Source organism: Saccopteryx bilineata, chromosome 9 (assembly GCF_036850765.1).
Source record: "Saccopteryx bilineata isolate mSacBil1 chromosome 9, mSacBil1_pri_phased_curated, whole genome shotgun sequence".
In the NCBI taxonomy this organism is placed as follows: domain Eukaryota; kingdom Metazoa; phylum Chordata; class Mammalia; order Chiroptera; family Emballonuridae; genus Saccopteryx; species Saccopteryx bilineata.
Genome location: NC_089498.1, coordinates 9,435,785 through 9,711,918, shown reverse-complemented (window position 1 = coordinate 9,711,918; position 276,134 = coordinate 9,435,785). Strand labels below are relative to the sequence as shown.

Here is a 276,134-nt window from a genome sequence, read left to right as displayed (position 1 = left end):
AACATTATTATTATTTTTATTAAAGATTTGTCTGCGAGCCAGATGCAGCCATCAAAAGAGCCACATCTGGCTCACGAGCCATAGGTTCCCGACCCCTGACCTAGAAGAAACAACGAAGGAACTGATTTCTCAATGACTAAAGAAACAGCCATAATGAAATCATAAGACTCCAGGTGGGGCAGGGGGACAATGGTTAGATTTGGAAAAATACTCAATAGAATTCCTAGAAATAAAAATTATATGTATATAATTTTTTAGCAAGACAGAGAAAGAGAGACAGACAGGGTCAGACAGACAGGAAGGGAGAGAGATGAGAAGCATCATCAGTTCTTCATTGCGGCACCTTAGTTGTTCATTGATTGCTTTATCATATGTGCCTTGACCAGGGGGCTACAGCCAAGGCAGTTGATCCCTTGTTCTAGCCAGTGACCTTGAGCTCAAGCCAGTGACCTTGGGGTCATGTCTATGATCCCACACTCAAGCAGGTGACCCTATGCTCAAGATGATGAGTCCATGCTCAAACCAACGATCGTGGGGTTTCAAACCTGGGTCCTCAGTATCCCAGGCTGACACCCTATTCAATGTGCCACCTCCTGGTCAGGCTGGAGTCACCTTTTATAAGCTGTGTGATCTTGGGCAAGTCATCTACCCTCTCTTTTTTTTTAATTGTAAATTGGAGTAACAGTAGAACTCAACTCACAGTGTAACAGTGTAACAAAGATAAACACAGCACAGATATTAATATCAGCTTACATTTAGTGCCTACCCCCTCTGCCAAGCACACTGTAGGCCCCACTGAATGTGGCTTTCAGCATTATTGCTCCAGGTTACACGGTCCGTGGCCCCATTGCCTGGCACTCGGCGTGTCCCCCCTCCCCCCTCATGTGCCCACATGCATGCCTACCACCTGTAAACATGGGTCCCCCAGCAGCCCCGTCCACTCCTCTCGCCTTGCACCCATTCCTGGGCAGGCTGAGTATGAAGTGGCCCTCCGGAAGACAGCCTTGCCCGGGGCGGGTCAAGGCCTCGCTTGGAGAACTGGAAGCGCAGCATGTGGGGGTCCCCCAGCCGTCTGGGCGAGAAGATGGGGAGAGAGGAGTCTTCTGAGAACTTCTTGTGAATGAACTGGCCCTGGAGAACGAAGGCCATTGAGAGCTGGGCCCCTCCCCCGCCCTTTTCCATGTGTCCCTGCTTGGTCTAGGAATCAGCTTCCAGACCACTAAGAGGAGCCTTGGAAAGCATCCAGCCCAGAGTTCAGGTGGGGAAACTGAGGAAGAGCTGCACTCAGAGCTAGAGGCTCCTCCCAGAAACCTCTCCTTTCCCAAGTGCCTGCTGTGTCCCAAGTGCCTGCTGTGTCCCAACCACTGCGTGTGGGGAGCCGGACAGATGTGGTTTTCACCTCACAGGGGACCACACTTCTTCCCTGCCCTGGCTGACCGCCAGACCTGCTCCTGCAGGGGCAGTCGCTGACCATCAGCTCTGACAGTGGAAATCCAGGGGGAAGTGCCACTGTCCAGTTCCCTGCCACTCTGACATCGTCCAGGCCAGGGTGTGTGACCGGCTTTAGGAGTGTCCACAAACCCCTGAAGTAATCCCTTGGTTCACTTTTCCAGGGAGAGAACCCGGTACAAAGATGGCTGTCCCCCTAAAATTCATTCTCCTCATCTCTCTGGGTTCTGTAACACCCAATTTTTATCTGGGCTCTTTGCTGCCTAAAATTAAACTTTCAGCTTCCCTTGCAGCTAGGTGCGACCATGGGATCAAGTTCAGCCCAATGGGGTGTGAGCAGAAGTGGGTGTGGCAGTGGTCAGGTGAGCCATACTGGACCATGTATGTGGGTATGTGGACAAGCGCCACACCCTGGGGACAGCTGATCAACACAACAGAGGGAGTCTGGTTGCCTGGCACGGTAGAGCTGCCACTCCACCCTGGATTGCAATGCTTGGACCATTATGGGAGAGAAATAAACACCTGTCTTGTTTAAGCTGCCATTATTTTGGGTCTCTTTGCTACAACAGCCCCCACACACCCACCGGGTCCCTCCTGTGCTCAGGTAAGGGTCTGTCACTGGTTGTATGTATGACTTGGGCACATCCCTTTGCCTCTCTGAGCCTCAGTTTTCTCCTCTGTGCACTGGGGCTGCTCACAGCAGCCTGAGAGAGACGTGACGGAGGTGAAGCTCTGAGCAGAGCCTCTCAGGTTCTGTGGGCCTAGGACATTGGGTTCAAATTATGCCCCCACCGTCTGTGGCCAGCTATGTGTCCTCAGCAAGTTACTTAGCGTGGCTAGAAATTTTAATCATGAACTAATGTAATGTCTGGGATGCCAGAAGGAACTTTTTTTTCCCCTTCCTAACCTCTCTGTACCTCAGTTTGCCCGTATTTAAGAATGGGGATAAGAACGAAATCTACGTCCCAGGGTTGGGTCAGGAGGATTAAATCAATTCCCGCAAAGGGCCCGGGGAAGTGATCGGCACATAGCAAGTTCTCAGTAACTGTTAGTGATGACATTTTCTGGCCTTTGAGGAGAAGGGATGGGGTCAGGGGAAGCACTGACCCCCCCCCTCCAGGCTTAGCTGACCATAGACACACCCTGTCTGGGTGTGACCCAGGAGGGCCAGTGGAAACACCTTCCTTCTACACTCCTGGGGTTCACACTCCCAGGTTGGGGCACAGCAGAGAAGGGCCACAGAAAGACTGGTTTACATGCATTTCCTAGTTCGATCCTCACAACCACCCCAGGAGGTGGTCACTATGGTTGTACCCACTGAACCGAGGTAGAAATGGCTCAGAGCACCAATGAGGCTTAAAGGTTTCCACAGAGCTGGGATTTGATCCCGGGTCTGTCCCAACTCAGGGGATCTTGTATTATAAGCCACTGTGATAGACTATGCCCAGCAATGAGAATCCAGGTGTACCCTTTCCCCCCTTTCTGTTTAATTCTATTCTATTATTTTTTGAGAGAATAGTGTCAAGAACTCTCATTACATCCATTACTCAGCTGCACTGATGATCAGTTGTGGCCAATTATATTTTCCACTGCGCCACCGCCTGGTCAAGTGGCCAATCATATTTTGTCTCTACTCCTGCCATGTCTGTTCTGGGTAACAATTATACATTAATGAAATCTACTTTCTGTGGGAGAAGCTCCTGCCACTAGGGGTTCAAGTAGGTTTATCCTAGCCCTTCATTCTGTGTGACTGTGGGCTTCAGTTTTCCCCTTCTGTAAAATGAGGATAAAGCCATTTTAGACTTATGTCACAGAGGTAAGAGATGGCCAAGTTGCCTGAAGTGAAAAGCGATACTCTCAATAAACTTTCAGTGGTTCCCTAATACCAACCAGTCACGAAATAAAGCGGTATTCTAATGTCACCGGCGCCCTCTAGTGGCGACAAAAGTGACACCCACTCCAGTACCAGGTTATCTGTGTAAACCAGGATCCACCTGTGTTGAAACTAGTTAGTGGAGGTTGAGGAGAAGAAGGCTGGTTTTAAGACAAAGATAAGGTCCCTAAACAGTGTCTTCCTAGCCTCTGGGGCCACATAAAGACACGCACACATGAATCCAGCATCCCATGCAGCCTGAGGGGCTACAAAGGCAGACTTGTTCCAGGGGCCAAGCTTTGTGTTAAGACCTGGGTTTAAACCTGAGCCTGTCTCACTGTGTGGCCTCCAGCCTGCTTAACCTCTCTGTTTCCTTGTATTATAAGCAGGGATGTTAAGGGGACATGATGAATATAAAATGAGATATTGTTTATAAAGGTGCCTGAGTCGAGTCAGGAGACCTGTTTTGCCCTGCGGGTCTCTCTCTACTTGGAAAGCTCCTCCCCAAATCTTTGCTTGGTTTGCTCCAGCCTCTCACCCATCTGTCACCTCCTCGGAGGCCTTCCTTGACCACTGTCTAAACACTCTTCCTTCACCCAAAGCCCCTGCTATTAGTCTCTCCTGTCCATGCTTCCCTGTGTCCCCAGCACGGGTCATTTTATGACCACTTGTTTCCTGCTGGGTGGGGTCTGTCATCCCACCAAGATGTAAGATCCCTGAGGGCAGGGGACACCTGGCACCAGGTAGGCGCTCAGTACACACTGTTGAGTGCTGCCTGTGTGGTACACATGCCACTTGCCTGCCCATGAGCTCTCCAGAGATACACGCAGGCACGTGCGTTTGCATGTAAACAATGGGCTTTGGATGTCACCATATCAGAGACAGCTACCCACCCCACTGCCCGGGTCCCCACACCACGTAGATCCCAATACTCTCACCTTGACAACTCCCTGCTGGCTAAGGCCTGCCTCTGCAGGAGGCCCACCCAAGCCCATCCCCTGGGACGGGAAGCCTGCTTTGTGAGGTCCAGAGCAAAGCCTTGCACCTTCCCCGGAGCCGTCCCCATAGGCGTTAGGTCTCAGGCAGAACCCGAGAGGCACTTGATTCGGGACAAATGACCCAGCCTGCCTGGGAACCACCTCCTGTTGGCCGATGTACTACTACACAGGGAGCTGGACCTCCAGGGCGGGGACCCTTCATCCGTCAGGGTCCTGCCAGGGAAACAGAACGAGACGGGTATTATTTATCTACTTGTCTGTTCATTTCTTTCGAGGAATGGGCTTACCTGACTGTAGAGGCTGACCAGGCAAGTCTGACATGGCAGGGCAGGCTGGTGGGCTGGAACCCCCTGAGAAACCCCTGCGTCATGCTGCGTGGTCCACGGGCGTGACTGCTTCTTCCCCGGGAAAATCTCAGCTTTGCTCTCCAGACCTCTCAGCTCATTGGATGAGGTCCACACAGGTTATCGAGGATGCTTACCTTTATTTAAAGCCCACTGATTGTCGATTAATCACATCTGCAAATACCTGCATAGCAACACCTGGTTGTTTGGCTGGATAACCGGGGTCAGCCGAGTTGACGCGTCAAGCTAACCGCCACAGTTCACCCTTGGTCAACTCGCTACGCAGACACAGGTTCTTAACCTGCCTCCTCTCCGGACGAAGACAATAACAAAGTCATTCTTCCGTCTAAGGTGATGCAGCTATCCTGTGTCTAACCAAAAGCACGCTGACCCTTTCCTCAGGAGAGAATGCCAAGTCCTTGGGTGATGGTCACTCTTCTCCTTGAGATCCTTAACTTAAAGCCTGTCGTGTAAAGTTAACCATCATTAACTCATCTTAGGTTAAATGATAGGGAGATAAGAGAGGAAAGAAAACATTTGTATATGTAGCATACAGGTCTGTGTGTGACTGCAAACACGCACAGCCTATAAGGAAGAAATATTTATGACAATTACAGCCCTCACTTCTACAACTGGTCATCTGGTTGTTGTGGCTTTTTTACAACTACCTTCTTCCACCACCCATCCCATGCCCTCAGCAAACATCCTTTACCTGGTGGGGTGACGCAAATCTTCATTCCTGAGAAGTCTGGGCCGAGTCATCCTGCCTTAATTGGCTTGTTGTAGTTTTCCACTGACTTTAATCACAGGGTATGGTCGTGACATCTCGAGGGATTTCCTATATATCAGACATCTTCTTCATTATCTTCATTGTATAGTAGCAGTCCAATTTCCTCTTGACCATCACCCCTGCCAACAGAGTGACGCCCTTCTTTGTCTGTGGAGAAGTTCAAAGAAGCCAGGCGACAATCTTAGTTTCCAGTTCAATGGAATCATTGTTGTGTCTCTGGGTGAAATCATTTCTCCCTGTAGTGGCTTGCATTGTATTCCCCAAAATTCATGTTTTTCCAGAACCTCGGAATGCGACCTTATTTGGAAAGAAAATCTTTGCAGCTGTAAATCAAATGACCGGTGTCCTTTGAAGAAGGTCATGTGGCCCTAGCCAGTTGCTCAGTGGATAGAGCAGTGGTCCTCAAAATTTTTGAAGTCAGGGCGCATTTAAAATCCTACAAATAAGTGTAGGCGCACTATATACAAATTTCTGAGAAATATGTTATAATAATTAAGTCAAATATTAAAGACAAAAATTATAAAGTCCAAGTGTGCTTTTATGGTAATTAAATGAAATAAATACAACAAAATTAAATTTGTTCTGATATTAAAAAAAACATTTTTATGTTACATTTTTTGAGTTATGCTTTTTAGAATTCGTAAAAAAGAAGAGTTAATAAAAACGACAAAAAAGTTGTCTTTTTATATATATAGATACGTTCTCAGTAAGATTTAGTAAATTCGGCAGGTCCCAGCGTGAATGTGTTAAGTTTTTTCATTCTTGTGTTTATGAGAAACATGAGCCTGATGTGTCCTAGTGATTTCTTCAATGTTTAGGCATATATTTGATAGGTAAACTCTCATTTCCTCATCAATACATTAAAGAATTCCTCTCTTTTTACTCTTAATTGTGTTGAGGGTAGAAAATCCTAATTCACATAAATAGGATGTTGAAAATTGTAGTAAAAATGTTCAAAGCTTTTAAAGATATTACCACATATTCTTCTTTTATAGAAATCCAAAAGGCTTCAAGAGACAATTCTTTATGTTTAATCATCAATCCACAATCAGTGGATATAGCTGCCAGTTCTTCTTCTGTTAATGTTAAACCAAAATCACTTGAAGCTTCCATGAATGGGTTTCTAATCCAATCATATTGTTCGGTGTTAAGTGATGGAAAATGCTATAAATTAAATTCTGCCTGTCAGCCTTCAAGTCCTATTTTATTTACACTTAACTTTTGCTTACTTCCAGAATTGGATTTTTTAATATCATGCTTCTTTTTGAGAAATCTATCCATTTTATTTGGGTATATTTATCTAAAAATAATATAATGATGTGTTAATAATAAATATAATAATGATGTGTTAACAGAAAAAGTGGTATTTCTGTAATGAAATGGTATAATAGAGTAACTATATTTATTTTTATATCTAGGCACATGTCACGAACCAGCACAGCTAGTAATTCCAGGTCCCAACTGGGAACAGTGTGAAATTAAGAAAATACGTGGAATTAAGAAAATACAGGGTGGGGAGGGCCCTGTAATTGCTGCTGGCAAGAACAAACCACACCCAAAAAACGCATCTTACTTTATTTATAGGGCAAAGTGAGGCCATTAGCAAATCTTAACTTTACACCAAACAAAGGATAGAAGAAACTTGCCTCCAGTCTTTCCAGGGAACATGGGGGGTAGTGTAAACAATCCAGCACCACAGCTTAACAGCCTTTTGCAACCTAATCAGGCAAGTGAGGTGGGGGGTTGGGCAGACTGTCAGCTTATAGACAATTCCCCACACCTCTGTCCCCCAAAAATCTAAACTCCAAACACCCTGTTGTTTTTTTGGTCCCCAACAGGCACATATTTCTCTGGAATATCACTGGCACACCTGGAAATCTAAGGTACACCAGTGCGCCCTAGTATACACTTTGAGAACCACTGGGATAGAGTGTTGGCCTGGTGAATGGGTGTCCAGGGTTCAATTTCCAGTCAGGGCACACAGGAAAAGTGACCATCTGCTTCTTTTTTTTTTTTTTTTTTGTATTTTTCTGAAGTTGGAAATGGGGAGGCAGTCAGACAGACTCCCGCATGTGCCCGACTGGGATCCACCCGGCATGCCCACCAGGGGGCGATGCTCTGCCCATCTGGGGTGTTGCTCTCTTGCAACCAGGGCCATTCTAGCACCTGAGGCAGAGGCCATGGAGCCATCCTCAGCGCCTGGGCCAACTTTGCTCCAATGGAGCCTTGGCTGCAGGAGGGGAAGAGAGAGACAGAGAGGAAGGAGAGGGGGAGGGGTGGAGAAGCAGATCGGCGCTTCTCCTGTGTACCCTGGCCGGGAATCGAACCTGGGACTCCTACACGCCAGGCCGACGCTCTACCACTGAGCCAACCGGCCAGGGCCGTGACCATCTGCTTCTTTTTCCCTCCCTCTCCCTCTTCTCCCTCTGTTCCCCTGTCGCAACCAGTTGCTCATTGGTTCAAGCATGGCCCCGGGTGCTGAGGATAGCTTGGTTGGTCTGAGCATGTCAGTCTCGGGTGCTAAAAATAGCTCATTACTTCAGCATTGGCCCTAGATAGGGTTGCCAGGTGGATCCTGGTTGGATGCCTGCAGGAATCTGCCTCACTATCTCCCTTCCTTTCACCTAAAAGAAGAAGGAGGAGGAGGAGGAGGTCATGTGAGGACACAGGGACACAGGGAGAAGGCCATGTGAATGTGGAGGTGGAAACTGGAGTGATGTTGCTATGAACCAAGGAAGGTCCAGGATTGCTGGCGAACATCAGCACCTGGTTAAGTTTATGATACTCCAGTGCCATTCATCCAGATCCGCCTGTCCTCTGCACAGGCCAAATAGGAGAGTAAGTGGAGATGTAGGAATCCCCATCCCTGCCTGCATCTTCCAAGGTCTTCTTGGTGACATTAATCTCTGCAAGCTCTCTAGGGATGTGGTATTGCTTTTGATGGACTGTTTTCCTACATAGAGACAGTTCTAGTAACTTCCACTTGGCCTTTTCCACCATAATACCCCTCACTCTACAGGTCAGGGAACCATCGTGTCCCCTGGAGCCTCCCAGGTTAGGTAGGCGGATCTTGCATGATACATCCACTCCAACATTCCGGTCTCCCTAAGCCTTTAAATGATTTCCTCCCCAGTATGCCAAGGCAGTTCCAGCATATCCACTTCATTTAGTGTACTTTTTAGTGTCTGTCTCAGCCAACCACCAACCAAACTGTTCCAGCCATTTCTAACTCCTCAGGCTAAATCAGAAATTCCAGAAACTCTGCTTATGGGTTCCGTTTTAACATGTTCCGCCTGGTCCAATTTTCTGTTCCTTCCGCCATTCTCCCACTCCTGTCAGATGCATTCCCACCCCCACCCCCCAGGCCGTTGTCTGTGCGAACTGGGAGAACCACGGTCTCTTCTGGGGAAAAGTCCACCTCCTCGGACCTCACCCTTCAGGCCTGCTGGGACTTGAGTGGGGTTATAGAACTAGAAACAAAGACGGGTGAGGTGGGGGTGGGCTGTGAGAAGGATCACCAGTGTCCTTCAAGGTAAGTCCCCCAGGGGAGCCCATTCTGCAAGAGCTAACTTTCTTAGAAACAGGTGTCAAGGCTGCTTCTACCGACAAAGGTGACCTGCAACCTCTCCCTTGTCAGACTGTAGACACGTACGGCCTCTCATCGCCCTTTTGGCTACAGAATGAATATTTATCCCCATTGCTATGATGTAAAACGTCACTTCTAACCAAGTACCTGTATGCTATCTAGAATGGCATTTTCCTAGGCCCGGTCACCGAGAGGGGAGGCCACAGGCTAGACGACACGCCCCCTTCCGGCGCATCAGCGGAAATCCTACCTGCAGAAAACTATGAACTTGGCTAAATATGAAGTTTCCAAGTTTATGTGCCCATGAGCTTCCTCCTTTGGGGACTGGTCCTCCCACAGAACTAAGCTTAAACAACAGCAACCTGGGAAATGCACGCTTAACAAGCTGCTATGGCCTGAGCTGAAATCGGGGAGATTTTTGTTGTTGTTGTCCATTCTTAGCTATTTAATTGCTGCTTTAATAACAAAGACCCAAACCATCATTTTCTAAGTGGTCATCGTGGAATGTCGTGCACTGTGATACATTTAGTAACTGTTGCGGAAGCAGTGTCACTTGTGCGATGTCCCCCACCTGTCTGCCGAAATAGCCCTGTCAGTTGTCTGAAGGCTCTTCCCCGTCTGTCCGAGTGGGTGGCGCTCGGGTCAATCTGAAAACTGGTCAGCTGTCCGCAGGAGCGTCTTCCTGGAGCTATTTTGGGCCCGTGGAATCTGGAGTCCATTCCCCACCCCGGACATCCCAGGGAGTGAGGCCCCACTCCTTCAGAAATAGGAGAGGGGTGACCCCAAGTTGCCTGGGGCTCCAGGCTGCTTGCCAAATGGTGGTGTTCCTCCTCTGAAATGTATTAGACTTTTCCACCCAGGACTTTAGAGGGGGACTTGGCGTGGTTATGATATACGGAGCTGGGCTTTTGTGAAGGGAAGTGATTTTGTCCCGGTCACTGCTGGACGGGCAAAAGCAACGTGTACTACGCGGGACACGGACAGCTGTAGGAAGCTGATGAAGAAGGAATCTGGAGAAAGTTTTATGAGAGGTCAAGCTGAGGAAGGTTGAAATAAATTTTATCAAGTAAGTGAATTTGAGTATCAAGAGTAAGTCAACGCAAAAGTTAAGATGTTTTCTCTCTCTTAAAAGGGACTATGATCTGCTGCTGGTATCACAACATGATTTTGTGCCCAGAAAGCAAAGATGCTGAGTTTTTTCAAAATACTTTCTTATTTAATGTTATTTTAATCAGGTCTTTAATCTCTGTAATGGTAAGAAATGAGTTTTGCTAACATTAACGTAAACTTTTGTATTCGTGTTTGAATTCTTCTATTTTCACTTTGGTTAAATGGATGACTAAATATTGCTCCATAATGGCTTACGATCCTATTTCATCAAATGTCCAGACGGAAGGGGGGAGGGCGCTACGGGGAGGGGGACCAGGGAGATGTTGAGGGGAATATGGGGGAGGGGAGATGCATTCGGGGCAACACCAGAGTCTATGTAAACACAGTAAATTAAAATCAGTAAAAAAAAAAATGTCCAGACCATTTATTTTTTTAAAAAGTGCAAACCGCCCTGGCCAGGTAGCTTAGTTGGTTAGAGCATCATCCTGACAGGCCAAGGTTGTGGGCATATACAAGAATCAACCCATGAATGCATGAATAAATGGAACAGCAAATTGACATCTGTCTCTCCCTGCTTTCCTTTCTCTCTAAAATAAATAAATAAATAAATGTAAGCCTGACCAGGCAGTGGCGAGTGGATAGAACGTCGGACTGGGATGTGGAGGACTCAGGTTCAAGACCCCGGGGTTGCCAGCTTGACCACAGGCTCATCTGCTTTGAGCAAAAGCTCACCAGCTTGGACCCAAGGTCGCTGGCTCGAGTAAGGGGTTACTCGGTCTGCTGAAGGCTCACGGTCAAGGCACATATGAGAAAGCAATCAATGAACAGCTAAGGTGTCACAATGCACAACGAAAAACTAATGATTGATGCTTCTCATCTCTCCGTTCCTGTCTGTCCCTGTCTATCCCTCACTCTGACTCTCTGTCTCTGTAAAAAATAAAAATTAAAGCCTGACTTGTGGTGGCGCAGTGGATTAAGCGTCGACCTGGAAATGCTGAGGTCACCGGTTCGAAACCCTGGGCTTTCCTGGTCAAGGCACATATGGGAGTTGATGCTTCCAGCTCCTCCCCCTTCTCTCTCTCTTCTCTCTCCTTCTGTCTCTCTCTCTCCCTCTCCTCTCTAAAAATGAATAAATAAAAAATTAAAAAAAAATAAAATTAAAATTAAAAAAAAATTTTAATGTCCAAACCTTGGATATATTTTAACAACATTATATTATCGAGTCTTGACCTGGAATAATCCTAAAGTATGATATTTTGGAAGGGTCCCAGGAATGTTTTAAGAGATTTGTTCTCTTTCCTTACAAAAGAGAGATATTAAACTAATTAGGCCTAGTTGAGATATCAAAATTACACAGGAAGCCTTGTAAATAAGGAAACAATGTGTTGTATTTATAAATGCTGTAAATGTTTCAGAAATCTACGTGAAATTCTTGAAAATCTGTGATATCCTGGCATAAAAGATGTCTGTCATCAAAACTGTGGCACATGTGAAGTCCGTTCTGTTTTTGCGAAAAAGACCCCTCATTGCCAGACATTTGCCATCCTGACGTTCTTGTAACATGGCAACAGTCTGTCCCTAAATGAGAGAGATGAAGATGGATAAACAATGACTGCAAATCCAATGAATAGCGGGGTGAGGGGAACCCAAGACAGCCACCCGGGTCTTCTCGGCGCTGTGGACTTTGGGGGTTGGCAGGCCTTCACCCTCCATAGTACATTTCGGCTGGACTGCACTTCACTGCGCCGCGGGCTTCACTTTGCTGCCTCCTGAAATGAGATGCAACTTGAACTGAACTTTTCCCAAGATTGAGACTGCTTTAATGAGATAGAGAACAATCTATCAACCCAACTTCTAGAACATGAAACTTCCAGGGAAGTTTCGGAGGAGGGACCTATGGGGGCTCAGGCCAATCACCCCAAGACATGCCTCTGTGGTATGCAGACTGTTCTGAGCTAAAGGCAACTTCAGCTGCAGGATCAAGAGAAACTTCTACCCCTCCTGTAACTACCTAGAACTTGAATTAGGGGCCTTGCCCAGAATAACAGAATTGTCACCGGTAACTTCTTTTGACCTTTCCACAGGGCAGGACAAACTTCTATTTACTAAAACTCATCTGTTCTGATCCTGCAACGACCATTTGAAGCCCCAAGATGCATGACCTCATCCCTGGCTCCGTCTGTCTGCTATACCTCAATCCCCCTTTCTGTCTCCGAGTCTCACGCATGCTGGGCTCCCATACATATGGACGTATTAAGTTTGGTTATTTTCTCTACTAAAAAAATAACACCTTAGCATGAACTCTTGATGGTCACTTTCATCCATCACCAAGCACGTCAAGAATTCTGCTTTTTGGCAGGAGGAGCCCGTCTCATCTAGGACCTTGGCTTTGCTGTGACCCTTCTCTCCAGCTCCTCGGACTCCATCATTCCCGACTCACGTCATTTCTAAATGACCTCACTTCTGAAAATCTAAAACCTCCAACCCCAAGTCATTTCTTCCTTCCAGCGAATATTGCCTCCCTCGCCCGTCAGAGACCACAGCCTTCTGATAGTTCCTCTGTTCTGGACGTAGTGTCATTTGAAACTTTATGCCAGTTAACTCCTTACCTAGTTATCTTAGTTGGCTTTTTAAAACACAACTGTACATGAAACACTTTTGCATCTACCCAGCGTCGTCTTATGAATTACTCAATGAATGTTTACTCCCTGTAGTTGGGCTTCCAGTAATGATTAATTTAAATGATCACAATCATAATATAAGCTGATTTACTTTGCTAACTATAACACTGCCCGGGCCTTTAGCATTCTACCTGGGACATGATTCACATGAAAAATACAGTCCTTTGCTCTTAAGAGTATTCTCAAAATTAACAAAGAATGGATTAAAATCACAAGACTAAGTTAAGTTCAGCTTACAAAAGTACATTTACGCAGGTAAAACTTGTTCAGAATTGCTAAGAGGGAAAATAATTAATGCCACTAAACTTCAATGTGGGGACTTTAACTTTGATGGGTTACTGTGTAAGCTGGGACTATTTAAGTCAGGAAATGTGGACAAACGCAAGTATATTTTTGGTAAATTAAAACCTTCACCCTGGCTGGTTGGCTGTTAGTGTCAGCCCGGCATGTGGACATTCTGGGTTTGATTCCCAGTCAGGGCACACAGGAGAAGCAACCACCTGCTTCTCTACCCCTCCCCTTCTCGCTTTTCTCTCTCTCTCTTCTCCTCCTGCAGCCATGGCTCAACTGGAGAGTTGGCCTCCAGTACTGAGGATGGCTGTGGCCTCTGCCTCAGGTGCTAAGAAAGAGCTCGGTTGCTGAGCAACAGAACAACGCCCCAGGTGGGCAGAGCACCTTCTGCACTTGCCCGGTGAATGTCTGCCTCCCCTCCTCCCACTTAATAAAAAATATTTCATGGCCTTACCTTATCATTCTTCATTAGTACCAACAGTCCTTTTATAAAAAGAAGCAAAACGTTCAGATTACTTAAAAAGGAGCACCTCGACTGTGGACCACCCGGTGACAAACACAGAGTGAAGTGCTCAGTCTCTGCCAGGATCATTCATAGCAAAACTTTATTGAACAAAAAACCCAGCAGAAGTTTCCACCTCTGCAAAGTCCCCTGTGGTTTAAAGTAAAGCAGTGCATTTTAAAAAGCAATTATACAGAAGTCTTTCCTAGAAAAGTCCTGCTAAAACATGTCTAGCAATTTCATTGATTATATAAAGTAGTACACTTAGTGTAATTGAAACATTCCAACAGGAATCAGATTGTACCAGCAGAACCACTTCTGCCTCTAGGTCATCTATGTACACACATGCAGACACACACGTCTGGGAAAGTTCCTCAGGCATAAACATGCGACGCTAATGCCTTCTACTTACAATGCCTAGTAAAACTACGTACGGTATATATTAAAGCTCTTCAGAATAAAGACATGAGAAGCCTTGGGCATATTTTTTGCTCATCAATTTGTATCCCGGCTTCACGTCTGTCTTTCTGCTTTTGCTTGATTACAAAAGCATCCTCCGTGTGGGTTCTTTTACGAATTCTGTGCCATTGCCATGTCCAGGTGAGGAAATGTCGCTGGAGCTGAACGATCCAGTCCACAGCTGTCGGAGCCCCCGCGGCCGAGAGCAAACAGCGTCAGTTTGCTATGGCGGGGGGGCCTTCTGGAAGAAGAGAGGCAAAGAAGGTCTTGAAGACGAGCCAGGCTGTGCTCATGAACGAAGGGCTGGTCCGCTCGCCAGCCAGCACGTCCCTGTCTGGAGGGAGGTGGTCAGGGTCTTCGATTTCAGGATCAGGGCCTTCCTACAGGTAATAAGACACAATGAGGAAACAGGACCTGTGATCAACACTAAGTCATGATGGGCAACTGGCCCGGGTGTCACACACAAAGCTACCAGGCCTCCATGGCACAACTGTGCAGTGACATCCTCACAGTTCTGAATGTTCCCAGCAGCAGGTATCACAGCAAACAAAGTAACTAGATCTTCAACTAGTATTCAACAAGAAATTGAGTTAACCTCTTAATTAAATATGGATACTCTTCTAATTCTGGCAATGTTGTGAATTCAAAAACTAAAAATGGAAACCCAGGATTCTAAAAACAGATACTACGGCGCCAATTTATATTATCAAAGAATTATTCTTTGGGATTAGGCATTCAACTGCCTTATAAAAATTCTATTTGTGTGTGTTCTTTTCCAGAAAATCTACTCTGTGACATGCTTGTGCTCTTCATCCTTAACTAGAATAACTATCCATTCTATTACACCAAGTTTTCATGGTAGAACACACTGTCAGACCCCTGAACACTCAAAACAGTGAGCTTAAAAAAATTATTTAAATATGCCAAAATGCAAATTGCCGTATGACAAAATACATATTTGATAGATGCTATGACATTTAATGTTTTTTAAAAAAGCTGCTGTTCTAAGACTAAATTGGGAAAAAGAATCTTGAAAACAGCCTAATAAAATGGTAAACCACGACACTGGCTGTTCGGAAGGTAAGGTTTGAGAGCCCGGCATCTCACGTCAAGTCTGCCAGGCTGCTCCAGAGGCTCCATACCTGTAAGTTATTGTTCGGGTCCTGGTTTACAGCTTCCTGAAGAGGACCATCATTCGGGAGGTTCTGAACTGGCCTCTGTCTAAACGGGAACCACCCAATGTGATGCCTTCAGAGGAAGCACACAGAAGTCCACTTTAGCTAACATCACAGTGGGAGTTCCTCAAAGATTCAAGGGTCTTCTCATCAGGTAAACCCGCCCTCCTCACTCCCCTCCTCCAATCAGAGCAGTGCCCCAGTTTGAAGCTCAGCCAGGCAGGCCAATCTGCAGAGACAGCTGACCACATCATCCCTTAGACGTTCTCACTGGCCTATTAGGTTCTTAAAGGCGGGGCCATGTTTATCCACTACTGTATACCCAGCAACACCAACAGTGCCTGGCATGTAGTACATGTTCAGTAAGTATGATCTGTAGTAAGGGAAGAAAAGGAAAGGGAATCCCCTGCTTACAGGTACATAACCACGGTGGCCCCCATGACCATGAGGAATCTGCTTAGGGAGGAGTAGAAGTAGAGGATGCTGAGGAAAACGGAGAACGTAGCTGCTGAATAGGTCCAGTCCAACCAATCGCGATTTATCTCATCATCTTCTTCCACCATTGGTCCACCCTGTGCATTCATCCGCAAGTTTTGATTGGCCCCGGGATTAACCACTACTTGAGGGGCAGCATTCTGATTGGCCGGCTGGTTTTCAGCTGGAAACTGGTTGTGAATTGGGGCTGGAGCAGGTGTGGAGACCACGGGTATCTCTTGAGCACTTGGTGAGGGAACAAAGGTCCCCGATGCAGCAGTGGCCGCTAAACTAAAACAGAAATGACAGAGGCAGAAACTATTGAGAGCAAAGCACCGTGAAGACTGTGGTTCTCATCACTTCATTCAGGCAAACTATGAAAGTATGATGCCATAGCAATTTAAAATTTTCACAAAATTAAAAATACAGCCCTGGGCCTTAGCTGGTTGGCTCAGCGGTAGAGCGTCGGCCTGGTGAGCAGGAGTCCCGGGTTCGATTCCTGGCCAGGGCACACAGGAGAAGCGCCCATCTGCTTCTCCACCCCTCTCCCTCTCCTTCCTCTCTCTCTCTTCCCTTCCCGCAGCCGAGGCTCCATTGGAGCAAAGATGGCCTGGGCGCTGGGGATGGCTCCTTGGCCTCTGCCCCAGGCGCTAGAGTGGCTCTGGATGCAACAGAGCAACACCCCAGAGGGGCAGAGCATCGCCCCCTGGTGGGCATGCCAGGTGGATCCCGGTCAGGTGTATGCGGGAGTCTGTCTGACTGCCTCCCCGTTTCCAGCTTCGGAAAAATAAAAACAAACAAAAAAACCAAAAATACAGCCCTGGCCAGTTGGCTCAGTGGTAGAGCGTTGGCCCAGCATGTGGACGTCCGGGTTCTTCCCAGGGCACACAGGAGAAGCACCCATTTGCTTCTCCACCCCTTCCTCTCTCACTTCTCTCTCTCTCCCTCTCTTCTTGTCCCACAGCCATGGCTCAATTGGAGCAAGCTGGCCCCAGGCATTGAGGATGGCTCCATGGCCTCGGCCTCAGGCACTAAGAATGGCTCAGTTGCTGAGCTATGGAGCATTGCCCCAGATGGGCAGAGCATCACCCTATAGGGGGCTTGCCAGGTGGATCCCAGTATGGGCGTACACAGGAGTCTGCCTCTGCCTCCCCTCCTCTCACTGAATTAAAAATAAATAAAAATACCACAGACTGAAAAAGAAGTAACATATTCTGTGCTTCGGAATGATGCTCCAACCAACCAAGCTAACTGGATAGGTAACGCAGAAGGGGCTTCTCTCCGTTCCCGGGGGCCCCAGCCACCCCCCAACCCCCACGTAGCAGGGCAGGACTCACTACTGCATGTAGTACTGCCGTGCGTAGATCTGCTGGAACCAGGACAGCTGCAGCCACCCGTAGGTCGTGTAGCCCGAGAAGCCAGGCCCCAGGCCTTGGAATGCCAACTGGGCAGCGTCAGGCCTAGGAGGAGAGATGGTTTTAAAAGCACATTACTAGCTGGTTTAGTACAAAGAATGAAAAACTGTGTTTAAATGACAATCAGGAATTCCAAGCAAGAGACTGCAGAACGGACATTATGACGGTTGCACGCAGATGACCGTGTAGCTTGAGCACAGGAAGTGCTGGCTGAAGAAGCCCCTGCTGTGGTCCAGACCCCTTAGAACACAAGAGCCCGTACCCAGCCCTGGGTTCTCATCGTGCCACCACGATGACGTACAGACAAGCTGGACCAGCTCAGGCAAAGTGGATTCTCGCCCCATTTACAACTCACTGCAGGTCTAAAGGCCCTGTTCATCCTGTGGAAAGTAGCTCTAAAAGCCATTCTCCCCAAAGCCTTTTCTGAAGGAAACTTCCCGCCTCCCAATACCCACTCCTCGGTCACCCTGGAGCGAGCTGCATCTGCCCAGGGAGCAGTGCCGTGTGCTGGGCTGTTACCCTACTGGGTCCCCAACAGCCTGTGGGGAGGGAGTCCTCCCATTTTACAGAAGGGAGTCCCAAGCGCAGCCCAGGGAAGACAGGAGATTTACTTGCACAAGGTCGACAAGCTAGTAAGTGAAGTAGTAGGGCTGGATTTCAGAGCTGTCCGACACCAAACATACTCATCTTGCTATCATGCGACACAGCCTTAACCCGCCTAGGACAGGGCGTGCAGGTCACTGGTGGCTCTGTGAGCCACGTCCCAGCGAACTCCACTTCACAAAATGGGAACGAATAGAACTGTGGGAAGATCAGGAGCTGGCCAACGCATCTCCTTAAACAGAGTGGTACGCACTGGCTTCTCAATAAATATTTGTTAAATGAAATCAAGTTTTATTACTGTGAGATGCACAGTAGTCAGACACGGGCCTCGGTTCTCCAGTTGTGCAGCCAGAATAAGGGAAGCGGTTTGAAGCGTTTCTACGCAGTAACAAAGCCAGTTTACGTGCTGACAGTCTTTCCACCCAATTTCACACCCAGAGCATTTCTCAGATAGCATTCCGACACAAGCAGGTCTTGGTGTGATGCTGGTTTTGATCATTTAAAACAATTACAGGGTCTGAAAAGGGGAGGATAACCCAGTGCTTCTGTCGGGTCTGATGACAGCGGCATGGCGGACACGCAGAGGACAGAGAGTGTCGCAGTCACGCGCTGGGTCCGCGGGGTGAAATGACATGTCTGGGAGTTTCTTTTAAATCTTCAGAAAAAATAAGGGAGCGGGGAATAGGTGAAGAGTATGGCGATGCTCTGATCATCACTGGGCCTGGGCGGTGGGCACGCGGTGATTCGTTATATAGTTCCCTATACTTTTTGTCTGCATTTGAAATTTCCATTAACTAAAAAACACCAAAAAAACTCCTCGTTCCTCAAAAACCTGGCTTGATCAATAATCATGTATTACAAAATACTAAGAAAATGAGGGCAGGGGACTTGGGGAGCTACAAAATTTCAACCTGTTGTGGACACACTGTTTTTCCCATGGGCACTGTGATGATAAGGCATTCCAAGAGCTGTGAGGTCCAAAGGGCAGTGTTGCATCACCTCTGGCCTTTGCTCTAGAGGGAAAAGCTCGAACAGCTCTACAGAAAACGGCCTTTTGTCCTGGCCCCACCAACACAGGCCTTGGCAGGCTACTTCTCAAAACAGTTGCTTCCCTTCTCACCCGAGGTTACGACAAACTGCTCAGCAGGACAGCTGCGCGTGCTTACAGCAGCTGCTCTCTCTGCCGCAGCACTAACCTCCTCCCGTGAGGTCAGCACATGCAAAAAGCACGCCCCTGCAGCAGGGATATGCCTTTCAGTACGTGTGTCTCCACTGTCTACGTGTTCCTACAGGGCTGTGCAACGAGAAAAGTTAAATGCACAAAGATCTCACAGTGAAACCCTGATAAAGCAACACTCCGTACATGCTGAAGTTCTATGACTACTGAGCATAAACACACCTTATTTTTAAATTGACGTGAATGATGTGTCCACGTGGAATAAACCCGGGCCTTGATGTAACACTCACCTCGAGATGTTCTCCCATCCAGAGGGAGACAGGTTCCGAAGAGCCTCCCTTGGCCTTAAACCATCACTTGAGGAATCCCCAGGATACTGTCCCTGATTAAGACCCGCAGGCTGCTCTGTGGATTCAGCAACCTAAATTAAATAAGTGTAATGTGAACTCGAGAACAAAGGGTCTGATGCAACTGGCTGAAATCAAGCTCAGGGAGTTCTTTTGCTGTGAATGGCATGGGTCCCCCACCCCAACCTCTAAACGTGACACAATTAAATAGATACAGTGTTACAATGTAACATGGCAAAAAAAAAACACAACTTGCCCTGGCCGGTTGGCTCAGTGGTAGAGCGTCAGCCTGGCGTGCAGAGGTCCCGGGTTCGATTCCCGGCCAGGGCACACAGGAGAAGCACCCATCTGCTTCTCCACCCCTCCCCCTCTCCTTCCTCTCTGTCTCTCTCTTCCCCTCCCGCAGCCAAGGCTCCATTGGAGCAAAAATGGCCCGGGCGCTGGGGATGGCTCCTTGGTCTCTGCCCCAGGTGCTAGAGTGGCTCTGGTCACAACAGAGCAATGCCCTGGAGGGGCAGAGCATCGCCCCCTGGTGGGCGTGCCGGGTGGATCCCAGTCCAGCACATGCGAGAGTCTGTCTGACTGTCTCTCCCCGTTTCTAGCTTCAGAAAAATACAAAAAACAAACAAACAAACAAAAAAAACAACTTGAAAGCTTCCGGGAAATGCTCTGTATATCTTATGGCTACCTTTACTACATCAAGAAATTAAATCTGACCAACAAGATTTATAAATACAACCCAGCCAGCAACCTATGCTACATTCAAACAATGTTTTGGGAAACACAGATATAATGCCAATTTAAAGCATGTCACCACATTTATTGATACTATATATTTCAATCAATACTGTGAAATGAAAAACAAGATTCTGACCGTCAAACATAGGTCTTTGAAGATCATTTGATAAAGGCTGGCCTTTTCCTATCCAACTAACAAAATAAATAATCATGATGAAAATTTCCAAAGAAAACATACTCATTTTTACTCTTTATAAAAATGAATAATTCCTTAGAAGAAACTTTTGTGCTCAAGTCAATAAAAACTCATTTTAGAGTGCCTTGTTGTTTGGTGATCTGCATGCGCAGCCACGGTAGGTCAATCATACCCCAGCCGACGGGATGACCCGTCTTTTCCACTCCAACAATAACGGAACTGTCTGCTACTGTTACAGTACACTCTCACTGTACTGATAACAGTTTCTAATTCCTAATTCTCACTGGGGAAGAAACAAAATATGACCATGGAAAAAGGCCATAAAATCTCTTAAGAGTTTTGTCCAACTTCCTTTCTTCCTACCTAGAGAGTCTGAATGACACAGGGTATTAAACTCATGACAAAGCCGACATACCTTTGTGCTGTTTTCTGGCATTTCTGAAGGACTCTTCACATTGCACACCAGATGCAGAACATGCCGGGGCTCCTGCTACAAGTAATACGGAGGGACTTTAGGACCTGAATTCAACGTGGTTAAGAACTTAAAGACATTCAAAGTTAATATGTAAATGCGTACCTTTGGAAGCAAGTCCCTGAGACACTGGTTATCCAACAACAGCTTCCCAGAATAAATTAACCTCTGGTCCTCCGGATGCTTATCATGGAAAGAGAGAGTAAGAGAGTCAGCATTTAACCCCCACAAGTCCCTGAACACAAAAGACCCTGTTTTATACAAATAATTTAAAGATGTGGTTTTTCTTCCCCCAGCATCACAGGAAAACATTTCTTCAAAAGCCCAACCATGCATAAAATTTTTATTTGGAAAGTGCTTAAGTTTAAGGTGGTCTCTAACACATAAATAAAACCTACAGGATCCTACTTAACTTTCAGGAAAATTGCTTTCTGCCGCTAAAAACACACATTTGATTTGGGGCTCCTAGAGAAACTAACTTCAAAATTTGTGTTTAGTTTCAGAAAAAATTCAAAGTACTCCTGAGGTCAGCCTTCACCAAACCACCAGGCACTGCCCCAAAATAACATGAAGCAATTCTAAACTTAAGCCTGCGAAGAGACATTTCCCAACATATAAATGCAGTCACAGTGGAGATGGTGTGTGGCCAACCCTGTGAGATTTAGCATCCTTGTTTTAAGGGGAAAAGTCTGAAATTGACTTGTCCAAGGTCACTACCTGCTAGAGTTCACATTCCAACCCCTCTTCTCCACTGCAGTGATTTTAAAACCACAGGGACTCCACACCACTTCGATACAAATCTCACTTTTTAAATCTATCTTTATTCGTTTCTATTTTGTTTGGTTTATTTTATTCTTTGGATTCTGCATAATTCCTTTAAAAACTATACTTAAAAATAATGGCCTCAAATGCGCAAGTCAGTACACCAACCTGTCAACCTACTCTTATCAGAATAACTAAGTACACCAAACTGGGAGTAAAGCTGCCCCTGCCAAGTAGCCCGAGATTAGAAAGCAAGCAGTTTAAAACAAACAAAACCACCTCGTCTATTACCTGCATGAATCCAAACATTTACAGCTGCGCAACAAAAACCAACTACAGAGCTATTCTGGATGCCATGTTCACAAACATTTGCACTGACTAACTGTATCGGTAAATACTATGCACATAATTTTGTAAAACGCTATTGCACAGGTGGGTCCTGCATTAGGAGAAAAAGTTCCACATTGAAGAAGGTTTGAAAACCACAGCTGCCTGTCATTTAAATGTCTTTCCCTATTGACAAACTAAATTGAGGCTCGGTGTTTTTACCCAGAAGGCTGATTCGATTTTTTTTAAAGTTTAATATGTTAAGCAAACAACTATTACAAAGCAAGACTCCTTATATTTAAAAAAAAAAAAGTGTACTCTCCTGCCATAATTTTTAAAGCCAAATTTATATTATCTGGGAGACCTTTCGTTTATAACTTTTGGGTCTTCAGACTTAATAGGAGTGATGTTTCTCACCCAAGGAAGCCCTTCGGAAAGCGCCCCTCCAAAACATTGCCTCGTACAAAGGATGCAACTGGAGACTGCACCTGCCTCGCCAATTTGTGTACCTAATAGCCATTCTCACAGCAACACAGCCAGCCCTCTCCTTTCTTGGAAGCAGCTATGAAACTGCAGAGCCGCAAATAAATAAATAAGCAAGCAAATTTCAAAAGAACAACTCAGAAGGAAAGCTCACTTCTACATGGGATACTGAGCAAACATGGAACAAAACAACCGGCCCCATGAGCTAGTACACGCTGCAACTCTTCAGATAAGAAGGAACAATTTCACAATCTTTTCCCGCCCTGATGCCCTCTCCTGTTCGATGGAGAATTACACTAGGCGGTAGAGAACACTGCTGACACTTACATAATACTGGAGTGGAAAGTAAATACAGGAAGGTCCAGCTCAATCACGTGGGAGGGAGGGCGGTGATAGAGGGTGATATTGACAGACGGGTCAACCAAAACAAAGCAAGGAAGTCTCCGTAATTGAAAGACCCAAGTCGTAAAACTCAGACCCAAGAAGGCTCCTTCCGCCTGCGTGGCTCCCAAATCACTCTTTACCAGAAAGTACACCAGTTCCTCCCCGGGACTAAGAAAAGGCTGGCAGAGTGGAGCGTGGCAGGGAGGGACCCACGGCGGAAGGTAGACAGGGAGGGGAAGGGTCACGTCTTGCTCTTGGGTGTGGGACCTTAAGTACACACACTGCCTGGCGAGCACCGTGTCTCTCCAGCCAGTGGCCCGGCGTTGGCACCTGCGCTCTCCTCCCCGCAAGGAGACGCTAACTATATTCAGAAAACTCGTTCTGCAGCATTGATGTTTTCTTGGTTCTATCCATTGGATGCGATCTTAATGAGGAACACTGGGTCGCCCTGTCGTTTCGGGGGAAACTGAGGCTCGCAGGGTGAACTGATTCACCCAAGGTCAAACTGCTGTTTCAGCGGCTTGGCTAAGGCTGGAAACCGGACCTAGGGGGCCGGAGGACGGGGTCTGGGGAAGCGGGGCAGAGGGATGACAGCCGTGGGGACTGGGCGACATGCGAGGAGAGGGGACAGGGAAGGCTGCCCGTCAGCAAGGTGGGGCGATGGAGACCTAGGACGCGGAAGTGACAGCCACTGGGCTAGGAGTGGGGACGCCTCCGGAGGCAGAGGCAGGGGCAGGGAAGGGGAGACCACAGCCCTGGGGGAGGGGAGCTGAGCACCCAGGATCGGGGGAAGGCAGCGAAGGGAGAAACTGCAGGGAAATGAGAGGCGTACGTGGCATCCCCAGGGGGACACCAGGAGGGCTGGGCGGATGACAGCGGGGCGCGGGAAGCGCTGGCCGCGGGAGTCGGGGGCCCCACTCACCGGGCGCTCGGGGTAGACGCGGCTCAGGTGGGCCTTGAGGCGGCCCACGCTCCAGCTGCGGTCGCCGCTCAGCTCCAAGTCGCGGTGGCGCTGGTTGGGGCTCTTCACCAGCAGCGTGACGGGCTCCGGCTCGGGCTCGACCTCCATGTCGGCTGCGCCGTGGGCTCACTGCGCTCCGAGATGCCAGGCAGGCGGCGTCGCAGCCGCCCGCAAGTTCCGCAACGACCGTTCGCGTCTCCTGGGCCCGCGCCCCCGCCCCTCGGGCCCCTTTTATAGGCGCCCCGCGCCCGGGCTCTGCGGCCGGAACCCTCTGTGGCTGCCGCCCGTTGGCTGAGGCAGAGGCCACTGCCCCAACGTGGCCCAATCGAAGGCCGGATCCGTGGGCGGAGGGGCGGGCCGAGCACGTGGGCGCGGCTGATGCAACCCGCCGGGCTGCGTCACCCCCGCGTCCTGGCTGTGGCCGGGGTGCTCCGTTCGGAGGCCGTGTCTGGGTGCCGCTGTGACCCGCTGGGCGCGTGTGTCCCAAGGGAACTGGATTGCTTGTTAGCTATAGGTGCTCAAGGAGCTTTAGGGAGGGCCATCCTGGCCCATTCCCGGATTGGCAACCTCTGCAAATTATTTCCTCACAAAGCAGCACCCCTCCCTTTTTGACACAGGTGTCAAGGGCCACCTGACTACAGCCTGACCCTACAGCCTGACTGTTGGTCAAATAAGTTTGCAAATATGATGTATATGTTTGCTCGCTTATAGTTTGCATTGGGTGTGGGAGATAGGCTGTAAGCCGGCAAAGTCGTTATAGCCTAAACCTTAATTTTCAGACTAAGCCTTTCCCTCCCTTTTAATACTAAGATCTTTTCTAAACTAAGCTTTTCTCCACACCCTTGACTGTTGCATGATGTGGGGTGGTGCACTCATATGAGGAATCCTATTTATGCCTTAGATAAGTGACTTTGTATCAGAGACTTATTTGTATATTGGATTAGAGGTTTTGATTTCTACACTATAAAATGTGGGCAGACCAGGGGCTTGCTCTTTCTCAGTTCCTGATATTAGAATTGCAAGGAGAAGCAGCCAAGATGGCAGAGTGCTGAAGGAGAAGCCAGTTTGTGCAGAGAGAAGGAGATGGGGAACAGAGGTGAATAAAGGTGGTAAGATAGAACCCTTTGATTCTAGGAAACTCAGTGAGTCAGTGGCTTTGGGAGCCCTGAATGGAAAGGGAAGTATTTTCCCAGTGTGTGTATTTCTCACCCCCCCCCCCCCCAGGTGCAAGCTAGGATTAAAGGTAATAGCTGACCAGTTCCTGGCTCCGTTGTTTCATTACTGTCTGTCGGAGTCAAATGCGAACCTGCACGGGCCAGGTGGCTGTGATGGTGGCCATGGCTACTGGCTTTACACTGACTCTATGGGGGAGGCCTTCCCACCCTTACTCCTCCCACCCCTTCCCCATTTGGGAGCCCATGCGCATTAGAATGGCACTACTTCCTGGGACTGAGGATAGAGGCCTCTGACCCAATGTTGCCAGTTCATCTGTGGCCTCAGACTTGAATGACACACCCTCAAGTCAGGACATCAGATGTCACCCTATAAATGGCAAGCAGGCCACAGTCCAGCCGACACAGGGAGACACTGGTCAAGGGCCCCACCTTATAGGCTGCTCACAGATGCTTTCTTTGAATTAGGGCGGAGGCGAGGAGGGCGGGGTTCTCAAGTTTTCTACAGTGTGACCACAGAGGCCTTGCTGAAGTAGACACTCCCTCCTCCCTTCTGTAGGAAAAAAAGGTCTTGAAAACAAAACAAAACTGGCATTGTGCTGTTCCAGTCCTGTTGGGACATCTGTTCTTCCAGGTGTGTCAGGAGCTTGGCAAAGGCAGGAGAGAAACGGGAGGAGCCTGGGCCAGTTGGCCCGTATCGGACCACAAACAGGTGGCGTGAAGGACTAAAACTTATTGTTTCACAGTACCAGAGTCTAGAAGTCAGATCAAGGTCTTGGGCGAGGCTGGTTCCTTCTGAGGGCTATAGGGAGAATCTGCTCCCTGCGTTTTCTCCCGGCTTCTGGGGGTCTGTGCGCCATCTTTGGGTTCCTTGGTGTGTTGCTACCTTGCCCCAAACTCCTGCTTTCATTGTCGTGTGGCTTTCTCCTTGTGTGTGTTCCTCTGTGCATGTCTGTGTTCCAATTCGCTCCCTTTTTATTAGGGCACTGGTCATATTGGATTAACTTATAAGTTGGCTCCATTGTTTTATTACCATCTGTCCAAATCTAATGAGAACCTGCATGGGCCAGGCTGCTGTGATGGTGGCTGTGGCTACTGGCTTTACAACAATATTAGGCCCCTTAAAAAAGAGAGAGAGAGAGAGAGACAGGGAAAAGAAAAATACATGTTAACCATATTTTAAAATAAATAAAAAACACTATGTACTATTAATGTTAAAATTACACATATGAAACCAAACTTGGTGTCATTAGAAAAAAGTGTAAAGTTGGGGTTTTGTTGGGCCCTTCAGAAGTCAGGGCCCAGGGCACACACCTGGTACGCCCGCCATTAAATCTGCCTCTGTGTGGGACCCTGTGAAGAGTAAAAACACACTGTTCAAAATGTATTCAGAATTTTCAGATGTTAAAACCAAGGCTTGTTGTAAAGTACCGTACCCCAGATTCTGAAAAGTACCGTACCTCACTTCAGCAGGTTTTACATAGAGACACCAAGTCCAAAAATAAATTTTGAGGAGTTTTACTGATTAAGCCGGCTGCACACAGGAGGAATTCTTCAGACCCAAATCATGCAGCCCCAAGTATATTTCAGAGGCTGGTTATATACCCTTTGACTACACACAGGTTGGGGGGGGGCAGCATAACAGCATGACACAATTATTAACAAGATTAACAAGCTTATAACATTTGTCTAAGGGATCTATAAAAAAAGTTAAAACTTTCAAGGTAATACAATCAAAGACATTCACAAATCTTTTAGTGTCTATCTCTCCTCCTCTGCTTAGAGGTACACTTTAATCTCAGGATTCCAGGAAGGGAGGGAGAGCTAAGATCAGTGTAGGGTGGTACGTAAATTCTGTCTCTTAGTGAAAGGAAGCTCTTCAGATAACCTTAATCCTTTCCAAGAACTAAAACCAAATGATCCAGCTGTTCCTGTAAATCAGGGGACTTTCCTATCCTTCTCCATTTTCCAAAGAAAGGACGGGACAGAAAGCCTGACTTTTCCTTCTAAAATGGCATTGCCAATACTAAGTTTTACAGTTCTCTGGCACCTTACCACAGGGTGAGGGGCTGTGCCCCTGAAGCCAGCCCTGATGACAAGAAAACAAGCTTTTCCCAAGCGGACAGAAAACAGTCCTAGGAAGCTGAGCATGGGGACAAAGGGTCTCCAAAGCCTTCCACCTCCCTTCTTCACATAAAGACAGCTGAAAAGAAACCAGCCCATGTTCAGTGTTGTATTAAGGCCAACTGTTATGGTTTCATCATGTCCTTCAAAATGATGGAGGACATGAAGCTCTCACCCCATTTGCTATGAATGTAACTGTTTTTGGAAATGGGGACTTTGCAGAGTTCCGAATTAAGATGAGGTCAGTAGGGTGGGCCCTACCAGGCATCCCCAAACTACAGCCCGCGGGCCGCAATGCGGCCCCCTGAGGCCATTTATCCAGCCCCCACTGCACTTCTGGAAGGGGCACCTCTTTCACTGGTGGTCAGTGAGAGGACCACTGTATTTGGCAGCCCTCCAATGGTCTGAGGGACAGTGAACTGGCCCCCTGTTGGTCAAATAAGTTTGTAAACATATATATGTTTGCTCGCTTGTGACTTATAATGGGTGTGGGGGACAGGCTATAAGCAGGCCAGGCTGTTGTAGCCTGAGGTTTGGTTTTGGGACTAAGCTTTTCCCCACACCCTTGACTGATTGTATGATCTGGGTGGTGCACTATCATGAGAAATCCAATTATGCCTTGGATAAGTGACTTTGTATCGGAGACTTCCTTGTTTGTATATTGGATTAAGGGATTTTGGTTTTCTACACTATAAAGTGACCAGGAGCTCAGACACACAGTTCCTGCTATCACAATTGCAGGGGCTCCCCTGATCCCTTGCCCTTCATGGGAAGAGCTGGTTTTCTGCTTTTCCCTTGTCTTCTTTTGTGGTTTGCCTGTCTTGGTGAGACACCAATAAATAGGATGGCCCCCCATCCTCTGACTCCGCCATTTCTTTATCGTCTGCCCGAATCCAATGGGAACCTGCATGTGAATGGTCACGATGATGGCTCCTGGCCTTACACCCCCTGTGTAAAAAGTTTGGAGACCCCAGGGCTCTTTAAGGTAGCACACCACTTCCACTCAGTAGTAAGAGCGTAAATGGAACCCCCTCCCCTCCCCGGGGAAAAGGTAACCCAGTGTCAATGATTCCCTCTTGGGTTACATCCCAATGAGACAACCCCTTCTAAAAGTCTTTGGTGATTTTGCCTGTAGCATCTTTAGAAAAACATTAAATTCAAGTCAACAGACATGCCACAAATAGAAGGATAAACTTGAGTGACCCTGGCCTTCAGGGACCTTACAGAAAAAGGGGGGGGGGCGATAGACTGTACAAAAACACAGAAATAAAAGACAACCCAAAAGTCTCCTACATCGAGGGGTCACACAAAGAAGAAGAGAGAAGGTAAGGAAAACTTGATAGAAGAGGTAGAATTTAAGTTGAGCTTTGAAGGAAGGGTGACATTTGAATAAAAATAACAGTAGCAATTATGGTTGAGCCCCAGAGGGTATCTGTCTATAGAACTTGTACGGCAAGTGTGCTCAGTGGTTAAACTCATGGGCCCAGAGCCAGACTGCTTGTTTCAAACCCAGTTTTTGCCACTTATGAGCTATGTGACCTTAAGCAAATTACTTAAACCCTTTGTACCTACTTTTCTCATCTTTAAAAGGAAGAAGAAGAATAGTATCGATTGTAGAGGGTTGTTGTGAGGCTTACATGATACAACATTGTTGAAGGTCTTGGGGCGGATCTAGACACTTAAGAAGTGCTCAAGACATGTTGATCATTAATATTTAGGGAACTATGAGTCCAGTCCAGTGGCGCCTGAACCTGGCTGTGAAACTGTATCAGTAAGGAACTCTCTCTTAAAGTGAATTCCTGCAACACCTAGTATTAGCAAAGATATGGAACCATCGAAACCTTTCCACGTGGCTGGTAGGAGGGTAAAGTGGGACACCCCTGTGGGAATCACCTGGAAGTTTCTCATAAAGTGAAACACATATACCCTCTACAACAGCTATTACACTGATAGGGATTTACCCAAAAGAAATTAAAGGCTTGCAGGAGAATGCTGATGGCCGCTGATGAACACATCATAGCACCAAATGTTAGGAACAGTCCAGGTGTCAATCCCCAGGAGGCTGGATAAGCAAACTATGGTGTATCCATACGATGCAATACCACTCCGTAGTAAAAAGGAATGAACTACCGACTTACACAGCAACATGAATGGATCTCAAAACCACGCTGAGCAAAAGAACCCAACAAAAAGCATATGTATTATATGATTCCATTCATATGAAACTCCAGACTAAGAAAAATGAATCTATGGTGACAGGAAACAGATGGTGTGCTGAAGTTGGCTTGTACTGATTCACAGAACCAATTGTGAGCTTCTCTTCCCAAAACTTCTTTCAGTAACATGTTGATAGCTTGATGTTGGCCATGGTGGGAATATTTACACCACAGAAATGAGCAAATACCACATAGCAGAGCTTTACACCCCCACTCCACTTTTACCAACAGACCACTGGGTGTGAAGGAAACTTCTGGATTGGTGAAATGTCTGTCTTGGTAGTGTCTGCATTACATAGGCACAGGCATTTGTCAAATTGGATCAAGCTGTACACTTAAGATTTGTGCGTCTCACTGCATATACATTATACCTCAACTAACCACAGAAAAAAATGGGATAGGTGTCTGGGCCCCATTTCAGGCCTAGCAAACAGGGCCTGATGCCTCCAAGCGGGAACTGTTCAAGCACCAGATTTGGAAACCACTGGTCAAGAGTGACAGTCAGTGCAGCCACACTTATTTTAAATAACAACAACAATATCGATGATGTAACGATGTACAGTATGCAAGAGGTAAGACTGGAAAGAACCCCTGGGACCAGCTCAGGAAAGACTTTGCACGGTCACCCGGGAGAGTCTGGGCCTGTTAGGGGGCAGTGCGGTTTTCTGAACAGTAGACGGGATGCACTCAGAGCTGGTATGTATCCGGCTTCATTACGGAATCTGGGTTTGAGTGGGAGAGACTTGGGACCAGGGGACCTGTCTTCAGGAGGAAATGTAGATCAGCACTAGGATAGGCAAAAAAATGGAAATTGTAGAAATCAAGCAGGTGGGAAAGGGGCTTAGTAACAAAGATTGATTCATGAATAGAGATAACAGCTAACACTATATAGTGTTTATCACATGCCGGACACACAGCTCTGAGAACCTTGCATGGCTTTATTCATTTAACCCTCACAGCAACCTTATGAAATAGAATGCTATTATTCCTTTTCATTTCACAGTTAGGGAAACTAAGGCATAGAACACTTAATTAACTTGCACTAGGTCACAGAGCTAGTAACTCTGACGTTACTATTTTTTTTAATTAATTGGTACCAAGGTATAATTTACATACAGTAAAATGCAGGGATCTTAAGTATACAGTTCCAAGAGTTCCAGCAGATGTGTTCGCCCATAACGGACACTGTCGAGACACAGAACATTCCCATCAGTCCAAAAGCCCCCTAGTGCCCCTTCCCGGTCGACCACTTGCCCCGTCACTGACGGGTTCCCTGCCGCTCCGGTTTAATTTGTGCCTGTTCTAGAAGTTTATATCAACGGAATCATACAGTTCATATTTTTCTGTGCTTCTCAATGATAGAAATTCAAGCAGATCAGGGAAAGAAATTTAGTCAGCGGAAGCAAAATCTACATTCTTCAATGAGATTTCTGGAAATCGTGAAACTCTGAGGGGTGGGGAGGAAGAAGGAACCAAGATCTGTCCTGTTTTACAGTTGGCTCAGGAGGACCTGGGAAGGTCCTCCTTTGCAGACCCAGACCAGCAAGAGGTCACTGACCACACGTGTGTTTCATTTTAAACCGTCGTAGGTATCTTCGTGTCTTAGGCCCTGCTGAAGGGCCGTATTTTGTGCTTGGAGCTCTTGTTTCTAGTTGGTTATTAGAGATCTCCCCAAATAATTCCAGCTCCACCCAGAAACCTTGCTTTTTATGGTCATGGCTGAAGTTCTAATTTGGCCACACACACGAGCCATCTTCTTGAGCCCATGAAATGGACATCCTGCTCTAGACTCATGGAATCCCTCCCATGGCAACTCTTGTGCCCATGCTAAGCCAGAAGCAGCTTCCTTTCCTCACCAGAGGTAACTCCCCGGGCAAACCCCTCCAGACAGTGTGGCTGGTAATGGGGAAGTGTTTTCACGTGACGAACGGAGGTGGGATCTTGGATTATGGTTCCCAACCTTTGAAGAGGATGACACCACTTCCTTCTTATTTTCTGACTGCGCTGCCTGTCTCTTAAAAGAGCTTGTTACATACATTTTAAAAATCGAATCAAGTAGAAACTAAGCAGGTTTTTGAGAGCCCCAAGTGTCTCTCGAACAGGAGACATCAAGTGTTACGGCCAATCAAGGCTGACAACCGGGCCCAACAATGTGCCTGATAGTTCACTGCATGATGTATTTCTAAACGCTGCCCTTACATGATGTACCCATGACATTCATTTACTTAATAAATTAAAACAGAATCACCATATGACGTAGCAAGTCCGCTCCTACATATGTATCCCAAAGAATTGAAAATAGGCATTTAAACAAAAACTTGTCCATGAATATTCATAGAAGAACTAGTCACAAGAGTCAAAAGGCAGAAATAACTCAGATATCCAGCAACTAATGAGTGGAGAGACAAAATGTGGTAAAACCAATGCAACGGAATATTACTCAGCAGTGTAAAGAGTGACGTACCAACACGTGGGACAGCGTGGAGCGTCTCTGAAAACATGCGAAGTGAAAGAAGGCAGGCAAACGGCCACAGATTGGCTGATTCTGCTTATGAGCAATAGGCAGACTAGGCAAACCCTTAGAGACAGAGAACAGTAATATTTGCTAGGAGTTAGTGGGGAATGATTACTTAACAGGTCTGGGATTTCCTTTTGGGATGATGAGAATGTTTTGGAGCTAAATAGTGGTGATGGTTGCAAAACACTGTAAATGCATTAAATTATATAATTTAAAGTAGTTAAATATTAAACAAATGTTTTAAAACCTACTTGGCTCCTTCTGTTCTGTTGAATGCTATGTCCTAGCCTTCCTTCCAGTGGAGGAGAAACCCAGATAAAATCAGCACCAGCACACAGCAAACTCCTGATTACCCCAAAAAGGGGCTTAGCCCCCAGACGGGACAGGAGGGTGGTGTCTGCCTGATTTAAGAAACTCGCACAGCGTAAATGCCTCACTTTGCTCACGACTGCACGTGTAGCCAGCTCCAGACTTACGACTCTTCCTGGCCACCTGGGTTTGGCCCCAGGACAAAAGCGACCCAGCTGCCCAGGCCAGCATCCTGGGCAAGGTCATGGCTGACCTCCGAGGCCCAGGTGACCTCAGCAGCCCACAGTTCCCATCCTAGCCACCTGTCCTCCCTCTCCTGATTGCAGCCCAGCATTTTAAAGAGAAAAGGGGCGGGGCGGGGGGAGAATTCATTTACTTCAGGTTTCATAGGATCTTTTCACAAACGCAGACTCTTTCCAGTACCACAGGGGAGTTCTGATGGTGTGTTAGTTTCTCTCTCGCTTCCCTAGCAAAGCACCCAGCTTCCCCCCAGCTGGTTTGAGACTAGCCCCAGCCCTTAGGCCAGGATGCAGAAGGCTACAGAAATCATTTACAGGAACATCCTTGCTCAAGTGGTGCGGCTTTTTTCATCTCCAAGAATGGAATTCTGCTTGCTGAGCTCTCCCGTTCAGCTCTGGGTGCACGTCCCCCTTTCCCAGGCCACTGCACTCAGTCTAACCCTCGTCCCTCTTTCCCCGGCCACTGCACTCAGTCTAACCCTCGTCCCTCTTTCCCCGGCCACTGCACTCAGTCTAACCCTCGTCCCCCTTTCCCAGGCCACTGCACTCAGTCTAACCCTCGTCCCCCTTTCCCAGGCCACTGCACTCAGTCTAACCCTCGTCCCTCTTTCCCAGGCCACTGCACTCAGTCTAACCCTCGTCCCTCTTTCCCCGGCCACTGCACTCAGTCTAACCCTCGTCCCCCTTTCCCAGGCCACTGCACTCAGTCTAACCCTCGTCCCCCTTTCCCCGGCCACTGCACTCAGTCTAACCCTCGTCCCCCTTTCCCAGGCCACTGCACTCAGTCTAACCCTCGTCCTCCTTTCCCAGGCCACTGCACTCAGTCTAACCCTCGTCCCTCTTTCCCCGGCCACTGCACTCAGTCTAACCCTCGTCCCTCTTTCCCAGGCCACTGCACTCAGTCTAACCCTCGTCCCTCTTTCCCAGGCCACTGCACTCAGTCTAACCCTCGTTTCCAAGCTGGTCCCCTCCGCTTTCCCAGGGCAGGCCACGCCCGTCACTCAGGTCTGCCGGAGTTCACCCCGGTCCGGTCCGGTCCGGTTCTTTGTGGGCAGGCTCCCACCCCCTCACCCCTTGCACTTTGCCCCATTCTTTCCCCAAACCCCCTCCCATTCACCAACGCCACGCCCTTCTCCAAGACACGACCCTTGAACTTGACTGTCTCCTGTTCCGTTTTTAACTCTGGCCTGAAAAACACCTGTCCTCTCTTGCCACCGGCTTTCATCCTTGTGACATTCTGCGGTCTGACCGCCCCGCCAGCTGGCTTTTCTCAAGGCTCCCCCCCCACCACCATGGTATTTTTAGAAACTGAATTTGGTGTGGTTCCCTTTCAGGGAAGAGGTGCATGTCACGCCTGAGGTTTCGGCCACAGCACTGACCCTCCTCGTCTCGAGTGGGGGACTCACTGACAAGGCAGCCACCGGCTGGGCTTCCCTGGGCCCTGTTTCTGTGAACACTTTTGAAGTTAGCAGCATTATTTTCCTTCTGACATCCGGAGCTCTGTACAGTACAGCCAGCAGCGAAGCCGTGCTGCTTTGCACGTGCTTAGGGCCCACCGGGCCGGTGGCTCCCCTAGGACATCTCAGCTGGTCTCATCCCTGGGAGACCCACCCTCCTTGTGCAGGAGAGGCCAGCTGGGCGCGTCAAAGGGCTCCCAGCCCGGTGCGGTCGCCACAGGCTACTGAGGCCTCAGCTCATCAGAGGTGGAGCTCAGAGGGCCCGTTTGGTGAAAAGTGGGCTGTATGGGACTTACTTTAAAGCCAGGACAGGTCTGGGGCAAGAACTGGAGGAGGCTATGAAATCTGGAGGGGAACTGGGAGCTACCTGGGCCTGAGGGTGTGTGTGTGGGGGGGGGGGAGGTGAGGAGTCCCTGCCATGGTGGCCGGTGAGGCTGTGGGCTGGGGTTGGGGCTGGGCCCCGGTGCTGATGACCCACCTGCCCGAGGGCCAGTGCAATGGGGAGGGCGAGGTGGAAAGCGCTTCCCACCACTGCAGCTCATTAGCTCAGAGCATTCTGTCATCCACAGGCACAGAGGGGCGCACTGTGGACTGAAACCTCCTCCCTTCCCAGGGCCCAACAGGCCCAACAATGACAGGGAGAGCCTTCGAGAGCCTCTGGTTGCTCACTCAGCAGGGCAGAAGGATGTGGTGGGCTGCAGGGTGGGGGGACAGAAGGCTGTGCTCCCCCCCCCAGCAGCCACAACACTGATCAACCATGTGTGGGCCGAGCCACAGTCATCAGCTGGCCCGCTGGCTGGTGACACCTGTTCTGGCCTAGTCCTCTCATTTCAGAGACTGAGGCCCAGAGAGATCAGGGGTGTATCGGGGTCACACAGCAGTTTTGGGGGGAGATGGAAACTCAAATCTAGTCCTCCCGGGGGCCACCCTGTGGCTCTTCCCACCCAACCTCTCTACCTTTTTGTTTGAGGCAAGATTAACAATACTGAGAGACTCTTACACAACCCACGGAAACAGGTTCCCCGGGAGCCTGCACACGCTTAGAAGAGAAGCGAAGGGAAAACAGACAGCAGCCGTCTGGCCACAGGACCTAGAGAGACTCTTACACAACCCACGGAAACAGGTTCCCCGGGAGCCTGCACACGCTTAGGAGAGAAGCAAAGGGGAAACAGACAGCAGCCGTCTGGCCACGTGACCTAGAGAGACTCTTACACAACCCACGGAAACAGGTTCCCCGAGAGCCTGCACACGCAGAGAAGAGAAGCAAAGGGAAAACAGACAGCAGCCATCTGGCCACGTGACCTCGAGCACCGGTGGAAGCTCTGAGGAAAGTTCAGTCCAGGGTTGAAAAAACAATACAGTCAGATCTTTTCAAAACACTCAGCAGAGTTAAAAAGACAGTATGTCCCAAAACAAGTAAGTTCTATTGCCTGCGTGAGTGTGCTTCTTCTCCATCACATTGTTTTGACCTCGTGGTTAACTCGAAGCTTTTCCCATCCCTCCAAGTTATTATTATCATTGGTAAAAATTCAGTTTCCAGCATAGTGAAACTTCAGATTTTGCTTTAAATGCCCGAAGCCAGAGCATTTTCTGTTCTTGGATCAGGGTCTCCCTGAAGTCTGGAGAGGGAGCGTCCATTTGCCAGGAAACGGTTTCCCATGAGGCTCTAGAAAAGCCAGTGTTCCCTGATGGGGTCTGAGCCTGAACTGGAGTTGGGGACGGGGTGGTTGGTGTCAGGTCCACTGAATGGCTCAGGGGCAGGCGCCCTTCTCAGGGCCCCAGGGGGCAGAGGAGCTGTCCCCAGTCAACTCCGCCATGTGCTGAGTCATCCTCAGGGAGCCCTGATGAGCCAAAGAGCACCGGACTCACAGCAGCCTGGGGGACCAGCGCCTTTGTCCTGCGCAGGGCACAGTGGCATGACCTGCGGAATGCTAATGTCCTTTGGGTCCTAACCCTAAGAAAGACTCTTGCCTTCACAATTAAGTAGGTGCTTCAGGGGGCCCGAACGGGCCGACCAGACCCAAAGAGGCCTCGTTCCTTCCGCCACCCCCGTGCTACCAGTAAAGGCCCGGCCAGCTGCATCCGCCAACAGCCAGCCTTTATGCTGCGTGCGTAAGCCTATAGAGCTGAGATGTCCTTCTGGGAAACCACACCCCCTGGCCCTGGACACCTCTCAGTGTTCATTCTGCTCTTGCATCCAAGCTTGGTCGGTGCAAGCATTCTGGGGGTGTTCAATCCCCGGGAACCCCAACACCCTTGCATGGACAAGGTCCATCTTTCCCAGGTTGTCTCTCCACTCTGAACCCCTGTGACCACTCACACGACCCCAGCAGCCTGGGGACCTGTGTCTCTCTCTCTTACAGTGGCTCCTCCTCCCGTCCTTTCCTACGGCCTTAGGCGGGGTGTGCCGCTTTCTGATCCTTTGCCCAGTATTGCCATCTTTATACACTGCCCCCCCCCCCCCGCCTCTGCTGCTCATACCTGCGCCCCTAACCAAACCTGGAACTGATCCCTCTTCCACCAGTCTCCCTGGACCTCGCCCCTCTTTGAAGCTCTTTCCTGACACACGCTCATCAAGGGCCCCCTCCGCTGTTACTCTGTCAGTTCCTCTTTCTTTCTGTGGGACTAGGAAGGAAACGGCAGTGACGCCCATCATGACCTTTCTCATATCAGCTGGGCTCCCCCCACTTTGCAGAAAAAACCTCCGGGCACACAGGGAAGTCTAAGCTGTGTTTTGCAAACTGTGGGTCACCACCCATTAGTTAGGACCCCAAACTCATGTTAGTGGATTGCAACCAACACTCAGAGAGAAAAAGAATGAGAACAGCAAACACCAGAGTGCGTCGCCCACGGTGAGGATAAGTATTGTTTTGTGACACTCTAGTTTCAGCGTGTGTTTGTTCCACGTCTCAATGTCAAATATGTTTCTTATTATGAGTTGCAGCCCCCAAAAGTTTAAAAGTCCCTGGTCTCCCAGAGAAGCAGCTAACATTTTTTTTTTTTACAGAGACAGAGAGAGAGTCAGAGAGAGGGATAGATAGGGACAGACAGACAGGAATGGAGAGAGATGAGAAGCATCAATCATTAGTTTTTCATTGTGACACCTTAGTTATTCATTGATTGCTTTCTCATATGTGCCTTGACCGTGGGTCTTCAGCAGACTGAGTAACCTCTTGCTCAAGCCAGCGACCTTGGGTCCAAGCTGGTGAGCTTTTGCTCAAACCAGATGAGCCCACGCTCAAGCTGGCGACCTCGGGGTCTCGAACCTGGGTCCTCCGAATCCCAGTCCAATGCTCTATCCACTGCGCCAACACCCGGTCAGGCGCAACCAACATACTGAAGACACGTTATTATTGAAAGTGAAGGGAGTGAGAGGTGGTTAAAGGAATTTGCATTATTGTAGGCGTGCCAAGAGCACCGCATCCCCTACAAGGGTTGTAGGTGTGTGTATGTGGGAAGCCCCTCTCCTGACCTTGGAGGAGGCGGGCCTGGGTAGGAAGTGATCCCCGAAAAAGTCTGTAGAAATGGCCAAGATGCACATCCAGCACTCAGACTCAAACTCGTTTATAAATCAAAGACTGAAATCTTAATTTGTTGTAATCAAGATCAAAAGGACTTATAGGGACTACTATGGACCCGCCAGCAAACTCTCCACCCGACTTCCAAAGCCACTCCTCCGGCCCACAGAGCAGAGCCCACAGGACATGTCCCATGGGGGTGGGGTCCAAACTGTGGAAATCTAGCAGCTTCTTCAGTCGGATCACCGGGTGCTACCGCTTCGTGTGACAGAGCATGGGTCTGGTCTCCGTGGGCAGGCGGACGTCCCGAGCACCCTCAGCTTCAGGCAGGCGTGGTGGCCTGGCGTGCAGTCACTGGCAGTAAAAGGTGAGCACATTTTCCTGGTTTCCTCGGATCAGGACGACAGGAGGGCTGAGGTCCTGGGTCAGCGTCTCCAGCCAGGCCATGTACAGCGAGCTCGGGCACTTCCCCTTCCTCCCTATGGGCAAGGTGCTGGGGGCAGGAAGAGAGGCAGGTAAGACTTCACCTGGGGGCCTTCCACACTCAGAGACACTCGTGGTTGGCTTTCTGGACAGCAGCTCTCGTGACCCCTTCAGCGCTCCTTCTTCCCAGCCACCCTAAGAATGATCTCTCACTCTCCTTAAAAGCAGGACTCCGGCCTGACCTGTGGTGGCGCAGTGGATGGAGCATCGACCTGGAATGCTGAGGTCGCCGGTTCAAAACCCTGGGCTTGCCCGGTCAGGGCACATAAGGGAGTTGAAGCTTCCTGCTCCTCCCCCCTTCTCTCTCTCTCTCTCTCTCTCTCTCTCTCTCTCTCTCTCTCTCTCTCCTCCCCCCTAAAATGAATAAATAAATAAAAATAATTAAAAAAAAAAAAGCAGGACTCCGAATGTACCTTCAGCTGTGAAGTATTTCTGAACCAAGTCATGACCTGGTCCCCACCAGCTTCCCCAACTTACCTCCTACTCCTTTCAGCCTTGCTCACACCCCAAAGCTATAGTGGCTTTCTTACTACCCCTGAACAACATGGCGAGCTTGCACCTGCCCCAGGGCCTTTGCACCTGATTCTTTTGCTAACCAGAAGGCAGTGTCCCCAGGCTGGCTTCTTTGAAACACTCAAATCTTGACTCAAGTGCACCTCCTTCTCTGATCACCCATCTCTCTCCATCATAGCACCCTGTTTCATTGTCTTCATAGAACTTCACACTCTCAAAATCCCCCTTTTATTTATGTGTTTGTATCTGTCTCCCCTGACCCCTCTCTAGAAGTTATGTTCACTCATGAACAGGCTGGGTCCGCCTTATTCACTGCCCTATCCCCTGGGCCTAGAACACAGTCTGATACGGTTGGGATGTTAAGTGGGTGATCCTACCTGTCCGCCACTTGAATCATACAGCCTCGCCTCTCCAGCCACACACCGGCTTGTGGCCACAACATGGCAGGTTCACACTCTTCTGAGTGTCCTCGCCCTGCCTCCTGCCCTGAATGGAAGGCCCAGGGAGCAGGTCTCCACCCCTGCCTTGGGGGGACCCCTTGTCTGAGCTGCCATGCTGTATGAACAGCAAACTGCCCTGGGGAGGCTGCTCAGCCATATTTTCATGGCTATTTCCAGTAGTGACTTTGTCATCATCTTCAGATTCCCAAAATGCCTTGCCATGGCCACCGCTGTCTGCTCTCAGCTCTGGGAGAAGCCAGCATAGCACAGAGCTGGCCAGGGTTACAGGAAGTTAGGGCCCCAGCACCTGATGTGCTTTCCCAAAGTACTTCCACAGGCGCCATTGCATCAGAGCCTCACAACAACCCTGGAGAAACCAGGGCAGAAGGGACCGCATTGTGTGATGCTGGGCTCCAGAGCACGGCTTTGGCGTCAGAGACGCTACCTGAGTTGTGGCTTTGCCACTTCCTCAGCCGTGTGGCTTTTAACAGGTGGCTCACTGGCCCCGAGCCTCAGCTCTCTGCTCCCTAGGGGAGGACACACAGCTCCCTCCTGGGCTGTGAGCTCTGAAGCAGAGAGCACACAAGGGCACCTAGCCAGTGTTTCATCACACCAGCAGTTGTTCGCATCACTTGTTCTTATTTGCCAGCATCAGATGGCCAAGCTGGAGAGTGGCAGAGCTGGGACTTGACCCAAGGTTCTGGGATTGGCCCTAGCCCAGTTGGCTCAGAGGTAGGGTGTCAGCCCTACGTGTGGAAGTCCTGGGTTCAATTCCTGGTCAGAGCAGGCAGGAGAAGTGACCATTTGCTTCTCCACCCCCCTTCCCTCCCCCTTCTCTCTCTTTCTCTCTCTTCTCCTCCCACATCCATGGCTCCAATGGTTTGAGCAAGGTGGCCCTGGGCACTGAGGATGGCTCCACGGCCCCGCCTTAGGTGCTGAAACAGCTCGGTTGCCAAGCCACTAAATAGCAGCCCTAGATGGGCAGAGCATCGCCCTGTATGGGGCTTGCCGGGTGGATCCCGGTCGGAGTACATGCAGGAGTTTATCTCTCTCCCACCCTGCCGCCCTGCCTTTATCTTAACAAAAAACAAAACAAAACAAAACAAAAACAAAAAACCCCAACAGAACAGAAAAGGTCCTGAGATCGCCCACCCCAGCTGCCTCCGCTCACTGCCACCCCCACTTACTCTGAGAAGGCGAATTGAGGTCCCTAAACAGCCGCCTCTTATTTAAAATGCCACTCTCACGGCTTCACTTGGGACAACACTATAGTCTTTTAAAAAGCAAGGTCCCCAGGACTAGGGAAGGCAGGCGGGAACAGGGACATTCCATTAACCGAGCATCACCTCAGTTAGAATGGATCTGTGTTAGCTGAATTTCCAGGGAAAGGGAAGTGGGCACACTGAAACTGAACTTCCTGATAGAACAGTTATGCCAATGGCTGAAAATGCCCTCTGAAAACCATGACATCCTTTTCAGGGACTGACTCCAGACACTTTCAAGGCCATGAGGAGAGTGGTGGCTGCATCACCAGGGGTGAGGGACCCCCATCGCTCCTGCGGGGGCCTGTCAAGCAGAGCCTGTCCACTCCGCGGAGAAACGGGCTTCCTTGACGCTCAGCCCAGCGCCAGGCACCGACACTCTGGTCTGGCTCACCAGGTGCGTGCCTTTAAGCTACTAAGCTGTAGCCTGACCAGGCGGTGGCACAGTGGATAGAGCGTCGGACTGGGACATGGAGGAGCCAGATTTGAAACCCCAAGGTCGCCGGCTTGAGCACAGGCTCATATGGTTTGAGCAAGGCTTACCAGCTTGGACCCAGGGTCGCTGGCTTGAGCAAGGGGTCACTCGGTCTGCTGTAGCCCCCCGGTCAAGGCACATAAGAGAAATCAACCAATGAACAACAAAGGTGCCACAAAGAGGAATTGATGCTTCTCATCTCTCTCCCTTCCTGTCTGTCTGTTCCTCTCTCTGACTCTCTGTCTCTGTCACACACACACACACACACACACACACAGCTACCAAGCTTTGGAAATAAAAGCCACTCTGGCACAAGGGACTTTTTGTTCAGAACTGTGTCTCTTAACCAGAGAGAAAGGCAACCTTGGATCTAACCCAGATGCAAAACAGTAACCCTGCGTCAGAACCACCAGCACAGCTTCAAAACTCCAACCCTGCTCTGCAGCTGCAGGGTCCTGGGCAAGTTGCTTAGCTCTGCTGAGGCTCAATATCCGTGTGTGTGTGTGTGTGTGTGTGTGTGTGTGTGTGTGTGTGTGTGTGTGTGTGTATCCGGGCGGAGGGGTGTAGGTAAACAGAACCACCTCACAGAGTTCTGAACATTACTAAGGCCAATCCCTTGAGTGTCAGGCTCAGTGGCTACAATGCGGTGTTGATCATGTTGATTATGGTTTTGATTATTGCTATCTGGCTATGAGGAGGAAGTCTTTATAGTAAAAAGAGAGGTCTAGCCTGACCTGTGGTGGCGCAGTGGGATAAAGCGTCGACCTGGAACACTGAGGTCGCCGGTTCGAAACCTTGGGCTTGCCTGGTCAAGGCACATATGGGAGTTGATGCTTCCTGCTCCTCCCCCTTCTCTCTCTCTCTCTGTCTCTCTCTCTCTCTAAAAAAAAAATCAATAAATAAAATATTTAAAAAAAAAAAAAAAAAAGAGAGAGAGGTCTAGATCCCACAGTTAGACCAGGCCTATGGCTGTTAGTCCGGGCAGAGCTTGCTGGGCTGGTTACAAGGCCAGCTTGTCAGCTGCCAAGGCTAAGCCGAACTGAAGCCATCAATAGATACACGTGGCCTTGAATGGAAACAGTAAACAGATGAACTGCTGATCAGTAGGCGGCAGACAACCAAACCCTACTTCAGACCTGCTCTAGAAAACATTCCCGTGTGCTCCAGAAATGCTGGGAAAGGTGACTTTGTCGTTTTAAGGAGGCTTGGGAGGACTTCTGTTTCCTCGGAATTTCCGGGGAATGTGTGCTTCTGGACTCTACCCCAGACTGCAGGGGAAGGAATGGAGGAATTAGTCATTGCCCACAGGGCGGACAGTTGGAGATTAGCAATACAAAAATGCAGCTCCCTGCCCTCCCAGAGAAGTGGCCCAACAGCCAACAGCGGCCCCTTTGGCCAACAGCTGTAGCAGCCACCACGGGGTGGGAGCTTGCAAGCCGCCCCTCTGAGGTGACTGGACTCAGGGTTATTTGTATCAGCTAATCTGACAGGGCTGGTGGGCAGGGGGATTGGATTTCCCTATGGGGCCCTGGGGGTAGGGGGCGGGGGAGAGTGGGGGGCTGAGAGGCACCAGTACGTGGTCACCTCCCACCTGCTGAGAGCCTGACTCATTTTAGTGGCAAATCAACTTAGAACCATAACATGTTAGAGTGAAAGAGAACCTAGGAACTCCTTTAGTTTAACTCTTTTCTCTAATCAGGGGACTGAGGCTCAGAGAAGTCCAGCTGTGTGCCGAAGGTCACCCGGGGGCTCACTGCAGACCAAATGCAGGCCTGCTTCTCTGAACAGAGGTGGCACCCAGGAGGGGGCGGTGCAGCATGCCCACACACCTCAGGTGGCACACACCACGTCCCGCCTTGCACTGTGACCCCGTCTCACCCAAGCCACCGTGCCCTGGGGACAGTCCCCGCAGGATGCTGGCCAGGGCCTTGCAGATAATCCAGCCCCTTTCCTTGTCGCAGTTTCTACATCAAAGGAAGCATTTTCTTTGTACAAAAATGGTCTCCCTGCACACCCCAGGAGGCATCGTGTGTCGGGAGAGCCAGCTTCACGGGCCTGCAGGCTGCACGTCCGCACAACCCTGAGCTTAGAAGGCTCCCACGCTGGGTTTACCGCCCTGCTGACACCATCTTGACGATCTTACTAGGGTTTGGCCCAAGGGCGCCCACCTTTTCATTTTGCACCAGGGCCTCACAAACTGTCCCCAGGATCCTGCTTTCAGGTTAGGCTAAAGCAGGATCCACAGGTGTCTTGGCTGTCCTGGGGAATTCCCAGGTGGTTGGCCCCCAGGAGATGTTGCCAGTATTTGCCTTGGCAATGACCCTCATTCCTTCTGAGCAGGACCTCCCTGGGAGGGGGACGCAGGTGGCACCACTGGCCTCCGAGAGAGGAGAGCCACCCTGAGACCTTCTCTGTGCCCCTGCCACCTTCCACGGTCTCAGCCTTGGCCGATCACCACCAGTGGTGGCGCATTACTGCACACGGCTGCAGGTCTGGGATCCTCAGGGTCTGACGGGCACTGAGCCTGGACTGTGGGCTGGAGAGGCCCCTGCCTCTGCTGCCAGGGCCTGGCACCGGTGTCAGCTGGGGGTGGCTGATGGCCAAAGAGACCTGGGTGATTCCCAAACAGACAGAAATTGATTTTCTTCTGGGATGACCTGGGGCCCCCTTTGCCAAGCTGAGTTTGGCAGGAAAAGGCGACAGATAAGGGAAAAGCAGTGGCAAGGGGCAGCAGTGAGACCTCGGCCAGCTGGCACTGCCTAGGGAACAGGTCTGTGATGTCCCATATTTAATGACAGCGAGCCAGAGGGTGGAAGGAAGAGATCAGAAGCGGTTAATCAGTTAACAGCTGCAGGGCACAGCCAACAAAGAGTGCTCACACCCCCAACGCCTATCTATTGGAACGCTGGACTAACTTCCAGGTGGCTATTTCCACGATTATCTAAAAGACAGAGCCTGCCCAGCGCCATCAAAAGCTCAGGCGTCTCTGTCTACTTACACGTGAGCTTTCCAATCTGCTGCCCACGGCCGGTCCACATGAGTGGACACTTCTTCCTGTGGACTCTGCGCCCCACTTCACAGTTTTTTCAAAACAACTTAGATCTCTCTCCCTCTACTTGACGTATAAATGCCACCAACTCCAGGACACAGATGTGCTGGTTCCTCTGCCAGGCACAGCCATGGGGGTTTAGACTCCCTGCCCAGAATCTGGTGCCTTTGTTTGTCCCTCCCTCCCTCCCTCCCTCCCTCCCTCCCTCCCTCCCTCCCTTCTTCCCTTTTCTCTCTCTCTCTCTCTCTCTTTTGCTCGCAACGGCCCAATCAACCCGTTCTCTTAGAAGGACCTGGGCCCTGGAAGCTGAGGTTTCAGCGTAAGGCACTCAGGTGAGAACGCAGAGCAGACGTAGGCCTCTGTCTCACAGGCGAAGGCGAAGGCTCGGGCCCCCAGCAGCGGCCACCCTCCCAACGCTCACGCCCCGGGCCTCTGCGCCAGGCTGGTCCTCCTGCTACTTACACGACCACCAGAGCAGCATCTCGGGAGAAGTCCAGCAGGATCTCGTTCAGCCTCACCTGCCGCAGGGACTGGGGTGAGGAAAGCCACATGGTCACTCCCCACATCCCTAGGACCAGGCCCCACCCAGCCCAGGGGCCTTTTTTAACATTCCCAACAGGATGCAAATTGTTCCCCCTAAATTATTATCAACTTTCCTGCCTCTGAGAAGGAAGGGGACCCTCCTAGGAATGGAATTCCAAGCTCATGCATGCTCACCTCCGTGAGAAGCCCTCCTGGGTTTTTCCTGCCTGACCTTATTACCATGACCAGCAGGACAGCGGGGGTGTGGGGGGGGGGCGCAAGCACCTTCCCTAGTGCTGGGAGAGCTGGTAATTCATAGTAGAGAGAACTGAGCAAGGCATGTGAGCCCCCCCCCCCCGTACCCCGCTGTCTCCATCTGGGAAATGGGTATGATAATCGCCCCCAGGGGAGTTGCGGGAAGATGGAGTGACATAACGCAGGGGCAGAGGGCCTGGCGTGCAGAAGGCACTTGACAAGGTGGACTCGAGCAGGGGTGGGACGATCTTCCATAACAGGGTGGGCGAGAGCCTTGTTTGGACAGCAGGCTTCACTTAGCTCTTTCCAAGGAGCTGGGCACCTGTGTGCGGCCCCTGGGGCAGGGCCTCCAGGTGGAGAGGCCAGGTGGAGAGCCCCCCAAAGCTTGTGTGGGGCTGGGTTGTGGGGGAGGCTCCCTCCCACCCCAAGGCCTGCCTCCAAATTGTCCAGAAATGATTGGCACTCTGGGTCTGGTCGTGGACAGACACCCGTTTGGGAGAAAGGAAAACTAAGGGGAAGTGAATGATCCCCGATCAGGGCTTCCGGACCACACTCTACTGGCATTTGAGGAGGAAGAATTCTTTGCGGAGGGAACTGTCCTGTGGGCTATAGGACATTTAACAGCATCCTAGCCCTCTACTCAACAAGTGACAGTAGCAACCCCTCCCCCCAGGAGTGACAAACTGATTCCCCATCTCCCCAACCTCAAAGTGGCCACAGAGCCACCACGGTTAGCCCTTACTAAAGTCCTGAAGGTGCTGTGTGGGAGGTGGCCATGGCTTCAGCTGCATCTGGGGTGGGGTCTACAGGGCAAGGCAGGGTCTGCAGGGAGCTATGTGGGCCCTCAGGACAAATTCGACCTTGGCCTTCACCACTTGTCTCATGAGTCGCCAGCAGGCACAGAGGAATGGGGAGACAGACCCTGGGCAGTCCTTCGCCGTGGCAGGGTGACGGCAGGCGGGCCGGAGAACCAGGCCGTCATGCCAAGGACAGCTCTGACCCTTACAGCCCACAGCGGCCACCCATCAGCTCCCTGGGGCAGCAGAGGCGCCGGGACGCCTCAGAGGCCGGGTGTGGGGGGCGGGGAGCAGGGCTGAGGGCTGAGGGAGGGGCGCTGAGGAAGCTCAGGACAATGGGCACAGGGTCCCCCACTCCCCTGCCCAGAGAGGCCCTTCTCCCTCCGGCACCTTGACTCTGTTCTTGTTAATCTCCTCGTCCGAGACCTTCCAGGGGCAGTCCCGCCTCATCTCGGCGACGGCGGCCTCATCCTTGAAGCCGTCGTTCAGGCGGAAGGGCGCAATCATGTCCTCAAACCGCTTGGTGCTGCGGACAGAGAGAGCAGGTGAGACCAGGTAAGATGGCCCGTTTCTGGGGAAACCAGGTCCCTGGAGGATGCCACAAAGACACACTACTTGGGCTGAACCCCGTTCTGACACTGCCGTTGATGTCAAAGCAGCTTTTGTGTTGAACTCAGCACCGATGGTGCTTCCACGAGTCGTCATGACGACTGACCCGGGACCCACCTCTACCTGCCTGACCGGTCCCAGGTGTTTACTGAGCACTGTCCTGGGCTAGGCCTGGTACTACACAACAGTGGACAAACCAGACCGCGTCCCCTGTCCTCACGGGTCTCACGCTCTGCTGGGCGATGAACAGGACCAGCCTTATGAAGGCACAAACCAAGTACCAGGGTGGGGACTCACAGGGGTGGGGAAAACCTCTGGACCCGAAGGATGTCAGCCACGCACAGGGCAGGGCACTGAAGCCGATGGAACGGGAGGTGCAAAGGCCCTGGGCAGAGCGTGTTTGGTCTGCCTGCGGAGCTGCGAGGGGCCGTGTGGCCAGAGCAGGGTGAGTTCAGGGACGTGGGGCGAGGCAAGGACAGACAGGTGTGAGGGCCAGGTCCACAGGCCATCGTTGTTTGCCCTGAGTGGGGCAGGAGTGTTGGAGGGGGCATTCCGTGTGGTCTGACTTCCGTCATCAAAGATAGAAATTCAGAGGGGGCGGCATTCAGACGACGCCGTGGGCAGCCACGTGGATGGATGAGCCCACCTGGGGACGGAGTCAAGAGGAGAGAGGAGAGTCCAGGGCTGGGCCCCCAGGATGCCAGCACCTGTCACTCAGATGAAGGAGGAAGAGGCAAGCCCAGGAGACTGGACGACCACTGAGGCGGGAGGGACCCAGTGGAGCGTGGCGTCTCGGAAGCCAAAAGAACTATTTTGGAAAAGGATCGCTGTTAAAGGCGGCCGAGAGACAGAGACAGATGAGGTCAGAGTGGCTCTGTGGACCCGGCACGGCGGAGGTCACTGGTGACGACAGTGGTTTCCGTGGATCAGTGGGGCGGAAACCAGACTGCAGTGCGGTGGGGGAGGAGGGGGCAGAGGGGGAGGAGGGAGAGGCGACAGGGTGCACCCTCCCGTTGGAGAAGTCCGGCTGTGCGAGGAAGGGGAGAAGCAGACCCAGGGGTGGAGGCAGGCGCAGCGCAGGGGCAAGGAGAGGGGTTTAAAGTGCAGAGGTGCTGGGCGGAGCCTTGGCGTCTGCTCTCGCCGCCCCCCCCCCCCCACGGGGAAGGTCTTCCCCGCGTCTCTCCAGCTCATGGCCCAGCTCATGGCCTCCCTCAGGGCTTTGCTCCGCCTCCAGCAGAGATGACCCTATCCTCTCCTGCATTCTGGTCCATCTCTGCAGCCTTCTGATGGCTCCTGACGTTCTCCGACAGGAGTCTACAGATCCCTCACCATTAAACAGTCCCTTTCTCCCCAACTTGATTTTCTCCTTTCTTTGGGGAATGAGAGACGGAAGGGAGAGATAAGGGCCAACAGGTCGGATGGACCTAACTCTACTGAGGAGACAGAGTCCTGGAAAACCTGAAGGAGACTGATTTACCCGAAGCAAATCCTATTGTAAACGTCTTGTTTTTAAAACATGCAACCAAATGGTTGGGAACATACACGATCTCTTCTGAGGCCACAGTTGAACCTTGCTACAGTTCCCGGGGGGTTTGCTCAAAGCCCGAGCACTTGCTGTTGCATGGGGTGGGGGGCGGCTGCCCAGATCATTCAACGTTTTCCCCACCCCAGCCCCCAGTGTGCACACATCACATGGGGCTGCAGCTGCCTGCTGCTGCTTCAGGGCCTTTGCACATTCCTTTCTCTCCAGTGGGACAGGCCCAGCCTCTGCTCTGGCCTCTGCAGAAGGAGCTGCCCTCCAGCCTTGTGTTTGGAGCATGTGACTCTGTTGGACCAAAGGTAGCCAAGAAGTGGGATTTCCAGTAACCTCTGCCTTGGCTTGGCAGGAAGGGATACGCTGGGCCCGTCCCATTCCTTTCTCAGGAATTTAAATTAGGCAATACCTGGAGAAGGAGGCAGTTTGATTGTACAGAAAGGTCAAGATGCAGGGTTCAGAAGCCACATGAGCAGGCAAAAGCCACCAACCCGGTGTTTATAAGAACACCGACGGTAGGCTGGGCGCTATGTTACATACTTGACGCTGTTGCTAAAACAGTGGTTTTCGGAGTGGGGTGCCTGGACCAGCACTGAGAACTTGTTAGTCTGAGACCACTGCTTTACAAAATTACTCCAGGGGCTGGCGAAAATGTAGAAAACTGTCACTTTTTAGGATAAAATCAGCCTTTTATGAACAGCCAGAACCCTGGGCTTGTGAAGCGAGTAGACAGAGACTCCCTGGGCCCCCAGGCCTGCGGGTGGGGGCCCTTGTGGTTGAGACCCCAGCTCTGCTCAAATGCAGAACAGCTGTGACCTGCACCACTAAGAGTTTCAAAAACACTTGCTCTAACCAAAGCACCGATGTCAACTCGCCAGCCTCCAGCCCAGGTGTGCTTCTGGCAAAGACCAGAGCTCTGTATGCAAAGCAAGGGACAGGAGCAGGAAAATAAACAGCTGCAACCTCTTTTGTTCCATGAGCCCAGTCTGGGGGCGAGGGGTGGAGGGTGGGGGAGGACAGCGCCTCCGCCCCTGGCTCACCAGAGAGGGAGGGCACAATGGGCAGAGGGGGCTGCAGGGCCCTGGCTGGCCCTTCTGCCTGGAATCCCCACTACAGAGAACTCACTGCTCGGCTCGCGGCTTCTGGTTGATGTCGGGGAGGATGTGAACTTCGTGGAATCTCAGTCGGAACTTGCTCAGCAGAGAAATGATCCTGGAACATGCAGATAGGGAAATACCTTTACAGTAAACTCATCTATTCATTCCACGAATTCTTCTTGTGAGCAAAACAAATCAAATCCTGCCCTCGTGGCATTTACATTCTAACCTGGGAAGAGGGTAGACCCTAAGTGAGTTCTGATGAGGTAGGTCAGCTGATGACAAGGGACGAGGAAGAGTCACGGGCCAGTGTCTGGTGACCAGCTCTGGGCCAGCACACCACCTCCCATCTTAACGTGTCCACACATCTGCTCTCGTGACACGGCAGGTTCTGATTGAGCTGGTCTGGCATGGGGCCGGGGAGTGCATTTCTGACAAGCTCCCAGGGGGTGGGATGCTGCTGGCCCATGGGTCATACTTTGGGGAACGAGGGATGGTAAACCCACCCTCGGGGGAGGGGGGTATCGCCCTGAAGGATTCTACGCTCTGCCTCGTTTCTCAGGAGGAGAGGCCTTCTCCATCCCTCATCTCACACAGGTCTGTTCTCCAGCTCGAGCGGATGTGTGATTTTAAAATGGAACACCCCTCCCTGCCGTGGTTGGGACTGGGATGTCTGCACCCGATCCAAGGGTGGGGTGGCGGGCCCAGAACAACTTCTGAAATGGACAGCAACCTGTTCCTGCCCAGAGCTCCCTCACCACGGCTGTGACCTGGACAGGGGCACAGGGGCAGAGGGTGAGGGGACCCGGGACGGCCCCGGTCCCCGCCGGCAGCTCCCCACTCACGCCTTCCTCTCCTGGTCCATCCTGTTGATCTGGCCGCCCACGAACACGCGGATCCTGCATTTGCTCCATCTCTTCTTGCGGCCGAGGAGGTAGGGGATGAGGAGGGTGAGGCCTGCCAAGGAGGGCCCCCGGGAATCAGGAGGAAGATGCTCGCAGGGTGGACTGCTCTCGGGGTTCTCACCCCTCCCCCTCTCGGGGCCTCAGTTTGCCCAGCTGTATAGTGGGCGTGCCGGACCAAACCAGAGCGGCACACGGGGTTCTGCGGGCCCAGGCTCATTCGGCCCACATCACATTTTTAAATAAGTGAGCTGACCTTTAACAATTAGGGGGATTTCACATTAAAAAAAAAATCAGGCTATCCGGCATTTCTTGAGGATTGAGAATTTGACCAGTGGATAGAAGCCCCCCTCCCTCCCTGTCGTCTCTCCACACAAGGCCCAGGACCGCCGTCACTTCTGGCTGTGAAACCTGGGCCTGATTGTTTCATCACTTTGTGCCTCCGTTCCCTTATCTGTACAGGGGGTTGAGGACAGCTCCCGTCTGGGATGGCGTTCGGTGGACCCACGGAAAGCCCTCCATGTCGGCACAGAGGAGGTGCTCGGTCACACCAGCTATCGTTAGCAGAATATGTTGGACCAGAGCAGAGATTTCTCTCTGTCGTAGACTCTACCACAGGTGGGAACAGCGGAGCTGCAAGGCACAAGGTGGTGCGAGCATCTCTTTGGGAAGTAAAGACTCTCCCTACGCCTCCCTGTGCACCAGCCCGTCCTCCCACTTATGTCCTGTGATGCGACCCCAGGGCCATCGAGTCTGAATGTTCTGTCTCCTGTTGACATCAGCTGCCCCCTGTACATCTCCACTGGACAGCTGAAAAATTAGAGGCCAAGAGAGGGGCCCAACTAGGTTCCCCCAAGCCCAGGGGTGGGCCCAGGGGCCCCTGTCCACCCTTTACGGGGCTCTGAGGTCCCACCAATGGCCTTGTCAAGAGCAGCCAGGGAGGCCTGACCAGGTGGTGGCACAGTGGATAGAGCGTCAGACTGGGATGCGGAGGACCCACGTTCGAGACCCCGAGGTCACCAGCTTGAGCGCGAATTCTTCTTGTTTGAGCAAAGCTCGCCAGCTTGGACCCAAGGTCACTGGCTCGAGCAAGAGGTCACTCGGTCTGCTGAGTAATCGCAACGAAGAACTGATGTTTCTCATCTCTCTCCCTTCCTGTCTGTCTGTCCCTATCTGTCCCTCTTTCTGACTCTCTCTCTGTCTCTGCCACAAAATAAATAAATAATAAAATTAAAAATGAAACTGCCTTAAAAAAATAAAATAAAAGCAGCCTGGGAGGGCAGGCCGAGAGGCAGAGTCACGGGGTGGGTCCGGGAAGCCGGCCAGGGGAAAGCACGCCTTCCAGAGGCACCGACCTCCGTCGTCGAAGAGCCAGTAGATGTCGATGGTCTTCTTGCCCTGCTCCGACTGGAAGATGGTGCTGGCCTGCTCCTCCCACACCAGGGCCTCGGGGTCCACTGCAGAGGCAGAGGGGCCGGTCACCGAGGAGCAGAGCCCGTGCAGACCCGAGTCTGTCTGCAGACACGCGCTGTGCTGGGAGGTGGCCTGGCTGGCTGTCCTCGGGGCTGTGCACCCAGCAGAGGGCATGCCGGGGTGGGCGGGAGGCCCAGGGCACCCCCAACGGCCCCTCTGACCCCAAGACTGGTTTGCCCCTCACAGAGGCTCACAGAATGTTCCCTGCTCCTGTACTGTGGGTTCCCCCACCTCTCAGGCACCCCTGCCCCTCCCCTAACATTGGAGCACGGCCAGAGAGCCTCAGAGGGGCCCCAGAGCCCGCTGGGTGGGTTCTCATGAGGCCCAGCCACCAAATTCCCCCCGCAGGTCTGCAGTTTTTAAAACTGCCCAAGCCACCCCCCTCCCCCACCCCCCAGGTTCCCGACCCCAGGGGTCTCAGGGGCCTCCAGCCCTTGGCCAAGCTCCCGCGTGGCTCCCCTGGCGGCCACGCAAGGTGAGCGTGTCCCAAGCCTCTGCTCGAGCAGGGTGGGGACTGACGTGTTCCGGAGACAGAGGGCCTGGCCGTGCTGGCGCTGGCCTCCTTGCGGTCCTCCGCCGGGTCAAACACAGGGTTAACTGCAAGAGAGGGATGACAGCCAGGCTCCCACCGGTCCTCACCCAGGCACTGCCGGGCCCTCCTCTCCTGGGCCCTCACCCGGGCACTGCCGGGCCCTCCTCTCCTGGGTCCTCACCCGGGCACTGCCGGGCCCTCCTCTCCTGGGCCCTCACCCGGGCACTGTGGGTCTTCCTCTCCTGGGCTCCCCTTTACACAGAGAAGGAAGTCGCCACCCCTCACCTGCCCCTGGTCTGGCCCGGCCTCCCTCTGACCCGATTCCTTCTGCCCCTTAGGCCACCGCATTCCCCGCCTGGAACGCAGTCTCCAGGGGTTGGCGTTCCGGTACCAGGTGCAGCTCTCCCCAGAACTCCCTTCTCAGCCCAGGGCCCCCTCCTCAGAGCGGGCTTCCAGCCGTGCCCTGTGCTGGCCACGCAGCAGTGACTCGTGGATCCACCCACCAGGCCTCACCCCGCAAGGGCAGACCTAGCTTCGTTCCCTCTGCGCCCCCAGCACCTAGAACAGCGCCGGCCAGGAGCTCGCTGCTGCCCTGCGGACACTGGAGGCGCCGATGCTCGCTGACCCGCGCGGTGCCAGGCCGGACCAGGCCCGGCCTGCGAGAAACAGCATCCACTCCCTCCGGCTCCCCAAGCGCCTTCGCCCCATGTGTTTTCATGTATGTTCTGCATGTCAGAGTCTGCGTAGTCATGCGTGACTTTGCATGTTAAGCACATCCCTACTCTGTGCCCGGCCCTGGTCTTAGAGACCAAAGCACCCCGTTTCCACGGGCCTCTGTGAGCATTTCCATGTTCTGGTGTGTTTGTGTGGGCTTTCTCCTCTCCCCTCTTCCCTTCTGCGCCCTCTCTGAGGTCCTGTTTGACCCATCTGGCGACAAAAGCACGGACCGTGGTTCCAGGAGCTCTGAATTCTGGTCTGCCCACCCCCACCCCCCCGCTGGAAGCTGATCACTCCTCAAACTGATCACTTCCCCTTTCTGGGCCTCAGTTTCTCCCTTTGGAAACCTGCTGAGCTCTAAGGGGCCATCAAAAGCTGACAATCTAGGACTCTGTGGCCTGTATTCCTTACTCGTCTCCCCCCTCTTCCCTTTACCACTTAAAAAAAAAATCAGGTTCTAGAACTTTCTGGGATCCCATCCCCGTGTTGGACAGGGATGCCGAGCAGGTGGGGCATGCACTCACTGTGTGCCTGCATCACCTCCGAGACGTTGAGCCCCTCACGCATCCTCATGACGCACACTCCGTAGTTGAAATCAAAGGCGTCACTGGAGAGAGAGCCCCGGCCCCCCAGGAGACCAGATGTCAAGGGCTGGCCCTGCCCCCCGCCCCCCCCCTTTCTCCTCTCTGGCCCGCGGTCTCCCCATCTGCGAAATGCACAGGCGCAACTGGGGAGTCCCCGGGACCCTCCAGCTCTGCAGTTTGTGCACTGGGATCCCGTGGACCCTGCACTCAGGGGGAAACTTGAGTCCGACCCTGTCCCCTGATACACATTGTGAATAATCCTCACAATTCTACCAGCAGAGGTGGAGATGGGAATTACTACCCTCATCTTACACAAAAGCTGAGTTCTGGGGAGTGACTTGCCCGCAGTCACACACTAGAGAATTAAGTAGCTGGCACTGCCCACCCTGCCCGAGGCTGGGCGTGAGCGCAGGAACGACCTCGCTCATGCAGGCAGCATGGGTTGTCTACATGGAATATAAGTCAGGGCAGGTTTACTGCCGGGGTGACCGTGGGCCCGGGAGCCCACTCGCTGTTCGGGCTGATCTAACCGGCTCAGCACTGCCCTCCGGTCTCCTTTGACTGCACGTTTCTGGGACAGGGACCTGTCAGGACCCGCGTGCTGGAGCCGTGGGATGTTAGAGCTGGGGGAGAGGAGACAGGTGCCCCCCCACCTCCGGCTGTAATTCTGAGAGAGGCCGCTGAGGGGCGCTGCTGAGAGCCACACAGCTGGTGCACAGCAGACCCGCAAGCAGGTCCCCGGTCCCCACACTCAGCCCGCCCCGATGCTGCACACCGCCTTTCGGCACCGATGCAGAGAAGTAACTCAGACGTGCATTTTCTGGACCTTGCACAGCGAGAGCTAAATGAGAAAGGGTCTGGAGTGAGCTCTGAAATCCCCAGGGCGTTCACCCCAGCCTCCTTCCCCATGCCTGTCACCTCTGCAGAGGCCTGGCCTCACTTCTTGCTCTGAGGGACTATCTCACACTCCTCGAGCAGGCTGTCCACAGTCCACAGGAGGCCGCGAGGTTTCCACCTAGACACCCATATTTTCAACCTCTCTGTAAAACTACAAGATATGGCAACACTGGGCCCATATCTCCTCCTCGGCCCAATTGGCTAGAGCTGAGTAGCTCTCCCCAGTTTGCCGCAGTCTCCACCGCTCCCTGTAGCCCCACACCTGGGCCACTTCACTGTTTGTGTTACCTACCAGGTCCCATTCTCAGCCTGGAACCAGTGACTCAGCGTCTCATGTCCCCACTGCTTCCACCCCAAAGGCCCAAGCTGACAGGCCCAGCCCCTCACTCACTGCAGGATGCCAATGTAGTCCTCCACCGTGGCCGGGTGAGCCGACTGCCAGTTCTTCTTGAACCCGACCACCAGAATGTTGGGCTTCATTCTCCCGAGACCTGTGGCCTGTGGGGTGGGGGGGATGAGGTGAGGAATTGGGCCTCACACCCCCAGGGGCCCTGCTCTGTGACTGGGGTGGGGGGCTCTCTCTCTGTCCCGGCTGTCCTCTCTACCATGTTGCCAGGGCGTGTCTGACGTGGAGAGCTACAGCCACAGCCATCCCCTGTGGCCTGTCCAAGCCTGGCCTAACACCTGGATTGTCCCATTCGTCCTAAGTGATCCAGCTCCTGTCTCTCTCGAGCTATTTCCCATAATAAGGGACTTGAACTTGGATGTGAAGCTTGGAATATTATTCCTGGGTCATCTAATCCATACATCTTTAATGGTTCTCTCTTTTTTAATGTTTAAAATATTATTTAATATTTTGAGGTGAAATTCACATAGCAAATTTAACCATTTTAAAATGTTTAATTCAGGCCCTGGCTGGTTGGCTCAGCGGTAGAGCGTCGGCCTGGCGTGCGGGGGACCCGGGTTCGATTCCCGGCCAGGGCACATAGGAGAAGCGCCCATTTGCTTCTCCACCCCTCCTCCTTCCTCTCTGTCTCTGTCTTCCCCTCCCGCAGCCAAGGCTCTATTGGAGCAAAGATGGCCCAGGCGCTGGGGATGGCTCCTTGGCCTCTACCCCAGGCGCTAGAGTGGCTCTGGTCGCGGCAGAGCGATGCCCCGGAGGGGCAGAGCATCGCCCCCTGGTGGGCAGAGCATCACCCCTGGTGGGCGTGCCGGGTGGATCCTGGTCGGGCGCATGCGGGAGTCTGTCTGACTGTCTCTCCCCGTTTCCAGCTTCAGAAAAATACAAAAAAAAAAAATGTTTAATAGTCACAATGTGATGCAACCATCCCTCTGTCTACTCCTCAGTTTTACAACCCCGATAGGAGGCCCTGTTGGATCTTTGCTTTTTCAGTTTTGAGAAATATGTAAAACCATGAAAAGGGATTCCCGGATGTTGACTCAGAATTAACAGCTGTTATGTTCTCCGTGCTTCTCATTCTACAGCCGAGAAAACTGAGCAGTAGAATGACATGTTCTAGAACTTGAACTGAGCGGAGGTTTCATCCCACTGAGCAGCGCCTGCGTATTTGAACGTTTATCAAACTGTATGCTTAACATTTTTTCACTCTGCTGTTGGTAAATGGTATCTTTAAAAACCAAACAAACAGCCGCCTGACCAGGCGGTGGCGCAGTGGATAGAATGTTCGACTGGGATGCGAAAGACCCAGGTTCGAGACCCTGAGGTCGCCAGCTTGAGCGCGGGCTCATCTGATTTGAGCAAAGCCCACCAGCTTGGACCCAAGGTCACTGGCTCCAGCAAGGGGTTACTCGGTCTGCTGAAGGCCCCATGGTCAAGGCACATATGAGAAAGCAGTCAATGAACAACTAAGGTGGCTCAATGCGCAACGAAAAACTAATAATTGATGCTTCTCATCTCTCCATTCCTGTCTGTCTGTCCCTGTCTATCCCTCTCTCTGACTCTGTAAAAAAATAAAATAAAATAAAAATTAAAAAAAAAAAAAGAGTTAAAAAAAAAACACCAAACAAACAATAAAACAAGAAGAACCCAGCGGGCTTCCAAGTCAGCCTTCCCAAAGGCCCCAAAGCAGCGTATTGGAGAGGCAGGAAAGGTGGGGCCCCTGGGGCGGCAAAAGGGACTTCAGCTAACCCCTCAGGAGGGCCCGCCTTCCAGGTCGTCACACCAAGTTACAGTCCCGCGGGGAGCCCCGGACCCAGGCACCTGCATGAGGGTCTGGACCCCACTGCGGAGGTCCTCGGCGATGACGTCGGAGTAGAAGGCCTTGATCCTCCTCTTGTTCAGCCACTTAGTGTGCCCGCTGGCGATGGCCCGGAGCTCAGGCATCCTCTGTTTGCGGGGTCCCTGTGGGGGGGCAGGTGACATCAGGGGCCGCCTTTACCTTCTGGCCTGAAACTCAGCCCCTCTCCTGCCCTGAAGGCTGCCCCCCCCCACCCCCGGGCTTGGGCAGCATGCAGTTTCCAAATATAGGGAAGGGAAAGAAGGTGGAGGGTAGGAAAGTCTCCCTGGGTGAGCATCCCGCCCCGGGCCCCTGAAGGAGTACAGCCCCCCCACCCCACCTCCGGGCACTCACAACGAGCACGTGGCCACAGATCATCAAGCTGAGGTTCCGTGTAAAGGTGCCCACAAAGTCCACCAGGGCCGGGCGGAAGTTGGGAGGCCCCGTGAGCACCAGGCACTGTGGGCTGAGGAGGGGAAGGGAGAAGGGCGTGAGCCGTTAGGACGCCAGGATTGTCACCACCTCCTGGGTCTCCCTTCTTAGAACCACTGTGAAGCCTCTGGAAGGACCCTGCACAGTTTGGGCCACATCTTCCCACCTATGATTCGAGGGTGAATTTCGGGGCCCTTCCAGGTCACACTGTTCCTCCTTTGTCCTTCCTGCTTGGGCCACCAAATGCTCCTCTTGGGCACAATGTCCTCTTTACTACTCTACCTGGTATTCCTGCCCGCCCAGCGTGGTGCCGGGAAGAATAAAGATGGGGAGGGGAGGCTCGTCCCTCGTAAGCTCACTGTGTCACCAGGGTGGGTGACTCAGCCTCTGGGTCGAGATGCAGCCAAGGGTCATGGTCAAGGGCTCAGTTAGAGCCAGACAACACTGGCTACTCAGCTGTGTGACCCGGGGCCGTCACTAGGCCACTCTGAGCCTCCATGCTCTCATCTGTGAATGGGGTTAGTAACTGCATGCCCCTCTGAGCCGGTGGCGAGACCGTGGAAGGCACTTTGTGCAGCAATGTGACACGAACAGAACCGATTATTAGCATTACAATCTGGTGGGTGGGTGGGGGTCCTGGGCGCGTGTCCCTCCTCGCCAAGGAGGGGAGTCCTCTTTGAAGAGGATGCAGGAGACAGGTCTTGGCCTGGAGGCGCCCAGAGCGGGGCCACAGTGGCCCTGGGTCCCAGGAGGCCCGGAGGCTGTGCTCACCGGTAATTCTTGATGTGCTCGTCCACCTCGTTGAGGCCCACCAAGTAGCTCAGGGCCAGGTTGTAGGAGCCGGCCTGTACAGAGGAGCCCCAGTTCACCTCTGGGGGCGGGGAAGGCGAGTGTCAGGTTAGAAACCACAGGGCAAACCGGACACCCAGAGGGAGGGAGGGGGGGAGGGAAGGAGGAAGCAAGGGAGGGAGGGAGGGAGGGAGCGAGGGAGGGAGGGTCGTCATTCCACCAGGACAGAGCACCCATGGGAGCCGGGCTGCTGGGCCAGGAGACAGCCTGTACATCTGTTCCTAATGCTGCACATGCCATATGGCTACATGTTTAAAAGTTATACATCAAGGTGCTACATTCTACAAAGTATTCTCCTCCCTTGACAAACAGACCTTTTCAATGCCCTGGAAGGCCAGGTTCAAATGCAGAATTCTAGGTTTCCCTGGCGTTCTGCACAGCGCCCCCAGATCACTGTCCCCCGCCAGCACCTTGCCTATGTGCGCGTGGACCCCCTGCCCGTGTGTCAGGCTTTGTGCCCTGCCCTACAGTCAGCCAGCGCTTGGCCACCCTCAGGCCTGCGTGTCCACCAGGCGGCTGGGCAGGGAATTCCAGGGTCCCGGGTGCCCGGGGGAGGGACCGGAAGTGGAGGTGTGGGCTGTGAGTGGGCACATCCCCATGGCTCCTCCGGCCGAGGGGAGCCCAGAGCACGATGCTGGCCCCTTCGCTGGGCCGAAGGGGAGGACGGCCCGCTTGGCGGCCTCGGGGAGTGACAGGGTCGCTGAGCCCCTTGGCAACTTGACAGCGCACACCTGGCTTCTTGTAGATGACGTAGAGCAGGAGGAAGAGGACGACGCCGATGGCGATGAGGGCCGCCCACCAGGTGAGAAGGAACATGATGACCACGGAGATGACCGCCCCAAACAGCGCCGCCCACTTGCTGTAGTACCGGAACGAGGGCCTCCAGCCTGGGTGGGGACGCCGGTCAGCGGCTACGCTCGGCACTCTGGGGCTCCGTCCTGGGCCCGCACTGCTGGGCTGTGCCCACGCCCGCCCGCCCAACCTGCCTCCTGGAGCTGGGCCTGGGGGCTCTGGGGGCACCACGCGCCCACCGTGGCTGGCGTTCGGCCACGGTGACAAGCGCCACCAGGGAGGAGGCATACAGCTCTGGCCAAATACAGCCACAAGACGGCCAGTGTCAGCAACAGCATGGGCTCCCGTGGCTGCTGCAGAGCCAGGGGGTGGAGGGGAAGGAGGTGATTCTGCCTGGCCACCTCGCAGGCCCTGCCGGGGCCTCCTCTAGTGGCACCCCTCTGGGGCACCACAGGCCGTTGTCTATAAGAGGAGGCAGCCCGGCAACCAACCCGTCAGCAATTTGGGGCTAATTAGAAAGAGTCTTTCTCAAGACTCTTTACTGCCCTCTGCCAGAAACTGTTCATAATAAACACAAAGCTATGACATCTGTGAGTGGTGGCCCCTAGCGTTGTGCAATGTCCAGCCTGCAGCAGCCCTGTGGGTGACCCTGGGCAATTCTCTTCCTTCTCTGCGGAGTCAGACAACTGACTCCGGTAAAACTGGCAGAGGAAGGCGCAGGAAAAAATCTCTGCACGCTGTATGCGGACACGGACCCAGGGGCAGTGTTAGCTGCAAGTGCTCGATAAAGCACAGCTCCAACTGTTATTATTTGAATGGCGCCTGGCATCAGTTTTGCTGTGAGAGGTGACCTCGGTCTGTCCACCTGCATCCATGCCTCCCACTGCCCGCCTCCGCCCCCCGCCCGAAGCACCGCCTCCCTTCCCCTCTCTTCCCTTCCCCCTCTCTTCCCTTCCCCCTCTCCTCCCTCCCCCCTCTCCTCCCTCCCCCCTCTCCTCCCTTCCCCCTCTCCTCCCTTCCCCCTCTCCTCCCTTCCCCCTCTCCTCCCGCCTCCCGGGAGGAGCCGCTTGCCTGGCGAGTTGGTGATGGAGGCGTGGAAGCAGCTGAAGTTGATGAGGGCGTAGGAGCACAGGAAGAAGTTGGAGATGATGGGGGCGATGGTGTTCAGCTCGGCTTCAGGGACCCAGGGAGAGAGAGGACGGTCTGTTGGGCCAACTCTGCCAAGGAGCCACCTGCCACCGCCCTCAAAGGGTGGGGGGCCCCAGACAGGCCTCTGAGGCTCCGCGAGTCTCAACCCTCTCATCTGTGAAATGGACCCGTCGTTCTGTGACACTCACAGGGCCGATGTTTTGAAAACTGGAAACTGCCAGCTCTTAGGGAGCTAGAGAGCAGTGGGAGAGTAGATCCCACCAGGCGAGGGGGTGACTGAGGACAGGGGCAGTCACGGGTTTGTGTGACCCCAAATTCCAGGAAGAAATCCATTTCACAAGGTGACCCAGGACACTCGTCGGCTCTGGTCTGAAACCCCGAGGCCGTACCGCAGTCCCACCCACAGTGGAAACCCGCTTGGAACCAGCTCCTTCGGGCCCCGTCTCCCTGCGCCCTGCACCCTCGGGCAAACTTGAGCATGCGAAGTCCGTCCGGGGCCCTGCTTCTGGGGGGAGCCCAAAACAAGACAGCGCCTCCTGTCTGTACATGACTCCACTGAATGGCTGCAAGAACCCTGCCCCAGAGCTTCGGAGATCATATCCTCACTCCGAGGTTCAGTCAGAACCCCCCAGATAAAAAGACGTCCAACCCAAGTCAGGGTGGACTGCAGGGTGAGCAGGAAACGGAGATGGGTCAGGATGCCAGGCCTGACTAGAGGTCTCCACCCCGCGGGCGTGGCCCTGCTGCCTCCTGATCTGGTTCAGGACCCAGGAGGGTGCAGTGTCTGGAGACGTTCCCCTGAGCGAAGTGGCCAGACCGTTAGGGTGGGTCCCGTGCATGGGAGATTCTGCCTGAGCGGCAGGGATTCGGCGGTGGCTGGGCCATGGGACCTCCGGCGGCTGACCCTGCCCTCTTCCTGCCTGGGGGGCAGGGGCCAAGGAGCCGCCATGCTATGACACGGCCGCTGCCTTTGCTCTCAATGGCCACCTCTCCTCTAGCAAGTTCTGCCTCGTTGGCTAAGAAATCGGGAAGCGCTAGGGAGCACGCCCGCAGGAGAGCACTCATATGTGAATGCGCATGCGTGTGCGCGCGCATTTGTGTACTCGTACACTACAGGCTCTTCCTGCCCATCTGCGACACGCCAGCCATGCACTATTGTTCCCATGTTGCAGATGAGGAAACGGAGGCTCAGGGCGGTGAAATGGTTTGTCCAAGGTCACACGGCTGGCACATGGCAAAGCCAGGCTCGAAGGTCACTCTAACTAAGGAACTGGGTCCTTCCTTCTAGGGCCTCCCTACTTTGAAGGCCGAGGGATTTAGCAGCTCACGGTCTGAGAAATGAGGTTTGTCTAGTAACACACCTACAGAGATACTGATCTCGCTGCTCGTGTCAGCGCCTACGGGGGACCATCAGCTTGTCCTGGACTCCATAGGTGTCCTGGGGGCTCATTCAGACAGGGGTGGGGTGGGGAGGGCTCCCAGGGGCCAGGAGATAGGAATGCAGTACCAGAGAAAGCAGAGAGGGCCCCTCCTAACAAAATAGGATGGTTCACCTGCCGGGCACAGTGTGGTATACACCCTGTCTGGGGTCTGGGGAAGGGCAGGGGCTATATGACTCCCAAAGTCTCCTTCCCACTAGGGCCTCACTCTCTCGAGTTATTCACCGATTGCCTGCGACCTGCCAGGCCCTCCTGGGCACTGGGCACACAAGTGAGCGGGAGGGAGAGGAGCCCTGTCCCTGTGCCCCCCCCCCTGGCCAGGAGAGGCCAGGCCCCTGCGCGGCCGCTCACCAATGATGATGAAGGCCACTGCGATGGCGTAGGCCAGCAGGTAGCCACGCACCGGCTCGTTGTTCCTGCCGTAGCCTTTGCCGAAGAAGCCGATCAGTGGGTACAGCTTGTCCTCACACAGGCACTGCGGGCACAGGACGAGCGCTCAGCCCCCGGTTGGGCCCCCTCCCCTGCCGCCTCCCGGCCCGAGTCTCTGCTCGCTTCCCCCGACCTCAGCGGGGCTCGGCTCCGTCTGGGTCCTGGCTTCTGCCTCTGTCAGATGGGAGTGATCTGGCCGCCCTCCCACCTCACCAGGAAGACAGGAGGGCCCAAGGAGAGGGGTGGACGGCCTCGGGGTGGACGGCGGGCGGGAAGGCAGGCAGGGTGCCAGGCTGCCCAGGGGAGAGTTGGCGGGAAAGGCAGGTGCTCCGGGGACCCTTGCGCCTGGGCCCCTGCCCCTCCGCAGCCTCACCTGGAAGACTTTGGCGGCAGAGACGAGGCAGGCCAGGGCTGAGGACAGGGTGGCCCCGAAGATGCCGGCCGTGATCAGGGGTGCGAAGCCTGACACCATGCTCATGGTCTGCAGGGACACGGGGCTCAGTGCCTGCACGGTGGGGGATGGGCCCAAGCCCCCACCTGGGGCGCCCCGGTCCCCTTTGCCAGCAAGAGTTGAGTCCTAACGCCTCTATCTAAGTCCACAACCATCCCCTGGGGCCCCAGTGCCATGAGGCAGGGACCGGGCACAAGGGTCCCCCACCTAGCCGCTTTCCCCCAAGCCTGGGACCCAGCCCCCAGCCCATGTCTGTCCTGCGCCAGGCGGGGCCGGCTTCCCGGCCAGGCCACGGGTACCTGGTAGTAGTTGATGAGGCCGTAGTGGCAGCGGTGCTGCTGGGAGCACTCGGTGAAGTTCCAGCCATAGCCGCAGGCCAGCCCCTCGCAGGCGCCCAAGCCGGGGGTCACGGTGTCATTCAGGTCCCCGGAGGCGTCACGAACCACGCAGGAGCCTGAGGAGGAGAGAGGGCGTGGGGCGGGCTGCCCCTCCCCTCCTCGCTGCCCTCGTCCCACCCCCAGACGTGGCCACCCCTGCAGAGGGGGAGACGCTGCTCTCCCTTCACGATGTAATAACAACGATGTGCTAACAACAACTGAGACAGCGAGGTTAGAGAACACGCAGCACGTCTGATGCACCGGCACGTGCGGAGTACCTGACTGAGGACCCGCTGTTACTGTGTTGTCTTGCTACAGGGTCACAGCGAGCTTAAGCGACCTACTTAAGGTCACAATGTCCTCCTCAAAGTGGAGGCCTGGGCCGCAGACCCTGACTGGCTATGACCTGGGCCATGTCCCTGGGCCACCTGTGAGTTGCTTACCTCACACGGAACAAGAACACCTGTGAGGATCTCAGTGAGAGGCAAATGTCAATAGCGCAGGCCTGGGTTCAAAGCCCGGCTCTTCCACTCAGTGGCTGTGTGACCTTGGGCAGGTCACTGAACTTCTCTGAGCCCTTGTTTTCTCCTCTGTGACATGGTGGAAATGGCAGTGCCCGGATTAAATGTGATAAGGCAAATAAAGGGCCGGGCCGTCAGCTGGTAGTGTCGCCTCCACCATCACCATCACCATCACCATCACCATTGCCATCACCATCACCATCACCATCACCATCACCATCGCCATCACCACCATCATCACCATCACCATCATCACCACCATCACCATCACCATCGCCATCACCATCACCATCACCATCGCCTCCACCATCGCCTCCACCATCACCATCACCATCGCCATCACCATCACCATCACCATCGCCTCCACCATCATCATCATCATCACCATCACCATCGCCATCACCACCATCATCACCATCACCATCACCATCACCATCACCATCGCCTCCACCATCATCATCACCATCGCCATCGCCATCACCATCGCCATCGCCATCACCATCGCCATCGCCATCACCATCATTGTCATTATTACCACTATATTCAGAACACGATTCGTCCTATAGTATTTTCACACCCTTGAATCGGTAACCTCAGATCTAAAGGGACTGAAGAGCCTGGTCTGACACCCTCCCCATGAAGACGCTCTGGTCACCACCAAGGTGGCCTCCAAATAAGGTCCAAGGCTCTGCCTCCTGGGGTTGCAAAGTCCTCCCAGCCCAGCTCTCCCTGTTAGAGAGCCGAACCCCTCCTGGGACCCACTTACCGATGGTGGCCGAGATGGCCAGGTAGGAGACAGTGGTCCAGAAAATGGCCATGAGTGTCCCCTTGGGGATGGCGATAGCAGGGTCCTGGGGGACATTGGGAGGGAGGGTGTCAGGCGGCCTCCGGGCCTCCGGCCAGCCCTGCCCTTGTCTGAGGCTGCGGTGGCACAGACAGAGGACATGTGCACGTGAGGATACAAAGAGGAGGACAGGCCACAACTAAGGGCCCGGGGCTGAGACCACATCCAGGGCCCTGGGAGCCCAAAGCGGAGAGAGGAACTCCAACCAGCTCTGTGCCTGGTCTGTGCTCAAGAACTGTCTCCTGAATGACAACACTGTTGCGATAAATTGAGGCCTGTCTTCTAGCAGCTTGCACCCTCTGCCACCGGTGTGTGTGGCCAGCCCCCCTCTGAGCTTGGCTGGCTGCTCTGTGACATGGGGGTGATGGTGGCCCAAGCCCTTCCGGCTTCCTGGAAGCGCCATGCAGGACGCGTGGTAACCGTGACGATGACCTTGACAGCCAGTCTTTAGCGCTTCCTCTGTGCTGGGCGCTATTCTGAGCACTTCATGTAAATTAGCATGTTGAAGCCTCACTTCCTGTCCTATGAAGTGGCGGGGGGGGGGGGGGGGCTGCGTTAGCCCCATTTGACAGTTGGGTAAGCTGAGGCCCAGAGGGGTTTAAAGAACCTTGCATAAAGTCTGCATTAAGGGAAGGAACTGCCCCTCTGCTGAGGACACGCTGTCCCGCGGGATGGGCAGAGGGCGGACCCAGGAGGCCGGTGCCCCTTTTGGGCTTGACAGCACTCAGGACAGAGGGGAGGTGCCCCCGCCACCCAGCTCTGAGACAGCTGCCGGGCCCGGATGCCAGGACACCAGGCCAGCTGTAACCTAAGAAGCTTGATGAAGCGTCTAGAGATGAATCCCCGGGCCGCGATGGTCTGTAACGGGGCCGGGAGGAAACCCGGCTGTCTGAGCACCGTCTGACCGCTGCAGGGACCTCAGGGCAGGTGGACCAGGCCTCTGCTGGCCCCTCCCCAGGGATGGGAGAGGAGCCGGGCAAGGGTGGCTGCTCTCTGACTTCCCCGCCTCACCGTGCACCCCTAGGGCCCAGGTTCAAGGTCATCTCCTGTGCGCCGTCATTACCATACACTAGGGAAGGCTGGTGGGGGCACCTCTGCAGCGGGACTGCAGCTGGAGGGGTGGCCAGCTCCGGGCCAGGCTCCTCGCCCTCCACCCCCCCACACCCACCCACCCACCGCACGCCGACTCCTCTGATCCACCGGCCAGCGAAGACTTCACCAGCTTTGGCACCTTTCAAAGCCCAGGTCCAGCCGCACCTCTGTGCAGAAGTTCTGCCGCAGCCGCTGCCGCTGCCGACAGGCTCCCCCGTCTCCCCCGCACCACGGCGCTCTGTACGCCTGCTCTCACACTTCTCAGTTGCTACGATTCACTGCTATTCACTCAACAAACATGTACTGAACACCTTGCATGTCTCTGACCCTTAGCTGCACATAGATGCGTGGCCCTCGAGGCCTACAGTGCTGCTGGTGCCAACCCACAGCCTGAGACTTGAGCGGAGTGAATGGCATCGCCTTGGATTGGCGTGGATTGGGTTGAGTTGGACTGGACCGGATTTTTAGCAGTTCTGGCCCCTTGGTCTCAGTGCCCGGCTCAGTGTCCCAAGGGAGGTCCCGGTGGATAGGGCCAGGAAGAGGGAGGGATGAGCGAGCCTCTCACCTTGAGGTCCCCGGAGATGTTGGCCCCGGCCAGGATGCCGGTGGCCGAGGGGAAGAAGATGGAGAACATCCCGAAGAAGCTGCCATCCGGGCCCCGCCAGTCGGGCACCAAGTTCTGGACAAAAATGTCCCCTAGAAAACCGAGGCCTGCGTCAGAGCCGCCTGAAGGGCTTTGCCCCCTCACTGGGCCCAGTGGGAAAGGCAGGGGACTCTGATGGCAGCTCCCGGCCAGGAAGTAGGGGTTCCCACACTCCCGGTCCCCACAGGGTGGGCCAGACGGGTGGGCAGGGGGCCCGAGCTGCACGTACCCCGATAGCTGAAGAAGCCTTTGGCGGCCTTGTCCTCAGATGGGGGAATCAGCGTCCCCACCAAGTAATTAGCAAAAGAGACCATGATGACCAGGAAGAATAGCACCTGGGCCTGGAGGCAAAGGACCCAGAGGTCAGATGGCCTGGCCCCCACCTCCTCAGGGCACCGCAGCAGGGAAGAATCTGCCCAAGGCCCCCCTAACTCTCATTCATTCATGCACTCATTCATTCGTCAGCAGCACGCTGCAGGCTCTCTCCTAGGAGTGACAATATCACAAGGCCCTCGTCTTGCTGATGGGCAGGGGACATGAATCCAGAGTAAGAGCCGGGCTGTGATGGGGACTGGGTTGGGGGCCACTTTAGCAGGGTGGTCTGGAAAGGTGTCTTCAAGGGTCCTGAAGGAGGAGGAGGAGGGAGCAGAAGCTTGGCGCACTCAAGGGGCAGCGAGAAGGCCGGCATGGCCGGAGGTCAGTGTGCGGGGCAGAGAGGAGAGGTGGCGGTCTCTCCCCCACCTGCCAGCTGTGCCTCAGCATCTGTCCTCCTCTCTGGTTGTTGGCTGGATAGGGGTTCAAATGAAGACCACCTTCCCCCAGCGCCCCTGCCGCTGGGTGTGGCCATGAGACCAAGTTCTGGACGATGGGATGGAGCAGAAGGGATATCTCTGGTTGTGGCCGTCATGGACCGGGTGGATGCGGGTCACACCCCAGGGTTGGAGAGGCCACAGGACGGAAGGAGTCTGGGTCCCTGAGCCCCAGCAACCAGAGACACCGAGGCTGTTCCAGGGGACAGAAATGAATGACTCTGGCCGAAGGCCCCTCCCTTGGGCTCTGTCGCGGCAGCAGACCGCCAAGCCTTGCTCAGACGGCTCAGAAGAGGCAGAACCAGGAGCAGCACCCGGTTTCCCGACTCCCCCTTCCCCACTCGACACTCCCACGACCCCTCTCCCACACCTGTCCTCACCTTGGACTCCCACTCCATGCCGGCCAGGGAAATGGCCAGCAGCACGGTGACGGTGACCACGCCAATGATTCGGATGTCGTTGGTGGGGTCCACGATGGGTGCACCGTTCTCCTGGGGAGGGGAACGGGCCAGGCTGCGTGCTGCCCCCTGGACAGCCCCCCACCTGGATTCGCCACATTTCTGGGCGTCCTCTCCCAGGCAAACAGGCACCCAAACACTTCCCCTCCAAAGCGGCTACTGAAGGGCCTGGACAGTTCGGCCCTGGAGGCAACACGCACCCCAGACGGGGATTTCTGGGAATGGTCTTTCTCTGATGGGATTGTCGCGGTCACCCTCAGCAATCAGACTGTGGCCTTGGTCTGTGGCCAGCCTGTGGCTGTGAGCCTCACCTGGAGCAGGTCCCGCACTGTCTCCGCGAAGCCCACGGTGTGCATGGCGACACCCACGGCGTTGGCAAAAGCGAAAATGAGGCCGATGGAGCCCCCTAGCTCTGGGCCAAGACTCCGGGAGATGAGGAAGTAGGTGCCACCTATTGGGGACAGAGCCAGGAGCCACGAAACCAGAGGAGTCAGCTGGCTGCAGTGGACTAGGGCGGGCAGAAGCTGAGGCTGGGAGGGTGACCCCAGGTGCCACAGGGCCCAGGGCCCAGGAGGTCACCCAGGCAGGGCCGCGAGGGTGCACAGCCTGCCCCAAACCCTCACGCGGAACCAGAAGGAGCAGCCCGGGGTGTCCAGTCTGGCTGGGGGGAGCACAGTTCAGAAACCCATTCCCAGGGTGAAGAAGACCAGGGGACCCGCCACAAGAGGAGGTGGGGGGGGCGGGTCCCACCTGACTTGACCTTGCCGTTGGTGGAGATGGCGGAGATGGAGAGGCCCGTGATGGAGGTCACCATGACTGAGAGCAGGATGATGATCCAGGTCAGGACTGTGGGGTGGGCGGGCATGTGTTCACCCCAGGTCTCAGCTGGAGCATTCCCCAGGTCAGGAGCCAGCTGCTTCGCCAGGTAACTTAAGTCACTTCCCTTCTCTGAACCTCTGTTTGCTCATCTGAACAATGGGCCTCTGTCTACCTCCTGCTCTATCCTGAATAGTCAGGGAGCTGGAGAGTCAACATGTAAAGGACCCATAGGTGGAAAGGAAGGTGCCCTTCTTTAGTAATAAAAATAATAAAAGATAATTTTTATTTTATTTATATTTACTGAATGAGCACCTCTGGGTGCCAAGTCCTGGGCTATTGACATGCATCACAGAAGCCCCACTATAGGTTTGTGATTTAGAGACAATTATTACCCCGCCCCTTTACTAGTGAGGAAATCAAGGCTCAGAGAGGTTAAGAAACTTGTCCAAGGTCACACAGTGTGGTACAGAGCCAGCTAAATACTGGTTTGTCCAGAGTGCCAGTTTCTAACCTGGCCGCTCTGTAGGAGACATTGGCTCTACGAGGTTTAAGTGACTTGCTGAGTGTAAACACAGCCAGGGACTCCTCAGGCCTGCTGTCTCCACACCCCTGCTCCTCTGCCACACCACCCTGACCTCTGTCACTGCAGGGGCCTCGGGTCTCCGCAGCCCAAGGGCGGCACTCACCAATGCCCGCCTGGGCCGTAATCCACGGGAGCCGCAGGTAGAGGATCACGCCCCAGATATTGAGCATGCAACGGATCTGGGAGGAGAGCGGGGTCAGAGGCCACCTGGGGGTGGCAGGGTACCCCAAGGCCAAGTGCACAAGTCCCCGTCTCCAGTCAGGGCATGGCATCAAGCACCGAGGCCTAGGGGACACCTGGGTCCTTTTGCTGCTTTACCCACTTTAATGCCCCTCTGGAGCCCAGAGACCCTCCCCTCCCACCTGCTTTCCCGCCCTCCCGTGGAGGCCTGAGGACGGGCGGGCGGCAAGCACCTGCACCCCTGCCTACTCCAAGCTCAAGGGCCTGGGCCTGGCGCGTGGCGGGGGACGCAGCGAACTAGCTGAGCCAATGCCCCAGTGCCCTACACACAGGCAGAAATCCGGCCTCGGGTTGCGGTGACCTCAGCTTCCAAATTTAAAGCCGAACTAGAGGCCTGGGCTGAGGCTGACATTCCCCGCGGGAAGGACTGGCCCACACAAGTCTTAGGTTGGGAGGGGGCACGTGGAGGATTTCTAAGCCCCCCCCCCCCCCATCAGCTCTGAAATACAGAACGGGCCACGCTGGGCGCTGGCTACCCCAGTGCGGGAGGGAGATCCAGGATCTTGAGATGAGCCTCAGGTTAGGGCTTCATCTCCGCGCAGCCGGGAACACGCCGGTGCAGCCAGAAGACAGTTTGGCAGAGGGAAGTTCAGAAGTTACTGCCTCCCAGAGCAAGGCTATACAGCTTTCTCTTAAATCTCAAGCAATCGCCTCTATAAAGTCCCACAATGGCTTCCAAAACCAAGTTCACTTGACTGTGCTCTCTGGAGACTTACTGGTGCCCTCCACTACAGCAAACCTTCCCCTTCCCATCGTGGAAAATGAGAAAAACACGTTTGTGGGGTTTGTGTTTAGTGCTGCCACCTGGCGGCCTTTTGGGGGAAACACAGTTTCCTCTTAAAACTCCAAGGCAGGCATTGCTCCAAGCACTTGACATACATCCATTCATTCTGTTAATATCCATCACTTTCACAGAGGAGGAAACTGAGGCACAGGTTAAATAACTTGTCCAAAGTCGCAGGACAAGTGATTAGCCAATCAGAGATCTTCCCCAGGGCCCGTCCTCAGTCTGGAGGGTAAATGGAGTTTAGAGGGTAATGCAAAACCAGAAAATTTGAGGTCACTATGCAGATAGGGAAATTGAGGCCCAGGATAGGCCTTGGGTCTGCTCTGGCCACTAAGGCCTGAGAGTCAGAGCTGAGGCTGGATGGAGTTCTGTCCCCTCACTCTCATTCCTGAACACCCTACCCACACCCCACTCACCATCACCCCCTTGACCCAGCCAAAGCGCACGGGCTCCCCTGAGTTCTTCTCGCTGCTGGTGCCTGCCTCATCCTCCACCAGCCCGTCCGTCATCTCGTGGCTGGGCCGGCTGTCAGAGGCCAGGGCGTGCAGGTGGCTGCCTTCCTGCTGGGAGCCCAGAGACCGCAGGTGAGGCAGGCAGGGGTTGTAACAGTGCAGCTCGCAGCCCCCCGCCCCCCACCGTCCAGCCTTCCAGGCAGCCAGCCCGGCAAGCCTCTTCTCTGATGCAGACCTCCCTCTCCTCTCTTCATCTCTTTCAGGTATGTGCAACTTCTGTTTGCATGCTCCCACTGACGAAGAGCTCATTATCTCTCTAGGCAGCCCTCGCTTGCTTGATTGGGTTGCCAGGGACTGGACAGTGAATGTGACAATGTGAGTCCAGAGCTTCACAGCTCCCATGTCCACATTTCATCTGGGCCTCTCAGTGCATAAGGAAGACACTTATCTTGATGATATAAGTGACAGAGTTGAGGCTCAGAGAGGTTAAGTAACTAGGCCAAAGTCACACAGTAGGGACGTGGCCAGGCTGAGACGATGCTTACCTTAAGGAAGGAGTGCAGGTCCGCCAGCGTGGGCCGGACCTTGCGGGGCTCACCGGGAAAGGTGCTGTTGGCATAGTGCTCGTAGGCTGGCACCACATCAATGGTGTTGTAGCCGAAGGTTCGCATGTATAAGGTGCTGCCATGGGTCAGGTGGGTAGGGTGGCTGGTGTCGTATGCGGCCGGCGGTAGGGGCTCGTCGCCCCCCAGCAGTGTGCTGATGGTGAAGCGCCCACTGCACAAACTGGTGTCCCCAGGCGCCTCAGACACCGGCAGCTCTGCCATTGTGGCTCTGGGAGTCAGGGGAGGGGGCCAGGGTCGGCGGGGACACTCAGGGTGGCTTTATAGGCTGGGCCTGCTGCTGAGAGGAGGCAGGGAGGTTGGCCCAAACCGCCCACGGCTGGTGAGCAGGGTCCCTGGACAGGGTGGGAGGCAGAGCACGTGCCCGTTGCCGTCCTGCCCACCATGTGATCGCCGAGATAGCGGCCAGTTGGGGACCGGAGGGCCGGGTGGAAAGGCCTGGGGCCCCACCCCAGCTGTGAGGGGCCGCCCCAGCTGCTGAGCTCCCGGGCCGGCTGAGGCTGTGTGTCTACACAGCAGCCCGCCATCTGCTGCTCAGTCCTGCCTCTCTCCCTTGTCCCCAGAGGTGTCGACCCCCGGGAGCCCACCCTGCTGCACGCCGGGCACGCTCACTTCTGTCTGCTACCCGGGCGTGGGTGTCCTGGTGGCTCACAGAAGAACCGCTGATCTCCCTGGGTTTTGCATTTTTAGCCATTCACCCAACTTTTTTTTTTTTTTTCTTGAGGGAGAGACAGAGTCAGAGAGAGGGACAGACAGGGACAGACAGACAGGAAGGGAGAGAGATGAGAAACAATCAATTCTTCGTTGCGATTCCTTAGTAGTTCATTGATTGATTTCTTATATGTGCCTTGACCGGGGGCTATAGCAGATCAAGTGACCCCTTGCTTGAGCCAGTGACCTTGGACCCAAGCTGGTGAGCCTTGCTCAAACCAGATGAGCCCGCGCTCAAGCTGGTGACCTCGGGGTCTCGAACCTGGGTCCTCCGCCTCCCAGTCCGACGCTCTAATCACTGTGCCACCGCCTGGTCAGGCCCAACAAACAGTTAATGCCCACTCAACATGCCATGGGTGGCGACAGGAGCAGGGAACCATAGTGGGCACTGGTGCCCGCACGCTTGTGTGCTGCTGAGTTAGTGGGGGAAACAGGCGTGGACAGAGGCCAGGCAAGCTGTGCGGTGAGGGCAGCAGTGGGAGAGAGGACTCTGGGAGAGGGACAGGGCGGGGACCATCAGGGACAGGGCGGGGACCATCAGGGACAGCACAGCCCCTGATCAGAGTCTTGGAAGATGAGGTAGGCGTTGAGGTCTCAAGGCCACCCCCGGTTCCCGGCATCCGAGCCTGGCTTATGCTCAGGCTCCGGCCACCCTTGGGAGGGACACATTCTCTCTCCCTCTGTCCCCTGCCTCTCACCCTTGGTGCTCAGAGCTCACACAGGCCCCCAGGAGACCAGCTCTGTGATGCTGAGTCCTTGGGACTTTGTAGTCTCCAACAGTGAGTCAGCACTTGTGGACTGGGAAACTTCACAGGAGCCTGGAGGCCAACGCTGTCCCCTCACTGCTGGCCCAGAGGCCCTGGACAGGTGTGCCCAGCGGTAGGGCCAGGCAGCAAGGGGCATCGGAAATGCTCAGACTGTGTTAGAGCAGCAACCGGTGTTAGGCAGTCACCCTCCAAGATGAGGGTGTTTAAACTGGAGTCCAGGTGCCCCACAAAATTGTAGGAAAGTTCTTGTATCCAAGTGCCTCTTTCTGGGAAGGAGAACATACATTTCCTGCACCTTGCTAGAAGGCTGGCCCACAGGGGCACAGGTCGTGCCCATCATGTTCACTGATGATCCCAAGCAGCTGGGGAACGTGGAGTAGGCCCTCAATAAATACTGGTGTCAGTGACAAAGGGACCCGCCCGCAGAGGGCACAGAGCAGTTGCCGTAGGAGCCCTCGGCAGAGAGACTCACCCCAAGTGGGAGTCGTGCAAGAGGCAGCTCCTTGGGCTTCTCCAAGTTCAGCCAGGCATGGTGTTGAGCTCAGGGTGAAAGGCTGTGATCACTGTGAAACTAGGTGCAAAGTTCATGTATTTCCCTGATGTGTTCATTTTTTTAAAAGACTTCTCAGGGGCTCCTCTTAAAGGCTCACAGGCTTGCCTCCCCCCTTCCCAGGAGTTCCAACCCGTCCTCAGAGAGGCTTCTACAGCAGTGTGTCCCCAACCCCCGTGACAGCTGCCAGAGGGGTGAAGGCTCAGAGCGAGGACTCCAGGACAAGGACCCCAATTATGGTCAATGTTCTACTTTCCTCGTCAGTGGGGTGGGGAGAGCTGTTACTCATTAGGGGCCTTGGGGCAGATCTTATCCCTTCTTGCTCTGAAACTGCCACCTGACCTGTGAGAATCACCGCTGCCAACGTCCCCTTAAGCCATTCCTGCACACCGGGTCCCTGGGGAAGCTGTGGAAAATTCCTGATTAGGATCTCAGAAGAGGAAGGAGCGAGGGCTGGTTTCCAGGGGCACCGGGCCCTGGGCGGGGCGGGGCACAGATTTGCGGGGTGACCCTGGGTGACCCTGGGTGACCTTGTCTTCCTCTCCACAATACCCAGGCCAGGTCAGCTCCAAGGTCCCTTCCAGCTCTGGAGGGGAACAGTGCCCCTTACGGGAGCGTTTCCTCTCTGGGGACGGAGGGGTATATGCAGGACCCCTCCAAGGGCTCCCCCATAGGACAAGCTGAGGGGCTGTAAGCACACCTTGTGCCAAGGCACAGACCCCAGAAAGAGGATCCCTACAGGTGGATGGGACCCTCCAGGGGGGGCCCAGGGCCCATCAGGTCTGAGACCCAGGACTCGGTGGGATGTACCTGACTGAGCAAAGCCCAGTGACGGGGCCGCAGGGGGTGTCGGGCTCCACCTCAGTTCTGTTTCAGTGTGACTCTGAGCAAGCCACCTGACCTCAGTGGGCCTCGACTTTCTCAGCAGCAAAATGAGAATGGCAGCCACACCTGGGTGAGTTATGGCTCATCTGCCCAGTGCCAGCCCCTCGCTGAGCGGCTTGGGGGTCCCGTGCGTCATCCCCCCATTCTCAGAGGACCAGGGGACAGAGGCCGCAAAGGCACTGGAGAGACTGAGCGTCAGGACACTCCGTAGAAGTGACAACCCTAGACACAGGGCACCGAAATGTTGAGGACGGGGGCCGTGCTGCAACCTCTGAATCTCTATTGTCGCCCCCCCCCCCCCCCGGTGTACCAGGCCCTGAGACTCACAGCCTAGCCTGGCAGATAGACAGGTGGAGGAGGGGGCGGCCCGGAGAGATAGGGGAGTGGGGAGGGGGAGGGGGCGTGGAGGGAGGGGACTCTGGGGCACGGGGTTTGGGAACGGTGTTGTGTTGTCGGTGCAAAGGGAGAGGTGAGGGCCCTGGCCGGTTGGCTCAGCGGTAGAGCGTCGGCCTAGCGTGCGGAGGACCTGGGTTCGATTCCCGGCCAGGGCACACAGGAGAAGCGCCCATTTGCTTCTCCACCCCTCCGCCGCGCTTTCCTCTCTGTCTCTCTCGTCCCCTCCCGCAGCCAAGGCTCCATTGGAGCAAAGATGGCCCGGGCGCTGGGGATGGCTCTGTGGCCTCTGCCCCAGGCGCTAGAGTGGCTCTGGTCGCAACATGGCGACGCCCAGGATGGGCAGAGCATCGCCCCCTGGTGGGCAGAGCGTCGCCCCTGGTGGGCGTGCCGGGTGGATCCCGGTCGGGCGCATGCGGGAGTCTGTCTGACTGTCTCTCCCTGTTTCCAGCTTCAGAAAAATGAAAAAAAAAAAAAAAAAAAAAAAAAGGGAGAGGTGAGTGGGGGTGGGGGGGAGGGAAGGGTGGGAGGTGAGGTGAAAGGGATCCGAGTGTTGCTACTCACACACATTTATTCAACGCCGACTGCACAGCACGCTCTGTGCTGGGCCACAGGCACCATGGGGAACAGATGACAGCCCTGCCCTCCCGGGGCTCACATTCTAGCGAGAGACACAGACAGTAAATAAACGATGTCATTATTATACATTTAGTGAAAGTGCTATGAAGAAATCAAGTTTGTTTGTTTTGGGGGTTTTTTTTGGTGGGGGGGACACTCAGGTCCCTCTGAGAATGAGAAATTTGAGCTGAGCCCAACAACAAGAAGCCACCCATATACAAACAGGTAAGAATCTAGGGGTTCCAGACAGAGGAAAGAGCATGTGCAAAGGCCCTGTGACAGGAGTGTGATGTGGTATAAGGAAGCAGGTAGGGCTGGAACAGAGGAACCTAGGAGATGGGTTCTCAGACATTCTGGAAAAGGGAACGTTGGGACTTCTAAGCCAGGAAGTTTCATGTCCTATATAATGTGATGGTCAGATTTATATTTTTCAAAGCTCTTTGGACAGCGTGTGGAGAACAGACTGAGGGGGGCAAGGTCAGGCAAGACTGGTCGGGGGCCAGGGCAGGTGTGTGATGGTGAGAGGCCAGGGGAGCAGCTGCGGGAGGCAGTGGTGAGAAGTAGGGGGAGCTAAGACGTCTCCCGAAGGCAGAGCTGGTGAACAGCCCATTAATCCGTGCAGGGCAGGGGTGCAGAGAAGAAGGGGACAGGGAGGATGCTATGGTGGAAGTGACTGTACCACTTCTGAGTGGGGAAGCCTGGAGAGAGGGCCTCTAATGCCAGGCCAAGGCGCCTGGCCTTTGTCCTGGGGTGTCGGGTCCTTCCTGTTTCTAGAAAGCTGCTGGGGGTCAGCTGTGGGGCGGTGAGCAGGACAAGGAGAAGGAATGGGGCTGGGAGGGCTGGGAGGGGCTACGGCAACCCTCAGCAAGGACGACAGCCCCAGCAAGGGGCCTGGGGCTCAGCCCCGGCTGCACACGGCTCTGCGCATCACACTGCAACACCTACTGCGAGCTGATTCCCGGCCCCACACAGGAGGGTCTGTGGACCTGGGGCGGAGGAGGGCGGAGAGCCAGCATCAGCATTTCTGGAAAGCTCCCCAGCGGGTCCTGAGGAGCAGTCCGACCGAGATCCTGCTCGCTCAACAGAACAACCTGTCACACAGACGGCCCGCCCTGCCCCACCCTGTCCCCAGGTCCTTGTCCGCCCGGTCCCACGAGGCTTGCCTGGAGAGGATGGGTATGATGCAACCCTGGTGTCGTGAAATAGCCGGGTAAGAGGATGCGCTGCTCGTCGGCCTGATTCACAACACCAGCTGCAGCAACGATACCAGAACTCCGCCGGCTTCCTCCTCTGGACGCAGCTCCGTGGCTCTGAGACAGCGACCAGCCTGTGCAGACACCCTCCCGACCACGGCCCCCTGGACCTGCGCGGCACCAGGGCGCGGGGATGTGAGCGCCGGAGGCTGGGTCCCTGCCCACGCGGGGCTCACAGACTTCATGGCCCCAGGAAGAGGGAGCACACACCAAACCCCATGCAGGGTGTGCAGGGTGGCAGGGCAGAACAAGGGAGGGACCAGGCGCTGGGGGGCCGGGGCTGAACTGCAACCCACCCCCCGTACCGCAACCAGGACCAGGACACCGGGATTCCTCGTGAGCCCTACCAGCCACATAAGTGTGTCTACTGCGTTCCCGCCCTTCCCCTCACACAGGCAGGGCGACAGCAGCTGGACACTGAGGCACCTTGAGGCTACGGCAGCTACAGCAAAACGCGCTTGATGAGTTAACATATTTTCATTGTTAAAGGAAGGACACCTGCTTTTTGTTTTGTTCATGGTGAGACCTGTTTTTTTTTCTTTAAACCTGTTTAGCCAACATTCCTTCCACAAGTAAAAGTAAGTATTAACAATGTATTGGATACAGTCCAGCTGTTTTGAGGGACAGAAGGACAAGGCATGATCACTATCCTTAAGGAGCCAATAGTTCATCAGAGGTGGCAAAGCCAACATGTGTCCCGACCCGAGGCGTAAAGACACAAATCCCTGCATAAAAGGTGACCTGGGTTCAGAGAAGGGATGGCTGCCTTCGGCTGGGGCCAGGGTAGAGTGGGGTGTGTGACACGGCATCGGTAACACGAAGGCAGAAATAAGCCATCACTGAATGAGGGAGACATCCTAACGTTAGCTTGGAGCTCCTGCTCTTACTCTTCTGATAAGTCTCTACCCGCTCTTACCCCTCTACCCAGGCTTAGCTGAGATCTCTAACACAGGAGTGGCCACGTCAACACAAGCTGAAGCAGGAACTGTAATAAAAATTCAGTCCTGTAGTAACTGACCACGTGTCCGTCCACTCTGATGGCCGTGTCAACGTGCTCTCCAAGAGACCAAGGAGCCAGCCCTGCTGTGTCTCTTCACCCCAGCCTTTCGTCCCTGCAAGACTGGTGCTCTGACCCAGGAGCTGCAGAGCCTAGCCTTTCATTTTCAAAACACACCTTTAGCTTTTCTAACTCTACTGTAAACCATTCTGTCTTAAAAACAATAGGGAGGACCTGGTCATTCTGTTTGATTTTGAATTCTACGGGGGTGTTTCTGATCAGAATACACTTTAATGGGCTCTAAAGCCTCTGACCAGCTTTTGCAGCAGGGACCAGCGGGCTTAGAATCACAGAGCTCCTTTTAAGAGCTTAGCTCCTTTACCCCACCCCCCAAACCAGGCCCAGCCCTGGGCACAGGAAGTAGGGAGCCCATGAGTTGAAAGGGGCCTGGACCTGGTTCTGCACCGCCCACCTTATGACCCCAGGGCCCCCCCTGTGGGCCTTAGTTTCATCATCTGTCAAATGGATAAATCCTCCCGGTCAATGAGATTTTTTTTTTTTTTTTACATACAGAGATACAGAAAGAGGAATAGATAGAGACAGACAGACAGGAACAGAGAAAGATGAGAAGCATCAATCATCAGTTTTTCATTGAGACACCTTAGTTGTTCACTGATTACTTCTTCATATGTGCCTTGACCGTGGGCCTTCAGCAGACCAAGTGACCCCTTGCTCAAGCCAGCGACCTTGGATCCAAGCTGGTGAGCTTTGCTCAAACCAGATGAACCCATGCTCAAGCTGGCGACCTTGGGGTCTCGAACCTGGGTCCTCTGCATCCCAGTCTGACACTTTATCCACTGTGCTACCACCTGGTCAGGTCCAGTCAATGGAAATTTTTTTTTTTTTTTTGTATTTTCTCTGAAGCTGGAAACGGGGAGAGACAGTCAGACAGACTCCCGCATGCGCCCGACCGGGATCCACCCGGCACGTCCACCAGGGGCGACGCTCTGCCCCTCCGGGGCGTTGCTCTGCCGTGACCAGAGCCACTCTAGCGCCTGGGGCAGAGGCCAAGGAGCCATCCCCAGCGCCCGGGCCATCCTTGCTCCAATGGAGCCTTGGCTGCGGGAGGGGAAGAGAGAGACAGAGAGGAAGGAGGGGGCGGGGTGGGGAAGCAAATGGGCACTTCTCCTATGTGTCCTGGCCGGGAATCGAACCTGGGTCCCCTGCATGCCAGGCCGATGCTCTACCGCTGAGCCAACTGGCCAGGGCCTGTCAATGGAATTTTTGATGATCAAGAGAGGAAATTTGTAGAAGTTTCAGAGGACATTAATAGTGCTCTACAAATATTATATAGACAAATATATGCAGCTATAAAAATATATATGCAAACATATGCAAGTATACAAATATATGTGTGTATATATAAGGTCTACCGGAAAGTTCTGTCCGTTTCTATCACAAGTTTCGACATGTAAGCACATTTATTTGTTGCATGTGTGCCTCTCTATTTTTATCACTTAATGTATACATAGTGACGTAGCAAATTAACTAAAACAAAGTTGATTCACATTAGTCTTATGTGTGAAGCAATAGTGTACCCATGGCTACTGATAAAGTTCATTTATGCCACTGTAATTTTTACAAATTTCAACAAGGAAGAAATGCTACAGAAGCATGTCTGTCGCATCCACCATATTCCCCAGACTTAGCACCCTCCGACTATCACTTGTTTTTGTCCTTACAAAATTTTTTGAAGGGTAAAAAATTCAAAAATGAAGAAGATATCAAACAAGCACTGGTTCAATTTTTCACATCAAAAGATAAAACATTTTTCAAAAATGGGATATATAAATTGCCCTCACGCTGGCAAGAAAATATTAACAATAATGGCAATTATATTATTTAATAGTTTATTGACGGTAAGAAAAATTTGTATTTTGTTTTATTCCAAAAATGGACAGAACTTTCCGGTAGACCTTATGTATACACACACATATATAATATATGTGTATACATATATATAATATATATACATATATAATATATACACATATAATATATATACATATATTATACATACATATACATAATATATACATATATAATATATATACATATACATAATATATATACATATATATATAATATATATTTTTGGGGGGGTGCCAGCTCTCTAGCTACCAGAGAAAGTGGGAGAAAACCAACCCATCCTCGACTGTTTCCGACAATGCTTTCTGCTAAGGGCAGGTGCTAACATTTATTACTTTATTTTAGAGAGAGGGGAGAGGAGAGAAGGGAGAGAACACAGGAAGAATCAACTCATAGTAGTTGCTTCTCGTATGTGCCTTCACCGGGCAAGCCCAAGTTTTGAAATGGCGACCTCAGGGTTCCAGGTCGACATTTTACCCACTGCGCCAGCACAGGCCAGGCAGGGGCTAACAGTTATTAAAAACAGAAGAGCTGGGGCAAGGGAGGGGCAGGGGAAGCGTTGCTCAGGAGCAAAAAGCAGAAACCCAGAGAGTCATTTCTGAGATTTTTGTGGGAACCAGGAGAAACCAGAATTCCTTTCCCCTGGAGTTAACCGCTAGGACAGGATGTTGCCGAGCTGGGGAAGACTTGGCCTGAGTGTGAGAGGGTGTGTTGAGGACGGTGGGCTGGAGAGGGAGAGAGACACACTCCCAGCGAGCGTGCACGGGCACCTGGATCCAGCCATTCCTGGTCGGAATCCCTGGCAAACGTTCAGGTACATGAGGAGAAAAAGTCACTTTTTCTGCCTTCCCCATTTTCAGCTGGTACTTCTTCCACTAATGCTGACAGGATGCTTGACCCCGCTGGGCTCACTGTGACCCGGGCTCGTGGGTGGCACCCGTCCCAGGACTCCCACACCTGTGGGTCTGAATCCTGTTCACTGGCAGACAGCTCCCTCGTCCCCCAGACACAAGAAATGCTGCCTTTGATCTTATCTGCCCTTTCATTTCTTGAGGCTTTCTATTTTGTTATGGCTCATGTGTGTGCCTATGCACACACGCCCGCTTCTCTCTGTCCCCCAGCCACACCTAAGTTGAAGAGCGCAGGGACCGGGGCTCAGCCTCAGGAATCACTCCACAGCTCTTGGCCCCACGGCCTCTGGTGCGTGCTGGATGGTGAAGCTCTCAAGCCAGCCCGTGGAGATCCGCTTCTGCAGGAAGAGGAGAGGCCCTAGGCTGCCCAGTCTCACCCAGTGACGTGTGAGCTCCTGGAGGGCAGGGGCGCCACTCATGTCACCCGTGTCCCGGTGCCTGGAGCAATGGCTGGCACAGGGCAGACGCTCCAACGCTCAGCTCACTGAACTGCCTTCTCCACTTGTCACTGAATCAACAGGGCTCACAAGTTGAACTTGACATATCAATGTCTGTCTCTCCTGTGATAGCAGTTTTAGCCTCATGACTTTGATCTCATTTTCTCTTGGGAGGAAAAAAGCCGTCCTGGGCATCGGGGTAGCTGATTCCACTGGCTGCGAAGGACAGAAGCCACAGGGCAGAGGGCATCCCTACAGCTCTGCACACCTGTCTGAACAAGGCTAGGAGCCGGGGGGCCAAAATCAACCTTTGCTGAGGGCTCACGGTGTGACAGGTAATAAACAGATGGGTGATTTCTAGAAATCAACTTAAATCTCGCCAATAGGCTGATGCAACGGGAACTTGCATCCTGCTATACCTGAGCAAACCGGTTCAGAGAGGTCAAACGACTTGCCCTCAGTCACATGATTACCAGACAATGAAGAGGGGATTTTAACCCAATCTCAGACCAGCTCCCGGGTGTGTGCCTGTCCCTTGAAAATGCAGGGCCCGGAGCCCTTGGGGCTGTGCCCGCTCACTCTTCAGGGTGGAGTGCTCTGAGGCCGGGATCTCAGGCTGTCTCCCCAGCTCCCTCCCCGGCCTCCCAGGATCTCAGGCTGTCTCCCCGGCTCCCTCCCCGGCCTCCCAGGATCTCAGGCTGTCTCCCCGGCTCCCTCCCCGGCCTCCCAGGATCTCAGGCTGTCTCCCCGGCTCCCTCCCCGGCCTCCCAGGATCTCAGGCTGTCTCCCCGGCTCCCTCCTGGCCTCCCAGGATCTCAGGCTGTCTCCCGGCTCCCTCCTGGCCTCCCAGGATCTCAGGCTGTCTCCCCAGCTCCCTCCCCGGCCTCCCTTGGCGCTCAGCTCTTTCCTCCCAGAACTCACTTTCAGTCTCACCAGCCTTCTCAGGCCCTGTGTGCTTTCTAAGTGCGCCACCAGAGGGCCGCTTCTCAAACATCTGGGCTGTATTTGAGGAATCCAAGTGCCTTTTTGGTTTGGTTTAATTTTCCTAAAAACACAAGCAGTGGCCCTGGCCGGTTGGCTCAGCGGTAGAGCGTCGGCCTGGCATGCGGGGGACCCGGGTTCGATTCCCGGCCAGGGCACATAGGAGAAGCGCCCATTTGCTTCTCTACCCCCCCTCCTTCCTCTCTGTCTCTCTCTTCCCCTCCCGCAGCGAGGCTCCATTGGAGCAAAGATGGCCCGGGCACTGGGGATGGCTCCTTGGCCTCTGCCCCAGGCGCTAGAGTGGCTCTGGTCACGGCAGAGCATCGCCCCCTGGTGGGCAGAGCATTGCCCCTGGTGGGCGTGCCAGGTGGATACCCGTCGGGCGCATGCGGGAATCTGTCTGACTGTCTCTCCCCGTTTCCAGCTTCAGAAAAATACAAAACAACAACAACAACAACAACAAAAAACAACCCACAAGCAGTGGATCAGCGGGAGAGCTCAGCCTAGGGGCCGCACTGCCTGTGGAAAGGCCGGCCTGGTGGTCAGGGGGTGGCTGCCTCCAGGCCAGGGTGTTGGAATGGAGGCATTTGCAGCAATGGAGGGTAAGAATTTCCAGCCAGACCCCCCAGGAAGATGTCTTCCCCAGCCCCAGCCAGCAGGCAGCTTCCCCGGGCCCCAGCCTCCCTGCCCACTGTCGGTCCTCACACTTCTCCGTGTCTGCTGTCTTCCTGGGGCTTCTGCGGGAACCAGGCCTTTCCTAGGGAACAGTGAGGGCCCCTCTGTCCTGTGCTGGGGGGACCACCTGGCTGGCATCTGAAAGGGATTAAGTGAGGACACCACTGAAAGGCCTCGAGCTCCGAGACCTGGCTAGAGGCCACACCTGATCACAGCGACTGGCTCTCCGTCTGCCCCGGGGCTCAGTGTCCCCTCACCGGCCACTGGTCGCCAGTCCCTGTCCCCAGAGGTGCTGCCAAGTCCCAGAGAGACACTTAGACCCTATGACAAGGTATGGGGCACCTGCACGAGGCCCAGATTCCCAGGTGCTTCACCAGGAAATGCCCCTGCCGCCTGGCCCCAGGGGCCAGAACAGGCTAGGACCCCACACAGAGGGAGAGGGCAAGACTCTGCCATGCTGCCCACCTCAGGCCACCAGGCAGCTGGAACCAAGTGACTTCAGGTTTCTCACTGGGGCTAGGTCCCTCCCGGGGGTGGGGGGGGGAGAAACTGCCTACCCTGCTCAGCAGTGTGCTACCCGCGAGCCGGAGCTCATGCCCCAGACCCCGAAGGCACCCCTCCAGGAGACATCTGTCCTGTGACTAGGCCCAAGTCTCCCCCACCCTCTGACTAAAACACAATCCTGCCTGCCCGTCCCCAAGGCCAAGAACTGGCTTTCGGCCCCGATTTAAGATGCTTCCCAGTAAGTGTCCACGATACAGTGTGTCTGTCCGTAAAGTCATGGTGCACTTTTGACCGGTCACAGAAAAGCAACAAAAGATGATAGAAATGTGAAATCTGCACCAAATAAAAGGAAAACTCTCCCAGTTTCATACCTATTCAGTGCAGTTCAATGTGGGCTCACGCACAGATTTTTTAGGGCTCCTTAGGTAGCTATCCCGTATAGCCTCTACAGACTCGTCACTGACTGATGGTCTACCAGAACGGGGTTTCTCCACCAAACTGCCGGTTTCCTTCAACTGCTTATCCCACCGAGTAATGTTATTCCTATGTGGTGGCGCTTCGTTATAAACGTGCCGATATTCACGTTGCACTTTGGTCATGGATTCGAATTTAGCGAGCCACAGAACACACTGAACTTTCCTCTGTATCGTCCACACCTCAACTGGCATGGCCGTGGGCTGCTCGCTGTATACACGGTGTTATGTCATCATCTGCGCATGCGCACATGCTGCCACATCATCCTACAGAAACTGGGAGGGTTTTCCTTTTATTTGGTGCAGATTTCACATTTCTATCGACTTTTGTTGCTTTCCTGTGACCGGTCAAAAGTGCACCGTGACTTTATGAACACAGTGTACATGGCCACAGACCGTCTCCAGCTGACCATCCCCAGCTCCTCGCCCCGGCCTGTGAGCTGCATGTGGTTTTACCGCCAGACTGCTCTCACTTGGCCACAGCACGAGCCAGACCCTGATTGTCCTCAGATCCCTAGCCAGAGGACTGGATTCCGAGGCTGGGGGTGGGGACAGCGAGACCGGAGCTGGGACGGAAGTCCGTACTTGCAGAGACCTGAGGAGGCCGCGCAGACCCAGGACGAGCAGGCCTCGGCCCTCCTTGCAGGGAGTGGAGGAGGGCCCAGCTGAGGCCCCCAGCCCCACAAAGGCCGGGAAGAGGCACTTCTGCAGCCTGCGGAGGAGCCCCGGGCTGTGCTGAGGACACTCCCTGGAAAGGAGGCCACAGAGAGGTTCCCGCTCCACTGAAGGGCTGAACAGAGCGGGTTCAAGGCACTGTGGAAGAACGTTCCAGAAATTTACTGACCACAGACAGGGGTGGCGGTGAAGGAACCATCCTAAACAGTAAATGCAGAAGTGACTGTACAGAAAGGAACACGCAGAAGGGGGACATGAACTCTCTCCCTCCCGCCCCTCTCCCCACAAACACCACATAGCGTGACAATGACAGAAAAACAACGATGGAAAGAAAATGATCAGTCAACTAAATAGAAGCGAAGAATTCTCTGCCTTGCATTTCTAATAAAAATTACTGATCAAGTGAGAACAGGCTGCACTTTGCATCCTTCCTCCTTGTAAAAGGCACCTTTGAAACTCCTGACGGAAAACCACCTGTTAAGAAGGCCACAGCTGAGCCCGGTGGGGCCCACAAGTGTCCCACCGAATCAGCCTGCCGAGCTCTTCAAAACCGAGTTCCAGCCCCACCACGCCCTCCGCCACACCCTCCGCCACGCGCCCTCGTGGCTCTGTCATCTACCGCCCTCCGCCACACCCTCCGCCACGCGCCCTCGTGGCTCTGTCACCTACCGCCCTCCGCCACGTGCATTCAAGGCTCTGTCACCTACTGCCCTCCGCCACACGCCTTCACCGCTCTGTCACCTCCCGCCCTCCGCCACGCGCCCTCATGGCTCTGTCACCTCTCACCCTCCGCCAGGCGCCTCCATGGCTCTGTCACCTACCGCCCTCCGCCAAGCGCCCTCACGGCTCTGTCACCTCCTGCCCTCCGCCACGCGCCTTCATGGCTCTGTCACCTACTGCCCTCCGCCACGCGCCTTCACGGCTCTGTCACTACCGCCCTCCGCCACGCACCCTCGGGGCTCTGTCACTACCGCCCTCTGCCACGCGCCCTCGGGGCTCTGTCACTACAGCCCTCCCGCCACGCGCCCTCGGGGCTGTCACTACCGCCCTCCGCCACGCGCCCTCACCGCTCTGTCACTACCGCCCTCCGCCACGCGCCCTCGGGGCTCTGTCACTACCGCCCTCCGCCACGTGCCCTCGGGGCTCTGTCACTACCGCCCTCTGCCAGGCGCCCTCGGGGCTCTGTCACTACCGCACTCCGCCAGGCGCCCTCGGGGCTCTGTCACTACCGCCCTCCGCCACGCGCCCTCATGGCTCTGTCACTACAGCCTTCCCGCCACGCGCCCTCGGGGCTCTGTCACTACCGCCCTCCGCCACGCGCCCTCGGGGCTCTGTCACTACCGCCCTCCGCCACGCGCCCTCGGGGCTCTGTCACTACCGCCCTCCGCCACGCGCCCTCACCGCTCTGTCACTACCGCCCTCTGCCAGGCGCCCTCGGGGCTCTGTCACTACTGCACTCCGCCAGGCGCCCTCGGGGCTCTGTCACTACCGCCCTCCGCCACGCGCCCTCATGGCTCTGTCACTACAGCCCTCCCGCCACGCGCCCTCGGGGCTCTGTCACTACCGCCCTCCGCCACGCGCCCTCACCGCTCTGTCACTACCGCCCTCCGCCACGCGCCCTCGGGGCTCTGTCACTACCGCCCACCGCCACGCGCCCTCACCGCTCTGTCACTACCACCCTCCGCCACGCGCCCTCGGGGCTCTGTCACTACTGCCCACCGCCACGCGCCCTCACGGCTCTGTCACTACCGCCCTCTGCCACGCACCCTCACCGCTCTGTCACTACCGCCCTCGGCCACATGCCTTCATGGCTCTGTCACTACCGCCCTCCGCCACGCGCCTTCACCGCTCGCTGTCCTCTCCACTGCCCACAGGCGCACACACGTGGTGCCACCAGTCAGGGGGATGCAAATCAGGGGAGAGCTCCCGGGGGCCTGGCCGAGCCCAGGACTCGGATCAGCAAACGCCAGTACAGACGAGCCCGGCTGGGGGGCTGGGGAAAACCTGGACACATGCAGGCTAATAACTGTTCATCTGCGATCCACATTTAACTCGAGCTCTGTATTTTTATTTGCCCAGGTGAAGGGGCCTGGGGGCCCCCTCTGGCTCCCGACGTCCTGCTGAGGCCGACTCTTTTCCGCTCCCATCCCTGAGAGATTCTCATGGACTCCAAGGGCAAAGGCAACAGGGAGCACAGAGGGTGCCCATGCAAGGCTAGACGTCCACCAGCCCTCCTTACCACTCTTAGAAATTTCTTTTTAATGATCTGGTTTATTGTTGTTCATAGTAAATCACATTTCCACCCTGCTGACTGCAGCGCTGGGAGTTCCCGCCTCTGAAGGCCCTTTCCTGGGTTAGCGACCCAGCACCGCCAGTATTTCCACTTGGGCAGTCCTGGCAAAAAGAGGACTGGGAGGAACCACCCACTTTTTTGGACTTAGGAACAACTCTGGGACGGGGGCTCGATTACCTGGCCGCTCCTAACACGCAGGGGCTTTGTAAGGGATGTGCTGAACTTGGGCTGATGCACCAACACAGGGCCTTGGTCAGCCAGGCCTGGACCACCAACCACAACAGACAGTCCCCAGGCGAGGAGGAGTGCAGGTCCTCGGAAATTCCTTCCCCAAAGGTTTCAGTTGGTAGTTTCAGCTTTTTCCCACCAACACTTGCAGTGAGAAACAAGTGGCGAGAAGACACTTCCCCCACCCCGGCCGGTGGGGCACAGTCTACTAGGGAACTGTCACAGTGTGGCTCGAGGCCGCTAACTTCTGACGTCAGCCTAGAAGAATGAAGAACGGGGAGCATTCAGGACCCCTAAAACAGCCTCAACTTGCTGACTTCTTCCTGATGTGCCTGAAATGCAGGTGTAAAGGCCCTATTTGATATAAGATGAGAACCTTGATCGATACCATAAATTGCACATTTCCATTCAAAAATATAGGTACCACCTCCCAGCTGCTGGACACAGGACTCAGTCAGGCTCCATGGCTGACTGAGGCTGAGAGCCCAGGCAGTGTGGGGCCTGCCAGTGTGCCTGAGGTTTGAGTCAGCGCTGACCACGCCCGAGCCACTTCCTGAGTGCATGATGGAAACCTGGCAGTGATTGGACCGACCCATTAAGCCAAAGGCTCCGATGCCTCGTGCAGGGTCGGGGGCTATGGAACCCAGGCAAAGGCCTTGGCTACTGGGGCACCTGCACTCCCTGCTAAACTCAGCGCTAAGGGTCTGATCAGGAACCGACTCAAGGACAGCGGGCAGGGATGGGAATGCAAGGAGCAAACAGTCCTCTATTTAAAATAATAAGTAAAAATTAGCCAATGCTGGATCTTGCAGGAAGGAATCCAGAGCACTGCGCTTCCAGTAGCCTGAGCCCCAGAGCTTAAGTGATGCATCAAAGGAGTAACAACGTGGCTGCCGCGTCGCTGGTGAAGTCCCTGATCAGACTGCACGTCCTTGGAGGGCTGGGCCGGCCTGCGTCCCGGGCCCCAGTAGGGATGGGCGCCTCCTGCTCTTTGAAGGACACAACCAAAGGGTTCGCTCTGAAAGCGCTCACTCTTGTTTTCACTTTAAAGACAGGCAGGCAGAATTTGTTTTGTTTAAAAAAAAAAATCAAAGGAACAGATTCCTTGAAACCAAATCTTGAGGCCTCTGGAAAGGACCCAGATCGAGTCAGTATCGCCCTTCGGGGTCTCGTGGAGTTTATGATGAACCAGAGGCCAGCATGAACCCTGTCCCTAGATGCCCCTGACCCGCCGGACAGACTGGACCCTTCGCTGGAAGATGAAAGACTCTTAGCACCATTCTCTGCTTCTCTGGGGAAAACGTAAAATCATGAACCAGTGTCAAGGAACAAGGTTAGTTCCCCAGACAGGTGAGCTGAGGATGGCTCTGAAGCTAATAACCTGCCACAGGACCATGCCTCCAGGTACTGCGTCACCAGGGGTGCAAAGGAACCCCTGATGTGGTCCCTGCCTGCCTCCCCTGCACCTCTAGACCCCCGGGCCAGCACTGGGGTCTGCCCCGAGAACCTGGCCCTGCTGGCGTGGACTGCTCCCTCACTGCTCCTACAACTGTCCTCTCGGGGCAAGTCCTCAACTGCTCCCCAAAGCCTGCCTTCCTCTCCCCCGCCAGCTCCTCATCCAGGCAGCTCAGGGGGCGGGGCCTTCATCTCCCTTCTGATTCTGTCTCATCTCCCGGTCTGGGGGCAGAGGGCCTCGTCCCCGTGCAGAACTCACGTGCCGTTCTCCTGTTTGGAGCTGGCTGACCGGCACGATGCCGGGAGTGGCACACGCCCAGGCAGTCCTCCTGGTCAGTGAGACGGGCCAGAGGTGAGCCTGGGAGCACGTGCACATTACACACCTCGAGCCTTCTCTCGTTTATGGCTGTTACATGTCTATCCACAAGTAAGACCTAATATTAAAAAAACAAAGCATTAAGTCACATTTTATGAAAAGTCCACAGTACTTTTTTTTCATAGAGCACCATGCAAGTCAATCATTTGATTTGCTTAAAAACATCAGTCATGATGTTTTTACAAACAGGGCATGACCTGCCCAATCAGTCCCCTGCAGGGCTCCCCTTCTGAGACTTCCTTCGCAAAGCTCTGCTGAGGGTGAGCGCTCTGGGGTGAGAGGACTGAAGGAAGGAGGCAGGCGCAGCCCCTGGTGACCCCGAGGCTCATCCCTGATGGACAGATGGACTCCAACAGATGGAGAGCAGATGGCCCCATGACCTATACGTTAGCTCTTTCCCAAAAGAAAAGGCAACAATTATTTTAGGCACCAGAGGATGGCAAGGGTCACCATGCCCTGTGCCGAGAGGTTTCTCCCTAGGAGCAAAGGGCACCGCTGGAGACTCTGGGGACCTTGACATCCTCCTAGGAGAGTCCGCCCAGGGCACAGTGCGTGAAGCCAGGGGGCGGAGCATGGCCTCGTCTCCCCCAGCTCCGGTGGCCCAGGGGGAGCAAATACTCGTCCTCATTTCCCCTCCAGCTCAAGCCAGCCTTCGGGACTGGTGGCAACAAACAGAGCCAATGATGCAGGACTTCTGCTCAAGGTCCATGTACCCGCAGTGCCAATGCTCAGTGGTGTCAGACACATAGGAAGTGACTAGGAACCTGCCCAGCCTATTAGTGACACTGTCCAGGCAGAGGCACCGGCCACCAGACAGGACAATGAGGGGCTTTAAAGTCCTGTTGAGCGGGGAGCACACAAGGCCAGGTGGTCACCTGTGACTGGGTGGCTATAGAGGGAGAGGCGCTGGGGCTGCCCCCCTAGCCCAGCCAGGACACCTACAGCCTGGGTCTATGAGCCCATCGCTCCGAAGCCTGAGTCTCCATCCCCAGTAGGACTGTGACAGAGCAGCAAACCAGTCCTGGAATCGGAGCCAATGACGGCAGGACGATCCTGGGCCACCTGGACCCAGGGCACCTCTGAGAGAAGAGAGGGGACATGGAGCGCCTGACAGTCACCCCCTGATCTCAATCACCCCAGGCACCTCTGAGAGGAGAGAGGGGACACGGAGCGCCTGACAATCACCCCCTGCTGACAGTCACCCCCTGATCTCAATCACCCCAGGCACCTCTGAGAGGAGAGAGGGGACACGGAGTACCTGACAGTCACCCCCTGCTGACAGTCACACCCTGATCTCAATCACCCCAGGCACCTCTGAGAGGAGAGAGGGGACACAGAGCGCCTGACAGTCAGCCCCTGATCTCAATCACCCCAGGCACCTCTGAGAGGAGAGAGGGGACACAGAGCGCCTGACAATCACCCCCTGCTGACAGTCACACCCTGATCTCAATCACCCCAGGCACCTCTGAGAGGAGAGAGGGGACACAGAGTACCTGACAGTCACCCCTGATCTCAACCACCCCAGGCCAAGGCTGGCTTCTATGTTCGAATGGAGACAGGAAGGCGAGCCATGACTGCTGTGTGGACACCGTGTAGAAATGAAAGTAGCCACCAAAGCCTTCATTTCCTTGCTCACTTGGGGTGAATTTTTAATCACTTAAGGTCAACTTTAACCAAATCACAGATGCCTATATTAGCCTGTCATTCGCTGGCCCAAGCACTATTGAAGACATTTCCTCCCACACAAATAAGTACTTAAACAAAATTTCAAAGAAAAAGAAATGAAAATAAAAGAATGTGAAAAGAAATACAAACCAAAGAAATTTATTGGTGCTGACAAAAATACATAATACAAAAAAACAAAACAAAACAGACACAACAGAAACAAAACCAGAATGCCCCTCGAGCCCGAGGTACTGACAGTGCAGCCCCGCAAGGCAGCGCCCTTAATTCATGAGGACCTCCATCTGCACCAGCCTGGCGTTCGTGTCCCCGGACGTCCGGTAGGGAATCATCCCCGCGAAGGTAATCAGGGCTCGGGCTTGACTTCGGAGTTGCTGGGAGAAAGGGGAAGAGAAGAAAGCCATTAACTTTCAAGCTGGGGGCACAGTGCCAGGAACAACCACCAGGGACAGGTTCCTGGCGGGGGGGGGGGGGGGCAACAGACACGGTCCTCTGGCATGGCACAGGGTGAGCAAAGCCTGTCCACGGGACCCCGCCTGCAAAGTCCTTCCACTGAGCAAAAGACGGCGGGGTGTGCCAGGCCAGCTGCCGTACCTGACACATCCGACCAGCTTCCGCACAGCTCTGGGCTGTGACTGCCCGCCCCGCTGCCTGAGTGCCACCCGAGGGCCCCCCTCAACACCCCCCCCTTCAGCTCTGGGCTGTGACTGCCCGTCCCGCTGCCTGAGTGCCACCCGTGGGCCCCCCTCAACACCGCCCCCCCCCGCTGCCTGAGCCCCACCGGTGGGCCCCCCCTCGATACCGCCCCCCCCGCTGCCTGAGCCCCACCCGTGGGCCCCCCCTCGATACCGCCCCCCCCCGCTGCCTGAGCCCCACCTGTGGGCCCCCCCTCAACACTGCCCCCCCCTGCTGCCTGAGCCCCACCCGTGGGCCCCCCCTCAACACCACCACCCCCCCGCTGCCTGAGTGCCACCCGTGGGACCCCCCTCAACACCGCCCCCCCCCGCTGCCTGAGCGCCACCCGTGGGACCCCCCTCAACACCGCCCCCCCCTGCTGCCTGAGCCCCACCCGTGGGCCCCCCTCAACACCGCCCCCCCCTGCTGCCTGAACCCCACCCGTGGGCCCCCCCTCAACACCGCCCCTCCCCGCTGCCTGAGCCCCACCCGTGGGCCCCCCTCAACACCGCCCCCACCTGCTGCCTGAGCCCCACCCGTGGGCCCCCCTCAACGCCGCCCCCCCCGCTGCCTGAGCCCCACCCGAGGGCCCCCCCCTCAACACCCCCCCCCCACGACACCAGACACAATGGTTGTAGCAGAGAGCAGCCGGCTAGCTCTCCCTTCCTCCTGCTCCTGCCCTTTCCCCTCCTCCCACTCCTCCCATTTCTTCCTTCCTGACTTAAGTGCTTGACCCTCGTTTCCCAGGCAATCATATTATGGAATTCCTGGATAGTTCCAAGAGGGAAAAAGACTTTAACTCAGGTGTTTCCCCAAACAGTAAAAAGACAACTTTCACTCTGATTTCTAAGTGATACATTGTTTAAGGAATATAGAAACTTTGGAGAACAGCTTCCTGTGAGGTATGTGGGGTGCTCCTATTAGCAAGAAAGGAAACCATCTCTGGAAGAGAGAGGGAGAGTCCACAAATGTCTTTCTGGCCAGAAACGAGACTCTTACAGAAACGTCAAGGGTCACTTACTAGGCTTCTCAAGGGCCCTTCAGTAAGAAAACCGACAGGCAAGTGCTTTTGTACCTGCTACGTGAAGTAAACTGGCCAATGCCTGTCCTAGCTCATGTCCAAGTCAAAGTACACCTTCCCTTTATGATGCGAGCGCTCATTCAATTTCCTTCGGAAGTGCATGGCAACGCTCGGGCGCTCACGGCTGGCCAGAGCTACTCCCAACGAGCCCGAGGGGAGTCCGGGCCCAGGCCCCCTCGCTGGGCAGCCCTGCCCAGTAACCGGGAGCCACAGGAGCAAGCTGCTTCCCGACTCCAGACTTAGTCCCCTCTGCTGTCAAGTGGGGACACGATGACTACGTGCCTCTCTGGGCGGCTCAGAGCAGCAGAAACAGAGGTCTGATCAAATTAACGTGTGGACCAAAGGTCGTATGGCTTTGATGACAGAGCTGAGCTGAGACTCACAAGATAACCTCTATTTTACAAAAGCAGGAGATTCTTGTGGGACCAGGACAAATGAGCATTTGGTATGATTTTCTACAAGGTGACCGTCGCAGACTCGGTGCCTGTTCTGTATCTGCTCTGAGCTCGAGAACAGTGGCCCTCACTGGGACGCGCTGGGGCCGCCTCCAGGCCCACAAGGAAGGGCAGCCGGGGTCACGCACGGTCTCGGGAGGTGCTCAGGACCGCGGACAGGAAGGTGGTTCTCAGCCATGGTTCTGGCCGACACTGGGATCTTACAGAGTCACGGTCCTCGATGACGCGCTGGGGTCTGGATGCTGAGGAGGGACTCGCCCCCTTGAGCCTCTTAAACTGTGTGAACAAGATGTTCATGGTGGCGAGAAGCACTTCGGAGAGGTTGTGCCGGATCTGCACGGAGAGAAACACATGCAGTCAGGAAGCAGAGCCAGGCCTGGGCCAACGTCGGCAGCGGTCCTCCAGGCACGCCTGGCCACAGCGCAGCCCAGCTGCCAGTGAGGACCTAGTCACCAAAAAGTGGCTGACGGCACTGCAATGTCTCATGTGAGAGCACAGCTGCAGCGCTGCTCAGGGGGTCAATGGGTCACTCCGTGGGCGCCTCCTTTATGCCAAAGGTAGGCTGACCACCTCTGACCAGTGCGTAGGCCTGCACTGGCTAGCAGGGTGATTACCACGGAAAGCATGGATCTGAGTGTCAGGAAGCGGGGACACACCCGTCTCAGACCCTCCACGCCGTCTCTCCTGCACCCTCAGCCCCAGCAGAGCCCTTGGGAGTGTCTCCAGACACAGGTGCTGGCGCACCACTGCAACCAGGACGCAATGGGCAGGGTGCCCAGAGAAGGTGAGACACAACAAAGGGAAAAGTGGCGAGGGCCAGGGTGACAGCACGTGTGAAGAGAGGGCTGGATGGGGTGGGGCCTTCTGAACTGTGTGAACCACAGCAGCCCCCGCGCCCTGCTCTGCACGAGCCGGCCTCCTCCTTCCTCTAGGACAGAGCGTGTCTTTATAAAAGGCATCGCTTACTGAGGAGCAGTCTTACACTGGCGCACCATTAGTGACTGTCCCAGCTGTGCATGGAGTGACCAGGCGTCCGGGCCACAGCCCAGATCAGGGAAACCAGTGTCTGGGTGCTGGGCTGGGCTTGAGGATATTTATAGCTCTCTAGCCATCCCAGTGTGCAGATGAGCGAGCACCCTTGGGCTAGATGGTGGCAGTGTGCTAGAACCCTGCAGAGACAGTGGCTCTGGCGCTCAAAGGCTGTTAACTGGGCCGTGGCCACTGCACCTGCTTCTCAAGACGAAACTGTTCAGAGAGGGGAAGGGAGTGAATCATGATGCATGTTCTATGCAACCAATGGAATGAAAAAAGATCATTTAAGCACAAAAACACCTTCTAGAACAAGTGGATAATAAAGACTTAAACCAGACTTCACAGGATTAACCAGAGACCCATTTCTTCCAAGTCCGTGTCTGATCTCAAGAGTGACTGTACTTTCAGAGTCAGAAATTCAGAGCCTGACAGGGATATGAGTACTCACAGAAAAACCAGCCCGGATAGGGGGCATTTAACTCATCTTAGAAAACTCCGTCTGGATGGCTCCATACTAAGACTCTTAACGTTATCAGCTACATTCAAACAACAGCTTTCCGCGGAAGTGGGGAAAGAACGCCCCCAGCTTGGGAAGAACACTACTCACTTCGTCGCTGAAATTTCTGAAGGCGGCCACTCTCTCTTCCACACTCTCCTGGTTGAGGGGCACCAGCTTCAAGCGATCAATGATCTGTTCAAAACAGAGACCCGCCAGCCTGTGACACAGCCTCACAGTCAGTTCCTCCCTGAACGGTCAGCACCTAACGGGTTCATGAGGGCTCCCCACCCCGCCCCCAACACACACAAGGCTAATTTAATCCCTATCCTCACTTTCTGAGGCCACTTTAAAACTCAGAGATTTCAAATTACTTTAAGAATCCTCTCTGTTTTCAAACTAAAAGGGAAAAGAATAGAATAACAAGAAAAAGAAGAGAGAAGCACAGAAATCCCTTTTAAACTCTTGGGATCACACTTGTTCTTCTTTACATAACAGGCATACTGGTGACATTTCCTTTGTTTTAAATGACTCCCAGGAAGTGCTCTGAATTTTTCCAGGGCATACATGAGCCTGCACTTCAAACACTCACATCAAAGGCTCTGTCAACATGACCACTGTGATATTCATCAAAAAAGGTTATCAGGTCCAGCAGGAGATAGAATGTGGAGTCCAGAAACTTATTCGCACTGACTCCCTGAGACCTGTACCTGGAAGACAAGAGAGGAAAGGGGTCGGTGTAGAGGATGAATCTCTGTACAGTCGGCAACTTCGGGACAGCAGGTGAGAAATGCCAAACCCTCCTGAATGCTCTCCATGATGTGAAGGCGTGGGAAACAGTGTTGCTTTTTGAAATGGCCAGCTTTTGACGGTGGATTTTGCTCTGAATCCTCCCACAAATACTCTGCGTGAAATAGCTGAGCACGTCCCACCAGCTCAGCCGCCAGATATCCCAGGGAGGATGGGAGGGCCTAAGGCCCAAACGCCCAGCAGCCAGCACTGCGGGTTGTTAGCTAAGTGGATCTATATCTCATTTGCCAAAGAATGTTCTTCTGTGCTGCCCGACTCGGTTTCCTCTGGGTCACTTTATGAGGGGCATCTGCAGAGGGCACACAAAGTCATGGCTGCTGCCTAAGCCTGGGAGTCACACTGATGACAATCGGGTGGATTCTGAAACACTGGCCACTACCCCGCTAAGAACTCCCTCGTCCAGCCGTCCCTGGCTTTGTTCCCAAATGCCTTTGAGATGGCTGGTAACAGTACAGAGATGACTACAGTGTCTAGAACTGAGCCTACTACGCCCGACGAAAATATTGAGATACCCTTGCAAACCCTTTTTTCTGTGGAAAAACATTCAGTGTGCTGGCACCAAGCTGGTTCTGGCGCAGGAAGCAGGGACCCGGGGTGCCGCGGGGCGTGAGCGGGCAGCGCCGCCCGGGGACGCTGCTGTTCCCAGCACGGCTGGACACGCACACTGGGCCCTGGCACCGGCCTTACCGCTCCGCGATGGACAGGGCCATGTTCTTCAGCCTCTCCTTGTTGGACTGCGGGGCGCTGATCTGGGGGACGACGGGGCTGAGCAGTTTGTTCATCAGCTCCAGCACCTTGTCAGCATTCTGTTTGAAGAGTCAATGGGGGGAGGAGTCAATCAAGAAGGGGAAATGAAACAACCGCCCGGGGGGCTTTCTGGGGTGTCGGACGGAATGTTCTGCACCCCGACCTGGGCGGTGGTTGCACGTAAGGCACACTCTTCATACTGGACACTTTCTACATCTTATTAGACCGCAATCAAAACACTCTTACATTAAAATAAAGAATGCTAACCTCTTCCTGTCCGCTGTTCTCAGCTGACAAAGGGGACCAGTGCTCTCTCAGGCTGCACAGCCCAGCACCTGTGTGTTCTGTGCACAAGGCCCCACGCCAGCGCTCGGAGGGCCCCACCGTCACCCTGCTCACTCCCCCCGCACTCCGGTCACCAGTGCATCCCCGGCTGCCTGGAGAGTAGGCACCAAGGCACTGTCACAAGCAGCTTCACCATCAAAATGTGACAGATGCTCATTCTGCTGCCAAGTAAGACTATCGCTCAAGACCCAAGGACACCCTTACAACGTGCCGCTCCTGTCTGGCCAGAAATACGCTGTGGGCAGAGGAAATTCTGCAGAATGGGAATTTCATCTGACCGGACCGCTGACCCCTAAGCACCCAGGGAAAGTGCCTCAACAGGGCGCGGGTAGACATCCCCAGATGTTTGAGCAGTGACGCCGAAAGGGGACAGATCTATTCTGTGCTGAGGACAGTGCACCTTACCTTGGCAAGGTCGTAAAGCTTTGCTGCTTCCTCGAACAGTCCTTTATTTTCAGCCACAGAAGCTACTTTGTTGATGATAGGCTTTGTGTCACTAGTAAACTTATCTATGACTCCAGGCTGACAAGACAAATTACAGGGAGGGAGGGAGGGATGGGTGCACAGAGCTGTTATTTTAAAGGCAAAGAAGCAACTGGGGTCTGAAATCTACTTTAACTGAAAATGCCTGCCCAGGGCAAAGCACACATTTCACTCGCTAGGCTGTGGCTCTCTGGAAAATAGAAGGGCTATTAAATATCTGAAAAGGACCAAGGAAGCTACACTCGAAGAGGGAGGGGCAGCACAGGCGAGTCAACAGTAAGACTCTGCGCTTCCTCATTTTCCAGAATGACCCAGGGCAGTGACACCATCCACGCTTTTACCTCTGCTGGTGAGCAGGCACCAAGAGGGAGAACCAGTGAACTTAGAAAAAGTATCTGAGAGGTTTGGGATTTGCTTTCTAAGACAGATGGCAAAAGAAACTCAGTGCTCAAAATATACATGGTGAGAATATTTTTAAAAAACCACCACCATCACTCAACGGCAACCGAATGGTCAGGAGTGCAGGGAGGCCTTAGGAACCATGGGGTCTCTGGGGTGGGCGCACGGTGAATGACTGGCCGTTCTGCTTTTCCATCAGCGCCCACCACCCCAGGGGCAGCACAGGTCGGGGACGAGCAGGAGCTCTGGGGGCAAGAAGGACTGGTTCAAATTCCAGCTCCCCTTCCTACTAGCTGTGTGATCCCAAGGAAGATAGACGCTCTCACCTCTGTTTCCTCACTTGGAAAACTTAAATAATGATTCCAACTTCACTGAGTTCTTGTGGAAATTATATATATATACACACACACACACACACACACACACACACACACACACACACCTATAATGCATTCACCACAGTGCCTGGCAACTGCCACTGCTCAATAAGCAGGGCCACTGTCGTCAGCACCGTCACTGGCCTCACTGCTAGGCCGAGTGGTGTGTGCAGTGTGAGCTCTACTCAGATTTTACAAATGAGAAAATGGAGTCCCGGGGAGAGGCAAGTGACTTTCCCAAGCCAGTGGGGTGTGTCCTTGAGTGGGGTCAGGCCTGGTCCCGAATGCCAGGGCCTCTGTCCCTTCTCCTAAGCCACCCAATGGGCAGGACAGGTCTCAGGGAATCACTAAGGTTCATGGGAGCAGCTGAATCTCGGGTCAGTGTGAAGCTCTGAGTCCCCAGAAACGACCTTGAGAAGGGTCAAGCAGATTTCTAACTCTTCCATCTGGGAAGAGTAGGCACAGTGATCTTTTCTAGCATATTTTCTGAGCCAAGAATGACAGAAATGTAGACTTCTCAGCTCAAAAAATGGCAAGCATGAACAGATGAGTACTTTGAACATAATAAAAAAGCTACTCAATCACCACTTCACATTTAAAAAAATACCTATGTTTATTTTATTGACTTTGGAGAGGAGGAGGGAGGGATAGAGAGGAAGGGAGAGAGAAGAAAGAAGAGAGAAAGGGAGAGAGAAGGGAGAGAGAGAGAGAAGGGGGAGAGAGAGAGAGAAGGGAAAAAGAGGAAGGGAGAGATAGGGAGACAGAGGAAGGGAGAGAGAAGGGAGAGAGAGAGAGAAGGGAGAGAGAGAGAGAAGGGGAGAGAGAGAGAGAAGGGGGAGAGAGAGAGAGAAGGGAAAAAGGAAGGGAGAGAAAGGGAGACAGGAAGGGAGAGAGAGAGAAGGGAGAGAGAGAAGGGAGAGAGAAAGGGAGAGAGAGAGAAGAGAGGGAGAAGGAGAGAGGAAGGGAGAGAGAGAAGGGAGAGAGAAGGAGAGAGGAAGGGAGAGAGAGAAGGGAGGGAGAAGGAGAGAGAAGGGAGGGAGAAGGAGAGAGAAGGGAGGGAGAAGGAGAGAGAAGGGAGGGAGAGAGAGAGAAGGGAGAGAGAAGGGGAGAGAGAGAAGTGAGAGAGAAGGAGAGAGAGAGAAGGGGGGAGAGAGAGAGAGAGAGAGAGGAACACTGATTTGTTTCCGTATGTGCTCTGACTCAGAATCAAACTGGCAAACTCTGTGCTTTGGGCCGATGCTCCAACCAACTGAGCTAAATCTGGCCAGGGCACCATTTTACATATTTTAAGAGAAAACAGAAATGCATGCAAAATCAAGGTCATCACTTGGGGCCTGTAACATTCCTTCTTTGTTTTTTAAACTAAGCAACTTCATCCATATTTGCGTCTTGAGCACCTTGAACCCGAGTCTAACTGTCGTCTCTGGACAATCACAGCCCCCCCTGCACCCAGCACAGCTCTAGGGTGCGCGACCCACCTTTCTACTCCCATCGTTGTCTAGCTTCCCAAGAATCATGTCGAACTGTGGAAACAAAAACAGTTTGCTCAATTTACTGGACAAGATACACACACACTCCACAGTTCTCTGGGGACAAGAGGGAGGAAAACAGGGGAGGTAGGAGAAGTCTTACATTAATGAGGAAACAGTGACAGTGAAGCAACATTTTCATTGACAGAAACCAAAAAAACTGTAAAAATTCCCTACGTCGCCCTGGCCGGCTGGTTCAGTGGTAGCGCGTCGGCCTGGCGTGCAGAAGTCCCGGGTTCGATTCCCGGCCAGGGCACACAGGAGAAGTGCCCATCTGCTTCTCCACCCCTCCCCCTCTCTTTCCTCTCTGTCTCTCTCTTCCCCTCCTGTAGCGGAGGCTCCATTGGAGCAAAGATGGCCCAGGTGCTGGGAATGGCTCCTTGGCCTCTGCCCCAGGCGCTAGAGTGGCTCTGGTCGCAATAGAGCAGGGGTCCCCAAACTACGGCCTGCGGGCCGCATGCGGCCACCTGAGGCCATTTATCTGGCCCCCGCAACACTTCCGGAAGGGGCACATCTTTCATTAGTGGTCATCCGCATCCTGTGCTCCTGGAGTCCTGTATGTGGCGGCATCGCTCACGTACAGTACTACTTGCAGTGACGCGGGACGCATGCGTCACGGCTCCGGAAGCGCGTCATATCACTTGTTACGGCTAGCAGTAACAAATATGGAACTGGACATTGACCATCTTTTTAGCCAAAAGCAGGCCCATAGTTCCCATTGAAATACTGGTCAGTTTGTTGATTTAAATTTACTTGTTCTTTATTTTAAAAATTGTATTTGTTCCAGTTTTGTTTTTTTTTACTTTAAAATAAGATATGTGCAGTGTGCATAGGGATTTATTCATAGTTTTTTTTATAGTCCGGCCCTCCAATGGTCTGAGGGACAGTGAACTGGCCCCCTGTGTAAAAAGTTTGGGGAACCCTGCAATAGAGCGACACCCCAAAGGGGCAGAGCGTCGCCCCCTGGTGGGTGTGCCGGGTGGATCCCGGTCAGGCGCATGCGGGAGTCTGTCTGACTGTCTCTCCCCGTTTCCAGCTTCAGAAAAATTAAAAAAAAAAAAAAAAATCCCCTACGTCGTGTCCTCACTACCATAACGGGGGCCCACAGTGATCCCGGTAGCGTGGGAACACGTGCACTGACAACACGGGGCAGAGAAGGAAGCCCACGCACCTCTCGACTTTCTATCACGAGCTCACTCACACAGCGCAGAAACATGTTTTCTCCTTGGCTGTCTTTCTCGTCCCTGCATGGGGACAAACGTAGTGAGCTTTCTGGTGTGGACCCGAGGTCAAAACCAGCCCCGTCAAGGGTCAAAGCAGGTTCTACCTGAGGAAGTAGAAGTACTGGAGGGCCTCTCTCGGGTCCGTGGACTCAAACTTCCGGGTGTACAGCATGAGCAGCCGCACGAAGTTCAGCCGCCGCATGCAGGGGGGGTCACCAGGCTCGTGGCTGACTGCGTCGTGGGGGACAGAACTGGTCACCATCACCTGCCCTCTGACCCCAACCACCAGGAACTGTGGGAGCCGAGTCCAAAGCCCAGCTCCGGCAGCTCTGGCCAACACCTTCACTGCCCTGTCCTCAACGCCCCCGCCCCACAGAGGAGGTAACAGCGTTCTGTCGTCAATCCCTAGTACGCTAGTGTCCGCGCGACACCCGACTGGGACGGGGCACTCCGGTGACTGCTGCGGTAACGCCCACAGCCCCCCCTCCCGGGCCTCCAGCCCACGTGGGCCAGCACAGGGACGGCTGGCTGGCTGGCAGGAACCAGACCCATGCCTCGACAGCGCTTCCCCTGCCCCAGTCTGCAGGCCACCCGCTGCATCACGACCATCCGCCCGGCTCCTTGCTGGCTGCGGTGATGCGCCTGCTGCCACCCAATGGGAGTGTATTATGGTTACACAACTGCCAACGGACACTCACGGAGCTGGGCGCTCTGCCCCGAGGATTTTAGGAGCAGCTTCAGCTCAAAGAGCACGAGGGCCACGTGGACGGCGTGGCAGCGCAGCCGCTCCATGCGGAAGAGGAAGGCGATGGCCGCCTCGAACTGCGCCGTCAGGAACAGCACTTGGAAGTAGAGGAAGGGCTGCTGGTTCACCGTGAAGTGGGACTCGCCTGGCGGGGGACAGAGCCCAGTCGGGGGAGTCGGCCTTCAGCAGCCCGACCCCAGCACACACCGGCATGCTTACGGCCTGCCGGGCAGGGCGGAGGGGCCCTGGACACAGGACGCCTCGGGAACCCTACCGGTGGCCTTCTCCAGACCCCACAACACAACTGGCAAGTGGGGTCGCACTGTCCACTGTCAACCTGAAACGCTTGCCTCACATGGGAGAAGAACAGAGCTCAGACGTTAAAACGGAACCCAGAGGGGCTGCGGACCTCCTTACCCTGCCCAAGTCACTCAGTAAGGAGGGGTGAAGGTGTCAAAGGCGCCTCCGTTCCCTCCGATTCGCAGAGGCCTGAACTCAACAACAGCTCGCGGCCAGCTGGAATCTGTTCTCCCCAGAATCTTAGACAAGGGGGCGGGCGGATCTGCCCTAGTCTGTGCCCAGACACAGTCACCACGGATCTACAGGGAAGCAACAGGAAGTCCTGTTTACGTCCGTCCCTGAGCAAACGTCAATCAGGGCAGGCCAAAGAAGACAGCTCACTGTGTATGACCGTAGGTCAGGCCTACTGCGTAAGGCCAGGTGGGCCTCTACTCAAATTTGCAATCGTTGTTGTGTTGTGGTGTGCTGTGCTCTGAGGACCCAGCTTCTGACAGAGCTGGAGTTCAGAGGAGAAGGACGCTCCCAGAGGCAGGGCAGCAGTGACCTGAGGTGAGCGAGGGGAGGTGTTATGACCAGGGTGGCTTACCGTAGTCCTCCAACAGCTGCTTCTGGAACTGGGAGAGACTCAGCCTGTCTTGTGGGGAGCTGGTGCCGTCGTCATCAAAGCACACTTGATTTAACTAAACCCCCAAGAGAAACACACACATTGGAACAAACCATGTCCCGATCCAGGCGCACACTTGTGGCTGCTCAGCGGCGTGCTAACGGCCGTAGTCACCGGGTGGGAATGACCCAATCAATAATGGAGCCGGCAGACGGGAACCCACTAGCCTGGTCGCCTTACTGGCACCACACATTGAGCAGGTAAAATCTGTGGGCAGACATAAGCGGCCAGACGGACCGCAGCCCATGCGGGCAAGAGAAGCAGCACCTGCCTTCAGCCACAGGTAGTCCTCGGTCTTGTTGGCCACCTCGCTCTGGTTGTCGGTGACGTCACATCTGCCGATGACACAGTACACAGCCCGCTTGTAGGGGTCTGTGTTGTTCCTGAGGGCCCTGCGGTAGTGCAGTCGAAGCTTGTTCTCTGTAGCTGGGGACAATCTGAAGACACAAGGGGACAAAAACTAGACTCACTAAAGATCCTCAAGGGCATCTGATCCCAGTGATGTAACAGAGCAGGGAGCTTTCCTTGACTGAGGGGAACAGACCCCGTCCTGCCGCAGCCCCTGGGTGCCAGCCCTTGAACCTGACAGGGGACCCCCTGCCCCTGCGTGGCTACCAGCCCCCCCCCCCGGCAGAGGACGGCAGGGCAGGAAGCCGGGGGGCTGCTCTCCCCACTCTGGTGGCCCGCAGGCAGGATGGACAAGAGCACAGGTGATGTTTTACCGAGTGTCACACCTGAACCTGCACCCTCCTGAATCCAATTAAAAAGTAAATTTAAAAAAGTCTTCCCTTTAACCATATTGGCCTCCCTCTGGGCTCCCTACTTTCTTATCACATTCCAAATAAACACTTGCTCTCAAATCCTCTCCCTCTGGGGGAAACGCAAGGATAGTAACCCTGCTTTACTCTCTGACACAACAAGATGGGGGGTCTAGTTTAAGAAGATCTCCGGACATGGCATTATGAACATTGCCACCCCAGCCGTTTCTGCTTCTCACAGGTCTGACTGGGCGCCCGCTATCGTTTCTTCCACATAATGTATGTACATGGAAACTAATGTCTGACTGCAGCCCGAGCTCGGGAGAGCAAGACAACACTCTGGGCTGAGCAGAACAGCACTAGTGTTAGGCAGTGTGGACGACAAAGGCGTTCTCTAAGCACACCGACGTGCCGGGATTACAGAACCACCGCAGTACTGTACCTGCCACAGCCTCTCTGGAGCCGAACAGAAAATTCCCCAGACACAGAAATGTGGGAGTCGGGACACGAGTGTTAGAATGGGGCTCTTCTTCCGCGGTTTTCACTGTTCTTCTCAAGAGACTGCTACTTGCCTCTACACATCTCCCCCAAGTAGAAACTTGCTCTGAGCCGTGGGCAGGGAGGGGAAGGAGAGCAATACTCCCGGACGTGCATGCCCCACGCTGTACCTTCTGTCCTTGCTGTTCATGTACTCCTGGAACCAGGTCTTAAACTCTCCCAGCTGGTGCTGCGCCAGGTTGACCACCTGTGAAGCGGCAAGCAGGTCTCCGCAGCGCATGCAGTAATAAATCAACGCCCACACAGGATGGCCTTCCACTTCTCCATCCTGCAAGAGGGAAGACACTCAAATAAACACACAAACTAGAGCCCACCGACGGCTTTCTGATGTGCTGCCCTCCGCTAGGTCCTCCCTTGTATGAGGTCACTTAATATTCAGCACAACCCTGTTAGGTAGGGATCACTAATGGCCTCCTCCTACATCTTTTACAAATGAGGAAACTGAGGCACAGGAACACAGAAGTATTTGTTCAAAGTAAGCTGGCAAGCGGCAAACTGGCTCTGAAGCGTCTCCCTAAGTCACCGTGTGCCCCACCCAGTTCAGAGCCACCCGTGGTTTCTCCACAGAACCCTGGAGCCTGCAGTCATCAGTAACACGCTCTTCGGGGACCACTCAGACATGCACTGACTGCTGCAGCCCCTGCACAGCAAGGGCTAAAGCTGCTCACTGACCAGTAAGAGACCATCATTACCATTCCCCAGTTTATAAAATGTTAACCACCACCAACTGGCCAAATGGATACTGGCATTTTCACTCGTGTTTGTTCACCAGAACATGTACCGGCTGTCTGTGCTCAGACACACGCTCAGGCTGGGGACCTGAGAAGGCAGCTCTGGCTCCTCTCCCAGGGCTAGAGCTTATCACTGCTGACCCTGGCCTTGCCGCCATGTGCTAGCGGGACAGTGAAACTGTTCTCTCTGCTTTCACAGGACCCCTCAGAGAGGTGGACCACACACCTCCCGTCTGGCTGCTCCACCCTCCCCCGCAGGACCGTCTAAAACCCAGACCTGATTGGTCACTTCCCCACTTGAACCCCTCAGCTGTTCACATCCAACGGGCTCAGCCTGGCACTCAAGGCCTTCCCCAGCTGGCCGCAAACCTGCCGAGTCCTACCCCACGGCCAGTACGGTTCCCTCCAGGTGGAGTCCTCTTCCCAAGCCCTCGGGCTGGTGAGTCCTGTGTTTCAAGCACAGGTGTGAGCCTCACTTCCTTTCTGAAGCCAGGCTCCTATGTACCCCATCACTCTTATAGCATGTTGCACACAGTGTGATGAATGATGGTAAGGTAATCTCCCAACTGGACTGTGAGCTGACCAGAGAGGCCACGTCCTAAGCCATATCCCAGTCCACTCCTCTAGCTGTCACAGCCAGCAGTCTCAGAAGTCACCCCCGACTCTGCCTCTCACACCCAAGTTCTTCAACAAGTCCTACCGGCTCTACTTCCAAATCACGTCCAGAACCCAAGGACACCCCCGTGCCCCCAATGAGCTGAGCAAGTACCACTAGCAGCCGGACTCCTGTACTACTGGCCTCTCAGCCCCACCCCCCAGTCTCTTTTCTACACCTAACCTCAATTCAACCGAACACTCTGGGGGCACAAATGATGACACAGAGAAAACTGCCAATACCTGAAGCCCAGGCAGGGGGGCTGGAAGTTTAATGTTCAGGAAACTTCGAACCAACTGGTAAGTCCCAGGCACCCCACCCAGCTGGGCCTGATGCAAATTTCCAAAGACAGTCACGAGGGTGTAATTCTTATAACTGGAAAAATTAAAAGGAAAAACATGACGGAGGTTGAAAACACGTATCACACATATCTGTGTCCCTGTCCACGGCGGCAGCCTGTGAACTGGGCAGGGCAGGGCCCGGACTTCACACCTGACACAGGAGGAAGTGCATGGGTATGAAGCAAATGGCATCCTTTACTCAGTGGGCAGGGGATCGCTGTCAAGATTTCTCATCACTGCACATACTCAAAAGAATCCCGAGGAACATAACTGTGGACTTCAATGCATTAGGGCTAATGTGCAGGATAGTAATTGTTCCAGCTCTCAGCCTAAAGTTCTAATGGGCTCCTTTTTCAACGGAAAAAAATTTCAGCTTCTAAAAAATTAAAAAAATAGTTCAATGAATGCTCATATACCTTTCACCTAGAGTCCATATGGTTAACATTTGTATGCATACTTTCATTCTATATATGTAGACACACACACACACACAAACATACCATACACACTTGTTTCTGAACCATTTAAAAATATTAGAAATACAGAAAGCAGGGACTACTCTATCTGCAATATTCCACCTTGTATCTCCTAAGACCGAGACATTCTCTTACTTAATCTCAGACCATCTTGACACCAAGAAATTCGACATTAGTAACTTTTAGTATCAAAAACATAACCCATATAGCCTGACCTGTGGTGGCGCAGTGGATAAAGCGTCAACCTAGAAATGCTGAGGTCGCCGGTTCGAAACCCTGGGCTTGCCTGGTCAAGGCACATACGGGAATTGATGCTTCCAGCTCCTCCCCCCTGTCTCTCTCTCCTCTCTCTCTGTCTCTCTCTCTTCTTCTCTCTCTCCTCTCTAAAATGAATAAAATAAAAAAATAAAAACCCTCCAAAAAAACCCAAAAAAACAAAACAAAACATAACCCATATAGCCTGACCAGGCGGTGGCGCAGTGGATAGAGCGTCAGACTGGGATGCAGAAGACCCAGGTTCGAGACCCCGAGGTCGCCAGCTTGAGCGCGGGCTCATCTGGTTTGAGCAAAAGCCCACCAGCTTGAACCCAAGGTTGCTGGCTCCAGCAAGGGGTTACTCGGTCTGCTAAAGACCCACGGTCAAGGCACATATGAGAAAGCAATCAATGAACAACTAAGGTGTTGCAACGCGCAATGAAAAACTAATGATTGATGCTTCTCATCTCTCCGTTCCTGTCTGTCTGTCCCTGTCTATCCCTCTCTCTGACTCACTCTGTCTCTGTAAAAAAACAAAAAAAAACAAAAAAACCCCAAAAACAAACATAACCCATATTCAAATGTCTTTTTTAAATCAAGGCACAACTGACACAAGCGTGACAGCGTACTAGGTGGACGAGTGGCGTGCTGTCTGTACACTGCGGTGGGCCTAGGGGACGCCCTCCACCACACACAGCTACAGAACTATTTTTCTTGTGATGAGAATGTTTAAGATTTGCTCTCTTGGCAACTGTTCAATACGCAGACAGCACTATTAACTGTAGCCACCATGCTGCACACTCCATCCGGGCCTTAATCACTTTATAACTGGAAATCTGCACCACTGACCCCACCCCCCTGTGAGTGGATTAACATCAGCAAAAATACTTTATAATTGAGTATAATTAGTCTAAAACATTCCTTTTATCCAAAGGTGACAATGAACCCTTAAAAAGAAGGCCAGCAGGGAGCAAGTCCCTGGAGCGAGAAGAAAATCGGGTTCAGTAACCGTGGGCAGGAAACTGCCACATCGCTCCAAGCGCCGCTTACCAGACAGAAAACCAAGAACGCAGCTGGGCATCACTGGTGAGGTCAGACATCAAGGTCAAGGTCAGGTTTAAAGGAAAAAACAGTCAGGAGTAGTCATATATGTGTACCCATTTAAAAAAACCTATCGGTAAGAAATTCTGACTTGCAGCAATAAATAGTACTAAATATATCAGGTCCCTTATGGCTGAAGATCAATACACTCAAAACTCATGTTACAAAAATGTAGCCAAAGCCCCATGAAATATTTCATGAACTCTCTGTGCCCATGCAGAGGGATAAATGACCAGGTAAAGTTCCAGATTTTACTTAAGAGAATGGAGGCCCGTGAGTTTAGTATGCCTGATGGTGTTCACCTTGTGTAGCTACTGTGACACACAGCATTTGATATAAAAACTAGTCTCCGCTGTACCAAGTCTGAATCACCTCAGTTACACACAGGAAATTCATGAGTCACTAATGAAGTATTCCTTTGTTGCTAAAGGGTGACTGCACTGCAAGGCCCCTGGCAGGTGCACAGGCCCAGAGGCAAAGCTGAATTAAGCAACTATATTCAACGTGGTTTCTTGTCGAGCCAGCCGAGTGCGGTCCAGCACGCTGTCCCTGAAATAAAGAGGGTCTGCTGTACTCCTGACACCCCTGCTGGCCAATTCAGAGGCGGAAAGAGTGTCCACAGGGAGGGATGAATAGCACCAGCCCCACCAACAAGGGGACAACAGTGAGGGGCACAACAGCCCCTTAGTGACAAGTCCAGTTAGTGCGGGGGTGGCAGAGACCCAGGCACTAATCACAGGCGGTAGCAGCTGGGAAGGATCTGGACCCACGGGGACTCACTGAACAGAGCCAGAAGGAAAACGAAGGCTCGGGGGCTTTCCTAAGGCATGAGGGGCACGACTACCCGGTGTGGAGACTAAAATGCCTAAGGAGGAATGGTGATGGCCCAACCCCGCTAGGGAACAGGGGCCTGGCCTGAGGCATCATGGCCCAATCACCCTGATTCGCCATCCTCAGGCACAGGAAAAGGAAAGGACAAGTCAAACAGTGCCCCCATGAATACAACTTTACATCACTGCAGAACTGGTCCCAGAGAGAAGCGCTTCTGTACACAGGTGACACTGCTGAGACCAGCTCCCCGGGTTTGAACTGGGCCGCTGCAGCCTGCCCCAGCACCACCTCTGCTCCAACTGGCCTCACCTCTGCTCCAGGTAGCCCAGCGCCTGCCTGACCAGCTCCATGCGCACCTCCACGCTGCTGCGGCTCTTCAGGGCGTCTGTCGCCGGCGTCAAGAGCACGTCCGTCATTTGTTTCACCATGGTCCACATATCAGAGATGTTCTGCATGTAAATGACACGGCACGGGACAATGTTGTGGGGCTAGAGAAAAAGGCTCTCCGTGCACTCTGGCCTCACGGGCGGGCAGCACGTGGCGAGGAAGGGGTTAATGCCTCCTGTCTGAGGCCCCAGGCTAGGCCCTCAGAGAGACAGTGACACAGTGAAGCAGGCACCTGCCAGACTCCACCTTCCCCACCCAGTCAGGAGCTGGTGTTCAGACCAGTGACTGCACCAGGCCTGACAAGCACCTCCATAATTAAGACCACACAGAGAGAACAGAACTCGGACTCTCAGTGGGCTCTCCCTGCAGAGAGAGTGAATACCTTACAATTGCCCAGGGCGCTAGGGGTTTAACTCAAGTGGCTGCATTTCAGTCCACACAAAGTCATTTCAGTTTTTTAAGGCTTAAAATAAGAGTTTAACCTAAATAACGTGTTTTGTTCTCTCAGAGCCGCACCAAGGGCCACGGCCCTTCCCCCGCTTTGGGAGGGTCACAGCCTCCCGGTTCCCTTCCCACTCAGCGCCTGTGAAAGCCGCCTCCTGCGCGCCTCCCAGGACAGCATTCTCTCCTTTGTCCCCACCATACAGCAGGGCTCCCTCTGGCTGCGAACTCCTCCCTAAAAAATGTGTCCCCTGAACCTCTGCAATACTCTAAAGTTCAGAATCCTTGGAACAAGCTATAGAAATGATCCCTGAAAGTATAGTCTTCAGAATCCTTGGAAGACATTACTGATTGGAGAAAGGTAAGCTTACTCTTTTCGCAAAGGAAAAGAAAATACCGTTTCCATTGTCCCTCTCAAAAACAAAAACTAGAAAATCCACCCACATGTAACTCTTTCTAGCTGGTCAGATGGTAGATGAAGTCTTACTTTCACTTTTTTTTTTAAGATTTTTTTTATTTATTGATTTCTGCAGAGAGGAGAGGGGGTGAGAGGGAGAAGGAGGGAGGGAGGGAGGGAGAGAGAAAGAGAGAAGTGGGAAGCCTCTATTTATAGTAGTTGCTTCCTGTAGGTGCCTTGACCGGGCAAATTCAGGGATTTGAACCAGTGACCTCAGCGTTCCAGGTCGATGCTTGATCCACTGCGCCACCACAGGTTAAGCTTACGTTCGTCTCTAGATCTGTGGTACGGCCTTATACTCTTAATATTTAAAAAGCAAACTAAAGTTGGATGCATTTGAAGGGAAAACAATCCACACATGAGTGTTTGCTTCCACTGTACCTTTCCCTCCTCGCCCCTTCCTTCTGGCTGCCTGCCAACCTCCTGCTCCAATCACTAATTCAGTCTTTCCCTGGGGGGCAGGGGGGACCAGCTGGGACAAGAGCTGAGGGCTAGAAACAAAGATGGGGAGTCAGAGAGGGATGCGACCAGCAGCACGTGGGGAAGGCTTACAAAGACCCTGCCAGAATCAAGTTCAAGGGGCTCATGGGTGTGGAAACCACATCGTCTGAACTCGGCTCTGGTTCAAGATACCGTTAGCCTTTCTAAGTGACTTCAAAGCAAATACAGCTCAAGAGCTCTCATGGCCAATAACTGATCCTGGCTGAGCCTCCTGAAGATGCATTACAAATAGATACATCATCATCATCAAGAAATGGCCCACAAAATTACAATAAAACTCTGAAGAGCAGTTGTATTTTATCCCACAGAACAGACTGTCTTCTTCAGCCCACTTCCGTCAGGTCAGCAAGCTGCTAACCCCGTCTGAACACTGGACCCACGTTCTACTGGCTCAGCCCGGGCCTACCTTGTCATCCAGCTCGGTGACGGATGCACAGAGGTCCACGAGGTTTGGCTGCAGGTGCCCGTTTACGATCTTCTCGTTATAGATATAAATCTGAAACAATGAAAAGTGAAGTCAATGGCATGTTTCTGTTTTTATCTCTCTAAAACCTCGTGAAGCAGTGCTGAAGCCAATGTCTATCCTGTGGTCAGCAAAGCTTTGGCCAGCCTCGCTACCTGTGAGCGGCTGAGCCGTCAGGGCTGCCTGGAGGAAAGATCTCCGGCCAGACCCTCAGTTCTGTGGTCGAGCGTGGTGCAGAAGCATCAACACATCAAAGCAAACTGCTACCCAGCCTTTCCCACCCCGGAGGAATGGAGCAGGGTGGTCCCAGCAGACCTCAGTCCCAGTGAGCAAGGACCAAAGGAACAACGGAAGGGCTCCCGCACTACTTCCTAAGAACCCGAGGCAAAGTTTGGTAATGTTTTAGCACAAGGACAAATGGGCCCGGACCCAGGCCCAGCGCCTGTGACTCGAGTAAGGCGGGTCACGTCACAGCCCCCCACGGGTCAGAACAGCAGCTGCTGCACATCTGGAGGGTCCATTTGTTCTCAGTAACTGTTCTCAAGAAAAAGGAACTATGTGGTATTTAAGGTATGGAAAAAGCAATACTACTTTGAAGTTCATCTTAAAATACCCTAAAATCATGATGGTAAAAGCTAGTAAGTTCTAGTCGTTACATCTGCAGTCCTTGCTCTAGCAGGGACAGAACAGGTAGTGATGTGAGACAAACTGGAACCCTGCTGACCCTTATTTCCTGTTGCTTTACATGGGGACACTATCATGTAGCCTCCAAGGGCGGCACAAAGATGAAATAAAAAAGAGTTTTAAACTATAAGGGGGTGTTTACTCACTCAATGAGCATTTACGCGGGCCTTTGCAAAGTTCTATGCTCACGGGATATAGAGAGTCACTCTCCACTGGAGGGGACAGCCACATGAACAGCTACTGTAGCATCCTTAGTGCGAGAAAATGTTAGTTTTCTGAAGCCTTAGTCTTCGCAAATACAGAAGACACACGGTCTCTCCTCAGCAGCTTAGTTATCAGGCTTGGGCTCGGGGGTGGGGGTGGCAATGGAAGGCGTCAGCCATACAACCAAGGTGAAGAGTAAAGGGTGTAGATGTATTTTGGGGCGGGATCTAAAAACTGGAGAACGAGGGGGTTGGAAGGACAGGACTCAGGTGCCGGAAGCGGCTGCTGCTGGCTTTGGCTGCCTGGTTAGAGGAGACCACAGTATGCTGAGACTTTAAAAAGCATTTAGGAAGTTCTCACCAAGGACACAGTATAAGGGGGATGGAAGCCCGCCACCCTCAATTCAAGAAACAAGATCATTTTCCCTCTTCGACATGTGGAGTGGGGAAGCACAAGCCGGAATAAAACCCAGTGGCCAGCACCACTTTATCCAAAGCAGTGTCACTCCATACCACCGGAACCATGGGCCCAAAACAGCGTGAGCTTACCCAGGACAACCATGTTAGGTGGTGGTGGTGAGCACACAGTGCTCACCAGGCAGAAAAGCATTTAGAACGTTTCTCAACAACAAGAGGTGCAGGAGTTCTGCCAGCAGCACCGCCCCCCCAGGTAGTCAGTTAATGCAGAACTCCGTCTGCTCAGCAGCGCAGTTACTCAGACCTCGCTGTACACGGGCCACTGCCAAATGTGAAGTGAGATGCCCTGGTCAGTGCAAGGGCGGATTCAATTTCCCTAAATCAAATCGGAGTCAGTCTATTACACAGTGTGACAGAACTCTCAGTGACCGCGATGGTGAAATATTAACCAGTCCTATGAAGGAAAACTCGACTTGCTTCCAGGGTTTGACTTTCACAGGAAGCCTGTTCCCGGAACCCCCGGAAGGCTCACACGGGGCTCTCCGGCCCCCACTCTCCCGGGCAGCGCTCACCTGCCGCGCGTAGGCCATCTCGATGCTGTCCAGGGAGCTCCGACCAGGGGGGCCCACATCGCTGATGTAAGTTGGCTGTGGAGAAAGACACACTCAGAACTGGTTAAGGACAGCATTCAGTCATATACACTAACAAACAAAACACCTTCCGCAGAACCAGAAGCCCCGCCCGCTCGCTGTCTGAGTGGGGACTGACTCTGCGTGCTCGGTACCACTGAGTCCAAGATGCTCTATACGACAGCCACCTCTCTGGAACACAGCTGACCATCCCAAAGTCTTTTAAAACAACCGAGCACTAGGCCTGTTCATTCCAGCGACCTAACTCGGGGGAATGAACGAGGGAACAAAGGGCAACAGTGCTGGACATTCCTGCAAGGACATGGCTGTTTCAGCCGAATCCACACAAACAGCCTCGAGAAACGTTTTCCAGTACAAAACCCAATTTTTAAAATTACCCATTTAAAAAGTAGTTGGTTTGCAGGCTCAGATTTCCATTTAAATTAATTTTGCTTAATGCTCTTGCTTTCAAAAGTACCTTGCCTTCAGTTGCCCTTGGCCAAGCCTGTCACCACACATCAAGTCAATTGTCCGTCAACAGGATGTGTGCTGCTCGTTCCTGAGCAGAGGAACCAGCAAAGAGTTTGCTGCAATTTCAAAGCCAGGGGCTGCCTAAGGGCTGGGAAACCCGTGTGCCGGGTGGGAATAGCATTCCTCAGTCCTCAAACCTCTGGGTTTCTCTGCACGACGGCCAGACTGCACAGCAGGGATGACAGGAGCAGGGGACCAGAGCCCAGCGAGGCAGGGGAGACCAGGGCCAGAGAAGACACAGGCTTGCCCAGGAGTCTAGAGACATGTGGAGATGTGGAGAAACGGCCACCGCTGTAGCGCAGCCATGAGGGTCTCCTCAGGGCAGACGGCGTGCCCTGGTCACTGTAAGAGAGCGTTCCTTCATAGGCAGGACGTGGTTGCAGAGTGGCAGGAGGGCGCTGCAGACTTTTACTGAGCAACTACTTTTGTGCAGAGAGTATCTGGGCATGAATAAAACCTTTCCTGAGGAGGGAGGTTCTAGTTAGGGAGAAAGTGTGGGAACTAGTAAAACAAGCACAGCATAAAGAAGAAACGTGGTGATACTAAAGAAGAAAGGGAGTTTCTAATTTCCAAGTGGAATATTTTGGCTTTATATGAGCACAATGGAACCAAGGTGATTAACTTACAATGCTGGTTACAAACTCTACACAGAAACCAGTACTGCTAGGAAAAAAACACTAACTGGGAACCAGAAGACTCAGGTTCTAAACGTGACTCAAGGTTGCACAGTTAGATGACATCTAACCTCCATAGCCTTGTTCTGCATGGATAAAATGAGAATAAAACTCAGGCTGTTTATATGACGAAACCTATTATAGCCACTAAGAAATGACAGACACCTCTGACTACTAATCTAAAAAAAAGCTCCAAAAGCAAAAAAAATCAAAACATAATGTTAAACTGTAGAGCCTAATACATAAAATGATGCCACTTCTGGAATCAGTTGGTGATAAACTGATGAGGGGACAGATGCGTATCTAAGTGCACGTGGACACCTGAGGGGACCCGTGCGGACGGGAGGGGCTCCGTGTCAGAGGTCACGTCTAGGCGGTCTGTACACCGCCACCATAGAATACTGTGCACGGAGGGGGTGTCCATATTTAACACATCTTGGTGTTAAAATGAAGGGCCTGTTGAATAAACTCCTTTTTGAAAGAGCAGCAGGTCGCTAGTTCTATACTGAAATCCTATTCAAACTCCAATACGTGAAACAAATCAACCCCCTAGGAAACTACCAGGGAGCCATGAAATAGTTTGGAATTCTCCAGTCTGGGGTTTTTAGATTCAAACTCTGTGAGTCTATATTTTACTGTATTCTACCAAATGTCATACACTGTTGCAAAACCAAATGTTACTTTATGTAGGAATAAAAATTGTGTCAAATTGAGGTGGTAAACACACAATACAATATACAGATGATGTATTATAGAATTGTACAACTGAAACCTATATTATTTTATTAACCAACATCACCCCAATAAATTCAATTAAAAAGAAAAAAATGTTGTAAAAAGAAAAAAAATGTCAATTTAACTATAACATCCCACTGAATTTAAGATGTCTTAATTTCAGAAATGTTAAAATGTGGGCAAGGTCTGTTGACTGGGAATTGATAAAATATGGCAGTCAGTCAGTTATCAGAATTAGAGACGATGTTCATACCATTCACACATCACAGTGTGCCTTGTGACCACCATCTCTAACGAGTAAGCTACAACTTAGCTTCTCTACTGAGCCTGTTACTTGTCAAGTCATTTTCCAGAAAATACATTAACGGACCATCCACTGACTGGTCTAATACCAATACAGCCACTAGCTCCACTAAGGTTAGAAAACTTTACCTGTAAGTCCTGCTCTCAAAGTTGGCTGCTATATCGATTACCCACACTGCTCAAACCGGCACGCCGCACGGATCGGAGGCAGGACTAGGTAGGGCACGAGGGCGCTTTGCCGGGAGTCTGTTGCTTGAAAGCACATCATTTTTATTCAGCCCACACTTGAAAAGTGACTAATGATCTTCCAATTCCCATCTTCCTTTAAAAACGATACCTCTGTCTTCAGTGCTATCCTAAGGGAAATGAATTCCCACACTGAACTGACGCCAGGGAGGCACCATTCCCCTTATTAGACTCGCCAGGAACGGCCACAAGCAATGTGTCGCTGCTCTTCTGTCATCAGAGGCTTGGCGGAAAACATTTCAGAAGCCAGCATGCACTAGTTCCTTCGTCCTTTCGAAATAATAACCTCAAGCCTCTCTTTCTATTAAATTATCCAAATTTGGACATTTTCTTTCAAATGTAAGGTCAGTGGAAAATGATTGGAAGCCTCCTTTCTAACTAGTGACTCTTTGGATTTCAAAAACCTTCTCCCTGACAATAAGTACTTACGAAAGGACAGATCCTTATTATAATGATGAAAATGAATTCAGTGTAGAGCTGACCAAATACGAACGCCACCAACACTGCCAGGACATGCTGAGTGTGCACTCTGCCTGCCCCGGGCAGGCGCCCCACGCACACCCGAGGCCCCTGTGGCGAGGAAACCGCTCCTCAGCCTGTCTCTGGCCCTCCCACTGCGCGGCTTCCTCTAAAGGAGTAGATAAGGTGCCTGCTGCCCAAGTGGGGATGACAGCACCTTCCCATCACTTTGAAGAAAATTATATGGAAAAAGCCTGTAAAAACACACGGTTCCACACATCCACCAGAACGGCTAAATTTAAAAAGACAAAACATATCAAGTGTGGCAGCAATCTGCAACAAATGGAATTCTTGCATCCTGCCGGAGAGGAGGGTACATGAACACAACCCCTGTCGAAAAGCACTTGGCAGCAGCTACTAGAGCTGACCATATGCACGCCCTCTGGCCCAGCAGCTCCCCTCTCAGGTGTACCCAGGAGGCAAACATAAGTTCACCCCAAAAAATGTAAAAGAATGTTCACAACAGCACTATTTATAAAAGCCAAAAACTGGGAACTATCCCAATGTCCGTCAACAGCAGAACGGACTAACAGATCGCAGTCACACTGTTCACCCACAAGAATGAATAGCCCACAAGTACAGGCAACGGGAACAGAATGTTAGCAGAAACCAGAGTACATACTGCCTGACTCCATTTACACACGTCGGGTTCAGAAGCAGACACAGTTCATCTCTGATGCTGGGGGCACGCAGTGGTTCCCTTGTGGAGGGGTGGGGGGCAGTGACTGCAAAGGCGCAAGGCGGCTTGGGTGCTGGCAACGCTGTTTCTCCCTCTGGGTTGAGGAGGTTGGCCGCACTGGCTCCCTGCTTCTGCCCTTGCATAGTCTCCATTTGTGATCATTCACTGAGTTACAAACTTAGGATGTGGGCTTTTCTGTACCTGTTATACTTCAGGAAAAATGTTCAAAACAACAGGAACAAATAACAAAACCTACAGGGTCCATAAAGTGGCAACTCCCTGGATACCCTGAAGAGAACACCTCCACGTCCCTCCCTCGCCAGCTGTCCCAGCAAAGCTGTCCCCTCTGCTAGGCAGAGAATAGCGGAAGTGTTGGGAACTAACTCCCTTCCAAGGGGATTCGAGGTCGAGGAAGAAGAGTCTGCTAAGTGGACTGGTCTATTTTTAAGAGAAGAACAATCGAGAAAGAACATCTCATTAGCAGCTTATAATTACTTCCAAATCCCAATACAGACCACGACCTATTAACACCATTTTAAAAAATGAAGTTTATAAAACCATGACCCGTTCTATTTATCTGCCCAGACAGACTCACAAGGAATTGACAAAGAAACATTAGGCTGACCCAGGGTTTTCTACATCCATTCTTCTTTCCCAAAGACTCCCGTCTGAGTCTTTGAAGTCTCTGAGACTAAGAAATGTGGAACAGGAGCCTTAAGGAGTAATTTCCTAAGACAAACGACTTTAGCTCTATTAATTGAGGGGCTAACTTAATAGAAAAACTGGTTTTAAATCAAGAGGTAATTTGTGGACATGGGATGTGTAAAGTTATCCTGCAGGCACGACAAACTGCCACACTACCCATCCTTGACCCGGACTTGAACAGAACAGAAATCTAGGAGCCAGCAGTCCTGGGTCCCACCAGCATAGGACATGTCTCTGAGCCTCAGTGGTTCCCTATCTGATGAGCAAAGAATGCTAGCTAACCATGAGACTACTGGAAAAAAGACACTGGGAAAAATATGTGCAATGTCTAACACTATACTTTTTATATCATTACAATTTTTAACCTGCACATCTAAATTAGCTGAAGCTGCTTTTTAAAAATAGTACGGGACGGACGGCCCTGTGCACAAGGTGCTTTACATCAATCACCACGAGGCTTCCCAGGAACTGCACGCCAGCAGTGAGGACACTGCAGGGCTGCAGGGCTTCAACACAGGGCTGTGCACCCCCTGGCACCAGCACGGAACGTGCAGCAAGCCCGTTTCCTGGCACAGGGCAGGCGTCACCGATCAGGCAGGACACTTCCTGCTGATCCCAGGTGGGCTCCAAACTCCTCTCAGGGAAGAGAATGTATTAAGTAAAAAGAGCAAGAGACAAAACAAGTGACTCGACCTGACCCGTTTCAGCAGCGCTGCTCTGCTGCGAGTGGAGACCATGCAAGGGCAGAAGCAGGGAGCCAGTGCGGCCAACCTCCTCTGAACTGGTCCCCAATCCGCACTCCTGGGAGTCGAGCCCCTGAAGAACCTCACCCCTGAGGGCAGGCTGGATTTAGCAACTTACATTGAAGAGGGGGGGTAGACAGGATATTACTTTCAAGATTAAGTTATATAAAGACTGGTTTGTGTGTTGGGGTGCGTGAGCTCTCCCTCGGGTCCCTCACTCTGGCACCGGGGAAGTGAGCTATGTTGTGCGCAGTACACCTGAGAGACCCACAGGACAGGAAGCTGATGTCCCTGAGCTGAGAGCCTGAGCGGGCCTGTGGCTTGCCCATAACCACACAAGTGAGCCTGGGGGCGGATCCGTCCTGGAGGGAGCCTCGCGATGAACACAGCCTCAGCCAACACCCAACCGCAGCCTCCGGAGTCCCTGAGCCAGGAACAGCAGCTGAGCTAAATAAATGCCTGTCTCAGCCACTGTGGTCGGCGCCGATCTGTTACAGGGCGACAGGTAACTGTAACAAGCAGCCAGGCTACGCAACAGCCCGAGCAAGAGCTGGCAGTGGTTTGGACCGGAGTGCTGACAGCGGACACGGTGAGTGGGGGCTAGACTCTGCCTTTCCCAGCGTGTGTGACAGGCCAGGCAGGAGGGGAGGACCAAACGGGGCCTGAGGACCCTGACCTGAGCAAGTGAAAGACTAAACTGCCCCTGATAAACAGGACAAACCCTGAGAGAAGGCTGGCGCCAGGAGGGACGTGGGCCAGGCGCTATCCTGAGCCAATCCTGGACACGTGCAGCGCGAGACGTCTCTAGGACATCCAAGTAGCGCCAAGAAGGCCTCCAGATAAGTGAGTCTGGGGTCTGGGGCTGCGATGCGGATGTGAGTCTTCAGCAGATACATGGTCTTTAAAGCCACAGGCTCAGACAAGATCAGCAGGGCAGTGATTGAGGGAGAAACAAGGCCAGGTCAAGGACTGGGCCGGGGGCACTCAAACATCTAGAGGTCAAGGAGTATAAGGGAAATTCAGTAAAGGAGGCTGAGTAGGAGCAGCCAGACATGTTGGGGCAAATCCAGGCAAATGCAGGCATCTTAGAAGCCAAGTGAAGAAAGTGCTTTAGAGGGGACAGCGAGCAACAGCCACCACGAGACGCCACCGTCATGCAGATAAGCATTCCTTGACCTCACTCACATCTTATGAACAGCGGTTTATCTTTTGGACTCAACCCACCTCGCTTTCTTGAGTAAAGTCAAGGGCATCTTCTCCTGACGCCAGCAGTGTGTGGAGAATGCGCTGCTTCACCTGTTCCCACTCGACCAGCATCGACTCGCGGTGGTACTCCTCAGCCATGCCGAAGGTCTGGGGAGACAGCAGAGATGGCCCACACGCAAAGACAAAGCGCCGTTCCCTTTAAGTCCCCCTCCCCGATCTACCATCTTCCCGTAAGTAGAGAAAAAGCAATTTACTCTACAAATTATCCTTAAAGAGTTCACTGACAACTGTCCGCAACAGACCCCATTTATTTCATCAAGTCTGACACGTGAAAAAATTTTAAACCGTAGTAAAATACACAACAGAAGATTCACCACCTCCCCATTTTCCAGCGCACAGTTCAGCGGCATTAAGCACGTCCACGCTGCTGTGCAACCCTCTGTCTCCAGAACCAAATCTTGCAGAAACTGAAACTCTGTCCCCAGCAAACCATACGCTTCTATCCCCTCCTCTCCCAGGCCCTGGCAACCACCATCCCATTTTCTGTCTTGATGACCTGACTGCTCACTCTAGCTACCTCCTGTAAGTGGAACTGCCAGTATTTGCCTTTTTTTGTGACTGGCTTATTTCACTGAGTGTAATGCCTTCAAGGTTCATCCATGATATAGCGTGTGCTCAATGTCCTTCCTTTTTCAGGCCGAAAAACAATCCATTGTAGGCAGATGCCATAGTTTGTTTATCCAATTATCTATCCATGGGCACTTGCACTGTTTCTACCTTGTGGCTATTATGAACGATGCTATGAACACAGGTGGAAGAATTTCTCTTCAAGTCCCTGCTTTTGCTTTTGGGGGGCTTGCCCAGCAGCGGAAGTGCTGGTTCACAACCTAATCCTATGTTTAATTTTAAAAACCCATCAATAGTGCACAGAAGCTCCCATTTCTCTACACCCTCACCAATACAAACTTTTTTTATAGTAGCCACCCTAATGGGTATCAGGTGCCATCACATGGTTTTGTTGTTCATTTCCCTGATGGCTAGTGATGTCGAACATCTTTTCATGTGCTTAGTAAGACAAATACAGGGTGGGGCAAAAATAGGTTTATGGCTGTTGGAACCAAAAATAATATGGAAATTAATAAATAATAAAAGAATACATTGTGTTCCTCACACGCTAACTGCATACTCACAACTGTAACCTGCTTTTGCCCCACCTTTTTAAAACCCCTGAAATTAGGCTACATGTTACAATTGATAGCATGTCAGTTTATTTTCTTTGTAGTACATACAATGATGGATAATAAAATCTTAAGATTTAATAAGCATCTAAGATAAGAAAACACAAACAAATCATTCTCCCAGTGTATTTACTTTAAGAAACCGTGATATTTTCACAGGAGAATGCAAACCTCTAAAAACCCCAGAGCCCTCCATGGTTGCTTCCTGGCCGGCTACTCAAAGTCACTACTGAAATGTTGGGCAATCCTCACTTCTGTCTACTGGTGATACTGCAGTTGTTACCAAAACAAAAGCACTGAGAAGGAAAAGAGAGAAAGAAGAGAAAAGAAAGGAAGGGAGGGAGGGAGGACACAAATACAACCTCTGAGGAGGAAATTAAAGCAAATTAGGGAGATACACTGGATCATGATCGCTCTTGGCCTATTTAACTCTTTAATTGGCAGACCAGGTTTCCATTAGCTTAATCCCACTCTTCAACAAGACATTTCATTCACAATCTGATTACAATTGGACTGGCATCTAATTGCGCAGCACCTAGGGAATGAGTATTAGTAATCCCTGCTTTACCCCTGGCAACGCATATAATTTATACCGATAATCACCATACATACAAGCTTTGGAACACTGTTAGAAAAATCACATATAATCTTCCTACAAATGGGATGCTTGACTATGGACCAATATTTACTAAGATGCGTAAAAGAGAGATTCCCGACACAAAAATGATTAGGAAGAAGGCTGGCACATCCTGTGAGCTTGATCTTGGCCATCTATCAAAGGATCCCTTTTCTAATATGTACTCTGAAACACAAGGAAATTGAGAATCACAGACTTTAAAAATCAGTGCTCCGTCTAGCTTTCTTCCATGAGTCAGGAAGAATGGATCACTGCAGATAGTGTGGACTGTAAAAGGACCTAGAGGAAAATCATTTTCTCATTACACCAGTGAACTCAAAGCTTTGCACTCTGAACAGAGAGCAGTATGTCAGAACAGAAGGTGGGGGTGGGGAGAGTATCCTTAGAAAGTACCTAGAAACAGTACACAGGTGAACTACAGTTTCTTCTAAAACTCTTCCCATTTAGTGGTCAAACCAACAGCCTCCTCAGCCTTGCGCCTCTCCCAGCAAGGGAAGATGGAGGGCTGTGTGGCATGAGGACCAGGGTGTGTGGCAATAAGGTGGGGCAAGGAACTCCAAGCTGGCAATAGCGAGGTACTGAGCTGTGGCACTGATCCAGGACACTCTGTGTCACACGAGTTTTTCTCAAAGACAAGAGTGGCAGAACAGTAAGGGCAATTGAAGAAAACAGACGATATACCCTCCAGGGTCACCGCTGCTGAGGACGGTGGGGGCAGACCTCCAGCACCATGTCAGGCCAGGGAGACAGCACACAGGGTTAACCACCCCGGGAACCAGGCTGCCCACCGCTGTGCCAAGGACTCCTGCTTCTCAAACACGGGAAGTACTCTGAAAACTAGCAGCTTTCTGGGCTCTAATCCTCAAATGGATCTAAGAAGTATGTCAGCTCCTCATTTAGAAACAGCCCCACGACCCGAATGAACAGCACTGTGGTTCCATTCAGTGTGATAAGGAGCTTCAAATAAAAATCAGAATTCCAACATTCAAATTCTCTTCCCTTGACCATGCCACCCCCAGCTTATCTTAATTACATGAGAGATAATGGAACATCCAATTTGCACGCTAATCAGGAATGACCAGCCCCCTATCTGCCCCATCCCAGCTTGTTGCCTTTCGACCCCGTCTGCACTGCCGGCTGGGTTAGGGTGCAAAGGAGAATGACAACCAGAGGAACTCATACGAAGAGTGTCAATAGAGGTACTCAACTACGGACCAAGAGAAGAGGACATGGGGGTCTGACACGAGCTGGCCAGCAGGCAATGGTGGGAACAGGAAGGAAAGACAGAGGCAGGATAACCCGGAGGGAGTGCAGAGGTCTCAAACTAAAGGAAGACAAGACAAACCAGCGGAGAACCTATTGCAAGTTAAATCGGAACCTTTCAGGTTCTGTGTGGAGGGAAACAGAGCTCTCTGAACACAGTTGAGAAAGGGAGGCAGGGAGAGAAGTGGGCAGCTGCATGGAGACAGGTGGGGGGCACTCACACCCCCTTTCCATATCGGGAAGAGGGCAATGTGCCTTGACTTCACACCGCTCATTACGGAGCTGTCGCTGGCTTTTAGAAGCTCTGCATATGTTCTGGTCGTGTTGTTCCGTTTCTGCTGGGAGGCACCAAATGGGAAAGGATAGGGCTCGTTTGTGGTTTTGGAGCTTGTTTTCTTGGCATTTCAGGAGAACACTGGCAAGTTATTCAAACATGAAATTACCACCAAAATGCCAGGCAGCTGCTCACCCTTGGTTTGACAATGGCTTCTGCTTGGCGGCACTGTCCTGGCGTCCAGGCAGGCGGGGGACCCCTCCCCACCCCGCTGGCTCCCAACACCGGAACAGCTCACGAGGACATGTGCCGCACTTTGCACCGTGGCATGTCGCTGAGATGTTTTGGCTGGCTGCACGGTGAGTCTCAGTATGGCGTGGTGCTCAAGACTGCCAATTCCAGAAACACATTCTGCAGGGGAAGGGACTCATTCGGCTCAGTGGCATGCGACAGTCCTAATTTAGTCTCACTGGTCCTCTACAGGGGGAGCATCGACGCTGGTAGCTCACTCAAAGTGTGCACAACGGTCCTCTGGAACACTTTCTTATTAATTAGAGCCAGCAAGTCCCTGCTGCCCTGTCTCACGTCAAGCCTGGGACATTCCTACCTGCACAGAACATTTTAATAAAGCACACTGCGGAGAGCATTTGTTACTTTATTACTTTTACAGAATAATCTAGAAGTATTTCACTTAATATGAGGATCACGTGTGAACAGCAAAGCAGAGGTCTCCCCCATCCAAGCTCGCTGCAGACACCCTGCTGCTGGCGGACGGCGGCGAGCTCTCCAGCCTTCTTCCTGTGGAAGCTGTCTGTCTAGATCAATCCCACACCATCACCCACCGTGCTCCTCCCTCCCCAGAGCCTCCAGTGGCCTGGAAATCTCTTACTCCACAGTGGGCAGTTTGGGAAAGGTGTTGATCTTTTACTCCCTGTCAGAAACAAACGGGATAACCCGCATGTTAGTAATTAAGGGATCTCTGAGGATCTTGAGGGGATGCTTGTTGCAAAATACAGCTGCACAAGTAACAGCTGTTCTGGCTGACTTATACTTATCACCCTTTCGGGGGCCAATCTGGTTTGTTTTCTTCAAGGCCTCAGAGAAACTACTGCAACAAGCAGCATCAAGAATGTGATCTCGTCATCTCCAACAACATGCATGGACGTACAGGGTAGTATGCTAAGTAAAAGTCAGTCACACAGAGAAACAGAAACACCATGTGATTTCACTTACATGTGGAATCTAAGAAAACAAAACAAATAAAACAGAAACAGACTCCCAGATCCAGAGAACAGGGTACAACCTCCAGTTATTAAAGAAAAGGGCACAGGGATGTAATGCACAGCACAGGGAAACCAGTCGGTATTACTGTAATAACTTTGCATGTTGACAGGCTCCCAGATTCATTGTGGTGATCACATTATATGGAATATAAATGTTGAATCTCTATGTTGTACACCTGAAGCCAATATAATGTGTCACTTAGGCTTTAATAAAAATAAAAGGTAGCATTGAAAGTGAACTTGGGAGATAAAAGGAAAAAAAAATGAAGAAAAGTATCAATGATCATAATGGCCCCTCTGAACTGCTGACTCAGGAGAAACCAAAATACCACTTCTTACTATGACAATGAAACCAAAGAATTGTCTGGCCCTTCCATTTTAAGATTAATTTAATAATTAGTTGTCCAGCCCAGTGTTTCGGGTGCCTTTCAGTCACTAAATACACATGGAGTTACACATGGGCTGGTTTCCTAAGACACAGTTCCCACAGGATGCCCCTCATGCGCTCACTGTCCAGGAGAGCCGGACCATGGACACGGGTTCCTGCCCCGGGCCCCGGATACAAGGCCGCCCTCACCATGGCTGACATCCACACGTAGGCTTGTTTCTTACCCTCTTCCGGGACTCTTCAATGGCGGACAGCAGGGCATTGTCCTTCTCGTTCTTGAGGAAGCCCTATGAAAGGGGGAAGAAATGACAAAACAAGTTCAAGTTAACCTTCCAACCATCAAAGTACATTGTAGGGGGAAAAAAATAATCATAAAGATATCTGCTAGCCTGCCCACCTTCACCCTCACAAAACTCTCTCAACTCGAAAATATCAAAAAAAGATGGTTTTTACAGGTGTTCCCTAGTTTCTTGCATCCTGGGAGCACATGATGACTGTCAGGTCAAGGCCCATGCCCTATAAACAAGAAGTGTGAACAGCCAGGACTGCCCTTCAATTCCTAAATGGCTCATATTACAGACATAGATCTAGCTTTGGCCACACAGCCAGTCACAGCGCCTCCAACTGCCCCTTAGTCTGCATTTCTGTTGCTTTCAGTGAATTCTTTAACCTCTTTCCAGCACTGCGGTAGGCAGTCACTGCCACCCGCTGGCGCGGATGTTTCTCACCTGCCTGTCCATGGCTGGGCTAACTGAAAAGTCATTTCTTTGCACACTGCCCCTGGGGTCCTGCCATCTGCACTCCCTACTTCTGGCCTGAGGACGCCCGTTGCTTGTTTAACACAGATGGGGAGAGGGGGAGAGAGTCCAGTCTGGCTTAACATGCACAGCAGTAAACATCTGTACGACAACTCTACAATAACACCGTGCCAGACCTGATTTCAAGTCATGGTGCCTCCATTTATTAATGGCATGATTTTAGCCAAGACACTCAAACTCTCCAAACCTTCATTTATTCATGTGCAAAACAAGTATTAAATGAAGTGTTCGGTCCAAGGTTCAATACATGTCGCTGTTATTAGAACCAATCAGATTTAGATCCGTATGTGACATTAAAGAAACAGATGTTCAGAGTGTTGCTACTCATCGTCCTCACTGCTCGAGCTTGGGGCAGTGGCAGTTGAAGAGGGTCACTGTCCTAACAGTGTCCTGGCAGCTGGCCACAGTGCAGGCAGAGTGGGCTTCAGCATCTGCCTCCGTGCCAACTCCCAGCCCTTCACACATAGGCGAGGCTTCTAGTCCACAGCTGGGGCCTGGGGGCCCAGCAGGAACAAAGAAGATGATGTGCTGTCTAATAGGTAAAGATCGAAGTCTCAGCCTTAACATCAAAGACTTCCAGTTGCCCTACACGTTAGGTCCACCTACACTCAATGCAAGGCAAGCATGCTGAGCGCATCACTGGTGCATTTGTCCAAAACAACCCGTTTTACCAGAATCATGCTTTTGCTCTTTTTTAGGAACTCTAAAGCTTTTAAAATGACATGCTGAATTAAAAAAAAAATTGAGTTTTCTTGAATACTTATAGTCATGGTGAATAATTCATTTTTAAAAAACTGTAAATCTTAATATACTTTGTTCAAACAGTCCTAGATATGAGGCTGCTGGTTCTTAAGAAATAACAGGTGGGAGGTCAGGTAAGACTCGGGCATACATTTAAATAAAATTATTACTGATCTTCGTAGGTTCCCCGGATAGCTTACGTTTGGCCCAGGATTTTCCCACACTGTTGTCACCTGGGTGGGGCACTAGGGTGGACAGAGACAGTGGCAGCAGCCCAGGCCACAGACTCTGCAGGGCAGTCCCCAAGGCGGCCCCCAGGTGGCTCTGAGGACACAACACGAAAACCGCTCCAGTACCTATAACTGGTGTTGGGGTGGGTGGGGAGAGACCGCGGTCATGTGCTGGCTGCTGCAATCGTCTGATAAACCAGAGCACAAAGAGCGGGGGGCCCCACATGGGCATGCCGAAGGCAGTAGCTTGTCACCACATGCCTGCTTCTGGAGATGGCAGGGGAGCCAGACACAAAGTGACGGGAAGGATGTTAATGGACTCTGTTTATACCCTTCACAGCCCATAATTACATTACTGTCAACAGACCTGTATTATGAATTTCCTTTCCTGAGTGGTCTTCAATGGCTAAATCTAAAGCTTTAGTGTCACCGTGTATAGACAAAGCCATGGAACTCTTCTCAATGAGTGCTGTCCCCGAACAAAGGGTAGGCACAGACTGGGCACCTTTCTGTGGCTGCTGCTGCAGGAAATGGCTGTCACACGGGAGGGCGCCAGGAGGGTGACAGCCCCACTTGGCCAGGCCTGGCCCGTGCCCCACCCCGCACGGGCTCCCCTGCTCTTCCGTGACGAGCCTGTCCCAGCCCTGCCTGCCCCATCTCCACACACCCCACATACACAAACGCAAATTAAGACACAAACGCAAAGCAATCATCACATTTTTTTAAAAGCAGCATACTACTCTGTAAGAAACACAATTCTAGAAATTTTTTCAGAATGAAATTTCAAGTAGGGCTGAGAAGGAAAAAAGATATTGCATGGGGCAGATTATTTTCTTCTATAAATATTCATTGATATGAAGCACCTCAACAACTGGGCTTTCTCTGCAGCACAAACTGAGTCCATAAAGGGTAGAGATTTTGAGGGTTTTTTTATTCCTTTCTAGAACAGGCTATAAGTCATATTTTATTTTTAAAAACATATTATAGGTGATCTATATTTTGAAAAGAATCATAAAACCACTAATGCACACGGTCAGAGCAGCGCTGGGTCTGGGTGCCATCTAGTGGCAGTCGGTCTCTTTTCAAAGACTCACAAGAAAAACTAAATCAAAAAGTTGGGGAGGAGGCCCTGGCCGGTTGGCTCAGCGGTAGAGCGTCGGCCTAGCATGCGGAGGACCCGGGTTCGATTCCCGGCCAGGGCACACAGGAGAAGCGCCCATTTGCTTCTCCACCCCTCCGCCGCGCTTTCCTCTCTGTCTCTCTCTTCCCCTCCCGCAGCCAAGGCTCCATTGGAGCAAAGATGGCCCGGGCGCTGGGGATGGCTCTGTGGCCTCTGCCCCAGGCGCTAGAGTGGCTCTGGTCGCAACATGGCGACGCCCAGGATGGGCAGAGCATCGCCCCCTGGTGGGCAGAGCGTCGCCCCTGGTGGGTGTGCCGGGTGGATCCCGGTCAGGCGCATGCGGGAGTCTGTCTGACTGTCTCTCCCTGTTTCCAGCTTCAGAAAGAAAAAAAAAAAAAAAAAAGTTGGGGAGGAAACAGCTGTCCCGGCCCCGTCTCCCTCTCCCCCCGGGGCCTCCCTCTCCCCCCCCCGGCCCCGGTCTCCCCCCCCCGGCCCCGTCTCCCTCCCCCCCATCTCCCTCTCCCCCCCCCCCCGCCCGGTCTCCCTCTCCCCCCGCCCCCGTCCCCCTCTCCCCCCCATCTCCCTCTCCCCCCAGGGCCTCCCTCTCCCCCCCCCCGCCCGGTCTCCCCCCCCCCCCCCCGGCCCTGGTCTCCCTCTCCCCGGGCCTGGTCTCCCTCTCCCCGGCCTGGTCTCCCTCCCCCCCCCCCCGCCCCGGTCTCCCCCTCCCCCCCCCCCGGCCCGGTCTCCCCCTCCACTGGCCCCGGTCTCCCCCTCCCCCCCCCGCCCGGTCTCCCCCCCCCCGCCCGGTCTCCCCCCCCCCGCCCGGTCTCCCCCTGCCCCCAGCCCTGGTCTCCCTCTCCCGTGCGTGCTCCCTCTCCTTTCTGCTCTCCTGGGAGACACGTCTCAGCCCAGAGAGAGGCTTCCAGAGCTCATCAGAAAATGGGTTTTCTAGAGAGGTGAGCTGGGCAGGACAGAAGATGCCCTCTCTCCCTGGGTGGGGCTCCAGGCCACACTGAAGACCCCAGTCGCAGGGAAGGCCCCCCAGCTCACTGTGCAGTCGTCATACAGTGATCCTCAGTGCTCCTCGTCACTAATATCCCCTCTTCTTGCCAACAAGCACTTTTAATTGCTCAGAGGTTCCCACCCCACCCTTCTACCGTCGGCGTGCTCAGTAAAGACAATTCCATGAACACGTGAGGCCTGGCAGGCGAGATCACTGCTCCTGAGGTCCTCCTGTGTACTGCTCCTCGCTGCCGAGCCCTGGAAGCAGAGCCTCCTCTGCCCAGCTCCCTGAAAGGGTTCTGGTTTGAAGCTTTCTCTAACATACAATAGTCCCACTTGGGAAGCAATGAAGGGCCAGGCCCTGCTCTAAGCAATTCAAAGACATTATTGCTAATTTTCTAACAATATGAAAGAGTAGCCTGACCAGGCAGTGGCGCAGTGGATAGAGCGTCGGACTGGGATGCGGAGGACCCAGGTTCGAAACCCTGAGGTCACTAGAGTGGGCTCATCTGGTTTGAGCAAGGCTCACCAGCTTGAGCCCAGGGTTGCTGGCTTGAGCAAGGGGTCACTCAGTCTGCTGTAGCCCCCTGGTCAAGGCACATATGAGAAAGCAATCAATGAACAGCTAAGGTGTGGCAATGAAGAACTGATGCTTCTCATCTCTCTCCCTTCCTGTCTGTCCCTTTCTTTCTCACTCTCCATCTCTGTCACACACACACACACACAAAAAGCAGACATGATCACTCCTCTCTCTCCCCCATCCACCTCTACCCACTTTACAGGTAAGAAACAGGTTTCAGCATTTAACCACCTGACCAAGGGCTCCCCACCAGGCAGAGACAGAATTCACACAGTTCTAATTCTCAAGAGACTAGCTGTTCCAAGATACTTAGGGAACAGACACTTCTAAATAAAAAAAATAAAGAAAAACTTCTTTTATCTCTAAAAGGATAAGTCCAGGAGGGGAGCAAAATATCCTAAAATTTGTTTTCCTCATCAGTTATTCATTCCCTGTTACAGATGATTAAACTGAAGGCACAAAGAACACTAACCTTAAACCAGCCCTGACAGGTGCCAACACACAGGGCACGGTGATCACAGCATTCTAGGTCTTCATCACACACACCTGGTTCTAGTCCTCACTTTCAGCCCAATTCTAGCTGTCTCTCAATCCTCTTCACCGGACCATACTGCAAAGTGCAATCTTAATGTAGGCTCGCACTAGACTGACCCGGGTGATCACTCTGGACGGTATATAGCTGTCTCAATCACCATGTTGTACACATTGTTAGACCGGCGTCTTTCAAGCTGTGGTTCAGAGCCCATTATTGGGTCATGAAATCAACCAGCAAATTTTTTTTAATGAAATAAAGTACAACAGAGATATTTGGTATGGGTAAATAATTGTTTTGTGGAACTTTTCCTTCAATCATATATAGATGTGTGTCCGTATGAAGTTGGTGATGGTATAAAATATATTTTTTACTCAGGGTCACCAACAAAAATGCCATAAATTATTGCTCTAAATGTTGATCTATAACATGCCGAAGTTCAGTACTGATCACTGTGGAAGGATGAGCACGCACACCTGCCAGAGCGGTGTCTTCAGTCACGCCCTCCGTCCGTAACAGAGGCGCCTGGCCGCCCCGCCCCATCTGCTGGCGGAGAACAGCCCAGAACGTGACCATGAGGTGGGCCGATCCTCCTATCAGAAGTGCAGTCACCTCTAGGGACCCGGCAGCCACACTGGCTTCCAACGGCTCAGGTTGAGAGAGATGGGCATGAAACCGCTTGGGTCTCTATCACCTTGCAGACTTGCGGTTTCAGAAACAAGCGGCAGCTTACTCCTACTGTAGAGAGAAAGAGCAAGAGGATGTTTGCTTTTGTCAAGTGGCCAAATGCTCTCAGTTTATTTGCTTTCCCAGAGTGAAACCTCTAAGACATGAGGGTCTCTGTGAGAGAGGCTTCAATACAGTACACACTCTGCGAGGAAAGTAACATGGAGGCAGAGAACTGTCACAGGGCTCTGCCTCCCACCTACAACACACAAGTGACCCCTCGCACGGTTACAGAACAGTCTGACCCGGAGAACACGCATTTCCCGATCATTAAAAAATAAAATAAAACCAGATAAAAGAATCAGTCTAATGTGGCCCCACAAAGAAAAAGCCAAGTTTATACGGCCCTCAAAAAAAGAGAGGCCATTCCAGGTGTCTTCCTGTTCAACACAGCGCCTGGTGACCGGCCCTGTCACACTGAAGCGAGGCACCCACAGCAGGTCAGGCCTTGCCCCAGAAGTGAGCTGACACCAGACAACAAAAAGCTGGTACCCTCTCGCGTTTAACACACACACTACGTACGAAACAGGAAACCTGTACCCAACATTCCACATCAGTATAATATTAACAAATAAAAGCAGCAACAGTAGAAAATGGTCGTTGTGGTGGAAAATAATTTTGCCAGGATAAAGCAATAGCTAGGAGGGCATTAAAGACAGAATGAAAACTAAGCAGATCCAAACGTAACCCTAGAGTAACAGAGTAACAAAGAGGGTCTACGCCAAATGAAACAAGAATTCCAATAAGCGCTGCCCGTGTGCGTTAGAGCTGTAGAATTAATGGAGAAGTGTCCAATTTCCATAAAGAAGGGGTGTGAGTTCCACCCATTATTTTTGCTTCAGCTCCTTCGGAGCAAAATACCAACACCCTTAATCTCTCCCAAACCTCTTCCCAATTTCTGAACGAATGACCTCTTCTGAAACCGTCTCTTGGGTGAAATTTTTACTAAGCTAAAACTGCTACTTAGGGAGAAAGTGGAGAAGGACGAAGCGAGGTACTGTTTCCAGATGAGCACGCAGAAATCCTGCCCAAACTTGGAGCCCTGGGCTTATCAGATGCTGTGGACACTCTTTCTGTAGCTCCCTTTGCGGACCCAGAGAGAGCACCTCGTGCAATTTCTCAGGCGAAAGAAGTGTTCGTTATTGATAAAACCCAAAGAAGGATGACAGAAATTTTTTAACTGGAGCATTTCTGGGATTTGGGAAACTTTCATATTGTTTATAGCATGTTTGGTTATTTTCTTAGATAATTATTTAATGTAGTGAAATAAGAACACATAAGATGTCAGCTTAAAAGACCCACAAGAGACAACCTCCTTTTGCAAGGAACACAGACCGAAGAGCAAATCAAGGCTTTGTTCTCCCTCTTAGATATTCCGAGTAAGTCCTGCTACTTGTTCTTGGTGAAATTTTAACGTTAAATTTTATTTGTTTACATATTGCACTAAAAAATCTGTACGTATCTTCAAATATCCCCACAGAAAGGAGCGCTCAGCCGCGTTGTGATCTATTTCTGACTCCGCTGTACGACTTCTCACTGCGCACTTGTGCAGAAGCCCGACCACTCCCCTGCAGCGGGCGGCAGAGCCCCACGGCCTGCCAGCCCCACACAGCCATCAGCCCAGACTGTGCTGGAGCCACAGGTGGCGGACTCTGGCTCTATACCATGGCGCTGCACGGGCACCGGGCCATCTGTCACTGCCAGGCTGCGGGGTCCCATTCTGTACATGGTTTCTGCTACTGGGCTATAAACAAAGGGTCACACAATTATGTGATGAGCATGGACCCATTAAGGCAAAACAAATGACTTGCTCCCATACTGAAATTGGTTTACAGGATGGTCTACAAATTCTCACAGACTGAAGAGAGCTCAAAGCGTGCACGAAGATTCTACCCCCAAGAATACGCAGCTCCGAGCAATGTTTCCTGCAGGAGCTGCCTAGGGCCGCACAGGCAGCTCGGACTTACGTGTGCTGGCACAGCCAGTCCCTTCAAGGGCTCGTCGATGCAGCCACAGCGCAATCTCTCGCCCGTGCCTTCTGGAAAAGCCACCGTCTTTGAGCGAGCCATTTGTGTAAGTCCATCTAACTGCCTTCTGTGGACCCCTCCCTCCTTATCCTCCCCATCCCACCAAAAATAAGAAAGAAAAAAGAAAAGGGAACTATCATATAACAAAAAACCCACCTTCCAAGATTTTCAGCACAGAGTAAAGAAAGAATGTGAGAGGTAGAATTCACCATGACCCAGAGGGAAAGTCATCATTGAGAATGGGGACACGCCAGTCCTGTGCTGCAGCAGGAAGGGTGCAGGGTGGATGGCACACCTCCCTTGTCAGCGTGTTATGGGCACAGAACTGCTAGATGCCTCTTCCTCCTACACCAAGGCATCAAGCCAGGGCTGCTTAGCACACAGGCTGCTGCCCTTGGAAAGTAAGGCCAAGGGTAGCGTCCCTGGGAGGGCCGTTTAAGTCTCCTGTCCCACCGCTGCGAGGCTAGTTCTGCCTGTTAGGGGGCTCAGGGTATTCCTGCCATCTGCTGCCTCTCTCTAGCCATCCAGGAAAGAGAAGCAATCTGTCCAGCTCAGTCACTGGGAGACTCTGTGTAGAGCGGGAGCAAGCAGTAAGGACATCATACAAATGAGTAACATAATAAATGGTGGCCATCCAGGCACTTGTGGGAAAAAGTGCTTTTCAGCAGAACCCGCCTCCTCCCAAACCCAAGAAGCCCTGAAATAACCTCTCAGGGTTGTGTAAGCAGCTCCGCCCTGCTGGGCACCAGGCCTGGGAGAGGAGGGGCCTGCTGGGCGGAGAGCTCCCCACTTCCAGGAGAGAGTACCCGGAGCCTGCAGCCCAGCAAAAGGGGCTGCGACGCAGCAGGGCGGGCCAGGCTGCGGTGTCTGGGGGGGGTCCGGGCCGTGCTGGCCATCCTCTCTCCCCAGTTCTCTCGCGGAACTGGGGGCGGTGGGGGAGCAGGAACACTAGAAGCCAAGAAAGGGAGAGGGACGGCAGCCAGCCAACTGCTCAGACTGCTAAGGTGGCCCCGGGGAGGAAGCAAGCACAGCACCTCCGAGTCTTACCTCCTCCCCGCCATCCCCACCCCCACCCCCACCCCCACCCAGCACACCTGCCAGGGCTAACCTCTGGGGACACAGGAACAGGGACAATTCTGAAGAGAAAACTTTCCAATCTAGCTTTGCAAATGAAGACAGCAGTGTGCCAAAGTACGCCTGGCTTCAAAGCACAGCGGCAGAACCCTCTCCTCACCCAAAGGTATGAACAGATCTAAAAACTGTTAATCCCATAGCCATTCTAAGGTCATGGGAGGATAAGGAGGAGATATTAAGAGGCAATAAAAAAAATGCTTAATATGCCTTTAGGGAATTCATATCCATCTTGGAGATGGAGCAGTCCACATTCAAAGAACTTTCTTTTTTTAATAAATAAATTTTTATTTTAATGGGGTGACATCAATAAATCAGGGTACATATATATATTCAAAGAAAACATTTCCAGGTTATCTTGTCATTTAGTTCTGTTGCATACCCATCACCCAAAGAGAGATCATCCTCCGTCACCCTCTATCCAGTTTTCTTTGTTCAAAGAACTTTTCTATTTTTAAAAAATAGAATGCATCAGTAACAGCCTTTATCACGGCCAACATGCCCACTGCCCCCCATCCCACTCTAAAACAACTTATTAAAATAACCCTGCATTATTTTTTAAACAAACCAAACCATAGATTCCTCTGCTTTGTCAGATCTAGTGTCTTTTCCCTTTGGAAACAGGAAACAAAAGCAAGATTTGGAGGCTGTGAGAAGCACAGAGCAGAAGTATGTCTGTGAGCCCACAGGACTGGGGCTGAGTGGGCTTTGTCCGGTTGGTTTCTACAGAGCTCAAGATTAAGCCTCGAATTCTGTTTAGCAAGCACAGGCATGCTATTAGTCAGGATACGTTTGGGAACCACGTGCCACATTATTCCTGCTGGCACCCGGTGTCAGTCATGTACACTGCAGTCGAAAATCACAGCTCCTCCCGCTATGCAGCACAGCTTAGGCTGATGGGACTGATCATCATGGCTGTCACAGAAAAGGGCACCCTGGTTTTCCCGCAGTCTCTTCTAATTTAAAAATTCTTTTTTTTTTTAAATGTATTTGTTTGGAGACTAGTAAAACGAACAAGGGACCTTGTCTTTTATAACTTCCCGCTGTTTTAAATGGAATTTGTCATGGTAGTCCTCTGCTAACAGTACTTGGAAATTCACACTCTCTCCAAAACCTTAATTAAGTTTGGAAACGTTCTGACTTGACCCCCTCAGAGCTGAGGGAATACTGCAGGAAGCACCACTCACCACTGTCACCATGGGTACAGCAAACATGAGGCACTGCTTAGCTGGAGTGACAAATGCAAGCAACAGGAGAGTGCGCAAGACCATTTCTCAACTACGAACTGCCCAAAACTGACAGGGAGCTAAGATCTTGCACCCAGCGCACCCGTACCAGGAGAGAAGGGGGACCCCTGCACTGTGGGACCCCTCACACCTAGAGCCAGGGGACACATCAGAATGCCCAGCACCATCTCTGCTCCGAGTTCATGGCCGTGACCTCCTCACCCATCCCAGGAGACTCCACCCTTCATGCTGAGCCAATACAACCGAGAGCTTAACCTGCAGGATGTATCTGACTTTTAAATGTTTGTTTATAAGTGGTAAATTTATAAATGCACATCACCTACTACAACACAGGCCCAGGAAGACGCCATGCACAGCTCTTTAAGACACCAGTCACCAGTAAGCCCACAAAGAGAAAGAGATGGAGCCAAATGCAGACAGAGGCACAGCACAGAGCAGGAGTCAGGTGGCTTGGATACAGGGCAAAACAAACTGCTTTCCAGATGTATGACCTTGAGACAGCTGTTTGACTGCGTAAGCCTAGCTTTACTCAGCTGTAAGATGAGCTGACTATACCACAGAAACTCTAAGGGCAGCTCCCGACATCCCCACTGCATGACAGGGGAACAGGTAAGAAATGAACATGGTCACTACCACGGCAACTACAGCTCATTTCCAAAACACTTCGTCCACTGAACCAGAAAAGAAATTAAACAGACTTCGTTTTGGAAGGCAGCAGACATATATTTTATATATAAAATAACCAAAGCCCACAAATAATGAGAATGCAAACCAGAATCAAGAACAAATAACGCATTTTCACAGGAATGCTAGTTTTGTCTTGCCTTAAAGGAGAAGCAATACTTTCCTGTGTTTTCTGAATATCCATCTTTTACTGGAAGGAGAAAGTCTCGACATTTAAAATAAGAAGGAAGCACAAAGCAAGGAATTTCAGAAGTGTTGATAGGAAATATTTAAAATTTTACTTTATCCATATTTGTCAACAATTTCTTAAAAGCATTAATTGGAAACTAGATATATGCTAATTAGGTCTTTGACAAAAATCTTAAAATTTTGATCTAATGGAATAAAAAGTACCTGTATGTTGGCAAGACAGTGTCACTAGGGTGACTTCAAACTAGACCGAAGGACAAGAACTCACGTGCGGTCTCCTCTTGTCCCCGAGCTCCTGGTGCCGCCATGTTCGTTCCTCCCACTGCCATCTTGGTGCCCCAGCTGCGTCCTGGTGGGTGCAGCCGTGCTTGCTTACCTACAGCATGACACTCCCTGCCAGAGCTTTCAAACGCTTGACACAAACACAGCTTCTGCAGCAAAAAGAAACAGCCCCTCCCTCACTCTCTACCTCCAACCAGGCTAAAATTTCATGAGAAAACCAAAGAGCTTCCACACTGAAGATATTTGGGAACCCCTACAAAGAGGGGAACCTCTTCCCAGCACCCCAACTTGAGCAGAGCATAGTGGAGGCAGGAGGTAGGTCCTGCCTCCCCAGAGGACCTTCCTTCCACACGGTTCACAGAAAGCCAGGGAATAAAATCAGACCAGAATCCTCAACTAAGTTTTAGTGTACAAGTTTCAAAGGAAGGCTGACACCCTTCATGCCATCCAACCAAACATCTTATGCACGCAAAGCTGCAAGTAAAATGCGAGTTCTATTTTGCTGCCCTAACATTCTTTCCTACCCAAGTGCAAGCCTTATAAAACTGAAGGGAAAAGAATCCCTTTACATTTTACATATCTATACACCATATATCTAAACAATTACTATATTAAATGTCCCTCTCAGGATTAAAACAATTATATAGAGATCTCAGCTTTTATGCTGGAGCGTAAGTAAGATTTCTGCAAGCTTTAAGGCATCTTTGTAGGATTCTAAACAGGGTTTTGGGCGACCGAGCTGTCCTATTTCAATGAAAAGACTGATGTGAGATTCCTCCTCCCCTCTAGTTTCTCATCTATTCATTAGAAAGCAGCATTCAGTGAACAGGGTGAACAACAGCCAGTGCCACCAGACCCAGAAGAACAGCTGGCTTTATAAATCTGGTATCAAGTTAAAAGGATTCCCCAACACCCAGTTCTGTGGAGACTCAACTCCTGAAACGGCTGCTAAAGCATTTGAGCACATTCTTCACAGTACAGTTTACTGTAAAATACACTTACTATGAATTCTTCAGGGTTAAGTGTCTCTAAACAGAAAAACATACAAGTCAGAGTTAAAATCTACTTGTTTCCTCTTAGTAAGAGCATAAAGGATCAAAGGAATTAACCGAGTCAAATCCAGTTAATTTTAACAATCAAGATGTCTAAGCCTACAGTCACAAATAAGAGTTTTCAACAAGTACCTTTGAAGTCACAACTATTAATTAAACAGAAGGCACTAAAGATCATTCTTATCAATGAGAGTGAAAGCCCCAACTATTGATCTTTAAGGGCAAAATTTTGTTTCGTTAAAACATTTTTCTTACATATATTTTGATTGTTATTACAGATCATGAAGTGTTTTCTTAAAAAAAATAAGAACAAAACCTAAAATCCAGCCATTTTTCTTTAGGAATGGAAAATAAACTGACTGTAAGGACAGTGAAAAGAAGCCTGCACTCTTACATATACCACATTTAGATTTCATTCTCTCCAGTGTCATTTTCCTCTTTGACTAGTGCTAAATTCATACCTCCCATTAATTTCAATTACCAATGAATGAATTAAAAGCATCTGTTAAAAATGCTCATAAACTTGTATTTCAAGTATATCTATCTATCTATCTATCTCACACTTGGTTTCTACCATACATTAAAAAAATATACCCAAGAACCTTTGTGTTACACTTTTAACATCTGCGGCATTCACTGTAAAGTCTTTTTTGCCATTCAACCAGAGAGAAATTTTCAGCCTCTCACCGCTATAGGAGTATGAGAAACATAGACAAAAGGATTCCATTTTCTTCCTGCAATGTTCTCCACCCTCCCAGAGAACTCTTCTATGCAGTGTGCACATTCATGTCTGAGTTCTTCAGTCACAAAGCCCTCGTGCACAGAACCTCATGTAAATAACAGGGCCCTGCAGCTGCCTTCAGAGCCCACTCACCTCCACCATGATACAGCTAATTGTTAAAAATGGTGGCCGAGACGTTTTCCATACATTAAATTAAGGAGCTCTGATGAAGGCGCTGGCATTCACCCACTTCAGACAAAAGAAAATAATTTGCAACTGTTCCAGGCACGGATAATTGAGTCATCTCCCACACAGGGTCAGTGTTAGAGGTTTTCTCCTTCTTTACAAAATGCAAACCACAGCTCATTGTCTCATCTCAGAAATCAATTCTTCGCAATACTGCGCTGGCTCAGAGTTCTAAAGGAATGCTAGTCTTGGGTAAACCCAGACCTCCCGCGCTGGACGAGCCAGATTCCCCCAGTTCCTCTCCGTCCCCAAAGCAGCCCTGCCCGGACCCCACTTGACAGCTCCTCAGCTGTCTCCCACTGTTGAGAGTACAGAGTCCCACACCGCGCAAGGGAACTCGGTCTCTCAACCAGACGAGCAATTTCCAAGTCCACGCTGCGGAAAGAAGTCCAGACCTTACTAGTCCCATGATACATACACACTCCTTGGGATAAAAAGCTATACAGCATTTGTCTTTTTTTGTTGTGTTTAAAGGCAGACAACAAGTAAGCTGCTTTTTAACACTGAATTAAATAAAAGCATTTTATCTCTAATATTACTCAAGGTAATTAAGGTGTTAGAGGAAACATTTACAATGTTATAACCCTCCAGATAACACTGCGTGACTTAGGAAGTTTTCATTTCACTTATACAAATCACGTTCTCCACACCAAAAGTGTGAAATATACTTAAAGGACTCACAGCATCCTCTTTTTAGAATGAATTTTAAAAAGAAAAGTAACTTTAAGAATCCATGTCTTTGGTATTACTATTTAGATCTTTTTATGCAAAGCCTTTCGCTAAAGCATTTCCTGGGAGATAATTCCAGATATCTCTAATACGTAACGAAATATATATGACTGAATCCTTGGTAAGGTATCTTACACACTTACACAATCATCTATAACCCCAAAGGATCTAGTTTTAGCAAAGAAAAGAAATTCTACTTTAATATTTTACTTCAAATAAGAATTGCATTTCACATAAATCTTTTTTAAAAAATACTGTAGGAAGTCTATACTACTTACTACTCAAAGACGAAGTCTGCAAAAATCCTAAACAACCATTTAAATCTTAAAGCAAATACCTCTGCCCCACCCAGGAGATTCTTTTTTAAAGAAAAATATTGGAATGACAAAGCACAAATCTAAACAATTCTCAGGAGCATCAAGTAGTTTTTCTATCAAACGAGTTAAATGCCTAAGAATTTATCTCAACAACTGCAACAAACCGAGAGCCTGTCTGCCTGTCAGAGGCACTGCAACGAGCTGCCACTTGATTAGCAGTGCATTTCTCTTACATTTCTGCACGAAACACAGGCAAAGGCAAGCCTACCTGCAGCTCTCGGATTTAAGGGGTTCCGGCTGGTGGGTGCTGCTGGTCACTGCTGGCCCCTGCATCTCTCCCGCACCTTCTGTGTGGCATGAGCTCTCTAGAGCCAGTGCTCAATCAAGTTTCTCCCACTCCAAACAGCCAGAAGTGGATGGGGGAACGGGGTAGGAAGAGAGGAGGAAAAAGGAGTGGGAGGCGAGAGGAGACGGAGGGAGAAAGAAGAAGAAGAAGAAACACAACACCCTGCAAATGTTGCTGGCACTGACTGAAGCACCAGAGTCCAATCAGACAATGCGGTTGCAGGGCCCCTTCAGAGGTGGCCTGCAGCCCCCAGGGCACGACATCATCCTCTGTGCCGCTCCACACAGATCCAGAGGAGTCAGCATCAGTAAAGCACCAAGTGATGGGAGTAACAGTTTATAGGTTACAGAGGGTATTTTATTGTTAACGGACTGTACCAAGTTAAGATTTAAGAGGGGGAGAGACAACATGTAGGCAAGAAATGCTATGATACCCCCCCAACCCAAGCCACTGCAATTACTCTGATGTGAATTTTTGATGACTTCCGACATCTTGCACAGTTAAAAATCGCTTCGGCTGTCATGTTTGCTTAGCGCATAAAATGCATTTGCTGCATTGTGATGCAGCGCTGTGGCCAGATTGTAACCCCAGTTGTGAAGCTGGTCCCTTAACTGAGCAGCATGAATTTGCACATGCCATGATGCTAAAATAAATGGTAGTGAAAAGATTTTATACAGCAGCAGACAGGTTCTCCATTTTAGCCAACGGAATGTGTAGCTCCACACACGCGCATCTCAGATGACTGCGCCCTCGCCAACTGCGCTGTCCTTCCCACAGAGCAGTGAGTGAATGCACCATCGTACATGTTTGGCCTCTCAGTCGTTAAAAGATGTTGATCCTGTTTAAATAACTATTCATATTAATTATAGCTTTGAACAGAACCGAGGTTATTTGCATCTCAGGAATAAACAGCCAATGAAACTGTCAGTGACACAGAAAAATGCAGACCTTTTATTAACATATGCTCAGCTCAACTGTCACTTCTTTGTACACCATTTAGGGGAAAATATATGATGTGTAAGTAATGAATATTCCCATTCTGCCGTAATGGTGTTTAAAAGTGTTCCTCAGAAAGATTTTTTTCCCCTTCCATGTTTTAATGCATAACCTGAAAATTAAAGACGACATGTGTTTTTCACTGTCATGGAGAGAAATTCAGTGCAGCAAACAACTATGCAATTACAGGGAAGCTTGTGGAAAAGCAAAGATAAAACTGCACGGAGAAACAGGCACCCGATGATTAAAGTCAGGCCGGGCAGGTAGTGGCCTGTCATCACGGTGCAGACTGCAAAAGAAAAGTCACAAGAAAGACTCTTTCATCTTCAAAACCCAAATCCACAAACTCTAGGACCACACTCTGCTCGTTGCAAAACCAACACCTATACTGCAGAACCCAAGGACACATGGCACTTGCCAATCTCATCAAATATTTTATACAAATACTAACTTGGCCACTCAGTGCCTAGAGTTTGACTAGTGAAGGTTCTTACTCATCTCCAAGCACTGATTTGGTATTTGCAGAACCAAGTTACAGATTTTGTTGCTTTAAAAGAAAAACAATTCATATAATTAACCTATAATTCTTACAACAGAACCTTTGCCAATTAAGTGCTCAGAGTTGAGATGTTTCAGATATTGCTGCTTTATAAAAAAAGAAAAAGCCATATGAAAGAAAATGAACGTAGGCACACACTGGCATCTGAACAGTGAGTAACAATGAAAGAACTTATGTTACTAACATCAAGCTCAGCTCACAATTTTCTTTGTTGTGTTCATTTGATAGCACCACATACACAATTTGGAGGTACATGTGTTAACAAGCACTGTACAGCTGAAGAGCTTTCTAGTTTTGTGTCTTCACCTAACTTAAAATTAATGGCGCCAATAGGGCTACTCAATGCCATAGCAAATGTCACAATGGTGGTAGCGAACAGTCAACAATTCAGGTTTTTTTAGTTCCAGACCCAATATAAGGTACCACCAGCAGCTCAGAACCTGCACAAGGAGAGAGGGAGGAACTGCGTGTTGGGGGTCACTTTGAAGTTAACCAGGCTTGGCTTATGCTCCAATTACTAAACAAAAGACAGTCCTGGGGGACCTCTCTCTCAACCAGCCCAAGAAGCAAACGCTTTTGTTTGGGCTCAAATAAATACTACACAGAGCGCAGTGCAGATAAGCAACAGTAAGAATCTCTGCCTGGGGACGGACGGGCGAGGAAAAAAGGGTCCAGAGACCCCAGTGTGGTTACACACCATCTCACCCACAGTTAAAACCTCTTCTCTGAGGGAACCTTGTAAGTCTGCCATAGGTAAATGAGAAAACCTCCATTGATTCCTAAGAAACAAAACAAAAAATACCTCATTAAGTCATTCACTATTAAGACATTTTTCTTCGTCACTACGACCAACAAATTAATTGAGAGGATATTTATGCTAGAATGAACTGCAAACCACTCAGACTCCATTTCCCCCCAATCTATGAGCATCCTAAGGAAACCAGATTCCGGCTATAAAAAACATCGAAGCAGCAGGCACTGAGATGTGTCAACTAACCTACTTCGGACCCCAGATGCCTGGATATACATGTGAAGGTTGTCAACACGCTGGAAAGAAGCCTCCTTACAAAGAAGGTACTTCAGCCCAAGCTGGTTAGCGCAGTGGTAGAGCATTGGCCCAGCATGTGGATGTCCCAGGTTTGATTCCCGGTAAGGGCATACAGGAGAAGCACCCATTTGCTTCTCCAACACCCCCAAGCTTCTCTCTCTCTCTCTCCATCCTGCAGCCATGGCTCCATTGGAGCAAATTGGCCCTGAGCACTGAGGATGGCTGCATGGCCTCCACCTCAGGCGCTAAGAAGAGCTTGGTTGCTGAGCAATAGAGCAATGCCCCAAATGGGCATATCATTCCCCCTAATGGGCTTGTCCGGTGGATCCCGGTTCAGGTGCATGCAGGAGTCTATCTCTGCCTCCTCTTCTCTCACTAAATAAAACGAACAAACAAACAAACAAACAAATGAGGTACTTCTCCCTTGGATTTATCCCTAGCTGAACATGATGTGGTCCATTCCTAAATGTCTATTACAGAGGTCCCCAAACTACGGCCGCGGGCCACATGCGGCCCCCTGAGGCCATTTATCTGGCCCCCGCCGCACTTCTGGAAGGGGCACCTCTTTCATAGGTGGTCAGTGGAGGAGCATAGTTCCCATTGAAATACTGGTCAGTTTGTTGATTTAAATTTACTTGTTTGTTATTTTAAATATTGTATTTCTTCCCGTTTTGTTTTTTTACTTTAAAATAAGATATGTGCAGTGTGCATAGGAATTTGTTCATAGTTTTTTTTGTAGTCTGGCCCTCCAACGGTCTGAGGGATGGTGAACTGGCCCCCTGTGTAAAAAGTTTGGGGACCCCTGGTCTATTAGGTAGTCCCTTGTTTAATTTTGTGTTTTGGCTTATTAAGTTCTAAGCACCAAAAACTAAAACAAAGACAAAAGGGAGACAACTGGTAGACCCAGCATTTATTAATAAAAGGAATAAAAATGGACTTGTTTATACAAATGCAGAAATGACAGCTAATCCTTTCTACCAAAGCAAACCAATGCCATCTTTTTGAAATCTTCTGTGCACTGCACCACTCTGAACTACAACAACAGTTAACTTCTATATCACATATACACTCTATATAAAAAATCTAGACATCCAACATAAAAACAGATAAATCTTACTACCACAATGACCAAAGTGTATTAAGGCTTCTATTTGAAAGATCTTCAAATTTTGATAAAGGCTTGAATTTTCAAATAGTATTCCATATAAAATTCCAACACATCATGCCTTTACATAGTTCCTTAGAATTCACTGTAATCTTTCACAGAAAAGTTTCAAATTTGTTATTTCTGTTTTCATCTCTGTACATATTCTCCCTACGAAGTTCATGAAAGAACTTCCCAGCACAATGTAAGACCAAGAAAAAGTTTTCCTAAAAAAGTAGGAATACTTCCTCCAACTTAAGATAGATTTCAAAGACTTTCTGACTTTCTCCTTTTCATAGTTAATTGGTCTGAAAATTTTCTGAGTAGGAAGGATAAAACAAGGAGGGAGGAAGATCCAATTTCCTTAGGCTCATACTTGAAACACAACAAGAATGAGGAGACATTTTTGAAGGTGTGGTATTAGTATTCCCCCCTTCTTTTTTTTTTTACCTGTTACCATTAATAAACAAGATTACAGCCCTGGCCCTGGCCGGTAGGCTCAGCAGTAGAGCGTCGGCCTGGCATGCGGGGGACCCGGGTTCGATTACCGGCCAGGGCACATAGGAGAAGCGCCCATTTGCTTCTCCACCCCCGCCCCCTCCTTCCTCTCTGTCTCTCTCTTCCCGTCCCACAGCCAAGGCTCCATTGGAACAAAGATGGCCCGGGCGCTGGGGATGGCTCCTTGGCCTCTGCCCCAGGCGCTAGAGTGGCTCTGGTCGCAGCAGAGCGACGCCGGAGGGGCAGAGTGTCGCCCCTGGTGGGTGTGCCGGGTGGATCCCAGTCGGGCACATGCGGGAGTCTGTCTGTCTCTCCCCGTTTCCAGTTTCAGAAAAGTACAAAAAAAAAAAAAAAAAAATACAGCCCTTACCGATCCATATATTGCCAGCTTGATCCTGAGGGTGCCAGCTAGACCCCAAGGTCACTGATCCTGAGGGGGCTGGCTAGACTCCAAGGTCACCAGTTTGAGCAATCAATAGGTGCACAACTAAGTAGAACAATGAGTTAATGACTCTCCTTTCCTTTCTCTCAAAAATCAATGGATGGCCCTGGCTGGTTGGCTCAATGGTAGAGCGTCGGCCTGGCATGCAGGAGTCCCGGGTTCGATTCCCGGCCAGGGCACACAGGAGAAGCGCCCATTTGCTTCTCTACCCCTCCCCCTCTCCTTCCTCTCTGTCTCTCTCTTCCCCTCCCGCAGCCAAGGCTCCATTGGAGCAAAGTTGGCCTGGGCACTGAGGATGGCTCTGTGGCTTCTGCCTCAGGCGCTAGAGTGGCTCTGGTTGTGGCAGAGCGACGCCCCAAGATGGGCAGAGCATCGCCCCCTGGTGGGCATGCTGGGTGGATCCCGGTCCGGCGCATGCGGGAGTCTGTCTGACTGCCTCCCCATTTCCAACTTCGGAAAAATACAAAAAAAAAAAAAAAAAATCAATGGAAAAATAAAGCTATTGAAATTCTGTGGTTCAAGTAGAATTATAATCACGAGTGAAATTATGTTCAAGTGAACAACTGCAAAGCTCGAAAGTATACTGACAATGTGCAGGTCTTTACCCAGAAATCAAACTTTCACAAATCCCTGGTGAGCTCCGCTCTGCCATCTGCCAGGTTCACGGGGCTGCTGGGAAGATCAAGTAATATCACTGGTGGGTAATGCTTTTAAGAGATAAGAATGAGAGGTCATGTGAGGTAGGGCAATTACTGCCCCTAGTCCCCAGTCTTCTGAGGCAGAGCTGGGCCCTGGCTGCCTTCACAGCCCACCATCACCATCCTATTCACCGAGACCTGGTTCCCCAGGGGTCCCCAAACTTTTTACACAGGGGGCCAGTTCACTGTCCCTCAGACCGTTGGAGGGCCGGACTATAAAAAAACTATGAACAAATCCCTATGCACACTACACACATCTTATTTTAAAGTAAAAAAACAAAATGGGAACGAATACAATATTTAAAATAGAGAACAAGTAAATTTAAATCAACAAACTGACCAGTATTTCAATGGGAACTATGCTCCTCTCACTGACCACCAATGAAAGAGGTGCCCCTTCCGGGTGTGCTGCGGGGGCTGGATAAATGGCCTCAGGGGGCCGCATGCAGCCCGCGGGCCGTAGTTTGGGGACCCCTGTTATAGACTACTCACTTTTACGGCCACAACTCTTTACAACAGACCGAGGGCTCTGGAACATTCTGTCTGGAGCTACTCTCTGAGCAGCATTTCCTACCTCTCAATGTTTCAGGGGCATTTCCACTGGGATGTCTTGCCAGAACATCAAAAACTGGTAAGAATTCTCAACTCTCAATCTAGTTAACCTCCCTAATTTCTCAGCCTTGATCAACAGCACCAAACCTTCTAGAGTTATTTCTGAGCGTCCTTCCTAAACCCACCAAGGGCAGCAGACGCTCCACTCCAAACACCTCTCACACATCGCTTCCTCTTTCTCTGTCACCAGCCTGGCCCCGTGGTCAGCACCGGGCTGGACTACGACCACGGCCTTGGAACAACACCTCAGCAGGTATCCTTCCATTGGCCAAGCCAACCTCCAGAAGTGTCTCCACAACCCCACCTCCTTCCTTTTGCATGTACCTGCTCCAAAACTTTCAACAGCAAGTACCACCTGCACTCTGCTGCTTGGCAGTCACTCTTTCCACATCTGGTGCCCCTCCCTGACAGATGTGATTTCTTAGCATATAGCCTGCCTTGGGTCAGGTTACTGCTCTCATATCCTCATTCACTTCCTGCAAGCTATACCCATTTATCTTTCAAGGCCTATTCAGACCCCATCTCCCCCAAGGGCTCTTCCCAATGACCTCAAATTTGCTCACCATGACCCCCCCCTTCTCTGACCTTCCATGGAATTTGGAGTCTCATGTCATCCCTATTCAATTCTGCTTGTCACTTGATAATGTCTTGGACAGCTGAATCCCACTATAGGAACGTTAGGCTTGGCTCTCCCAGTAGAAAACAATGAGCCTCCAGAGCACAGAATTTAAGCCTATTCTAATCGTTATCAGTGCCTAGCACAGTGCTGTCCTTATGAGCACTCAACAAAACCAGTGTATTGATTTTTATCAGTGCTCACTAGGCCCCACCCAAGGTAAATGCAGGCGACTACTTAAAGGGGAGCTAAATATAAACACTACTTTTGCTTGTTGTTCTTTCAAATCTCTCTGGCTACCTGAGACACTTACAGCCATAGGTAGTAAGACAAATGCTAATGTGCTTCTTGGCCAATGTGCAGAGGCACCAAACTCTTCTGTGACTGAGCATCACCACTGAGAGTACTCGATCATCAAAGCTGCCTTCCTTCTCAGTTGTGTCGAGAGCAAAGGAGTTTCAGGGAAAATAAGAATGCTCGAAGTCGGTGGCGTGGCGGTAATAGCTGATCTGTCCTAAATAATCAGCTGAGAATGGAAAAGCAATCTGCCAATTTTATCAGTGACATTTCACCTTGAGGATTATTTTAAGTGAGGACCACTAGACTTAAGCAATCAATAAAAATCAGGGGATTTCTGCATGTCTTTATTTAGCCACAAAGCAAATTATGCTCATTCTCTGTTGCTCATATGCAAACTTGTCTACCCAGGGGTCAAGAAACAACAGGGAAGAGAAAGCGCTCTCTGCACAGGGAAGCTGAGAAGTTTTTGTTGCCCAGAGCAGGGTTCTGTCCCTGCTCTGCCCATAAACCAAAAAGAGGCGGAGCAGGGTTTCAAGGTGGCTGGAAGCCGAACCCACGTGAGCTCAAGTCATTTCGGAAGTTCCACTTTAAATGTTTTCAAGAAGTAGTTCTCCAGGAAATGCAGTTACTAATGGGAATAGGCTGAGAGGAGAGGAGGAAGATTCTCAAATATTCCTCCAGGGCAATTCATACTGCAGCCCCAGGGTTTAGACACTCAGAATGAGAGCACTCCCAGGCGCTCTCAATCTCTCTCTGTTTGTCACACACAGTATCTATCACACCTCAGTATTTAGATCATGGGAACAAATAATTCTGGCAAGAACTTGTAGATTATATGATGAAGTTCGACCTTAATTAAAAAATTAATAAAATAATAAAGTGTATGAAGACTTATGAGAGTCATGCCAGAAAATTTCAGAGCCGATTCATTTCCCTTGTGACACAGATTAAGAAAATGAGGCACAGAGAACTTCAGGTCCGGCCAAGGTCACCTGGACCTGGTTTCTTGCTCAGAGAGCTCTGCGGACAGCACCAGGGGACGCCGTACCAGGAAGAACTGCGTGGGTCTGCGCCTGAGCCCAGATTTCATGGAACCCTGGTTACTCCATGAGAGATGGTGGTGGACACAACAGAACGGCTTCTAGCTTGCCAGTTCTTGTCACCAATGTACTTTACATGACAGATGTATTTATTACCAGGTTGACTGTGAATAGAACTCTTTTAAACAAATTCTATTTTAAATTTAGCAGGGAAGCTGTTATTAGAAGTAGTACTAAAGCTCAATCTCGCCCCAAGATTTCTTTTTATAAGTGCAGATAGACTTTGGATTTGTTTATTAAGGTAGGGTAATATTAATATTATTAATAGTAATAATATTATTACTATTATTTTAAAGAAAAGACACTAAAACCTTAATTTTCATGTACTTGTTTTCCTGCACATATTTACTACTTCTGCTATTGGCTGGAAGACGCTGTTAAAACTAAAAACTGATTTAAAAAAAAAAGACTCTTCAATAGAAAGAAAAGGATTACTAAAATTATCCAATCCTTAATGACTTACACAAGGGGAAAACTGTATTCTATTATTTGGTCAGGATTTCAAATTCACTGACATACAAAACAGGTTCCTGAAATGTTTCTATGAAGCAAAACTGTATACAGGGTTCTATTTTCTCATTAATCCTTAATATAAAGTTGAAGATGGCATTATTCAAAGCAGTAACTAAAATCTGAAATCAAGATATAAGAAAACTGGCTCTGGCTGGTTAGCTCAGTAGTAGAGTGTCGGCTCAGTATGTGGAAGTCCCAGGTTCGGGTCCCGGTCAGGGAAGTGACCATCTGCTTTTCCACCCTCCCCCCTCTCCGCCCCCCCTCTCATCCCCTCCTACAGACATAGCTCAAATGAGCAAGCTGGCCCCGGGTGCCTACGATGGCTCCATGGCCTGCCTCAGGCGCTAAAATAGCTTGATTGCCAAGCAATGAAGTAACAGCCCCTGATGGGCAGAGCATCAGCCCCAGACTGGGGTTGCTGGGTAAATCTGGTGGGGGTGAGGGTGGGGGAGTGCATGTGGGAGTCTATCTCTCTGCCTCCTTGCCTCTCACGTGATTGAAAAAAAAAAGATGTAAGAAAATTATATTTGTGGATGCAGCTTAAAAAAATTAAAAACCCAGAGTAAAATTATATGAGAAATAACAACAAAGCAAATGGGAAATAGAAAACATGGTGATGCCTGTGGTTGGTCCTGCATTAAGGAGGGGAGGGGGGAGGGGGGAGGGAGGAAGGGTGGGGGAGAAGGGGAAGAAGGGGAAGGAAGGGGAGGGGGAGGAAGGAATGGAGCCTTGGGTCAGCAGGCACGCAGGCCAGGCGGCCAGGCGGCCAGGACTGAGGCCGAGGCAGTGAGGGCAGCCTCGTTTAGGCCCCGGAGCTGACTCCGCCTGGTAATCAAACTCCAGGTCAGGTCTTCACCCTGCTCCGCACCTTTCTCATCTCTAGAGTAGACACAGGATCTGCACTTCTAAAACTGTTTTGAAAACTAGGCTGATTTTTTTTTTTTTTTTTTTTTTGCATTTTTCTGAAGCTGGAAACAGGGAGAGACAGTCAGACAGACTCCCGCATGCGCCCGACCGGGATCCACCCGGCACGCCCACCAGGGGGCGACGCTCTGCCCACCAGGGGGCGATGCTCTGCCCATCCTGGGTGTCGCCATGTTGCGACCAGAGCCACTCTAGCGCCTGGGGCAGAGGCCACAGAGCCATCCCCAGCGCCCGGGCCATCTTTGCTCCAATGGAGCCTTGGCTGCGGGAGGGGAAGAGAGAGACAGAGAGGAAGGCGCGGCGGAGGGGTGGAGAAGCAAATGGGCGCTTCTCCTATGTGCCCTGGCCGGGAATCGAACCCGGGTCCTCCGCACGCTAGGCCGACGCTCTACCGTTGAGCCAACCGGCCAGGGCAAAACTAGGCTGATTTTTAAACCTGCTTTTCCCACACCACTCTTTGCTCTAGCCTTCTAGCAGTGACATGGATGGAAATCATTTTTAAAACAATGGTTCAGTTTGATTAACATATGCTTCTTACCACTAATCCTCCAGCAAACTACTGAGGTTACTGAAGGTGACTGAAACATCCCCAGTTCTGCTACTTTGCCATCTCATATCCTAAAGTTGAGGCTGGGCCTGTCAAAGGGCTGAATCCCCTTCGGGCCTAAGGCTTAGGTGAACCTAAAACACTGAAAAGCTAGTGAAGATAGGATGATATTACATTCACTTAGGGTGCTTAACAATGCCCAGGGTTAAGGCTCAACACATATTTATTGATTAACCGATAAGCTGCTGCAGGCTGTTATTCAGAAGCTCTAGAAATGTCTACAGGATCGCAGATTGTCATCAGCCTTCTCTGACTGGGGTGCCTCTTGGTAAATTTATATGTAGAATATACACTGCATGTTCCTATGTAGCTACCTACATATTATTTGAACCTAACTGAATTAAATTCTATTTAATGCCCCATTAGGCTACCTACTGATGATTTCTAAAAGCAAGAGGTAATCAAGTCTAGTGGAGTCAAAAGAGCTGAGTTCTAGGCAGCCTGACACAAGTCACACACCTCAGGCCTCAGTTTCCTCATCGGTTGTGAAACTGTCATCAGACCTAGATGAGGTAAGAACATTATATTTTCAACTGTCTATACCAGTGGTCGGCACACTCATTCGTCAACAGAGCCAAATATCAACAGTACAACGACTGAAATTTCTTTTGAGAGCCAACTTTTTAAAACTTAAACTATACAGGTAGGTACATTCCTTATCGAGGTAGCGCCCGCACGTGGTATTTTGTGGAAGAGCTACACTCAAGGGGCCAAAGAGCTGCATGTGGCTCAGTTTGCCCACAACTGCGGCTCACGAGCCACATGCAGCTCTTTGGCCCCTTGAGTGTAGCTCTTCCACAAAATACCACGTGCGGGCGCTACCTCGATAAGGAATGTACCTACCTATATAGTTTAAGTTTTAAAAAGTTGGCTCTGCTGACTAATGAGTTTGCCGACCAATGGTCAATAGGATAGGGTTACTCTTCAAAGAGAAGTCGTTCCACATGATTTCTAAAACACAGGCTGCTGCACACTTTTATACATTTTTCAAATACGCAGGCTGATTTAGACATTTCCAAGGAAATGCTTGTTCTGCCTTTCTGCTTTCTCTCAGGGCATCTGTTATTACTAGCAGCTAAGTAAAAGTATAACCTAATGTCACTGACAGTGGCCCCAGGTCCCCAGCACCCAATGCGGGATGGGGGTGCCACAAGAAGCCAAGAAAAAGGTGAGCAAAACGAAGGTGAGCGGAGCCGAGGAGAAAGGCCACGGAACTGGGTCAGCGAAGGAAAACAACAGGCCTATCTTTCATCTCTCCTGGCTCCCACTGATGGCAGACAGTGTATTTAATCTGCCGAGAGACCAGATTTAAGGCCTCCCCTTGGCATAGGCCATCCATGAATTATTAACGTTCACAGAAGCAACAGCACATCCACGGGCAGCGGGCAGGCAGGGAGGATAATGAGGACTGGCCGAGATGGGATTACTAATCCCTCCCTCCTCTCCCTCCCTCCGTTTCCCTCTGGGCTCTGATTTCGGACTGCCTTGTCAGCATCAGTCAATACCTCCACAGTGAAAACATGATCAACAATCAATTTTTAAGTCATACGTTTTTCATGTATATAAGTTTTAAGCATTTATTTTATTGACCGCGTGTCCTTGATAAAGCAAAGATAAAGACATGGGTGGCAACAACTCTTTATAGACTCAGACACTTGCTTTGTGGGCTGCAAATTCAGTGTCGCTGCGTGACTGGGTTGAGTTTAAAAGTGGGTGGGGGCTAGAAAAGCAGGGTCTCCCTACGCCAGACTTCTGCAGCCCCCTCACCTGGTGGATCTCAGGGCAGAGGGCCTGTCAGAACACAGATCCTGGGAGCCAGGTGATGCTGATGCTGGTCTGGGCACCACGCTCTGGGGTCCCTGAGAATGGCACTGAGGGCACAAGAAACCCAGAGAAGGAAATCCAAGCCAACCAGAGGGAGAAAGCTCTTTCCCTTCCAGACTCCCAGAGAAAAACAGAGATACTGCGGAGCTCTGCAATATGCCCGCTGCCCCAGAATAAACCCCAGGCCATACACTCCCCTCCCGCCCAACTGAGCTAGCGGACGGACAAACGGGAATACCACACAGGAAGCTGGGAGCTAGATCAACCTACAAGTTCATCACTGAAGCCTGAGAAACAAAATGAAACATCCCTGGTCACTGTCTTCCCCATCATCCCCTCTACTTAGGATTTGGATTGAACACACCATCAGTCCTTTTGCTATATCCTGTAACCGAAAACTCTCACACACCTTCGGTATCAGCTGAGTCAGAATATAAGCAGGAGCTTTGGGCAAGGGCCCAACATAAGGAAATGCAACTTCAGGGCACCCTCTGAAAGAGCCAAACATGAGCAGGTTAGATGGAGAAACTAAATTCCACCTCCTTGGGTTTTGCAGGTGCAGAACACACAAGAAATGAGAATGCGTGAGGAAGAGGCCCCCTCTGGCAGCCAGCAAGGCCAGGCCCCCACAGAACCAGTCCGCCCCCTGGCCCGAAACAACCAACCGCACCTCCAGATGGTGCTCACCCTACAGAACAAGGCAGCTCTGTTAAATACACGTGTGGCCCGGCTGCCGGAGCCATCCTACAGCCGTGATTCCATGCTGACCCGACGGGAAGGAGGTGCTCCCATCAGCACGGCTGCTCTGGATGGAGCCAGTCTGAAAGGCTGGGGAAAGAGGGGCAGAGGAGGAGGGAGGCAAGGGACAGAAGGAAAGCAACAATGAAAGAAAGGGGGAAAGACCAAAAAAAGGAAGAAGGCAGAAGAGCCACAAGAAAGGAAAAAAACAGGGAGGGTGACACCGAAAGCAAACTGACACAAAACAAACAAACACCTCTCCCCCGATCTGCTCCAAACCCCGATGGTCCAGTTCACCTCGAGTTTCAGACAGGGAACCTGTCCTGGTTTGCCACTTGGCATCCGTTTGGCACCAATGCAGACTCAGCAGAAGCAGGCTGCACGGCCCCAGTGCGAGCATCTCAGGAGCCCGAGCCCCCACGGAAGGGCCGCTGTGAGGCTGTGCCGGCAGCGGCACGGACAGCAGGGCCCCTTTCGTTCCAAAGTATATCTGAGATGAAAAAAATGAGGCCTGCCGCCGCTCAGTTTATGGTATCACTCTTCTAAGTAGCATTTCCATCCCTTCAACTGATGTAATTAACCAGCAACCCTTCCACAAGGAAAGGAATAAATGGAAATGTCACTTCAAAGAAAACAAGTAAGAAGAGGTCTGAGAGGAAAGAAAGGACTAAAAATCAAGAAACTCAACCAGTGGCAAAGAACTACCTCAGTGTCATTGCAAAAAACAGTAACGTGGGATCTACCAGGCCAGTCCGCTCCTTGATGCCTTCCTCGGCAAGGAAGCTAGTAAGGGTCCAGGACAAGGTGCCCGAGTCCCTGGGTTCAAGTTCCACCTCAGAGAGTGACTAGTTGTGCACACTCTCTCTCTAGGTCTCAACTTCTTCCCCTTCTAAAAAAGATGATGACAACACCCATTTAACCCACCTCAAACACTGCGGTGAGGAACCAGATGGTGATGGACAAATGGAAGGATTCCAACAGTGTGATAAAATTCCTGGCTTGTTAACATACTTCTCCCAAATCTTTCCAATTAGGACAAAGGCAGAGAACTTTCTCACTACCCATTCCTCCTGGCCCGAGGGGGACAGTGCAATGATGTAATGACTGCTCATGAAATCTGCCGTCTTAGACCCCCTTTCCCACTGTCGGAAGCTTCTCTGTTACAGACTAAAGGAAAACGTGGCTTCGTTCCTAGGAACTGACCGGTTCTGAGCAATGAGAGCCATCTTTGTAGTCTGCTTCTATCTAACACATGCTTCATGGACTAATTCTCACGTCTCTGTTAAATCTATTTTCCTTGTCATGTCAGACAGCTGTTCTCACATCCACACTGTGCGGGGCAGTACAGCTGTCAAGAAAGTGCAGTGGAGCCATTTGCCACATTCTCTGAATTAATCATGTCTTAGCTTTGTAATTAGGGAGAAAAGTGACTTTCTCATTCACACTCTCAAAATCCCAAATGCAATGTTTCCTTGTCATCTAAGTCCCTCGGTCCTCACTCAAGAAGTGAGGTTCACCCTCTACTCCAGTCAAGAGGTATCCAGGTTGTGAATGAAGAGGTAAGTCTGTTACAGACAATGATTACTTCTCCTCCAAACACTCTGAGTGCGCTCCGAAAGCAGGGCACCGTACCAGCCCCTCAGCTGGATTCTAATTTCAACATCATGTTCGGAGAGAGGCATCCAGGTACGCAAAGGGCCACTTTTGCAGGAGTGCCTGACTGTGACCTGCCCTGGAACACCATTGCGACTTTTTGGTTCCCTGCTCTGTCTTCTCTTTGCTATTTTGCTCTGTTAGTTTGCATTTATTTAAAAGAGCCAGTTAATCCAAATGGCACCAATTTGTATGACTTCAGGTGTTAGTGTTTCGTTGAATGTCAACCCCTCACTTCTCTGCTATCTTCTAGAAATGAAAATCATTCTGCACAGAGAAAGTTTTTCCTGTATTCCGGGCAGACACAATGCTGAGAGCTCTGTATCTTTAAACACCAAACACACATAATACCCTTAGACAGCCAAATCGTATTACAAGATGCAAGATTTCAACATTCCGGCACACTGCCAGAGCCTAATGGCCAGCAAGACGCTGAAGTAAGGAAATGAGCCTGCATTAAACCTACAAGTAAGTCAACAATCAATAGCTCAGGATTACAGTAAAGATTTGATGTGCCCCTTAAATTGCTTCTAGCAGCATCCTTCTAACTCCAGCTCAGCTTCAGAAGCAAAACAAAACAAAGATGATCAAGCAAGAAGCGGAACACAACCTATTTCCCAAGCGCAAAGCCTTGGCATTTCAAACTAAGAGCTGCACCAGGATTGCAGAGACTTCCCTGTGTACCTGCAGGCAGCAGACCTGAGACAAAGCAGGCTGAACTCAGACAGCAAACTAATCTGACAGCTCAGAGAGCAGAGCGCTATGGCAGAAAGCAAGGACCTGGGGAAGTGGGGGAAGCGAGTCTGGCCTTCCTGCATGTTCATCCCCCCAAAAAGATGGCAGGGGTTTGTTCCAAGGTCTGGAAAGCACATAATCAGTGTCATTTATTGTATTACTAAGCATATGCCAATAAGAGCAATGCCCACCACATCCACTAGACTTTCTACTCTTAATTTTGCTCTTAATGAGCACTCAATGATACTTCTATGTCATATGTCCACTACCTCCCTCCTCCAAATAGTTCCTGAAAATCCACTCCTTTACTAGGATGCACTTAGTCTACGAATGAAATTTAAATCCTAGGGCAGTAAGGGCACAGCACTGAAAAACCAACAGAACAGAGTTCACGTCCTTCGCATGTAGTCTCTGAGTCTTTATGTTCAACAGGGAAATCGGCACAACAGATTAAAGGATGAACCCAGAAAGTGCCTGGTACAGCTTCTGCACATAATAAATGCTCAGTAAACCTTAGCTCCGCCTCCCTGGTTTCAGCTGGCACAAAACAGAAAGCAGGAATTCAAACTCGACTTTGATGCGCTGTTCCAGTGTGGCAGCAGGAAGCACTTGAAAGAAAAGAAGGGAGGGTGGGGGAGGGGGTAGGGAGGCAGAAGGCACAGCTCTTTAACTAGCACTACTCAAGTACAGTGTACCAGTCCGCAAAGACTTTGTTCCCAGTCTGCGGCAGATGAGGACAAAAATTGAGAGTAAGCTTTTTGAAACATTATAGCAATCTGACAGGAGTAATTTCACATTCACTGAATTCAATTTTTAAAACTAGGGCTTGTACTTCACATATCTTTTATTTCACTTTTTCCTAGTTAATTCATTTTTACTGTATTTTTATCAAAGTATCTCTCCATTTGATATAAAATCGGGGGGGGGGGGGGGCGCCTTGTCTGAGTAGCAGTAATTTATTCAGTAAGCACCTTCTGGATAAATACCACCCACCACTATGCTCCAACATTAAGGCATCTGGGCAGTTTGGGATCTCGTCATACACCAAGTGCTACGAATGCCCATAAACTCCGAGGACCCGCCAGGGCCTGCTCGCTTAGAAACTGGCCCTGCTGAGACAGACTGAAAACACTGTGGATAAGAGACCCAACAAGAGAGGAGGCGGGGGCTGTTTCTACTCTTCCCTAAGAGATAGCGAGAGTATTTTAAAACAAATAGTTGTTTTTAAAGAAAAGGGAAGTGTGGAGGATACTGTTCCCCCATATCTTTTCATTCATATCATTCAAAGAAATAAACCAAATTGGGTAGTAATAATAAAAACCAGCCAGTAAACCCACACTTCCACATGTGTGCTGCTGACCTAACCACCACCCCATATGTTATAAGTAAAATAGCCCAGTCCTGGCTGGGAAGATGTTTTCTACGACAAGGGCTCTTTCTGTCCAATTTCTTGGGAGCCGGGTTGCACCCAGCCTTGCTCAGCAGACCTGGCTGCAGTGTCATGAGCACAGGCAGGGTTTTGCTGACGGCATCTTGGCCTCACAGCCACGCCACCATCCGTGGCCTCGCCCTTCCGTCCTCTGGGATAATTAAGAGGGCGCGGACATCGCTAAGGCCACTGCTGATGGACTGTGAGTGCTGCAGACCCGGGGCTGCCAGCAACCCGAGCTTTGGGGACTTGCTCTATCTCCCTGTGTCTGGAGTGTAAGGTGGAAGCAGGAAAACACTTAAAAAGAAAGCAGTGCACCCTGGGTCAGAGAGCTCTGTGGCAAGAGAGATTCTATGCACAGGTCTTTCAGCAGCGGATGCTGCCTGTGCTACCTCCCAGCTGCTTTTCCGGGTCCCCAGCACACAAACCAACAAGAAAACGAAACCAGAATCCGCCCTGCTGGAGCCCTGCTCTCAGCTTCCTCGGGTACAGTGGGGACATGGGTCCCAAAGTGTTGTGACTGCGGAGCCATGCTTTGCAAACATCACTGACGGAAGGAGCCTCATCAGCCCGCAGGCCTGTAAACCTCTGATCAAACATTCCAAAACTGAAATAGATGACGGGGCACTGTGGCCAGCAAAGCAACATGGCACACAGGATCAAGGGCTACCATCTGGGAACGAAAGACCTGTCTACAGAAATGCATCCAATGGAGGTTTTAACCCTCATTTAAATCACACCTATTCCAGTATCAAATAGTTTTGCAAACAAAAAGATATGCCCATTTCTGGTTCCTGATACCAAGCAATTTAAAGACATCAGACAGATGATGATGTATGTGCCCCATCTCCTGAGTGCTGGGGCAGTGACAGATGTCTGCAGTTCAGAGACGCCTCGGGAAGGAGGGAGGATGACTCAGCTCCAGTTCAAGGCACCAGGGCCTGGGCCAGTGTCTGAAGTACTCTATTAAATTGCTAGATAAATACTTTAGCCCTGGGCTTCTCCCAAAACCCTCTGACAGAATCACTGCAAGTCCTTCAAGCTGGTAACTGATCCTCCCTCCCGCACTGCAGGGTGTCAGAACCCTCAGGGAAGACAAAGTGCCTGTCATTTCCACTTGCTCGGACCGCACTCAGTGTCCACTTACTCAAGCTTGTGGTGAGAGCCCTGCGTTCAGGACAAGAGCAAATGGACAAGTCAAAACCCGAAATCTTATATCCTTGGCTCACCTAAGAGCAGATTTTTACATTTCCCACAGCCAATGCCCTTAACACTCATTTTATTTCCAGAGTTACCATTTTTAATTCCATTCAAAGGAGACTTTTTAATGTAATTGCACGCTTTGCCACCAGACCGCGGCGCCTACCTTCTCCCTTATCACACCCTGGCAGAAAAATTAAATCCTTTCAGGACTCTCCACAGCAATCGGCATCGGACTACCTAATGATAAACGCAGGACATGATGGCACATCCACCTGCTTCTGCCAGAACAATTCTTTTTCCTTTTTCACGTGTTTACTGGCTTTTACCAGCTCTGAGGTTTAAGCTGGGTCACGGTTTAATGACAATGAGCAGCAAATGTGTGGGTTAAGTGGGGGTGATGTGGACACTGTGGCACCCAACAGGAGACGGTGGCACACCGACTGCCCTGGACAGGAGCAGCGGGCACGGTGGGACCCGCCTCCCCCACCTGCACTTCGGCTCAGCAGCTGGACCTGGGCCTAAAACGCACCTGGAGCTCCTCCCGGGAACGGGTTTCTCTCGAACTCACAGAAGGTGGATCCAGTGAGAACTGGGCTCATTCGCTAGTGAACCTGGGAACATCAGCTATAGGTTGTTCTGAGTCCACAATAGGCAGCTGTTACTAGCTGAGAAAGGACACCATTCAAATACCTATTAAAGTCCTTAAAAATCTCAAAACAAAGGTTACCATGCAGCTCCCTCAGGGACAAAGGTGGTCGATAAACATACCTGCCTAAGGGAAAACCTTCCCACTACTCCATTCCATGCAACAGTCGCTTATCGTTTCATATGTGAAGACGTGTCAAGAGCGAAGTCTTACTCCTTCAGTCCATCATTTCAAAATTTCTAATAACCCATTTGGCCCTGATCACCATTCTGTGCAGAAAAGCCTGCCCAAGCATACTAAGAAACAGACAATAGGGAAGGCATGTTTTTTTCTAGACTATTTCTCAGACGAGTTATACAAATTATCAGTAGGCAAATAGATGCAACTCTTATGAAGGAACCTCATCTCTTCCTTAAATTTACTAGAGCAGTGCTGGGAAGACCTGCCCTTAGTACACATGCTTAGAGGTTTCAACTTTTAGAAACAGATGAAAATGACAACTCCATTTCTTTAAAAATAATCCCAGAATTGAGATATCATCCACCTACCCAGAATGCACTTTCCCTCGACTGCTTCGAGCAAGGGAAAGCTCACTGTGCTTTTTCCTCAGTATTAACATTTCGCCAACAATCTTCCTGAAGAGCTGCGCTTAGCGCGTTACCCATTCTAGGCAAGTCTGACTCTTTCCAACCAAGGTTACGCCACCAGAGAGAGTCATGTTTATACTTACCAAAGCCATGCAGTTTCTTCTGATTATGTGAAAGATAAGCTAAGAGTGGTTTAAACATACTCCACATTTCCAAGGTCAAGAAGAGAAAAAGGAAATAATGAATATTTTATTATAGACACAATGTGATAAGAAAAACAAGGTTTTAACAAGTCAATTACTATTGCACTGTTAGCTGTATGTGTGACAGATTGGTTTCCCTGACTTTAATTTTCTTATACTTATTTTATCCTCTAAGACTTTTTTTCCTCTTTATTCATACAGGACAGATTTCCATCTGGAAATTTATAAAGACCTTGAGTATAAGACTTTTTTTTTTTTGGCAGAGACAGAGAGAGTCAGAGAGAGGGACAGCTAGGGACAGACAGACAGGAAGGGAGAGAGATGAGAAGCATCAATCATTAGTTTTTCGTTGCGACACCTTAGTTGTTCATTGATTGATTTCTCATATGTGCCTTGACCGGGGGGGCTACAGTAGACAGAGTAACACCTTGCTCGAGCCAGAGACCTTGGGTTTAAGCTGTTGAGCCTTGCTCAAGCCAGATGAGCCTGCGCTCAAGCTGGCAACCTCGAGGTCTCGAACCTGGGTCCTCCACATCCCAGTCCGACGCTCTATCCATTGCACCACTACCTGGTCAGGCAAGATCTTTTTTTTTTTAAGGGACTAAATATTTGCTTATCTAAAATTTGAATTGTCTGTTCACTTGTAGGGGAACATTAAGAAAGTTGATTTTCTTAAGCAGTAAAATCAACATATTAAATTTGGAGGTCATGGGGAGAGAGATCCCAGAAGTCTAGCATCGGGGTGGCATCTAAGGAGAGCCTTAGAGGGTCAGACTGAAAGGGCTGGGACATTTCAGAGGTGCTACTCCAATAAAGAAGGGTGGTAAGCAAAGGCCTAACATAAAAAAAGGGAAAGATTAGGCCATCTGATTGGCTGAAGTAGAAACACACACACACACACAAACTCTCTCATACACGTTAGCTCTTCCTACCTTAGAAAAGTACCATGATTTAATCCTACTTATATTTACCCTAAAAACTTGTTAGTACTTTTACAAATCCGACTGTTTCTGGCTGAATAATGTCTCTACATAAATCTCTCGAACATATTATCGTTCTGGACTTAGGGCAGGCCAAACCAATTACTAATAGAGCCCTTACTTTAAAAAGGAGAGGTAGATTTGACAGACACGAGGAAAAACCTGTGAAGACAGAGGCAGAGGTTGGAGTTAAGTTGCCACAAACCAAGGAATGGCAGGAGCCACCAGTGGCCCAAAGAGGGACTCTCCCCTGCAGCCTCCAGAGAGCGTGGTGCTGCCAACACCTTCATTTCAGAACTCCTGACCTCCAGAACTGTAAGAAGTACATTTCTAACGGTTTAGCCCAGTAAGTTCATGGTAATTTGTTCTGGCAGCCCTAGGAATCTATATTTTGGTCTGATGTCATCTGGAAATAGTATGGCCTGATGCTGAGGAACTGTAGCTCTCACTTTTATGACCAGCTCAGGCTCTTTCTGCACAGCTGTCTTCAAATATACATGTAATGTAGTGAAAAAGCCCAATATATACGTGGAACTGTGTAAATTTGCACTTTATTACTAGAATGTAGTACACGGCATGCACGGTTTAGTAGGTCTGCTCAGATCAGAACAAAGATGTGCAATGCACCCTCCATACTTTTTTCCAAAGACAGAAGCAAGCAAGCGGATCTCTGAGAGGACCTGTACCCCCACGCCCCTCGGACTCACTTACCATAGAGCAGGACAGTCATTCTGTTAACATGTCCTGTTCACAGTTACTGCTCTTCACCTCTGCTACACAAATGTGTAGGCCTTCTTTATAACCATTCCAAAAAGTAGAATCAATACACATTTGTTTTAAAATTCTACTAGCATCAGCCATACAGATATTCCAGTGAGGTTTTTTTAGCTATGTTACCTGTGCTGGCCACAGCAAACTTTTAAAAATGCATTCTCAGTGGACGCGAACATCACTGATTATGAGAAACAAATCCATAACAGCATAAAGCCCATGTTAATTTCAAGCTCAATTAGAAACAGAGGAAATATAATCAATGTTTACCACCTAGAAAAGGGCTATCCAGGGTTGTTACATGGAAAATTGCCTTTCCAAGCACCTAATGCTGCAAACAATAGATGGGACAGTCCTGGGCAGCACCTGTCAAAGGACTCCCCCCCCCACACACACAGCGTTTACTCTTGTAAATTTATAAACTAACATAATACAATATATTCACTGACTGGTACCCAGCACATGCGATTGGGGTGTACTCTCACCTCCAAAACCACACTGATTAGAAGACAGTTCAGACACAAAAATCCATCAGATTTACGGCATGGAAATTTTATCTCAATAAAACTGTTAAAAAGATGTCCATCAAAAAGTATATCTGGATTTTCTAAAAACAAAAAAATTGAAAATTTTCAAGCTAACTCTTCTTGGATAACAAATACATCATGAGGGAAAAAAAACAAAAAAAACCCCAACCACTCCATACTAAGGAAAAAGGCTGACTTGGTTTTTCTTATATTTAACTACTAACCAAGAAGTCAGGCAAGGACATGACACTACTGTGCGTACAGGAAGTCTAAGCACACAGGTCAGCTGTGCCCCACGATGCAACTTAAAGCTCCCAATCCCTACTAATAACCAGAGCCATCTCAGATCAAGCCAAAGCCTCAGCCCTTTAATAGTTAAATTTTCTCCATGAAATGCTTTGCTAACAAGAAGATGAAGTCAATGAGGACTTATTTTGAAACTACAGTCTTTTCTTCAGGTCTGAGTGCTCAATTCCCAATTAATCAAAAGCTACCTTGGATTGACCATTTTGCATTTCTGAAGCTATTCCAGAAAAGCCTGACTAGGAGGTACAATTTTGAAATGGAAGTATCCTTCCTCTCAAAGTTCAAAGATTTCCCAGGAGTCAGGACCAAAACTCTTAGCCCTGCTCATTTCAAATTAAGAAACTCTAACTTGACCAAGCATACAAAGCTAGGAAACATCTGACGAAGGTGTTGACGGGGAATGCTCACACATTAAGGAAAGGTCAGAATAATTAACCGGATCACTCAATGCATTCAGGAACCTGTCCTTCTTATCTCAAAGCAAAAAATGGAGTACCACGTCAGTGGGAACGCATGAAGTGCATCACAAAATGTGGCTGAGTATTATTCCAAATATGCCAAACAAAATTTAAAAAGTTCATTTTTAAAATAAACAACTTCTTTGGTATTTTAAACATCAAAACCACTCAGCAAGTGCCATTTCTTTCTATACTACGAAGGGCTAAGGGTACTTCCAAAATACATGATGATCACTCAATGAGCTGAGCTCTATGCCATTCACCCACTTCAGCCCTGTTACACAGATTTTTTTTTTTCTGAAGTTGGAAACAGGGAGGCAGTCAGGCTCCCGCAAGCACCCGACCGGAATCCACCCGGCATGCCCACCAGGGGGCGATGCTCTGCCCATCTGGGGAGTTGCTCTGTTGCGACCAGAGCCATTCTAGCACCTGAGGCAGAGGCCACAGAGCCATCCTCAGCACCCGGGCCAACTTTGCTCCAATGGAGCCTTGGCTGCGGGAAGGGGAGAGAGAGACAGAGAGGAAGGAGAGGGGGAGGGGGTGGAGAAGCAGATGGGTGCTTCTCCTGTGTGCCCTGGCCAGGAATCAAACCTGGGACTCCTGCATGCCAGGCCAACGCTCTACCACTGAGCCAACCGGCCAGGGCTACACAGATTTCTTTATAGAGCATCAAGCAAGTGAAATAGAAGGAGAGGAGGGAAACAGCTAAATATTTTTTTAAAAACGTTAAGTGACAAGTTAAGTATATATACCATTTTAAGATTACATGGAGGCCCTGGCCAGTTGGCTCAGTCGTAGAGTATCAGGCTAGCCTGTAGATGTCCCGGGTTCAATTCCTGGTCAGGGCACACGGAGGAACTGCCCTTCTGCTTCTCCACCCACCCTCCTCTTTTCCTGTCCCATAGCCATGCTAAAGCGCATCAGCTCTGGGCTCTGAGGATGGCTCAGTGGAGCTTCCACTTCAGGTGCTAAAAATAGCTCAGCTGAGCATGGCCCCAGTTGGCAGAGCATGGGCCCCAGACCCAGGCGGGGGGGGCCAGGAGGATCCCAGTCGAGGCACATGCAGGAGTGTGTCTCTCTATCTCCCCTCCTCTCAATCGGAAAAGAAGGGGGGAAAAAGGATTACATGAAAATAAGAAGGCATCTAGTACATAAAACTGCAAAATACTGGATTTCTATACTCTGGAAACAGCAATAACAGAAAAAAACAATGACTCTCTATATATTTATTCAAGTCTCAACTCAAAGAACAGGGTTTTAGGTTTCTGAATTGGAAAAAATACAGAATTGTGACCATTACATGGACTTAAACAGCTCTTGTGAAGGGTAGTGGGGTAGAGAGTACTAATTCATATTGAGCCCAAATAGTAACACAAGTAGTACCCATTTGTACTAGGATTTGCCTTTGTAGGACCTGGATCCTTTCAATTCAAAGGTGAATCAGTAATAAAAATGGTACCCTGCTGTCTCTTTACTCCAGCACAAATGCAGCAGTCTAATCCCCCACCCCACCCACACACACACACAAAACCAGCTTCTGATTAGGTTAAAATAATCAATTGTGCCAGAGGCATGCGAGGTTAAATGGACTGGAGTGCTCTATTGGACAATTTCCTGGTGCCACCAATGTAGCCAAATACCTCCTAGAAATCGAGGAGTAGGTTCTAGTAAACAGTACTCTAAATTTCCTCAGTTCTCTGCCAACCAATGCAAGCAAGATGGAGAAAGAAATGTGGAAGACGAACAATAAAACTATGTGAGATCTAGCAAAAAAGCCAGAGAAACCCACAACTAAAGTCACTGTGCCTTGGACTAAGCCCAGGGAAGGAAGGGAAATCTGCTCTCACAATTACAATAATTCAAAAGTGCAGGTTGGAATGGCTTCCTGAACCTCCGACTCGCAGAGCCTCTGGAAATACCCCGAAGTTCCCCACTAACCCTCCAAAGCCGAGTCTCCCACTCTCTTAACGCCTGAGGAAGGGGAGAGACACACAGGACTCTGGACCCCACATCAGCTGGTCGACAGAGGGCCAAGGGCCCGCAGTCCGGGCTGCACGCTGAGGTCCACCTGCACGAGTCCAGGCACCTAGCTGGTCCCCACCTGCACTAGCCCTTACCTGAATGTCTGTGTCCTTCACGGGCTCCAGAGGCTCGAAGGTGGTGGCCGCGCTGAGGCTCTCCAGGCGCTGGGAGATGTGGGAGATGTCAAGTCCCCGAGACCCCAGGAGAACTGACCTGCATGAGGACAGAGGGCAGGGAGGGAAAAGGACGGCTAAGACACCAACTAAGCTGCACAACACACTGGAGCATTTTTTACCCAAAACTTCCTGTACGCTGCCGAGACACTTCCAGTTTTGTTTGCCTAGATGCTTTTATATGGTTGTTTTATAACTTTCCACAAAGACCTGTCCCCTGAAATAACAGACACAACACTGCATTTGGTAGCAAGAGAGAGGGTTCTGATTGTGGCTGAATTTGAATAAGAAGCTTGTCAGTATAGCATGAGACCATATCAATAAAATAATAGGCCTGCCTGCTCCAAACACGTTCCAGTGAAGAAGACCATGAGACAGACGATATTCTCATCCCCATTTTACAGATGGGAGAACCAAGGTGCAAAGATGTTAACCAACTAATCCAAAGTCACAGAGCCAGGAAAGAGCAGAGCCAGTCCAACTCCAGAGCCCCAACTCTTTGCACCATCCTACATTTACAGCTTCTGTAAAGACAGATAACAGTGACCCACAAAGTTTCGGAGCTTCAGGAATAACCTAGTCCAAAGGTCCTTCATTAGCTGAGGGAACAGAGCCCAGGGCGATCAGTGACTGACAAAGGGCAGTCAAAGCACAACCCGAGACCAGCTCTCCACGGCTTCCTCCAGAAGCCCACCGCGCGCTCCACGTGTCCTGCTCCCTCTCTGCTGCCCAAGGCCAGTGACTCCGGAGGCTGTCACCTGACTAACACGTGTTCTTGAAGGGAGATGGGAATAACACAGTTAGCTTTATTTCTACTTATCTGGGGCAATGTAACAATGGAAGAGAGAGAAAAAAATCAGATTCTCAGTGATATCTAGAACACTCTCCAGGAGAAACTTGAGGGAATTGGACTGTTTAGATGGTTGCTTTTGGATTATGATTTAGTACCCAAAAATCCCACCGACAAAAACCGAGTGCACCCTGAGTAACTTAGAAGAAGCTAGACCCCTGGGCAGCATGAATAACCCTAACACCTATGTGCGACACCTGAAACTGCCGATGCTGAACAGACTTACTGGGAAGAGGTAGGACTACCCATGTTTATTTCTACCCTATTAAGAACTGCAGAAATAGATGGCGTGCACCTGGCAGGCTCCCCACTGCAGATCTCTGTCTCCTCCATGGAGAAGGTCAGCAGTAACACCACCCCTGGGGCTTCCACTCCAGGTTGTTATGTCAGACAATCTTGCCTCTCTTTCCCAAGGATCCTTAATAGCTAACTTTCTGTACAGTGGCTCCCTGCCCTGGGTGCTCACTAGAATCACCTAGGCAACTTTCCTCCCAAGGATTCTGATTCCTGTTGAGCAAAGCCCTCCTTCCTTTTTTATAACAGCTTGACTGAGATATAATTCACATACCATACAATTCACCCGTTTAAAGTGTACAATTCAGTGGGTTTTAGTATATTCCCAGAGTTGTACCACCATCACAATTTTAGAACATTTTCATCACCCCCAAAATAACCCCCTTACCCATCAGCAGTCACTCATGTCCCCCAATCCACCCACTCCCTAGGCAACCGCTAATCTACTTTCTATCTGTATAAATTTGCCTTTTCTGAACATCGCACATAAATGGAACTATACAATATGTACTCTTTGGAGTCAGAATTCTTTCTTTCTTTTTTTTTTTTTAACAGAAACAGAGGGACAGAGAGAGGAACAGACAGACAGACATGAAGGGAGAGAGATGAGAAGCATCAAGTCTTCATTGTGGCCTTAGTTGTTCATTGATTGCTTTCTCATACATGCCTTGACTGGGGAGCTACAGCAGAGCAAGTGACCCCTTGCTCAAGCCAGCGACCTTGGGCTTCAAGCCAGAGACCTTGGAGCTCAAGCCAGCAACCCCACGCTCAAGATGGTGAGCCCATGCTCAAGCCAGTAACCTCAAAGTTTGCTTTTTTTTACCTCAAAGTTTTGAACCTGGATCCTCTGCATCCCAGTCCGACGTTCTATCCACTACACCACCGCCTGGTCAGGCCAGGCTTCTTTCTCTTAGCACAATGTTTTCAAGGTTCATCCACATTGAATCACGTCTCAGTATTCATTCTTTTTCATTGCCAAATAGTATTCCATTGTGTGGATAGGCCACACTTTCTTTTTCAGTTCATCAGTTAATGGACATTTGGGTTGTTTCCACTTTTTAGCTATTATGAATAATGCTATTAACATTCATGCTCCAGTTTTTGTGTAGACAGTTGTCTTCATTTCTCTTGGCATTTAAAAATCAGCTATTAGACTTGTTAGAAGAGAAAGTTCATCTAGGTGGGCGGTGCCTGCCAGAACTGCACAGTGCTTGTGCAGAGCCCTGATGGGGAAGCAGGCGGGGGTTGATAAAGGAGGCAGGGAGTCTAGCATAGGACCAGAAACTTTCAGCTTCTAAAAGTAGAAAAACCTAAAGGTTTTCTGCCCTCAACATGACCCAATTTCCAGAAACCAGGCAGCTTCTTCTGAGCAAAAAGCCATGGAGGGGGGGTCAAACACTCCAGTCCCAGGAGAAAAGAACAAAACTGTTCTTGGTGTCCACGGTGAGCAAGACCAAAGACACGAGGTCTGTGTTCAAGCTCCACCTGTCACTTACTGCCTGAAAATCTGAGACACGTCACCTTTCCAAGCTTCATTTCTCCGTTAAATGTGAACAGAAATCCCAGCCTCTCCCACCGCCCCGGGCTTGTGAAGACCGAGCCGTCAGGAGAATGCCAATGACAACCCTTTGAACACTGAGAGGGGCCCTAGGAATGAATGTGAGGGAGTCTTCCCGACTGAGCTGGATCTGAATCCTGGCTGGGCCCCTCGCTGTCTGACGTTGCTCAATTATAAAAGGGAGATAATAACACTTATTTCACAGGGTTATTTTAAGAAAAAATTATGTAAGGCATGTAAAGTGCTTGGCACAGTACCTTACAAATACTAAGTGCTTTAAAAGGCAGCTTAGTAGTATTATTATAAAGTTATAATTGGCTGTGTAACTTCGAGCAAATTAATATTTGTGTATGCTTTGCACGAACATGGAGAAAAGTGCAAAAGAATAAGCAAATTAGTAACACTGGTTACCTTGCAGCATAAAATAAGGGTGAAAGAGGGATTGCTAGCTTTTTCTCTTGTACATTTCTAGGTTGTCTGGCTTCTGAGTTTGAATGGAAAAGTCCAGGGAAGCATCTCAGCTAGGGGCGGGGGCATCCAACTGATGACAGGGGCTCACAGAAGGTGTCACAGCTACTGATGATACTTTGTGTCTCAACAGTGCAAGGCGCACATAGGTATTCACTCATTTTATTATTTACACCAAGAGTCAGCAAACTCGTCCTTAAAAGGCCGACAGGAAGTGTGTCGGGCTTTGCAGGCCACAGTCGCTGTCATAACGACTCAACCTGCCATGACAGCACAAAAGCAGCAGAAACCATAGACAAGTGTGGCCGCTGGCTCGGCTCGTGGTCATACCTGCCAGCCCGATGAACACCTGTACGTGTGTTACGCGTACTCTTCTTCAGGTGTGAAGAAATCTAACAATTTAAAAATATTAAACACACAGAAGCAAAAGAGCTATCAAATCTGTTCCCTAAGTAAAAAAAACCCAACAAAGTGTATTGAAACAAATGAATTCAGATCGAACTAATTTTAAGCCTATAATCTAATTTTAATCAAAATCTTAAAGAATTTTCTTTCATAATGTATTTCATGTAAGAAAAAATTTCCTACTCAGTTCTCTCCTCTACGCTCACTCACCCTGTACTAAAATATTCACAGCACACTATGCCTCTGCCGCTCAAGACGGAAAATTCCAGTCAACGGCCCCTTGGTTTCTTTTTAAGCACTTGCCCCACCCTATATCCATTCTTTCAATATTCCAACTTCCTCCTCCCTAAAATAATGCACTTAAGGTACAAGAGATGAGGAAGAGTGGAAATTTACAAGAAAGAGAACATGACTGATAACTGTTACCAAGAAAACATTTTCCCTTTTTGCTCTTAATAGGCTGTAACGCTGATGCAATTAAATTATAACTACAGCAACTCAGCTGGCACCACGGTCCTCTGGCTCCAGCAGCATCCTCGCACACTCAGACCCAGAGCTGCACGCTCAGACCGGGGCTGCAGGTGACAGGAGCAGCTCAGGGGCCTGCACGGAGGGCCACTGGCAGAGAAGTCTAAGGGCTGGCTGGGGTGCTGGGGACCATGCAGGGAGCAGCTGGCTGCATGCAGCTGCAGGGCCAGATCGTTAAACCCCGCTGGGGCTCCTCTGACTCACCTTCATCAATACCAACAGAACCAAAACGAACGAGTACCATTTTTAAAATAAACCTCTGGGAAGGCTTACAGAAGAATTTCTACAACACACTGACTCAGAAGAACAGCCAAAACATTCAGCTCTCAAGATTAGCTGGAAAAAGAATGTAGCCCTATACTAACTCCTGGGACATCGATTACACGCCCGAACCAAGTACCTGTGTGAACTTAGGTCTCGCTCAGTTCCATTCAGAGGCTGACAGTTTCCCACATCTCCACATAGTCTCAGTGACCTTCCAGACCCACCAGATCACAATGACAGCACCCTCCACCTTCGCATGTGCTCTGGAGTGGCCTCTCTGGCTTTGTGTGATCTGAGAATTCCTTGCCCTCTCCGAGTCTCAGCTGCTCAACTGTGAAAAGGGGACAATAGTCCTAATATTGGTGTGAGCATCAAGTAAAATCTTAAGTGTACCCAAGCTTCTAACACACAATAAGCAATCAGCAAATCACACTTTTTATGGAAAGCAGCAAATTTTTTCTGCCTCCCCAAATTATAAGCTCCCCGAGGACCATGTGTAATCAGTGGCCGGAGCCCTGAGACGGGCCAGGCCTGCGCAGCAGGGACCCCAAGCACAGGCATGTGGACTCCCAGCCCAGTCCTGTTGGGTAGCAGAGCAGCCACTGGCGGGCCTCCCGGCCAGCAGCATGTGTCCGCAGCTGCGCTCTCTGGTGCTCACCCCTTCCTGTGCTACAATCCACTAGCAGGGAGGGCACTGCCACAGCCTGCAGAGCACCTGCAGGGGCACCGACAGGAAGCACACAGAATGACTCCTCACCTGGGTGGCTTTCGCCACCGACTATGCATTAATTTCTTCCAAACACTCTTAAAAACTTTGCTCATCGCCTGACCTGTGGTGGTGCAGTGGATAAAGTGTCGACCTGGAAATGCTGAGGTCACCGGTTCGAAACCCTGGGCTTGCCTGGTCAAGGCACATATGGGAGTTGATGCTTCCAGCTCCTCCCCCGTCTCTCTCCTCTCTCTCTCTCTCTCTCTCTCTCTCTCTCTCTCTCTCTCTGTCTCTCTCCTCTCTAAAATGAATAAATAAAATAAAAATTAAAAAAAAAACACAAAAAACTTTGCTCATCACTGAATGCCCTCTGGCACTGAAAGTAACCCTTATCTGTGTGACCCACACTGACGGATATGCTCACGGGAGTCCGTGTGACCTGACAGTCAGTGAACCCAAGCAGGAACTCCTCTGACTGGCTTCTGCACGACCACACTCTTCGCCCCGTCCATCCTGATCACCTTTGTTTGTGACGGGCTCACAGCTTGGTCTGACAAACAGGTTGGACAACCCGGGCAGAGACAAAGCGAGGCTGCTGACTTGTGTACAGAACCCGGGTTCCCAAGAACCTGGCTTCTGTGTGTGTCATTTACAAACTGCATCTAAATTCAAGACCGGAAAGAAGCAACAGATCCTGCCTCGGCCGCCCTGCCCACCGCTGCCTCCCACCAGGACTCACGCCTTGACATCCGCAGTCTCCTGGGACGTGTGCGTGAGGGTTCGGGAACGCAGGCGCTCGCCCGCCTGCTGGATCTCCTGCAGGTTCCGTTCCACGTGGGGAAGCTCCGAGATGCCCTCGGTCTCAGCAGCCAGCTGTTCAGCTTGCTGCAGGAGTTCACCAAAGCCCTCGGTATCCATTGGGGGTGCAGATCCTAGAGGGGTAGGAGGGAAGGAGACCTCAGTCAAGGGAAAGACAGGCTTCAAACACTATCTGGATCTGTTACAAGCTTAATGAAACACTAGGACTTTTGTAAACAGAAGGAGACAGCTCATCAACAGGCGGGTTTGTTCCTGAACACAGCCCAAGAACAGGCCTGACATGAAATGAGTCAGCCTGTAAAGAGACAGATCCCCTCTGTGCTACTGACAGGCCCAAGACTGAGTTCTGCCCCCAGAACAAATGCAAAGACATGAAGTAACAAACCAGGATGCCTGCCTCCTTCCACGGACTCAGAGATGACAAGGAAATGGAAGCCACCCTCCTCCACTATTTCTCCACCTGTCTTAGTGACATGCCACCCCCTGCAGAGTGTTGGACAGTTTATAAGGCCTTCTCTCCAATGATTCTCAGCACTCTATGAGGCTCCTGAGCAGACAGGAGAAGCAACTCCAGTCCAGAGCTCAGCTCCTTGCCCAGAATACTCTCTGCTACAAAGTGGCTGAAGCAAGACCAGAAGAAGACAGGTCTGACTAATCCTGTTGTTCTCACCTGCCTGCTCTTCCACTAACACAAAAAAGAGTCGCTTCGAACTCATGTCCAAGTCTCAACTCATGTGTTCTTTAGCTTGTAAGATTACTGAGAGCAGAGATTCATGTCTGCTTGTCATGACATTCAGATATTAGACTTGTTCATAGACTACTGCTTTTAGAAATACAATTGCTACTAATAAGTCTAGTAATATCAACAGCAACTGGCTTCTAGACCATGAATATTGACAAGACCAACTCTTTCTCCACCAATTAACCAGGAAAAGCCCTATGAACAGTGTGGATATTTAATGGATATTATATATTTATGAATCTATATACATTGTACTATCCTTGTATAAAGCTCTTGACCAAGACAATGTTAACTCCTACACTATTTAAATCAATAGAGGATAAACAGTATCACCAAATTAGAAAAAAACTTGCATTGCTAAAAAGTTAACAAAATTTATTTAAAAAATAACAAAATTCCTTAAATGGTAGCTCTTATTGATTATACTTTTCTAATTGGTTTTAAAACATGGCTTCTACCCCACTTTTGAAATCCCACTGGTCTAGAATTATAGTTACATTAATGCGACACATAATTATACCTCAGCTATGAAGCACCGGTTAATGTTAAAAGGGCATGGTTACCACCATAAATCTACAGCAGGAGAACAGGAACATTTCTAAATGAGCATTCAAGAACACTAACTTTCCAGGCAAGGGCACAAGGTTAAAACAGCTAGAGTAAACATGAAAACACTTTGGTATTCTTTATGAAGGGCTAACCGATTTCAATCTTTAGACAAAAAGTCATATACAAATAACTCTTTACCTAAACTTTCTAGATAATAGCCGTCTTCTCTTTTTTTGACCCAGGAGAATCAGGCTTTAACTGGAAATCTCTACCTTGGGAAAGAAGGAATGGCAGAAAGAGGAAGGTATTCTTAGGAAGAGAAAAGGCAGAGTATTTTTAAACAAAGGCTCCTGCCTGATGGAGAAGCGTTTTTCCTCAGACACCTACAAGGTCAGTGACATTCTACTAACTACCAGAGGTGTGACTGTTCACCAGAAACAGGAAAGAAAAGTAATATGCTGCCTCTTTCCCATATTTTTTTCCCTCTTCAGATAAAAATAATTTGTCTAACAGAGCCAAGGCACAAGAAATACTCTTCTTCTTTCATAGGGAAATGCTAGAATTCCCTGCATAAAAAACTAAATGAGGCCCTGGCCGGTTGGCTCAGTGGAAGAGCGTCGGCCTGGCATGCGGGGGACTCGGGTTCGATTCCCGGCCAGGGCACATAGGAGAAGCACCCATTTGCTTCTCCACCCCCACCCCCTCCTTCCTCTCTGTCTCTCTCTTCCCCTCCCGCAGCCAAGGCTTCATTGGAGCAAGAATGGCCCGGGCGCTGGGGATGGCTCCTTGGCCTCTGCCCCAGGCGCTAGAGTGGCTCTGGTCGCGGCAGAGCGACGCCCCGGAGGGGCAGAGCATCGCCCCCTGGTGGGCAGGGCGTAGCCCCTGGTGGGCGTGCCAGGTGGATCCCGGTCGGGCGCATGCGGGAGTCTGTCTGACTGTCTCTCCCCGTTTCCAGCTTCAGAAAAAAATAAAAAAAATAAAAAAATTTAAAAAAAAATAAATGAAATAAAAATTCTATGTTAAAAAAAAAAAGAGAGAAGGTAAAAGAATAACATTTCACTCCCTGGCTGGTTGGCTCAGCAGTAGAGTATCAGCCTGTCCTGGATTTGATTCCTGGTCAGGCACACAGAAGCAACCATTTGCTTCTCTGCACCCCCCCCCCTCCATCTCTCTCTCACTCTCTCTCTTCCCCTCCTGCAGCCACGGCTGGAATGGTTCAAGCAAAGTTGGCCCCTGATGCTGAGGATGGCTCCATGGCCTCGCCTCAGGTGCTAAAATAGCTTGGTTGCCGAGCAACGCAGCAACAGCCTCAGATGGGCCAAGCATCACCCCATAGACGCTTGCAGGGGCAGGGGGATCCCGGTCAGGATGAATGTGGTAATCTGTCTCTCTGCCTTCCCGTTTCTCACTTAAGGAAAAAAAAAAAAAAAGAATAACATTTTTCATTCATGTAAGACAAATTCAGACAAGGGAATGACCTACCCACACAGAGACGCAGAGTGACAGATGTGAGTATAAACAATAAAGGCAAGTAAAAGTCATGATTTACTCTAATACAGTCCAATAAATAAGACTTTAAAAATTATTTAAAGAATTTTGACCATGGTAAAAATAAAGCCTCAATCTCTAAACAACATCCTAAATTTCATATGCCCCAAACTGAGCTCTAATCTTTGTCTACGACACTTGTTCCTTGGCCTTCTCAGCGTGGAGACATCATTACTCAGTTGCTTCGGCCAAAATCCTTGAAGGCCTGCATGACTCACACCCCACATCCAATAGGCGAGGGAAGCCTTGTGACTCTACCTTCAAAATACATCCAGAACCTAGCTCTTCCTACCTCCTTCACCCATCTGAGTCACTCTCACCTCTTCCCCAACCTCCCTGCTCCAGCCCTCGCCGCCCAGTCTATTCTCAACCCTGCCACCAGTGATCCTTTTGAAGTCAGATCACAGCCCTCCTCTGCTTAAATCTCCTGTAGAGTGAAGCCCCGAAGAAGCGGCCCCACCTGCGCTCACCTCCCAGACTCATCTCCACCCCTGCCCCCTTCAGTTCCTGGGCTCCAGTCACCCTGGGGCCTCCTTGCTGACCCTTGAAAGGTCAGGCACATTCCCAGCCTAGAGACTTGGTCCTCCGTCCTTCCACTTGGATCGCTCCTCTCCCAGATACTCTCGACATAATTCCTTATCTCTTTTTCAGCTAAACAGTACCTTGCCTTTGATGACAACCTAGACCAGGGGTCGGGAACCTATGGCTCACAAGCCAGATGTGGCTCTTTTGATGGCTGCATCTGGCTCGCAGACAAATCTTTAATAAAAATAATAATAACGTTAAAAATATAAAACATTCTCATGTATTACAATTCACTCATTTCCTACCACTCATGTTCATGGTTGCGGGTGGCTGGAGCCAATCACAGCTGTCCTTCGGGACAACACCAAATTTTTATTGGATAATGCATAAGGTACACGGGTCGTTGTATGGCTCTCACAGAATTACATTTTAAAATATGTGGCGTTCATGGCTCTCTCAGCCAAAAAGGTTCCCGACCTGACCTAGAACAAAATACTTAACTGCTACCTGCAACCACCCCTAACACGTCCCCCATCTCTCTTACAACCCGTCACTCCTGTGAAGTGTAAGCAGCACACAGGGATTTGTCTGCTTTGTTCACTGATGCTGCCCTGGCTTCTAGAACAGTGCCTGGCACGTAGTAGGTCATTTGTTCAATGAACAGGAGGACTTTTATTTTTCCATGTGTGGGGTCTGTTTCTTCTTTCAAAGGCTTCCTGCATCCCATGCCAAACCAGCACCCACTGGCAAGCAAAGACCAAAGCAAAAACATTCCCTTCTGACTACCAACTGATACTTAACATTTCTGAGGCTCAGAGCATAAGGCAGTGTCAGTATAAACGGCATGATTTCAGCTTACACTTGGTCCAGACTAGTGCTTTCTCTCTATAAACCCAGACAAAAGCGGGGTGATGTTTTAGAAGAAAGAGCCCCGTTCTCAGGTGAACAGGATTACAAGTCAAAATAATAAGTATGCATATAGAAAGAAATTTGCTATATAATTTCAGAGTAGAAAATAAACTTGTTCCCTGTCTCTGAGAAGAGATCATGTATATCATACCACATTTGAGAAATACTAGCTCTACCCTGCTTTATATATAAATTGACCAGTGTAAATTAATTTACAAAAATATAGATTTAGAAACTTTATATTTTTATATAGCCGTCATCCCATTTCATTAAAATGACTTAATGTGTGGTTAATTTAATCAACATAAGGACAAGTTTATCTCCTCTGCAAAATATTTATCAAATCAGCCGTAAGCTATAGCGGTTAAGACAACCAAGTATCAATTCTGACCCAGGATACTGCAAACTGATTGTGAAAATAACCTCACTGGCTTTGTCCAACAGGAGCTGAAAGGATGGGAGTGGGAGAGGGATGGAGTCCAGGCTCGGGTAGCGCAAGTCTGGCCAGGACACATGCAGACTGGCCGCCAGCTGCACCCCGGGGAACTATGGAGGAGGGAGCCCAGAAGAAGCGGAGAACCCACTGAAGAGGGAGGCGGAAGGGCCAGTGCAGCAAGACGGGAGCTGGATGGGAAAAGACCAGCAAGGACGACTTCCACCACTAGGGGTCCTCTCGGTCAGCAGTGGCTCTGAGCCTGACCGCCACGGGCCTTCGGAAACACTGACAGGAGCTCAGAGAGCATCGCAGGGTACCAGGGCCCTGAACAACAAACTGCTCTCTGGTGCCACTAGGCAGAAGTTCTACTGAACTTCCACAGACTTCAACCACCGGGGCAACTGAAAGCCGTAAAATGAAGGGCAAATTTACCACTGCGATTAGAAGGCAGGACTGGTTATCCTTGCAGGGAGACGACGGAAGGAAGGCTTCTGAGGGAGGGGGGTAATTTTCTGTTTTTCTAATCTGGGTGCTGCTTAACAGTGTGCTTGTTCAATTTGAGAAAATCTAGTGAGCCAGCTAAACTCAAAGAGGAAGGTGATCAGGATGGGGCTGGTCACCAGAAAGATCAAGTGATTGACTGAAGGGCTGGAACGCTGGGAAGGGGAAGAGGGGCTGGCTCTTAGCTCTATGAAAACTCTTGAACAGTGAGATTTGATGAGCTTCTGGGTGATGAATTCTCCCAAATGCTGGATGGGTGGTGCAGGCCAGTTCTGTGGGGACAGAAGCTCCAGTGCTCAGGACCCTCCCAGACACCACATTACACACCTCTGTATGTGGCAGTCCATCTACGTCCTTTATAATAACTGGTAAACATAGACAAGTGTTTCTCTGAGTTCTGTGTCTTGCTCTAGCAAATTAATCGGACCTCTGATCTACAGCCAGTGGTCAGAAGCACGAGTAACAAGACCTTGCCACTGGCTTCTAAAGGGGGAGCCACAGTCTTGTGGGATTGACCCTTAACCCTTGGGATCTGACCCTATCTCCAGTTAGAGAGTGTCAGAATTGAGTTAAATTGTAGAAAACCCAGCTGGTGTCCAGAGACTGAGTGTGGCTTGATGTGTGGCAAACCCACACATCTGGAGTCAGAATGAGGCGGAGTTGTAGGAGAGCGGTGTGAGTGTAGGAAGAGCACTTTTCCTTACAACCAGACACTTAAATATGCAAGAGGCTGAGCACTTCTAGACCACCTAAATCAGCATTCCCAAAGAACGGCCCCTCCAGGACTTTACAGGCGATCTCTTAGTCTCTTAAGAGTATTCATGCTCTTGAAGTAAAATGTCTAAACACCTGTTTTCTGGCATTATTAGCTCATTAGCTTCTTTTCCTTAGAGCAGTGGTAGTCAACCTGGTCCCTACCGCCCACTAGTGGGCGTTCCAGCTTTCATGGTGGGCGGTAGCAGAGCAACCAAATGGCGCTGCACCACGATTACATACTAATCAACTAACTGTTGACCAGTCAAAATCAGGACAGCAGTCAGACTCTGTTACAGGGCATTTGTATTGGGACTACACCCGACCTCTTTCGTGACCACCTGGCCTGCATCCACAAGTGGCCAGGTACCTGACCCCGGGTCCACACCCACCACCTGATCCTGCAGGCAGTTTATGACCGCTATTGTCACCCAAAAACAAGCAGTTCGTTGTTTTATTACCCCGTAAACAAAGAACTCCATGGTTCGACGCTTCTTTCTATGACAGAAACTGCCAAACAATGGAGACACCAATTAATTCATATTTTTGTCTTGATTCCTGGATTTTAGGGTAATGGGGTGACATTCTAGAAACCCCCCCCTTGGACTGCCAAAACTAGCCGATGTCTCGCTACTTTGCCCTGATCGCAAAGAAGTGATGCCATTGGCCAACACCCACTACATAAAATTTTATAAAACGCACAACCACGGATACTCAAGTCTCGTATCGACAAACTCTCGCTCAAAATAGATACTTGTAATGTCGCAACCACGCAACAGACTTCAAGAGCATTAAGTTTTGTTCACATTAAGTAAGTGAAGCTAAATCATTAAGAAATCGAAACTAAAGTCAGTACGTAGTTAGATTTCTAAGACCAAACACGTGCTTACAGCTTCAAACAAAATATTGTAAAATATCGTGAGCCCATGTTTCAAAAAAAATAAATAAATACACATGTGGCTATTCGCCAGAGTATCTGAAGATGGGTTTCATAGAATCTGTTGCAAATAAACAACATCCAATGTGTTTATTGTGCCATAAAACATTATCCAATGAGGCAATGCAGCCAAGTCGATTATGAGAACATCTTTCTACAAAGCATCCAAATGACAAGGACAAGCCCATTGAATATTTTCAGGAAATATATAAAAAATTTCAAAATTGTTCAACTATCTTGCATCATTTAAGAAACAACATACAACAAATGAAATTGGATTGCCGCTTATCGCATTTCACAAATAATTGCAAAAAGTGGTAAAAGCTATAATATTGAAGAAATTGTAATAATACCCTCTATAAAAGAATTTATCTCAACGGTAATGCATCAGGATATACCTCAAATTTTAAAAACACAGCCTCTGCCCTGGCCGGTTGGCTCAGTGGAAGAGCGTCAGCCTGGCGTGCAGGAGTCCTGGGTTCGATTCCCGGCCAGGGCACATAGGAAAAGCGCCTATCTGCTTCTCCACCCTTTCCCCTCTCCTTCCTCTCTGTCTCTCTCTTCCCCTCCCGCAGCCAAGGCTCCATTGGAGCAAAGTTGGCCTAGGCGCTGAGGATGGCTCTATGGCCTCTGCCTCAGGCGCTAGAATGGCTCTGGTTGCAACAGAGCAACGCCCCAGATGGGCAGAGCATCACCCCTTGGTGGGCATGCCGGGTGGATCCCAGTCGGGCGCATGCGGAAGTCTGTCTGACTGCCTCCCCATTTCCAACTTCAGAAAAATACAAATAAATAAATAAATAAATAAAAACGTCGCCCCTAAATGATAGCACAGTAAAGCAACAAACTGATGAAATGGCAGTTAATGTTGAAAACAAACTTATAAGTATTCTCCAAAACTTCATTTTCCATGCAATTGGATGAATCTACCATTGCAGATAATAATGCTTTGTTGATGGCATATATACACTATTTTGATGAAAACAAATATTACGAGAAGAAATGCTATTTGCAATAAATCTCATCATAGATACAAAAGGATTATCTATATTTAATACAGTGAGAACATAATTTGTAAAAAATAATATTCCTTTGAATAACATTTTGCATGTGCTACTGATGGAGTACCATCAATGGTAGGTCACTATGGTGGATTTGTTGCTTATTTGAAGCAGGAAGTGCCAAACGTTTTATGTATTCATTGTATGGTACACAGACAACATCTTGTAGGAAAACATTTAAGTACAAGTCTCCATTCATCATTAACTATAATAATTCGAGCTGTAAAAAAAGATCAAATCCAATGCAAAGAATGATAGAATGTTTCAGCAGCTTTGCCAGGACAATAATGAAGATTTTATTAAGTTACTTTTGTACACAGAAGTTTGGTGGCTGTCAAAGGGTACATCTTTGGCTAGATTTGTAGCATTATATGATAGTGTCATACAATTTTTTAAAAGTAATAATGAGACCAATCTGTGTCAACAGTTAAAAACAGTAAAGAATGATGCCTTTTACTTGGCAGATATTTTCAAGATTTAACAATGTCAATTTGCAGCTTCAAGGAGCTAATAAAGCTCTTATAGGCTGCCAAAGTATTGTGCTATTATTTATTGACAAACTTGAACTACTTCGTCATAATCTATTGAAGAGAGAATTTCATCAGTTTCCTCAATTATCATCTATAAAAGATGATGTAACTCCAGAGGATATTGACAGATTCAGTAGCCACCTCAACGAACTTAAATTGGACATGGAAAAACGATTTGAAAATATTTTGAAATTGAAGGTATATGACTGGAGGAAAAATCCTTTTACTGCAAATATTGAAGAGGCTGATACAACTTGCCAAGAATAATTAATAGAAATTAGATATGATAAAGAAAGTAAACATAGGCCCTGGCTGGTTGGCTCAGCGGTAGAGTCAGCCTGGCGTGCGGGGGACCTGGGTTTGATTCCCGGCCAGGGCACATAGGAGAAGCGCCCATTTGCTTCTCCACCCCCTCCCCTCCTTCCTCTCTGTCTCTCTCTTCCCTTCCCGCAGCCAAGGCTCCATTGGAGCAAAGATGGCCCGGGCGCTGGGGATGGCTCCTTGGCCTCTGCCCCAGGCGCTAGAGTGGCTCTGGTCGCGGCAGAGCCACTGGTGGGCGTGCCGGGTGGATCCCGGTCGGGCGCGTGCAGTAGTCTGTCTGACTGTCTCTCCCCGTTTACAGCTTCAGAAAAATACAAAAACAAAACAAAACAAAAAAAACATAAATTCGATAGTGGTGGATATGAAAACCTATGGCAAAATAAAAAAGTGCCAGTCTTATATCCAAATATGTGGAAAATGGTATTCAGTTTATTGATACCTTTCCCTACCTCATATCTTGTGGAGTCAGGATTTAGTGCTGTTAATCATATTACGACGAAAGAAAGAAACTGCCTGAATATTTCCGAAAGGGCAGACCTTCGTTTGTTACTCACAAAAATTGAACTAGATATTCAATATTTAGTTTCCCAGCATCAGCCTCAGGGATCCCACTAATAATTCAACTAACTAATGTAATTTCTATGTATGCAAAGTATAAATATAAAAAGACTTAACTATAATAAGTTGTTTTATAAAGATTTTTTCTGCCAAACAGCGAAAATCCGACATAAAGTACTTGGTAAGTAATTATTATTATATGCTTTAACTTGCTCTAACTCTGCTTTATAAATTTTATAAAGCAAAGTTACTTCCCTACTTTATAAATCACCATTACTGTGGAACCGGTGGGCGGTTAGAAAATTTTACTACTAACAGAGATACAAAAGTGGGCAGTGGGTATAAAAAGGTTGACTACCTCTGCTTTAGAGTACCAGCCACAAGTAGACTATGTCTTCACTTGTCCAAAGCTTTGTGGATTCCCAAACTACTGAGTGCTTTAGACTGCTAGGTCAGCCCAGAAATGGTTGTTCCTCAGTTAGTCTCCTGACTCAAGCCTATGTTACTTCTAGGATATATTCCCCATAATTTGCAACTTCGGGCCTCAGAGCTGGCAGGAAACAAAGAGTACGAAAGAGCCTCACAGCCATCCAACACAGACCTGTCTACCAAACTCTTTCCCAGTTTCTAGTCTTTGCGACCGTGTCCCAGGGCGAGCACCAGCACTTTCTGTAGGGGCCAACAGTGAAAATGCTGGGCTCTGTGGGCCAGTCTCTTGCTGCTGCTCAACTCTGCTTGAAAGAGCAGAATATGTAAACAAATGAGGACGGCTACACGGCAATAAAACTTTAATCATGGCCACTCAAACTTGAATGTCAGATAATATTCATGTGTCATGAAATAGTCCTAGAATTTTTTTCAATGATTTTTAAAGACATAAAAACTCTTTTTGGCTTATTTGGCCCCCAAACTGTAGTTAGCCGAGAGCATCTGAGCTAGACCTGGTCAGTCAATCCTGGTTTGCTGCTTACTATAGTAGGTGCCCTGGCAAAGCTACCATCACTAGGCCTCTGCAGTGACAACACAGAAGGATTAAATAAGTGATTCAATAGACCTGCTGTCCCTCCCCTTCTGTCTCTTTTTTTCTTTTTTAGCAAGAGCAAGAAAGAGAGAGAGGGACAGATGGAAGGGAGAGAGAAGAAAAGCACCAACTCGTAGTTGCAGCACTTTAGTCGTTCATTGATTGCTTTCTCATATGTGCCATGATGAGGGGGGAGGCTCCAGCTGAGCCAGTGACCCCTTGCTCAAGCCAGCGACCATGGGGTCATGTCTATGAACCCATGCTCAAGACAGTGACCCGCGCTCAAGCCGGTGAGCCCACACTTAAGCTGGTGACCTTGGGGTTTTGAACTTGGGTCCTCAGAGTCCCAGATCAATGCTCTATCCACTGCGCCACCTCCTGGCCAGGCACTCCCCTTCTCTTTTGAAGAGTAAATTTGGGAGAAAAAAATCTGTTTTATAAATGATGAAATCCAGTATACGTTCTTTTGACCTACCACACAATGCTAGAAGGAACTAAGAGCTCTTTTCAAGTATGACACAACATATTAAATCATGTGAATTTTTCCTTTCTCTTATTACCCACAATCCAAACAGCCCAATTACCCAAGAAATACAAAGAACCAAGAAAGACAGGAAAAGGCCTGACCTGTGGTGGCGCAGTGGATAAAGCGTCGACCTGGAAATGCTGAGGTCGCTGGTTCGAAACCCTGGGCTTGCCTGGTCAAGGCACATAAGGGAGTTGATGCTTCCAGCTCCTCCCCCCCTTCTCTCCTCTGTCTCTCTCTCTCTCTCTCTCTGTCTCTCCTTCTCCTCTCTAAAATGAATAAATAAAAAATAAATTAAAAAAAAGAAAAAAAAAAAGAAAGACAGGAAAAGAGAAAGACAAGCTTGCTGATTTCTAAGGGCCAGCCCACCATGAAGAATCTACAAATGTGGGCTACGAGTTCAATCTTTAATCTCAATGTGTCCTCAGTAGGAGCAGCTCCATTTTAGTGGTGATGAAAACCAGCTGCATACACAACCTTAGGGGTGACAGTGACCCCATTTTATAACTGACATACAACAGATCACCAAGTCTGCCTCCAAAAGGTTTTTGGCTCTGGTTTTTCTCTCTAAACTGATGATTCTCAATTAGGGCCAAGTCTGCCCCTCAAGGGTCACTGGCAATGTCTAAGGATTTTTGGGCTGCCCCTCAAGGGTCACAACTGAGAGAGAAGGGCCTTGTGTTCCAGACATCTAGAGAGTAGAGGTCAGAGGTGCTGCTAAACATTCTACAATGCACAGCACAGCCTCCACCACAAAGCATTATCCAGCCCAAAATAACAATAGTGCTGAGTATGCAAAACCCTGTGTAAACCAAGGAAGGCTGCTTGTACTAAGGGCTATGATACCAGCATCAAAGACACTAGGAACCCCTTGAAATAAATGCAATATTTTTTAATATAAGAAAAACAGTTTTTGGTTCAAAACCCTGGGCTTGCCTGGTCAAGGCACATATGGGAGTTGATGCTTCCAGCTCCTCCCCCCTTCTCTCTCTCTGTCTCTCCTCTCTCTCTCTGTCTCTCCCTCGCCTCTCTAAAAAAAAAAAAAAAAAGAAAAACAGTTTTTATCAGAGTCTAACAAAAGTCTGAGTCACCTCCAGAACCACCCCCCAATCTTAAAACCACTATATATACAGTATTATCCCATCTGATTTTTATGGTTATATTCATACACCTTATAGCAATAGAAAAGATCAAACTACAGCTACATGGGAGAACAGAAATAATTTTTTTTTCTTTTTACAGAGAAAGAGTGTGAGTCAGAGAGAGGGATAAACAGGGACAGACAGACAGGAATGGAGAGAGATGAGAAGCATCAATCATTAGTTTTTCATTGCGCACTGCAACACCTTAGTTGTTCATTGATTGCTTTCTCATATGTGCCTTGACCACGGGCCTTTAGCAGACTGAGTAACCCCTTGCTGGAGCCAGCGACCTTGGGTTCAAGCTGGTGGGCTTTTTGCTCAAGCCAGATGAGCCCGTGCTCAAGCTGGCGATCTCAGGGTCTTGAACCTGGGTCTTCTGCATGCCAGTCCACGCTCTATCCACTGAGCCACCACCTGGTCAGGCGAGAAATAAATTTTACAGACAATGGTGAGTTAAAGCAGCCAGATACAAAAAAAAAAAAAGACATACTGCATGATTCCATCTATACGGATTTTAAGAACAGAAAAATAGGCCTGACCTGTGGTGGCGCAGTGGATAAAGCGTCGACTTGGAAAGCTGAGGTCGCCGGTTCGAAACCCTGGGCTTGCCTGGTCAACATATGGGAGTTGATGCTTCCAGCTCCTCCCCCCCTTCTGTCTCTGTCTCTGTCTCTCTCTCTGTCTCTCCCTCTCCTCTCTAAAAATGAATAAATTTGAAAAAATTAAAAAAAAAGAACAGAAAAATACTTATCTATGGTGCTAGAAATCAGAACACTGGTTGTTCTGGGAGGAGAGGGGATTGACTAGGAGAGAGTATGACAGAACTTTCTGGGTGCTTTGGAGTGAAATGTGTCCCTCAAAATCTCATATGTTAGCCCTGGCCGGTTTGCTCAGTGGTAGAGCGTCGCAGGAGTCCCGGGTTCGATTCCCGGCCAGGGCACACAGGAGAAGCGCCCATCTGCTTCTCTACCCCTCCCCCTCTCCTTTCTCTCTGTCTCTCTCTTCCCCTCCCACAGCCAAGACTCCACTGGAACAAAGTTTGCCCGGGCGCTTAGGATAGCTCTGTGGCCTCTGCCTCAGGTGCTAGAATGGCTCTGATTGAGGCAGAGGGACGCTCCAGATGGACAGAGCATTGGCCCCTGGTGGGCATGCCTGGTGGATCCCGGTCCGGCACATGCGGGAGTCTGTCTGTCTGCTTCCCCGTTTCTGGCTTCAGAAAAATACAAAAAAAAAAATTTTTTTTAATCTCATGGGCCTTTGGGAGTTAATTAGGTTTAGCTGAGGCCATGAAGATGGGGCCCTCGTGATGGGATTAGAAACACCAGAGAGGTTGCTTCCTCTCTCCCTCAACCCCATCCCACACACCTTCACCCAGGAAAAAGATATGAACATATACAGTGATGACGGCCATCAACAAGCCAAGGAGAAGGCCCTCACCAGAACCCAACCATGCAGGCACCCTGATCTCGGCCTTCCAGCCTCCAGACCTGTGAGAAACCAAACTTCCGTCATTTAAGCCAAACTTTGTTATTTGTCTTATTATGGCAGCCCAAGCTAAGACAACTGGGTCCTGCGATGATCACATGAGTGACTATTTGAGATTCACTGAACTGTAAACTTATGGTTTGTTCACAGATAGTTTGTAAAAAGAAGCAAGAACCATGACATTAGCACAGCAAGTACCACCCTGGGAGCATCCCCTGAATGCGGCAGAAGAGACAGGCCAAGGACTAGGAGAGGCTCACAAGGTTGTCATCCTCGCCCTGAAGTCCCCTTCCCTCGGAGGGCAACGCCTCCGACCGGAGCACTCCCGAAGGGCGGGCGGGCAGGGAGCGGTCAGGAAGGTGGAGGGGTGCGGAGAAGAGACGAATCCGACCAGGAGCTGGGCTCGCGGGGCGGAAGCGGGGGCGTGGCGCCGCGGCCGAGCGCTACGGCGGGGCAGCGGGGAGTCGGGGGGATAGGGCTCGGTATTCGGAAGGAGGGCTGAGAGATGGCACCCCGGGCGCAGCCCGACGCTTTAAGGCGGCGGTTCGGCGGACGCTGTGTCGCCGGCGTCAGCCCGGCGTGCCCGCCTGCCACCTGGCGAACGGGAAGAGTGAGCAGCAGGGCTCCGAGCCTGGGGGCCCAGCTCTGCCCGCGTCGGGGCCCAGGTTCAAGGACAAGCCTAGGGTCCGCAGGGGGCGATTCGGGACAGCCTCACCTGGCAGTGCAGCCGCCTCCGCCGCTCAGGTCCCGGTTAGAGACCGCGACCGCCGCTTCTCGCGCCGCTCGCCCCCGCCTTCTGATTGGCCCAGGCCGGCGCTCCCAGAAGCGCCCGCGCGCCACGCCGCCAAACGAACTTTATAGAAACCCGTGGAGAAGGACAAAGACAGGGGCGGGGCCTTGGGCTGAGCCATCCGTCCTGGCACTCCCACGGCCACCGCCCTCGCCCCGCCCACGTGGTTAGAGAGGCCACTGCCAAGAGGAAGAGATTCCACACAATTAATTGCTTAGGCGGATTTCTTGCCCTGAATTGAGCGCCATCCTAGTAGCAGGCACTAATCTAGGCGGTAGGAGCACGGTGGCGACTACGACAGAAAAGATCCCTGCCCTAGAAGAGTTTGCAGGCTAATGGGGGAAGCAAAATATGATAATAGCCGCTAGTTTGTAAGAAATTGGTTAGATTCTAGTTCTTGGGTTGGGTAGTTGGTCCATAAGTGTTGATTATAGTATTATTCGTTATTATATATAGTACATATAAATTATATGTGTAAAATAATATTTTAGACAATAAAGAAAAATGCCCCCAAAGAGAAAGAGCAGAACTAAATATAACTATAATTTCAACAATGTTAAAAATACACATGAGAGCCTGACCAGGTGGTGGCGCAGTGGATAGAGCGTCGGACTGGGATGCGGAGGACCCAGGTTCGAGACCCCGAGTCGCCAGCTTGAGCGTGGGCTCATCTGGTTTGAGCAAAAGCTCACCAGCTTGGACCCAAGGTCGCTGGCTCAAGCAAGGGGTTACTCGGTCTGCTGAAGGCCCGCAGTCAAGGCACATATGAGAGGGCAATCAATGAACAACTAAGGTGTCGCAATGAGCAACGAAAAACTAATGATTGATGCTTCTCATCTCTCCGTTCCTGTCTGTCTGTCCCTGTCTATCCCTCGCTCTGACTCTGTAAAAAAATAAAATAAGTAAGAAATCTTTAAAAAAAAAAAATACACATGAGAAAAAGAGAGACTAAGAAATATGACGAAGTGGAAACAGGGCCTCTCCTGGTTAGTGGGACCACAGGGAAGCCCTTAAAAGCCAGTGTACTTTTCAAGTTTCTGAAGTGGCATGACTGCATTACTTCCATAATCAGAAAAAGAATCATTAAACTTTTTTAAAAATTTTGTTTGCACAAGATTATAACAAGCATCAGCTTCCCAGTATTTACCCAGGTATATACAGGGGATCGTCAGGTTACCACACAGTTCCGTTCCTATGACAATGACGTAATCCGAATTTTGGTGTAAGTCGAAACACACCCTAGCCTAAGTCACTTATCTATCCTAACAGTTGTAAAGTCCTAATCTAGAACATAAAAACACAACTAAGCCACAGAAAAAAGAAAAGGACATAAGTATACTGTACTGTACACTGTAATGTAGCAACAGAAAAAATGACAAAAATGAGTGTGAAAAAAAGTACGATGCTAATGGTGTAAGCTGAAACACTCACATCTCAATGTTTTAAAGTTAAAAGGGAATAAGCATCGTAAACCTGAAACATTGTATGTGAAGACTGTCATAACCCGAGGATCCCCAGTAATCCAAAGAATTTCCTTTGAGGGTTCCAAATGTACCCCCAGCCCCACTCCGTAAACTATTCTTTGCTTATCCCAATGCCACAGAGACAGGAGTTTCTTTCTCTTGATAACAAGGTCTGTATCAGTGATTTGGAAACCTGTTTCTGTCCATTAATTAACTATACAGTTGAGGACAATTTTCTTGAATATCACTTTTAACTGAGCTCAGAGCCTTCCAAGCACCTTTGTCTGAGGACTGTTGTGCAATGTGCTCCAGGTTCCCTGCAAGACCTGCACTTTCCCCTCAGCTGGGGAATTGCACGCTCTTTTTATATACACAAGATCTGAGGGGGGGGGGCAACAGGGAATCCTTCACTTCCTCCATTTAATCCTGTTGGTTTCCAAACATTCTTTAACAATGCACCTTTTCTTCAAAGAAAATCTTTGGTGGAACACTTATCTACAATATAATACATATTTTGCATGTCCTATGTACAGATGTACAGACCAAGTATATATCTTTTTCTTTTTTACAGAGAGAGAATAAGAGAGAGAGGGATAGGGACAGACAGGAAGGGAGAGAGATGAGAAGCATCAATTCTTTGTTGTGACACTTTAGTTGTTCACTGATTGCTTTCTCATATGTGCCCTGACCAGGGAGGTGGGGGGTTACAGTGGACCAAGTAACCCCTTGCTCGAGCCAGTGACCTTGGGCCCAAGCTGGTGAGCTTTGCTCAAAGCAGATGAACCCATGCTCAAGCTGGCAACCTCAGGGTCTCAAACCTGGGTCCTACACATCCCAGTCCGATGCTCTATCCACTGTGCCACTGCCTGGTCAGGCTATAGATCTTTTTCTGATTGAATTGCCATACTTTCAGATATTCTTGGTCTTCAAATAAAATCATTAAGCACATGGGACGTGCATCCAATACATGGAACTGTTCCCAGACAGCAGGTCTCCGGCAAACAAGTGCTGTTCAGCACTCTGATTCTGCTGTGGGGCCAGTCCCAGCCCCCACTCTCAGTCTCTGTGTTTCGATTGGTGGCATGTGACTCAGGCTTACCCGATCAGTACCCTGGTTACTGTGGCTGGTTCAGGGGTGTATGTCTCAACAGAATCAGGAAAATTCACTCACAAAGTGTTCTGCTCAGACACTTGTTCTCTTTACCACTGCAATTGGAGCTGTGAAGGCGTTTAGTAGGCGTTCTCACTCTCTGAAATTAACCTGTTAAAACTTCATTTCATTGTTTATTAGCCATGAGGGAGAAACAGCCTGGGAAGGAAGCCATTACAAAAGAGAGCAATGCAGTGGTGGAGAGAGAGGCTGACATCCGGTGACCGTGTGTGAGCTTCTGGATCAAGCTAATGCTAACCCTATCCCTGGGATGTTCTGTTGCATGAGAGAGAAAAAATTCCATTTGCTCACTTTCAGATTTTCTGACACTTGCAATCAGAATACTCCTGTAGAATGCAGATAATTACTTGAACTCTTGTAGCAACTCATCTAACATGCTTGTTCTAAGGCCAATAGGACAGGATTCAGGAAGCTTTTTCCCAATCAAACATGCTTGTCCCTCACAGGAAGTATAAGGTGGTGCTTTCAACAATGTTAAGAAGAATGTTTCCAACATCATATTATATTCTGTTCTATACATTTTAAAAATAGCATTAACAGCTGCGCTATGAAGAATGAAACTGAGAAAGTCTTGATTTTATGTTCATTATATTTTGTTTCAAAATGACATATAATTTGGCAGAGACTACAAAATTATATAACAGGTTTTTGTTTCTATATTAAGTCTGATTGAGACCCTAGACAATTTTTATGGTTATAAAGGTAAGATGGTGATGAATATTCTCATCATTGCTCTTGTCTTCTGGTGGCTTTGTGAAGAAAGGGCCTCTACCTGGCTTCCTTTCTTTCATTTAGTCACTTGGAAAATGTTTCTAGGGCACCTGCTGTGTGCCAACCATCGGGGATTTCGAGAGGAATGAGATTGACAAGGTCCCTGCACCATGCTGTTCACAGTCAGACAGGGGAAATAGATAATAAACAAACAAGCAAAACCCCCCAAAATTTTGGAAAAGTTAATGTTAGGGAATATAAGTCTAAAAAATGGAAATTGTAGCTGAGGGTAGTGGGTGCTACTTTAGCTGGGGTAGTCATGGAGGGCCTCTCTGAGGAGGTGGCATTTGAGCAGAGAGCTGAATCCCTGAAGGAGCAGCTAGGGAAAGACACAAAGGATCAGCAGGTGGCACAGCCTCTAGGACAGTCAGGATTTCACAACACACTCTCTACTTCTACCAAAATAAACCAATTTCACCCAAAACAAAATACTCCAAGTCCAGATGGCTTCACTGGTGAATTCTTTCAATTATTTAAGGAAGAAAAAACACTAATTTTACATAAACTCTTCCAGAGAATAGGGGGGAAAAAATGAGAACACTTTCCAACTTATTCAACAAGGCTCTTAGAACCTTGATTAAAAACCTGGCAGAACCTTACCAGAAAAGAAATAGAATGATATTCCTAGGAAACATGAAGGCAAAAATCCTAAAGAAGGTATCAGCAAACCAAGTCCAGTACTACAGAAAAAGGATAATACATCATGATCAAATGAGGAATTTTTTTTTTGCCATGAATGCAAGGTTAATTAGAAAATAATGTAATTATCTACACTAATAACAAAACAATTCCATTTACAATAGCATTGGAAGGAATAAAATATTCAGAAATTAATTTAACCAAAGAGGTGACTTACTTGCTTAATGAAAACTATAGAATGTTGCTGAGAGAGATTAAAGAAGACATAAATAAATGGAAACACATCCCATATTCATGGTTTGGAAGACTTAATATTGCTAAAATGTCAATACCCAAAGCAATCTACAGACTCAATGCAATCTTTTTTTTTTTAATTTTATTTATCCATTTTTAGAGAGGAGAGAGAGAGGGAGAGAAACAGAGAGAGAGAAGGGGAGAGGAGCTGGAAGCACCAACTCCCATATGTGCCTTGACCAGGCAAGCCGAGGGTTTCGAACCAGTGACCTCAGCATTTCCAGGTCGATGCTTTATCCAGTGCACCACCACAGGTCAGGTGCAATCTTTACCTAAACCCCCGAAGACATTTTTTTTTTTGCAGAAATAGAAAAACCCATCCTAAAATTCAGTTGGTATTTCAAGGGACCCTGAATAGCCAAAACACTCTTGAAAAAGAACAAAGCTGAAGGAATCACACTTTCTGATTTCAAAACTTACCACAAAGTTACAGTACTCAGTAAAATATATTAAATTAAATATACATACTCTATGACTCAACAATTTCATGTACGCATGGATGTATGTATGTGTTTTATCTGTCTGTCTTTCTATTCCAGCATAAAAGTGTACATTTTTACCAAAACCTATGTACAACAATGTTTATAGCACCATGATATATACTGTCCCCAAAGTGGATATACAATCCAACTGTCCATTAATAGAGGAACAGATAAATAAATGATGATGTAGTCATGTAACAAAGTACTGCAGTAACAAGGACAAACAACAACATGAATGAATCCCACAGACACCATAAGCAAAAGAAGTCAGATACAAAAGTATGACTCCATGTATCAAATCAGACAAAACTAACTGGTGGTGACAGATGTCAGACAACGGTTACATTAAAGAGAGGAAGGAAGGGTCGTTGGCTAAAAAGGAAAGTGAGAGCATCTTCTGAGATCCACTCATGTTCTCTTTCTTAATCTGGTTGCTGAGGCCATGGGTGGATTCAGTTTTTAAAAATCCATTGAGCTGCACATTTAAGATTTGTGCATTTACCACACATACATTATTCATTATACTACAATTTTAAAAAAAGGTAAAATGTTCCCTACATTGTGGGATATTAAATATTTTTGCTACTCAGAACTCTGATCACTTCTCCTCCCCTCAACTGTTTGCAGCCTGGAAGCTTGTCATATCTCTGCGGCTCTCCCCCAAGTCCCCAGCATGTGGTGCCTGGAAGGGAAGCAAGACATAATTCTTAACTGACAGGCAGACTCGGGCTCCGTGATTGCCCCCTCTCAAGCTGCTGCCACGGGAGATGAGTTCTGAGTGGGCGGCAGTGAATTACATAAAGCTCTGTGATCTGGGGCTGAGTGATCAGCGATATTCTCTACAAGTCATTACAGGCTTAAAGAGGAAGCTTCTGACTTCTCACTACAGATGGGTTTCCCGTCAACCGCACAAAAGGTCAGTTGGCATTGTCAGGGATGGCAAATAGGCTTTCTCTCGAAAGCAAGCTACTGTCAATCGGTCAGGTTTACCAGCTGTCTGTGCTAAGGATGCTGGGAGCAGGGCCAGGCCCAGCAGAGGAATGCTGGCATCGTTTGGTATATCCATCAGGATGTTTGGGCTCTGAATAACCAAAAGTAGCTTAACCAAGAAGGCCGTGTGTTATCGGACCTAAGGGGAAGTTTGGCAGTAGGATGTCAGGTTGGTTGACTCAACGGCTCACGGTCTCTAGGGACTCAGGTCTCCCCGTCCCTTCTGACCTTCCATGCTCAGTGTGGACATCATCTTGGGGTAGTAAAGATGGTTCTGGTCAAAGAGGGTAGAGAGGTCTTACCCTATAAAATGGGTCATAATTCTTGGGCTTTGCCGGAGCTCCTGACAGATGTGTGACATTTAAAGATAGTCTCTGTTGCCTGACCAGGCGGTGGCGCAGTGAATAGAGCGTCGGACTGGAATGCAGAAGACCCAGGTTCAAGACCCGGAGGTCGCCAGCTTGAGCGTGGGCTCATCTGGTTTGAACAAAAATTCACCAGCTTGGACCCAAGGTCGCTTGTTCAAGCAAGGGGTTACTCGGTCTGCTGAAGGCCCATGGTCAAGGCACATATGAGAAAGCAATCAATGAACAACTAAGGTGTCGCAATGCGCAACGAAAAACTAATGATTGATGCTTCTCATCTCTCGGTTCCTGTCTGTCTATCCCTGTCTATCCCTCACTCTGACTCTCTCTCTGTCTCTGTAAAAAAAAATAAAAGAAAAAAAAATAAAATAAAGATAGTCTCTCCAGCTGGGATCTGTTAAAGGGCAGACTAAGTAAGGAAATCCATGCACAAGGACCGCAGCGATCACTGACTGAGCACTCGCTCTGGGCAACACCTCACACTGAAGTTTACAGGATTTTTTCTCATTTAACCCTCACAATGACCCTTTGAAAGAGGTGCTACCGATAGCCCCATTTTACAGATGCAGAAAATGAGGCTAGAGGGATTGAGCGGCTTACTCAAAACTATTTGGTGAGCCCAGCATAGAACAAAGATGATTACATGACACCAAACCCCATGCTCTATATTAACCCCTACACTGTCTCCTCTCCCTTAGTAATAATAATAACACCCTCTACACTGCACAGGGCGCTACAATTTAAAGGAGACACGCATGACAAAGATGTAGAGGTGGTAGAGATCTCATACATTGCTAGCGAGAAAATGAATTTATACAGCCACTTAGGAAAACTAGCAATTTCTGAAGTCGAACAAACACCTACCCTTTGAACTCAGCCATTCTACTCCTAGATATATATATATATTTCCCCGAGAGAAACTAAAACATTTACACAAAAACCCTTGTACAAAAAATACTCACAGTGGCTGTATTCAAAAACTGGAAACAACCCAGGTGTCCACCAATAGGAGAATGAATAAACTGTGGTCTATCTGTACTAGAGAGTTCTATCCAGCAAAAAAAGGGAAGTGCTGATTCCTATATCAACGTAAATGGATTTCAAAGACCATAATGTCAGCTGAAAGACATAAAAGAAGACATACTATGAATTCTATTCATATCAAGTTCAAGAAGAGACAAAGCTAATCCATAGTGATAGAGGTGAGAAAAATTGTTTCTTGTAAGTATTGACAGGGAAGAAAGGCACAGGAAACTTTTCAGGGCTCTGGAAACACGCTCTATCTTGATCTGAGCGGCAACGCATGTATAAATTTTATTGAGATGTACACTTAAGATTCGTGCACTTTACCAGATGAAATTATTCATCGGTAAAGAGATCAGTAAGTGTCAAATTTTTAAAAAGTGACTCACCTCTAATAATACACTTGAACCTCACAATAACCTTGTAGGCAGGGCAAGGCGGACGGTCATCATATATCTCCTGGGGAAACTAAATTAGGGAGGATGAAATGACTTACCCAAGGGGACACAGGAAAGTGGTGGCAGACCAGGGTCTGCACACAGTCTTCCCATATCAGGACCAGTGTTCTCTGGTCCAAGAAAGCCTTGGAGATGAACTTAGAGGCCTTCGTGAACCACGACGAGAGCAATCCAGCGAAGTCCTTGGTTGGACTTGATTGCCAACTTTCTGAATCGGAGCTGGAATGAATCCCATGTTCTCATTAAATCGGCAGCCGCTGACTGTCAGACCACATCATGAAGGTGGTAGCATTTTTTTTTTTTTTTAATTTTTTTTTTTTCCATTTTTCTGAAGCTGGAAACAGGGAGAGACAGTCAGACAGACTCCCGCATGCGCCCGACCGGGGATCCACCCGGCACGCCCACCAGGGGCGGTGCTCTGCCCCCCAGGGGGCGATGCTCTGCCCATCCTGGGCGTCGCCATATTGCGACCAGAGCCACTCTAGCGCCTGAGGCAGAGGCCACAGAGCCATGCCCAGCACCCGGGCCATCTTTGCTCCAATGGAGCCTTGGCTGCGGGAGGGGAAGAGAGAGACAGAGAGGAAAGCGTGGCGGAGGGGTGGAGAAGCAAATGGGCGCTTCTCCTATGTGCCCTGGCCGGGAATCGAACCCGGGTCCTCCGCACGCTAGGCCGACGCTCTACCGCTGAGCCAACCGGCCAGGGCGAAGGTGGTAGGATTTTTAAACATCTGGTTGTCTTATTTGTTATTAAACATACTGACTCTTGATTGGAAAAAAAAATCCTACACATCTCCTTATTGCTGCTGTTTAAAAACAGTTTTGCGGCCCTGGCCGGTTGGCTCAGTAGTAGAGCGTCGGCCTGGCGTGCGGAAGTCCCCGGTTTGATTCACGGCCAGGGCACACAGGAGAAGCGCCCATCTGCTTCTCCACCCCCCCCCCCTTCCTCTCTGTCTCTCTCTTCCCCTCCCGCAGCCGAGGCTCCATTGGAGCAAAAAGATGGCCCGGGTGCTGAGGATGGCTCTGTGGCCTCTGCCCCAGGCGCTAGAGTGGCTCTGGTCGCGACAGAGCGACGCCCCGGATGGACAGAGCATGCCCCCTGGTGGGCGTGCCAGGTGGATCCCGGTCGGCGCATGCAGGAGTCTGTCTGACTGCCTCCCTGTTTCCACCTTCAGAAAAAAATAAAAATAAATAAAAAAAATAAAAAAAAACAGTTTTGCCAACATCTATCAACTTTCATGTTAAACTGCGCAATTTCTCATTGATGCTGAATTTGCCAAAAAAAAAAAGTGAATTTGATTGACAAGGCCCCAGGGTTTCTCTCTTCCTTTTCAATGTTCCAGATGTTAAGGAAAAAAAAAAAAAAATGGGGCAAGGCTTATCAGCGCGTGGAAAGTGTACTAAAGGATCTTGGGGTGGTGGTTGTGGGGAGGCTGTGGCTTCAGTTTTTGTAGAACCTTTGCCTCCAGGAGACCCCTGTCTTCACGATGGGTTCAAATTACCATCCGTTTTCAACCACTGCCTTTCGATGGAGCCATCTGTTTGGAGGCCCAACTGTCAGGGGCTCTGTTGTGGTTGATTATTAAATGTATCTGCAGCTGGGGATTTAGGAAGGGGGAAAAAATAATAAAACTCAAACTTAAATGACAAAAGAAAAGTGTCTCCATGAGTGAAAGCAGAAAATACAGAAACAGACTTTTAATTATTCCCACTCTCAGAAATCAGAAGACTTGACCCATCTCTGAAAACCCAGGAGGAAGTTGTCAGCAAACAAGGATGTCAAGGACAGTGGCCGGGGGTGGCTTCGGGGCTTCCCGCCACCCATGCTCCCTTTTTCAGTGACTGTGCCCAAGAATGCCCCGGGTTACATTGGGGAAGGGGGGCTACCTCTTTCACATCGTGGATACTCTTGTAAGAATGATAGTAATTTACTACGAAGTGTCGTTCTAAGGATTAAATTAGTTAATACATGTCAAGGGTTGAGAGCAGAGTCTTGTATATAATAAACATTCAGTAAGTATGAACTGCTTTTATTCCTGGCAAGGCCTCTCGCCACAATACTCTAGAATTGAGTAGAGGCTTCTCTGACTCAGAACAAAGCTGCCAGCAGGTCCCCACCCCACCCCCAGGCATCACCGGACTTGACAATTGTCTGTTGCTTACACCAGACTGGAAAGCCCGGGGGCAGCGCGTGGCGTGTTCAGCTTTACGTCCACCAGGTGGCGCACAGTCACTGTTAGCTGAAAAGGATCCTGGCTGACCCACCCGCCAGGGGATTCTCAGAGTGGAGCTTCCAGCCCCCAAATGATCAACTATCTTGGAAGGCAGAGCCTGAATTTCTCTAATAGTATTGGCACCTCAGCATTGGGCCCAAAGCATTGGTGGCATGGCATAGCGGGGCAGGGCCAGCTTCTATATGCGGCCCTGTCGTGGTGGTCAGTGGTTCCGTACCATTACTGGACACTGGAATTGTTTCCTGAAACTATAGTGTGATGAAACCTTACCTTGTCTTGGCTTATGTCACTAGCCAGCAGCATTCAGGGGGGACCTATTACAATCTTTTGGCAAAGAGAGGTCTTTGCTCTCTGCCTTTTGACTCTGGCTTTTTCTTCACTGGGCATCTATTATGTGTCGGGCACTATTCTGGGCACTGGGATGGGCCCACGGTGGCATGCCCAGTAGGCAGCAAAGACAAGGCTTGTTTTCAGGCCTTCAGATGCCACAGCTGATACTGACCCCAGAACCATCAAGGATTAAGTTCTTGTTTTTATTAAAGCCATCGCAACAATCTTGGCCCATTTCTCGGCCCTTACTCTCCAATGTGGTTGTCCTGCGATCCAGGGCAAGCACTCTGCCCTTCACTGTTCTCCTTCCTTCCTGGACTGAATGAACCCTTGAGGTAACAGGCAGAGGAAATGAAGAAATATAGGTCAGAGCTCATCTGAGCCTACAAAACCAAGGTGTGAGATTACTATATTGCTTCCTGGGCTAAGTAAAAATGATCAAACATTTTTTTTAAACCATAATTATAAGACATCTTTTACAGTTAGTAGATAATGGCTTATAAATGGTCTCCTTCAAACAGCGTCTCGATTTCCAAAGAGAGAAAGCTTTAATTTGCAAGCTTGCCTAGTCTGACTTATTCCTTATAGACACACCCTGCCATTTAATGTCTACAGTAAGCAAGAATTTCTCCATTAAAAAAGTCCCTGTCCACCCTGGATTAAAGCATTGACCCAGTGCACCAGAGGTGACAGGTTTGACCCTGGTCAGTTCACGTTTGAGGAGTGATCAATGAGTGCACAACTAAATGGAACAACTAAGTGAAATAAATTGATGCTTCTCCCTTCTTTCCCTCTCTTCCCCTTTTCTCTCCCCCCCCCCCACTCTCAAATCAATGGAAAAAAAATTTTTTTTAAGTCTCTGCCTTCATAGAGTGTGCATTCTGTTGGGAGAGACATACAAAATGTCAAGTGCAAATATAGGGGGGTTAGATAATGACATGTGGTCAGGAAAAAAGTAAAGCCGGGCAGAAGGCTGGGATGAGTCTTCTAGGAAGAGGGGGTGGAATGAAGATGAAGGAGATGAGGAAGGGAGCCACCGATAGCACCAAAGCACAGGAAATGGAAGGTGCAAAGGCCTTAAGGCAGAACAGTCTTTCTGGTCCCAAGGAATAGAGTAGGCAGATGTAGCTGGTGAGAGGGAGTGATGTAGGACTTTATGAGCCAACAGAAGGACTTTAGCTTCTACTCCAAGAAGAAGGATGAGCCATTGGAGGGCTTGAAGCAGAGCAGTGACATGTTCTACCAGATGCCTGTGGGTGCTACGTAGAGAACAGACCACAGCTCCGGCTGTGCTCACCTGAATTCTCTCAAAGCTTCTTGAAACATCATCGCTATTGCTATTAAATAGTATACATATTAATAACAGTTGCATAGCTTGGCTTCTGCCTAAGGGTGAGCTCTGAATAACCATTATAGCTTGGCCCGGATGGACAGTAGACAGCACAAGCCTGGAAACTGAGTCTCAGGGATAGTCACTATTCTCAAGGTCAGCCAGAACACCAAGTTACCATAGTAACAGCTCTGACACCCCTGGACACTGAGGTCCACAGACATCCTTGCTGTGAAAACTCTCCAGGGGGTCCAACCTTAGGCCTATCGCATCGCTTTGTTTATTTCTCATGTCACATAGATTTGGGGAAAGACTGTTTTAATACAAGATACTCCCATTTTATGACACTCTAAAGGTGTGTAATTATCTCCAAGTATACTGCAAAATTCTCAAAAATATCTTCACAAAATGAATTTAAATGGCATCGGTCATAAATTCCAAACACAGTCCATCCTGGCTGTGTAGCTCAGTTGGTTAGAGCGTTGTCCCCGTACACCAAGGTTGTAGGTTTCATTCCTGGTCAGGGCATGTACAAAAATCAACCAGTGAATGAATGCAGAAATAAGTGGAACAAATCAGTGTTTCTCCCTCCCCTTTCTCTCTAAAGTCAATAAATAAAACTTTTTAAAAAATTATAAACACAGTCCAAACAGGACCTTTAGTCATAGAAAAGGTGGAAAAAGTGGGGCAAAGTTGTTGACCTAAAAATTCAAACTAAGGCTCTAGGAAAATTAGCAGAACATTGCATATGCCAGCTCGTGTTAACTCCACATTGCTTTCCCCAGGCCCCTCTGCATACCTCTCATGCTGTTGTGGCTGTGAGCTTAGAACTGCTTTCTAGCCTCAGAGGAAAGCAGTTTGGTTGTCTTAACTTTTTGATGTGCAGGCTGATAGACAAATGAAACTGAGTAGGGTGGGTGGGCAGGCAGTTCCCCAGCTTGCAACAAATGAAACGACCACAAGGTGGAGTAAACATCTAGTTAGCAAAGTTGAAAACTACAGTGCTCAGACCTGCAGATTTGAACGGAAGAGCTGGGATCTCTAACCCTGGGAGAGGGAGTATGTACTTAGAATTCTAGGTAACCATATTTCAATTATGCTGCTGATTTTTAAAAACATGTGTCTAGCCTTCAACCTGCTGACTATCTCCCTGACCTTATCTGGGATCTTGATATTAAGAAAGCACTTACTGCCTGACCAGGCGGTGGCGCAGTGGACAGAACGTCAGACTGGGGTGCGGCGGACCCAGGTTTGAGACCCCAAGGTCGCCAGCTTGAGCGCGGGCTCATCTGGTTTGAGCAAAGCTCACCAGCTTAAGCTCAAGGTCGCTGGCTCGAGCAAGGGATCACTTGGTCTGCTGTAGCCCCCAGTCAAGGCATATATGAGAAAGCAATCAATGAACAACTAAGGAGCTGCAACAAAGAATTGATACTTCTCATCTCTCTGCCTTCCTGTCTCTCTGTTCCTATCTGTCCCTCTCTCTGACTCTGTCTCTGTCACACACACACACACACACACACAAATATATATATATATCACTCAGTGACTCTACAGTGCTGAATTGTATGAGAATGCAGGAATATAGATCACATCGCTGTCCCCAAGGAACTGACAGCCTGAGAGGGTTTGGAGCTCAGATGCCAACATGGTTGGTGAGGTAATATGAAGGGGTAAAGGAGACCAGAAGAGGATGAAATGGGGTGGGGACGGATCTGAGAATGTGGCCCTCCAGGGGGCGCACTGCCATGCAGGATTTGTGGCCTGGGGGACAGGATGCCCTATGACAGCATCCTGCCACAAGCTGGGCGCCTGTTGGGCATTTATTCACCTTATGACCTTGTGGATGTCCCAGCTGTCTTCCACAAGTAATTATTTTAAGTCTAAAAGAAATGCATGAACTCATTTGCTACTCAAATAGATAGATAGATAGATTTAGATATAGGCACCTATTTACACCTATATCTATATCTATCTATATATCTGTATGTATATATCAGAACACTGAAGGTAAGGCTAAAGCCCCTTTGGTCTTTTGCAGTAACAGGTGAGCATCCCCATTTGATACTGTCAAACTTTAAAAATCAATGTTAACCTGGTGGAGAGCCACACAGCTTGGTCTTAATAATAACGACCATTTATTGAGCACCTACTGTATGCTGGGCATGGTGTAATTTAGTCTTCATAATTTCATTTGCGGGATGAATAAACTGAGGTTCAGAGAAGTTAAACACCTTGCCCAACATCACAGAGGAGGTCAGCCGCATAAAAGAAATAAAACCCAGGGCTGGCGGGCTCCGTGCCCACGTGCTTGCCCCTCAGCCCTCCTGTTTCACTGGTAAGTGGTCATGACCAGCCTCCTCCTGCAGCACAAGGGAGTTGTGGTGGAAAGCCATCACAGGTGGATGCATTCCCGACCCGCCACTTGGAGTGCTTCCTGTTGAAGGCAGGTGCCCCTGAGGGGGGGGGGGGAGGCTGTCAGCAGCCAGGCAGGGAGGCTCTTCTCTCACTCTGCCTGTCTCCACACACCTTTGAGAAGAGAGAACGAACGAGGAAACCGATGCTCCAAGAGCAGAACCAGCCGCCCTGCGGTCAGACCCTCAAGAGGAGGTAAATCAAGATTAGGACACTGAAATTTTGATGCCTGACCTCCTATGCATTCCTCTTGGTCTAGGGGATGCAGAAACTGGAGCTCAGGATCTGGGGTGGGCTGCTCAGAAAATCTGCCCCTCTGCGATCTCTGCTTGTCAGGAGTCTAAAAGCGCACTGCAAACAGGCTTGAGTGAAAGTACGTAATCATTTACTGAAATTGCTTAACTGAACATCCAGGTGACTCCGGCTCAGGCCCATCAGGTGTGGGTGCTCCAGCAATGGTGCCAAGACTCTCTCCCTCTGGGTCTTGGCCCTGCTGTCCTCTGTCGTCACACTCAGAGGAGTTTGCTCCAAGCAGTGGCTCTATCTAGCACCTTACAACCCAGGTAGAAACAGAGCATCCTCTGCCCCCCAATTCTAGCAAATGCCTTAAAGTTCACTCTGATTGGCCTGGATTTGGTCATGTGATGCTCCCTGATCCCGTAACTCTGATTGACCAGGCTTGTCATGGACCATCTGTGGGGCGAGGGGCAGAGTAACCCCATGGATCCACACCGAGTGAGTGGTTGGGGGTGTGTTCTGCACTGTGACATGAGGGGGTCATTGCCAGAAGGTGTAAGTTGCAACTTTCCTTGCTCAGTAAAATGACATGTGTGATATCTTGGCAATTTTCAAATACTGGAAGAGTATTTCCTCAATGTTTTGTGTAATGGTTACACATTTCAGGTTTAATTGGCATTATCAACACTTACTGCCTCACCTTCTTAAGTCTAAACAATCAACAGTTAGCCGAGCCCTGCTCCACAGGGTTTGCCCACTTAGAGCGTGTGAATACTACATTGTCTCAAGCTCCCAGTGCAATGTCCCCGAATGCAGAGTTGGGAAGAGGTGCGCAGTTCTGCACTATTAGAGAGCACCTTCATCAATGAGCCACAGTAGATGTAAACATGCTCAAGAACAGAGATCAAGGGTCAATAAACTTATTGGGCCAAGGGTCAATAAACATATTGGGCCAAGGCTTATCTTTGAATGGCCTGAGCATTATTCTACATTTTAAAGGGTTGTAAAAATAGTTAGATAGATGTTAGATAGATAGATAGATAGATAGATATTGGAACTACACTTTCTCATCAATTGCTAACCATAGATGGGCTACAGATACAACAGTTCAGCAAAAATCACTGACCACATTCTGTGAAAATCAAGACTGTAGGGACAGTATCAAGTGCAATAAAGAGCATGGCATCTTTTGTATTTTTATAAACTATGTGGTTTTTTTTCTAACTATCCTCTCTATTATAATTTATAGTCAGTTTATGTACTCGTGTATCAATGCACGATTCATTTTCACTGATCCGTGCTTGTTGCAGGCCCAGCACAACGGAAGTACCCGGGAATGAACACACGAAGAGCCAGAGTCATGCTGTTCCCTTGTGCTGTAACCCTCCATGGTTCCACATTATCTGGGAAATGGCCAAACAAGTCTCCGTTTCCTATCTCCAGGCCTTTCCCTATACTCTCCCCGCCTTGGGGTGGGGGGTGGGGCCCGTGCTCTAAGGAGAGCTCACGTGTGCTCTTCAGGCACTTCCCCTCCAGGGGAGCTGCTGGCTTTGGGGGGTTTGCCTTGCTCTTTCTTCTGTACCAGGGCCCCACCCTGTGACCCGTGGGGCTCTATGGAACCTCATCTGACGAGCACAAAGGACTCCCTGCCAGGAAAGTGAGTTTCCCAGGACTGAGAGCGGGGAGCCCCAAGGGCAGACAGGAAACATCAGGGTTACTCAAAGAAAACCTCACCCAGGGCGTGTGTCACAGGCCTGAGCAAGAAGGCAGGAGGCCCAGGATGGGAGGCCAAGTGCAGGCCCGGTCCTGTTCTGCCCTCAGTCTTAGGTTGGGGGTGGTCCCGTGATGCCATGGAGGAAGCCCATTGCCCCACCACCTTCTCCAGAAGATAACTCCTTGTTACGAGCAATGGAATTAAGCGGGGGTGGGGGGGTGGGGGGGTGAGGGGAGGAGATTTGTTGGAAAGGTGAAGGTGGGGACTTTGGGGGGGGCATTTGTTAGAAAGGTGAAGGTGGGGACTTTGGGGAGCATTTGTTGGAAAGGTTGGTGGGGACTTTGGGGGGGCATTTGTTAGAAAGGTGAAGGTGGGGACTCCAGGGGGAGGAGCATTTGTTGGAAAGGTGAAGGTGGGGACTTTGGGGGGCATTTGTTGGACAGGTGAAGGTGGGGACTCCGGGACCAGGTGGAAAGGGGGAAGGAGCAAGGGAACACCATGGGGTAGCGACACAGGATCCACAGGCCTGGACTCAGGGCCCAAAGAGTCTGGTTGGGGCATGTGCCTGTGACGAATGTCCTTGGAACTCATTCTAGCCCACATTTGAGTTCCCCAGGGGAACGTCTGATTGGCTGAGGCTCCCTGGAGAGCAAGGGTCCGAGCATCTAGCTTTTTTAGCTGGACCCCCAGATTCCCGTTCCCTCCAAGGCTGCACATAATAGGGGCAAAGAGAATGTCCCAAAATGAGGTTGGGAGATGGATAACAGACAGCCAAACCGGATCAACGCCTATCACAAGCCCAGTTCACCCCCAGAGTGACGCCTCTGGGGGCAGTGTTGCCCTCGCTCTCTGAAGGACCATGTTCCCATGGCAATGCCTCCTGCCTGGGGTGACCCAATTACTGACCTGCAGATGGAGGTTCCAACTTAGACTCTTGGGAGCGCTGGGGGAAGTGACCTGGAGACAGAGCAGAGTCCAGGCGGTCTGCATATGGCCGTCCCGCCACCCCCGGTGATGCTGATGATGAATCAGGCAGGCCAGGTGGGGGTGACGGGACCCAGGTCCCAGCCCCCAGGTTTGCTAGGCCATCTCTGGGATCCCAGGGACTAATCCACTGCGTTCTGCATATCATCCAGGCCTCTATGACAACACCCACTTCCTGGCCCTGGTCTCAAGCCCCCTTCCCGGAGCGCTCAAGAACCACCAAGCCTGTCTAGAGGGGGACCCCGGACAGCAGAGGAGAAGTCCCTACAGCTGCCCTGAGGCAAAAAAAAACCCCAGCCAAAATTCACGCATATCCCAAGCCCCCCCTTCTCACTAAGAGAAGACTCTGCAGAGGGGGAGGAAGGCCGCCATGGAGGAGGAAAGGGGCCAGGAGGGGGCCGGGCTCGGCAGCTGGGCAGCCTCTCTGGTCCCCAGAAGACAGAAGTACCGCCCTTCCCGCCCAAGCAGGTCTATATATAGCTCGGGCTAGTTGTCCTGTGACTACCACATAGGGTGGGTTCTTTGCTGTCCCCTGACATATTTCCACGTACTGTATGAGCTCCGGGTTCTGTTTGGTCCTGACAGGTGCACCTTGAATTTTTTTTAACCCTTTTTTTTCTTTTTTCTTTTTTTAATAATTTTATTTTTTTAATGGGGCGACATCAATAAATCAGGATACATATATTCAAAGATAACAAGTCCAGGTTATCTTGTTGTTCAATTATGTTGCATACCCATCACCCAAAGTCAGATTGTCCTCTGTTACCTTCTATCTAGTTTTCTTTGTGCCCCTTTCCCTCTCCCTTTCCCCCCTCCCCCCCATAACCATCACACTCTTATCAATGTCTCTTAGTTTCACTTTTATGTCCCACCTATGTATGGAATAATGCAGTTCCTGGTTTTTTCTGATTTACTTATTTCGCTTCGTATAATGTTATCAAGATCCCACCATTTTGCTGTAAATGTTCCGATGTCATCATTTCTTATGGCTGAGTAGTATTCCATAGTGTATATGTGCCACATCTTCTTTATCCAGTCATCTATTGACGGGCTTTTTGGTTGTTTCCATGTCCTGGCCACTGAGGTGCACCTTGAATTTATGCGGCTCAGGAGAGAGGGTTCGACTGGTTCGGTGTCTGCCAACACCAAGCATCTGCGCTGGGCAGGGCTGTACCAGCTTTCCCCTCCTCCCAGAAGAGCCAGTCCATTCACCACCGATGCTCTACTCAGTGCTGGCCCACAAGTGACCCTGTGAATGAGTGAGGGAGTGAAAGAATGGTTTCTCGACCTGCTGGTCAGACTGAATGACACCCTTTGCCCAAGGCTTCTGCACCTCTGCCTTAGCTTCTCTCCCACTCGGCCTATCCCAGAGTCAGTGTGCAATGGAGCTGTTCTTGCCCTGGCTGGGTCGCTCAGTCGGGTACAGAGTTGTCCTGATACGCCAAGGTTGCGGGTTCAATTCCTGGTCAGGACACATACAAGAACCAATGAATGCAGAAATAGGTGGAACAACAAATCGATGTTTCTCTCTTTCTCTCTCTCTCTTTTTTTTAAAATTTATTTTTCTGAAGCTGGAAACGGGGAGAAACAGTCAGACAGACTCCTGCATGAGCCCGACCGGGATCCACCCAGCACACCCACCAGGGGTGACACTCTGCCCACCAGGGGGCGATGCTCTGCCCCTCCGGGGCATCGCTCTGTTGTGACCAGAGCCACTCTAGCGCTTGGGGCAGAGGCCAAGGAGCCATCCCCAGCGCCCGGGCCATCTTTGCTCCAATGGAGCCTCGCTGCGGGAGGGGAAGAGAGGGACAGAGAGGAAGGAGAGGGGGAGGGGTGGAGAAGCAGATGGGCACTTCTCCTGTGTGCCCTGGCCGGGAATCAAACCCGGGACTTCTGCACACCAGGCCAACGCTCTACCACTGAGCCAACTGGCCAGGGCCTCTCTCTCTTTCTCTTTTCCTCTCTCTAATATCATTTTTTTTTCCAATTAAAAAGAAGAAGAAATGGAGCTGTTCTCTTCAAGGCAGTAATGTTCAGACTCTGTGTCATCCTCTGCCCCAGCTCAGCCACTGAATCTAGAAGTGACAAATAAATGCTCCCTGAATTCAACAGGGACTTGAAGTAAGAGCTCCTTTGACAAAAAGAATGGATCTTATTTATGTGCTACCTTCCCTCTCTGTGCCCAGCACAATGCTCTACATACAGAAGGGGTCCAATAAATGCTCCTTCCGTCAAATATTTATACAAACCATTTATGGATTGCCTACTGATTGCAGGCACTGTGCCTAGCTGAGAGGGAAGTAACACTTACTAAGCAGCTGTTATGTGCTAGGGACTGTGCTCGACACATTTAACCTCAGGCAACGTTATGAAGTAGACACTGCTACTGTACTCACTTTCCAGATGAGACAGATGAGGTACAGACAGGCCACAGAACTTGCCTGAGCAATGGAGTTATGGTTCCAGCCAGGCGGTCTGGTTCCAAAGATGACACGTTTAACGGCTTTCCCAATTAAACACGGTATTAACTTCTGGAATTAAACAAGGTCTTTCGATGCAGCCAAATGAAATTAGAAAAATACTATCATCAATTAATCTCTCCAACAGATATTCATAATGTGCACGCCCCGCCCAACCCTTGGGGAGATGGTGTATGGGAACAGAGTGAAGAAGCCACTTCACACGTGGCTCAGAAAACAAAAATACTGCAATGCAGATGACTGTTGTTTGTCAGGCACAGTGAAAACATTGTGTCCCCTTGTCTGGAGAGGTTTGGCAGATGTGGTTCCAAGAACAAGTTGTGAAAGAGCGAACACTGGGCACATCTGTGGTGCTGGCACATCCAGGGGCACGGCCACCTCACGCTGCTGCTCAAACCCCACGAGCTCCAGGCCAGGCTCTCTTGCCAGGAAAAAGCGGCTGGGACACCAGCCCACCCACGCCACCGTGGTTTTCACAGCGTAGACTCCCAAGGAGGCTGGGACGGCCTTTTCAGCCTGCTTTGCTCTCTGCGAAGCCCCCTGTCCCGTCCTGCATGGCAGAGCCTGCCTGCCACAGACAGACAGGAACAACGTCCCTCTCAGTTCCCTCAGCCATCAGCGTGGACAGCCATGTGTTAGGGGTGTGCTTCAAATACCAACTGGGGCAGAATGCTTCCTGGCAGAAGTTCATTTCATTTCAGTAAATGATTCTGTGTGACTGTCAGAGCGTTACAACCTTAGGCACTTGTTTAAAATAGTCCCCCTAACCCATACTAGACCTAAGAAGTCAGACTGAGGCGATGGCAGGAAAGTGGGGTGTGGCTTGGCATCCTTCCCACCTCTCTAAGTGATTCAGCCGCGTAACCAGGTTAGGAGTTGTTCAGATGAATGAGGCACGTGGCCCCTACTCCCCTCTCCAAAGTGTACTCGAACTACGCCCCTCCCACACTAGCCCAGGCATGCTGGCCTGTTTCCTGAATACGTCAGCCTCTCTCCGGACTCAGGGCCTTTGCTTGAGCTGTCCCGAGAGGAATGCAGCTGTCTGGTCTCAGTGCCAGGGTCTCTCCACTCGGGCTCACCCTTCCGCATTCTCAGTGCTAGCCACTTTGTTTCCCCTATGCCGTCACTGTCCCTCTCCAGCAGTCTAAGTTTTATGTCACCTCACTACTGAGAGCCCATGGCCTGGTGTAGCAGAGGGGCTACGGGATACTCGCAGTGACGCAGATACACAAAAAGGTCGGGGCCCAGTTAATTCTAGAAGGTGGTAGAGGAAATGCTCACAAGGGAGAGAGCCAAGGGCAGGCCAGACCACGGAGAATGTTTTACCCACCCTCACTTCCTGTGCCAACCACGCCCCTCCCCCCCTTCATCACGGGGGGCCCCTACAACCCACTGCGGAGCAACTCCCATCTCCCCAGAACACCATCAGGAACGTGGAGCCAGACAGTCTACATAAGTTTATTATCATTCAAATATTTCATATAAAAAGGAACATAGCAGTTGGGTCAGGGTTCATTGAAAAATAAAAAAAAAATGCAGGTTTGTACACATTGCTCTATTTACAAGGGGGAGCAGGCTCTCCCCCACATCACGCACAGCAGCTGCACTTGTCCAGTGCTTCCTTGCAGACACAGCCCTGGGCACACTTGGCACAGCCCACAGGGCAGCAGGAGCAGCAGCCTGGGGAGAAAGGGCAGAGGGAGAGGTCAGAGCGCACATTACAGGCACCTCCTGCCCACCAGCCAGCCTGGCGCAAGCTCCTCCCAGCGCCGGATGACCCTGAGTTTGAGATGCATGTGTTCTTCCGAGACAATGGGTAGAACCTCTGGAAAAGGTCCACTCACTAGGAAAGGGCTGCCCTGCCGTTCTGAGCCCAGACGGGGCAGAAACCCTGGAGAAGCAGTGCCAGGGCCTCTGGGGGCAACGGAAGTCAGTCCCTAGCCTCCTAGAACCATACAAATGAAGGGAGAAAAGTCCTCAAGCTCAGAGAGGGGCAGCACCCTGGCCACAGCAGGGCCCCGGAGGACCAGGTCAGCTCTGGGCTGACTCTACAGGAAAGAGCTGCCCCAGCAAGTCAAAGAAACCAAGTTCATGTGCATCAAGTGCTGGGGACACTAGAGAGGTCAGAAGGCTGCATCAGGAGACAGGTTCTAGTTCCGGCTCCATCCTTGACACTATCTGGTGACCTCTCTGGACTGGACTGTCCTTGTGCTAGCGTGAGAGGTTAGGCTCACCACCTCCGTGGCTCTCTCAGCTCTGATTCTCACTCAGCGGCTGAGAGGAGGCGGCTACAGATGCTGGGTCACTAGTCTGCTGCCGCCTGCTGAGCTCGGGGCTCCCTCCTCTGACTCCGCCCAGCCCCCAGGTTCCCAGAGAAGGTCCCCCACTCACTCTTCTTGCAAGAGGTGCATTTGCACTCTTTGCACTTGCAGGAGCCGGCACAGGTGCAGGATCCACCTGCAAGGAGAGAGAGACAGCAGTCAATCAACAATCGCTCCCTGCACCTCCTCTGTCAGACACAGCAGAGGGAGCTCTTTCCCACTTAGGGCAGATAAAGACAAGCCTCCCTTTTTTCAGCATGAGGGAGGTAGGGTCTCTTCCTGATTTTACCCCAAAGGGAGGTCCCAGGCTCCAGACACAGCCCAGGCAGGGCCTTATGTCCTGAACTGCAAACAGGCAATGTCCCCACCGCCCACCGAATCTTGGCAGTTCTGCGGCCAGTCCAGCAGCCCTGTGATCCACTGGTTGACTTGGAGAACTCAGTACCACCAACTCTAAAATACAGGCAAGGGGAGACTGGAAACGCTCTCAGCACCTTGGTCAGTGGAAGGACGCACTGACCAACTACAGGAATCCACTACAGTCCCTATTAAAATACTCCCTGCTCCACCACAGGGACACGCAGTCTCATGCCTGGGTAAGGGGCAGCCTAAGGCCCAAAGCCGGGCGTTCTTACCAGTTGAGCAAGAGCAGTTGGGGTCCATTTCAATCAGAGGCGAGGCCTGAAGTCCAAGTAAAGAGAAGAAGAGGAACTCGTCCTTGTGCAAGGCGTGCTGGCGCCTAGGAGCCCGCGTGCTCCTTTTATAGCCAGGCAGGCGGCCCGGGCGCAAAAGGACCCGCCCCGGCCCTTGCACCCCGCCCTGCGGGATCCGCGCCGGCCGCAGCGTCCTTGGCTGAGCTGAGCGCACCTGGCAGGGCCGGGCGCACTGTTTGTGGAGGCCTTTGGACTCGCTGCGCACCACGCGGCCCGCGCCTCTGGCGCCTGATCACGTGGAGGAGCTGGCGTGCCGAGCGGCACACGGTGTCCCAGCTTCGGGCCCTCCCCAATTTTCCCCAGGGGGCAGCCAGCCCTGTTCCCGGCTTTTCCAGGAATTCAGCCCCTGAGTCCTAGCAGTATTCCCCACCCCTGGTCCCCTAGTTTTGTACTCTGGTTCACTCTTTCCCGGAGCACGTGTGCAAACCCACCCTGTGCTCACATCTCTGACTTGGCTGGAGCCCGGGAGTGGTGTGCAAAGACGGGGGGTGGTTCTGACCTTCACCTTCTAGCTCCCCCAGCCCAACCCCTGTATTGATGTCTGTCCTTGCCTGTCTCCTGTTCACAGCAACGCAGGCAGATAGAGCGCCCTCCTCCTTCCTTTCGCCCTCCTTTGCCTAAACTTTCCAGGGCTTTCCTCCGCTTAGGGGACCCACCCCAGGATGGAGTTCCCAAGGCACTCTGTCCCACCCTCTGTCCCAGGGAAGAAATCGTTTTAGGCGCTAGGCTGACCTAGCTAAATAACAAGCAGGGAAAGTTATTTTCCTTTTCCCTTTCAGTGTTCCTGACAATGACATAACGTTTCGTCAGCGCCAGCCTTGATCAGTCCCTTTCACTCTTTAACCCTGACAACAACTCTGAGGGGAAATCCTAGAATTACACACAGCACAAGTTTACAGGAGCACACTGTGCTGGGACGTGCTGGGACGTGCTGGGAGGTGGTGCTGGGTCTGATTCCTGTCACTTCCCAAAGGAACGAGAAAGAACCTTCCCTTTGGCCCAGAGGTATGTCTTCACCGCTTCTGTCGTGTCCAGTCGAATCCTGGAAGTGACAAAGTGATGCCTACAAAAGGAACATATATATATATGATTCTGTGGCTACCTTCTATGTCTGGAAGTAAACTGATTCTCATTTTGAGAGTGATAAGGTATTTGTTTTTCATATAAATATATTTAAGGAAATATGAATGGTTTAAAAATTGTTGCATAAACTACTCTCATCCTGTATCTGTGATGAGATACAACTGCTCGTGCTCTACATCCGTGGTGCTGGTGCATCTTTGTGGGAAGAGAGACTCACCTCCTCTGGGCCACTGGACTCATCAGGTTCACGTGGTGGATGAGGCCAACACAGGACACAGAGCCAGGCGCACCAGGCCTGGTGTATTTGTCTGCAAGTAGGAAAATGTCTCCTATTCTATGAATGGTAAAGAGAAATGAATAGCTGAATTTATAGGTTACTTGCAGTGCTCTAAATTCTAAGTTCTTTGCATGTATCAAATCATTCAATTCTAAGAACCAGATGCTACTATTTTCAATTTTCATAGCGGAGGAGACTGAGCCACAGACAGGTCATGACAGCCAGCTATCGGCGACACAGGAGGATTGGTACTCACGCCGGCGGCCTGCAGCACCGTGCCCTCACCAGCCACCCAGCAGCACTACACCACATGAAAGAGGAGGCGGTGGAGACAGCACTGAGGGGCAGTCAGACCCCAGTGCACAGCCCTGTGCCTTCTCTGGGCTCCAGTTTGCTGTCTCTCAAGCGAGGATCACAACGGGACTGTCTCTAAGGCCCTTCGAGCTCTGAACAATGAGAGGCAGGATTTAACGTGGACGGATATCATGTCCCAGGGGACTTATTGCAGGTCATCCACACTCCCCATAGCCCTGGGCCAGAAGGACCTAATGCCGTCTCTAGCTTCTGACCCGGAGTAATGCTTCAGAATCAATGAGCAGGTTGGGAGTTAAAAGGGTTATCTCTACACGCATGTCAGCACAGAAACAGTGATCATAACAGCCACTGTTTATCCAGCCCTCGCCTGGAGCTAGGAAACTATCATTCATTCCACACATAGGGACAGAATGTCCTCTGTACAAATGGAGAAAAGGACCCCAGCCAGGAAGTGACACAGTGGTCTGTGAACCACGATGCCTGACCCCAGAACCCATGCTCTCAGCACAGGCTGGTTGCTGAGAACCCTCTTCACACAGGGCACCTGCGGGCAAGCCTGGTCCTGACTCCGCTCCGTGTGACTTGTCTTTCTCTTTGATTTTACATCAAATAGCAACTCCCTCCACAAACAGCGGGGGGGGGGGGGGGGGGACTAAACCATTGTCATTAATTACAAGTCACTCCGGGCTTCTTTCCTGCCTAATAAACACTATCATGCCCTCCGGATAGCAGAACCTGCCATCGCCCTGTGTGGGCAAAGTCCCTCATCTGGAACCGACTCTCAGGCACACTCCATCATGCTGAGAAAAGCCCTGACAGTTTCCTCTAGAGCCCTAGTCACTTTGCTGGTTTCCAGTAGCCAAGGGCTGGATTTTGGAGAAGCAAATATCTGCCTGACTCAGGAGAGACTTCCTGAGACTCAAAGCCCAGCCACAAGTAGGAGCTCTCAGGGGGGGTGGCAGGAGTCCTGTCAGAGACCCTGGGCCAGCCGAGAGTGACGGTTCCCTGTGGGGAATTGAAGTGGCTGTGTGCACTGCTCTGTAAGGTTGTGGGCTCTACCCTCTGGGCCGGTTAGGACTTGGTTCAAAGACGAAAGGAACACTTCTGATAGACATATGCACAGCGTTTGTAAATATCTGATTCTCTTATATGACTTCTTCATATATTTATTACAATTATGTATATTGAATCTCAAAATGGGTTTCATGTGCTGTTCTTTTGAACATTTTCTTAGTAATTCATTTTATTTTACTAAAGTTGATATTCGTGAATGTTATAAGTGCTAAAATGGTCTTCAACACCAGGATTTCAGAAGTAAGCCCTCACCACACGTGAGGCTCTTGCATTGACAGAGGATGAAGCTCAGTGAGGTCACCTGCTGGCCTTAGGGCACTCAGTCAGGGGACAAATATTGCCATGCACAAGACAACTCAGTAATCTTCTAGACCATTCCCTAACTTGGCCCTGGTGGGCACAAAATTCCTCATTTCCAAAGCACAGAAAAGGAACCAGATCAGAGGACAGTCAACAACTTTTATTATCGCTCACGTATTTCATAGAAAAAAGAATGTGGCAAACAGGTCAGGGTGGAATAAAAAATATTGTAAAAGGCAGGTTTAAACGGGAACATGTTGTGTTATTTACATCAGGGAGCGGCTCTCCCGGAGGTCACGCACAGCAGCTGCACTTGTCCGATGCTCCTTTGCAGACACAGCCCTGGGCGCAACGGGCACAGCCCACAGGGCAGCAGGAACAGCAGCCTGGGGACAGCAGGGAAATGAGGGGTCGGAGGTGACTTCACTAGGCACCTCACAGCCCAACACCAGGCCGGACACAAGCCCCCAGCTCCAGAGGACCCTTGGGATGCAAAAGCATGCTCTTTTGTGATATAACTAGCAATTCGCTTGGGGTCTGGATTTCACCAGAAGACTGATCTGCCCATTTGAACCGAGGACAGTCAGGGCAGAGAGCCTGCAGAGGCAGTGACAGGGTCCCAGGGGCAAAGCAAGACCAGTTTCCCCAGAATTATCCACTCTAAACCAGCTCAGGGTGTCCTCCTCTGACTCAGCCCAGCCCCCAGATTCCAGAGAAGACCCCCACTCACTCTTCTTGCAGGAGGTGCATTTGCACTCTTTGCACTTGCAGGAGCTGGCACAGGTGCAGGATCCACCTGCAAGGAGGGAGAGACAGGTAGTGAGAGGTGTGACTGTGGGAGAGGCAGCCCTCAACTATGCCTCGCGCAGCCCCTCCTGCCCCACTTAGAGCAGACACAGGCCTGTCCACCCTCTCTGCCCTTGTGCTGGAGAGAGCAGTGCACTCCCTGCTGCTTACCCCCAGGATGGTCCCAGGCTCCAGACCCAGTTCAGTTAGGATGGGTCTGAGGGCCAGGAACTTATGTCCTGAGCTCAGAGGATACACTGTCCCCTGCCCCAACCTACCACACAAGGCTTAGAGTCCTGGGCCCAGCAGTCCTCCACCCCCACCCACAACCCCCACCTGATGATGGGGAGCAAGACAGCCCTGAGCCTCAGCCTCTCTGATAGGAGCAGCTGGGCGGCTGGAAATGCTCTAAAGGGGGATGAAAGCCCTTGGCCAGGGAGAAAGCCCAGAACCTACTATCTCTCTGCAGAAGACCATTTCCTCTCAAGCTCAACATGCTCCCTCTCACCCCAGGGACGCTGTCCTGGAGCTGGAAATGCTGCCCCCTAAGTGTAGATCCCGGGTCCTTACCAGTTGGGCAGGAGCAGTTGGGGTCCATTTCAATCAGAGATGAAGCAGAGAGGTCCAAAGCCAGCGGCGAAGAGGCACTGGTGCTGGTGTAACGCGTGGTGGCGCCCAGGAGCCCTCGTGCTCACTTTATAGTCCGAGGAGGCGGCCCGGGCGCAGAAGTCTCGCCCTGGCCCTGCACCCCGCCCCGCGGAGCTCGTTCCGCTCGCAGCGTCCTTGGCTGTGCTGAGCGCACCGGGCCGGGCCGGGTGCAGTGGTCCCCTATCGCGGCGGGGTTCCGAGCGCACGCGCCCGCGCACCTTTGGCGCCTGATTAGGTGGAGGGGCTAGTGTGCCGTGTGTCGCGCACGGTATTCAGCCAGCGTCCAGGCCTGGTTCTTCCCAAGTTTCCACTGGGTCTCCTTGCCCTTGTTACTGAAACCCAGACCCTGTGCCCTCCCGGTCCTCGGCACCTCGGTCCCCAGGCTCTGTCTTCAGTTCTGTCCCTTCCAGGAACCCATGCGCAACACTCATCCCACTCATGTCCTGACTGAGCTGGAGTGGGGGAGAAACCAGAGGGAGTTGTGTGCAGAGGACCCTGTGCAGTGGGACTGTGGCGTCCCACCCGCCATTTTTCTCCCCGTCCCCCATTTTCGGTCTTCAGTCCTTCTCGGCTGTACAGCGCACCTAGCCATCCAGCAGAGGCCTCTGCCGCCTTCCTTCCCTCCGGGCTCCTCCCGGGGAGATCCAGGGGCCCGTTCCTCCAGGCCCTCTGCAGAGAACGCTGTTGCTCCCACAGTGGCTGAGACACCGGCTCCCTGAGGTCCTCACAGCGGGGCAGACTTGGTTTTGAATAACCAGAAGGAAAAGTTATTATTTCCTCATCACCTTCTAAACATAACAGCGTTTAGTAAGTGCTCTAAGCACTTTGCATCTTTGTACCCTCACAACACCCCTGCAGGAAAGTACTTTTACTTATTTATTTATTTATTTGAGCTCTTTTTGCTAGAGGACAACCACTTCAACATAAAAAGACTAAGTTCCTTGCCCAAGGCTCCATAGCTGGAAATTTGTATACTACCTAGTCAGGCTCCCAAGGGAGGGAGAAGTTTCCTGAACTGCTGGTATGAGGCCTAGGTCTGTTGACAACAGTTCTCTACTGTCTTTTTTCTTTTTAAATGAGTTTTGGGAATTGTTTGAGTGCTCACTTATTGAGTATACACTTATGAGTATAGGTAAAGCATTTTAACATTTTTTATTTAATTTTAGGTAAAGAGAGGAAAGGAGAGAGAGATAGAGATGTTGTCCCACTTATTTATGCATTCATTGGTCGATTCTTTTTTTTTTTTTTTACAGAGACAGAGCGATAGATAGATAGGGACAGACAGACAGGACCGGAGAGATGAGAAGCATCAATCGTTAGTTTTTCGTTGTGACACCTTAGTTGTTCATTGATTGCTTTCTCATATGTGCCTTGACCGTGGCCCTTCAGCAGACCGAGTAACCCCTTGCTTGAGCCAGAGACCTTGGGTCCAAGCTGGTGAGCTTTGCTCAAACCAGATGAGCCCGCACTCAAGCTGGTGACCTCGAGGTCTCGTACTTGGATCGTCTGCATCCCAGTCCGACGTTCTATCCACTGCGTCACCACCTGGTCAGGCTATTGGTTGATTCTTGTATGTGTCCTGACTGGGGATTGAACCCGCAACCTTGGCATATGGGGACAATGCTCTAACCCAGTGGTAGTCAACCTGGTCCATACCGCTCACTAGTGGGTGTTCCAGCTTTCATGGTGGGCAGTAGCGGAGCAACCAAATTATAAATAAAAAGATAGATTTTACTATAGTAAGTTGTTTTATAAAGATTTATTCTGGCAAACTTAGCAAAAATCTAACATAAAGTACTTGGTAAGTAATTATTATTACATGCTTTAACTTGCTGTAACTCTGCTTTATAAATTTTATAAAGTAAAGTTATTTCCCTACTTTATAAATCACCATTACTGTGGAACTGGTGGGCGGTTAGAAAATTTTACTACTAACAGAGATACAAAAGTGGGCGGTAGGTATAAAAAAGGTTGACTACCCCTGGTCTAACCAATCAAGCTACCTTGTCAGGGCAGTACAACATTTTAAAATGTCATATTCTTATTGGTGGTTCATATATTTATTGCAATTATGTGTCGATTCTCAAAAGTGATTTTGTATACTGTTCTTTCAAAACCTTTTCTTACTAATTCATTTTATTTTACCAAAGTTGATATCTGTGAATATCATAAATGATGGAATGATCCTCAACACCAGTTTCAGAAGCCAGCCGTCACAGCATGTGGACTAAGGCTCTTGTAATTGACAGAGGATCAAGCTCAGCGAGGTCACCCGCTGGCCTTAAGGCAGCCATTCCCCAACCTGGCCCTGGTGGGCACAAAATTCCTCATTTCCAAAGCACAGAAAAGGAACCAGATCAGAGGACAGTCAACAACTTTTATTATCGCTCACATATTTCATAGAAAAAGAGTGTGGCAAACAGGTCAGAGTGGAATAAAAAATAAAAGGCAGGTTTAAACAGGAACATGTTGTGTTATTTACATCAGGGAGCGGCTCTCCCAGAGGTCACGCACAGCAGCTGCACTTGTCCGATGCTCCTTTGCAGATGCAGCCCTGGGCGCAACGTGCACAGCCCACAGGGCAGCAGGAACAGCAGCCTGGGGACAGCAGGGAAATGAGAGGTCGGAGGTGACGTCACCAGGCACCTCACAGCCCAACACCAGGCCGGACACAAGCCCTCAGCTCCAGAGGACCCTTGGGACGCAAAAGCATGCTCTTTTGTGATATAACTAGCAATTTGTTTGGGGTTTGGATTTCATAGGGAGAAGGCTGGCCTGCCCCATTTGAACCGAGGACAGTCAGGGCAGAGAGCCTGCAGAGGCAGTGACAGGGTCCCAGGGGCAAAGCAAGACCAGTTTCCCCAGAACTAGCCACTCTAAACCAGCTCAGGGTGTCCTCCTCTGACTCAGCCCAGCCCCCAGATTCCAGAGAAGACCCCCACTCACTCTTCTTGCAGGAGGTGCATTTGCACTCTTTGCACTTGCAGGAGCTGGCACAGGTGCAGGATCCACCTGCAAGGAGGGGAGAGACAGGTGGTGAGGTGTGACTGTGGGAGAGACAGCAGCCCTCAACTATGCCTCACGCACCCCCTCCTGCCCCACTTAGAGCAGACACAGGCCTGTCCACCCTCTCTGCCCTTGTGCTGGAGAGAGCAGTGCACTCCCTGCTGCTTACCCCCAGGATGGTCCCAGGCTCCAGACCCAGTTCAGTTAGGATGGGTCTGAGGGCCAGGAATTTATGTCCTGAGCTCAGAGGATACACTGTATGTCCCCTGCCCCAACCTACCACACAAGGCTTAGAGTCCTGGGCCCAGCAGTCCTCCACCCCCACCCACAACCCCCACCTGATGATGGGGAGCAAGACAGCCCTGAGCCTCAGCCTCTCTGATAGGAGCAGCTGGGCGGCTGGAAATGCTCTAAAGGGGGATGAAAGCCCTTGGCCAGGGAGAAAGCCCAGAACCTACTATCTCTCTGCAGAGGACCATTTCCTTTCAAGCTCAACATGCTCCCTCTCACCCCAGGGACGCTGTCCTGGAGCTGGAAATGCTGCCCCCTAAATCCAGATCCCGGGTCCTTACCAGTTGGGCAAGAGCAGTTGGGGTCCATTTCAATCAGAGATGAAGCAGAGAGGTCCAAAGCCAGTGGCGAAGAGGCACTGGTGCTGGTGTAACGCGTGGTGGCGCCCAGGAGCCCTCGTGCTCACTTTATAGTCCGAGGAGGCGGCCCGGGCGCAGAGGTCTCGCCCTGGCCCTGCACCCCGCCCTGCGGAGTCCGTGCCGCTCGCAGCGTCCTTGGCTGTGCTGAGCGCACCGGGCCGCGCCGGGCGCACCGTTTGCCTATCCGAGCGCAACGCACTCTGAGCCCTCCCCGCGGGCAGTCACCTTTGGAGCTGATCACGTGGAGGGGCTAGTGTGCCGTGTGTCGCACACGGTATCAGCTAGTCTCCAGGCTGGACCTTCCCAATTTTCCACTGGGTCTCCTCGCCCTGTTACTGAAACCCAGGCCCTGTGCCCTCGCCCACAGATGTCCACCCTCACTTGCCATGGAAGATGAGCTTGCTGAGACTTGGCCCAGAGGCAGCACGGTGATTGCTGTGAGCTTCATTTTCCCATCTCTCATATCAGGGGCACAATTGGTTTTCTTCAGAAGTTCCTTCTAGATCTCACTGTGAGAGGCAGGATTAAGCATCCAGTGACATCATGATCAGCCTGCTGTGGCCAGCAAGGTGTAGACCTGTGAGTGCGGAGCTGGTAGCTTGGTAGGTTGCTTAACCTCTCTGGAAAAGGACACTGTCACTTCAACCCTTGCATTTTCAGTGTCTTGTTGGCTTCTCTGTGGATAAATGACATAAAGGGTGGGAAAGTCTGCCCAAATGTTGCGGCAGTGTCTTGTCCCAGATTACTTCCTACAGGAGGTCATCTCTAGTCTTCCTGGAAGCAGGTCAGCAAGGTTTTAATCCCACCCATAATGTCTAACCCAGAGTGGTACTTCTAAACCAATGAGTTCTTTTACTTCGTCTGGCCCTTTGGCTAAGATCAATAGTCGTATCTAGCAGGCCTTCCCCTAGGGGCTTGTTGGAAACTGGAAGGGATTCTTTTCCCATGGATTTCAGTGTGGACATAGTGATCATAATGGCCACATAGGGCATAATGTTTATTAAGCCCTAGCTAGGAGCCAGGACACTCACTTATTCCTCACTTAGAGATTATATCATATTTCCCCATGTATAAGATGCACTTTTTCTAAAAATTTGGGGTCCTAACACTGGGTGCATCTTATACAGTGATTATAGTTTTCTTACTAGCATTTCCCGCTTTTTCACGCAGATGAGGAGTTGTATGAATTTTATGATGAATAAAACTTGAGTTCAATAACTATGTAATACATTTTGTTTTCAAATTTTGGGCCCTAAAAGTAAGGTGCATCTTATACATAGGAGTGTCTTATGCATGGGAAAATATGGTAACCTCCTTTCTACAAATGGGGAAATGGAGACCAGAGAGTTTCAGTGACTTGCCAAGGACATACCACTGGTGGCACAGTAGGCTCTGAACCAGGATGCGTGACACCAATACTTATGCATCAACACAGGCGGGCTTAATGTGATCCCCTCTTTACACAGAGCCTTGTAGACAAGCACAGTCCTGACTCATGGTCTTTCTCTTTGATTTTACATCAAAAAGCAACTCCCTCCACAAATAGCCGAGGGGAACTAACCGTTGTCATTAATTACAAGTCACTCCCTCCAAACTGCAGAACCTGCCATCACCCTGCATGAGCAGACGCGGAGTCCTGGAACCAATTCCCTCTTACTGAGAAAAGCCTTGGCAATTCCTTCCAAAGCCCTAGTCCCTTTGGTGGTTTCAAATAGCCAACAGCTGGATTCTGGGAGCCAGATTTCAGCCTGCCCTAGGTAAGAACTTGCAAAGATTCAGAGCCAAGTTCAAACAAGGAGCTCCCAAGGTAGCAGGTGTCCTGTCAGTGACACCAGGCTAGCCGAGAGTGATGGTTTCCGTGGGAGCATCAGGAGCAATGCTGCTGCAGGTGTTTGTGGTCCACTCATTGGGCCACTTATGAATTGTTTTCAGTGCTCAATACACGCTTCTGTTGAGCCATGTGCAGCATTTTAAAATCTCTCATACTATTTATTCTTTATATATTGAAATTATGTGTTGAACCTACACGTGTGGGCTTTGTATTGTTCTTGTATGCCATTTCATAGTAATTATTTACCAGGATTTAGGTCTGGGATGGATAGGGAAACAAAAAACTGATCCTTTAGTATAATGATTTTTACACCCGTGTCAGAATCAAGCAAGTGGGGTGTGGTTTTCCATTCTCTCTAGTTACTTTCAAGCCTTAAATCCAGTGAGGAATGGAAGTTGGGCAGGGAAACCACGGAGAATGAGAATTCTGGATTGCGAAGTTTCATACCATCAACGTCACTATGACAGCAGAGGGGATCCTGTATCTACCCAATGCCCTTAGAGCCTCTCAGTGAGGTCACCTGGCTGGCCTCAAGGCTATTAGAGAATACCACTTCAGTCCGGAACCCAGGTCTCTGCCCTTCCCATCCAACCCCCAACTCAGCCCTAGTGGGTATGCCAAGGAACACCAAGTCAGAATAAAGCCAAAAACTTTTTATTATCATTCATGTATTTTATAGAAAAAGCAAAGGAAATGTAGCAAACGGGTCAGGGTTATACAAAAAAAATTTACAGGTTTGCACATGTTGCTCTATTTACATCTGGGAGCGGCTCTCCCCCACGTCACGCACAGCAGCTGCACTTGTCCGATGCCCCTTTGCAGATGCAGCCCTGGGCACACTTGGCGCAGCCCGCGGGGCAGCAGGAGCAGCAGCCTGGCGGAGGGAAGGAAGTGGCAGAGGTGAGTGTTTGGGATAAAAAGAATATAAAGGGTCCCATCCTTACTGCCCTGTTTAAACTCCCCTTGGGGTGGAATAGAGGGTGGGCAGGGCCTCAGGATGCAGGGGAGAGAGGATTCCACTCACTTTTCTTACAGGAGGTGCATTTGCATTCTTTGCATTTGCAGGAGCCGGCACAGGTGCAGGAGCCATCTGCAAGGAGAAAGCCAGGTGAGAGTGGTCCTTGGTGAATGAATGGATGCTAGGAGCCCGAGTTCGAATCCCAGATCCATAAAGAACCCAACTCCACAACCACCAGTCAAACGGAGACCAGTAGGGAAAGGCAGACCAAACGCTTTAGAAAGAGGCCACTAGTACCCGGAAACCCAGTCATGAGAAAGAGCAGGAGGGGTCCTCAATTGCTTGTCTAGCTCTACAACCCACACCTGGCGTCCCCAGCCCAGACCACGTTCCCTTACCGGTGGCGCAGGAGCAGTTGGGATCCATGGCGAGCTCAAGCGGTGGCTGGAGTCCAGGGACAGCTGCAAAACTTTGATCGCTGGGACTTCGAGGAGTCTTAGTGAAGCGCAGCGCGCGGAGGGCTTCCTTTATAGCGGGAAGGAGCCGGGACGAGTGCAAAAGCCCGGCGCGGCGGGCGCCGCCTGCACACGCCCTGCGCTGACTCACTGGCGCGGCCGGGCCACCTGGCGGAGCGCACGGAGCTGTGCACACGGACCGCGGGGCGACAGTTCCGAGAAGCCGCCCCACGTGCGCCCCGGGCGCCCTCGGCGCCAGTGGGGCCGCGTGCAGAGCTCTGCGGTGTACGAGGGGCAGCCCGGGCCGTGCGCCGAGCACCCTGCCCCTGCCTTCCGCTGTGACTCTGCACACTGCTACGTGCCCCGCCGCTGCGCCGTGTGCCCCGAACTTGAACCCGAGTGGTTAGAGAACGGGTGAAAGCCGACCTTGCGGACACTGCTCAAACAATCAGTTGGACGTGAAGACAGATTACCAAAAACTCTTTGTATCTGTCAAGGATTAATAACTGTGTTGCATCATATTAAAGCAGTGGGATGGTTATTGACGACATATCCGTTGTACAGACAGTGCTTTGATATGCAATAGCAAGTGTAGTAAATGAGTTATGTGTGAGCTCTCATTTAGTCCTGTATCAGCCCTGTGAGGTAAGGACTATCTGTTATTCCCGTTTTTAAAATTTTATTTTTGAGAGAAAGAGAGAGAGAGAGAGAGAGAGAGAAACATCTATTTGTTGTTCCACTTATTTATGCATTCATTGGTTGATTCTTATACTGCCCTGACCAATCCACAACCTTGGCTTATCTGGATGATGCTCTAACCAACTGAGTTCCCTGGCCAGGGCTCTTGTTATTCCCATTTTAAAGAGAAGAAAGTGGCAGGTAACTTGCCCAAGCTCACAGAGCTAGGAAGTGGCAGAACCTGGTGACTCAGGTTAGAGGGCCCAGCAGATGCTGAAAGCTGTAGCAGGGTAACGTCATCCACCCACAGAGGAGAACAGACATCAAGAAGCCAGAAGCCTTGTGCTGCAGAAACTCATGGTCATGGGGGCAGTGTCACAGGGGCCCAGGGAAGTGACACCGGGGTCATGGCTAGGGCACCCTCTGAGGCAGGGAGAGCAGAGAGGGGGAGACCCAGTCCAGCACAGGAAGGAGTGAGCCTGTGAGGTGAGGAGGGTGAGAAAGTCTTGCCAGGCAGGGGAAGAAAAGGAGCAGAGGAAGGAGTCGGCTGGAAAGTTGGCATCGTCCTGGAACACGAGGAAGGGAAAAACCCCACCAGAGCTTTCTTCCCCAGGGGATGTTAAGAGGAAGAGAGGTCAGGTGGGTCCGGATTCCTCTCTGGGTCACCAACCTCGGAATGCCCGGTTGCGTCATCTGTCAGGGAAAGAGTCACTGGAAGGTTCCTGGCAGGCTTGGGGAATGCTGGCTGCGGGATTGGCGGGGAGTTTAGTGAGGAGGCTGCAGAGAACAGGCTGTCCTTGCAGAATTTACTGTTAGATCCTGTGGAAATGTCTTCACGGTATAGCTCAAATGTCACTTCCTCTGGGGAGCCCATCCTGACCCACTGGCTCGGTCAGGGTGTCCATGGAACGTACTGGAAGACATCCCTTCCTTTTCCTTTCTGGAACTTTTCACGTCCGTAATATGTAGGAACTTGGGTGATTCTCGGATTGATATTTGTGTCCTTCCCCAATCCAGGGTGTCGTTGGAAACTCTAGGAGCAGTCACTGCCCCTGAAATGTGTCTCCAGCCCTGGGCACAGGGCAAGTTTGCACTGAGTGCTTCACAAATATTTGTCAAGCTTTATGTTAGGGCCCATTGCAAAATGGAAGTCACTCCTTTGGGACCTGTGTGCTAACTCAAATAAAAACATAATCAGGGAGAAAGAGTTGGGTCATCAGAGGGACTAAATTCTATCGGTAACTCAACTGAGTGACCTGGGGCCAGTTATATGCCAGGGCCCCTCTGAACCTCAGTATACACTCTGTGAAATGATCAGATTGAACTAGAAATTGAGAGTCACAAACTTTCTCCGACTTTAGAGCCGAGGTCTTGGAAACCTCACCGTGTCTGGCAGCCCTGTGGACAGAGAGTGTTGGAGGGCTGGTCTTTGGCGGTGGCTGATTGTCTTGTTGTTATTTCCATATGTGCACACATTCTATGCAAAATTCCTGCATTCTAATAAACCAGATGCCCATTTGTCCACTCGGTGGGAACAATCCAACTCTGTGAAGAGACAATTGGGCTTGTTTTTGCCCTGAAAGTATTAAATCTAGCCCTGGGTTTGGGCCATCCAAGTTGGCAGTAAAACTTGCTTCCAGTCTCCACTGTCTCCCTGGAATCATTTTGACTCTGCAAGGGGAGGGATGACCGATCCACACAGATGAAGAGGTCCTGCACCTAGTCTTGCTCACCTCCAGGCTCCTGAAAGCCTTCCTGTGCTTGAGACAGAGGTGGAGAGGGAAGACTTTCTAGTGCAGGGGTCCCCAAACTTTTTACACAGGGGGTCAGTTCACTGTCCCTCAGACCGTTGGAGGGCCGGACTACAAAAAAAACTATGAACAAATCCCTATGCACACTGCACATATCTTATTTTAAAGTAAAAAAACAAAACGGGAAGAAATACAATATTTAAAATAACAAACAAGTAAATTTAAATCAACAAACTGACCAGTATTTCAATGGGAACTATGCTCCTCCACTGACCACCTATGAAAGAGGTGCCCCTTCCAGAAGTGCAGCAGGGGCTGGATAAATGGCCTCAGGGGGCCGCATGTGGCCTGTGGGCCGTAGTTTGGGGACCCCTGTTCTAGTGTCTGCATCCCTGATGTGGTGAGTGTGTGCGCGCGCAAGGTGGGGTGGGGAGGATGAAGCCAGGCAGCACTAGATGGAGAAAAATATCCCCCGGCAAATCTGATGTCATTCTTCTTTGTAAAACAGTGATGTGATCCTAGCCTGCATTAATGGAAGTATGCCAACTGGAACCAAGGAGGTGATCTTTACCCCTTTGCTAAACTGGTGGGAAAAAAATATATATTTTAATTTGCATTTCCAAAGATGAGATTGAATATGTTTCATCTGTTCTTTGACCTTTCAAGTTTATTTTCCCATGAATTGCTTATTTTTATCCTTTGTGTAGTTTTTAAAGCGGGCTGTTCATGTCTTATCATCTATTGCAGTTGTTGATCTTTTGTCTCTTACACACATACACATTGTATTAGTCAGCTTGGGCTGCTATAACAAAACGCCATAAAAACAGGAGACATTTATTTCCTCACAGTTCTGGAGGTGGGAAATCCAAGATCAAGGTGCCAGCAGGGTTGGTTTCTGGTGAAAACTCTCTTCCTGGTTTGTAAGCAGCCACCGTCTGGCAGAAGAGAGCTCTCTGGTGTCTCTTCTTAAGAAGACACTAATCCTAATCCTATTATATTTCAAGGCCCCACTTGTATGGTCTCATTTAACCTTAATTACTTTCTCACAGGCCCTGTCTCCAAATAGTTATGTTGGGCATTAAAGCTTCAACATCAGAATGGGGGTCAGAGGGGGACACAAGTCAGTCCATAGCACACTTATATACCAACTCTCTACTATTACCATTTAACTTTACTTATTTTTATCTTATTTTTAATTATGGTAAAGTGCACACAACATAAAATTGACCATCTTAACCATTTTTGAAATGTACAGTTCAGTGGTGTGAAGTATATTTAGATTGTTGTGCAACCAAATCTCCGGAATTCTCTTCATCTTGCAAAACTGCAACTCTGTCCCCGTCAAACAATTCCCCATCCCTCTCTCAGTCTCTGAAAACCATTCTATTTTCTGTCTATAGATCTGATGACTCCAGGTACCTCACAAAGGTGGAATGTCACATGGTATTTGTCTTTGTTTGAGTGGCTTATTTCACTCAGCGTAATGTCCTCAAAATCCATCCATGTCGTAGCATATGCAGAATTTCCTCCCTTTAAGTGGCTGAATAACAGTTCACTGTATTATAGATCACATTTTGTTATCCTGTCATCCATCAAAGGATGCCTAGATTGCTTCTACCCTTTGGTTATTGTGAATATGCTGGTATGAACATTGCTGTACAAATATCTCTTCGAGACCCTGCTTCCAATTACTTTGGGTATATACTGTGAAGTGGAAATTCCAGGTAGTATGGTAATTCTGTTTTTAATTTTTTGAGGAACACCCATACTGTTTGGCTAATGGCTGAATCATTTTGCAAGGGTCCCAAGTTCACATTCTTGCCAATGCTTATTTTCTGTTTTTTTTTGTTTTGTTTTATAGTCGTCTTCCGCCTTTGTCAGAATGTTTGTTTCCCCTGGATCCTCTGGGAGATGCTTAGGTTATGAGGGTGGAGCTCTTACGAATGGATTAGTGCTCTAATAAAAGAAACCTCACCAAGCTTCCTATCCCTTCCACCACATGAGGGCGAGTAAGTCTTCAACCTAGAAGAGGGCCTTTCTCCTGACTATGTTTGCACCCTAATCTCAGACTTCTAGCCTCCAGAACAGTACGAAATAAATTTGTATATTTTTACGAGCCTGGGATACTTTGTTGTAACAGCCCAACTGTATAAAGACATCATCCTAAGGGGTATAAGGTGATTTTCGCTTTTTTTTTTTTTTTTTTTTTTTTTTATGCTTCTTGTAACACAAGGCGAGGCAGAAGAGAAAGAACAAGCATGGTCAGATTTAAGAGCCTTGACTTTATTCAAACAGCCTGCATTCAAATCCTGGCTTTACCACGTTCTAGCTATGTGATCTGTGATCTTAAAAACAAGCAACAGGCCCAAAATGAAGTCACTTATGCTAAGCCCCACATCCTCCATACTCAATTACAGTTCTGCCTCTCCCAGAAATGAGATCTTAAACGAGTCAGTTAGGAGTCCCCTGACCCCCACTAGTTAATTAATCTGCCTGATTGACCCCTGCCATTCCTTAAGAGAAAGTAACTTTGCAATAATCAACATATTTTGTTTTGTTTTTGCCTATTATACCTTTCTTGTTCCTGTTCCCTTTGGCCGCTAAAAATCTTTCATTTTGTGCAGCTTCTTGGGGCTTCTTTCTATTTGCTTGATTGGATACTGCCCAATTCAAATTGATTTTTGCTTAAAGAAACTTTTAAAAATGTTATGCCTTAGTTTACTTTTCCACAGAACTTATGCAAATTACTCTATTGCCTCATTATAGAATGGTTATAGCAATCATACCCTTCTTCTAGAATCTGGAAGGTTTAAGGGTCAAGTAAGATGATGTATTTAAGGGTAATGAACACAAGGCAATACATTTATCAATTCTTTCTCTTATGTCAATTTTAAAAGAATCATCTCCATGCCAAAGTAATAAATCTTCTCCTATTTCCCACTTTGAAATTCCTTTATAGCTTTGATTTTTGGTGTTTTTTTTTTCATATGCCATGCAGAAGGGTAGCCAATTGTTTCAACACTTTTCACTGACTAGTGAGTTCTTTTGTCACTGACTTTGTCATCTGCTTCTTCCAGCTACATAGCTGTCTGGTTTTGGACTCTGTCCAGTTCTCTGTTCCTGAGCTGATACCGCTACCTAGAGCTTTAAATTTTATTTATTAATTGATTTTAGAGACAGAGAAAACAAGACAGAGAGAGAGAAAAAGAAACAAGATTTGTTGTTCCACTTACTTATGCACTCATTGGTGGCCTCTTGTATGTGCCCGGACTGGAGATCGAACCGGCAACCTTCGCATATCGGGACGATGCTCCAGCCAACTGAGCCACCCCTCCAGGGCTCCCACTACTTCTTAATTAAGTTTTTTTTTTTTTTCTGAAGCTGGAAACGGGGAGAGACAGTCAGACAGACTCCCGCATGCGCCCGACCCAGTTCCACCCGGCACGCCCACCAGGGGGCGATGCTCTGCCCCTCCGGGGCGTCGCCCTGTCGCCACCAGAGCCACTCCAGCGCCTGAGGCAGAGGCCAAGGAGCCATCCCCAGCGCCCGGGCCATCCTTGCTCCAATGGAGCCTTGGCTGTGGGAGGGGAAGAGAGAAACAGAGAGGAAGGAGGGGGAGGGGGTGGAGAAGCAAATGGGCGCTTCTCCTATGTGCCCTGGCCGGGAATTGAACCCGGGTCCCCCGCACGCCAGGCCGACACTCAACCGTTGAGCCAACCGGCCAGGGCCTCCCACTACTTCTTAAAGCTTTAGAATAAGCGGTGCTAGCAAGTTAGAGCAGGCCTTCTGTTGTTGTTGTTGTTGTTTTGTTTATAAAACTGGCTTGGCTTTTCTTGCACTCTGATTTTCTTAAACTCAGCCTAATAGGTTAAAAAACAAATCCTGGTTGGCTTTTGAATGGACCGTTCAGAAAAGCTAACTGGGAGGAAAACTGACATGTTAACAGCATTGGGTCTTCCTACTGGGAAACCTTTCTCTCCCCAATTCTATTCTCCTTTCTCAGCCACCCAGGTGGAGCTGGGGGTTCTCTTTCGCCAAGGACTGGACCACAACCGCTGCAGATAAAGCTCTTATCACCCCACTTCCCCACGAAGAAAGAAGGAGCGGGGACAAACTGCCAAAGGAGAGTTGAACTCTGTTTTGGGAAGACAGGCTGTTCAGGGCCGTGACCTTGGAAACGCAACGGAAAGTTTCCTGTCCCAAGACAGGCCTGGGAGCCTCCCAGACTCTCCTGCAATGACTCTGAAACAGGCTGCTGTGTAGGGGTGACTGGAAAATTCCAGAAACAAGAGGCCTTTAGTTCTGGGGCTGGTTTTAACTTCCCCCGGTCCCACTATACAGATGAAGTGAGGCTGAGAGAGGGAAGAAGAGACACAGCTCTATGGACCTGGTCTCTTCTCTTTCCCCAGAGTTGATCTGGGCTTAGCAGGAGGACCAAGGGCCATCTGAGGGTGAAAAGGACAGACTCCGCCCATCTCAGCCCCACATATCAATAGAACAGTAGCCAAGTCCCATGGTTTCACTTTTCACTGGGGCAGTGCCTTCAGATTGGGTCCCCCTCCCCCACCCTCCTTCCCCTTTAAGAAGAGACCAGTCCTTGGCTCATGCCATTCATAGGATTTATTGTCACTCGGGCAAGGTGGCCCTGGGCCACCAGCACTATTTACAGCGTGTCACGGAGGGGCAGGGCCGCATCTCACTGGCAGCAGCTGCACTTCTGGGCCTCGGCCTCTGCCCCCTCTCCATCTTTGCACACACAGTCCTTCGTGCATTTCTCGCAGTCTGTGGGGCAGCAGGAGCAGCAGCCTGCAGAGAAGACAGGGGCATCCCATCGGACGGCCTCCCCCCCCACATCCACTCCCATCAAGGGCGGGGGGCGGGGGAAAGGAGGGTGCCCGGAGACTGGTCGCTGCCCCCTTCCTCCTCTCACACCTGGTTTGGCTCAGCAGCTATGGTGTGTCAGCTGTGTGCCGGGCTGCCTGTGGGAGGCGGTACCCAGTAACTAACCCCCAGCCCCTCGGGTGAGTGCAGGGTAGTAAGAAGCGAGGGAAATTCCTTGGCAGGTGGAATGGGGAAACTGAGACAGAGAGCTGAATAAACTGGCCGAGCTATTTACAGCCAGATACAGGAGGTCACCAGGGTGAGAAGCCTTGGGTGCCTAGCAACAAGCAAAACTGATGCTGGACCTGTCTCCAGGGTGGCCTTTCCTCCCCTGGCATAGCACTGGTCCTGCAGTCCCGACCCTTCCCTGACCTTTCCTCCCTAGAGAGGACATCTAGGGCTCAGCAGGCCCCAATGCCAAGACCAGCAGCAATGACTAACACCCCCTGCCCTGGCACTGACCAATCGGTGGAGACCCACCAGTCTGAATGGGCACACCTGGAAATGCTGACCACTATGCTATTGATATACCCTGAACCCTCCCCCTAAGTCCCCACCTTTGGAAAGCAGATAAAACCCCTCAAGACAAAGAAGCCAGCGTGTCCTCCTTGGGGCATGCCCACTTGAACCTCCTTTTCGAGTGAATTTTCTTTCTGCTAAACTCGCAACCGGGAGCAGCTGGCAGCGGCAGCCCCCTGACCCTGTCTCCAAGGCCCCTTTTCTCCGACTCTCCAATGAGCTGACAGCAGCCCCGCCCTGGCTCACGTCTTTCCTATGATTGTTTCTCGAGGGCCGAAGCCAAGCGGCTCTCCCCAGGCTTTCTCCTGTGGCTTCTCCCATCCTAGCCCTTCCTCGGCCCACTGGCCCAGCTTTAACAAACACACTCCCCAAATCACCTGGATTCATGTTATGAAATCCTTCCTGCACGAAGTCAAGAACCCACACACTATCGGCTGGCCCTAGACAGACCAGCTCGGGGCCCTGTCCCCTTTCTAGAACACAGGGGAGTCCAGGATGGTAGGGTCAGGCCCAGGCTGAGGGAGGGCTGGGCCTTGTGGAGAAAGCATCACAGGGTAAAAAGCCCCGAAAAGAGACTTTAACAATAAACTTGGGGGTGTAGAGATGGGACAGGCGGGGGGGGGGGGTCCAGGAGACCCATGGGGTCATCCACCCCTCGTCTTCCATGGGAAAGGGACCTTCCTCCCACCTCCTACTCCCTGTGTGCACTGCACTTCTGCATCTGGGGAGCCCCACAGAAGGTCAAATTGAGGGGAATTCACAAAGGCCTGAGAGGGGCCAAGGGACCCAAATTCCAGAGATAACCCCCAGCCTCACGAATGGCTTCCCTGGGCACAGGAGGTTTTAAGGGAAGAGGTTGGACCACCAGGGTAAGAGTTCTCAGTTCTGGCTGCCCATTAGAATCTTCTGGGAATTTCCAAAACCTCTTGCGCAGGCCTACTGGATCCATGACTGGGGGTGGGGCCAGGACAATGGTATCTTAAGGCCTCCCCAGGTGTTTCTGTTCCAGAGAGTCAGAAGCGGTGAGATGGAGGGCCTCGGGGTCTCTCCATTACGCATTACGCACAGGGCGGCTGGGGGAGCAGAGGGGCAGGGACAGAGGGGTTCCCACACTCACTCTTCTTGCAGGAGGTGCATTTGCACCCCTCACACTTGCAGGAGCCGGAGCAGGTGCAGGATCCACCTAGAGAGGGAGAAGCCACAGGAATGGTTCAAGTGTAAAACTCGGGTGGGACTCGGCCAGCAGGGAGAAGGTGGGCTGCCAAATCGCAGTGCCCTTTGGGATACAGCCGTGCCTACCTTTACCAGGTTCAAAATGGGGAATAGGGGTCCCTTCCCCCAATGTCCTTGACGCAAGGAAGCCATAGGGCATGGAATTCTTTGCCAACCAGGGGGCGCGCCATGCCGCAGCATGGGGGGGGGTGCTCACCAGTAGGGCAGGGGCAGGTCTCAGAGTCCATGTCGAGAAGAGATGCCGCTGGAGAAGGCGAACTGGCTTCTCCCGCAACTGGATGCTCTAGTGGCAGCAGGTGATGAGGTTTTTATAGCCCCAGGCGGGGGCGCGCATGCACAGCCCTCTGCGCGCTCCGCGCCCCCTCTCCATCTGGGCTCCCAGGCGCTGGCGGCAGCGCGCATTGCGGCAGCGGTCTCCCCCCCAACCCCACCCCAGTCGCACTCCTAAACCCCCCTCCCTGCGTGCAGCCACCCCACTTCCCACCCTGTGCACAGGAGAGGGCACCAAGCCAGCGTGCACGCGCGTGGGTGAGATCGAGGCTTCAGAGTTGGGAGAGCAATCGCCCCCCACGCCCCAGAGACATGGGTAGTTTCATGTGTCAATTTGACTGGGCTAAGAGGTGCCCAGCTAGCTGGTAAAACATTATTTCTGAGTGTGCCTGTGAGACCGTTTCCACAAGAGATTAGCATTTGAATGCCTGGCGCAAGTAAAGACTGCTCTCACCAATGTGGGTGAGCATCGGCCAACCTCTGGAGGCCCTGAACGGAAAAAAGGCAGAGGGAGGGCGAATTTACTCTCCGCCTGAGCTGAGACTTCCTTGTTCTCCCGCCGGGAGGCTGGCGATCCAGGCTGTCAGGTTTCCAACTCAGACTGAATTACAAAACCGCTTTCTGGATTTTCCAGCCGGCTGGGCGCAGACTGTGAGACTTCTCAGCCTCCATAATCCTGTGAGCCAAACGCTGTAATAAAGACACAATATTTATACACACCCGGTGGGGCAAAAGTGGGTTTACAGTTATGAGTACGTGGGACACAGTTTATTCTTGTATTATTATTTATTTATTATGTTATTTTCCATACAAATAACTGTAAACCCACCTTTGCCCCACCATATATATCTATTGTAGGTATATATTTGAACCAAATAGAGATCTGGAAGCAAGCTCTCAACAGACTAACAGACCCAGCTAAACGCTTCAGAGAACAACAGTTTGCAGTTTCTTTTATGCATCTGTGATTGGAGGGGAGAGAATGTAAGGAAGATTAAAAGAAGGTGAGAGAAAGCAAGACTGGGATCAGGTTAAAAAAGATCATAGACACAGACATCAGTGTGATTACAGGAGGGAAGGGGGTGGGGAGGTGGAGGAGTAGAGGAGGGTGAAGGGGGATAAATGGTGACGAGAGGAGACTTGAGTTGGGGTGGGGGGGACACAGTGCAGTGTCCAGATGACATACGATGCAGTGGCACACCTGAAACCCATGTCATGTTATCAAGCAATGTCACCCCAATAAAGTCAATTTAAAAAAAAGATTATGCGCTCTCTTGAGGGTGGCCACACTTTAGGAGTAGGGACCTGAAAGGGGGCATTTCAAAGGTATGTTAACTTAGATGTACAGAAACTATGGTCAGGGCTTGTTTAAGGCAAAGACAAGCCTTTGACTAAAGCAGTTTTACGCCTGTGGTGTGACTACTCACCGTGACCTGCCCAGTGAGGGATTTATAATCAGATCACCGTGTGAGGTTACTTTCCATAGAACCTTCTGAAGGTCCCGGTACTGAGGTTGAGAAACCCTGCTTCACTTTATCCTAGAACAACTCCAAGATGATTTTTAACAACCCAAACGTGTGGGGAAGGGAGTCCGGAGATTCAGAAAGCTGGCTTTCCAACCTCTGCCTTATCGCCAGCGTGCATCTTTGGACCTCTGCCTTATCTTCTGTCAAACGTGAATAGTCCAGGCTGGCCCCGCCTCCTTGACAAAGGTGTTTGGGGGATGACACATGAGAAAGCAAGTGAGAACACTTGCCTGGGGAGGTGGGTGGTGAGGCTGGGCACAGAGAGGAAGGAGCCACAGGCTAGCCTAGTGTAGTCACGTGGCCAAAATTTTCCAAGGTGGATTCAATGTCAAGTATGCAGTCCTTTCCTTGTCTTCAAAAGTAAATTGCAGGCCCTGGCCGGTTGGTTCAGTGGTAGAGCGTCGGCCTGGCGTGCAGGAGTCCCGGGTTCGATTCCCGGCCAGGGCACACAGGAGAAGCACCCATCTGCTTCTCCATCCCTCCCCCTCTCCTTCCTCTCTGTCTGTCTCTTCCCCTCCTGCAGCCAAGGCTCCATTGGAGCAAAGTTTTCCCAGGCGCTGAGGATGGCTCTGTGGCCTCTGCCTCAGGCACTAGAATGGCTCTAATTGTGGCAGAGCTATGCCCCAAGATGGGCAGAGCATCACCCCCTGGTGGGCATGCCGGGTGGATCCGGGTTGGGCGCATGCGGGAGTCTGTCTGACTGCCTTCCCGTTTCCAACTTCGGAAAAATACAAAAAAAAAAAAAAAAAAAGTAAATTGCACGGGTCAGGTCATGTGTGCCTCAGATTAATAAACACTCGGCTCTAGTTCCCTCCCACACTTCTTTCTTTTTTTTGTCCTTTGTTGTTGTTAGTGATTTGAGAGAGATCAGTTTGTTGCTTCACTTATTTCTGCATTCATTGGTTGATTCTTGTGTGTGACCTGACCCAGAATTGAACCTGCAACCTTGGTGTACTGAAATGACACTCTAGCCAACTGAGCTACCGGGCCAGGCCCCTTCTTTTCTATTTTCTTTACTTTTCAAATAGAAGCTTACGGTATACACTGATTTATGAATGACTTCTCCCCATATGTGTCAGTAGATTATAAATATCTGCCCCTGAAAGTAGTTTTATTTCTATAATTTTATTTTAGTAGATTAATCTCACAGTCTATTTAACCAATCTCTGACTTTGAGACATTTTTGCTGTTTTCAAATCTCCCCTGTTCTAATCCATGCTCTGGTCAACATCTTGGTGGCTTTTGTGTATGTACATTTATGATTTTTTTTTTCCCTAGGAGACATTGTTTAAAGTAGAATTTCTGACTCAAAGTATACATTATTTTTTCCTTTTCAAACAGTATTTACTTATTTTAATGAAAGCTATGTCAGTAAATTTTGGAAAAGTCAGAAAAATAGAAAGAAGGAAAAATATCTACAGTTTGAACACAACCACTGTTAACATTTTAGTTAACATTTTGTATTCTATATGGCTTCTTTTTAGAAAAAAAATTATTGCATAACTAATTTGTAGCCTATAATCTGCTTTAGATTTTTTTTAATGCAACCATTTCTTTTATGGGTGAAGCTTGCTTATTTGTCTAAGATTGTGATCGTAATCACTTCCTGTGCATTTTTGGCGGCTGTGTCATATCCTACCATGTGCGCGGGCCCGGCTTACTTGATCAATTTCATAGACTTGGATTTGTGCTTGTTTCCAGTTCTCACAATTAATTATAAATAGTACCCGCAATGAACCGTTTTGTGAGGCTTCTCCCTGCTCCCTGAATTCATGGTGCATTACTCAGAATAGATTTCCAGAACTGAAACTATTGGGTCAAATGGGCAAAAAACATTTTCATGGTTCATTGATGTACAATGCCGAATTATTTTAGAAGCCTTATGTCCTGTGAATCCGGGTGGTTTAAACATTGTTTAGGCCTTTTACACCTATGGCTTGTTCTGATGGATCTTCCCAGCATGATGTCTGAGGGGTCTGGGCCCATAATCCAGCCGGACTGAGGCAGGAACAGCCTACTTAACCCTTGTATTAATACAATCTCCAAGAGCTCAAAGTACTTCCTACTTCAGCTGCCTTTGGGACTGGAGCACCCCCTGCAGGCTATACAAGCAACTTCCTTCCTCAACCTGTGACCTGGGCTCCATTTCTCTTTCCCCATCAAGCCCTCCTCTGGTCTCTATCCAAGTTGGAATATGTCCTGATCAGGTGCAGATTATGTCCCAGCCTGTCCGAGGTCTCCATTGTCTTCCTTAGGCAACACAGGAACACAATCCATGGTGTGTCAGCCTTCTGACTCAGCACTTTCCTGCTCCAGGAAGCTTGGCCGTGAGAAAGCTCTTCTTTTTCTTGATCTCAAATTGTTTCCTTGGTGTTTCCTCTGCTTAAGTTCAAGGTCATGTGTAACCAGTCTGCTTATGTTTCACTTCCACTCCCCCACCCCTGGTTCATCTTCCCACATGGTCTTCACACTTCTTTCTCAGACGGCTCTGTCGGAATTGGGGTCTTCTCTGAGTCTCAGTTTCCCCACCTGTAGAAAGCAGATAGTAGTTCCCAGCCTGCAGGGTTGTTCCAAATATCAGCAATTATAGCCATAAAGAGCCTACCCCAGACTTTGACTCAAGATGGTCGACTGAAAACATGCCTTACCTCTGTGTGCCTTGGTATCCCTACCTGTGAAATGGGGTCATTTTGTAACAATTGAATGAAAATAATGCGTGGGAGATGTTGGACCCAGTGCTGACAGGTAGTGAGTGTTCAATATTTTAACCTATTTTTAGACTACTTGATTCTTTTAAGTAAGAGATCCCATGAACCATCGATTCTTAACCGAGAGATGGCTTCGGGGGCCTGTGAATTTCTCACGACTACATGTAAAATTGAGTGAGGGTATTGGTATGTGTGTTTTTAGGGAGAGGAAGCTTCGTTGCTGTTGTTGAATGACAAGTTCTCAGACGGGTTTACTGTCCCTGCGCTGCCTGGTCCCAGGCGCAGCGCTACGCTCAGTGGGCCTGAAAAAGACCGAAAAACTTTGTCGCAGCCTCAATTGCCATTGGCAGCTCTACTATGGCAGTGATTTTTGCCTTATCCCCCCTATTATTTAAACTATTTGTTTCATTCATTTTTTTCTTGTTTTGTCAATTTATTTTTTGAAAGTTTAATTTAAAAAAAATTTTCTTTCACATTTTCTTTTTGGTGGAAAAACTCGAACTTGGCAAAGCACTTCCTATATAAGGGAAAACACTTGCCAAGATTCCCAGGATATCAGGGGCATTGCCCTGTGTGTGTGTATGTGTGTGTGTGTGTGTGTGATGCTATGTGTCGTACACACTTGTACAGGCCCGGGCTATCCCTGGGAGGTTCCATCACTACAGTAGTCTTAGGGAGGAGGAACGGGCACAGAGGACACTCCTGTTTGTCATTGGTGACAGGAGACTCACACCCTTTGTATCTTTCGTGTTTTGTAGATTGGGTAGGTGGACCTATTTAAAAATAACTAATTTTGACCCTGGCCGGTTGGCTCAGCGGTAGAGCGTCGGCCTGGCGTGTGGGGGACCCGGGTTCGATTCCCGGCCAGGGCACATAGGAGAAGCGCCCATTTGCTTCTCCACCCCTCTCCCCCTCCTTCCTCTCTGTCTCTCTCTTCCCTTCCCGCAGCCAAGGCTCCATTGGAGCAAAGATGGCCCGGGCGCTGGAGATGGCTCCTTGGCCTCTGCCCCAGGCACTAGAGTGGCTCTGGTCGCGGCAGAACGACGCCCTGGAGGGGCAGAGCATCTTCCCCTGGTGGGCGTGCCGGGTGGATCCCAGTCGGGCGCATGCGGGAGTCTGTCTGTCTCTCCTTGTTTCCAGCTTCAGAAAAATATAAATAAATAAATAAATAAATTAATTAATTAAAAAAACACTAATTTTAAAATAATCGAATATTCCTAGATAACCCACCCTTCTCCAGAGTTATTGTAGGCCTTGAACGGGAGCACGTGTGTGAGATGCTCAGCACAGTGGCCGGTGCATTCTAAGAGGTGCATAGAGGGTGCACGTGTTACGAAACTTCATTGGAATCGTGCTGGGGTAGTGAGAGCTCTGAGCTGCCCATTGGCTGTCTGGGAGAAATAATAAAACCTCATTTTCTCTTTACATTGATTTCTGTGAAATGGAGAAGCTTTAATGAATGAGCAGAACCAGTTTCTCCCGGTTCACATCTGCCCTGTTAACCTGTCCTCTAGGTTGGCTCAAATAACCAAGCCAGGGAAGCTAATGCCCTTAGTCCTAGACCTTGAGGATTTCCACTAGATCCTCACAGACCTCCTAGCTGTTCACGGCTGATTCAATGCTGAAGTCCCTTCAACAGCACCATTAATAACACTCTGCCAGGAGAGCCTGGCTGAGATAGGCTTTGATACCCCCAAGCAGATCCTGTACAAGTAGTTTCTTTGGGTGGGGACCCCAGGAAGCAATAATAAGAGAATGGAGAAGTGAGGCAGAGGTGGAAGGAAGCCAATAGGACGTTAATGTTAATGGGCAGGTTACTGCAGTGGTCAGCTGGGGCTCAACTCTGCTGGGGACTCTGGGGGACGATATGGTCCGGGTCAACGATTTGTCCCACCGTTAGGGTCAAGATACTGGGGGTATTTATTTTATCTACTAATTCCTGTTTGTCATCGGTTAAAGGTTGTTCCCAGTGGGCTTGACTACCCAGTCCTCCCCGCTACCCTGTATTTGCATCAAGAAAGTTCAGGCACCTCACCGGTGGTAGCACAGTAGATAGAGCAGGCATGGCCAACATGCGGCCCGCAGGCCGGATCCGGGCCATGTAATGAGTTTATGTGGCCCGCGATTAAATTTTTAATATTCTCTGCTACTTTAAAATCTCAGCTACTCAGCCTGACCAGGTGGTGGCGCAGTGGATAGAGCATCGGACTGGGATGCGGAAGGACCCAGGTTCGAGACCCCGAGGTCGCCAGCTTGAGTGCGGGCTCATCTGGCATGAGCAAAGAGCTCACCAGCTTGGACCCAAGGTCGCTGGCTCCAGCAGGGGGTTACTTGGTCTGCTGAAGGCCCACGGTCAAGGCACATGTGAGAAAGCAATCAATGAACAACTAAGAAGTCGCAACGCGCAAAGAGAAACTGATGATTGATGCTTCTCATCTCTCTCCATTCCTGTCTGTCTGTCCCTGTCTATCTCTGCCTCTGTAAAAAAACAAAAAAAAAAAAAAAACAAAAAAAAAAAAACAAACAAACAAAAAAAAAAATCTCAGCTACTCAGAAGCGGAAATGTCTTTGATTATTGGAAATTGAGATATTTAAGAAGATAGTGATACGCGGAAAAGAATTCTGCGTGTGACTAATCTAGGGTTAACTTCCAATAATTGGTTGAATGGATTTGCGATACTTCTTTATTTTTTTAAAAAATATTCCATTATAAAGATTTACAACTTTTGTACTGGTCTGTACTCAATATGAACTGTTTGACATTTAGTGGCGATGTGAAACCCACATTCTTTTAGGTAGAGTTTGCCAGTGCGCACCCAAGGTCAAACAATTCGTTATTTTTGTGGTCAAGTGTGCTGAGTCAAGTGGCATTGTAGCATAGACAATAGCTGCAGTTGATAACTGAAAACGTGTCCAGGCTGTTTGTAAAACAAAATAATTGTTTTATTTGTGATATAACCCCTTCAAGCTCATTCTACTAATTAAATATTATTTCGATTGATTGTGATACAGTTTGGATAGTTATATGGTATGTAATTATATTTTTATTAAAATAATATTGTATATTATCCCTGGCTGGTTGGCTCAGTGGTAGAGCATTGGCCTGGTGTGCAGGAGTCCCGAGTTCGATTCCTGGCCAGGGCACACAGGAGAAGAGCCCATCTGCTTCTCCACCCCTCCCCCTCTCCTTCCTCTCTGTCTCTCTCTTCCCCTCCCGCAGCCAAGGCTCCGTTGGAGCAAAGTTGGCCCGGGCGCTGAGGATGGCTCCATAGCCTCTGCCTCAGGTGCTAGAATGGCGCTGGTTGCAACAGAGCAATGCTCCAGATGGGCAGAGCATTGCCCCCTGGTAGGCATGCCAGTGGATCCTGGTCAGGCGCATGCGAGAGTCTGTCTGACTGCCTCCCTGTTCCAGCTTCAGAAAAATACAAAATAAATAAATAAATAAATAAATAAAAATAATATTGTATATTAAAATTTTTTTCACTCACTAACATTTATTCATAAACAAATTACATAATAAAATTTTGTTTACTTAAATGAATCGTTTTTGTATTTAACACTTTTTAATTTTAATATTTCACCCGGCCTGTGAGAAATGTTTTCTTTCTAATCTGGCCCGGGGACAAAACCTGTTGGCCACGCCTGGGATAGAGTGTTGACCTGGGATGCTGAGGATCCAGGTTCAAACCCCCAAGGTTGCTGGTTTGAGCGCAGGCTCACCAGCTTGAGCGCGGGGTCGTCAGATTGAGAATGGGATCATTACATGATCCCATGGTTGCTGGCTTGAAGCCTAAGGTTGCTGGCTTGAGCCCAAGGTCACTGGCTGGAACCCCTGGTCAAGGCATATATGAGAAGCAATCAAAGAACAGCTAAAGTGAAGCAATTACAAGTTGATGCTTCTCATGTCTCTCTCTTTTTGTCTGTTTCTCTCTCCCTTTCTCTCTCTAATAAAAAAAAAGTTCAGACATCAGGAGAAAGCCCGTAGGCAGAGCTGTATGAGCATGCCTTTAGTTGTCATGCGCAGAAGGGGTGCAGGCTGGCAACCACTGCATCTGCAAGCGAGTCAGACGTTCTTGGGCCTTCTGGGTTAGAGTAAAGCAGTGCTCTGACCACCAGACAACCATGAGTGAAAATTTTATTGCTCCAAGACTTTACACGAATGTCCCAACACCTCACTGGGGCAAATATAGAAAAGGCACAATCATTTTAACTAAGTCACTGTACAGACGCTTCCCGGCCTCACCCTCAGCATGGTGGGTGCATTTCAGTGGCAGCAGCTGCACTTGTCTGAGCCTCCTTTGCATATGCAGCCCCGGGCACACTTGGCACAGCCCGGGGGACAGCAGGAACAGCAACCTGGAAGGGTCAGGACATGGACAGATCAGCTTTGGGCCCACACTGCTCCCTTACCGCTTCCCTTCTCGCCACTTAGGGGAAGTAGGAAGAGAAAAGCCTGCCACGGGCTCCAATCCACAGTCACAAAAGCTCTTGGAGCCTGACCAGGCGGTGGCACAGTGGATAGAGTGTCGGACTGGGATGCCGAGGACCCAAGTTCAAGACCTTGAGGTCGCCTTCTTGAGCGCAGGCTCATCTGGTTTGAGCAAAGCTCACTAGCTTGGACCCAAGGTCGCTGGCTCGAGCAAGGGGTCACTCGGTCTGCTGAAGGACCGCGGTCAAGGCACATATGTGAAGCAATCAATGAACACTAAGGTATCGCAACGAAAAACTGATGATTGATGCTTCTCATCTCTCTCCGTTCCTGTCTGTCTGTCTCTATCCCTCTCTCTGACTCTCTCTCTGTCTCTGAAGAAAAAAAAAAAAAAAGCTCTTGGACTGTACGTTGTGGGATGTTGAGGCTGGAAGGGCTATCAGAGACCGTGCCATGTCTATCAGAGGCCCAGGGGAGGGGAGCGGTTTGCCCAAGATTGTCGGACAGTGGCTGATCTGAGATCAAAACCCAGAGCTCCTGACTGCTGGCCAGTGTTCTCTTCCCTTCACCACTGGGCAGGTTGGACCCTCCGCTCAGTCCTCTTCCTACTCCCAACACCTGGGACACTGTGGACACCCTCACCCAGGAGGACAGCAGCCCTGGGGGGCACAGCTCTCAGTTCGGATGGCTCCCAAGTGGGTAGAAGACATCCAGACCTCCCTCCTACCCGCCGTGGCTGGAGGGTTGAGGACGGAGGGAATATACTTCCTTAGCTGCTGGCCCCTGGCTCCCCGGTCACCTGACTCACTTTTTCGACATGTTTTGCAGCTGCAGGTTGTGCATTTGCAGTCATCTCCACAGATGCAGATTCCTCCTAGAAGAGAGGACAGAGCCACACACGTGAGGACCGAGGCAGAGCAGGGAACCCAAGGTGTGCTGCAGACCGCCGCGGTGGCAGGGTTTCCGGACTGTCCTACGGCAGTGGCTGAGCAAGAGGGTGAAGATGCTGCCGACCATCATCCCAGGTGGCGAGGATTGTCCAGGGGTTCCCAGTCATGGTCCACCCATGGAAACCAGAGCAGCTGCCTCAGCATCCCCATTAAACATCTAGATTCCTGGGGCCAGCCACTGAGACCCGCTGACTCACAGGTCTGGGTGGGGAAAGGGAGGTGGAGTTTTTAACAAGCAACACAGATGATTCTGCTGTAGAATCAGGTTTGGGACCCACTGGACTAGGCCAGCGCCACCAAGACCAATGCTCCCAGGGACTGTTGAAGTCTTTTGTACCCTCCTCCACGTTTCCAGGTGCCAGGCAACATGGGAACCTTGAATGGTTAGGAGGGAGAGCAAAGGGCATAGACAAGTCCAAAGGGACAGCCATAGGCATTGCTGTTTCTGTATCATAAAAACCATCTACACTTAAACAAAAAAATCATCCTAAGGCCCTGGCCGGTTGGCTCAGCAGTAGAGCGTCGGCCCGGCGTGTAGAATTCCCGGGTTTGATTCCCGGTCAGGGCACACAGGAGAAGCGCCCATCTGCTTCTCCATCCCTTCCCCTCTCCTTTCTCTCTGTCTTTCTCTTCCCCTCTCGCAGCCAAGGCTCCACTGGAGCAAAGTTGCCCTGGGCGCTGAGGACGGCTCCATGGCTTCCGCCTCAGGTGCTAGAATGGCTCCTGTTGCAATGGAGCAATGCCCCAGATGGGCAGAGCATCACCCCTGGTGAGCACGCCAAGTAGATTCTGGTTGGGCGCATACGGGGAGTCTGTCTATCTGCCGCCCCGCTTCTCACTTTGGAATAATACCAAAAAAAAAAAAAAGAGATCATCCTACCTATCATTTTGGATTTCAAGATGCTGGACGCTCCTGTCTCTTTGGTAGGATTTGGTACAGACAAGTCCTGTTAAGGACCATGGAGGCTTGTGAGATATCTTCATATCATGTCTCAAGACCATAAAACTCAGTATGGCTTTGAACTCTGGCCCCTCTCCTCCCAGCCAACATGCTTCTATGGAATTAAGTGGTTTCAGAGCCTTGGGAGTCCACACACACTTCTAATGGCTCCCCTGACATGTAATTCTAGCACTTTCACAGCTTCCCTGGGAGGCGGGCAGTGGGGGACGAGTGACCTGTGTTCTGATGAGGAAACAGGCTGTCACAGACTGAGAGCAGCTTGCCAGGGTCTGGGTTGGAGCTCTTCTCCTGTCCTGGTGGCAGCCCTTAAGGGCCTGCTGCTGAGTCCCCCCACAGTCATTCCAGACCAGGTTATTGATTCCAGCAAATCAGGCTGGTGGCCAACAGAGGGTAAGAGCGGCCCCAGGGGTCTCCAGTCTGAAACAAACACCACTTGACGGCTCCTAACTGCAGGAAGAGAAGCGTTCACCAGACACTCACGGGCTCCCTGGAGGAAGCTGGGACAAGGTCCCAAAGCCCAAGGGTGGGCATCCTCACTCACCAGACATACAGGAGCATTCCCTGGGGTCCATGGTCCAGGTGTCCAAGAGGCTCCCGTGCTGTCTGTGCCGGAGAAAGGGGGCTGAGTGAGAAGCCACCGGAGGCTGCCTATTTATAGCCGTGTAGCTGTAGCTGTAGGTTCACTCCACCTCTCCCTGGGGCCAGACGCGCTGCTCACGGCCGGGCCAGACGCCTTGCACATGGACCAGCCAGATTCCATGGGCTGGGGGTGGGGAGAGCAGGCAGAGAAGGACAGAGGAAAGTGAGACTAGTCCAGTCTCAGGTGGCTTTTCTGAATGCTGTCACCATTCAGAAAGGGAAAAGGGGGGGGGGCTGGACATAACCAGTAGAGAGTCCCTCCCAGCTTGTAGGTTAGTGGGGTCTTCATCACTCAGTCTGTAAGGAGCACTAGGGGCTTCAGTGTGACCCATGGGACCGTGGGTTTGAGCTGAGAACATCTAGAAGGAGAAAGGGATTAGTCTCATCGTCACCTGCTGGGCACCGGGGAAGGATAGGTAGGGGAAACATTGTAGTAATCCCAAAAATGATCCCTTCCGGAATGGAGGTCACAGCCCAGTAGGCGACCCAGGCACGTTCATTCATTCAACAACTTCCAAGGGCCAGCACTGTGCTGGGCACTGGGGAGCCAAAGATGCATAGAAATAGAGCTCATGGTTCAGAAGGTCAGGAGGACATCTCAGCCCAGGAAACCCACGACTGGGCAGGGCGTCTCTCAGAGTCCAGACACGGGAACCATCTTCGTGGGCCTGCATTGCCAGCCCAGTGCCATCTCTTGGCAGGATCAGCTTCCCCCCACAGCTTGGGAGTGCCATCTCATCAATAACAATGCCTTAGAAGGTCTGCAGAGAGAGATGAGGATTTCCCCTCACCCTTGTCTAAGCCACCTCTCCTTCCTCCTCACCTGCCCGTCAACTCACTATCTGTGAGCTACCTTCTGCAATACCTGTCCAGGAATTGTTTCTACCTCAGACGACTGATGCTCTGACATTGTTTAACACCTCAACTGAATAATAGCAAAATCCAGTTCCCTAGCAGGAAGCTGTTTGCCAGCTTCTGGCTGTGCATGTTGACATGACTGTGCAGGGAGCAGTCGAGTCCCGCTGAACTGTGCCCCGGCTGTCCAGTTTCTTTCACAGGGCTTCCCCGCATCCACAGGCCCCATTTGTGCTTCAGCCCACCTACTAAGTCCCACTCCTTGATCTCTGCATGGCAGAAGGGAAACAAGGACACCCACAGGCCCTCCGAGACCAGGCAAGGGCTGGCAGGTGCAGCTACACCCACACTTAGAAAGTAACTCTTCAGAGACATGATTACTGGCCTTCTCAGGGGCTTCGAGGAGCCCTTTAAAATCTGATGAAAACTCTGAACCCTCTACCCAGAAAAAAAAAAGCACAAATATGCAACACTTTCTCACAAGTTCAAGGATTTTGTGGCTCTCCCAAATCCCACTGGTGGCCCCCACCCCCACCAGGGTTCCTGAGTTAAGAACGCTTCTGCAGAGAGGCGGTCTGCCTGCGACACCTCCCCTGTTACTGCACAGCAGTCGTAGCTTTTCCGAGCAGTGAGCTCCTCCTCCAGTTACGGCCTCTACTTTGGTCATAAGTCATGTCAACTGGTTATCTTAGAACAATGAAACAGGTTGTTCCAAAGAAGCTTCTAATATGCTCCACCACTTACAAAACACAAAATGAGAGGGTTTTCGTCTTGCCCCCTTTGCATAAAAGCTAAACACGTTCCTGTTCCTGCGTCCAGCAGTTTCTGCCAGAAAGAAGTTTCTGGGACTCATGGTCCAGGAATGAAGGTTCAGCCACAGGATGATGGCAGAGACCACTCCCCTGACATGGCTCCACTCCCTGGTCAATGCTCTGCTCCTGGGATCGCCATCCTTTCCCTTGGAACCTTCTAGACATACCTACGTGACTCTCTGAGAACAGCCTGGAGGCATTGGTTTTATTATGGTGGTTTGTAAACTGACTCCTCTCTCTAGACCACACCGTTCTCAGGAACAGAGGGTGTGCTCGTTAAACTGAGCATCCCATGGCTGGGCACACTGGGTGCTGCCACACAGTGGATGCTCAAGGAAGATGCATGGGCTGATGATGGATACGTGACTCAATTAACAGCGTTGCGTCTAGGCCATCTTCTGAGGCTCTCGTTGAAGCGTTTTGGAGGACCTTGTCACTCAATCAAGGGCTTGTGATCTGGACTTATGCTGCCTGGGTTCTAATCCCGGCTCTGCTCCTTTGTTGCACGATTTGGGGCAAGTTATTTGACCTCTCTGAACCTCAGTTTATTTCATCTGCAAAGCCAGACGAATGAAAATGATAACCCTGAAGCACTGTTGTTGCGTGGGTTTAATGAGGGAATGCATAGTAAGTACTTAGCTCAGAACCTGGCACATAATATTAATATTATTATTATTAATAATAATATTATTATTACTTGTGCCGATTACAGCCTGGCAGATTGGTTCACCACCCACCTATTTGTATGTCTCAGGCTCACTGGCCCCTCCTGGGGTGCTGAGCAGGGTGAGTTCAGCAGCAGTTCTCTGCTTTTAAGCTCAACCTAATTCTTTTTGGGTCCCAGGTTCTGGGGACCCCAGGGCTCTGTCCTTTCTGCCTCCCTTTTGCTGCCGTTTCTGTACGTTTGGAGGCAGAGTTGACTTTCTACCTACAGGGACCTAATTTTTTTGTTGTTGTTGTATTTTTCTGAAGTTGGAAACAGGGAGGCAGCCAGACAGACTCCCGCATGCGCCCGACCGGGATCCACCCGGCACGCCCACCAGGGGGCGATGCTCTGCCCATCTGGGGCATTGCTCTGCTGCAATCAGAGCCATTCTAGCGCCTGAAGCAGAGGCCACAGAGCCATCCTCAGTGCCTGGGCCAACTTTGCTCCCATGGAGCCTTGGCTGCGGGAGGGGAAGAGAGAGACAGAGAGGAAGGAGAGGGGGAGGGGTGGAGAAGCAGATGGGCGCTTCTCCTGTGTGCCCTGGCCGGGAATCGAACCCGGGACTACTGCATGCTAGGCCGACGCTCTACCACTGAGCAACCGGCCAGGGCTACAGGGACCTATTTTGGGGTGTTTATGGCCTCATCTCTAGGACTAGGCGTGAGAGATGGGGGCACAAAGTCAAAGCAGGCAAGGCTCCTTGGGGGCCAGCTTGAGTCCTGGATGGTCAGCAGTGGAACAACCCCAAGAAGTCATGGGCCAGCTTCTGTTGTTCAAATGGGGAAACAGAGGCCCAGGAGACACTGTCAACTCCTGGTCACTGAGCATAGTGGTGGCAGGGGGATTTGAACCTGGCTCCTCAGCTCACTGCCAGCACCCATGCTTATAGACTGTTTACTAATGAACTTTATTATTAAGAAGTTCAAACACACTGAAAAGTACAAAGAGCAGTCTGACCAGCACCATTGTGTCAACACTGTCATATTTTCTTCGACTCTTTTATTTATAAGAAATAAAATATTAACAGGCGCACAGCTTTAAATTCCGTCTGTATGTTGGAACTCCCAATTTATATTCCTTCTAGCAATTTCTGAAGAATCCTCATTTCCCTACCTCCTCCTCCAATACTTTCTACGTTCAGACGTTGAAATGTTTGCCCATCTGATAAATATGAAGAGGTGCAATGGTATCTCCCTGAGGTATAATGTGCACGTCCCTGCTTCCCACCATCCGTTAACATGCAGAACATGAGCCACGGTCTAGTCATCCTCACACGGACTGTGGATGTCTCATCAGCCTTCCACACTCTAGCAAGAGAGAGCAGAGTGAAGACCCTGGGCTGCGGTCCTTCACACATGGTTCTAAGCTGGCTCCTCCATCTGCTTGCTGTGCAACCTCAGACAAGTTCCCTTACCTCCGTGACCCTCGACCATAAAGTGGAGATAACTGGGCCTATTCATGGAGTCACGGTGAGGAGTAAGAGGAAACGACAGAGATCAGGCATTTAACACACACTCTCATTGCTCAAGGAATAGTAGGTTTTATTGAGAGTTCATGCTTACAGTGGAGCGATGGGTTTACAGGCAGCTTGATATGCAGTCAGGTAGGCCTGGAGCTCAGCCCCACGCTTTGGCATGGCATGTCACCTCTCCAAACATCAGTTTGTCGTCTTCAGAAGGGAGGCGATCATGAGCAGGCTAAGAGACACTAGGGTAGAAAGCTCAAAGGAGAAGTAAGAAGCTTTCAAGAACACAAAAGACAAAATCTTCTTTATCACAAACCTGTCCATGGCCTGGAGCAGCAGCAGCACAGACCCTCAAACCTGGGAGGGGTGGGCTTTGGGGTGAGAGGCTGGGTGAGCAGATCCGGGGTAGCCCTGCTTTCTGGGCACACTGTTTACCCCTCCCCTACCGGGCTACTGAGGGCTCCCTCTTCATGATCCAAGCTCTGACAGCGATGCTGAAGGACTTTTAATGATCTTACCATCAAGAAGAGGTTCTGAGGATTTTGATAATCTAAACTTTTTCACACTTTTTTTTTCTTCAGAGAGAGAGAGGGATAGACAGGGACAGACAGACAGGAACGGAGAGAGATGAGAAGCATCAATCATTAGTTTTTCATTGCGCGTTGCAACACCTTAGTTGTTCACTGATTGCTTTCTCATATGTGCCTTGACCGCAGGCCTTCAGCAGGCCGAGTAACCCCTTGCTGGAGCCAGCAACCTTGGGTTCAAGCTGGTGGGCTTTTTGCTCAAAGCAAATGAGCTCGCACTCAATCTGGTCTCCTCGGGGTCTCGAACCTGGGTCCTCTGCATCCCAGTCCAATGCTCTATCCACAGCGCCACCGCCTGGTCAGGCTCACACTTTTTTTATATCTATATATATACTTGGGAGAGAAGCATCAACTCATTGTTCCACTAGTTGCACATTTGACCAGGGCTCAAACTCGTGACCTTGGCAGGTGGGAGGGAGTCTAGCTGGCATCCTCAGGATTGAGCCGGTGACCCTGGGCTTGAATCGATGACCTCAGTGCTCTGAGATGACACTATGTATTGCACTGCTGGCCAAGGCTTAAATGTATTTTTCTAGAGATTTGTTTCACCAGTTAAGGTAACAATACATCTGTGTGTGTGTGTGTGTGTGTGTGTGTGTGTGTCTGTGCAAGGGAGAGAGAGAGAGTTTGAGAAGGCTGTATGTGCCAGGGAGGCTGGGGTTGTTCTTACTCAGACTAGTCCTAAGAAAGCCTCCCCCTCAACCAAAACACACACATGCTTTTCCTTTTCTGGCCCCCAGTGCCACTCACGGAGCCCTGGTAAAGCACCCCCCAGGCAGTGTGTAAACGGCCTCCCGGGAGAGGCTCCCAGCAGTGCCGATTGGGGAGATCAGGCCAAGGCTCAGTAGGAGCCACTCTGCTCTGCCCAGTCACCTGCGCAGGCGCCAGGCTTCACAGGCTCTCCAGGGCCAGCAGCTGCTGCTTAATTACAGGGGACTCCAGCTCTGCGCTGTAATTTAGTACCCGCCGGGCAAGTGAAACCCTCCACCTTGCACAGGGCCTGGAGGAAGCATGAGTAAGGCCAAAGCCGCCAATTATCCACACTCCTGTCCCCAGCAGCAAGGTGTCCGGGCCAGGTTGGCTGGCAGCCCCGATCAGGGCTAAGGGGAGGGGGAAGGAGGCTTACGGTCTCTTCCTTCCTTCATTCTCCTTCTCCTCCTTTTCCACCTTCTCTCTCTCTCTCTCTCTCTCTCTCTCTCTCTCTCTCTCCCCCTCTCCCTCTCTTTTCCCTTTAATCAATCATTCAACAAACACATTCAGGGCTGCCTATGAGTGATGCTTCGGGTTAGCCCTCTGAATGGGTGAGTGGACCAGACACAGGGCCTGGTCCTCAGGGGCTTGATTTCCGAAGAGCCTGTCCATGGCTGTCAGAAAAGAGAGCGCGAGCAGGTGTCTGTGGAGACGCGCGCAGGCGCAGGGCGGCACTTGAATAACTCAGGGATGAGCCCTAACCTGTGTGGTCCTAACACCTCACTTGCCTCGCCCTAGTCTCTTCATCCCTCCCAGTCTAGGGATGAGGGGCCGACAGTCTAGGGAACTCTGGTGGGCTGGACCAGGGGTTTCACGGGCCTGCCCAGAGCCCGGGGGTTCTCAGAGATGTCTGCAGGGAGGTTCTCAGAGATGTCTGCAGGGAGGTTCTCAGAGATGTCTGCAGGGGCAGCTGCGGAGGGGATGCTAGGTCCCTCCCCGCCCCAGTGGGAGGAGTGGAGGGGCCAGCCCCAGCGGCATCCTCAGCCTTCAGGCCCTCCGCAAGCCAGCCCTAAGCCCCCGGGGGCATGGTCATGCTGGCCAGGTTCATCTTAGGTTCCCGGCTTTATCTCCTGTGTTTAGAGACCCTTCCTCTGGCTGTAATGGATTCCCAGCCAGGAGTTCCGGCTGGGCTCTGCTGAGCCTCCCAGGAAGACTTGACAAGGGGGAAAGCAGAACTCCTGGAGTGGCCCTAATTCTAGAACGCCAGAGCTGTGAGGGCAGTGATGTGGTCCAGACTTCTCCCAACTCCAGCCCCAACCCCAACTACAGATTGGGAGGCTGCGGCCGAGAGGGGCGGTGCCCCGCCTGTCACCCCACCGCCACCGCCAGCGTGGTCAGGGAGGAATCGGGGAGGAGAACCTTCCAGGCCCATTTGCAGAGTCACTCTCTGCTTGGATTAAGCAAATGTTGAGGGCCCCCACGGTGCCACACGCGTCACCCAGGGGTGCTGAGAAGAAGGTCTCACCGTTTAACTGGGACGCTGAGACTCCCAGAGAAGAAATATCTGGCGAGCATTGCAGAGCTGTGTGCTCCAATGATAAACTACACCAGGGGCCTCGTGTGATGTCTCTCTGTCCCTTCTTCTGTTTTTCTTCCTTCTCCTCTCTCCTCCTCCTTTTCTCTCATTTCCCCTTTATCCTCCCACTTTTTCTCACGTCTTCTTTTCTCTCTTAGTAAAAAGAGACTAGGCTGGGACTCGGGGCAACTGCATCTTCTAAATTCCCTCACTGACATCACTCACTCACAAGCTCACTTCCCTGCCCGGGGACTCAGTTTTCCCCAAACAACAAGGAGGTGTCCATAGCTAGATGACCACTTAGGTCGCCCCCAGCTCGGTTCCCGGTGCTGGTGAAGACAGTGGTTTTTAGGCTGTTTAGGAAGTTTCTATCTCTAAGGTTTCTAGAGAGGCAACCCCCTCAGCCAACAGCCCCAAAAAGCCCTTGGTATCTAAAGCCTTGGGGTCAAAGCCACGCTTTAGAGAAGCTTCGCTAATTGCTCATTGTCTGCGGGCACTATTTGGTGTTGCCTTTCCTCCATAAATGTGAAGATGGATTCAGCCCTGGGGGCCCTGCAGCCCCTGCACGTGCTCTCGCCAGACCTCCAATGCTTCCTGCAGGTCGGAGATCCTGGGGGCCTGGGGACTTCTAATTAAACAGGCATCTCAGGTAGAGGGGCCAAGAACCCTTCCCCACCTGTCAGGATGTCACCCAGAACTCCAAACCTTAGTGCATTTGCGTTTTAATTTGTTGATTTTTGCACTAGAAAAAAAAATAGTTCTCTGCAGATACTTGGATCATCCCTAACCCATGGTAGGGAAGAAAAAAAACAAAGACGACAGTTTGGGGGTTTTATCGAAGGGGAATGAGTAGCCATCGTTGTCATTGCCTGCACTCTGAAGGGGTGGATGACCAGGCTCATTGCTCCCATGGGCGCCTGCAGGGTTAATGACCCAATGCCTTTTCATAGCTCTGGTCTGGGGAGCTCAGTGTGAGAACCAGGAGGGGTGACCAGGACGACGCAGCCGGGGGTGAAAGCTAGAACTCCCGGGTCAACTGCAGGTCGGAGTGAGCCTCAGGTGGACATGGATGTATTCCGCCACTGCTTTGATTTTGTCTCTCTGGCCTTGGGCGAGCCATCTGACCTCAGTTTCCCTGCCAATAAAATGGGATTAATAACATACCCTTCTAAGGGCACCTCTTAAGCATAATTGGCCAGTTCTTGCTGGGTGCTTTGAAGAAAATTGCTGTGAAGATATTCTGCCGGCCCTGGAATTTTCCTTGGTGCCTGAGGAGAACCGGCTAATGTTCTGATTCTCGCCCTCCCGGCTGAACCATTTCCCCCAGTTCAGTTGGAAGAGAGGCAGGCAGGGGAGGGGCTGTGATCACAGCCTGGGCCTGCCTGGAGTATTAGAGGCACAACCTTGCCTTTGATGCCTGCCTGCATCGCTTGTTAATTTTAATAGGAAGCGAGCAGAGGCAGGAAGCTTCTGCCTGGCAGAGAAAAACAGGTTGAGGCCAAAGGGGGTTGATGCCAACTCAATTTGGAGCTTGTTTGGCTTTGAAGCCCTTGACCCCAGTGCTGGAGTCACAGGATAACAGGGTCAGTGTGGACAGATGTCTGGGGACAGTATGGGCCTTAGGCTCCTCAGTTTCCAGCTCAGCCAGGAACAGATGGCCCCCGCCTCAATTTGGGAATCATCTTAGAGTCAATAATCCCCCAAGATGGTGAATTTCCAGGGACACCCCAAATAAGTGTCTCAAATGTAAGTGACCTAAGGGGCTAGGTGGTTAATTAATGCATAAGAGTGAAATAAACTGATTGTAGGTAATAGGGAGTGGTGGGGAGTGTGGCAAACTAAGCTCCAACTGAATAGTGAGATTTGAGAATGAGGGTCAAATTTCAGCTTTTCTGATTTTATAAGAGAAATTTAAAACCTGAAGTGTGTGTGTGTGAAATTTTCCAACTTTGAACACAGGAGTTGTTTGCTTGTTTATTCGTTTTAACTATTCTCCCCATGAGCAATGCAAAAGTAGGCCAGAGAAGCCCATGGGGTCCTGTTTTGTGACCTCTGTTTTAGAATCCTAAAGCTTCCGCAGTGCAGAGTCTCCTAAAATTCACCACAGCCTTCAGTTACTATTTTCTAGACCCTTCAGACCGATCCCCTGGTTGAGGGTCTCAGAGTCACCCAGTGAGAGCTTTTAAAAAAACACAATTTTTTAGGGGTTCTGATTCAGTGGGCTTAGAGTGGGGTCTGGGAAGGGTTCCCATGTTTTATTTTTAACTCTTAGATGATTCTGGTGTACAGCCAGGCTTGGGAAACGGTGACTTCTTTGGTTCCTCTCAGTGATTTTTTTTAATCTTTTTGAGTCAATAAACCCTTTTGAGAAGTTGAAGAAAGTAACCAACACTTCCAAGGGAGAAAAAATGAAGACACTTATCCAGGAGGTATTTTGCAACACTGTCATGGGGCCTGAGTGCCTCCCTCTGAGAGTCACCCATAGCCACCAAGTGGTTGGGGAAGAACCCCGAAACTCCTTGGTGCTGGAATTCCATCCACAGGAGCTGCAACAATGGCCTCCAGGGTCTCAATGTACCCTCCAGAGCAGAGGGATGGATTAGTAACAGTGCCATCTCCTTAGAAAGACAGGCTGGCCCTGCTCTTCTGTGATCTCCATTCCAGGACACCAGCACCTCCCCTGCAGAGTAAGGCGTCTTGTAAATCTGCATTTCAGATGGGAACACTAGTTCAGAGAGGTCATCTGCCAAGGTCAGCCAGCCAGGATCTGAACCTCCATCTATCTGGTTGCCATCCCTGAGCTCTGTTCCCAGGGCTGGCGTGGTCAAGGTAATGACTAGTACCCTGGAAATGACCTGCTGCAGTCACAGTCCCAGGGAGAAGAAGCCCGTCTCTGGAGCTCTCTTTTCAGGTGCTGCAAGGGGAAAAATCGCTCCTCTAAATTCTACGTTGTTCGTACAGAGCTGGGTGGAGGGAGCTCCGCGGGGAAGCAACGGAGGCTGAGCTCTGCATATATTTGCATACTAATGAGGCAAGGACGCCAGGGGCTAACTAAGCAGGGCCTGACCCCCAGGGTTCCCAGGCTGCCAGCTTTTGTCCAAGACTTTCTCTTTCACAGAACCTTGAGCTGGTGCCTGGACCCGATGCCCACAAAAGGGCCTTTCAGGGCCTTCTCTGAATAAAGTGTTTTGTTCCCACCACAGTTTTTTAAGTCGTGGGGGAAACAGCAGAAACTCAGAGAGACTAAGAAGTTCTGTTTTTTGGGGGCGGACAGTCTGGTAAGCTGTACAAGTCCCAGGACAGGCTTTCCCGTGACTGGGGAGCCCGCACTTCCTGGGCCCGGGCTGAGCCACGGTCCCTGCCCACGTGGTACATATCACCCTTGATTACAGTAGAAATCCCGAAAGAATAATCCAGGTGCATCATACCAGTCCTTTCTTTCATCCCCTACATGGGGCCAAAGAGGGGCTCCTCTTGAGACTAATGGCGTGGGTTTCCCCACAGGAGGGCTGGGTCTCTGGTAGAAAATTTAGATCATTTATATAAGTGTCAGGAGGGATGACAGAGAGAAAAATAAATAATACAAGTTGCTTTTAGAGCAAGTGATAAGATACTCATCTGCACTTATGATCATAGAAATGCAAATTAAAGCTACAACCAGTTATCACGTCTTAAACATCTATCTGGTTGGCAGAGATTCCAGAAGTTTTCGGGGAAACAGGCGTGCTACGACCGGGATGGTGACACGCTGACCATGGGACATCCGGAACAGCCTCCAGAGCACAAAAGGTGTCTGTGCTTTAGCAAAACAACACGGTTGTTGGGAAATGATCCTATCTTTGCATCTATTTCCACATCGCGCACACAGACGTGGGAGCAATGCACTGCTATCTCCCTTGTAACAGATCAGAGAGGGACTGAATATTCAGGGGCCGAATGCTCCTGTCAGGGACGCATGAACATCAGTGCTGTGGAATTCCAGGCAGCCCTTAAAGACAGGCTCTACACGTCCTGATTGGGGGGGGGTGGGGGATCGGGAAGATACAGTGTTAACAGGACAAGCAAAGCGCAGAATGGTGGCTTCAGGAAGGTACTGGATGCCACCATGTGTGGAAGGAGAGTGGAGAGAGGGGGCCTTGTATCTAAATGTGTGTGACTAGAATGCATCCGCAAGGAGACAGAAGAAACAGGCCACAGTGGTTACCTCGGAGAGAAGCTTGGGAGCTCAGGTCCTTCCAGCCAGGAGGGAGACGTACACTATATGTATTTTTTTTTTTTTGCATTTGACTCCGTTTTGCTATATGCTTTTATTTCTTTTTCAAAGGAAGAGAAAGAAAAGAAGGAAGGAAGGGAGGAAGAAAGGTAGGAAAGAAAAAAGAAAAGAAGGAAGGAAAAAAGGGATGGAAAGAACGAGGAAAAAATAAAAGAAATATAGATAGAAAAAAAGAAAAAACTTTATAATAATGATGTCCCCATCCACATCCGTGTTTCAGGAGAGTGGCCTCTGGACCTGCCTGCTGCTTCCCAGGGTCTCCTAGGTGCTCCTTTGACCTTTCTAGAAACAACTAAAATCTCCCAGGACCTACCCAGCCTGATGGATGAGGTGGGCCAGCTCCTTGGGGTCAGGAAACAAGCTCTGGCTCTCAAGGCATGCCACGAGCATCTCTCTGTGGAAAAGAAATGTCCTTCTCCATCCTCAGCATCTGAGAGAGACTGTATCAGCCCCGGTTCTGGGACGTCTGAGCTGCAGGAGTCAGAAGTAAGGTGTGGGAGTGAGTGAGGCCCAGGACCTGGTGTCAGGGGCTTCTCCAGAGAAGGGGATCTTGGTGACAAAGGCAGGGTTGGGGGGTCCTTCCTTTTGAGTACAGGAATATATATCTACTTATATAGTCATCTGTCGATGGTCACTTTTTAGCTATTGTGAATAATTCTGCTGTGAATACTGGTGTAGAAGTATCTGCCATGAACATGTGGGTACAAGTATCTCTTTAAGACAGCAATTTTATTTCCTCTGGATCTGTACCCAGAAGTGGACTTGCTCGGTTTTATGGTAGATCTATGTTTAATTTTTTGAGGAGCCATCACACTTTTTTCCATGAATGGCTGTATCATTTTACATTCCCACCAACAGTGCACATGGGCTCCGATTTCTCCACATCTTTGTGTGTATGCTTTCATATCTTTTAATTGGGTTGATATCAAAGTGTTCCCTATACAAGTAATAAATTAAATGTTTTAAAAAGACATGTTGTGTTCAGGAGGTCAGAGGGGGTGAAGGAAAGAACAGGACAACGAGGATAAAACAAAGCCCAGCCCAGGCTGGTAAGCTCTCTGGCCCCTTCCTACTCGGGAATGCCGTTACTGCAGAAGTGGAACCTGCTGTCTCCTCGAGCCCGCTCTGCCCCTTGAAGATGTGATGCTCGCATCTGCCAAGCTGCACACTGCTTGCAGCTACAGGAGTTCACACAAAGGTGGAAAAACCCAAGCCTTCCAGAGCAGGTGCCCAGAGGTTGGCTTCCCGCCCAAACAGGTAGTTACCAGCGCCGAGTCAAGCCTCAGCCAGCGTCTGATGCTGCCCACACCCAGGTATGGCTCCGGGGCGCTATAAAAAGCACACTCCTTGGAAAGTAGAACACATTCTAGCCATCAGCTTTGATCTGAACCCCGCAAGTGGGCTGGGCCAGGAGCCGGCTCCTCTGCTCCTTGGATCTGGGCTGACCGCATCCCGCTGTGGACTCCTCTCATTCCAAAATCATTCGAAGGCTCTTGGGTCCTTCTTGCTCTGTCAGAGGCAACTTGCCATTGTCAGCATGCCGTTGATCACACCTTCCCATCAATGCCTCTGTGAGCTCGGAAGGTGCAGCTCAAAGCAAGATGAGTTTTTCATCAACAGCAACAACAAAAAGATTAAAGAGAGTACATTTGTAGATTTTTTAAAAAAAAATCACAACTTACATAAGTTATATGGGTATTTCAAAGTCAGAAGCTTATGCCTAAAGACAGAGAAGGTTAGGAAGAACCACATCAACAAAAACGAATCAAAATGTGTTTCTTTGAGTGAACTGTTTGCAAGGCTATTGTGATATTGGGATCCCACTAGACCAAATCTTTTCTTTGTTTCTTAAATAATCTTTAAATGGAAACTGAGGGGGTCTCTGGCTCACCTGGAATCATGAATCATGCTCAGAACCCTGCCCAGAATCTCAAGCGTGGTCTTGTGGGTGTCACTGTGCAAAATGTCACTTCCCAATGCTTGTCAGCATAAAACCAGTCGATCTCTTTTGAACTTTGCAGTGGGGAGAAGTTATGTAGGCCAATTCTACAGGGTGAGAGCGACAGAGCAGGGTAATGAGAGGGACTGTGGGCTCAGGACAGGCTTCTGTGACAAGGGCAGCGTTGAGCTGAGATCTGATTGACACGTGGGAGCCAGACTTTAAAAGATCTGGGGACTGAGCATTCTGGTGGACAGAACTATAAAGTGGGGGAGTAGGTCTTGCCAAATGAGTTATTTAAGGTGTAAATGTTGATTTATTTGAATGGACCATCATTCATTGACCAAATATCAGAGAGCCCCCGCTATGTGCCAGTAAGGTTGAGGGTGCTTGGATGACGTTAGGCTAGAATGTTTCCTGTGGAGGGAGCAGGCATATTGTTAACAGTCCTGGTGTCTCTTACCCCTGCTGCTCCGCGCTGATCTTTGGGTGTGCAGCTGCTCTTGCTCTTGGGTGGGGGCCCGTCTACTCCCTGACCAGTGGTGGAAGAGGCCTGTCCTGGGATTTGGCCTGCGATTCTGCACTGATAGACAAATCTCCCTGATTCCAGCGTTCAGAATTTGGAAGTCCATTTTCCAGCAATTACAGAAGTCACATTCTCCATGATCAGTTCTTATCAGGTAAAAGGTAAAAGTAATACTTGTGCTTTCGTCTGCCTGCCTGCTTCTCATCTCTCTTTCTGTTGCAGTGGGGCAGGCTGCTAGTTACTGAGCTCCCTTACCAGAAATGGGCAAGGCACTTGCATTCTAGTGTGGAGGGACAGATTAAAAAGGAAAGAAAGAAAGAAAGAAAGAAAGAAAGAAAGAGAGAGAGAGAGAGAGAGAGAGAGAGAGAGAAGGGAGGGAGGGAGGGAGGGAGGGAGGGAGGGAGGGAGGGAGGAAGGAAGGAAGGAAGGAAGGAAGGAAGGAAGGAAGGAAGGAAGGAAGGTCACTCAGAAAGAGACAGGTGCTGTGAAGGTGACGTGCGAGAGAGAGCTGGGGCACAGGCAGGCTTGCTGAGGCGGAGCCTCTGAACTGAGACCTGATTGGCCTGCAGGGGCTAGACTGGACAAGACCTGGACACAGAGCATTCTTGGTGGAGGGAACTGTACATGCAAAGGTCCTGAGGTGAGATCATTCTTCAGGTGACTCACAGACACCAGAGCTCTGCAGGCCAGGTTAAGAGTTTGGCTTTTATTCAATGTGTCATGGGAAGCCACTGGAGAGTTTTAGGTATAGGAACGACACAATCTTCTATTTTGATTAAATTTTTCTTTCTTTATATCTACCTTTTATAGGCATAATTTACATACAATAAAATTACTTATTTTAAACGTACTGTTTGATGAGCTTTGACAAATGTACACATCTTTGTAAACTCCCCTCAAACAAAAATATATGACATTCCTATCACCCCAAAAAGTTCCCTCATGTCCCTTTATAGTGAACCTTCCTCCCATCACCACTCCAAGCCCCGGGCCTAGGCGAGAATTGCTATAGATGCTTCATCCATCTTCCTATAATGTTACCATCATACATATCCCTGGTGCAAAGAAATTAACGCTGGTACAATATTACTAACCAAACTATGAACTCTAATCAGATTTCACCCATTCTCTCACCCATGTCTTTTTTCTGTTCCCAGATGCAATCCAGGATTGCATTTTTTTGTTTAAATTTTATATATTTATTTTTAGAGAGAGAGAGAAAAAGAAGGAGGGGAGGAGCAGGAATTATCAACTTCCACAAATGCCTTGAAGGGGCAAGCCTGGGGTTTCGAACCGGAGACCTCAGTGTTCTATGTCAATACTTTATCCACTGCACCACCACAGGTCAGGCCGGGATTGCATTTACTAATCGTGTCTCCTTAATCTCTTCCACTCCATGACGGCTTCTTAGTTTTTCCTTTTTTTCATGATCTTGGCAAGTTTTGAGAAGTATTTGTGAGCTATTTTGCAAAATTTCCCTCATCTGGGGTTTATCTGATGTTCCCACACAATTAGACTGGGTTTATGGGTTTTGGGGAAGACACCCAAGGTGGACCGCCCTGCGTGATAACGTGACTTACCTCTGGTGACGTCAGTGTTGATCTCACGGTCAGATGGTGTGTGCCTGGTTTCTCTCATATAAAGTTACTATTTTTTCCTGTATTATTATAGAAATTATATTAGCGTTATATGCTACTATTATATAATTAGATTATATGTAATCTAATTATACAATATTTATTACATGCAATCTAATTATATAATTGTGTTATTTTATATTAATATAAAAAGCACTGTTTTTCCATACTGTACTCTTTGGAAGCAAGTCACAGACTCCAGCCCACCCTCAAAGCGGCAGGCAGGTCAGCCCTGCCTTCTAGAGGGGAGAATTTACATACGTTATTTGGAATATTGTCGGGAAGAATTGCCCCTTGTCTCCCTTTAATTTACCTGTTCAATCACTTATTCAGAGAAAAATTTGCTCAGGCTGGCAGAAATGATAGCATGTTTGTGTATTGATGGAAGGAATCCAATAGACCAGTGGTGCCCAACCTTTTTTGGGCCACGGACCGGTTTAATGTCAGAAAATATTTTCACGGACCGGCCTTTAGGGTGGGACGGATAAATGTATCATGTGACTGAGACAAGTGTCAAGAGTGAGTCTTAGACGGATGTAACAGAGGGAATCTGGTCATTTTTAAAAAATAAAACATCGTTCAGACTTAAGTATAAATAAAACAGAAATAATGTAAGTTATTTATTCTTTCTCTGCAGACCGGTACCAAATGGCCCATGGACCGGTACCAGTCCGCGGCCCGGGGGTTGGGGACCATTGCTTTAGACGGCAAGATACTATGGGAGTGTCTTTGGTTTCTTTTGTCCCTATTGACATTTTTTTTCACTTTTTGAGTTTTCACCAGGCAGGTTGTCATGTTTTCTTTTTAATCTTCATAATACTTTTTATTTAACGCAATGCATTGAAATACTGTCGTGCATCATTTAAAAACATAAACAACATAAAAATATCGAGCAGATAGTTAAAATGAGTTTTCTATGAATTCATCAAAATCCAGTGTATACTTTAAATGCTGACAACTTGCCTCCATGGGAACTAGCCACGTTTTAAGTTCTCAGTAGCCACATCTGACATGCTGTTACCATTCAGGAGGCCACAGCTCTAGACCAGTGATTGTCAACATTTGCATCTCATGGCACACATAAACTAATCACTAAAATTCTGCAGCACACCAGAAAATATATATATTTTTTGCCAATCTAACAAAAAAATACGTATAGTTTTGATGCATTCATGCCGATGGCTATTGTTGTGTTGGCTATTGCATTTTTTAAATCTGACAGTTTAGGGGAAAGGAGGCCAGCGCCTCTTACTAAATAGTCAGGTATTACATATTTTAAAAATTCTTGCCCTGGCCTGATGGCTCAGTTGGTTAGAGCATTATCCTACTATGCAAAGGTTGTGGGTTCGATCCCAGATTAGGGCACATACAGGAACAGAGTGATGTCTGTCTGTCTCTCTAAAATTGATAAATCGATTTAAAAAAAATTCTTGCAGCACACTGGTCGAAAAGCACTGCTCTAGACCATTCTGAAATCAGCACAAGGCAGGGTCCAACCCTGGTGAGTATGCTCTTCATTTTCGGTCCCTAATCTGAGCACCTTTGTGATTGTGTGACTCTGATCCCTGAGAGCTCATGCTGAGGAAGCACCTTGATACCTAAATTCTGAGGTGCCAGTTTTAGACTCGGCTAAAGCTGGGAGCCAGCCACGTCAGCACCTGGAGTGGTCACGTCAGTCCCCCCTTCCCTGGCTTGGTAATTTCACAGCCCTGTGTTCTTTTTATGGGTTTTTTTTTCAGGGTGCCGTCCATGCTGATCCTTCTCTGTTCTTCACTTTGAATTTTTTAAAAATTCCACTTCTTATCCTGAGATAATTATAGGTTCACGTGCAGTTATAAGAAATAACAGAAAGAGCTCTCGTGTACCTTTACTTGGTTTTTCTCAATGGTAACATCTTGCAATAGCCCTGCTCCAGCTGGATGCCCTGCCCCCCCCCCCCCCCCCCCCCCCCCCGTCCACCCCCAGAAGTCAATGCTGTGACTGCTGCACACCTTCTCCTCAGGGGGCCCTCTCACCCTGCCTCTCTCCAGGCCTTCTGTCCAGCGTGCTAAGGTGCTTAAGTTCTGTTCTCTACTCCTACACACCCTCTAGTGGGAGTGCTTTGCATATGCAAAATGAGGACAAGGAGACAGAGGGACAGACAGGCAGCAGGCCTGGTGTAAGTCTATATAAATTCTTTTTCTTTTTTTTTTAAAGATTTTATTTATTGATTTTAGAGAGAGGATTGAGAAAAAGGCAGGAGGAGGAGCAGAAAGCATCAACTCATAGTAGTTGCTTCTTGTACATGTCTTGACCTGGTAAGCCCGGGGTTTTGAGCCGAGGACCTCTACATTCCAGGTTGACACTTTAGCCACTGTGCCACCACAGGTCAGGCAGCAGGCAGCATCTAAATTCTTGGTCTCACCTAGTTCCCACCAGACATTGACCAGCTATGTTGGTCTTTCTCACCCAAAAGGCTGAGAGAGAGCCTGGAACAATGCTACTGGCTAAATAGAAGGAAGGAAGGAAGGAAGGAAGGAAGGAAGGAAGGAAGGAAGGAAGGGAGGAAGGAAGGAAGGAAAGGAAGGCAGGCACTGGATTTATTACAATAGCTACCCCAACAAGTAAAAGACAGCCTTTTCATCTAGAGGTAATAATAATAATAATAATAATAATAACCTATTAATACTAATCATTTATGGGAGCTTTTATTAAGTGCCAGACATAGCTTTAAGTGCTTTATTTATATTAGTTTGTCTAATTCTTGCAACAACTATTTTCCTTTTTCTAGAAGAGGATGCTGGTGGTGGGGAAGTGCACTGACTACGCAGTATGTGCAGTGGTTAGCAGCTCAGGCGACTGCCTGTGTTTCCATCCTGGTTCTGCCACTTAATCGCTATGTGGCCTTGGGATTATGTTATATAACCTCTCGTGACTCAGTTTCCTCTCTTGTATTAATAGGTATGACGACAGGCTCTCTCCCCAGAGGATGGTTGTGAGGATTGAATGAGTAAGCACGTGAACCGTGGATGGTATTTGGTTTTCATAAGTGTCAAAGAACTTGAACTTTCTTCGATTAAAAATGGGGAGCTGCCTGACCTGTGGTGGCGCAGTGGATAAAGCGTCGACCTGGAAATGCTGAGGTCGCCGGTTCGAAACCCTGGGCTTGCCTGGTCAAGGCACATATGGGAGTTGATGCTTCCAGCTCCTCCCCCCTTCGCTCTCTCTCTGTCTCTCTCTCCTCTCTCTCCCTCTCTGTCTCTCTCTCTCCCTCTCTCTGTCCTCTCTAAAAAAAATAAATTAATTAAAAAAATAAATAAAATTAAATTAAAAATTAAAAAAAAAATGGGGAGCTGCCTGACCTGTGGTGGCGCAGTGGATAAAGCATCGTCCTGGAATGCTGAGGTCCCTGGTTCAAAACCCTGCACTTGTCTGGTCAAGGCACATATGGGAGTTGATGGTTCCTGCTCCTCCCCCCTTATCTCTCTCTCTCTCTTTTCTCTCTCTCACTCTCACTCCTCTCTAAAATGAATAAATTTTTTTAAAAATGGGGAGCCAATGAAGAGTTACGAAAAAAGGAGGGGACAGTGGTCAAGATTTGTTATCTGTAACGTGGGATAACAATAGTCCCCGCCTTGTCAGGTTGTTGTAGGATTGAGATGATACATATAACGTACTTAGAATGGCACCTAGAAAATGCTCGGTAAATGTCAGTGCTGCTGCTGATTCTAATGTCCTATTAGGAAGAGGAGCTGCAAAGTTGCAGGCCACCACGGCGGTACCTAGAGAAGCGAGGCTTGGCGGGGTAGATGGCCTGACCGGTGGCGGCACACTGGCTGTAGTGTTGACCCAGAGCACCGAAGTCACCACTTTAAAACCCGAGGTCACCAGCTCGAGCCCAAAGTTGTTGGCTTGATCCCAAAGTTGCTGGCTCCATCCTGCGGTTGCAGGTTTGACCCCTGGTCAAGGAATGTGCGAGAAGCAATCAATGGACGCACAACTGCAGTGGAGAAACGAGTTGATGCTTCTCTCTCTCTCATCAACATAACAGTTTAAGGTAAGGGGCAGAAAAGGCAGTCAAGACATTTCTTGAATGAATGACTCTGGAGGGTGGTAGCAGCGTGTGTAACACGCAGGGGTGCAGTTGGTTGTAGTGCTAGAAGGAGAAGGTCTGGGGGTGCGCTAGCTCAGACATGGTCACTGCAGACACCTCAGTGGAGCCGCAAAGAAAGCGGAGAAGTTACGGCCGCAAAACACACTACTCCATCGCAGAGGGAGTCGATATCAGGCTTTGCAGAGAAAAAAGCTCGACTGCGCAGCCGTAGGATCTGGGCGGAGCCTGCGCAGCCGCAGACGCAGCTGAGCGGGTCTGCACAACTGCAAAAGCTGCTGGCGGCGCGGGGGCCTCTCGGACCCGTGCTGTTTTGCATCTTGGCTGAGGCAGCAGGAGCCGAGTTGGTCAGATCCCTGCGCCCCTCACCGCAGCGGGTAGGACCGGCTCCGCTGTGCCGGCTTCGGGCAACCAGACGTCCTGCCCACAGCCGCCGCCATCATGCTGCTGCCCGTGTTCACCCTGAAACTGCGCCACAAAATCTGCCCACGCATGGTGGCCGTAGGGCGCTACGACGGGACGCACCCGTGCCTGGCGGCCGCCACCCAAGCGGGCAAGGTAACCGCTCCCACCTGCGCGGAGCCCGGGCCCCTGGAGGCCCACGGTCTTCGCGGGCCGTCACCCTGCGACCCCGCCCCTTAGTCTCCGACCCCGCCCCCAGCCAGGGTTGCCCGGCAACCGGACCACAGTCTTCCAGTAGTTCTCAATTCTGGGCACAGTAATGAATGATGGGGTCTCGCTGGAATGGCTTTTCCGAGCAGTTAACTTGATTTAGACTGGGACAGTGTTGGAGTCCCCGTACAGATAGGGAGCTTAGGAAGGAGAAGTCCACAGAAGGGGGAAGGGGCTGCTCAGGGTTAGCAGTGGTAACACCTCAGACTAGAGCCCTAGGGCCTCTGTCTGTCACTCTGAACTCCTTCCACTATCTCAGGCTGCCTCGAGCCAACCTAGTTGATGACAAAAACAAAACAAAACAAAAAACAACAAAAAAGAACAAAGACCCCAAATGAAATGATTCAGATTGCACTTTTTTTTTAATTTTTAAAAATATTTTATTTATTGATTTTTAGAGGGGGGGGGGAGAGAGAGAGAGAGAGAGAGAGGGAGGAGCAGGAAGCATCAACTCCCATATGTGCCTTGACCAGGCAAGCCCAAGGTTTCGAACCAGCAACCTCAGTGTTCCAGGTCGATGCTTTATCCCACTGCTCCACCACAGGTCAGGCCAGATTGCACTTTTGATCTGTATCCATGTACATTCAGATCTTTCCCCATAATTTATTCACTAAGTACCTATTAGGTGTTTACTATGTGCCAGGTCCTGTGCAAGGTGTGGGAGTCATAGAGATGAAAAAGACACGGCCATTCAACAGTCACTAGACTTTTGCGGAACACCTCCTTCATGCTTGATGTTGAGGATTCAAAGCTAAAGCTGGAGTCCCTACTTTCCGAAAGCTTTTAGTCAAGAAGGACAATGGACGGGTCAAATCAAGGCCCTGTGTATCGATGGAAGCCTGCCCCCAATGCATGGAATAGAGGAACAGCAAGCTCAGGGACTTCTAACAGTTACAAAGCCTTTTTTATTACATTAATTGTCTTGGCATTCTTGCAACAATGCCAAGGGCAGCAGCCTAGCGCAGGTGTGTTGGATCCTGGCTCTAGTACCTACTAATTTCATGACCTTGGGCAAAGGTACTTAATAATAGTATCTACCACATACAGTTGTTACGAGGACTAAATAAGTTACTACATATGAAGCCCTTGGCGTATAAGAAATGGTCACTAATTGTTAGCTGTTGTTTTGTATTACTCCCACTGTACTGACTAGTGGTTCAATACTTGAGGTCACTCAACTAGGAAGTCTTGGGCTTGTGAGGATCAAATGTGGTAACATTTATAAAAACACGTTATGGAGTACTTTACACAAATGAGATCATGAATGCAATCTTCAGTAGTTATATACCTTTTCTAAATGTTTCTAATAAATTATTTTGAAAATTATTTTTTTAATAGACTACCTTGTTTAGGTAATTTAAAATTAATTTTGTTTGGATGTATACCAAAGGGATGAAATACTCATTTGAAATTAGTGAATTATAGAACTAGAAGGAGCTTAAGGGATATCTTATCCAATGTTTCACATCATTTTTTTCCATATTGACCCGCCTTTCCTCATTATGGAGCTTTATTATAAAATGAAAATTTAATACCACAGATATACGGTGTATCTGTTTTGTACTGTGGCCTTTTGGGGAGACAACAGGTCACTCTAATACTAATATCTAAGATCCCCCATCTCAACCTCAGTCACCCCTTTCGGGGTGCTATCACCCCCTTGAGAATGCACATTCTACTCCAAACCTCTTTTTTACAAATAAAGCCCAAGGAAATTGAATGACTTGTGCTGACACTCCGATGATTATATTTACGATTGTTGAAACTGCTAAATTAATTAACTTTGGGCTAATTATTTAATTCTTACTAGTATAGACTATGAAAGCTTTCAAGAAGCTTGATTTTTGTGATTCAGATCTGTTTGTAAAACAGATTTATTAACTACCAGACTGTTTTAAGGGTAAAGAAGTGAATTCATTAGGTGCTTGGATGAAAGATACTAAAGGAAGTGTTTATTCTATTTTCTGCTATCATTTTAGTGTGTAGCAATCTTTGTAACTGGTGGCAGTTTCCTGTAGGTTGATCGGACAAAGGCTGGTTTGTCAGAGTGCTTGGACAGTCTGCTGCCCCTGTAAGCAACAATTAGACCTTGTTCATCACCTTGTTTACAAGGCCAAGAACCATGGATTTCTACAGTTCGTAGTGATTGAAAGTCAGCCATGCACAGAACTGTGTTAAGTTGTTTTACGTTTTCTAGGTGGTTAAAGTGACTTATTGTTAATGTTGAAATCTGTTAATAACCTGAGTCTTTAAAAAAAGTGTTAATTTTATATATTATTGGTATTTTAAGGGAATGCAATTTACTGTTTTTGTTTTAGGTTTTTATTCACAATCCTCATACAAAGAGCCAGCATTTCGGTGCGCCCAGGGTCTTCCAGAGCCCCCTGGAGTCTGACGTTTCCCTGCTCAACATTAATCAGGCTGTCAGCTGCCTGACTGCTGGAGTATTGAACCCTGAACTTGGCTATGATGCTCTCTTAGTGGGGACACAGACTAATCTTTTGGCTTACAATGTCTACAATAATTCAGATTTTTTCTACAGAGAGGCAAGTATACCCCTTTTATAACTGTAACATTCCCACTACCCATTACTGTTCACTTTTGTTATGCTTGAAGGAGATCAGACATCTATTTTGGTTTATTATGTGGCGATTGTGCTATAATTAAACAGTGCGGTGATTTTGTCATTTGCATCTGCTTGACTCACTTGACCGTTATTTAATTGTCATGGTTGCTAAGTGGTTTTGTTTTGCATTTCCCTCCTGAACAGTGATGTAGACCTCCATTTCCTGTGCTTACTGCCTATTTCTGTCCTCTGTGAATGTTGAAGTCTTTCGTCTTTTTATTTATTGGTAGTCTGTGTGTATCATTGATTTGTAGGTGTTCTTTGGATATACTGGGTACAAGTTCCTTGTCCGATTTATAGATAACAAATATGTTCTCCTAGTATGTGACTTATTCCAACAGGTAGGTGTTGATGAATAAAAGTTTTCAAATTTGATGAAGTCCAACTGATCAATTTTTTGGTTAATGCTTTTCCTGCCCTTAGAAACTTTTGGTCACATAGATATGCTCCCTATGTTTTTATACAAGACTGGAATTGAGTTTAGGACTGTATTAGTCAGGATATCTATATATAGAGAGAGGGGTGGAGAGGGATGTATTTTAAAGAATTGGTTCACATGGTACGGAGATTGCTAAGTCCCAAATTTGCAGTGTCGGCTAGCAGGTTAGAGACCCAGGGAAGAGTTGATGTTGAAATTCAAGTCTGAAGGTAGTCTAGTGGCATTATCTTCCTTCCTCAGGGGCTAGTCATTTTTCTATTAAGGTCTTCAACTGATTGGATGAGGCCCACCCACATTATAAAGGGTAATCTGCTTTACTCAAAGGCTCTCAAAGGCTACTGATTTAAATGTTAATCTCATCTAAAAATACCTTCACAGAAACATCTAGAATAATATTTGGCTGGATATCCTAGAGAGCCTTGGACTTTGTAGCAGCTTATTGTGGCAGATTAGTGTGTGACGCCCAGGGCCTGAGTGTCCCTGGATCTGTGTTTGTCATTGCATCGGCACAGGTGTGTCACAGTCATTGTCCTCAGTGGACAGCCCCCCGCCCCCAGGAGACCGTGTGGGTTCTCACAAATGAGGACAGAGGAATTCGAGTATCCAAATAAGGACATATATTACCTCCAGTGTGCCTGCCCAGCCTTGTTATCTGAGATTTTATATCTTTTTTCTTCTTAGGTGGCAGAAGGGGCCAATGCAATTGTGTTGGGGACATTGGGAGACATTTCCTCTCCTCTTGCGATTATCGGTGGAAATTGTGCTCTGCAGGGTTTTGATCACGAAGGAAATGATCTCTTTTGGACGGTATGAAGAACAAAACACTCTCTTTAGTACTCTTAAACATTTTTCCTTTTAATGTTCTTTACGGTTTTTGGGTTTTTTTTTGTTTTTTTTACCATTGACTGTAATGAATAAGAGAGAACAAAATGGAACCGTGTTTGTAGTTCTGTAACTTATAAAAGGATATGCAAAATTTGAAGAACACCTGTTGGTGGTTTGTGTAATCCCCTCTTTCATGTGGCTGTTACAGTCAAATGAAGTGAAAAAAAGAGGGCATATTCCTGATACTGGGTTTTATTTTCAGGTTACTGGAGATAACGTTCATTCCCTGGCCTTGTGTGACTTTGACAGTGATGGGAAAAATGAGGTATGTGGGGGAGGAGATAATGTCTCTTTGTGTTCAGCTGAATAAATTTTCCCACGACGGTGACACTGGTGGTTGAGAGGCGCGTTCATTTCTCCTGTTTGCTGTTGGCGCTCTGTTGCCTTAAATAATGTGCTCACTGGCCTCGTTTGTCTTTCTCCTCTCTTTTGAACAATCACTCACTTTCTGTGTCTAATACAAAGATCAAGGCCGTGATATTTCAAAGACACGGGACAGGGAGGGAGGGCACAAGAGACGACGGGACTACAGTCATACTCACAATCTTATAACTTGCTTCTGATGCTATTGAACCGTATCAGGAGATGGTTTTAAATTTTGGCCAACTCCTTCAGGAATTTAGCGGTTTTAGAGATTGGCTCTTAGCCTTTGAAATGATTCTCAGGGTTACTTAGACATTAGCTTCTCGAGCAGCCAGAGAAGTGTTGCGTTGGGCAGTGACTTACCCCCCGCCTTCGTCCACGGATACCGAGCTCCGGCATTTGGAACAGGGCTCCCATCTGCAGACAGAAGGGTGCCGAGCCCAGAGCGTTGTCAGGTGCGTGCTGGAAGAACACGCCCCAGCAGGACGGGCGGCCCACATGCCAGGAGACACCCTCTAGAGCCACTGTTTCCCTCCTGGATGAATTTGTTTTGACCTCTGCATTAGAGGGAACCTTCCTGAGCATTGGATTGCTGGGAGATTGGAAGTCTTGGGTAGCAGTAGCAACCTACAAAATATGCCATTTTTTGTTTTATTTATGGAAATGTTTCTGTGTTCATTTGCTGAACTAAATACGCATGATTTTTTTTAAAAGCTTCTTGTTGGATCTGAGGATTTTGATATCCGAGTTTTCAAAGAAGATATGATTGTGACAGAAATGACAGAGACAGAGGTAAGCAGCACAGTCAACTGTAACATCAAATGAGAGTGCTGGGACGTCTGCTCACAACCCAGGCAGTTTTAAGGTAGAAACCGTGGGGCTCAAACAGAGTTGTACATTGCAAAGAAAGAAGCATCTAAAAATCTTGTATAAGAGGTATTTTGAAAAGACTGATTAAATAGAGGAAAATTATTGAGCAGAGAGGGATTTCTTTTAATGAGTTAATACATCATCAACGTAATGACAACTATTTATTGTGCACTTTATATATGCCGTGTACTGTTCTAAGTACTTGATGTGAGCCAGCTCATTTAATGCTACAAGAACCCTATTAGGAAGGAAATACCATTATTCCCATTTTACAAATGAAACTGATGTTAAGTTTCTTTGTTAAATTACACACACAAGACCATGACTTTTAACCAGCTTGATCAGGATTTGAACCCTTGTGTCTTGTCCTTTTCATGTCTGTTAAATGGGTTATACTTTTTCTCTTCATTCAATTTAAGTATTTCTTAGGCACATTTCTGTACAGAAGCTTAAAAATTTGATATTAGAGAAAGAACTTGGCTAACTTCTTTGTGATCAGAATTACTTCATGTAATTGAACCCGATGTGTTTCTTAAAGAGTTTAAACTTCAATTTTTAAAGCATCGCCTAAGACCGTCCTTATTCTTTGTAGTTTTTTTAAAAAAATTATTGATTTTAGAGAAAGAAGAGAGAGAGAAAAGTGGTGGGGGAGGAGTGGGAAGCATCAACTGGTTGTTGCTTTTCATATGTGCCTTGACAGGGCAAGCCTAGGGTTTTGAACCAGTGACCTCAGCGTTCCAGGTCGACTTTTTATCCACTGCGCCGACAGGTCAGGCATCCTTTGTAGTTTTGACGTTGTTAGGATATACGCTGCTGGTGCGCTAGGACTGAGCAAGATGGAGACAGAAAAAAGAATTGGGGTGTTCTGAGTAAAGGGAGGAGAAGAGGATGAAGGAGCAGTAGCTAGTGCACGTTGTAAATGGACAGCGAAAAGCAAGGGAGGGAGTCTGAGGGGGCAGAATGGCGGGATTCTGCAGACTGGAGCCGGGTGGTGTTTGGGCGTCCGGTCTCAACACCGCACTTGACCACTTGTCCTAACCTCTCGCCACTTACAGAAGAGACGTAGGTGAGGCAAGCTTCATCCCCTAACTGCAGAGGAGGCGAACAAGCAAAACTTGCATCTTGATATTCAAAATGCTAGCAGTGATTTTAGCTAATTGATCGTTATCCTCTAGCAAGAGCCACAGATTTTTGCTTAGTCCTACTATACTTCTTATATACTTGCGGTTACTATGATTGCAAAGCAATAGTTGTGGACAGAGAAGAATGAAGGCGAGAGATGAGAGCTGAGCAGCAGTCTGAAGACGTGTGTCTGCGCAGGGGGCTCTGTTTGGTGTGTGTGTGTGTGTGCGCGCGTGCGCGTGCGCGCACGTGTGTTTGTGCTCTGGAGTCAGGGCCCTTAGCTTCCATTAGGTTCTTAAAGGACTTTGCCACTTTCCCACCTGCCCCCCCCCCCAAGGAGAACCAACTGGAGAATCCCTGTCCTGTAGGTGCTGTGCCTGGCATTGTCATTGCCTTTCCTGTCATTTGAATTTGTAGTAACTCTTTCCCGTTCGGTGGGCATCGTTCAGGCTTTGCTGGGCTTCTTTTTATTCTCAATACTATAGATGGGAGGAGAGCGCATTCTTCGAAACACCTATATCCTGGGAGAGGCCAGGAGAACCTGAAATGGAACTAGGGTTTTGAGGTGACTATTGATCCTCTAGTCCACAAAAGAAAGAAACTAGTGAACTAAGGAAGGACCATGGACCTGGGGAATCTGGAGCCTAAACTTAGACAAGTGTGGATTTTATAAAATTGTTCATTTCAGGGTAATTTTTCCTTGTCCTCTCAGTTTGATTTTGCCCCTAGCTCAAAAGTCTTTTCCCAGATCAGCAAAATGGTAATTCATTCATCCAGCCGTTCCGCAGTGCCACAGGTATTGCCAGAGAATGCCCTGAGCAAATGATTCTGAAACCTACACAGCACTTTATATTCAGAGTGAAGGGACGCGGGTGGTTTTATAGAAAAGCTGGAGGCGTGGAGGAGATTACATAACTATTCCCTGCTTTATACAATTTATTTCTCAATACCTCTTGTCTTAGGGTCAGAATGAGAAAGTAGGTCTGCAGGATCATAGATGTTATTAAGCTTTGGTTTTAACTTTAAAAGGTAATTTTATTTAGTACCTAAAAATTTATCCTTTTGAGATGTTAAATCCCCAAACAGTCTTATAACTATTTCTTATATAACGTGTGCATCATGTATCATAACATGTATAATGTCACATATATACACAGAGGCGTGTGCTTGGGTTTTCACTTCTCCAAGGATTATGTATTTTTTTCTAAAAAATGTCTTCCATCTTCGCAAACAAATTATGCCATAGGACAAAAAGTGTCCACATAAAGATATTCAATTGTGGATTTTGTAAGTCTTTATAAAATTTAGACGGTGGGATATTATAAGTTAAGGTAATCGGAATAATCATTAAAACATTCTGTTTCTATCTCGTGTACTCATCTTATTTCCTCCTTTATCTATCCCTCAATTTTACTGTATTTCTTTTTGTAATTTGTTGCAGCTTGCCATGTAAGCTTGATCTAAAACAGCAAACCTTGTGAGTTTACTCAGTTTCATTATCCAACCTCTGCAATAGATGAGACGGGTCATAGAGAGGAGGAATACCTTACCCACTAATGGATTGAAAGTGCACTCAAGTCTAATTTTAACACTGTAGCGAGGCATGCAGCTTTATAAAGCTGTACTTTGCATTAAATTGAGCCTTAGTGAAACACTGGTGTATATTTGTGTTATTTTTTTGCAGGTAATCACCAATCTTTGCCCCATGTACGGCAGCCGATTTGGCTACGCCCTTTCCAACGGCACAGTTGGAGTTTATGACAAAGCAGCTCGATACTGGAGAGTTAAAGTTAGTATGAGTCAACCTCTGACATACAGGGATTTTATACATATTGAGAGACTTCTAATTCTTTGAATTCCTTTTCAGTCCAAAAATCATGCCATGAGCATTCATGCTTTTGACCTGAACTCGGATGGCGTGTGTGAACTGATAACTGGTTGGTCCAATGGGAAGGTAAGTCGGATAGCAGCGTTTAGGTGCCAATTCCAAGTACTGATTGTCTGAGACGTGTTGGCTGTATGATTCAGAACAGTAACATGAGGATACAAACTTGCATTCCTTGGCTGGAATTCCAAATTCAACTTTATAATCTTCCCACGGTTTTTCTTCCTGCTGTAGTTATCAACATTACTGAGTAATGAGTGTTCTTTTGGCCTATGTCCCTATTTATTTATTTATTTATTTATTTATTTATTTTTAAAGATTTTATTTATTGATTTTACAGAGAGAAGGGGGGTGACAAGTAGTTGCTTCATTCTAGCTGTTCACTGCTTCCTTGTTGTACGTGCCTTGACCGGGCAAGCCCAGGGTTTCAAACCAGCAACCTCAGCGTTCCAGGTCGGTGCTTTACCCACTGCGCCACCACAGGCCAGGCCTATGTCCCTACTTAGGTGATAATCTCTAGAAGATTCTTTCTAAACCTCTTGAAGGAATGAGGATCCGTGCAGGTTGACCTTTGGCATAGACCAATAAAACAAGGAATTTTAATAAGCTAATAAAGAACTGTTTGTACAGCTCTTTTCTAATAAATCTTAAAACTAACTGAAAACCTAAAATTAATGGGGATAATGTTTCCCCAGCTGTAACTTCAAAATCAAGTTTTTTGCTTTCTTTCCTTCTTTTACTTCAGATCAGAGTTGTCGACAGTCTTTTGGTGAGTCAGGATCGTTTTGTTAGAAACGGCCCTGTGGCTGCCAGGTGTCCCCGGATACCGTTTGCCCTGTCCTGTCTGTCAGGGCTGACGGCCTGCAGAGCGGCGCACTCCTGTCGTTCTTCTCTGAGTTTGCTTTGCTTTCGGCCAGGGCCTTGCGACTTTGCTGTTATGTTGGTTCCTTCTTCTCCACTTGGTTTTGTCTCTGGTATGGGTGTTAAAAATTATAAGGGAAGCCCTGGCTGGTTGGCTCAGCGGTAGAGCGTCGGCCTGGCGTGCGGGGGACCTGGGTTCGATTCCTGGCCAGGGCACATAGGAGAAGCGCCCATTTGCTTTTTCACCCCCCCTCCTTCCTCTCTGTCTCTCTCTTCCCCTCCCGCAGCCGAGGCTCCATTGGAGCAAAGATGGCCCGGGCGCTGGGGATGGCTCCTTGGCCTCTGCCCCAGGCGCTAGAGTGGCTCTGGTCGCGGCAGAGCGACGCCCCGGAGGGGCAGAGCATCGCCCCCTGGTGGGCAGAGCCTTGCCCCTGGTGGGCATGCCGGGTGGATCCCGGTCGGGCGCATGCGGGAGTCTGTCTGACTGTCTTCCTGTTTACAGCTTCAGAAAAATACAAAAAAAAAAAAAAATTATAAGGGAAGACGGTGTAGTTGCATGTTAAGAAACTTGAAAATCCAAAGGTGAATGGATTAAGCACAAAACTCATAGATACAGACAGCAGTGTGGTGGTGACCAGAGGGAAGGGGGTGGGGGAGGGGGAAGAGGGAAAGGGGGTAAACAGTGATGGATGGAGACCTGACTGGGGGTGGGGAACACACACAGCAGTATATCTAGGATGTATTATGGAAGTGTACCCTGAAACCTCTATAGTTTTACTAGCCAGTGTCACCCCAGTATAGTCAATAAATGAGAAAAAATAAAAAGCCTTGAAAATCCATAAAATGGACCACATTTTGGAGGGACCCATTTCTTATAAACCTCTAACGTGCCAGGTCCTGTATTAAGTGCCTTCTGTGTGTTAGCTCCTTTAGGCTTCGTTCCCACGCTGGGAGGTGGAGGTGCCATTATTGTCATGGGTCCCAGATGAGAAGTCCAAGCACAGGAGGGTTCATAAACTTGCCCAAGACCCCATAGGGCAAAGCTGGAACCAGAACCCGGCAGTCTGGACCTTCACTCTCTGCATTATATGTCCTGCCTCTCTGTCAACTCGTTTATCCAAATGCAATGGGATGGCAAGGCCAATATGTAAAGTAATTGACTTAGAAAGAAGAAAGCACAGCTGGTTAAGGCTGTCTGGGGTCCCCTTGCGGAGTCCCCAGCAGTCATAGGTGCCTCCTTAGAAGCCACAGGGCTCCATGGAGTGCCCTTGGAATCCGCTAAACGCAATGACCATTACATTTTGGGGGGTTTTCAAAACTAAAGGGATCGACTTTTCAAATCCTTATTTTATTTTTAGGTCGATGCTCGCAGTGACCGAACTGGGGAGGTCATCTTTAAAGACAACTTTTCTTCGGCGATCGCCGGTGTGGTGGAGGGCGATTACCGGATGGATGGCCACATGCAGTTAATCTGCTGCTCCGTGGACGGGGAGAGTGAGTTGAGAGGGGAGAATCCCGGAGAAGTCTGAGTTTCAGCTTGGTTGGGTCAGAATACCAGGAAATTCCCCTTGAGGTGTTTGTTTTGATATCCTCTCGTTCTGATAAGTCCACATGAGTTGGGGAAATGTGAACGTAGGTGTTCGGCGTATAAGACCAGGTGATTGATGACCTTCAAGTAGACCTGGCTAGACTTGGGACATTTCTTGGTGTGGTGAGCGTGTCTTCCTTCCGTTCAGTCCGGGGCTACCTGCCAGGCGCGGCTGAGACGCGGGGGAACTTCATGGACAACAGCGTCGAGCAGGACATGATCCGAGAGCTGAGTCAGAAGAAACAGAACCTGTTGCTGGAACTCCGTAACTATGAGGAAAACGCCAAGGTGGGTCCCGGTTCAGCGGGACCCGGAATCGGAGCGGTGGGGGTCTGGCGCGTGTGGAAGGAGAAAGGTGTCTCCTTGGTGTGTCTGCTGTGCTGCGGCTCCCGCCTCCCGACCGGCAGAAATGCAGGCTGGGTCAGAATGGATCGGGCAGGTGTCCTTCCATCGGGCACTTCCACGCGCAGGAGGCTGAGCTATTGCGGTGTTCGCACCAGAGGTCCGAGACATTCCCACAGCTGCACTGCAGCAGAGGACAGCTGGGGGCAGCTTAGCTGTTGACTGGCAGCAAGGAGCACACGCTGGGGAACGTGAGGCAGCTGTGAAGGAGCTACACATACTTGGGCAGATACGGAGGGCTGTGAGTGGTGGTCTGTGAAAGGGAGGAGGAGTAATATGTATGGAGTATCTTTTATCTTTTCAAAAATCAGTAACATAAAAAGGGACAACCAGAGTGACTGGTCTGTGTGTTGATACTCGATCGACGGGCTGCAGGATGCCCGGCGAGCAGGGTTTTACGTGGTCCTGCCGTGCAGGACTGTTTCTGAATTGCTGTGCTAAATGAATTTTCTTATTTTAAAAGAACAACACAAAAGATGTGAAAGGCATGACGGGGCACAGTGGACCTTAAATCCAGAGAGGGCCAAGGGTATTTTCACTTGAGAAACGGCTGGGCAGAGCAAGGCTCTGAATTCTGAAAAGTGAGGTTAAAATAAAATAATAAGAGAAGAGTGTGCCTGTTGAAGCAGGAAAACCATAGTATTTAAAAGTGACATCAGTTCAGTTGGGTGACTGACTGGGACGCGGGTGGGATGTTTTGCAGGCCGAACAGAGCAGCCCACTGAATGAGGCCGACGGGCAGGGGGGCATCATCCCAGCCAACACCAAGCTCCACACCGCCCTCTCGGTTAGCCTGGGGAACGAGACTCAGGCCGCTCACGTCGAACTGTGCGTGTCTACTTCCAACGGTAAGAAGCTCTTGACTGCTGGTGTGGGCGGGCGCCTGTGCCGCCTGAGCGTGCCTCCTGAACCCGCCGTTTTCTCTGCTCCCTGCAGACACCATCATCCGCGCGGTGCTGATTTTTGCAGAGGGGATTTTTCTGGGGGAGAGCCACGTGGTACACCCCAGCACTCACAGCCTTTCCAGCTCCCTCCGCATCCCACTCACGCCTCCCAAAGACGTCCCTGTGGATCTGCACTTGAAAACCTTCGTGGGTTACAGGAGCAGGTGAGCCCCTGGAAGTCACGGTCATTTCCAGACAGCGTGTAGGAAAGGGCGAGATGTGTAGATTTCCCCGTTATGCCAGGAAGGCTGTTGGGGCCACAGAAGCCATCGAATGGTTCTGTCCACCCAAGCGAATTTTCCCAGGACCTTATTTCCCTAATTTGAAATCTTTCAAAATACAAAAAGGGTATTCGCGTTTATGATGGGTATTTTCTGGTTTAAGTCTGATGATGTTGTGATCACAGAAGTTCAAAAAAGTATGCTTAATTGATGATTTGTGAACTTCTGGTTTTGACCACTAAGAGTATAAGGGTTGGGATACTTCTTTATATTAGAGTTATACATAACCTCAGCTAGTGGAGGAAGTCCACTGGATCTGTGCAAGACAAAAGCCTTTTCACACGTTTTTAAAGGGTGTTTTAAGCTCTTGGTGCACGTGTACATACATGTAGATTCAGTTATCTCCAAATCCCAAACCCCGTTACTGTAGTATTTTAACCTTCAAGTTTGGGGGGATATTTTCCATCTGTGAAACCCTGAAATGTCAACCTGGTGACTCAGTCGTGACCTTGTTTTCTGGGCCTTGCGCTTTGAAATACCATTCAATACAGAACAGTTCTCTTGTGTTCCCCTGGCCGGCCACAGCACCCAGTTCCACGTGTTTGAGCTGACGAGACAGCTCCCGCGGTTCTCCATGTATGCACTGACCAGCCCGGACCCCGCCAGCCAGCCGCTCAGTTACGTCAACTTCACCATCGCAGAACGGGCCCAGAGAGTGAGCTGCTGGCTTTTTTCTTTCAATACTTCTGCATCTTAGGACCCTTTGGATGTTATTTCTTAGGAGGGAGGAATCACATGAGTGAGTTATTTGGTAGCAGTAAATATGACACAAATTATTGGTGTTGGTTGGTGTTGGTTTATAACCTGTCACAAAAATATTGCTAGAATACCCCCTTTCTCTGACTTTGGAAAAATACACTCCTTGTTTAGCTGAGCAGTCCTTACTTATTGGTGAGTTCTCACCCGTTTTTAATTACTCTTTCTTTGGTTATGGTCTTAGTCTGGCTGTCCTGACCCTAGTGTTTCAAGAGGAGCCTGCATCAAAATGGAAAGAGTGGGACTTGGAGCTGGGAACATTCTTGGGTTAATGTGCTCCTTTAATTAAATCCTTAGTGATTTCGGGGAATGCCTTTCACCAATCTGAGCCTCATTCTTATCTGTAGATGTGGCTATCTTACCACACAGGGGCCCAGATTACATAATTGGTGTGACGGTCCCTTGTAAATTTGCCAGGCCTGATGCCAGCGGACTGTGGCTGGACCTCAGGATTCTTAGTGGGGCTTATCCATCGTGCAGATTCCCAGGCCCCTTCCTGGCCTGTGGGGCTGGCAGCTCTATAGACGTGGGCCCTCCCAGAAAGCCTCGTGGTGGTTATTGTGTGGGACCTGTGTTTCAAATCACTGTACAGTGCTGTAATTATTAATTTTAAAAGTTGTTTTTATTGTGTGGATGTGTCATGGTGTCTGTGCATTCAGATTTAAAAATTTTTAAAGGAATGGACTCGAATAATTTTAAGCAGACTACATTGCCCAGGGCATAGCCACAGAGCTACCGTGTAAACAGATCAGCATCATACTTGATCTTTTTCTACATTGCAGATTAGATTATGTCTAAGTTGAAAATACTATTAAATTATGCATGCTGTTGGCCTGACATGATTATGAGTGTTATTTAAGAACATGCAGGAGGCGGGAAAAGGGGTGTGATTAGTGTTTTCTTGACTGAGGGGGGGGTGGTGGTGAAGTATAATTCTGTTTACCAAGCAATGAAATGAGAAAGGATAGATAACTCTTAACAGTGACTATTTTAAAATTGAAAGTTCATTTCATTCTATTCATTTTTAAGGTTGTTATATGGCTCAGCCAGAACTTTCTGCTCCCAGAAGACACAGACATTCAGAATGCTCCATTTCAAGTGTGTTTCACATCTCTACGGAACAGTAGCCAGCTGTGTATAAAAATAAAACTCAGCGGAGAGGTAATGGTTAATGTTGTGGACATAGACTTCTCAGGCAGTGTTTTCCATTTCGTGAGCTGAAGTGGGGGACGCCTGTCTCAAGGTCATGAAACCACCTGTTTCAGCTGAGTCTGTCAGTGTTCATCATCTTAGACACGGTGTAAGCTAGAACAGTGGTTTTCTGCCTCCCTCCCTCCCACCCTTCTTCATCTAATTTGGGCAGGATTAGGAATAATGAATGCGATCTATTATTTCCTTGAGGGTAAAACCCTGTCTTAGTCATAACTGATGCTCAGTAAATGTGTTGAGTGTGGGGAAATTCAGGTACTGCTTCAGCTCAGTTTGTCTCTGCTCTGAGGATGCTAACCCTGTCTCTTCCTCTGGCTAGATCACTGTAAACACTGATGATATTGATCTGGCTGGGGATATCATCCAGTCAATGGCGTCGTTTTTTGCTATTGAAGACCTTCAGGTAGAAGCGGATTTCCCTGTCTACTTTGAGGAATTACGAAAGGTGCTATTTAAGGTGAGGGCGCCCAGTGGCTGTGTTTGTAAGAACATGGTTTAATAATGTCTGAAGTGTTTCTCCTAGGACAGCGGTCAGCAAACTCATTTGTCAACAGAGCCAAATAGCAACAGTACAACCATTGAAATTTCTTTTGAGAGCCAAAAATTTAAACTTAAACTATACAGGTAGGCACATTGTTATTGATTTCATTAGGGTACTCCTAAGCTGGCCTTTGCTAAAATCACTCAAGGGGCTTGCCGCCACTTTCCTAGGAGAGGGATGTACTACAGCTGTACGTAGTTCTGTGGCAGTCATGGTTTAAAGAATTTTGCAAGTTTTTAAAATCAAAATTGAACCGGTATTGGAGAGTTCAGTAGTTAAAAGGATTTCTTCTATAACAGGGAGTAGTTAGCTCTTGACCACCCTGCTTTCTTTGTTTGATTTAGGGGAATACTTTTTAAAATACACATCAGCAGTTTCCTTTGCTAACTCTTCATCTTACCTATTGTATCTAGTTTGCTCTTTGGTTTAGTGCTTTCCAACAAATTCAAAAGAAAAAGGGAAAGTAACGATTGTGATTGGCCCTGAATTGTAACCAAGTTTCCACCCCAAATCTCTGAAATGTCAGTGTGTGTTGCTAGGGCTTCCCTGCGACAACATGGAAAGGACCCCCAGGGAACGTCATCTCCAGTGCTGGAGGCAGCACAGACTAATCACTGGCGGGAAGAGGACACAGTGGGGGTCACGGCGGTCCAAGCCGGCAGGGGAAAGGCGAGGGCCTCGCTGTAGATGTGGTCAATGGCGTCTCCTCAGTCGGTCTGGTTTCCAGGAAGCCTGGGAGGTCTTTCTCATTCCTGCGTGTTCACGCTCTGCAGGTGGATGAGTATCACTCGGTTCACCAGAAGCTCAGTGCTGACATGGCTGACAACTCTAACCTGATCCGAAGTGTGCTGGTCCGAGCTGAGGATGCTCGTCTGATGAGGGACATGTGAGTCTTCACCGTGACCGGGATGGGCGCAGGTGGGACGTGTCAGTAATAGGGAATAGCAGCTCTCAGGCGCTACTAGTAGGAGCGTGGTTGGTACAAGGACTCTGGAACATAACTTGGCATTATCAGTAGAGTTGAAAATGGGCATACCCTGTGATCCAGTAGTGCTCCTGCTTTGTAACCTAGAGAAACTGGTGTGCATGTAAACCAGGTATTTGTATTTGTACAGGAATGTTCATAAAGGCATTTCTTGTAAGACTCCCAAAGTGGGAACAGTCCAAACTAGCATCAACAGTATGATGGATAAATGATGATTTATCTATATAATGAGAATGTATGCATCTCAAAGACATGTACCAACATGGACAGATCTTATAAGCATAATGGAGATCAAAAGAAGTAAGACTCAAAAGAAGATGTGCAAAGTGCATTTCTATATAGCTTGGAAACAGACAAAGCTAAACTGTATCACCTGACCAGGTGGTGGCGCAGTGGATAGAGCGTTGGACTGGGATGCAGAGGACCCAGATTTGAGACCCCGAGGTCGCCAGCTTGAGCACAGGTCCATCTGGTTTGAGCAGGGCTCACCAGCTTGAGCCCAAGGTTGCTGGCTTAAGCAAGGGGTCACTCGCTCTGCTGTTGCCCCTCTGGTCAAGGCACATATGAGAAAGCAATCAATGAACAACTAAGGTGCTGCAACGAGGAATTGATGCTTATCATCCCTCTCCCTTCCTGTCTGTCTGTCCCTCTCTCTGTCTCTGTCACCAAAAAACACCCCCCAAAAATTACACTGTGTCATTTGGGAAGCATACATAATGGTGAAAATATAAAGAAAGGCAGGGGAGAGATGATCGTGTAAGATAGTATCGTCTCCTAGGGGAGGAGGGCCGGTGTTCAGGAAGGACACGCAGGGAACTTCCGGGATGCTGGTGATGTCCTTGGTCCTGGCCTGGCTAACAACCATTTGTTCCATGAACTCTTGAATATGTTCTACATTTTACAATAAAAAGGTGAAAACAGATATGGGCGGGTCTAGGACATTTTGTCTAATGAATGTTCATCTGAAACCGGAAGATAGGCTATCAGCTCATGTGTCCGCACCCCCAGCACTGGGGGCACTTGATAATTCTTGGCTCCTACATCAAACAAACCATGGACCAATAACAAAGGCAGACCACTTATCTTCCATTTATTTGGAAGATCTAGATTATTTTGCTAGGGACTTAGCGATGTTTTCAAATAAAACTTTAGTAGTTACCCTGTTTTAATGACAGTACAGCTAAGAATTTGGTGTCTTTATGTGTCTAAGAAGTTTGCAAGTTTTTTCATTTAAGCCTGCCATATTGAGATACAAAGATGTTCAATTTCTACTGATTTACACAGGAAAACAATGAAGAGTCGCTACATGGAGCTCTATGATCTTAACAAAGATTTGCTAAATGAATATAAAATTCGCTGTAACAATCACACAGAGCTACTGGAAAACCTCAAAGCAGTCAATCAAGCAATTCAAAGAGCAGGTCGTCTGCGTGGTGAGTCTGTTTTTGTAGCTTTGTTATTACAATGTGATTTTTGGGGCGAGACCATTGAAGATGGTGGTAGCTTCAAGAATTCATACTGGGGCCCATAGCTTTAGAGATACTTTTTTTTTTTTACAGAGACAGAGTCAGAGAGAGGGATAGATAGGGACAGACAGGAACGGAGAGAAATGAGAAGCATCAATCATTAGTTTTTCTTTGGGACACCTTAGTGTTCATTGATTGCTTTCTCATATGTGCCTTGACTGTGGGCCTTCAGCAGACCAAGTAACCTCTTGTTCGAGCCAGTGACCTTGGGTCCAAGCTGGTGAGCTTTGCTCAAACCAGATGAGCCCATGCTTAAGCTGGCGACCTCGGGGTCTCAAACCTGGGTCCTCCACATCCCAGTCCAACACTCTATCCACTGTGCCACTGCCTAGTCAAGCTAAAGATACTTTTAACAGGCAAGTTGGCACCAGTTCCTGAGTTTAAGTCAGCCTGTTGTTTGGTGACCAGATTTCAGAGGGAAAGAAATCTTTCAGCTCCTTTTCTTAGATCTTGCTGCATCCTCCAAAGAAAAACCTAGTGGCATGTACCCAAGAGGAAGGTCTTAAATACCCTTATTTAAAAAAACAGGTGGGGGAGACTGAAAATTAATGAGGTATGTGTCCAACTTAAAACTGAGGAAAAGAACAGTAAAGTGATCCAAAGGAAGGAGAAATATAGTTGGAGATTTATACTTAAAATCTGCTGTTTTGACCTCCTTTTGGACATAATCTTTGGTAGGGGAATATGAGCTTTGATCCTTTTCTATAAAACTGACTTTTGACTTCTAGGCCTGACATGGTCTCTAGGTTTGGTTTGTGATAAATTTCCTCACAAAGGTAGCTCTTAGGGACAGTCAGGTAAGTCAGTTGAATTTGCATGACCTGTAACTCTCCTACACTAATTTTATGCTGTTTTAAAGCTGGTCTCTGATTTATAATCGCTTTTCATAAGCATTCAGAGTGTACTGATTTGATGTTTCTTCTTGCATAGTTGGAAAACCAAAGAACCAGGTGATCACTGCTTGTCGGGACGCCATTCGGAACAACAACATCAACACGCTGTTCAGAATCATGCGGGTGGGGACCGCTTCTTCATAGCAGAGGAGAGACTGGGTAACGGAGTCCAGGGATCCCCAAACTTTTTACACAGGGGGCCAGTTCACTGTCCCTCAGACCATTGGAGGGCCACCACATACAGTGCTCCTCTCACTGACCACCAATGAAAGAGGTGCCCCTTTCGGAAGTGCGGCAGGGGGCTGGATAAATGGCCTCAGGGGGCCGCATGTGGCCCGCGGGCCATAGTTTGGGGACACTTGTTAGACAGTATCTTTCCCTGAAAATCCAGGCTGGTTGGCTTTGGATCACATCCCGGTGAACCCAGGGTGCTGAGAACGAACACAGCCCGGGTGAGATGTACAAATGGAAGACGAAGCATTGCATTCGAAAAGTGTCTTCACTTTCTATTTTCTATTTCTATTAAATTTGTAATTTTAAAATAGGTTATGTATTCTTTACATTAAAATTTAAAAGTGTTGCACTTTGTGTTGACTGATTTTAAAATCACCACTGTATCAGAATTGCATTTTTAGGGACCCTAACAGAATCATCTCATCAGGGGTCATTCAGCCAAGACTTTCTAATTAGACCTAAAAATTCATGGGCAAGGCTTAGAGGGGTCAGCCTGCAGCAAGGTACTTTAAATACTCTTGACTTAAAGGCTGTCCGTTTATTTTCACATTAATTTGATCCTCTTGGTATTGGCATCTCTGAGCTCAGAGACAGAGTATGTTCTACCACGGCCCACAGCTTGGCTTGTAAGTCGTGTGGAGGTTTGAACCCAGGTGGTCGTGGCCCTTTCTGCTATTCTGAACTGTTCCCAAGCAAGTAAGGCTGGATGAGATGAAAGTGATCATAAGACACTCAGTTACCTTCTTAGAAGTCATCATGTCAGCTTGGGAATGAGAAAACTGGTTATGTTACTTCCCTATTTTTCTATCCTGATAGAATCTGAGTGCCTTCTAGAAGCTACACTGTAAGCTCTATTTTGTTGCTGAATTTGGTTGAAGCTTTTGTGTGTGTGTGTATTTTTTCTGAAGTGAGAAGCAGGGAGGCAGAGAGACAGACACCCACATGTGCCTGACTGGGATTCACCCAGCCAGGGGGCAATGCTCTGCCCATCTGGGCCGTTGCTCCGTTGCAACCGGAACCATTCTAGTGCCTGAGGTGGAGGCCATGGAGCCATCCTCAGTGCCCGGGCCAACATTGCTCCAATGGAGCCTTGGCTGCGGGAGGGGAAGAGAGAGATAGAGAGAAAGGAGAGGAAGAAGGGTGAAGAAGCAGATGGGTGCTTCTTCCTGTGTGCCTTGGCTGGGAATCGAACCCAGGACTTCCATACACCGGGCCGACACTCTACCGCTGAGCCAACTGGCCAGGGCTGGTTGAAGCTTTAAGTGAACCCTTGGCCTTCATGTCAAAGCTGATCTTGAGGATTCTGATATCTGGGAAGAAGCTTCTGAATCAGTTTTTGAGCATCCCCTTTAACATGTCATCACTGCCTGACCGAACAGTGGCGCAGTGGATAGAGCGTCGGACTGGGATGCAGAGGACCCAGGTTCGAGACCCCGAGGTTGCCAGCTTGAGTGTGGGCTCATCTGGTTTGAACAGAAAGCCCACCAGCTTGGACCCAAGGTCGCTGGCTCGAGCAAGGGGTTACTCAGTCTGCTGAAGGCCCACGGTCAAGGCACATATGAGAAAGCAATCAATGAACAACTAAGGTGTTGCAATGTGCAACAAAAAACTAATGATTGATGCTTCTCATCTCTCTCCGTTCCTGTCTGTCTGTCCCTGTCTATCCCTCTCTGTCTGTCTCTGTAAAAAAAAAAGAAAAAAAGTCACCACTACCAGGAATGCAATATTTTATGGAGAACAGTTATTATTTCCCTCCATGCCCACCTGTCCACACACATCAAGGCTCTGCTGAAATGTCCCCTCCTCAGACTTTCCCGTACCTATCCCTTATCCCTTAGCCCTCGTTACACCCTGTGTTTATATAAACCTTCATCCCTTAGTCCGTGAGAGCAGGGCCCGCATCCTGGTCAGCTTCCCCTCCCCACGGTGCTGAGCGAGGGCCTTCTGCGCAGACGGCACCTGCTGCTCTCTGGGGGCTGGCTGTCCTCAGCCGGCCTGTCAGCAGCTTTAGAAATCAAAGAACTAGCAACTTCACAACTATTACGTAACCTTGAAAGTATTTTACAAGAATGATTCTCAATATTAAAGTTTCAAATTTTATAATTAGCAGTTGCGAATCTACCAAAGCAGAGTCCTGTGATCATAGAACTAAATTATCTCCAACTTCACTTTGAAAGTAAAGTACACGATGACAGCCATGCAGCCTGGCGTTCCGCGTTAGCCCAGTTCCCATCTGGCCCCTGCCCACACAGTGCTCCGGCTGCTGCGTTCTTGTGCTGTCATATGGCCCAGAAATCTGCTTTTCCCAATATGAGAACACATGGGCGGCTCCAAAGTAGTTTTCAGAACTGTCCTCATGGACGGACTTTGTGTCGATCAGAGAAAGAAGCCTCTGTTTCTGTAGGGCCCAAAGGTCGCTGGCTTGAGCCCAAGGTCGCTGGCTTGAGCCCAAAGGTCACTGGCTTGAGCCCAAAGGTCGCTGGTTTGAGCCCAAGGTCGCTGGCTTGAGCCCAAGGTCGCTGGCTTGAGCAAGGGGTCACTCGCTCTGCTGTAGCCCCCCGGTCAAGGCACATATGAGAAAGCAATCAAGGAATAACTAAGGAGCCACAACAAAGAATTGATGCTTTTCGTCTCTCTCCTTTCCTGTCTGTCCCTATCTGTCCCTCTCTCTATGTAAAAAAAAAAAAAAAAGGGAGGTTCACTATGAAGAGCTGAGAGAGAAGATGCCATGCTATGCAGGTGAACGCCATAGCTTTTATCTGAAAGTATAGAAAGGATGCCTGTGCTTAATTCCTCTTTTGCCACTTAGCTGTCAACCCCGGCTCAGGCCCTAAGAATCGAGATGAAGAGTGAAGCACTGAGGAGAGGCAGCTTCGTAATCACAGGGTACCTTTAGCGCAGAGTGGCCTTTCGGCTACAGCGTCCTTCCGTCTACGCGGCGCTGCTGTGGACGACGTAACTCACAGCAAGGGCGGCGTCTGGCTCTCGGGACTCCCTCCCCTCGGACAATGACACCCTTTTTTGTGGCACGTAGAGACTCTGCTGTGTCGACAGACCACAAACACATCGAGATGAAAGAGAAACTCATAAGCACATTTTACCGCTTGTGCAGCGTGCTAAGATTTAGACCCAGGCTCCAGGACTGGAATGCGTGGGTGGCCTCTTGGAGATTACTTGGAGCCACGAGTCTCAAACTCCTTCCCAAGCTTGGCGCACATGACGGTTTCACCTGCCCGGAACTTTCCCCTGGGCCATGCTGGGGTTGTGCCACTGACATGTGGTAACTTGAGCCTCAACCCCCTCTCTCTCCCACTCAGGAAAACACATCAGAAAGTAAGTGAATGGAAGCAATGCACTTTGGGACGACTTTCAGTCCGCGGGGACTTACAGGACAAACTTTGAAATGTAAACCTTCAGTAACAGGAGTTGCCATCCCGCCCGAGCGTCATGAATCCAGGGTTAAAAAATTGTGGTCTACGAATTGCACACGTGTGAAATCTTCCATCGGTGTGTGGGTG

At 49.8% G+C, this 276,134-nt stretch overlaps 11 protein-coding genes and 1 long non-coding RNA gene across 16 annotated transcripts; 3 read left to right on the top strand and 9 right to left on the bottom strand.

The window, feature by feature from the left end:
* Window positions 1-13,705: 13,705 nt before the first annotated feature.
* Window positions 13,706-23,824, bottom strand: HERPUD1 (homocysteine inducible ER protein with ubiquitin like domain 1). Of its 3 annotated transcripts, none has more exons than XM_066242273.1 (8): window positions 23,559-23,822; window positions 20,786-20,863; window positions 20,624-20,695; window positions 19,218-19,348; window positions 17,070-17,192; window positions 15,673-16,023; window positions 15,226-15,331; window positions 13,706-14,463 (listed from the first exon to the last, which is right to left on the bottom strand). In XM_066242273.1, exons 1-8 carry the CDS (start codon window positions 23,703-23,705, stop codon window positions 14,299-14,301), a joined length of 1,173 nt encoding a protein of 390 aa, XP_066098370.1. In that variant the 5' UTR covers window positions 23,706-23,822; the 3' UTR covers window positions 13,706-14,298. The 3 variants fall into 3 exon arrangements, with proteins under 3 accessions (XP_066098370.1, XP_066098369.1, XP_066098371.1); XM_066242272.1 differs by having other exon boundaries at window positions 20,624-20,698; window positions 23,559-23,821; XM_066242274.1 differs by lacking the exon at window positions 13,706-14,463 and having other exon boundaries at window positions 15,830-16,023; window positions 20,624-20,698; window positions 23,559-23,824.
* A 13,371-nt stretch (window positions 23,825-37,195) lies between these two features.
* Window positions 37,196-69,547, bottom strand: SLC12A3 (solute carrier family 12 member 3). Of its 2 annotated transcripts, none has more exons than XM_066243509.1 (26): window positions 69,240-69,547; window positions 68,659-68,805; window positions 67,319-67,394; window positions 66,564-66,659; window positions 66,125-66,264; window positions 65,736-65,846; window positions 64,776-64,887; window positions 64,469-64,599; window positions 62,734-62,818; window positions 61,369-61,523; window positions 60,992-61,099; window positions 60,541-60,664; window positions 58,673-58,774; window positions 57,541-57,696; window positions 56,732-56,831; window positions 55,883-55,994; window positions 55,513-55,653; window positions 53,683-53,789; window positions 52,335-52,417; window positions 51,081-51,158; window positions 50,444-50,545; window positions 49,032-49,143; window positions 48,215-48,301; window positions 45,337-45,472; window positions 43,835-43,902; window positions 37,196-37,643 (listed from the first exon to the last, which is right to left on the bottom strand). In XM_066243509.1, the coding sequence occupies exons 1-26, from the start codon at window positions 69,519-69,521 to the stop codon at window positions 37,502-37,504; spliced, it is 3,093 nt and encodes a 1,030-aa protein (XP_066099606.1). In that variant the 5' UTR covers window positions 69,522-69,547; the 3' UTR covers window positions 37,196-37,501. The 2 variants fall into 2 exon arrangements, with proteins under 2 accessions (XP_066099606.1, XP_066099607.1); XM_066243510.1 differs by having other exon boundaries at window positions 68,659-68,802.
* Window positions 69,548-82,842: 13,295 nt separating this feature from the next.
* On the top strand, window positions 82,843-84,099 carry LOC136313570 (uncharacterized). Its single transcript, XM_066244107.1, has one exon. It carries the CDS (start codon window positions 82,843-82,845, stop codon window positions 84,097-84,099), a length of 1,257 nt encoding a protein of 418 aa, XP_066100204.1.
* A 4,137-nt stretch (window positions 84,100-88,236) lies between these two features.
* NUP93 (nucleoporin 93) lies at window positions 88,237-180,079 on the bottom strand. Of its 2 annotated transcripts, XM_066243313.1 has the most exons (22): window positions 179,968-180,079; window positions 165,632-165,824; window positions 159,739-159,856; window positions 121,009-121,071; window positions 115,720-115,848; window positions 109,304-109,378; window positions 107,371-107,460; window positions 105,488-105,627; window positions 102,417-102,549; window positions 100,899-101,056; window positions 99,744-99,909; window positions 99,395-99,488; window positions 98,462-98,653; window positions 97,868-97,994; window positions 97,712-97,784; window positions 96,490-96,534; window positions 94,158-94,274; window positions 93,348-93,466; window positions 92,443-92,560; window positions 91,962-92,045; window positions 90,527-90,655; window positions 88,237-88,485 (listed from the first exon to the last, which is right to left on the bottom strand). In XM_066243313.1, exons 2-22 carry the CDS (start codon window positions 165,808-165,810, stop codon window positions 88,375-88,377), a joined length of 2,460 nt encoding a protein of 819 aa, XP_066099410.1. In that variant the 5' UTR covers window positions 165,811-165,824; window positions 179,968-180,079; the 3' UTR covers window positions 88,237-88,374. The 2 variants fall into 2 exon arrangements, with proteins under 2 accessions (XP_066099410.1, XP_066099411.1); XM_066243314.1 differs by lacking the exons at window positions 115,720-115,848; window positions 121,009-121,071; window positions 159,739-159,856; window positions 165,632-165,824; window positions 179,968-180,079 and adding an exon at window positions 109,500-109,603.
* Window positions 180,080-200,850: 20,771 nt separating this feature from the next.
* Window positions 200,851-202,520, bottom strand: LOC136312560 (metallothionein-1-like). Its single transcript, XM_066242085.1, has 3 exons — window positions 202,373-202,520; window positions 201,808-201,873; window positions 200,851-201,096 (listed from the first exon to the last, which is right to left on the bottom strand). The coding sequence occupies exons 1-3, from the start codon at window positions 202,398-202,400 to the stop codon at window positions 201,005-201,007; spliced, it is 186 nt and encodes a 61-aa protein (XP_066098182.1). The 5' UTR covers window positions 202,401-202,520; the 3' UTR covers window positions 200,851-201,004.
* Window positions 202,521-203,606: 1,086 nt separating this feature from the next.
* Window positions 203,607-205,785, top strand: LOC136312561 (uncharacterized). The gene is made up of 2 exons (XR_010727013.1): window positions 203,607-203,876; window positions 203,998-205,785. It is a non-coding gene; the product is annotated as an uncharacterized lncRNA (long non-coding RNA).
* On the bottom strand, window positions 205,645-207,009 carry LOC136312559 (metallothionein-1A-like). The gene is made up of 3 exons (XM_066242083.1): window positions 206,856-207,009; window positions 206,230-206,295; window positions 205,645-205,885 (listed from the first exon to the last, which is right to left on the bottom strand). Exons 1-3 carry the CDS (start codon window positions 206,881-206,883, stop codon window positions 205,794-205,796), a joined length of 186 nt encoding a protein of 61 aa, XP_066098180.1. The 5' UTR covers window positions 206,884-207,009; the 3' UTR covers window positions 205,645-205,793.
* Window positions 207,010-209,296: 2,287 nt separating this feature from the next.
* On the bottom strand, window positions 209,297-210,665 carry LOC136312558 (metallothionein-1A-like). Its single transcript, XM_066242082.1, has 3 exons — window positions 210,512-210,665; window positions 209,880-209,945; window positions 209,297-209,531 (listed from the first exon to the last, which is right to left on the bottom strand). The coding sequence occupies exons 1-3, from the start codon at window positions 210,537-210,539 to the stop codon at window positions 209,440-209,442; spliced, it is 186 nt and encodes a 61-aa protein (XP_066098179.1). The 5' UTR covers window positions 210,540-210,665; the 3' UTR covers window positions 209,297-209,439.
* A 2,393-nt stretch (window positions 210,666-213,058) lies between these two features.
* LOC136313399 (metallothionein-1E) lies at window positions 213,059-213,934 on the bottom strand. The gene is made up of 3 exons (XM_066243722.1): window positions 213,777-213,934; window positions 213,445-213,510; window positions 213,059-213,294 (listed from the first exon to the last, which is right to left on the bottom strand). The coding sequence occupies exons 1-3, from the start codon at window positions 213,802-213,804 to the stop codon at window positions 213,203-213,205; spliced, it is 186 nt and encodes a 61-aa protein (XP_066099819.1). The 5' UTR covers window positions 213,805-213,934; the 3' UTR covers window positions 213,059-213,202.
* A 6,930-nt stretch (window positions 213,935-220,864) lies between these two features.
* On the bottom strand, window positions 220,865-223,774 carry MT3 (metallothionein 3). Its single transcript, XM_066242769.1, has 4 exons — window positions 223,620-223,774; window positions 223,092-223,178; window positions 222,780-222,845; window positions 220,865-221,068 (listed from the first exon to the last, which is right to left on the bottom strand). Exons 1-4 carry the CDS (start codon window positions 223,633-223,635, stop codon window positions 220,959-220,961), a joined length of 279 nt encoding a protein of 92 aa, XP_066098866.1. The 5' UTR covers window positions 223,636-223,774; the 3' UTR covers window positions 220,865-220,958.
* Window positions 223,775-231,521: 7,747 nt separating this feature from the next.
* MT4 (metallothionein 4) lies at window positions 231,522-234,371 on the bottom strand. Its single transcript, XM_066243440.1, has 3 exons — window positions 234,281-234,371; window positions 232,637-232,702; window positions 231,522-231,755 (listed from the first exon to the last, which is right to left on the bottom strand). The coding sequence occupies exons 1-3, from the start codon at window positions 234,309-234,311 to the stop codon at window positions 231,664-231,666; spliced, it is 189 nt and encodes a 62-aa protein (XP_066099537.1). The 5' UTR covers window positions 234,312-234,371; the 3' UTR covers window positions 231,522-231,663.
* A 19,392-nt stretch (window positions 234,372-253,763) lies between these two features.
* On the top strand, window positions 253,764-272,965 carry BBS2 (Bardet-Biedl syndrome 2). The gene is made up of 17 exons (XM_066243277.1): window positions 253,764-254,092; window positions 256,525-256,752; window positions 257,953-258,078; window positions 258,359-258,421; window positions 259,234-259,311; window positions 262,196-262,300; window positions 262,379-262,465; window positions 264,616-264,751; window positions 264,994-265,133; window positions 265,951-266,095; window positions 266,184-266,355; window positions 266,998-267,127; window positions 268,258-268,389; window positions 268,757-268,894; window positions 269,752-269,864; window positions 271,248-271,396; window positions 272,420-272,965. The coding sequence occupies exons 1-17, from the start codon at window positions 253,976-253,978 to the stop codon at window positions 272,524-272,526; spliced, it is 2,166 nt and encodes a 721-aa protein (XP_066099374.1). The 5' UTR covers window positions 253,764-253,975; the 3' UTR covers window positions 272,527-272,965.
* The last annotated feature ends 3,169 nt before the right edge of the window (window positions 272,966-276,134 follow it).

What these genes read in the sequence shown, in the direction of transcription:
- SLC12A3 (XM_066243509.1), bottom strand. Translation starts at nt 69,521, where the DNA reads ATGGCAGAGCTGCCGGTGTCTGAGGCGCCTGGGGACACCAGTTTGTGC. An exon ending in AGGCTTCTTCAGCTATCGGG is followed by an intron (nt 64,600 to 64,775) that starts GTACGTGCAGCT and finishes TCGGTTTTCTAG; the next exon opens with GGGACATTTTTGTCCAGAAC. An exon ending in GGAGGTGATGCAGGCACACA is followed by an intron (nt 51,159 to 52,334) that starts GTGAGTGCATGC and finishes CCTCTCTTGCAG; the next exon opens with TTAACCCTGTGTTTGACCCG.
- MT4 (XM_066243440.1), bottom strand. Translation starts at nt 234,311, where the DNA reads ATGGACCCCAGGGAATGCTCCTGTATGTCTG. An exon ending in GGAATGCTCCTGTATGTCTG is followed by an intron (nt 232,703 to 234,280) that starts GTGAGTGAGGAT and finishes CCTCTCTTCTAG; the next exon opens with GAGGAATCTGCATCTGTGGA. An exon ending in CTGCAAAACATGTCGAAAAA is followed by an intron (nt 231,756 to 232,636) that starts GTGAGTCAGGTG and finishes TGACCCTTCCAG; the next exon opens with GTTGCTGTTCCTGCTGTCCC.
- HERPUD1 (XM_066242272.1), bottom strand. Translation starts at nt 23,705, where the DNA reads ATGGAGGTCGAGCCCGAGCCGGAGCCCGTCACGCTGCTGGTGAAGAGC. An exon ending in TGCCAGAAAACAGCACAAAG is followed by an intron (nt 19,349 to 20,623) that starts GTATGTCGGCTT and finishes TATTTAATTTAG; the next exon opens with GTTGCTGAATCCACAGAGCA. An exon ending in ACCCGAACAATAACTTACAG is followed by an intron (nt 14,464 to 15,225) that starts GTATGGAGCCTC and finishes TATTACCTGTAG; the next exon opens with GAAGGCCCTGATCCTGAAAT.
- NUP93 (XM_066243313.1), bottom strand. Translation starts at nt 165,810, where the DNA reads ATGGATACCGAGGGCTTTGGTGAACTCCTGCAGCAAGCTGAACAGCTG. An exon ending in CCCCCCTGCCTGGGCTTCAG is followed by an intron (nt 101,057 to 102,416) that starts GTATTGGCAGTT and finishes TCCCTCTTGCAG; the next exon opens with GATGGAGAAGTGGAAGGCCA. An exon ending in AGGACTACCTGTGGCTGAAG is followed by an intron (nt 99,489 to 99,743) that starts GCAGGTGCTGCT and finishes TTGGGGGTTTAG; the next exon opens with TTAAATCAAGTGTGCTTTGA.
- LOC136312558 (XM_066242082.1), bottom strand. Translation starts at nt 210,539, where the DNA reads ATGGACCCCAACTGCTCTTGCCCAACTG. An exon ending in CAACTGCTCTTGCCCAACTG is followed by an intron (nt 209,946 to 210,511) that starts GTAAGGACCCGG and finishes CCCTCCTTGCAG; the next exon opens with GTGGATCCTGCACCTGTGCC. An exon ending in ATGCACCTCCTGCAAGAAGA is followed by an intron (nt 209,532 to 209,879) that starts GTGAGTGGGGGT and finishes TGCTGTCCCCAG; the next exon opens with GCTGCTGTTCCTGCTGCCCT.
- MT3 (XM_066242769.1), bottom strand. An exon ending in GACCTGCCCCTGCCCTACTG is followed by an intron (nt 222,846 to 223,091) that starts GTGAGCACCCCC and finishes CTCCCTCTCTAG; the next exon opens with GTGGATCCTGCACCTGCTCC. An exon ending in ATGCACCTCCTGCAAGAAGA is followed by an intron (nt 221,069 to 222,779) that starts GTGAGTGTGGGA and finishes TCTTCTCTGCAG; the next exon opens with GCTGCTGCTCCTGCTGCCCC.
- LOC136312559 (XM_066242083.1), bottom strand. Translation starts at nt 206,883, where the DNA reads ATGGACCCCAACTGCTCCTGCCCAACTG. An exon ending in CAACTGCTCCTGCCCAACTG is followed by an intron (nt 206,296 to 206,855) that starts GTAAGGACCCGG and finishes CCCTCCTTGCAG; the next exon opens with GTGGATCCTGCACCTGTGCC. An exon ending in ATGCACCTCCTGCAAGAAGA is followed by an intron (nt 205,886 to 206,229) that starts GTGAGTGGGGGT and finishes TGCTGTCCCCAG; the next exon opens with GCTGCTGTTCCTGCTGCCCT.
- LOC136313570 (XM_066244107.1), top strand. Translation starts at nt 82,843, where the DNA reads ATGGCTCTGTCACCTCTCACCCTCCGCCAGGCGCCTCCATGGCTCTGT.
- LOC136312560 (XM_066242085.1), bottom strand. Translation starts at nt 202,400, where the DNA reads ATGGACCCCAACTGCTCTTGCTCAACTG. An exon ending in CAACTGCTCTTGCTCAACTG is followed by an intron (nt 201,874 to 202,372) that starts GTAAGAACGCCC and finishes CTCTCCTTGCAG; the next exon opens with GTGGATCCTGCACCTGTGCC. An exon ending in ATGCACCTCTTGCAAGAAGA is followed by an intron (nt 201,097 to 201,807) that starts GTGAGTGGGGGA and finishes CTTTCTCCCCAG; the next exon opens with GCTGCTGCTCCTGCTGCCCT.
- LOC136313399 (XM_066243722.1), bottom strand. Translation starts at nt 213,804, where the DNA reads ATGGATCCCAACTGCTCCTGCGCCACCG. An exon ending in CAACTGCTCCTGCGCCACCG is followed by an intron (nt 213,511 to 213,776) that starts GTAAGGGAACGT and finishes TTCTCCTTGCAG; the next exon opens with ATGGCTCCTGCACCTGTGCC. An exon ending in ATGCACCTCCTGTAAGAAAA is followed by an intron (nt 213,295 to 213,444) that starts GTGAGTGGAATC and finishes TCCCTCCGCCAG; the next exon opens with GCTGCTGCTCCTGCTGCCCC.
- BBS2 (XM_066243277.1), top strand. Translation starts at nt 253,976, where the DNA reads ATGCTGCTGCCCGTGTTCACCCTGAAACTGCGCCACAAAATCTGCCCA. An exon ending in CAGAAATGACAGAGACAGAG is followed by an intron (nt 259,312 to 262,195) that starts GTAAGCAGCACA and finishes ATTTTTTTGCAG; the next exon opens with GTAATCACCAATCTTTGCCC. An exon ending in AAGAGCAGGTCGTCTGCGTG is followed by an intron (nt 271,397 to 272,419) that starts GTGAGTCTGTTT and finishes CTTCTTGCATAG; the next exon opens with TTGGAAAACCAAAGAACCAG.